Genomic DNA, 212,317 nt, shown 5'->3' with positions numbered 1-212,317 from the left:
CTTCACACACCAAAAAAAAAAAAAAAAAACTGCAATGCACTAATTTCTGTATTATAGTTTCATGGCGGTGGGTTGTTAACATCGAGGAGGCCACGATCCAAAGCATGTACCTGTAATTACAATTTTGTTGTGTTCATGTGAAATAGGGTCCCGCCTTTATGTAAAAGGAGATGTTTAATCTCAGAAATGAATGTCGGGAACGGCCTCCCCACACATGTGGTTCATGTTAAACAGGCCAACACTGTAGAACTCTAAGAGTCGAAGCAGACCTGTTAACACCTGGCCCGTTTCATGTATAATATTGCTCATTATACTGTTGGCCAAAGATAAATACACACAGAGATAATTATGCAAAAATGCTTTCTTTTAAAGCCAAGGTGAGAGAAAGCAGGCATGACGACTGAATTGAAAATGGCCTGAAAACCAGTTGTGCCATTGAAATGTGTTCAAATGTGCTTCATCACATCTTTTTTCTGCATGCCAGAGCGATATGTAATCAAACAATTTCCAAAAGCTTTGTGAGCAAACCCAGTCCCTCTGCTAAGAGCTTTTACAGTAACAGGATGAAGTGAACAATGAGCTAAGTTCTAGTTATTGGGATCTTGTTGATACAGGCCAGTTTGTTTGGCAAATTCTGGCTTTTATAAAACCTTTGTGAACTTCTTTGGAAAAATCCCACCAAAATCAAGAATAAATACAACACATTCACAATCAATAAATAACAAATACCCCATATTCATTTCCATATCTGTTTATGATGAGTCGCATGGTTGAGTGCTAAGAAACCTGAGATCTTCAACAGATTAAATCTCTAAATAAAAGGGATAAAAGTCAAAGAAGATGAGAATACATGCAAAGTAATTGCCAACTTCTGGTGAAGATGAACTCCCCAGAACATGCTCAGAAAAGCAGGCATGCTGATGACTAGACTCACAGCCCGGGCCTGATGTGAGGAAGATAAAGGAGTGTTTGTTGAGTCTACAGAGGGAACGCACTGAGATGATGCGTGAAGGAAGGAAGAAGAATTACTACAGATTCTGTGGCTTGCAAACATCTTTTATCAGCTTCATCGAGGTTCTGAGAACCCTCTCTGGGACAAACGGGTAACTGAAGATTTAACACTGCGAGGAAGAATTGTCGTCTATTTCTTTGGGCCCTGTGATGGTCTGGTATCCGTCCAGGGCATACCCCGCCTCTAACGCGTTACCAGCTGGAAAAGGCTCCACCTCCTATGACCACGATTTCATAGTGTTATTCTATCAAACTTTCAATGTTTCACCTGTTATACAGGATCACTCCACCAAATATACTGAAATAATAGATTCTGTTGGTCACAATTTAAAAGAGTGTTGAACAATGAGGTCAGGATGCAAAACGAAACTGCCTACCAGTCATCCAGGGACAGCTATAGAATAGGCTGCAGGCCCATGACAGCACTAAAAAAGGATGAAATGGATGCAAAAAGTGGATGAATGAATGGAGGCATAATACATCTACATTCTTCTGTCTCTATGACTAATGTCATCCCCAAGTCAGTTTTGTGTTTGAGTGCTGAAGTTTTGATAAGTCTCACCTCTCCTGGTACACCACCGCTATTATTCACAGGATTTTAATGTCAAATGCGCTTTTAATCTCCAACACATATCAAAGTCTGATTGATGTCACACCCTAAATTGGGTTTTAGTAATTAAAACTAAAGAGTTCAATAAAAGTTCCAGCGCTGTTTCATGTTTCCTTCAAATCTTTGGGGCAGTGATTTGAATTTGGTTGTCAATCTGACCTCTTCTTAAATGATTTGTATTTGGATTGCAATTCGATTTGGAGCTAAGAACCACTGCTACGTTGTGAAATCAGCCTCCATTAGGATAATCAAATAAAAAGGAAAAAATATGTTGAATTAAAATAAAATGTGGAAATAAATAGGTTAAGAGAAATAAATAAAGGGAAAAAGCAGGAGTTAAAGAGAAATGGTTGAATAAATAAACTTGAAAATATGGTAAACTGTATAGAGAAGTAACACAAAGTTAAATGAACCACGGTGAAGGTTAAAGCAGAAATGTCCATGTATATTTTATACCTTCATTCTTGTGTTAATATTTTATTTTTGCATTATTTATTACCAAATGTTATTTATGGAGCTATTTATGTATTTGTATATTTATTTTTCTCTCAGACGGCCTCAGTCCTCCGTGCCAGGCCTATATGGAGGACAAAATGTCAGCATGTTGTGACTTAAGAGCATGCAGAGTCTGGCCACTTCTGCGTGACAGTGTCTCTTTAGAGGAGGTAACTGTTACCCAGGCCTGCCTAACACTGTTTATACTCAGTGATCCATTTTGAGACATGCAAGGCTCAGTGTTTGCTCTGTGAGCAAACACTGAGGATTTTATGAAGTTTACTTTGTATATACAGGAGTCAAGTTAAATAAGACTTCCATGAGCGCTGGATCCACAGAAAACCGATGGACTAGATTAGATTCTGGCCCAGTGTAGAAGTCTTGGCTTTTTTTTTTTTTTAGCCATTTTGACCTATGAAAGGTTAATAAAACATAAATATTTACATTATTTTGTGGTTCTTTCCTTCGCTCTAAGGCCAAGCATACAGTCTGGACAGAATATTATGATATAACACAGACCAAAATCCTCTCTGGGAACCAGCCTGGTGAGCGAGTGCTGATGCTGTTACTTCTGCTTCTTCCTGTGCTCCCTGACTGAGCCAGTTTACGACCACTTCACTTTTAAGTGTCAGGCCTCTTTAAAATGTAAATTAAAAACAGAACGATCTGATATAATGAAGGTTTATCTAATATCCGTCTTCGCTGCCGCTCTTCTTGCCTCAGGCGTTCCAGGAGGTCCCAGAATAGCCAGACCACCAACGATAACCTACTATAATTGGAAATGCTCACAATATTCTAAATTAAAATAACATTTAACACGTGTTTCCCATTTGTTTTCTTTCTTTCTTTCTTTCTTTCTTTCTTTCTTTCTTTCTTTCTTTCTTTCTTTCTTTCTTTCTTTCTTTCTTTCTTTCTTTCTTTCTTTCTTTCTTTCTTTCTTTCTTTCTTTTACAACTATTTACAATTTAACATGAGGTGTAAATGATTTGTCAATCATAGCATTCTGTTTTGAGGAAAATGTTAACACAACAACATTACATTTTATTGAATAACTTTTTTTCTTTTATGAAACTTGATGTTTGGGGTTATTGTAATTAATGAATGAGGGACCACTATATGTTCTTCCTAAACTTTATAAGAACATGTAACTTCGGTCTTTGATGCATTTATTGTTACTGAGAAGCAATTTGTTGTGCAGCTAGTAGAAACAAATCCAGGCCACATAAAAGCAACAACAACAAGACGATGCTGAAAACATCACAAAGAATAACTTAAAATGCCATGAAAAGTGACTTTCTGACTCTTATCGTTAAATAATCTTCATAGTTGTTCCCTTGATGAATCTGCACATCTAACATGCTAATTTGTGGATTCTAACCCTTCAAGATCTGTAGAGGGAAGCCAAACAAATTCATCACTTCTACTGAATATTTTGCAACATACAGTCTTTGCTACAATATTAATGCTGTGTATCTTGTGTCTTCAATGATTTATATCAAATTAGGTGCTGATAAAATCCAAACCTACACATTTTCTTACAATATTCATGACTATACACATTTACAAACACAGATAATATGAAATAATACTATTAAATGTTGCTTAGAAGATCATCAATAAGTAGGTTTAGCTAAAGTTTATAATAACGCATAAGATGGCTTCAGATACCAGTCCTGGCAATTTGCAAGTTTGTAACAAATTAGGTGAGAGAAAATTTGACTGCTGAAACAAACCTTTAAAGTCCATTAAAATAATGCCAGCCACCATCCATCCATTCATCCATCCATCCATGCCCACTTCCTCCTGATCAGGGTCACTGGAGCCGATCCCAGCTGTCTTCAGGTGAAAGTGATGCATCCTGGACAGGTTGTCAGTGCATCACAGGGCAGTATTTACACTCATTTGTACTTAATATCTCCAGCATAGGATCCATTAATAATGGTGGGCATGTTCCCTTCGGCTTCTCGAGTAACATGGCCTCACCCTGTATGAAGAAAAACGGGCTTCAAAACGGGCTACTTGCCTTCAGACACCAGTGGCTCAAGTGACCTCATGCTTCGTCCTTTGTTTTATACAGTCTATGAATATGACCCAAAGCATAAACCAGTTTATTATAGCGCCACCTATGGATCATTTCACCTGCACAAATCATTTCAACGAATCAACTAACTTGTCCATTATTCTCATTTATTTCTTTTTTGTTTTAATTTTAAATAATGCTTTTTATTTATGTTTTAATCCCTTTGTAAAGCATTTTAAATCACCTTCTTGTTGAATTGTACTACAGAAATAAACTTGCTTAGCCTTATTGCTTGGACCCCTGATAATAATAATAATAATAATAATAATAATAATAATAATAATAATAATAATAATAATAATAATAATAATAATAATAATAATAATAATAATAATCAATCAATCAATCAATCAATCAATCAATGATGATGATGATAATAATAATAATAATCAAATAATAATAATAATAATAATAATAATAATAATAATAATAATAATAATTAAAGCTGCAAGCAGCGATGAACGGGCCCTCGCACTCACGGCCACCGCCCCCATAATCATATCAGAAATGACACCACCCACGACTTCCTATGTCAAACCATTCAAAAGATATAGCAGAAAAAGGGACAACCAATCAGAAGAAGAGGCGGGGCTAATTCAGGCCAATGAAGGTCAAGGACTCCATACAGAATCTGATGACACCACCCACGACTCTCTATGTCAAAACATTCAAAAGTTATAGCAGAAAATCGGGACGACCAATCAGAAGAAGGGGCGGGGCTAATTTTCACAAATTATGGTCAAGGACTCAATACTGAGTCCCATGACACCACCCACGACTCTTTATGTCAAACCATTCAAAAGTTATGGCAGAGAAAAAGTATTCTAGGGGGCGCCGTTGAGCCGTTAGGCAACGCCCATTAATGCAAACCATGAAATATCAAATTTATCACCAGGCCTGGCTTGCATGCAAAATTTGGTGACTTTTGGAGAACTATCAAATATGGACCAATCAGATGAAGGGGACGAGCGCTTTTTCGCGTCTAGCGTCGCCACGGTAACACTTTTGAAAGAGAAAAGTAATGTGCTTCGTCGCAGGACAGAGACGCACATTTTGATAAAAAAAAAACACAAAAATTGATTACAAAATTTCCGGGATTCAGCCAGGTTCGAACTCCCGACCTCTGGCATCAAAGACCGATATGCTGTGGCTGAGCTACGTCTCAGCCATTCCTTTTGGCTTTGACTTACTGGCTTACGAGAGACCAACATAACAATAAAATGTCTGGAACTTTTTTTCCTAATTTTTTAAATATTTGTAAGCTATAAATATTAGTAAGACACTACTATTTTATTTATTACTCTTTCTGTAACTATTCTACCGAGGTTCTAACCGGGCTGAGCACGGGACTATTTCTGACGTCACCACATTACAACAGCTGATCGGTCAGGGGGCGGGGCCGTCATCACCCTACTCGCCACTGATTGGTCAGGGGCCGGGGCCGTCATCACCCTACTCGCCACTGATTGGTCGGGGGGCGGGGCCGGCAGACGTTTGAATCAGGAAGCGGGAGTCAAACCATTAAAAAGTTATAGCAGAAAAAAGGGACAACCAATCAGAAGAAGGGGCGGGGCTAATTAAGGCCAACGAAGCTTAAGGACTCATTACAGAGTCCCATGACACCACCCACAACTTCCTATGTCAAACCATTCCAAAGTTATAGCAGAAAATCGGGACAACCAATCAGAAGAAGGGGCGGGGCTAATCAAGGCCAACGAAGCTTAAGAACTCATTACAGAGTCCCATGACACCACCCACGACTTCCTATGTCAAACCATTCAAAAGTTATAGCAGAAAAAAGGGACAACCAATCAGAAGAAGGGGCGGGGTTAATTAAGGCCAACGAAGCTTAAGAACTCATTACAGAGTCCCATGACACCACCCACAACTTCCTATGTCAAACCATTCAAAAGTTATGGCAGATAAAAGTATTCTAGGGGGCGCTGTTGAGCCGTTAGGCCACGCCCATTAATGCAAACCATGAAATATCAAATTTATCACCAGGCCTGGCTTGCATGCAAAGTTTGGTGACTTTTGGAGAACTATCAAATATGGACCAATCACATGAAGGGGGGCGCGCCTTTTGGCGTCTAGCGTCGCCACGGTAACACTTTTGAAAGAGAAAAGTAATGCGTGGTGTTGCAGGATGTAGACGCACATTTTGATGTATAACACATCTGGGTGCCCATTACGGTTCGGGCCGTATTAATTCTCAAATGAATGGCATAAATTGCTCCAAAATTACGCGATTAATTCAGAATGTCCAAAATGGCCGACTTCCTGTTCGGTTTCGGCCATGGCGCCAAGAGACTTTTCTTTTAGTTCCGACATGATACAGGAGTGTACCGATTTTCGTTCATGTACGTCAAACCGTATTATGGGGCTTGAGGCGCAAAGTTTTTTCTGTCAGAACCAATCAGATGAAGGGTGGGCGCGCTTTTTGGCGTCTAGCATCGCCACGGTAACGCTTTTGAAAGAGAAAAGTAATGCGTGGTGTCGGAGGATGGAGACGCACATTTTGATGTATAACACACCTGGGTGCACGTTACGGTTCGGGCCGTATTAACTGCCGAAGGAATGGCATAAATTTCGCCAAAATGACACGATTAATTCATAATGGCCGACATCCTGTTCGGTTTCGGGCATGGCACCAAGAGACTTTTCTTTAAGTTGCGCCATGATACAGGTGTGTACCGATTTTCGTGCATGTACGTCAAAACGTATCGTGGGGCTTGAGGCACAAAGTTTTCAAGGGGGCGCTGTTGAGCCATTTTACCACGCCCATTAATGCAAACCATTAAATATAAAATTTTTCGCCAGGCCTGGCTTGCATGCAAAATTTGATGACTTTTTGGGCACGTTTAGGGGGGCAAAAAGGCCCTCCTTTCGTCAGAAAAATAATAATAATAATTAAAGCTGCAAGCAGCGATGAACGGGCCCTCGCACTCACGTCCACCGCCCCCCATAAGCATATCAGAAATGACACCACCCAAGACTCTCTAAGTCAAACCATTCAAAAGTTATGGCAGAAAATCGGGACAACCAATCAGAAGAAGGGGCGGGGCTAATTCAGGCCAATGAAGGTCAAGGACTCAATACCGAGTCCCATGACACCACCCACGACTCTTTATGTCAAACCATTCAAAAGTTATGGCAGAGAAAAGTATTCTAGGGGGCGCTGTTGAGCCGTTAGGCCACGCCCATTAATGCAAACCATGAAATATCAAATGTATCGCCAGGCCTGGCTTGCATGCAAAATTTGGTGACTTTTGGAGAACTATCAAATATGGACCAATCAGATGAATGGGACGAGCGCTTTTTCGTGTCTAGCGTCGCCAAGGTAACACTTTTGAAAGAGAGAAGTAATGTGCATCGTCACAGGACAGAGACGAACATTTTGATGTAAAAAAAACACAAAAATTGCTGACAAAAGTTTCGGGCATATTGCCAGGCTTGAACTCCCAACCTGTGGCACCAAAGACCGCAATAATCTGGCTGAGCTAAGTCTCAGCTCTTCCTTTCATTTGACCTACTGGCTTAGGACAGACCAACATAGCGATAAAATGTCTGGAACTTTTTTTTCCTAATTTTTTTAATATTTGTAAGTTATAAATATTAGTAAAACCCTACTATTTTAATTATTACTTTTTCTGTAACCATTCTGCCAAGGTTGTAACCGGGCTGAGCCGGGAATATTTCTGAGGTCACCACATTACAGGGAACTGATTGGTCGGGGGGCGGGGCCGTCATCACCCTACTCGCCACTGATTGGTCGGGGGGCGGGGCCGTCATCACCATACTCGCCACTGATTGGTCGGGGGGCGGGGCCGTCATCACCCTACTCGCCACTGATTGGTCGGGGGGCGGGGCCGGCAGATGTTTGAATCAGGAAGCGGGACTCTCTATGTCAAACCATTCCAAAGTTATAGCAGAAAATTGGGACAACCAATCAGAAGAAGGGGCGGGGCTAATTAAGGCCAACGAAGCTTAAGAACTCATTACAGAGTCCCATGACACCACCCACGACTCTCTATGTTAAACCATTCAAAAGTTATGGCAGAAAAAAGGGACAACCAATCAGAAGAAGAGGCGGGGCTAATTCTGGCCAATGAAGGTCAAGGACTCCATAAAGAATCTGATGACACCACCCAGGACTCTCTATGTCAAACCATTCAAAAGTTATAGCAGAAAATCGGGACAACCAATCAGAAGAAGGGGCGGGCTAATTCAGGCCAAGGAAGGTCAAGGGCTCCATACAGAATCTGATGATACCACCCACGACTCTCTATGTCAAACCATTCCAAAGTTATAGCAGAAAATCGGGACAACCAATCAGAAGAAGGGGCGGGGCTAATTAAGGCCAACGAAGCTCAAGGACTCCATACAGAGTCCCATGACACCACCCACAACTTCCTATGTCAAACCATTCAAAAGTTATGGCAGAGAAAAGTATTCTAGGGGGCGCTGTTGAGCCGTTAGGCCACGCCCATTAATGCAAACCATGAAATATCTAATTTATCGCCAAGTCTGGCTTGCATGCAAAATTTGGTGACTTTTGGAGAACTATCAAATATGGACCAATCAGATTTCAAAATGGCCGACTTCCTGTTCGGTTTCGGTCATGGCTCCAAGAGACTTTTCTTTAAGTTGTGACATGATACAGGTGTGTAGCGATTTTCGTGCATGTACATCAAACCGTATTGTGGGGCTTGAGGCACAAAGTTTTCCGGGGGGCGCTGTTGAGCCATTTTGCCCCGCCCATTAATGCAAACCATGAAATATTAAATTTATCGCCAGGCCTGGCTTGCGTGCCAAATTTGGTGCCTTTTGGGGAACTATCAAATATGGACCAATCAGATGAAGGGGGGGTGCGCTTGTTGGCGTCTAGCGTCGCCACGGTAACACTTTTGAAATAGAAAAGTAATGCGTGTAGTCGCAGGATGGAGACGCACATTTTGATGTATAACACATCTGGGTTCACGATACGGTTCGGGCCGTATTAATTCTCGAAGGAATGGCATATATTGCTCCAAAATTACGCGATCAATTCAGAATGTTCAAAATGGCCGACTTCCTGTTCGGTTTCGGCCACCGCGCCAAGAGACTTTTCTTTAAGTCGCAACATGATACAGGTGTGTACCGATTTTCGTTCATGTACGTCAAACCGTATTATGGGGCTTGAGGCGCAAAGTTTTTTCTGTCTGAACCAACCAGATGAAGGGTGGGCACGCTTTTTGGCGTCTAGCGTCGCCACGGTAACGCTTTTGAAAGAGAAAAGTAATGCGTGGTGTCGGAGGATGGAGACGCACATTTTGATGTATAACACACCTCGGTGCACGTTACGGTTCGGGCCGTATTAACTGCAGAAGGAAGGCATAAATTTAGCCAAAATGACACGATTAATTCAAAATGGCCGACTTCCTGTTCGGCTTTTCGACATGACACCCAGAGACTTTTCTTTAAGTTGCGCCATGATACAGGTCTGTACCGATTTTCGTGCATGTACGACAAACCGCATGGTGGGGCTTGAGGCACAAAGTTTTCAAGGGGGCGCTGTTGAGCCATTTTGCCACGCCCATTAATGCAAAGCATTAAATATCAAATTTTTCGCCAGGCCTGACTTGCATGCAAAATTTGGTGACTTTTTGGGCACGTTTAGGGGGGCAAAAAGGCCTTCCTTTTGTCAGAAAAATAATAATAATAACGCGAAGAATTCCTACAGATACAATAGGGCCTTCGCACTGAAGGTGCTCGGGCCCTAATAATAACGCGAAGAATTCCTACAGATACAATAGGGCCTTCGCACTGAAGGTGCTCGGGCCCTAATAATAATAATAATAATAATAATAATAATAATAATAATAATAATGGATTACTTTAATTTCACAGATATCTATCAGTCATATGCGTACATTGTATGTGACTATTTTTCTTTTTCAGAGGTTAAAGTTAACACAAATCCCTTATTCATCCAGGTTTCACTCATGTTTTGTTCCACCCTCAATTCCTGCAAATGTTGCTTAAGGATTATTTAATCAAACTTAATTTCAGAAATCATTCTAATCCACCACCAAGCTGCATTCACCAAACACCATCTAAACAGTCAGCCTGCCTGTCATATGGCCCATTCAGCCACCAGCACATGACTTGTTCCCACCTCACAGATCATCAAGCTCCTGGAGGAGCAATCCAGTGAAAAGAAATAGACATGTATACATGTACAGGACTGTCTCAGAAAATTAGAATATTGTGATTTTCTGTAATGCAATTAGAAAAACAAAAATGTCATACATTCTGGATTCATTACAAATCAACTGAAATATTGCAAGCCTTTTATTATTTTAATATTGCTGATCATGGTTTACAGCTTAAGAAAACTCAAATATCCTATCTCAAAAAATTAGAATATGCTGGGAATCTTAATCTTAAACTGTAAACCATAATCAGCAATATTAAAATAATAAAAGGCTTGCAATATTTCAGTTGATTTGTAATGAATCCAGAATGTATGACATTTTTGTTTTTCTAATTGCATTACAGAAAATAAAGAACTTTATCACAATATTCACATTTTCTGACATAGTCCTGTATACATGTTTATAGGCTGATTTATAGTTCCGCGTTAAACCAACGCAGAGCCTGCGGCGTAGGGTACGCCTTACGCTACGCCGTAGGCTCTGCGTCGATTTACCGCAGAACCATAAATCAGCCTTCACGTGGAGGGCGGCTGCTCGAGTCACATGACTCGGAGTTGCGTCACGGCGCAGAGGTGCAGAAGGAAGCCATGAAAACCATGAAAACGTCCACGATCTGCACGAAAAGTTGATCAGGGAACAAGTTTTGGACCCCGAGGCACGTTGGACTGGGATGCGGGGATCATCGTGCGTTGGGAAGTCTGGGAAGTCAACGGGAACTTTAACTGCGCGTCTGCTCATGATTCACTACTGATGACGACCGTCCATATGAATGGAGGAAGTACAAAGTTTGGTGCTCGAGTTTAAAGTTTCAGGTACTTGTTTACTTTTGGTCAAAAGTTTTCAGCTGCTCATCTTTGTCTGAATCAATGAACATTGATCATTCATTCAAAACGATGACTTGCTGCTGCTTGTTTCGTATTAATCTAGAGGTTGTGCAGAAAACCTACACAGATTTCTTTACATAACTTTTTTTTTCTCAATTATTTTATATGAATGTGTTTATGTATACCATAAAATGAACTTTTTGTCATTGAAATGAACAAAACATGCAAAGTAAAGTAATTTTATTTCAAATTAATTTAAATTTTAAGGTCTTGGTGTAATATACATTTAAAAATGGTTTCCTCAGCTGTGTGTAATACCAATGAGGCCAGACATCCATAATATTTGTCTGATTCATTTCTTTCTTTCCTTCTTTCTTTTTTACTCTGTTAATACTTGAACAGCTCTCTTTACCACCCAACCGTTGTGCAGCTCTCGTGGTAAGTAGGACGCGGTGGTAAAGCAGGCCGGATCCCCTCTGTGGTCCAGATGAAGTGCTTGCTGATAGCCAGCCACAGCGCTGAGGTCCTCTTCCACTGGACTGACCAGGAGTTCCAGCACAATGTCCAGGAACAGTATGGAGCATCTCAGGAAGAGGGCGAGAGGGTGAGGGGGAATACAATCATTGGCAACTGTTATATAAGCTTTAGAATAACTTTTGGTTTCCAGTTTATTTATTCTTTCCTGTCTTTCAGCTTCCAGCCTTCGAGGACATCATCAGCACTTTGTTTGCGCCCATCATTATTTCCTGCTCCACCATGGTGTACGGACAAGGGGACGGCTACACCTCCTTCACCACAGAAAACAACCACATCTATGTTTTACACCAGGTAGCGCCCGTCTTTCACAGTAAAAGCTTTCTTTGTACTGAACTCCAGCATGTTTTTCCATGACAGGTCTTCATTACAAAATTAAGATAAAAGAAAAGAAAAAAAAGCAGTGATTGTGAGCTAGTTTTGGAATATTTTGTCTGAACTTTTACTCACAGCACAATGATCTGAATGTTGGCCTTTCTTTCAGTCAGGCAACATGCTCGTCACGTGAGTCTTGTTAAGGAATCAAACCAGGCTTTGTGCTCCCGCAGCACATGACGCAGTTATGCAGTCCAGACACTTTGACATGCTTCCAGTCACTCAGAGTAGAATGGGGTCAACGATGGGGATTTATTTTATTCACGTGCATGGGCTGTAACATGTTGATGGTGTCATTTCATGTCCTCAGTTTGATGAGTGCCTGTACATAGCTGTGAATGGAGATGGGGAGGAGAAGGAGGACGATCTGAGGAGGAAGATCTGCGTGATGAAGAAAATGATTGACGTAATGTTTGGGATGGTCACTCTCAGTGGGGATCTCCTGAGAAAAGAGTAAGACATTTTCCGTGCTCCCTCTTGGCGCGTGATGTTGTCTAACAGGACATTTGGTTTGACACATGAACGGTGTTTGTCTCCAGACTTCGTCCTCAGGACACAAAGCAAAGAGCGGTGCTGTGGAAGCATCTCCAGGGCCTGCTGGAGACTTACAGCCACCTCCGGGAGAATGACCAGAGCTTCTTAGTGGAGGTGCACTGCTTTTGTTTCTTTATACATCTGAGGAGAATTGTGCATTTTCTCTTAAATATCTTCCCAGGTTTCCTCAGCAGCGTATTTATAGACAAATACGGTAAACAGCTTTGCTGAATGCGGGGATGAACTCGGCCTCACCAGAGACTTGGCAGAGCTCTTAATGTTATACCATAGTTCCCATCTCTAATTTCTTCATGAGACCATGACCATCTTGCAATACATACAACTTTTGAAACACACAAGATGATGCTAAAATGTTGTTCATCCTCAATGTTGATATAGGAATGAATTTATAGCTCATAACAAGACTGCAAAGCTTTCTATTTAACTACACACCAAACAGGTTGGAACTTAAATATTTTATTATTATTATTATCATTATTAAAAGGTTTAATCAGTGTTCAACCTTGGCTCTTTAACCTCAGAATAAGAAGTTTGCGTCATGTGCTATTGATCATTATTCTTATCAGTTGTCTGTAAAGGCACTCTATGTAGCAATACCAATATTGGACATAGGGGGACAGCACACCACAAGAAAGTCCATTTGTCTACCCATTGCATAAGATACAACAGTGTATTCCAGTAACATAAAGTGGTATTAAACGATGTGGCGAACCGTCCCTGCACATTCCCTCAGTATTAGCCAAGGCTCTTTTGACAATATAGCAGATTTATGCTCCAATGTGTGGTTAGGAGTGGATATTGACACAGAGAGTGGCTTTAAAGTATTTACATATAAGAGTACCACCTAAAGCATCTTCAAATTTTCATACAATTGAAAAGGAAGTTACTTAGACAGATCAGGAAGGTCAGGACTTTGACTCGGCCAATAGAAACACAGCCTCTATTAGTCTTTGACCACTGTTTGGTGGAAAATCACTGCTCATAGTTATTTCCTCCCAAAGTTCCTCCTTTTGATTATAATTTATTTCATAAACAGAGAGTCCCAACATATGGATTTCACCAGTTTAATTCAAAACCTTTTTTTTTCCGTTATTAATCTCAAACTGCCTTGGTCCGGATGGACCAAAACTGGCCCCAACCATAATACTACCACCAACAGACTTCCTCCATGTCTACAAAATGTGCCCGGCTATAGTCTGGAATAGTTAAAGATGATGGTGTAACATTTTTCTGCCTGTTGGACATCAGAAATGTGCTATGTTGTGTTTTTAGATCCCCAAATGTTTACATGCTGTTCAAAAAGAAATGCCAGATCTGACTTGATTCTTAAATAGATTGTGGATCCTACACGTTCACATACATGTGCAATGTTTTATACCTTTTATCAAGCAAAAAAAAAAAAGATATATATATATATATATATATATTATTATTATTATTATTATTATTATTATTATTATTATTATATTTTTTTTTTTTTTTTTTTTGGGAGACATTATTACAGAATTGATTAAATATGTGAACTTTAGGTTCAAGTGCACTTGAAAGCCTGGAGGTGATGGATTGGGTGTAGAACATGGACTGCTGTATGAACTCTTGTCCAGTAATTTATTTTAAATGGCTAAATGAAAAACTCATGCTCTCCCCCTCTTAGGCAGTGGAGAGGTTAATCCACCCCACTCTGTGTGAGCAGTGCATCGAGTTCTTGGAGCGTCGTTTGGTTCAGCAGCTCAACAGCAGTGTTGACAGAGCAGGAGAGGAGGTGCTGCATGCCTTCATCCTGGTTCACACCAAACTCCTCGCTTTCTACTCCAGGTACACGTTTCCATGAAGCTTGCCACATTTATTTCATAACGCGTGCCCATTCTCACATCTAACTTGCGTGCGACGTCTTTGATCCTCCCCTCACTTTAGCCGCAATGCGAGCACGCTCACCACTTCAGACCTCCTGGCACTCATCATCATGGCCCAGAACATGTATCCAAGTAACGCAGACCTGGATGAGCCGAGTCCCGAGGTACAAAGGGTTGACAGCTTTGCAAACAGAAAAACCACAAAATGTTTGGAACCTTGTTTCTTTTATTCTGCTTTTCTCACCATCTTCTGTGTGTTTGTGAAGGATATCGAGAGCACATCTGGTTCTGGTCCTGAGAGTTTTTACACCCCAGAACCCTCCCCATCTAGCAGAAACTCCAGCGGTTCAGGTGGGTTATCAAGCTACGTCTTAGTATTTGTGTTTTGTTTTGTTTATTCTTTGTGTACATGTTCTTTACATGCTGTGGTGGCAAATAAATATTTTCTTCATATCTGCGAGGTGAAATTTAACAAAGGATCTTCTTCTGGCAGTAAAGTTGTGTATAACAATACAATAAGTTGTGTATATTAACGTTACATTAACGTAAAAATTCCAATCCTGTAACTTTTGCACAGACTCATATCCGGCACTTTACAAACCTCATTGTACATTTCTGTCTATACTTTTTACCTATCCTAAGTTCCTAAGTCACTTTTGTACAGACTCACCCGGCACTTTAAAACCTCACTTTGTACATTTCCGGTCTACATTTTATTTTACTGTTTATACTTTTTATTGTTTATACATTTTATTTAATTTTATCTCGTACATATTGCTTTTATAATTGTATTGTGTTGCACCAATCACCATAACAAATTCCTCGTGTGAAAACTTGGCAATAAACCCTTTTCTGATTCTGATTCTGATATATTGTATACACATATGTATATATTTTTCCTATGCCATGTGTTCCAATAGAGAGGCCAGTCAGAGGAAACACCCCCGTGTTTGAGTTTGTGGATCCAGACATCCAGGTGAGAATTAATTTAGATGTCAAATAAGCACATTGTGTTGTTGGAGTGACAACTGTTTCACGGTGTTAATGGCTTCAGATGGCAGAAGACAGCTTGGACACCCTGGAAATTAGTCCGCCTGACCCGTCAACACCGAGCAGAGTCTTCCTTGAGGTCTCACAGCGGGATGGGCTTTATCCCATGATGCCCCACTCCATGTACTGTCTTCCACTGTGGCCTGGGATCACATTAGTGTTACTAACCAAGGTTTGTATGTTTTGAACGTCTATTCCAATCTTCTGAGTGGACGTCATTTTCTCCTCGCAGCTTTCGTTTGGCAAGCGGGGGGGCATATATGTGACACATTTCCATTTATTTAACCACAATTTCTTACCGCACATTTGTTCAATTATTACTTGTGCCAGGTTCCCACCAGTGCAGTGGCCATGTCGGTCTACAAATTTCTGGAGGCCTTCGCCAAGTTGGAGAAGCGCTTAAGTGAAGGTCAAGCAGGTTCTGCAGCAGCCAGAGGACAGCTGAATATACATGACATCCGAAACAAGCTGGACAAGTTCATTAAAGCCTTGGGACCTAGTGAATTACAGGCAAGTGTTTTAATGTGTGTTTTGTATCAACACAGTAGGTTTTACTCAGAAATTCTGAACATTTTTATTACCACAGTCTAAATTTGAATTTACCAACCATGGTTCCTTCGCATTATGAAGGAACCATCATCATACTGATTACATAAATGTAATTTCCATTTTGCATTGTCTTATTTGAACAAATAAGAATAAATATATTCTTCTCTATCCAGTCTGCACAGCTTCAAAATGTGTGGACAGAGTTCAAGAACAGAGCCTTCGCCAGAGGAGGACCGGGGCTGAGCAACGAGTAAGTCTGCTGCTGCCCTCTAGTGGCCAAATGGCATCACAGCAAAGGATCTCTGAAGCTTCTTTGGAAGCTTTTGCATGTTTCTTTGCTTGTTTTTTTCAGTCTCATCCCAGTGTGTAAGGCTATGAAGACCCAGCTGTGTGGCATTTACCGGCAGTGTTTTCTTACTGATCCTGGACCGTCTGACATTCCTCGACGCCTCTCCCCTGCTCTGCAGGAACGAGCCCAGGCTATGGTGCAGTGAGTATCAGTCCACAGAGATGTTTAGTTTTGTATACATCTATGTTTTTGTGCTTTTAGTGTATGCAGTCCCCCCTCATTACGTATGCCTGAGCTGTCTTTCTGATCTTTCTATTCATATATTTGTATTTTTTCCTCTCTGACTCTCACTCCCAGAGAGAAGCTGGTGGACTGGAAGGACTTTCTGTTGGTGAAAAGCAAGAGAAACATCACCATGGTGTCATATCCTTTCAGGGAAAAAAAAACAACTGATTTCTGAGCACTGCTTTTATGTGTTTTGCATGTTTCCCAGCATACCTTGTGAACTTCTTTGTTGGCACAGTGTTACCCCCAGGGTATTGATCTTGACCTATCTGATCGCACTTACCTGGAGGATTTTCCAGGACTCGTCCATTTCATCTGTGTGGACCGATCGAGCGGCCAGATGATCGCTCCGTCTCTCATCATCACCGAGCGCACCACGTCTGAGCTTGGGAAGGGGCCGGTGGCTCATTATATCAAAAACAAGGTCCGACAAACTCCACTTTTGTTTTTACTTCATCCATGTTGTCCATGAAAAAATATGATAATTAAACTTAAAGGAGCATGAGGCAGGATTGAGGCAGGATTTATGAAAAAAATGCGTATACGTTTTAAGTTTTAATAATGTCAGATGAAGCGTTCCAAACCAAAAAGAATGAGCCCTCTAGTGTATCTCTCCGTTGCCTTGAACAGGCTGTGTGCTGCAAAATGCGCTGCAATTCTAGGCTCGAATTTCCCGCGCTGTCCTGCGAATGTGACGTCAAATGACGCTGCATGCGCGTTCTCCCGTGCCGGCTTCGCTGTTGGCTGCAGTACCCCCGACGGTCGTCGTGGCGCTAATGAGTCTCATTTCTTATTCTTGCCTCATGCTCCTTTTTTAAATGAAAAAAATATATAGGTAATAAGTGTTTTAAAGAGAAAAACTTTCCATGGTTATTAAAGGCTTGGTTATTCAGTATGTTTTGTTTTTTTTTATTAACGAGACGCTCTCATTTTCATGTTAATTTATCTGGGATGAAGGTGTGGGGCCTGGTCAGGACGACACGGCACTATCTCCAGAGGGGTTACTCCACTGTCACACTTCGCGATGGAGATTTCTATTTCTGCTACTTCCTGTGGTTTGAAAACGAAACCGTGAGTTACCATCATCCACTGTTAATGAATAAAAAAGAAATGAATTCACCAGACGAAACAGTAAAAATAAATGTTTGATCAATCAGGGGTATAAACTAGAGGCTGGGGACATACCCATCCTCTCGGATGACTCTGCGCCCATCGGGATGCTCGCGTGGGATTACTACAGGTAAGCAGCTTAATCTGAAAGTGGTTGCGATCAATTCAAATGACCAGCTTCCGTCTTAAGTAAAGCCACGTGTTGTTCAGGAAGCTGCTCCGGTACTACAGTAAGAGCCACCAGGGCGAGGCGGTCAAGTGCTACGAGCTCCTGACGGTGCACCTGGGGGTCATCCCCACTGAGATCATTCTCCAGCACTGCAGACAGCTGGCAAGCAAGCTGTGGGAGCCCTCTCGTAATCCGCTGCTGTAGGCGGCCCAACACACTTTACCTGAAGGGCAAAGGTACTATTTTGTTGCCTTAAGAAGAACATAAAGAGAGAAAAAAAATGATGATCTGACTGTGACTGTGTTCTGCACCTTTTGCTTCATGTTTTCAGTTTGTTCGTTTTTTTTTTTTAAATTGTGTACAAGATGAAGTATCCTTAATTAATTTATTGGAAGCACTTAGATTTAAGATTAGTATGATCATTGTGAATGTAAGCGCCATTTTGTCTCTCCATGAAATGTATATTAATAATATTTGTCCTCACCTTTTGTCAGATTCTTGAACTTATGACCTGGTTTGCAATTTTTAATAATATTTTACTTGTATATAGTTTCTTTACACCATTTAAATTTAGTGACTACTAATCCCTAGAAATGTCAATGCTGTCCATGTTGACGTTTGGTGCTGCCTGCCTGTTACATGAATGAAAGATGCTGAAGAAATGATGCCTCCGCTGTCTCAGTTAAACCAAAACTTTGTAATCTTTGGGGAGATGGTACTTGAAAATGACAACAAAAACAACAAGCCCATTCCTCCCCCTCCCTCTCTGCTGTGCTGCATGGATCACCAGAGCCCCTACCTGCAAAAGAGACTGCCCTCCAAGAGCAGGCTGGTATCCATGGCAACTCTTAAAGTGGCAGCGTTGTTCCGGCACATTGGCAACCAGTGCAACTGTTCAGTTTTACATGGTGACAGTTTGTGATCAAAAGTTTATTCAAGTTACCAAATCCTGATAAGATACATGTTTTTTATGGAAAAAAATATCAGTCCCACATTCACTTGATTCAGTCTTTGTAAATAGAATTATTTGAGGCACTGAATAGTGAATTCATTCAACATCCAGCCGTTCACTATTAGTGATAGCACAGCATTCACCCACAACTATTTTACACATCGTAGTGGGTGATTTATTGTGTTTTTTTGTTTTTTTGTTTATAAAAAAAGGAATACTCAAGATGGTCTTTAGTCATTTGACATTTACAGTCATCAGTTAAGCCTTGAGACGGAGCACTTTAAAGGTCAGGCCAGGCTGTGAAGGGCTCTGGGCCGAGCGTATCGTAGGGGATTCCACAGCCTCACAGCCAGGAGAGAGTGCACCGAGAGTTCAGTGTAACATCAGTGTTCAGCTCACAGAGCTCCAGTGAGGTCAGTCACAGCTCCTGCAGCCACTAGGTCCCTCAAGAAGAGTTTTTCAGCACTGATATCATGCACCACCTGGATGATTTTAATAGGATTTAAAAATCACTTGAGATCAAACATGAGGCTCAGGAACATCCTTAGCACCATCTGGTCGTGAGTCATTAACCTACTTGAGCTTTCATGGCGTCCATCCGTATGCCCTCATAGTAATGAAGCCTGGCCTCGGGGTGCTGCAAGTCATACCCAAACCCGGCCAGGCTCACCTGGTCGCACACCTGCACGGCCATCACCACTGCACTGGCACCTAATGTTGGCACCATCTTTTTGGAGAGAGAAAATCACCCATGATCAGCTTGAGAAATTAAAAATGAAATGGTGATGAAAGCAAAACTTATTCCCAGAGTGGCATATTTAAAATGACAATGAAATAAATACATAAAAAAAAGTAATCTTTTACTTCAAATGTGTAAAAACTCACATTTCCCTGTTTGAGAGCGTATTGCTGCAGGACTCGTCCCGTCTTGTGAATAATCTCTGGATGGAGGATCTTGAAGCTCTCTGGTCTCAGTGGAATATCGTCCACCACCTCCCTCCAGAACCACATTTTGGACCAGAAGCTCTATTTGAAAGGGGACGTATACAGAGGTGTCAAAAGTATTCACATTCATTACTCAGGTAGAAGTATAGATACTAGAGTTTAAAAATACTCCTGTAGAAGTTGAAGTATCAACTCAAGTTTTTTATTCAAGTAAAATTATAAAAGTACTGGTTTTAAAACTAGTTAAAGTATAAAAGTAAAAGTAATGTAAGGGGGAAAAAGCCAGAGCAGGAGATATGATGGATAGTTGACTATAAGTATTGTAATGGTGCAAAAAGTCAAACTTCAGAGGCATGTTATCATTTATCCTAACCTTTATTGGAATGTACATCCAAGTTTAGTTGCAGGAATCTTAGGGCAACGGATGTAAGAACAAAACTGGACAAGAACATCTGTGCCACAACCACAACCAAATTCACTCTATCCGGATGGAGCAATTTAACTGGATAGTTTTTTTTTAAAGGCCGAAATGAAATAGAGTAACAAGGCGGTTTTTAAAATGTAAGCAGTAAAAAGTACAGATAATTGCGTGAAAATGTAAGGAGTAAAAGTAAAAAGTGGTCTGAAAAATAATGACTCCAGTGAAGTATAGATAACCAAAATTTCTACTTAAGTAAGGTAACAAAGTATTTGTACTTTGTTACTTGACACCTCTGGACCTATAGCATGTAAAGCAGTGAGGGTGATGATGTGACGACAGTGTTGTGTAAGTGAACAGTTGTGACTCTCGTGGGTTATGAAACACAACATTTCTGAAGGCGATAGCTCCTGTGATGCAGGCTCACCAACGGCTGTTTGGTGATTACAGAAGTTAGCCAGTCCAAGTCCAGGCTCTTAAAAACCACCAGAGCAACCATGGAGGTCTTTTTGTACTCCTGAGCAGAGTGAGGCGCTCCCTCTGGGTACATGAGACGGATGGTGGTGCGCGACCCAACATCTTTCTCAAATCCAGGCACTGGAGCATTATTCAGCCTGGTGAAAAAAAAAAAAAAAAGTTCATTGATTAACAAGAAAAATGAAGTAATTGAGTTTTATGAGAGTAAAAGAAAGTCTTTGACCTTTAGTGTAGTGTCAACTGATTGTTAATGCCTATTTTCTAACAAGGTCATTTGCAGTAGTTTCAATTGCCCACTTTAGTCCACCTAAAACATCCTTCCACTTCAGTTTGTTTGACTCATGCACGCGTACCTGACGATGATGTCATACTGATCTATATGGGCTCCAAGGTGGCTGCCTTGAAGAACGCCGCCGTTTCCCACCACCACACATCGTCTGCAGCTGCCTTCTTTCCTCAGCGATGCAGGTAGGCCAGGTTGAGGCATGGAGGCAAGAGCCAAGGCCAGATGATCCTCACTGCCCTGGAGCCCCAGAGGAGGAGCCAGATCCCACTCGGGTCTGTCCTGCACAAAAACGGGGATGTCCAGGAGGTTTTCAGAGCAGGACAGGGCTCTGAGGTGGTTCACACACCAGCCAGGATGGCACGGCTGCGACAGGAGGGATGCTGACCGATTCAGTAATGCCTTCAGGGGAAGGGGAAGATTTGGCATGAGTCAAGAAACTGACCAAGATGCTCGCAAAGACGTGTTTAGATGTGTCATTACCAAATATTTGGGATTTTGGGAGTTATCACTGACAACTGCTGCCTTATTCGAGTGGAAGTATGCGGGTATCAGGATGGCCAGGTAGCATCCAATCAACAGGAGCAGGCTGGTGGCGAAATTCACCCTCCTTTGCATGAAAAACACAGATCAAATGTTATTTCAAACAAGCACAACCCCTCCAATACTAGGGCTTAGTCAACGCATTACTTCCTGTTTAATAATGCTAATGGTGCTGGGAATTAAGAAGAGGAACTTCCACTTACTATTCTTTTTAGTAAAATATAAAGAGTATTTGTAATCACATAGTTTATTAAGGGGATGTTTATGTAATAATTGCTCAGGGGTCATGTTCAGGCACTGGAAAGCAACTAGAGACAACTTCTGTTGCAATAGATGCTATATATAAATTAAAACTGAATTGAATAACATTTTAAAGTAAAAATGGGTGTGACCTCAGTGTCTCTCCAAATCTTAATCAGTCCCTGTTAAAAAAAAAACAAAAAAATGAACAAACCCTCAACAAATGACTGGATGGGGAAAAGTCTTAATTGTAAAGGATAAGAAAACTGATCCCCCCCACAGTGGGCTCAAACACGGGTATCCAAAACAACATGTTTGCAACTTCACTTCACAACTGATCAAGTGTGATCAAGAAAACCTAAAGTCCCACTCAGGATCTGTGCACTGTGTGCCTTCCGGTTTTGAAATAAGAAAAGGGAACTCGGATGAAATGTACCTGCTGAGGAACAAGTCCCTGGACTCAGTCCTTGGGTCCACTCGCGTCCTGTGACAGACGGGTGTTGGTGTGGTCGTGTCGGCGGCCACGGGGAGCAGTCGAGAGCCGTGCTCTGAATCCACTACACTCAAGCGATTTAGTGTCACCATGGCACTTGTTCCTCCACCTGACACACACACACACACACACACACACACACACACACACACACACACACACACACACACACACACACACACACACACACACACACACACACACACACACACTTCAGCTACAGAAGAAACCAACTCTCTCAATAAACATCATTAAAAGCATGTATAAAGGGTAGCCAAAGACTTGTTACCTATTTTATAACAAAAGGGGGAAATACTTTCTTTTAATGAAGTTTCTATGCAATAAGGCATCAAGAGAAAGTTTAGTTTGAGGAACACACACACACAAAATAGCTCACAACTAACCTGCGAGTGTTGTAAGCCCACGGTTCACTGCCCCTGTTCGTGGGGGACGGATAGTGTGGTGCAGAATCTGCCCCCGCTAAAATGGCCCCTGCTGCTTCTTACCTGCGTGAACTCTGCGTCTGCCTTCACCAACACTGGTTAACAATTAACATGTCTCTCGGTCACACGCCAGCATGAACATTCGTGTGTGTTTGCATGCGTCCACGACAGAGGAGAAACGGGAAGAGGATGACAATGGACATTTCAGGGCTGGCAGGTTCATGCAACAAACATGCACACGTCAAAGTACACGCATACCTGCTGGTGAGGGGAGGCAACCTCTGCCACATTTCAGCCAGTGACCTGCTGGGACTGTAGCCCCGCACATGTCGGTGTCTTCACTGAAAACACTATGTGTGCAATCCTTGATTTTAATATGAAGATAATATGTAATATGAAGATATGTTACCTGCTCACAATTTGATTTCTTTTCTGACCTATATATGTAACAATTTATCAGTTATGTTACAAAATACTACAGTTTTATAAGCCCTGATTTATGAAATCATGTGAAAAGGGATCTTATTGTTTGTAGCAGTATGGGAGGTGGGAGTATCATGGTTTGGGGCTCTTTTCTTACATGGACTTGGAGATCCAGGATGCCTGCCACTCATTTATAGAATATTGTGAAATCTGCAACAGCGCTACTGCAGTCCACAACCTTCAAAGGAGCTTGAGGCCGGATTGTGGCAGGATTTATGAAAAAAATCCGTATACATTTTAAGTTTTCTAGTAATAATGTCAGATGAAGCGTTCCAAACCCAAAAGAATGATCCCTCTAGTGTATCTCTCCCTTGCCTTGAACAGGCTGTGTGCTGCAAAATGTGCTGCAATTCGGTCCCGAATTTCCCGCGCTGGGCTGCGGATGTGACGTCACATGACGCTGCATGTGCGTTCTCCCCGTTCTCCCGTGCCGGCTTCACTGTTGGCTGCAGTACCCCCAACGGCCGTCGTAGTGAAGGGTGGCGCTAGAGAGTCTCATTTCTTAAAAGGAGCCTCAAGCTCCTTTAAGCTAAACAGAGTTTGGGTGATGCTACCATTAATTTAAAAAAGTCTTCAGTCAGAAGCTTTTTCGTATGAGGTGCCGTGAGGGACATAATTCTGAATTAGTGTTCATAAACACATATGAAATCCAAAACCTTTTATACACACAGGTGAAATGCTCTTACACATACAACTGGAAATGTTCATAAACACATATGAAATCCAAAACCTTTTATACACACACAGATGAAATGCTCTTATACATACAACTGGAAATGTATCCACTCACAACTGAAATGTGCTCACAGATACTACTGAAACGCTTTTACACAAACTAGTGAAATCCTTTCATACAAACTAGTGAAATCCTCTTATTCTCACTAGTGAAATCCTTTCATACAAACTAGTGAAATCCTCTTATTCTCACTTGTGAAATCCTTTCATACAAACTAGTGAAATCCTCTTATTCTCACTAGTGAAATCTTTTCATACAAACTAGTGAAATCCTCTTATTCTCACTAGTGAAATCCTTTCATACAAACTACTGAAAATTTCAGTAGAAACGGAAGTCATTTCAGTAGAAACGGAAGTCATTTCAGTAGAAACGGAAGTCATTTCAGTAGAAACGGACGTCATTTTTTTTTTTTTTTTTCCCGGGAGTTATTTTGATTGCTTGATAGAGCAATCAAAATAACTGCAGCAGCCAAAAACAACTGACTGAAGCAACAACTTTACTCAATAATATATTAGCTTCAGCAGAGACTATAAGGACCGTGTCAGGTGTTCCAACTGCGGGGCTACAGCCCCGCCCCCCCCGGTGACTGCGAGTGCAGATCGGTGCAGGTGTGCTGGATGAGCCTCACGTCACTTTTCCCATCCCGGCAGCTGCGTCAGAGCATCCCGTTAGCAACGGCAACAACTACAGTTTTGAGAGGATACACACCACGTTATCAAACCCAAAAGTGTTTTTGCACATGGATATATACTGGCAGAAAGCTATCACGCGGCTGCCGATGTTCTGTCGATTTCTGCTGCTTCGTCGAAAAATGCTACCACCGCATAAACCGAAAGCGCCCGTCTATCGATTTTTGCTACCCTATCAAAAAAAGCTACCTAATGGTTTTCTACCTTTGTAGAGCTACAATTTTACTGTGTTTTACTCCCTAGCCCACGTCCTTTTCCCCCAAGTGGTCCTTGTCTCTTGCCAGGCCGTCATTGTAAATAAAAATGTGTTCTTAATGACCTGCCTGGTTAAATAAAGGCCAATAACGAAATGGATATCAAATAAAGTGATAACATTGTTTTTTTTTCTCTTTATCATATAATGTTCACAAAGTGTAATGCAATTCATGTCATGGGTAGTGTATTTTGAAGGATCAAATACTCAACATCCCATATCATCCATGTTAAATCTATTTAATGGTAGCATAATTTGATAGTCCAGTAACATCCTATCAAATAATGCTCCCGTCACTTAATGCATTCAGGTAAGATACTAATCACCTCACTGCCACTGCAAGATGAATGTCAGCATACTTACACCCCCCAATTTATCCATTTTGTGATCACTATTTTTGGATTGATAATAAGTATAAAATAATAAGAAATAAAAGTAAAGGCACACAAACAGTCTCAATTTCTCGTTTCAAAAGAAGAGTCTGCTAAGTTCAGAAAATTAGCCTACATTTAATAACATAATAACAATAATAAATAAAAGTTAATGAACACAAACAACAACAAAATGCCAAACAGAGTAGTTCAGCCACATTTCTGGCACTTATAATGTGAGACTCTGTCATAGTGGATACATTCAAAATGTGCCCACCTACTGCAGGACTCGCACTGCACCTACAAAAAAATTAAAGATATACATTCATTTAAATTAATAATACAATACAAAGCACTATGGCTGGACAATTAATATAAAAATAATGGAAACCGACATTTAGGAACTTTATTAGACTTAATCTTGCTCATGTGAATCAATCATGGCGCAGAACCACAAAGTAGCATTTCTCAACGGGTAGCATCAAACATAACACCGTGATGGGAAAAGTGACTTGAGGCTCATCCAGCAGTCACCGGGGGGGGGTTGTAGTCTCTGCTGAAACTAATATATTATTGAGTAAAGTTGTTGCTTCAGTCAGTTGTTTTTGGCTTCTGCAGTTATTTTGATTGCTCTATCAAGCAATCAAAATAACTCCCGGGAAAAAAAAAAAAAAAATGACGTCCGTTTCTACTGAAATGACTTCCGTTTCTACTGAAATGACTTCCGTTTCTACTGAAATGACTTCCGTTTCTACTGAAATTTTCAGTAGTTTGTATGAAAGGATTTCACTAGTGAGAATAAGAGGATTTCACTAGTTTGTATGAAAGGATTTCACTAGTGAGAATAAGAGGATTTCACTAGTTTGTATGAAAGGATTTCACTAGTGAGAATAAGAGAATTTCACTAGTTTGTATGAAAGGATTTCACTAGTGAGAATAAGAGGATTTCACTAGTTTGTATGAAAGGATTTCACTAGTTTGTGTAAGAGCGTTTCAGTAGTATCTGTGAGCACATTTCAGTTGTATATGTGAGTGGATACATTTCCAGTTGTATGTATAAGAGCATTTCACCTGTGTGTATGAGAGATTTCACAAGTGAGTGTGAGAGGTTTTCAGTATAGTGTGTAAAAGGTTTTGGATTTCATATGTGTTTATGAACATTTCCAGTTGTATGTGTAAGAGCATTTCACCTGTGTGTATAAAAGGTTTTGGATTTCATATGTGTTTATGAACACTAATTCAGAATTATGTCCCTCACGGCACCTCATATTTTCGGGCCTGATGCAATACGGACCAGTACAGATAATCACTTCTGTCCAGTACAATAATCTTTGCTTTCTTTTGGATAAAATCTATGATTAACCTGCTTCTGTTTATTTTATTTTAAACAAAACTATTTTGAATTCCATTTTGCATTAACGCAGCATCTTTGAATTAATTTCAGTAAAACAAGGGCCTAAGTTGATAATTAAAGCCTTGATGGTCATTTTTGTGTTCATTCTGGAGCATACAGTATGATGTACATTTCTTATAAATTTACGATGGCTAACTCTTCAGAAAGACAGAGGAAAAAGAGAGACTTTACTGTCCACACACAAGGTTTTTTCATATGAATTGATTTTACAATCACATGGAAAAGAAAGGAACCCTTTTAAATCCAGTGTTATGTACCAGGACATTATAAAAAAAGCCTACAGGCCACATATGTTATTATTATTATTATTATTATTATTATTATTATTATTTCATGCTGGGTACCTTCAAGTTCAGTAATATCAGAGCAGTGCAGAAACCACAGCTCTGACATTATTTGGGTTTATCCAAAACTCTGAAATAATACAAGAAAAAAAAGAATAGAATACATCTCTTGTTTCTTTGTTGTTCTTTGTATGTTCAAGGATTTTTGTGGCACTGCAGGATATTGTGTGATGTGAATGTAAAATGTTATTCTGAAAAAGAGATAATATTTCTGACATTCTGCATGCACTTAAGTGCTCCCTTATGTTATCAAACTAGAGCAGTATTTCCTGTTTCTGGCAGAGATACAACTGTCAGGGATACAAACATAACAAGGCTGCACTTGCCGTGTGAGAGGACGATCGCTCGTTTTTTAGGTAAAGTGGATGCAAATATTGCATGTGTCTCTACTTTGTGTTTGTAGCCTTCATGTCCCTATGAAGTAAGCCGCATGCTGCTGAGCTGGGAGGGGGATGGGGAAACGAGAGGATTCTGTTTTACAAAGGAAGTCACCTATCCATGAAACATTTACATATCTTCCTCCTTTTAACTCACAATTCAGCTGCTACACGAGAATACCAGAGATAATGGCAATATCATCTGCAATGTAACTGTCTTGTCCTTTTTCTATATCCAGATGAATCCGAAATACTGTGATAGAGGAAAAATTCATTTGTTTAAAAAAAATCAATTGTAAAACATATACACATAACAGGACATTAAAATGCACAGGCAAAGACAGACAGAGCATGAAGAAACCCGACATAACATGAGATCCTAGAGTGGCGAACAAATGGCATCCAGTGGCTTGTGGTATGTTTGGAGGGTGGGATGAGGATGTTTGTTCCTACAATGAAACAGATGAGCATATTAGGGGGGGGTCGCAGCCAAGGACAACTCAACACAGGGCAGAGCCAGGGATTGTACCATTAAAAGAAAACTGCCAATGCCAAAAATAACAGCTGCCATACTCAGAAACAGGCCTGACAGTGGTAATAATAGTATAGAGATAGTAACCATGACAATATAACCCATGTGTGTATGTAAACACACACATGCACTCTCACACAAGGACAAACACAACCTTGTACTGCCATAATAATTTCTAATAACATACAAGTCATGGCCATAAATAAAACTAAAATCAAAAACAATTATAATAGCAATAATAATCAAAATGACTAAATGGGCCGGTCATGGAACTGAAGATTCTATGTGATTCTGCGGGTGTCATCACACTAAGCTAAGCTAAGCTACCTCTTATGAACTGCCAATATATAGTATAAATGCAATTATAATTGACTTCAAATTGGATTTTTCTAAACTGGATTCAACAGGCTTGTAATTAGTATTTTTATTTTTTTTAGATTAGTTAGTTAGTTAGTTAGTTAGTGATTTATTCCGAACATGCAAATGATATATAACGTAAATATGAACAAGTAAAACAGAAATAATAATACAAAATGGCCGATCAAGACAATTTTACAAAACAAAACAAAATAAAACAAAAAAACAGCACAGTAATTTCACTTGCATGTCCGAAAAGGGGTGGGAAGAAGTATAATTTATTTAATCCCGCCCCTTCTCCATAAAATATTTACAATATTTATTTATGTCCTTCTTATTTTTACATTACTCTTTTCTTAATTCTAATAAATATATACATACACACACACACACACGCACACAAATACATACTATACGTACATAATATACATATACACACAAACATACAAGTACACATACATACATACACACACATACACTCTTTTTTCGTTATATTTCTTAATTGTGCTGACAACATATAAATAAATAATAATTAACAAAAGAAAAAATATATAAATATACATATATACATACATATATATATATATATATATATATATATATATATATATATATATATATACACATAAACAATGAACACATGGTGACAGTCAATAACCCTCACCCCTGTACCTTGTGAAAAATATTTTTCTATACGTGTTTTTGAAATGATTTATGTTTGAACATTCCTTGTGCTCCTCCCTCAACCTATTCCACAATTTGACACCACACACTGATATACTAAAACATCTTCTAGTGGTGTGCACTCTCTGAGTTTTGAAATTAAAACTACCCCTTAAATTATAACCCCCTTCCCTTACAGTGAATAATTTCAGAATATTTTCTGGTAGTAGCTTGTTTTTAGCTTTGAATAAGATTTTTGTTGTTTGTAGTTCTATGATGTGATGTCTAAAGATTACCTGTTTAATTTCCTTAAAGTACCCTCATATGATTTTATAGTGAATGGGTGCTTTAACCCTTTAGAGAAATACTATATTTGACAACTGCAACAGCCAAACAATATATACAATAAAAAATAAAATAATACATGAATAAAAGGAGAGATCAGTGCTTTGTCATGTCCACTCCAATGCATTTAATTTGATTCTGGCCCTGAGCCAAGCGAATTTGGAGAAATGCTTTGGTCACAGTCCGTGTGGAAGACCCATCCACAGATAGTCTTTCTCCACGATAGTCTATTTGGTAAAGTGCATCAGTCTGCTTTACAGCAAAGCAGCCCCATCATGATACTACCACCCCCGCACCTCATGGTTGGGATGCTGCTCTGACCCCTCCAAGCAGCTGGACCAGCAGATATCTCGTCCTGCTTGGCCTTTCAGATCATCTTGTTACAGAGGGTGTTCACTGTGTATATAATGATACTTTTTGATTTAAAAAAGTATCTTTACAAGGTGTTTTGCTTGAAAGAATTACCTCTCTGAGCAGTATGATGGCTGTGCGGTTGATCCTCCTGTATTTCTTGTTTGAACAGATGAACTGGGACTTTTAGAAATCTGGAAATTGTCCCAAAGAATGACTTAAATTTTTTTTGTTTTCCTGAAGTCTTCGTTGATTTCTTTACATTTTCCCATGATGTCTTGCTCTGAAGCCCTTGTGTTTGAAGGTCTTTTAAATATTCTTCTGACACACTGCAAATGATCAAATATTCTGGAATCCTATCTGACCTGAAGGAAGAGAAGTTGCTATTATATTTTCTGCTGACATGCAGAGAATAAAATAAAGTTTATGAAAAAGCACGGCTAGGCTTTAATGTCATACATTACTTTATTAACAGAGCTCTATGATACATGGTCAGGCCTATTCCAGGAGAAAGAGAGGACACTTTATTATTTTTTTAAGAGCACTCAAACAACACTATTATTCTCAAAAAGGTAACCATGGCAATGATATTTCAGGCAACTGAAAGTCTGGACAGAAACACTTTTAAAGCACCTTTTTTTGGTTTCCAGGTGGAAATGGAGGTATGATATTCATGTATTAATTACAGCCAGGCAGGAGTGTGCAGGCAAAGAAAAGTCACATGATGTAAAATGCAGCATATTACAGTCATTGCACACACAGCAAACATTCAAGTGTGCTTTTACATGGCGATGACGCCTGCACTGCTCTGCTTTTTTGTCTCCAGACTCACTCGTAGCACACAGATGTACAAAAGCACTAGCATGCGCTACTGATGTTGACTGTTCATCTTTTCCCTCATTTCAATATAAGAACACTGAAAATCATTAACTGCAATAATCCTGGTTCGAGACTCAGAGGAACAATTTCAACAGAATATCACATAAATTCCCTGTGTTTAATCTTCTGTTGTGTTTATTTTCACGTGTACTTAAAGCCCCATGGAGTTTTTGTTTTTTTGTAACGGACTTATCTTTGTTGTTAAGGTGTAGGAGGGAATGTTTCTAATCCAGGCTTTTTCAGACCGTTATGTCTTCTGATTGTCTTTGGTTGTAATTTTGTAGGCAACCTTAGTTAAACCACATCTCCTAATGCTTCATAAGTATACTAAATTAATTTATTTATAATGATAAAGTACACATTATAGGACATAATTATAGTTAGTATATCCAAACCATTTAAAAATATTGAACTACACTGTCTTAAAAAACACCTTTACAACATGTTTAACCGACCAATCATTAATTCATATGAAAAGTCAGATTAGTCAGACAGAAAAAAGACCCAAAACATTTGCATTACATACTCTTAAATACATATTTGAGATATAAATTATTTCACTTGGCTCTTTAAATTAAGATTTAAGTCCCTTATTCAATGCATGTAGTTTTTAAGCACTATTGAGCATTATCAGTCACCCAAATCGTTCTACTCGATTGAGAAACTGAATTAAATTTCTACTCCAGTGATTTCCGCTGGAAGAGGGAGGTTTGTTAGAAACAAAGACATCTACTGGGCTTGTGTGGGATGGAAGCGAAACCTGAAGCACCTTGAGCACCAGCTGAGCAACGCGTCTGTGAAAGTGAAGGCCATCTTCAAGCAGACTTCATGAGGGTGCTAGACAGGCATCGTCTGATCTTCCAGTGGACACCCTTCAGCTCTGATGTTGTTAAAAAAGTAATAAATAATGACTTTTTTAAGGCAAACGTGAATACTGATCTTCCAAGAAGAGAAGCACCAGTGACAAAATGGATTCCTCGAAGACTATACAGCAGCACTTTAAACTGAAATGACCCTTTCTGGGTGCCCTGTGGAGCTCCGTAAATGGACAACAGTTATTTTTACAAGATTATTTTTCTTTTATTCACAGGGAACCTTGAAATTTCATGCTATTGCCATTCTCTTGGCAAAAATTCTCTCTTGTGAAATGGGTCTGGCATTCCTCCCATTTACAACCATTTTCACTGGTACAGAATGTACCAAACAAACTGTAACGGTGTGGACATTATGCAATGTCTTGTATAGAAACTTCCAAGAGCCAGTATTCAAACCGATCGAGGTGGCTGTCGTCACATGCTTCATTTCGAGAGGCAGTTTCTTCTGCATCCCTTGGTACTGCCCCCCCGGAAAATCTCAAATCCAGAGGAACCAGACTCATTCTTTGTATTAGAGATGAAAAGAATTAAGATGGCTGGCCAGGCTAAGGATTGCAATATTTTTACAGTAAATGTACCTAATTAGTTTAATGTAGTTATTTAGCGCCTTTACATCTTGTTGTAACTTCTAGAAAACTTTACAAGTCATTCATACACACACCTTTATACAGCTCTTCCTATTCTATACATGCTCTCTATATATTCAGCACTTTTTTCTGTACAATCACACACCGATGAACGTGTCAAGGGCAGTGGAAGTGTTTTTGCCAAGAACACTTAAACGCGAGGAGGAGCTGTGGAACGGGCTATTGATCTTCTGGCTGGAAAATAACCAACGGATCCACAGCTGCGCAACGGTTCAGTTTTGGGCAAAAACTGAATTTACAAACTCTTTCAAGAACAAGATGTGCAGCAGAGTTGTAAGAAGAGGTCTCCGTTGTTGGTGGTGGGTTAAAGTAAGAAGGCTAGCAATTCTGGAGGAAAACACAAAGACACGTGTTCCGAGTACAATCAATAATTGAGAAAAAGCAGCATTCGCTGCTCACATGAACTAGGATGTTAAAAGTGTGCCTAATGCTGTTGTGCATGTCAAGTCAGCCATCCAAAAAGATGTTATTTGGTCAACTTGATTCTGAATGTCAGGTCACAGTGAGTGTGGAGCGAGGAAGATCCAGAAAAGGGAAAAAGATTGAAGATAACGATGATGAAGAGGTAAAGATGCACAGACAGGAGTTGGGGAGGGGCGTACATCCCTGAGGCCCTTCTGTAAGATCCAGAAACGCTGCTTGTCTCCTTCAGTATCCAGAACAGTCAAAATGCCAGGCTGTGAGCAGTGGAGGCTGAGGCCTGGGCCCGCTGCACCACTCCTAGACACTTCTCCCTCTTCTGCAGCTTGTGGTGTTGAAACAAGCCCTCATTTCGTGGAACACCGTGACCTCCATCTGGGAAAGTCAACAGCCCTGGAAGAACCGATAATTCACACGGTAAGGCAATAATGACATCCCAATGGATTTCCGGTTTTTATGGTGTAGCAGACTTACCATATCCCTCAACGCGTCCGTCTTTGAATTCTCCCTCAAACTTCATGCCATCGTATCGACTGAACACTCCCGTGCCTTGAAATTTCCCGTGTGCAAAGTCTCCTTCGTACCTGATGTGGTTTAAAAAAAAAAAGGGCTGTCATTTGTACCTTTTGACCTGAGTTCCATAACCTCTTTCTATCTCCCTCTTGTTTGCTCACCTGGATCCATCTGTAAAAAGCAGCACGCCGGAGCCATGAAAAAGGCCGTTCTCAAACTGGCCACTGTAGCAGGTACCGTCTTGAAACTTGAGCTGGCCAACACCGTGCCTCCGACCTGCAGAGGACCATACAACAGTGAGGAATGGCTGAAACAGAGGATGGAGACAGTATTATAAACACCCCAAGCTTGATTTCACACGTCAAAGCACATTACAAACCCCAAATCAGAAAAAGCTAGGGACAACATGTATGTTTTCAAGCAGTAGTTACGGATTTCATTGTTTATTTTGACTTCTATTTCTCAGCAGACAGTATGAATCCGAGTTATATGTATATCAGTGCAGCTCAGACTTTTAAAACCACTGCATGTGTCAAGAATCAGTTCATACTTTACATAGCCTCCTCCCCCTGTGAGATGAAGGTTTACTATTGAATTACAAGTCCCATCTGCTTCATGCTCAAGTGGGAATTACCTCCGTCTAATCCCTCAGGTTTTTTATCCAGGGATTTCTACTTTAGGAAACACTCAAGAAAAACTTGGGGAGACTGTGTTCCAGCCCTGAAGCTTATAATTGTGTAAGAAATGCATATTGTAGAATTCTTCTTCAATTTCCAGACTATAAAAGAAGATAAAGTAGAATCTGATGGAAAAATGTACAAGATGGTGTTTAAATGAGCTGAAAACCAGAGCCGAAACCCCAATGCACACATGAAATAATAAAAAACTCCCAGGATGCAATTGTTCTCTGTATCTTAAATGACTTCTCTTTAAGGACTCTTGCTGAGCTCCCAAACAGGTCCAAAGTCTAATCAAGAGGATTTGACAAAGGCAGAGCCGTTAAATCTGGTGCTGTTCATGCTGGGTTACCAATGATAGTTAATTCGGATTTATCTAAATAGCCTGAGCTTGCATCCCGCGACTATTACTTGAGCGTGCGCGTGTATGAGTCACCGAGAGCGTTAAAGCAGTTTAAGCTTAGGTATAATCTTTATTCCTAGAGAAGTTTTTTGACAAGGTTTTTTCTGATCAAAGTTAAATGTCAGCAAGGATTTCAGTCATAGCTAATGTCATAAGTTGTGTGGTTTTCTGTTTTGCTAGATATAGTCAGAACTCATTTTTATAAATGCATTAAATAATTTTTAAAATGTAGAGCTATAACGGCCGGCCTGAGTTGAACTTTTGTGCAGGTACAGTATGTGTTAAGAAATACATATGTCTTAAAGGAAATGAAGACACACTTTAGAAAAGCCAAAATAATACTCAGTGGCAATAAATACAACCCAGTTTCTACGTATAATGTAAATATAAAAAGATTGTGATGATTTGCAAATCATTTACTCTATTCCTATTGAAATTGTTTAAAAATTGCATATTACATGCTAAAAATCTGAAATTGTATACTTATTTATGTAGGTTTATAAGGTTTGTTTTTAATTTGATGAATATTCAAAAACATTTAAACAAGCAGAAACAGGGGCAACAGAAGAAAATGAAAAGCTGTAAAATACTAAAAACATCTGGTGGAAAATCAGTATGTAAGTAAGTAAGTAAGTAAGTAAGTAAGTAAGTAAGTAAGTAAGTAAGTAAGTAAGTAAGTAAGTAAGTAAGTAAGTAAGTAAGTAAGTAAGTAAGTAAGTAAGTAAGTAAGTAAGTAAGTAAGTAAGTAAGTAAAGTTTATTTCTATAGCACCTTTGACAGAAAGGGGAATGTCACAAGGTGCTTCACAAAAAAATAAACACAATACAAAAATCAGGTTAGGTTAGCCAATGACGGGTTAGTAACATGACTGTGTACCAGTGTGAAAATGAACCTCCCAGCAAGACTAACTCAGTCAAAAGTCCAGATCCAGCGAGGTTTACATCGAACCCATGTATGGAAGAATGAGGTTTCTAGATGTAAAATAGACAAATTATATGAGTGTTTCGGCATTTTTGTTACATAATGTCAATTAAAAAAAAAAAAAAAAATGAAAATCTGAAGAAATTTCTGTGTGTTGTGTTCATGGCTGGAAAAACCAACAATGAATGACCGTCAAGCACCTCGAGGCAGGATTGTTGGTGTATGCACACATGGAAAACAAATGTTTACCATGCAAAGTAAAAAGACTCCCACCTTCTCCAGTATTCACAAAGTTATTAAATGAAAAAGCAACCGAAAACATTGGTATTAATAACAATCTCCTCCCCCAAGTTTTTTTTTTTTTAACTTGAAGCATATATTAAAATAATGAAACAAAAAAATATTATAGTTTCTTGTTTTAACCTTGTACAGATCATCTTTGTGACATTTTTCGTTACATTCATGATCTAAATGTTTTACAAATTATTGATTGCTTGCAGTTTTACACTTGGGGTTAACGTTCTTACAAATCTGCTCTTTTCACTTGGTTGCCAACATCTTATGTTAAATCCAGACTCATCACAACAAATTCAACACACCCTTCCAGTGTAATAAGATAATGATCCTGTAGACTACTGTAAGAAAGATGTCCGCTTGTGTGATTTCTTTCTAGTTGACATGAATAACATCCTTACATCAATTTAGGGGCCTGCAGATAACACTATTGGGTGAGTATTTATAAATACGGGTTAAATGATTAGTGAATGGGGGTAGGATTAAATAAATTTACACTTATGAGCTTTTTCTTCAGAAACAAGTCCTGCTTTTCAGCTCTTGCTAGGAAACGGCTGGTTACTGCCACCTTCTTGCCTCTTTTGGACTATGGTGATGTCCTCTACATGAATGCATCTGCAAGCTGTCTCCAACTTCTGGATGCTGCGTACCATGGAGCGCTGCGCTTCATAACCGGTTGTAAACCACTTACACACCATTGTGTGCTTTACTGTCTGGTTAACTGGCCATCTCTTTCTATCCGCCGAACCCTCCACTGGTACACTCTCATTTACAAATCCATTCTTGGTCTGCTCCCACCCTACCTCTCTGTCTACTTTTCACGCAAGCAATCCAGATACGCTCTCCGTACGCAGGATATCATTACTTACTACATCCCCTTGGTCCGCACAGAGAAAGGCAAAAGGGCGTTCTCTTTTGCAGCCCCGTCCGCTTGGAACTCCTTGCAACAGAGTCTGAAGTTGACGAACCTGATTCCCATTGCTAGTTTTAAGCTTTTGCTTAGAGACATGGAGAGTGCATCTTTATCTTGTACTTGCACTAGATGACCTCTGCCGCAGCTAAGCATTTAAAGCACATAAGCTAGTCTGTGTTCTACAAGTTTTATTTTTGTCTGGGGCTAGTGTACTAACCTGATATCTCTATTTTCCAGCTATTTAACGGTTATAGTGTATTGTCATTTCCACTCTGCATCAGTTTCAAGTGTTATGTCCTGTCATATCTTGTCATGTCTCATTTTTATGTTTTATGCAACTGTGTGGATGTGAACAGGTCACACTTGAAAATGAGTCTTCGGACTCAAGTGTTTTATCTGTATAAATAAAGGATAAATTAAAAAAAAAAAAAAAAAACTTCTTCCAACCCCTTTTTTGCACATGTAAATTAAGATATCAAGTGTTAAAGGATGAAATTCTTTGTTTTGTTGTTTTGTTTTCTTAACTTCTCTTGAAGTGTTGTTTTTTTACAAGTACAAAAATAAAAATCAAATCAAATCTTTTTTTTCTAAAAGCTTAGAAACAGGTCTGTCTTGCCTTCTTTCCACTCGCCATGGTACTCTTCCCCGCTGGCATAGGTGAAAGATCCTCTGGTCAGGGTCATGATAGCCCTATTTTCAACACACAAACACACTTCACTGGCCAATGATATACATAACATGGTCCATGCAGCTTCCACCATACACTTAAACCACTATACCTTTACCACAAGGATAAAGATCACTTACACCTGATCCTGCAACCGTGAACCCAGTCAGTCTTGAACGCCTTGCTGTGTGTCGGCTGTGGCTCCCAGTTGGAGCGCAATGGGGAGAAATCCCCTCTTTAAACCAGTAAACAGGAGACCTCACTGTAGCGTGACTGCACACACAAACACACTGATCCCAAATGATTGCATGGAGACTTTCTCTTTAAAACAAATGACACCGCCTTAAAGAATGGCAGTCAGGTGTAATTTTACCCATGCGGTCGCCATCAGATAAATAATTCATCACACAGAAACATTCCCTATAATAAGATATTACAAATATCCAGCTAAAGCTGACTGTGGCATAAGCTATATTTCGATCAATACAACCCTCAAATAGGCTACATGTTGCTGAACAGGGTGTCGCGTTTCACTGGAGATGCTATTTAAATGGACTGTCTTTAGGAAAAAAAACACAACACATCTATGAGGGGGAAGCAGGAGCAGCTAAACGACTGTGGTTTACCTGTTTATGGCGCTTGTCGTCCCTGCCGCATGGAAAGCAGCGTACACGAGCGTAGACGCGTAAAAATATGAAAACACCGGCTGACTGATGATTTATGGTTCCGCGTTACACCAACGCAGAGCCTACGGTGTAGGGTATGCGTCGCCGCGTAACCTACGCCGTACCCTACGGCGTAAGCTCTGCGTCGATTTAACGCGGAACCATAATTCAGGCTTGAGAAACGTATGCCGCCTTCAGGAACTGCTTGGAAATGCTAAGGAATTCATTGTGTTACTGAAGTAACATTACAATTAGAAAATGCCTTCTTGCGTGACACAGAGCAAACACATTTTTATTATATATTTTTTTGGTTTAGTTTACGTTTTTTTCCTACTGTGATTTAGAGAACAGCTGCTTGTGTCGCCATAAATTTGCTATAGATGTGTTTAGCCTACACTAGTAGGCTACAATGAAAATAGTCCAAAATAGTCCATGATAAACATGATTTCCTATACCCTTGTGTTGATTAAAGCTTCAACTTACAAAGCAAATGATTTGTAAGCTTTGTGGAACTCAAAGCTCCTTGAGCTGTACAGTAGCATCGTGCATGGTTAAATAAGTATAGTGTCCAACTGTACGGGAAGGCATCATTTAAACACCACTGGCATGGCGTGCCGCAGCTGAGTCATTACATATTTATTATAAAAATATAGGAATTTCTTTTCGAAACCCCTTGTTGTTAGCTATTTTTGTCACCTTCCTCTACAGTCATACATTTTATATGTCATTTAAGCTTGACTTGTGCTTGGCATGATAAATTATTTGACTTATTTAAAATTCTGATACCTAATCTTACCTTGGTTTATTACAGGTCAAGTATCTGTAGAGTCCCTTTTTCGCCATCATCACATCTAAACATGATGAATTATTGCCATGGCGAATGGTAGTAATGCGCCATGTTAATTTAAGCCTAGAAATAAAGCATTACTTTTTACTCATTGCAATGTACTCACACAAAAAAAGGTGGAAGTTATTGAACAAAAAGAAAAAAGATCAATAGGAAACTTTGACCAAAGGAATTTGAAAAATCAATTTGCCAAAAAAATGTTTGTCTCAAACTTAAAATAAACTCATGCAACCCTCTTTTCCTTTTCACGTAACACTGAACACAGGGAAATCCAGCCAACAAACTGAAATAATATTTGTGAACCAGTGTAAATACTCAAATACCACCACACTTGAAAGCAGCTCTCAAAATCACTTCAAAGAAATAAACAAATCCATAAAAAACGAAGAAGGATCAGAGAAGTTGTTATATATGATGAGTCTTCATAAACAAGTTATGTTAATTCAAGTATGAGAGCTGCAAGTACATCGCTGCAGCCATAGGATATTTTAGGTGTCTGATTTAATTGTTATTACATGTTACTTTAATTCAATTTCACCTATTAAAATATAGTGGGGGAAAACAGTGGTAAAGCAGCAACTTCAATTAACTGCACAGATATTAAACAAACATCATATTGTTGTGATATTTAAGCTAGCATTCAACTGTTGTATACAGCACACTGAGATATAATCAGATGATATTTTAACCAAAAATCAGAAAGAAAACACATCTATTCAAAAAACAAAAACAACTTCTATTTTTCACTGCAAGTCATACCTACAATTGCATTTGCATACTAGTTCACAGCTATGAGAAACAGTGTGTGCGTATAAGATTGCATATGGGGGCATTCTTCTTCCCTACTATGATCTGCTACTTTACACTTTTAAAATACCCCCTGGTTGAAGAGAAGCCAGCAACCTAAGCCTGAAATTGTTTTTTTTTTTTATTTAATTTGTGCACTAAAGTTATCTGTGAAAGTTGTAGTCGCATGATCCTCTACAGATTCCACCGACCAGAAGTACTGTTCTCTTACAATATTTATCAGAGATACCATAGCTGCATCCTAAGCTTAATACTCCCCTCCATGATTTTATTGTTTCAAATTTACAATCAAAGAGGTCTCAGAAGTCATTGAGGGAAACACAAATATGCTGGAGGATTACAGCCCAATTTAAAGGGACAAAGGAGCATGCAAGCCATTAAGATTTGCTGTGTGTGTGTGTGTGTGTTTGCCATTACAAACCTTAATTTCCAGAAAGGATGCAAGGTGCTCCAAAATGCAACAAAAAGTCCCACATCATGTACATCCTTATGTAAGTTGAATCTTTAACCAACACTAGGGTATAGCGAATGATTTTTAGTACATTTATGGACTAATTTCAATGTATCTAGTGTAAACACATCGATAATGTATGACAACACACACCCAGAAACATAGGAAAAGAAGCACAACTACTGTGCTACATAACTTTTTCTTTTAATTAAAATATGTCGCTCCTGTGGACGCCCTGTTCTGACAGCTTTACAAGAGGATTCTGTGTTTATTCTCGCAGAATAAAAGGTTTCAGCTGCTCAGCACTCTGTGGTTGCTGATGTTCAATCATCCTCTCAATGATCCATTTTCAGTAGGAAATAGATGTAGACTGGAGGCAGACCAGCTAACACACACACTCTGTGTCCATAAAGCCCCACTTTTGTGGGTCTTGAAGAATGGCAGACATCCTGTCTAACTGATATAACCAACCTTTCAGAAAAGATGTCATTTTGACATTTGCAAATGTCTGTACAAACTTCCAGTATACAATTCTGCATCAAAGGTACCTTCAGCATATATAGGAGTCATCTATCAGGCATGCTGTGCATCACAGACTCTGGCTTTGTCACATTTCATTTATAGTAGTATGGGTAGGTTTTGTCTTATTGAAAATGGCAATGCCTTTTTCCCAAAAGCATGATGAAACATGCTCTCATCTGAACAGAGAACACATGCCCATGATCTCTCTGTCCATCTGAGATTAGTTTGTGCCCAAGGAAATGAACTCAGCTTTATTTATATGCCACTTTTCAAACACATGTTCAATCCAAAGGGCTGTACAGAGCAGATTAGAGCAGAAGCAGTTAGTAAGACATGCAATATCTCAAAACAACTTGGTGGTTTTTCTGTGCAGAGCTTACATAAAGCATCTTATTTGTGATATATATATTTCTGGATGCAGCAGCGGATATTGTTTGAAGACAGCCCCGAGCCCATGGGGCTAAACTAATCATGATTGAATGACATTTTCTCGTACAGTGGTGCCTGAGGGCTTGAGATCTCGCAAATCCAGCATTTGATTCCTACCATGGCTTTTCTGTACAAGATTTTCCCACTCCCTGAGTATTTTCAAGAGTGAGATCAAGATGCCTTTATTTTAATTTTATTCCCGATAAAACTAAATTGTTATTGCGCATTAGTGTTACAGAAGAAATAGACAAAGACTAAATTAATCACAACGCACAGAAGTCAAAATCTACTCATAAAAATAAAAGTGGTGCAAAGTGCCTTCAGTGCACTGTACAAACAACTATGAAATAGGTAAAACAGACAGATACCAGGATGAAGAGTCTTTTAAGATGTTATTTGTTCTAAGGAGGCACCTATGGGCAGCACTGTCTTTCGGCAGTGTCTTCCAGTAAGGAATGAGGGCAGCTGATGTTTTTCTGAGCTGTGATGATAAGTCACAGGTCAGCTTCACTGTAGAGCCTCTGTAGAGCTTTACAGTCAACCATCGAGATGCAATATGTTAAAGGTCTTCATACATCTGGACCCCAAGGAATTTAAAACTCCTATGATGAGGCCAACTGTTGTAGGCACATTTTTATAATGAAGTTTAGGTGTGCAGTCATATGTGTAGAGGTTGGAGTAGTGGGCTTATGCTCTGTGGGAAGCCTGTGCTGAAGGTGAGAGCAGAGGAGAGGTTGTGGTCCACCCCAACAGACTGTATCGGTCACTAAGAACATTTAAAATGCAGGAGCACAGGTATTCAAAATTGTCTAGGGAGGTGCGTGAAAGTGGCCCTATGATGGACGGGGACCAATATAGATAATGGATGGAGCAGAGATAGGGAGGAGACCGAATGGAGAAGTTTACTGGTAGGTATTTTTGGTATATTCTTACTGAAGGCTGAACTGTCATCAGTGACTCAAAGTAGTGAGCCCCAATACATCCTTGCTTGGAAAGACATAGACTTTAGTGGATGCATCTTGCCACCTTCAACTGTCCCAAGTTAATGGGATTAATGTGGAGTATTTACTAAAAGTTGTTCATCGTATATATTTATTTTTGAATCTTTAATTTGTTTTTTTCAAAACAATGGAGTTGGTCAGTGAAGGACGTACGGATAAATTCCCTTGCATTTATGTTTGTTAGTTAATTTGAGGATGGTTGTCCCATATTTCCCATATTGCTGGCTAGCTCGAAAAATCCTAATCTTTGTCTCCACCACAGACACCTTCAGGTTCATGGGATCCACAATCTCCCGGGACCTGAAGTGGACCACCCACATTAACTCTGTTAGAAAGAAACTCAGCAGAGGTTGCACTTCCTGCGTCAGCTCAGGAAGTTTAACCTGCCACAGCAGCTGCTGACCACCTTCTACTCTGCCATCACACAGTCTGTTCTCTGCACTTGCATCACTGTCTGGTTCGGATCGGCCACCAAACTAGACAGGCACAGACTGCAACGGACTATTAGGTCTGCAGAGAGGATAATTGGGACTAACCTCCCATCTATCCAGGACCTGTACCGGTCCAGGACCAGGAAACGGGCAGGTAACATCTCTGCTGTTTGAACTCCTGCACTCTGGACGGCGCTACAGAGCTCTGTACGCTAAAACCTGCAGACTCAGAGACAGTTTCTTTCCCCAAACTGTTTCTCTGATGAACTCTCATCACTCATAGAGTCTCAGAGTAATCAATCACTGTGCAATAAAAATAATAATAAACACAATCATATTCTGTAACAATGCACCTTTCAATAACCATGTCTACCTCATACTGCTGCACCTTTCACTTTTTTTTTTTTAAACTTGTATATATGTTAATAAGAGCTGTCATTGGTCTATTTACTGCACAGTGAGCAAAAAAAATGAGTCAAATTCCCTGTCTTGTTTGACCTGAATTGGCCAAATAAACCTCATTCTGATTCTGATTTCATGGAAATAAATATTTCAGAATAAAGTGGCCCAGAATCACAAACGGTAACACAGTCGGCACTCTTTCACGTTCCCATAACATGATTGTCTCACAATTACTTTTAGTCATTTTAGTTAAGTACTATATTTACTGCATTATCTTTTTCATGCAGGCATTAAAGGGGACATACTATGGCATCTAATACCTATTTTAAACAGGCCTTGAATGTCTTAAAAACAAGCTTTTGATTGTTCTTGCTAAATAAATTAGAAATTCAGCCTCTAAACCATGTCTTTATCATCCCAGTCTCTAACCTCCTTCTCTATGCAGGATTCTGAGTGGGTGGGCAGGGCTATGATAATGAGGCACTGTGCTGATTGGCTGCCTGAATGACGCGATACACCGCTACGGAAAAATGGCGGAAGCTCCGGCCGGTGGTTTTACACCGTGTCCGTGTCCTCACCGTGTCCTAACTGCATGCGATGCGAGTGAGCGTCAGCGACAAAATCAATTCCATTGCTTTATTTTCTATTGGACTGTCCTAACTGGCTGCAGCGACGCAGCGACGCAGCGACGCAGCGACGCAGCAACGCGACGCTTTGAACTGAACATTTGTCGGACGCCCTGCTTCTGTTTTCTTCCTGTCGCTCGTGTTGAAAGCCGGTTGAAAGCGCTGTAGGAAACAGTCATGGATGAGGAACGGCTGATCCAGTTAGTTGAAATGAGAAGTTATCTCTATGATTCCTCCTCATTTCACTACAAAAACCTCAATAAAGTGGCAGCTGGCTGGAGGGAGATGGACAGAGAGTGTCCGATGTCACGCAGTGTGATGCGATAGTCGGACGCTCGCATGAAGTTAGGACACGGTGTTATAGTTGTGGGTGTGGTTTGCATTTTGGTTACGTAACGAAAGTGAGCAGAATCTGAACGGCTCGTAGAAGCCACATCACACTGGATGGCTCTGTACAGCCACCTGGATGAGCCATCCAGTTTATTTGTTTATTTGCTTTTTAATAAACAAATAAACAAATAAACTGGATGGCTCATCCGGGCGGCTGTACAGACACTGCAGAATTTGGTTGCTTTCCTCCTTCTCTGAGTTGGCAGGCTGAGGGGAGACCACTTTATATATGTTAAAGCAAGAAAAAACGTGTTTTTCATAATAGGTCCCCTTTAAAGTAGTGTGAAGCCTTTGGGGGTTTATGGGTCTGGAGTATTCACATTTCCTTGCTCAGTCTATAGTTTTCTAACAAACACTACATGTACTTCAATGTCTAAAGAAGACATGGAAAAACTTATTCATGGATTCATTTTCAGTAGGTTGGATTATTGCAAGGCCTTAACAAGAAAATCTATCAGGCAGCTGCAGCTGATCCAGAACGCTGCCGCCAGAGTCCTTACAAACACCAGGAAACTGGACCACATTACACCGGTCATGAAATCACTACACTGGCTTCCAGTTAGTCAAAGGATAGAGTTTAAAATCTTACTACTGGTCTACAAAGCACTGAATGGTCTTGGACCAAAATACATGGTTGATCTGCTAGTTCCCTTTGAAGCTCCCAGACCCCTGAGGTTCATCTGGATCTGGTTTGTTGTGTGTCCCAAGAACCAAAACCAAGCAAGGTGAGTTCAGTTCAGCAGCGTTCAGTTATTCTGCTCCTCACCGGTGGAACAAACTTCCTGTAGAGCTGAGGTCGATTCAATTCAGTTTATTTGGGAAGGGATAGTGTACATTCATATACATTTAGAATTAAAAATGCAAATGCACCCAATTTTAGCTACAGAGCTAGTTTCCATTGGCAGTCCCCCGGCTAAAAATATAGGTCTGCTCCAACTGTCAGCTCCTTTAAAAACATTACTGTCTACTCAAGCGTACTCCTAAATTAAACCTGCTGTATTCTAATGCCCTTATTTTTAACAGCTTGTGCTTTTTATTATCTTACTTCATTTCTTATCATCTTATTCTTAATTTTTTCAATCTTATTTGTTATTTACTGTTTAATTATGTCTTGCTGCTTTTAATGTCAATGTAAAGCACTCTGAATTACCTTGTGTTGAATTGTGCTATATAAATAAATTTGCCTTGCCTTGCCTTGAATCTAAAAAAAAGTAAAGTCACACAATTAATATGACATAACGTTATCTATCACATGAAATCGAAACCGGAACGTAGTTAAGGCTGATTTATGGTTCCGCGTTACACCAACGCAGAACCTACGCCGTAGGGCCTGCGTCGATTTAACGCGGAAGCATAAATCAGGCTTTAATCAGGTTTTTTTTCACGTGACTTCCATAAAGCGCCTTCAGAAACTCGACACCCCCCTGGCGTGCTGGCGGGGAACTGCCTCGCAGGACTCACAACACACGCGACTCGTCGGACAACTTTAGAAAGGTAGACGACGGCGTCGAGGTTCGCCGTGCGCCGAGTGGACGGAGCAGCATTAAACATGCTTTAATGAGAACCGCGGACTTTCCCCTCCGGAGCCGTTTCCTCGTCCCCGAGGCGTGCGCGCCCCCGCGCCCTCTCCCCGTGCTGGTGCCCGCCACAGACCAACGAGCGATAGAAAATGGCGAGTCTTTGCAAAAAACAGCAATGCACAAGCGGCAGGCGCGGCTTTCAGCAGGAACTCCACTCGTGGCGACACAAACTCCTTCACTGTGTAGGTAAGGATACAGCCCCGTTGCACATGTTTAAATTTTAAAATGATTTCCCCCTCTTTGTGACCTTTATCGGTGTAAATAAGCATCTATTACCGCACTGACTCGGGGCATCTCCCGGACGACTTTTTTTTGTCCTCAACTGTTTCCTCCTCACGGCAGCCAGTTGGGGTTAGTTAGTTAAATGCTACAGTTTGTGACAATATTGCACCCCATACTTGAGGATTTCTGTGCTGTTTTATGCTTTATCCGTCTTGGCTGGAGACTCAAAAGTGTTTAGTGGCGCAACATTATCTTTGTTTAAAGGGCACCGTGCTTGTTGTAAAGGCGGATTTATGGTTCTGCGTTACACCGACGCAGAGCCTACAGCGTAAGGGTGCGCGTCGCCGCGTACTTTACGCCGTCGTTTTAACGCGGAACCATAAATCAGGTTTAACAGGAGCGTCGCTGGGTGTCACCTCGGCCCACAAGCGGCTCGTTTGCGAAACTGCGTCTTCCGTGTGACGGGGATACTGTATTTTAGGGGTGGTGGAGGGCGACATATCCCGTTTATATGATATTATTAGTTAAATATGAGATTACTTGTCTTCTTTCTCAAATGACTACTCGTCCGTGGACGTGCATTGCTCCATTGAGGAAGTGGAAGAGACCCCCCATTGAAGGACCAGTTTCCTGCTCTGACTCTAAACGCCTTTATCCTTATTAGACTCCACAACACAAGTCTACTGGAAGCCTATAAGTCTTGCGTTTAAACTAGAGGTGGGTATTGGGAAGGACCTCACGATACGATACGCATCACGATACTTAAGCCAAGATACGATTGCGATATCCCGATTATTATATTCTACATAGTTCACCGAAAAATTTAAAAATGCATTACACATCTTAAAATTCAAGTTGTGTATATATGTACATCAGATGATAGTGATGGATCTTAAAATCCGAGTTGCACGTTCATCAGATTATAGTGACAATTCATGGGACAAACTGAGTCAAAACAATGTTTTATTATAACTATACAAGCTAAAGTTACAACATATTTGTATATGTTTTTCATATTATTTACATCATATGAAATTAACATTAAATTTAGTATGAGGTTGCTTTAATTATGTGGCAAATGATAATAAACACAAGAAAGATGGGTACTAAAACCAAGGACAGGCACAGTGATCAGTCAGTATAGATATACATCCATAAATAAATAAACCTCTGTCCATTATTTTTCATTTTTTAAGGACATGCAATTGTGTTATATAAAAATAAATTATAAAATGAAATAAAACCTGAGCTCAGTGCAGGGTTGGTAGAGAGTGGCAATGCCCAGGACTGTCACAATTTTTGCCCACCCCTAGTTTAAACGTGGTAAATGTCAGCACAATGATATTGTAATTCAACGCTAATACACCCAATCACACTAACATGTCCAAAGAACCTACATTTATTTTTTTGCACTAAACAACTGTACATAATCACATAAGTACATATAGGCAAGGCAAGTTTATTTGTATAGCCCTATTCAACACAAGGTAATTCAAAGTGCTTTACATCAACATTAAAAGCGGCAAGACACAATTAAACAGTAACTAACAAATAAAATGATAAGAAAAGAGGTAAAATGATATAAAGCACAAGTTGTTAAAAAGTAAGGGCAGTAGAGTACAGCAGGTAAGTGTTTAATTTACGCTTCAGTAAACAGTGACGGCATTTACATGTAGTCAATAACCCTTTTTAAAACCCGAATATTAGCAATAACCCGGTTTTGCACGGCCATGTAAACACCAATAACCCATTTGAATAACCCGAATTTGCTCCCCTCGGTTACTTAAAACCCGAATATTCGGTCATGTAAACACCTACGGGATATCCCGATCAAATGGAACATGAATTTGTTTTCTGTGCATGCTCTTTTTGCAAGGAATCTTGGTCTTTTGAGTCCAGGATGTTCTTCTAAACACGGTGAAACGCAAGACCACGCCACACTTTTGGAGTGAGGAGGAGACTAATCATTTTAGAAATGTAATGAAGGATATGAACATTTTGGCATTTGTAGACGGTAAAAAGTACCGGAATAGCGATATTTACAAGAAGGTGAGCGAATAGTTACGCGAAGCAGCATTTGTTTTGAATTTGGATACACGAAGAAGAAGCGGAAATGACGGGAATTGCGTCATGATGTTCTCCGCGCGTCGCTGTTTTGATTGAGATATCCCAAATGATTAATTACCATGTATACAGGGATAACCCTGTTTGCTCACGCATGTAAACGGAATATTCCGAATGTTTCAGTAACCGGAATATTAGCAATAACTCGAATTTTGACTGCACGTAAATGTAGTCAGTAATGTTTTTAGTCCTGATTTAAAGGATCTGACAGTTGCAGCAGACCTCAGGTCTACAGGAAGTTTGTTCCACCGGTGAGGAGCAGAATAACTGAACGCTGCCTCACCTTGCTTGGTTCTGGTTCTTGGGACAAACAAAAAAACAGATCCAGATGACCTAAGGGTTCTAGGGAACTAACAGATCAAGCATGTATTTTGGTCCAAGACGATTCAGGTCTTTGTATACCAGCAGTAAGATTTTAAACTCTATCCTTTGACTCACTGGAAGCCAGTGTAGCGATATCATGACCGGTGTAATATGGTGCAGTTTCCTGGTGCTTGTAAGGATATAAGGCCTGTGGTTTGGTAAGTGCAACTTATTACCACTATTCTTAAACTAGACTTAAATTTCAGTGCAGGTATTATAGTATAACTCGTCTACGTCTTTTATTTGGTCTATGTGATCTCGTAGTTCTGTTGTAAACCAATTCAAATGAAGGTAAAAGCCACATTCATTCTTAATTTCACATCTAAGGGAGCAACTTTGGACTTGTGGATAGTGCTGTGCAAATACACAAAAAACGACATGTCAATCTAATGCTTTAACTTTATTTAGGAATGGGAAAATAATGATCTGCTTAGTTGTGTATTAGTTGTGTTTACTCTTTATTTACTCCTCCAGTGAATGATGTAAAGGCCCCTATTATAAATGTTATATTTCAGACAGTGTACCTCTCTAAAGATGATAGATGACTGGTTAGTTGAGAAGATTTACTCTGTTTAAGAGTCTTGATAGACAGAGAGGCCATTTTTAAATCAATCGCCTTTCCACTTTGTTTTTTGTTTCGCTCCGTGGAGCTAGGCTGGGCGGAGGCCTAAACATGCTAATTGCCTCTGGCCTCGATTTGCACATAGAAAAATCATTCCTGTCAGACCGATAGCCCCACTTTGCTGATCCGGCCATAATGTTGTCGTGGTAGAAAATGTTACAGTAATCTCTTGGTGAAATATCCATGGTGTGAAATCACTCACTGATATGATTAGTTTGCTTCACAGTTCACCTGAGCTCAGTTGTGAACAAAGCAGTGAGCAGAAACTGCACAAGACTGAGAAACTGTGATTTGTGTCTCTGTAAAAAAACAAATGATGGGTGAATAATTCATGTTTCTTGAGCTAATGGCTAAAGTAGTCAGACGATGCAACTTCACACTAGATGATTGCACTTACAAAGTCACAAACTCACACCTTGTCGTTATAACAGACTCTCCATTAACACAATATTAAATAGTGAGGCTGGTCTGTAAAGCAACAAACACTAAACTGAATGATTTGGAGAACAGATTTTTTTGATCCAGTTTTCTGAGAAAAACGGCTTTGTCTGTCAAGTAAATACTGAATATGTTGCTAAAGGTATCTGGAGTTCATCAGAAACTGAATCTGCCATATCTGTGACAAATGTTAAAGACCATCTTAAGTATATCATAAATATAGTTAATAAGAAGAACCATAAATTGAACTGGAGATATGCTGAATTGTAAAAGCCTCCTTCTCCCTGTACACTGCCTCTAGATCCATTTAGGCTTGCTCGGGCACACAGACAGATTTTGCCAGTATCTTAGGGTCAGGATGTGCCTGGACTGGCTCTGTTTAGTTCTGAGTGACGCAGAGAAAGGAACTGGTATAGTTCGGCCACAATATGCTTGGCTTTGGCTTGATAGTGGGATTACAGCTACAGTGACTCGAATACCAAATTACACACTTTGGACGATCACAGTAGTGGACCCTAATAAATCCACATTTGATTTTACCTGTGTTATAAGCATATATGTGTTTGTTTACAAGAGTAGTTTCTTGTATTGACCCTCAAAAGAATACAGGATGCCTCATAAAAGTTACATTTTTATGTTAGATAAAAACTTCCAGCAAGGTGGGGCTGGTGTGATTAGAGCAATTTATCACAATGTTTTATGACATAGATTGGACAAAGTTATCTCTGTATGGTTGAGTAAGTGTTTTATGCAATTATTTAAAAATATTTTGTTGAGATGCACAATCATTTAAATTTGAACCAAGACCAGTAATAAACTGCCCCTGTGATGTGTAATAATCACCCTTATGAATGTATTACTTTATTATGGCTTTAGCATTTTTACTGTCTCAAGAAAACAGGAATATCAACACTTGATGTTGTTTTTAACACTAGAATTGGCAGATGATATGATGAGCTGTTTAAATTATTTAAACATATCTGCCAGCAAGTAATTTCATTAATTTTCATTAATTTATTGGAGCTATTGGGTTCAATTTACTTAACAGGTTAATTAAAAACGGCATAAGTTTCCTTCCATATCGACTGATAATTTGTCTGTCCAATAGATATCGTGGATCCCTAAAAAAAAAAATATGCTTAGACCATAATATGCTAGATGATAGAAAATATTAAATTGATTTTGAAACTGGGTGCTTTCACACCCCGGTGGCAGCTGCCGAGCGTATTCCAGTTTCAGTTTCCAGCTGAATTGAGGGTTTACATGCAGGAATTAGCCTGACTTGAACCACATTATCTGGCTGTGTTTGTCTTGATTATGAGGAGTTTTGTTAGTTCAGTTTCAGTTTTGACCAAGACGTTTACAAGTATTTTAAAATTGTAATTTCCGTCAGACTAATGTAGTAGTTCTGCTTTTTCTAAAATCATTTAAATGCACTGAGTGTCTTATTAAATTAATTAACTTTTTAGTTGCTGATGTGTTGAGAGAAGATTATGTATGTTGTTAAAATATTGAATCTGTTTTTATTTTTATCTTTTACGTTTTTAAATTAGTCTCATTTGGTCTCATCTGCTTCCATAAAGCTGGATCAGTACTTGTATAAGATAAGACATCCTTTATTTTCTCCCTCAGTGGGGAAACTTATTTTTGTTGTCAGCAGTACACTTAGCACACACATGCAGGGGAGGGGTAAAAAGACTGAAAAGTCAGAAATAAAAAATACAAAAAAATATATATACAAATTATGTATAATCACAGAATATGAACAGTATAGTTGGTTGAAAGAAGAAACGGTGCAGAAAAAGGAGGTGGAGCGTTGTGAGGTAGATTGGCAGATATTGCACATCGTATATATATTCATGACAAAATAGATCATTGTTATAAGGAGTGGCCATAAAGTCTCCCCCCTTTGCATCTAATGAGCGTAATATGGATAATTGTGTACGGTCCCTTTTGTACACTTTTGCTCACATACATAGTTAAAATTACTGTGGTTTGTCGGTAGGGACCCTGTCCACACCGTCACATAAGTGGAAAGACATTTTTGAGGCTTACACTAGCGGTTAGTTTTTATGCCTCGAGTGCTTACATTAATTGCCATTTTGGTGCAAACACACAGAATTGTTAAGACTGAAGTTAGATTAGATTGAAGCTAAGTGGCTACAATGCTAGGTGTGATCTCTGTTAGAGAAAGGAAGGCAGAGACAATAACAGCTTTCTAACTGCTCACTAGCTGTACTTTCAGGACTGTTTAGTCAGTTCTCTCTTTATGATTGACAAATGTTCCCTGTGTTTGGGCTATAATCGTGAAGCTGCAGAGTACATGACAACAGCATCAGCCTGCTGGCTTTAGAATGGCATATTCTGTCCACAACAACAAGGACTTACTTTTGTTTGGCTTTTTGGTGGAGAGGGTTGCACGCCACTGCCACCACCACTCCACTGTCTCTGAAATGGACATTTTGTCCTTGTGTCTAATGTGAGCAGTAAAACCACAGGGCAGAGACAAGCACAATTGTCCCATAGAACAGCAGAAACAATTGTCTGTATGTTTGCCCCATACATGTGTTTATGGACCATCAACCCCCAGATGCAAACTGTGTTGCTGAAAATGTGTGTTCTGTCTGGTTTTGGGGAAATTTGGAATGAAACAGAACCAGCTGATATTCGAAAATGTCTGGAATGTCTGTCACAAATGCTCACATTTAACATGTGGGATAAATTATTTGCTCAAACAAATAACAAGTCGTCATTGGCATAATACACATTGTGTTCTTCATGGTTTGTCTTTGGCATGAGTCATATCCCGCATTCTCCCTGTTGAGCTGTTGGGGTTATATGTTCCTTATTTGCAAAAAGGAGTTGGATGTTTTCTGACATAACCAGAAGATTTAATGACTGGTTGTTTGGTCACATTTGTTACCCACGTGTACTTTCATCATTATTAAACTGTTAGTTTGCATAGTTTAAATCTGCAATATCATTCTGCTGTATGGACTTTTGGATAGTATTTGTTGTAATAAGATTTCAGTCATTTTTTTGGCCACACCCATGTTACATTTAAGATTTTGCTGTGGACCCAAAGTAAAGTGATTCTTTGTGGATGGACATTACGCAACGATTAATGTTTTCTTTTGAGATTGTTGAGCTTCTGTCATAGCATTTATGTGGTAAGCCGACCACGGATTAAATATCTGGAAGTTGCACTACTTTTGTTCATCTGTATGAGTACAATTCTTCACTCATCCAGCACCATCTCACATCTTTTGTAGCATATAGTTCCTCTTCATATAAGTTATGTTTCCATCTGCAACAATGTCTGAGTAATTATATAATTTAAAATTGTAAAAAAAAAAATATATATATATATATAATATACACATTTCTTTTAGTAATTAGCAGTAGTATTCCCAAAAGTGACATCCAAAATGCATGGGAAGGATATTTTGATCTCATGCTAATTTGGAGCTTTGAGAAGCTCCATCTCTACAAGCCTTTGGTCACTCCTGCTGAGATACTAGTGTACAGTAGTTGAGAGGGGGATGGGCTTAGTGGGGTTTGGTGCAGCACTAAAAACTGCCAGCCTCTTGAGCAGCAGAGGGAAGGGTGGGTCATCCACAGGAAAGAACACTTTATCTCATGCCAAGGCTGGAAGTTGGATTTTTAAAAAAGATTTGAAGGGTAACTTTACTGATAAACTGATGTAGTACAAGTCATGTTGGCGTCTTTAATAGTTTTGCAGGAGATTGAATTAATCTTATCTGTAGACAGAGAAAAGGTCAGAAAATTTGTGCCTGGCAACATTACCAACATGTATAGCTGCAGAAAGATGCAGTGTAGATGGTGTAATTATTTATAATTTATTATGTTTAAGTGAACAATAAACATGGGTAAGGGATTGGATCTTAGATCTGGGGGATTTCTCTTTCTAAACGCGAAGGACATGGGTGTCACATAGTCCAAATCTTTCTATCTCTGTTCTGCTTGACATGTAGGTCAGAGGAAGGCTAAGGCTTATTAGGCAGAGTTACTACTTACCGTTAGTGTACATGGCCTTCACAAACAGGCCAGGAGACTTTCATGTTTGAAGATGCATATAATTGTTTACGTAAGACGTGTATTAACAAATGCTAGAAGTAACTACATTTTGAACCAAATACACTCATCAAGTCTGTGTCTTAGAAGTTTCAAAAGTCCATCAGCTTTAACAGTTCAATGGCAAAACTTCTGTGAAATTTTAGTAGCGCCTATAATTTGCTATAAATAGCCTGGATGAAAGCTGAAATGAATATTTGGATGACAGAAATTCAACCAGGGGTGTGAATGTTATCTTAAAGCTTGATTTATACAACTGCATCAAAGCTGCGGCTTAGCTACAGCGTAGGTGTGAACTTGTTGGTGTAGGCTGAGGCACAACCTGACGTGCAATCCTCTCCCAATGTGACTACGTGTAACATCGGTGCAGACTGAAAGAAAGGCCTAAGTGTCATCACATAGGGAATGATTAATAACATGAATAACTTGAAATTCTTGAAGAAAGATATGGACCAATAATTGAGAATGAAAATCTGTTTTAAAAAAAGGTTTAATGTGTCAAAACAGTAATGTGCATAGGTGTTTTCTTTTGCCACAGTTTTGGCAATGGATAAAGATTTTTAAGTCCACTAACTTGATATTTTTTTTTTAGATTATTATGTTTATTTGCTAACATTCTTGACCCTAATGTCCTTTTTGCTATAATCTTGCTACATCTCTTTATCATGTGTTTATAATTGTATGTATATTGACCTTATTCCAACTTCATCATAACTAATTAGTCCTTTTACAATGTAAATTGACTTTGAAAGTACACATGGCAAATACAGCATATATATATATATATATATATATATATATATATATATATATATATATATATATATATATATATATATATATATATATATATATATATATATATATATGTGTGTGTATATGAATAATATGGTCCCAAAGTATACCGTGTTGTAAAATGCCCTAAATTGAATTCCTAAAGAGTAGCGTGACATCATGGTACTGCACTGTCCAACGATAGTGGTTGACCCACTTTCTTACTCGTGCTTCTGAAATATTTCAGAAAAGGGATTGGGTAGCTACAGCTAAAGTCCTGTGCACTAACCCAGAAACAGTCATGCTGCAGCTAGAGGCGAAGCTGTGTGATCACTGCTTCACCCCCACCCCTCTTTATGTTTGACTGCTGAAAAGTGGGTGGGAATTTGTAGGAAGGCAGAGTGGGGCATTTTTACAGTTGACATCTTGTACTGCGTTCACTCTGAGTTTTGGAGGGGAGTGGATGATAAGGACGGTCGCTTTCTTACTGCTTTCTCAGCTGAAGATGTAGAGCAAAAAGGTACTCACTATAATTTGTGGTCAGATTACAAATTCAATATAACCTATACAACCTTTTGATAACTTGAGATATACATTTTAATTGAATTTGAAATCTATTTTTATTTTCAATGCAACTTCTCAGTGTATGATTTAATATAGCTTTTTAACAATCATTTGTCTTGTTTTAAAAGTGTCCAAATTGTTTGAGTCCAATTTACTCATTTGGGATTTTTGAATTTCTGAGCCAGGGGTGGTAAGCTGCTATTGCATAGTTGTATTGTTAATGTCATGTTTAGTCCTTTTATTTATTTGTTAATTGTTGTCTTCATTTGTTTGTTTGTTTTCCCCCAGATGTAAATTGTCAGTTAACTTCTCTTCTCTATTGACTTGACAATTTTAATGACACCACTTACAACACTTTTAACTAGCCATTTTGTACATACATTCACTTTAAACTCTGGGTGCTTTAGTTTCTTGGCAACTGGAGGATGAAGCATGCATTTACTGATGAAGTGACAGCTCATAGTGTTTATTTTAAAAGACACATGTGTTGCTAATAAGAGGTCCTCATATGAAATAACAAGACATTATCATGTAAAATTTCAGTTATCCTGTTGATAAGTTTCAAATATTGTTTTATTTCTTTCTCCAGTACAAATTAAGGTGGGCCCTGAAGCAGAAAAGATTGTTTTAATCATTTTGAGTCTATGTTTTGATTTGGGCACAATATTGTGTCTTAATTCGTTTTTTTAAGCTGTTGTGAGTTCAAAATATGTATGTTCAATTTGCAAATGAAAACTACTTGGTATATATTTAGTGAGTTATATCTCTTTTTTTAGGTTTTGAGAACATTCTTAAAGGTCTCATTGGTCCAACATTGGTGGAAGACCTGAAATTTTTTAAGGGTAAGTATCCCAGACCATTTTCTTTTTCACAATGCTGCTAATGCTGCTAATGCTGCTGCACTGTACCATGTGGTACCCAAGTACATTCATTGCAGACAAGACAGCGCCACTGCTTCCAGAAGAGAAGATTGCTTGTGTCCCTGCAAAAGTGATATTTTGGGTGGTGTGGGATCCTATAGACATTTCTACAATATATAATGTTGCTTAGACAACAGCAGGCATTGTTTGTGTTTTCATTATGTTTGCTGTGAGTCAAAGTACAGTTTCTGCATTAGCATTTGCTGCTGGAGTTTCAGTTGAATTGAATGTATTCCTTATTCAGTGAGTCCTAAAAAAAATCACTTTCCATTACGGCCCACTCTTTTATTTCATTCATACAGTTCCTTCAGCGATTGTATTGTGCTAAGAAGGAGAAATTCCAAATTAATATGATACACTTAAATAATTATGAATAAAAAGAATCCCTTCATTGATTTGCTCCATTTGCTGTATAACAGTATATTCTGTTTTAATGAAACTTTAGTTTAAAAAATATTCTGCTCTTCTCAGCTAAGATAAACTGGAAAACAAAAATGTCTAAACCAACTTTATGTTCATTGCCAGTCCTCTGTTTTTTGTGTCCACAGAGCTTGAGCCTGTTGCAGTATCTGACTGGTCGTTTGATGAAAATTGTCTATTTTGCTGTTTAAAAAGAGACAAAGTGAAAGTAAGATTTCCTTTCTCCTCTTCTCCCAACCCACTGACAGCCATGACATATTTACATAATCATTGTTCCAACTGGATGTGGTATAAACAACACAATGGTTGATATATAGCGCCATGATAAAGTTACTTGGACAAATATTTTGAGCAAATTGTTTATCTAAACTGGAAAAAAGTCTTGTTTTGATGCATCATGTCCAAATTAAAATACCACTAATTTAACGGCTCATCAATTTGACAGGAACGCCTTATTGGCTCAAGCAAGGGAGGTATTGAAGATACACACAGGCGTCTTCTGGTTAAAGATCAGATCACAATCATCAGATTTGAGAAACAAACTGAAGAATTCCTTAGTGCAGTTCTCTGCAGAAAAGGTGAGTCTTGATGTCTTGCTCTGTTTTGCAGTCCTGTGGCAATAATGAGCTTAGAGAAAATTGTGAAAGCCAGCCATCCATTAGGGTTGTAAATGTTGATGGATATGCATTAATCCACATTACTATTATGTCGATACACACTTGTACTATATAGGAAATTACCTGAGCAGTTTGGTTAATTTCTTTTTGATTTGTGGACTCGCTACAAGCAAAATTTTACTTTAAAAATACTATGACAACATACTTTGCATGCTTGGTGGTCAGTTTACTATTCATTCTTGGCTCAGTAACGAAATTTGCTTAGTTTTCACGGTTTTTATCACCATATTTGTTCCTTTTTAGATGTGCCAAGTTTCTCAGACCCACACATTCCAGTAGTGGCTCGAGAGGTTCTTCAGAGAATGATCAGTCAGTTTGCCGTTGAATATACCTCTAAAACCAGCTCCCCTCAGGGAAGTCACTCAGACTACAAGCCTCTCTCTGACCAAAGCCCGTCGGCCCTATCTGTGCTGACGGGGCCTCCCCCTCCAAGCAGCCCTTCTGCCACCGTGGCAGGACCAGCACACAACCAGAACCCCGTCCTCAGCAAGCTCCTTATGGGCGACCAGGATGCTCCTCTTGACCTCACCATGAAGAAGCTCCTAGCGGAGCCAAGTGAACAAGGTAGTGTGAAATAATCTCAAACAGAGGAGTTTATTCATTACTGAGCTGGTGAACTGGCTATGGGCCTGTTTGAGTTTAACATTTGATTCTAAAGATTTTTTTTGTCCTTTTTGATAGATGGAGTTCTTGACTTATCCATGAAAAAGAAACCCATTTCAGCTGTTCGAAGTCCGTGCTTGTCGCCAGCCACACCCACGCTGAAGAGGTAAGGACAGTTTCTTTTTGATGTCCATAGTCTTAAAGTGGTAATGAACAATTGCTTCATGATCATTTAAAGAAAGAAAAAAATGTGTTTTATTATTGGGAAATGAATGCACTGGCATCAGCTGAGTTCTGAACTTTCTGTCCTAAAACGTGGTGAGTTAATGGCTCGACAGAACGGGCCGGCAACATCTATATTACAGCTAACAGAATCTTCTGTTAGAGAACTGAAAAACTGAAACGGAGGAAAATCTCATATGTTCCACTGAAACTGCCCTTTAAATGTCACCCCCACATATTAAAGAGCAGTTTATGTTATGCTTCCCTTCATTTGAAGGTGTTTGCTTATGAGAGAAATCATTGATATGACCGCTAGAAAGAAATTGATTTGTGGGTGTATGGGGCTTGAACATATTATTCCAGCTGTTTTTTAGATTCTTTTTTGTATTTTCTTGGCATAACATTGGCTGGCTTTGTCAATGCTAGAAGAGTTTAAAAAGTACAATTATAAACCAATGCAACTAAAAGCTCTAATATATAAAACTATGAAATTACTTTTTTGAGGATTGAGCCGCTCCTTTACAAGTGCGATGAAAAATGAATTTTACAGCCTTGTGTGTGATCCCATCCGGTTATACAACAGGTTCTTCTTATCAACTTAATATAGCACACATTAGATTTAATTCTTCACCCTTGTATTCTAAGGAATAATTTGAAAATATAACATGGAGTTGTTTTTAAAATCAAATTCTCATTTTGTTGGTTCGCCTGTTTCTTATGCTGGTAACACAAATAGTTTCTATAATGTGAGCATCCTCCGATCTGGTTTTAAGCAGTTTTTTCTTTTTTGGTTTTCTATTTCTTTATGAAGGCATGTTTTGGAAAATAAACATTTCCTTTATCATCTTTAATCCCAATCATAAGGCTTCATTTTAATTTTTCCGTTTAATTTTTGTTTTGTAATTTCTTCTGATTTTATTTAAGTTAAAGAAATCAAACATTTGAGAACTATTTCATGTAAATCAGATTTGTTTTGTAGTTTTGTTTTTGACAGCAAAGCCTCTTTTTATGTTATTAATGAACTAGGCTTGAAAGTAGCTTTAATTAATAATTAAGTGCAATAAATGAAGCGCCAGTTGCTTTTCATTTACATCTTTTGCTGCCTTGAGAGTTGATAGGATCTTTTCAATTTCTGCGCCTCTTGTTTTGATCCAGCTTTGAATCTGATATACAGCGTGCACCCTGTGAACCCTTCTGTTGAACACAAAATTGGTGTCCATGTGAAAACATTTTAAGTATGGTCTAATGGTGGAATAAAAACCCAATTTAATAAGGCACTGGAAAGAACAGTCAATGTTTTTGGGATGTAAATACATAAATAAAGGTATTAACGTAAGGTTCAAACTTGTTTGTAGGGTTTCAGTTTTGTTTGAAATGCTCAACAACCCTTTTCTGGCTTACTCTTTTATTGCTGTGCTTGTTCAGTGGTAACGTCACACACAAAATGCCAACAGCTATATTTGCATTAGTCATTTTGTGTGGCATATTTATTGTGCCCTGCTTAAATTCTACATGCAAAGCTCCCTTACTGCAAGGACAAATAATCCCTCCTCCTGGCTGTGCTTCTTGAGCCACAGAAATATATTCAGCCTTTTTTGAATTTCAAAGAGGTGCCTTTTTCTAAACTTTTATTTTAATTGTTGCGTTTTCCTTTTCTGTTCTGTTCTTGTTTTGTAAACGGTTATCAACTAGAGCAAATACAAAAGAAAAGTCACACCGGAGCCTTTTTCATTCTTAAATCTCACACACTGCTGCCCACTATTACGTAGTGATGTTACCAAAGCAAGGTCATATAATAAAGGAGTGGCCAACATCCTCCCCCACCCCCACCCCAACCCATCCTCCTTTAGAAAACAGAAAAGGGCACTGTGCAAGCTCTGCTTACACCCAATTTCCTTCCATCCAATCAGGGGATCCTTGAGAGCAGATGGACAAGTCGGGTTGTTTATGAAGAGTCTACAGGATGGGAGGAGGAAGAGGGAGGATTTCGGCCACTCTGACTGTTATAAGCCTTCCTCGTCCTTTGCAAACTCGCTGCACATCAAAGCGGAGACCGATCTGGAGAGCAACCCAGAGTCACTTCTCAGCCATAACCACAAGTCCATCTCCACTGACCTTTTCAGAAATGGATCTTCTTCCTGGAATTCCAAATCTCACTTTGGGACCCTAATCAAACATAAAACCAGCAGTGAAGCTAATGATAACCTTAAAGACATCCCCAAGTTGTTAGAAACTGCAGGACTTTGTACTAAGTCACTTTCCACTGAGCAAGGAAGCCTCAAGGAGACCTGGAGGGATCAAGGCCTTTCCCTTTCTCATTCATCTTTTGACCTCAAAATTCCCCAGGTGCGAGTTTTGTCCAAAGCGGCAGACCTGCACTGGAAGTCAGTTTGCACCAAATATTCAGGATCGCTCTGTGAGAATGGTCATGGAAAGAAGCTCTGTTCTATTCTCCCCAGACAGATCCAGAAAAGGAGCAGTGTGGGCTCCAATAGCTCAGGTTCAGAGAGGGAATACTGGACTTTCCCTGCTGAATGTCAGTCCGTGACAGGGAATCATTCTATGGATTCAGAGTCGGACCAAGGCAACAAGCAGCCAAGGAAGAAACGGGGGCGGTATCGGCAATACAACACTGAGCTACTGGAAGAGGCTATTGTGGTGGTGATGGGTGGGAAAATGAGTGTATCTAAAGCCCAGTCAATCTATGGAATTCCACACAGCACCCTGGAGTACAAAGTTAAAGAGCGCCTGGGGACATTGAAGCATCCCCCGAAAAAGAAAATGAAGCTGATAAGCCAGGTGGAGGGACAGGATGTTTCACTGTGTCCTGATGGGAAAGAGTTCCCAAACTCCCTCGTTGTCTCTGTGAAACACGAGAACTCAGTTGAAGATGATGGCAGTGATGCCCATGATGGAAGCCATGTATCCCAACAACTGATGCATCTCTAACATACTAATAATGAGAGGGGCTTTATATATATATTTATATATATTAAAAAACAAACTAACATATCTGATAGACACTGGTAGTAGTTCAATTATTTTACCACAAAACCTCAGTTGTATTTATTGTTACCTCCATTTTTGATCATTAAGTTATTGACAAATCTGTGTGAACTACGTGTTGTCTGGGTTTGACCACTTTAAACACACGCTCTCTGCCCATGATATTAGGTATACCAGGTGACCCTAATAAAGTGGCCAGAGAGTGTACTGAGCATTTGTTAATTAGACTATTTATGTATACTACTACTATAACTTCAAAGATGTTTTATATGCATGGCGCCAACTTTAGCTTCGGATTTATGGCGCCCCTGTGTGTCTTCTTTATGTAGTGGTCTCACAAATATCCTGTTAACTCTGAGTACCACTTAAATAAGTAAAAGTATATTAGGAGGTATTTATTAATGGGAAAATCCCCCACTGTTTTCCAAATGCAATTAGGAATATGTCAAAATATATTATTAAGTTCAAATGGTCTATATAATATATTTATTTATTCTATTCTGGTACTTGTGGCTGAAGCTAATTTCCTAGTTGTAGTTTTAAATTCCAATTAAGATGATAGTCAAGAGAATGGTTGGTTTGTTCCCTTTATTTGTATTTCTTATTGTTAATTTTGAGCCTTTTAGGTAGTGTGTATATAACTGCCTTAGTTGCCATTAGATGAAGTTTCAGATTAAGATGCAGTACTCAAGGAACATATTCTGTCAGATAAGGCAATACTGGAACATAATACCTCAGCTACAGATGTGCTCCCATAAATCATATGGCTTGACATCTCAGATGTCTTCACAATCTACCTTCAGCAGTTACCAGCAGTGCTTCGGTTCTTTTTTTTAAACTTCAGGTGTTTCCTCTGATATGCAAATACAAGAAATGCAGAGTATCTTCTTTTTTTTTTCTTCTTTACTTCAGTCAGACCTCCTTACATGTACCCTACTTCTCAAGTTATCTTAAGTTTCCCTGGAATTATTTGCAGTGACCCAACTTCAGATGTATTACTTATAAGGCCATGGCACATTTAGAAGATGATTTACATTTCTTTAACCATCAAAGGCCCTTATTACTTTATGCAGTTAAGTCCAAACCTTCCTTTTTCTCTGTTTCTTTTCTTTTTCCCTCCTTTGTCTTGTTTAATATTTGCATGGGCCATACTTTTGGATCATAAGTTGACAGCTACATCCAAAACTGGGTTTACATTTTGGGGAAAAACTAGAAGAAAACATTTGCAAATTAAATCAAAGCATTTAAGGCTATGGATGGACACTTTCTGCTTTGAGTAGCTCAACACAGGAAACGTGGAAAGCGTCTCCCAGCAGATCTCAGGTTGATGCTGCTCTCTTAAAATGTAGTCTGACATGAGGTTATTCTGTCACTTTATCTAAACTATTATGAGTGAAAACACTTACAGAAAACCTCCTCACTGTTGCCATTTTTAACTAAAAGTTTTTTGCGAGAGTTTAGCCTTTTCCGACAGGATACCTCATGGTGCATTATCACTTTTACCTCAGGATGTTGGAGAATATGGGGGCTGCATCCTGCAACCTGCAACTCAAAGTTTTGGCAACAGTTGGAGCCTTTCAGAAGAACAGTTCTGTTGAGATTGACCTTTTGGTGTTTTTTAGACAAATACATATTTTTATTCTAAGTTTTTAACACTTGTGTTTTTAGTCTTAGTGTTGCATAAAAAAGGTAAGGAGTAAATTAAAGTACAAGAACTTTAGCACTTGTATATAAATGGCACAGTAACAATATTAAGGTGGTTAACTTGCCATCTAACTTGTTGGACTTATTTTGGCACTTTTTGCTCTAAATGTAGATATTTATTATTTAATGTATAATTTTTTTTTTCGTGTTTTTGTCTTAACTTATTGATGGCTTCATTTCTTATGGCTCAAAGATTTTTATCCTAACAGTTGGTAACTGATTGGTACAGAAATCTTAGTGTTTGTAAAGCGACTGAATAAGTCGCTTTGGTGGCGGTCGTCGGGTTGACTAACTCATGGAACGGACAATCCTCCGGATTTACTCAGAAGTCATTTGCAGTTTCTAATATTTCAATTAATATATCAAAGACAGACATGCTCTTTTTTAATTTATAAGTTAGCAATTTAAGATTTTGTGCTCATCAGTATCGGTTGTTGCTTTATAAGAGGTCTGACCTCGTCTGGGAAACTCTTATCAGATTAAACTTAACCTCTCCTATTTCATATACAAGTTCTTCAATAAAATGCTGAACCCTGAAATTATTTAGAATAGATATTTGCCATAAGGTTTATGATAAGGTGAAAATAGTTGAACAACATGTTTTTGGTAAATAAACAGGGATTTAATGTTTTCTTTTTCTCAGATTAGTATCACTTTGGGGTGCTGACGGAGCTTTTTAGATCCTCATTTTTGTTTTCTACAAATGGTTTTCCCATGGTTTCCAACTTTGTTGGAGATTTTTTTTCTCTTTTAGATACGTTCTCAAACTACTACTTATGTTCTTGCAGTTTACCCTTTTTAAAAGTATTGAAAAAATTGTTTTTTTTTTGTTTTTTTTTCAACGGCTAAGCTAAGCTAAGTAACTATGAATGTAAACAGCTTTAATAAAAGAAAACATTACTACACTGAAGAGTTAGCTGACTCAAGTGTAAAATGTATATAACGTGTATTTAAAGTAATTAAGACTTTCTTTCATTTATCTTGACGCAAGTTGGTTTTCTTATGCTTGACAAATATGAGGACCAACGTCTTAGCAATTGCAGTTAATATGACTATTCAAATGACTAGTGTTTATTTATTTTTTTTTAAACTGCTTCTGTATTTTCGGGGTAACATGTTCACTATATAAAGAAATGGCTGCTGTTTGCATGACTGAGTTAAAATTACGCTTGTCCCAGAGATATTTGTTTTATATGGCAAGTGTTTGCTTGTTCATTGTTTGTCATTAATGTATCAAGAGAAATAACGGTGACACTGAAATACTACTAAAGCAGTGCAAAGTCTGGATAATGTCTAACTGAAAAATTGTGATGCGGTGCCCACATTTATCTGGTAGTCTATACTGTATATTGGTATTTCCTAAAAATCTTTATGATTAGAATATTTATAATGGTACTACAAATATATTTGCATTATACCTACCACACCAGTCAAGTATGGGCACACTTTTCCATGCATTTGAATGAAACAGTGTGTCCAAACTTTTGACTAGTAGTGTACATTCAAGCATTGTTTGCATTTCTTCAACTATCTCTGTTTATGTATACTGAAATTTTAATTCAGCTTATTTTTTTGTTTGTTAGATTGGATATGCCATTTCACTGGAATACAAAGTTGTATATGTACTTTGTTTCAGTTTAGTACAATACTACTTAATGAAATCCTCAGGGAAAAAAACACTTGCTCTTCAGGTGCTACGCTTCATGATTATACCTTGCAAGCAGGGATGTGAAAAAGGGTTTTAGTAGCGGAGAAAGTTTTCATAATATGTTAAAAGCATTTTTGCGGTGGTTAAATCTTGGCTTGTTGTACAAATGCTTTTGTGTTCACAGCCATCTGTTTAACCCTGGTAAGATGCTAACAACAGGGCTTTTTAGGTTGGGTTTTGTTTATGAGTCAGTGCTTCAAAAAGCACACATTTAGGATGGAAAAAGTGCTTAGTGTACCAATGTATAGTTGCATTTCTGTATTTCATTTGAAAATCCTATAATATTTCTCAGATGCAACACCGAGTTCTGTCATGCATTCATCTTCATGGTGTTTTTCAGAGATGGAACTGAAATCCTTACATTTTATTTTTTGGCAGCTTTGTTATTTTGGCCACTAACGCTAAAATGTGCAAGTTTGTTTGAATTAAAGAAAAGATACTAACACTATCAATAAAATTATATAAATCACGAGATCCGCATCAGAGTTGTGGTTGCAACACAAGTGTAACACTGTAGCCTTACAGTTTGTACATATAGTATTGTGTTTTAATAGTAATGGACTTTTAAACAACAATTATACACACAAGCATGATATTTGACTCTCTTTCGCTGAAGAATATTCCAGTTTGTTACACAGTTACTTTACACAGTTTAATGATGCGTGGCCTCGGAGATCCAGTGTTTGAATCTGGCAACAACAAAAGACGAAAGAACAATACTTTTATTTATATGTATAAGTATCTTTTTTGGCCTTATCAAAATACTGTATTTATCCCCAATCGAAGTTCTATTTGTAACAGTGTTCAATTTAACCAACACTTTTTAAGATAAACAAAATAAAATGCAAAACAAACAATCACTAAACTGTAAAATAGGTGGGATTGTATACCCCTTAACATTGAAGTGTGTGTGTGTGTGTGTGTCTCTCTCTCTCTCCTTTTGCTGATCACATGTTGGACAGCACTGTGAATCTACAGATTCTTTTTGATGTAAAATGCAACCTGTTTTGTTCTTTTTGTCTCCATAGAGAGTCTCCAGACATCCGTGTTGGAAAGGCAAACGATCGGGACTCCACCTCGACACTGAAACAGTTCATGGCCAAACTGTGCCCCCACCATCAGAGACAGATAGTGGATGCCATAGGCTTTCTTCAGATGGAAGTCAAAGCACATTCATCGTCCAGTATGCAGGATACCTCTAACTCCGTCTCTGATGTCCAGGGAACTGTTTGTTCCACTCCGAACTCTGGTGCAGTCACCCCAGAGAAATCACACCCTGATCTACGATTTCCCAGTGAATCCACTCCTAAGGCAGAAGTCCAGGATTTGTCCCAGTCTATCCCAAGCAGCTGTGTAATGAAAAAGTCTCCAGAGAATGGTGTGTCCCCAAAAACATCTGTAACTGCTGGCCTTACTTTGGATATTTGCAGCCCTGGGTCAGCAAGTAGTCAACTTCTGGCCTCTCCCACTACTAATCCAGTGGACGGAGAGAATAGTCGTCTCGGTGAACACGCACCTCTTAGGATGAAAATCATGACCAGTCCCGCTGTTGCTGGTAGGAAGTTATGTGTGCTCAATACCACTCTTTCTTCTCCATCGGACACCTCAGAGGACAGAGAGTGCAACTCAAATTCATCCAGCAGAACAGAGACTCACAGTGCCAGACTCAGCTCTTCTGTGAAAAGACACAGTCAGGCACATCAGGCCAAACAGAGAGAGGCTCTCGGGCATGCCAAAGAGACACCGGCAAAATTGTTTCCAGTACACAATACCATTCCTTCAGACCTTACTCGGACTGCCAGAAAAACGGTCAGAACATCCTCTGAACATCGGACCAGGGACTCCGTTTGCAAGGCAGTTGTTGATCCTGACATTGGCCACTGTGACATTGTTTTTATTGACAAGCCAATAACTGAGTGTTTTAAGGAACAGCGATCCAGCGTGCTCCCACGGCGCAATGCCAGGAAAAGCACCAGGGGACACTTGTATTCGAATGAAATTTGGGAGTTAAAGACTGTTCGGACATTGGCAGGGAGGGGCAACTGTCCCCATCAAATGCCAGCGTTAACCACACTGGTCACCCCGAAACAAATACTTTCAAAGCCTGAAGGTTTACCACCTGTGGATATGCCTTTTGTTGGTGCATGCAGAGAGACAATGAATCAACAAATGCCCATAGAAGAGTCGAATGAGAGTGTAATACCAGGGGCAGGAGATGCTGTGGAGGTAGCAGCTAGTAAAGTAGATAATGTTGTTGTCGAACCTAGTCAGACGGATCAGGGTCAGAGTAATCAGCCTGATTCACCATGCCCGTTGAGGTGTCCAATAGAAAACAAAGACACTGTCGCGAACACGGATGTAGAAGGGGACGCAACTGCAGATTCAGAGATGATGGCAGTAAGTGATGAAAGTGTTAATGAGCCAACTTTAGAAGCAGTGAAAGAAAGCGATCCAGAGCCTGGAGAGGTCTCACATGGCAATAGTGAGCAAACTGTAGCAGAATCCGACATAGAGCCGGTAGAGAATATTACTATAGAAGAAGCTGAGCCACAGCTTTCATCTGATAAAATACCTAACAGTGAACCGAGCGACCAGCAGCCGAGCACTCCGTCAACAGTGAGCCAGGTTGAGGAGGATAAAGGAGAGGAGGTGCAAGATGAGCAGCCTCAGGACCTTCAGTCTGAGAGACAGTTGCACCATGACAATAGTGAAATGACAGAAAAGCCGACCACGGCAGGCTCAGCAGAGGAGCAGGTGGTCAAAGAGAGAGACGTTAAAACACCTGAAAATATTGACGCTGTTGTACCCATAGAGACAAAAGACAAAGAAGGTGGCAATGATTTGTCCAAAATGTCATTTGACGCACTCCTGAAGGAGTTGCCACCTTGGCGTAGGAAAAAATGTAACAAAACTTCAAAACTAAACCAGGTTGTGTCAAAAGACACACCGATAGTGGGATATGTTAATGGTAGACCCGTATCGGCCTCTGACAGACATCTGCGCCAAAGACCAGGCAGCAACCCCACATCACCTAGTAAAAGTCCAGTAAAATCTTCTCCTAGCAATAGTTTGGTCAATGCTACTCCTGATTCAGCTGCTGAAAACAAAACGTTGGAACTATCTCCCCCTGAAACACACATGCCTGGAAAATCATTAGAGACTAGTCCTGTAGGTCAACAGGTGGGAGGTTCTTCCTCTGACACGCCTTCAAGCCCAGTATCTAAACTTACCTCAAGGACTAAACAAAACCTTTTACAAAAGAGTTTTTCAAGAGGTAACGTTAGTTCTGATTCAGCCTCTGATCAGGCTGCTGATCAAGTTCAGAATACTGAGTCCAAACGGCAGCTAAGATCAGCCAGCCAGAAGCCAGTTGGACCTCCAGCATCGCCACCCACTTCAAAAATGGTCAATACCAGGGTCTCTCCCAATCTTTCTTCCCTTATTCTTCCACCTCCAGAGCAGCTTTCCCCTCTGCTCCTTCCTTATCCACTTCCTGTTGTTGCATCTCCTCTAGTTGGGCCATCTGAATCTCCAGACTCTGAAAAGCCCCAACAAAACCCTGCCCCAGATACTTTGGTATTAAATGTGGAAGATAAACAGCCAGATGAGGAAATCTCAGAGGATGCACATAAGAACGAACCAGAAAGAGGATCGGACACCAAACCGAAATTAAGATCTGCTAAAATGGTTGCGGACAGCTGTAAGAATGAAAAAGAGCAACACAGCAGTGAAGAATCAAGACTTGTAGGAGACCAAAGTCCTGTAAAGACGGAAGAGCAAACACATTGTATGCCTTTGAGAAGTAAACGGGTTTTTGGAAAGGAGGCAAATGCAAATGATGTTGCTCTGATTCAAAAGAAAAGCCTGCTATCTTCAGAGGGCAGGTCTGCAAGCGGGGATGCTAGCAGTTCTCCAAACAGACCCACGAGAATGCCGTTAAGAAGTGAGACCAGCAAGGCTGAGACGTCTTCCGAGTCTGTTACTCCGTCACCATCGACGGACCGAAGGAAAGTGGCATTAAGATCACAAAGACTGGCTGCACTTGCGACTGGTGCCCCCGCTGAAGCAGCAACACAAAGTAACGTAGCTTCCCCCGTTAAGACGATGCCAGAGAGAATAGCTAAAGCTCAGGTGAGATCCCCATCAGCGTCTGTTACATCTGTATCCAACAGTGCAAACTTAACGCTCATTACCCCTAAACATGAGCCCCCGAAACAAATGCCCAACAAATTCCTTGAGATGCTTACAGGAAATGAGAGCCAACAACTGGTTACAAATCTGAACATCAAGTACGATAAAATGCAGAAGGGTTGGGTCCAAATGGACAAAGAAGGTCAGTCAGGAACAAAATACAGAAACAAGTCAGACAGGCAGGCAGCGATATGGAAAAGTAAACGCAGGACACGAAAGCCAAAATCTTCCGATCAGCAGAAATACTCGCCAGTCCAAATGCTTTTCATGAAAGGTTTTAATCTGGCCAGCATTTGTCGCTGGTTCCTAGAATCAACAGAAACAAAGTCTCTCGTTATCGTCAAGAAGGTCAACACACGTCTTCCATCTGAAACTCAGCTGTGCTTCCACAGCTCATCCAGCGGGTCCGGGACCTCGCAGGGGGTCTTTCCGAGCCTGCAGGCAGAGCGCTTAAAGAAACATTTGAAAAAATTTGCCATTGCTTCTCCTGTAAAGAGCAATCCCAAGAGTCAGAAGTTGATTGCTAAAGCGCTCGAGCAGGAAGTCTGTGCAGTCAAAGGAAAGGAGAGAGCAGAGCCCCCCAGTAATTCTCAGACTAAGTCGTACTCCTCTGCCAAAGCCAGGGTGCAGATAAGCGAATCCCAGAAACCCTCTGGAAAATCTAAAAATCCTGCCAGTGCAAGGATCCTGAGGAAATATTCGAACATTAGAGAAAAAATGCAGGTTCAGCAAACCACCGCCGGACTGAAGGGGGCCTCAAAAATGTTAAAAAGCAAAAAAATGAAAACACTGGCAAATAAAAAGTCTGCTGCTAAGTCAAACTCGAGGCCGTTACTGAAGGGACGGAAATCAGGCGTGCCTGTTGGCAAGCAAATAAAAGTGTCTGCAGCAAAGGTGGAGAGAAGAAAGATATTGGTTGGAAAGCATTCAACAAAGCCTCCTGTTCAGGTTAGAGCGGTCAAGGCCCAGGTTAGGGGCAGAGCTGCAAGAGATCCAAGTAAAAAACAACTGCCAAAGAGATGCTCGCAGCGGCTCGGCTCTCCCAAAACATCTGAGCACATCCCTGCAGACACTTCAAAAAGCAAGGCCGGCAGTAAGAAGCAACCTGAAGCAGACAAGGCAGAGGTAGAAAAATGTACTCCGAACAAAGTGAATCCTGCAAAGATTCAATCAAAGGAAACATCACAAAGCACAGCTGCTGAAGTCCGAAGTAGCGAGAAAGCTACTGAGACGCCAAAACAGAGCACGGATGCAAAGGTTCAAGCCTCACATGACCAGGTACTAACTAGATCCCAGAGGAAGATGGAGGTAGCGGTCCCTCTGAGCGGAAGTCAGAGTAACGCTTCAAAGAAGGCCGCAAAGTCCACAACTTCACAGAATGCATCTCCTAAAGCTGCCAAGAAAGTAGATGAACCTACGATTACAAGAAGTGGGGCTTCAAAGAGACGCAGGGAAACCGTGTTGCCCCGTAGTGCAGCGAAAGTGACCACCAAGAAATCTCAGGAGCTACTCGAGTCGCCTCCAAAGCGCACCAGGACAAAATAAAATTGACCCAGGGACAAAGATGGTCTTTATGTCAAGGTTTTTTTTTTTTTGTTTGTTTTTTAACATTTTATCTGGAATATACTTAAAAGGACCAAACTGTATCTATTTTGTATTCTCTGCAAATTCTTCAGACGAATGCTTTGCTCAGTAGAAAATAGTAAGGACGTTGCTTTTTTTTTTCTTTTTTGAATTCATTTATGCTTTTGTAAAGATTTTGAGTGAGAATGCAGATGTGATGAGATAATTTTTCTTTATGAGTTGAGGGACTCCAGAAAAGTCCTGCATGATGTGCAGCACTCTCCGACATGGCTGGAGATAAAATCAGCCTCTCTTGCATAATTTTAGAAGTTGAGATAACAAACATAAAGCTGGGACGCTGTTATCATGGAGACATGACATTCATTCAAGTTTAAGTTGTTCTTCGTTTCTTTTCTTGGCCCTATTTGTATATAAGCATTATTATAGATTAAAGCACATACTGCTTTGGTGTCTGAAAGCTTGACGGGGTAGAAGTTTGAATAAAAGTAGGTCGGCAGTTTGTATCTCCAGCCTGTCTTCCAATCGCAACATGTATGCAGCTGTTGTGACCAGGTGCCTTATTTATGAACTATAATGTAAATGAATGTGTTGCTAAATGTGAAAACCCCTCTCTCCTGTCCCCGGAGAGGCAGTTGACATTCATGTACTTCATGGAGCGAGTGCAAACTGTTTCCGTTCCCACAGCAGGTGCCTCGCGCCTCACCTGTAAATGTTTCTGTTGACTACAGCATTCAGATTGTCTGACTCACTTGCTCTGACAGGTTCATTTTTATGCCTATTTTCCCAAAGCATTAACATAAAATTGTTCTTAAAGCTGTATTGGGTATTGAAGCCTGGATTTCTTTTTAAAACAGGTTTACTCATTATGTGTCAAAAGCGTGTATTATTTAGCTGTGTGGGATCAGGTGTACCACTTCACCCATCACTGTCTGAGTTCTTCACCTGCTTCTGCATGTGGTAAACCCTTTTCTTTCATGTGGAGTCAGCAACTCTTGTAATGCAACTAAGAAAACCCAGCACTATATTTATTAGCCTGATCGTTGAACACACCAGCCCCAGTAAAGACTGTGTGCACAGGTTGTGGCAGCAATGCTAAGACCTTGTGAAATGACTTTGGGAGATTGGCTTGTGCATCACTTTAAGAACCAATAATTCCTCAGAACAAAGGCTTGATATGAACTTTATAATGTCTTGACTACATATGGTGCATTGAAGAGTGGTGATTCCTCCCTGATAGATAATTCCCAGGCTGGTTATATTGTTTTCTATTGCAGTTTTGTGTTATTATATTGTCACTGACTGTGGGGCAAGTTCTCATAATGTGAAGTCTGTTTACTTTCACAGTAGTAATGTGCATGAGTGTATGATCGGAGTAAAAGAAAACACAATTTTAGGACAGTGTTATTTTAAATATGGTAATTTTCTTTGCGAGGGTAAATCTGTTAATGCAAAACTGATCTGCCATGTTTTTATTGTTATTTAAGAACTCCATGTAGGCTAACTAATTTAGCAAATCTGAAACAGCCCACCAAATATCAGACTTGAACGTGTTTATTCTTTACAGTTGTTATTTAAAGATTTTGATTTTGTATATTAGAAAAGAAAGAAATACATGCTTTATTTGTGGTAATCCCAAGAATGAGGCATCTTTATGTTCAGAAGTTTGTATTTTTGCTGGAGTGAATATAAAGATGTTTGAATTTTATGGTTTCTGGACTCTTTCCCAATGTTTTAATCTTTATTTTTTCTTTAACATGCTAATGAAAATCCAACACCACTTTCTAAATATAAAGGAAGTGAAACCTGCAGGCCACGTTGTACTTGTACCGTTACAAGGAGGATGTAGTACCCAGCCGCATGCATGTATTGGACATCTTTTTTTGTTTATCATCTCAGTCATCACTTGTCAATGTGACATGAAGTTTATAAGTCCTACACTCCCTAGAATCAACAGAGAACATTAAAATCAAGCAAATGTTTTAATGGTTGGTATAGAAGTTAACTATGCCCAAGGGTCTTGAAGAGCCGGTCAAATCAGCCCATCCCTGCAGGGAGTCTCGGGCCGGGCTGAGCAGGACGATGACAGCAGCGATGGGAACAGTGGAAGTGGCTGCTGTTCAGTATTAACAGCTGTTTGAATCAGATTTGGCATCGACGGTTAAAAAATCTAATTTTTTTTCTTTTAAAACTGATGGTTAGACGGCACTCAGAATCATTACTTTGCAGGGTAGATGTAAGTTATTCTTCTACACTCTGACTCGTTTCCATCACTCTGAATACGTTAACTTGTTTGTTGCTGATCCATCACCAACATGCGACGCCTGTCCACTGAATAAGAGTTTTTACTGGACAAGCCAACGGCCCACTGACCTGATATACTTTCTTAAGATTAAGGACATACAGCGCAGACTCCCAGCCTGAGCTTTTTACATACAATAATAATTTAATGAAAAGTGACTAATAAAAATCATATTGGTTTTTAATTGTGGTTGTTTTTTCTGTCCCAAAGGTTTGTCAAAAATGATGGGACCCTCAGTATTTTAAAGCGCAACCTTTTGAGTCAAATCACTGAAGTCAAAAGATTTCTATATAAAATATGTATAAGAATTACTTTCGGAGAAGAGTTTAATGTGATCTGATAAATCCAACCGTATTGTATTCCACACCCAGATCCATCAACGTAGCATCTTGCCACGCGGCCTTTTGAGAAAATCTCTGCAATCAAACAATTTCTGACTTCCACACCTGTAAAGGGTATTTGACCCACTCATGAGCCGACTGCTCCAGCTGTCTCGGGTCCATGTCATGGTCCAGGATTTAGATCAGGTCTCAGAGCGGCACTGCAGAATACACAAGTGTTTCGTTCTTAGTGGTTCTTGCAGGGTTTTAGTTGTACCCTTTAGGTCATTATCCTGCTGGAGGACCCGTGACCTCCAACTGAAACCAAGCTTTCCGACACCGGTCAGCACATTTATCTTGACATTTCCATCCATGCATTGCTGGAAAAGGTAAGGTCAACAAATTAAAACACCTATATTTTACTTCAGAATGCTTTGATAGTCTTGAGATTTCAGTGTATCTGCACAGATTCAGGACACACTGTACCAGATGCAGCAATCAGCCCCAGAACATAACCGAGCCTCTGCCATCTTTAATAGTAGTTTTTTTCCCCCACCTTAGTTTGAACACATCATTTTTGCCTCTGAACATAGAGCTGATGTGATCTGCCAAAAGTGGGTCAGGACACACTTTAGTTCAATATGATTAAATTATTGCCTGTCTGTCCTAGGGGTACAAACTGATTTGTCAAGGCCAGTTTCACTAGTTTGTTTCAAACGATTCTGATGAACCACAATTAAAAAACAAAGTCTGATTTTCATTCTTCAGTTTTCAGTAAATTCTTAGATTAATTCAGAAGAGAATGAATTGTTTGGACCTTGAAGTGAGTCCGTTGTATTTGCTCTTCTTCTCTTGTTCAACTTGGACAATGACAGGTCTACTTCCTGGAGAGTATTTGTCCCTTAGATGCCTAATACTGTAATTCCTAAACTCTTCTTTCATTTTGAATGTGCCTAACCTCAAAACGAAGCTGAAAATGTGCAGTTAAAGCATGTGTTCATCAAATGCGTTTCAGGAAAGGCAATATGCAGCTTGCTCAGTTTTGTACACAGTTTTAAACACTGAAATTTACAGAAACAAAAGGTCAATTACAGGAAGAAGGAACAAAGGAAGAACCATTAAGACAAAGAAAGACAAAAACATTCCTAAAAGCACACACATTTGAAGTTTAATTAATGAAAAGAGTGGAAGTTTGGTAAACATTTTGTCGGTGGCACTACATACATTCAGCATAATTGAGTTTTTCAGTTCAATCCCACCATCAGTCCTGCAACATAAAAGCAAACAGACAGAACCCAACCAGGGATATTTCTTAAGTTTTTGCACCATATTAATACAACAGAGACATTGTGTTGTTCACAATAACATTTACGTATATAGCTCATAGGATGGAAAGATCTGTGTTTCTGGTCATGTGGCCAGATTATGGAGTTACATCTCAATATAGCACAAGCACCACTAAGATGTCTACCAGGAAACTGAACGCTCCGGTCCAGTACAGATCAGTGCAGAGGAAGAAGAGGAGCCATGAAAACGAAAGTCACATTCGATTAAATATGTACCTTTATGAGGCACACTGCCTAAGTATTACAGTGACTGTTTACCAGGTGTTCTTTGAGATCTTTTGTCATTTTGTTATACACCACTGGCATCACATCAACGGCATGTAAAACAAAGTTAACATTGGTAGCAATAAAAACAAGAGCTGCGTGATGTAACATTGTACTGTGCTGACATCTCCCTCTGCAGCTTTTTATACCTTTATAGAGACATTTCGAGACATACAATCCCAGTCTGCAGGCAGAACAGTGCCTGATGGGCTGTCACTCTTTCAACAGGATGTGACTTCTATATCTTACATTGGAAACTAAATAACAGCTAAAAGTTACCACTTCATGAATAAGCATAGCTCATATTTATCTATACACATTTATACATTCAGGTATGACTTTCCACTGTAATTGGCACCTATTTTTCCTTTTTTATGGCGGGGCGGGATTGGATAGCCAGTCAGAACTGACAGACAATGAAAATGTCCGGATATCTGTCAGAAGTTGGCATATAATGCTTCACACAGTTGCCTATTGAAAGAAAGATCCACTTGAACATGATCAGTGTCCATGGAGGCAACTTCATCTGATTTCTTCTGGCTTGACAGCAGCTTATGATCAGTTGAGCTTGACTAAACTTAAAATATTTTTTTTTCTTTTTTTTCTCCCCTCGGCAAACATCTCTGAGATTCAAATGATTACTATGCTACTCATTATTTGAACATAATGAACTTAAACGACCAGGAGCCTTCACCTGCGCTGTTAATTACAAGGGAAACTTGTGGCGGCCCGTCCGCTGAGATGAGCTCAAAACAGATCCTGCAGCGAACAAGGAATGACCAAACGTTTGAGCCACAGAGGAGGAAAACACCGCCATAAAACGCTGATAAGTTATGTTACAAACACCTTGCAGAGATTTTGCTATTTTCATTAAGTAATTTACCTTCTTTCATCTTTAAAACATTTGAATGCTTTTTCACTTTCTACATGAAAATGCCTTGAGATAAAATAAATAAAAACAAGCACAGACTCATGAATTAGATGTAATATTCACATGGAAGACAACATATACAATATTAAACATAACTGGACCAATACTGCCTCCTACACAACGACGCCAACCAGCTGCTGCATTTTTGGCCGATAAACATAATGATTTACCTTGCTGGAGAAGGTAAGATAAACAAATAAAAACACCTAAAGAACCAATTGGATGTCTTTCCACTAGTCCCAACACTTCCAGAAACAGACTTGCTCTTAACATAGAAAAATACTATACCAAAACGAAATACAAATATATATTTATATATATATTTATATATATACTGTATATATATATATTAGAATCTGTTAGGCGTTTCTATATAAAGGGTTGTAAGGGTGGGCTCGGGGAGCGATGGGAGTTAGATTACATCATGAGACAAAATATAACAAACTATAACAAAAATTAAAAAAAAGAGACAGAACAAAATAATAAACAAAACAGAAGATGATTCTAATATCTTTTGTAATAACATTTATAATGACACAAAGAAGCTCTACATATCTGTTAAACTCTTCTTCACACATGCAACAGTCTGCACAAGTTTAATACTGCAGGCATCAATGGGAGCAGGGTTTATCGGCCCTTGCTCAAGGGTAGGGGGGGACTGGGATTCTGCAAAACCTCATAGAACCCGAGGTGATGCATGCTGGGGGTTCAACGACTGCCTGCACCGCGCTGCAGCTGGGCTATGCAAGCCTTCTCAAGCCGTGTTCTGACTGCGTGCACGCCATGCATATGTGATCATCTGCTCCGCAGAGGTGTAAAACTGTCGTTTTCAGTGCTGCTCGTCTGTGCAGTCTCTATTTGCAGGGAGTTTTTATGTTGCGGTTGCGCGCAGCCAACAGCTGCGACGCCAGACCACCTTGCCTTGAATCGACGACATCTGCCCCAGATTATGTGCCGCTCTAGACATACATCCTCTTCCCTTCCACTCACCTTTGCGTGTGCGTGTGTGGATGAATGACCGTATCCTGGCAGAGAACTTTGCTCCACCAAATCGACGACAACTTCGACCTTAACCACATCCGTCACCATCCAGGCTGCATAGCCAAGCTCAACTCAAGATAGCTTTGCCAAGTCAAGCGGTCCAGCGCGCCCCTTATCCCTATGTTTGCTTCCTTGCTGCTCGTCTCTGCCTCCGCTGCCTTCGTTAGCCCCAACGGACCTCATTGCCTCCACAACATACAGATGGAAGATGCTGGCTGAGCTGTCAGAGGCCTCACAGATGGATGGGGAAGTCACACGGGATAATGTGGGTTGGAAGGATGCTTCACACTGGATGCAACACTTATGAAATCTCTGGACCCCTTTGAACAATGTTGCAGATAAATTGGTTTTGCTGCTGTTGTTGTCACTTCTACATCGTTGATTTTCTCGGTTTTACTGTAGGTCACACCCTCAGAGGGGGAATAAATGTCCTATTTTACAAACATTGTTGTCCATAATATATAGATAGAGGTTTTATATATATTCTGTATAATCTCTCTTTTTCTTGCTTTCCCTCCTTCACTTTCCTCCAGTCTTCTCTCTTCCTTCTTTCCTTCCTTGCTTTCTATCTTCTGCTCTGCGGCAGCAGCAGAAAAATGCGTGTGAGTGGGGGCTACATGCAGCTCACGCAGCCGCACTTGATGGTCTTTTCCACTTCTTCACTAAAGGAGGTTCCATCGCTGCACTCAAAGGTGTATTTCCGGCGTTTCATCCTCTGGCTGGCGCAACAGGCTCCTGTGTCGCAGGCTCCACTGCACTCCACCCAGGACACCATGCGCGTGGTCTGGCAGATGGCGTACCCCCGCTGCACCTGGTAGAAATCCCGCACAGGCTCCCCTCGACACTCAGACTCTAAGAAAAAAAGCAAAATGGTCAAATACATTCTCTTTCCATCTTTTTCTTTTAGGTGTACATCCTGGTGGTTTCAGAGCACAGAACCGACCTGCGTCACAGAGTTCACCGGTGTAGCCGCTTTCACAGTGACAGTATGCGTCTCCTGTCTCTGAGATCTGGCAGCGGCCGTGTTTGCAGGACAGCCGGCGGCAGGGGTTGAACAGCTCTCCTTGTTGGTTACACAGGGCGCCACGGTAACCGTCGTCACACTCACAGCGGTACGACTGAGCGTCCAGTGGGATGCACTTCCCATGGACACACCTGGCAGCAGGACATAACTTCCATCAGAGCATGTTCAGTAAATAAATCAGTCGATCAATCTTATCAATGGCTCTAAAGCAGAAGAAAGCCGGTTGCTAGTGGTTACTGGTGGGATATAACTGCACTTGTCTCTGACCATAACTGCATACGGGTCAATGATGAATAAGGATTTTCAGCAGGTCAATTTTAAAATAATAAAAAAAAGAATATCTATTGCAGTAGTTCAAACATTAAGAATATTGTGTACACATACATTCATATAAAAGTTTTTTGTCAAGATGAATTGGCACTAGCCTTAAAAAAAGATCATGTGGTGCAACCATGATTCATATTAAAATAAATTAATTTCCTTAACATTTTGACATCTTTTTTTTTTTTTACAAGTTTTCAGTATTATACAAAAATGGTTGTTTTTTTAATTGTCGCACCACATGATATTTCATAAAATGGACATCATCAGTCAAACTTTGTTAGTATATTATGATGGAAATATGATGGAAATATAAATACAAATGTGTTGCAATCTTACACACTACAAGACATTATGGAAATCATGCCAGATAAGGCAGAAGATTGATTTAAAAACATTTAGAGTGATTTCAAAAAAAGTTTTCAAAACAAGAGTCATGGTCGGACGGTCGCACCACATGACATTTTGACGCTTAAAACAACAACAAAATCCCAACTAACTAGTATTTTTGTAAAATTCAAGTCAGTCCATATGTGGGACAGGTAGTTCATATATTTTATATTTTATATTTGTATATTTTTTGTATTTTTTTATATTTTTTTTATCCATTTAAACCTTTTTTGAATTGAAAAAAAATCAGTTTTTCAGAAAATATAGGCGTCACATTGACCCATACGCAGCTGAAACATACTTGCTGCCTTGGCAGGGGTTGAGGGCTGGCTGGTCACAGTGTGGCCCGCTCCAGCCTGGCTGGCAGTGACACACCGGTCCCTGGGCCCCATCAGGCTGGCAGATGCCATGGACACAGTAGAGCTTTTTGCAGGGCTCGCAGCCCGGTACCACGCCGGGCTTCATCTGGGTCTTGGTGAAGTCTTGGAGCTCGTTATTGATGTACAAGTTCTGAATGCAGCCATGGAAACTGGAGCCGTTCTGGATCTGCCAGAGACGGAAAGTACCCGCCTGGACGTCCACCGGCATGCCTGCAGGAGGAAAAAGAGAGGAGATGTTTGTGTGTGTGCACACGCCGGTCGGCTCACAGACAAACAGCTAACACAGGGCTGGTATGAGTGTAATGAGGAGATGTGTTTTCAAGCATGTGTGTCCCATCGGTAACTTTGCAGGTACTCAGACTAATTCATCCAATTGCACCACAAGACACATCACCCTTGAAAGGGAGGACAGCAAAGAGAATCGGTGATCTCGTATGAATGAAGAACAGAACAACAACACGGCACGTCACAGCAACGAGACTGAGCACAAATCCTGAGCCACTCCTAAACAAACTGAGACCAGCATGTTTGGGATGTTTCAAGTCTTTTTTTACATCTTGAATTCCAGGCCGTGAATGTTAAGAGTGACTAGATTACTATACCACAAACAAATAGTCACATCTCGATGTAAAATCCATGCAAAGACATTACAAAAGGACTGTGTCTGTTAGTTTTTATGCTCAATATGACCACCAGAGGGCGTAGTTCGCCAACTATTTAAAAGTACTGCAGTGATGAAGACTTTAACACAGTTAGGTCGATGTTTTATCTGCTACTCATTCATTACAAATGTGTGCATGTTGAATATCTGGAGGTCATTAAATCTGTTTTGATTTTGTGTGTGGCCACTAGCAAACACAGTCAGACTGACAGGTGGGATGATACGGGTGGAGGACAAGGTCTGGGTCAAGGGTGGGGAGGAAGGACGGGCTGTAGGGTTGCAGGGGTGAGGGTAGGGACTGGTTGCGGTGGTGACAAAGCGAAGGGGAAGGGGGGGTGATAGTAGTGTAGTAGTTAAGAGTGCCTGCAGAGGAGGGAGGTGTGTTCTGGAGAGGGCCCCTACCCCCCACGTATAGCGGAGCTTCCCCGTTGAGGGGCCGCACCGCCCCAAAGCTGTCCATTGTGGTAGGGAGACCCCCGTCAATGGACAGGTTCACCATCTGGTCGTAGGTCACCAGCTCCACTGTGTGGAACTGACCATCATTGATAGTCTCGGTACTGGCGGAGAGAAACACAGACGGGACATATACTTTAATCACTGAGATCAAGATTAAACACACGAGTCGGCCTCCAGCAACAGGGAACTTGAGGTGGCTCCTTACCTGTAGATGGCGTGTCCTGGCTGGCTACCGGGGTCATAGCTAACCTTTACATGGCCTTGGAAGAGCTCCACTGCAATATGGTCATTGTCTCCATTGTACAGCAAGATACCGTTGTCCTCAGCTGTGGACACCTACACAGAGAGCGGCCATGCTTTGGATGAGTCACTGATAGGGCTGTTCGATTTTGCCCAAAAATAAAATCTCGATTTTTTTTCTCTCAAAATCCGATTTTCGATTACGATTACGATTATTTTGTGAATTGACAAAAGGCAAAGAAATGATTTCAAATATGCTGTTTTTTTATTGAACATTTGCCCCATTGGGCTTTAAGTGCAAACTTTGCTCTTATTAAACCAAAAATGAATGAATAAAGTGCAAAACTCTGTAAAATAAGTTGAAAAAAAGTTTTAAAAAATATAATAAAATATAAAGTTTTATCTCTGAAAAAAAAATCAGCAAATCAGCACTTGCAAACATACAGTAAGTTATATTTCCAATTAAATAAAACAAGACATTTTCTAATTAAACTAAACTGGGTCTTTGCATGCTAAATAATAATGCAACCCATGAAGGAGGTAGAGGTGTGTAATGTCAGTCATTTGCTATTCACATTTGCAAGTTTTTTGCAAGGAACACGAGCCGGTCTAGCATCTGGCTTGAGGGATGCCCGGTGGCATGTTACAATGCCCCCTCCTACACTAAAGAGCCTCTCCCATGGGGCACTTGTCGCAGGTATTGAGAGGTATTTCCATCAATCATTCATATGGTATCAATCATTAATATGTGTGCAGACAAGGTTTAAAAAAAAAAAGTGAAAAATCGATTTTACGATTTTCACGTTTTAACATCGTTCTAATTACATAATCGCGATTACGATTTAAAATCGATTAATCGAACAGCCCTAGTCACTGATTGAGGTGTTGGAAAGGCAGCATCAACCCACAGAAATGACTCCACGAGTACCTGCAGCGTGATGTTAGCCTGAGGCCAGTTCTTGAGGTCAGAGAGCAGTAGGTAAGAGTCTCTGTCGATGAAGTTGACGCTGACCAGCTTCTCACAGCGCGGCCCCCCAAACTCTGGAGGACACTGGCAGAGGGCGCGGCCCCCTCGCTCCACACAGGGGGCGCTGTTCTGGCAGTCGGCGAGCTCGCACAGAGACAGAGGAGACGGTGGAACCTCGCACAGCTGCCCGCTACAGAGAGAAATAAGGGATATTTACTTCTGGGGATGATCAATCAATCAATCAAATTTTATTTATATAGCACCTTTAATCCAGGTACATGAAATACAAAGTGCTTTGACATTTTGACTGAAAAATAAGCGTAATAAACAAAAAAAATTAAAACTAGAAGACCAAAAAAAATAAAAACTGGGAGACCAATGCACACTGACATACAATATAGTTAATTAAAATGAAAAAAATTATAAAAGTTAAGGATTAAGGCTAAAAAATAATCAGTCCACAACAATAAAATATAATAATAAAAACATTACAAGAAATAGATAAATAAATAAAACAGATACCTTTAACAAAATGTTAAACAGAATAAAACTATAAAAATTGATGCTACATAAAAGAGATGAGTTTTTAGTCTACGTTTAAAAATCTCCACATTTCCAGCTCCTCTCAGATCCTCCAGCTGTTCCACAGTTTAGGAGCATAGTGGCTAAAAGCAGCATCACCAAATGTTTTAGTTCTACTCTGTGGAACAGCTAAAAAGGAAGAGCCAGAGGATCTGATGATGTCGGTGAAAAGGAGAAGCCAGTAGAATCCAATAAACTCTTCTTACCTGAATCCTTCGGGACAGATGCAGGAATATCCACTCAGCTCATCCACACACTGAGCTCCATTCTGACATCGATGCTCATCGCAGTCATTATAGTCGATGCTGCAGTCGTCACCAACGTAACCAGGAGAACACACACACCTGTAGAGTACAAACACGACTGAAATCAGCCCAAACACACACGCAGACACCTTATAGTCCATAACATGCTGCAGCGGAGGTGTCTCACTTGGGTCCAGAGGAGGTGATGAGGCAGGTAGACTGGTGTTGGCAGGGGCTCCGTCCTGGAGCACACACATCTTCCATTTCTTCACACATCTCCCCTGCACAAACACAGGCACGCTGTTTGATTTACTGCTTTCAATGCCATATTGTTTTTCATTCTAAAGAAAAAAATCCCTTAAAAATGTTTCTTATTAGAAAGAGCTTGTCTAATTATTATTTTTTGCATTAAAAGATTCTAACTCTGCATTGTCTGCACTAACCTGTGTAGTAGGGGGGACAAAAACAGGTGTAGTTGTTGATTCCATCAATGCAGGTTGCTCCGCTTTCACAGTCGTTGTCTTCACAGTCGTCAATGTTGATTTGGCAAGTGGGGCCTTCAAAGCCCAGTGGACACGTGCAACTGTGCAAAAATACACACGGATTATGTCCAGCTTGCAACAAGAGACAGATTTCAAACTGCAGTGATTTCCAAGCCTGCCTTCCTAACCTGTAATCTCCCTCGTCATGCCCGCTCACTCGGCAGGTCCCTCCGTTAGAGCAGGGGTTACTGATGCAGGCATTCAAGGCCGTCTCACAGTTTTTGCCCTGAGAAAAAAGAACAGGGATGAGGTTCTTTGTCTGGCTGAAACAAAGCCTATTTCCCGCAGTATCCAGAATCCAGTATGTTTGGTGTCACCTTGAATCCTGGGGGGCAGCTGCACCTGTAGACCTCCACCAAGTCGTCGTGACAGATGCCGTGGTTCAGACAAGGACCGGACAGACAGGGATTGCACTTGGCCAGCACTGTAGTGTCCACCTCCCCTGTAGAAATACCACAATGACACAAACTCATTTCATAAAGATTCAAGAGCTGTTTGCAACATGCTTCCATGCATGGGTGGACAGTAACGGAGTAAATTTACTTGAGTACTGTACTTAAGTACATATCCAGAGGATTTGTACTTTACTTGGGTATTAGATTTCTTTGGTACTTATTACTCTTACTTGAATACATTTCCAAGACAAATATTTTTACTTTTACTCGAGTAAATTTCTAGGAAGGCTGAAAAGTACTCGTTACTTTCAGGTCTGCTCTTTTTTCTTCTTCCCTAAAATCCTATTGGACACAAGCTGTTTTTGTCAAAGGAGGAGACCTATCACAGTGCACGCTCTCCACTGGGATGTACGTAAAGCGGAAATACGTCAAGCCTCCTCAAAACGATACCGCCAAAGTAGCCTGCGTTTGTCAAGACAGAGCTGCAACAATGGCTACGCCTGCGTCAGGAGAAGAAAGACAATCCGCTGAGTCGTCTGAGTCTGATAATGAGTCGGACTCGGAGCAGGGACTTTCACAAAATCCTTGGCCGTATCTTAACTCAATGTTTGAGTTCGACCGAGTAAAAAACGAGGGCACAGACAAACCACAGACAAAATTAAAGAATTAAATTAAATTAAAATTAAATTAAAATGAAAAAATATAGTAATTTACTGATGTGGAAAATAAGAAATGTACTCTTACTCTTACTCTTACTTTTACTTAAAGTAAATTTAAAAGCATTTACTTTTGGATACTTAAGTACCTTTAAAAGCAAGTACTTTTCTACTCTTACTCGAGTAATATTTTGACTGAGCTACTTTTACTTGTCACGGAGTAAAGTTTGACCAGTAGTATTTGTACTCTTACTCAAGTACTGGGGTCGAGTACTCTGTCCACCTCTGCTTCCATGTCAGAGACAATCACCCACCTGAACATTCAAACTTCTTTGCAGGTGTGGTGAGGAGCAGTTTGCCCCCCATGCCGGGTGGGCCGGCACAGCGGGCGATTCCAGGCTCTTTGTATCCCGTCTTTACCCAGTCAGACAGCCAGCGCAGGTGGCAGTCGCAGTACAGCGGGTTGGCGCCGATGGCCCTGGGATTAGAGAGGGAACCGTGTGTGAGCTCAAGCCTGGACATGCCGCTGCAGTACACTATACCACCAGCAGGTGTCTCCACAGCCCCACAGAAAACCAACCCATGCCAAAGTCAGCCTGGTTAATTATAAAAATAAAATAAAATGAAAATGAACAAAAAACAACCTAATAAATAAAATCTGAGTGACTTCAAGAGACTAAAATCATTAACAGGTTAATGCTCAATGCATTTTCGGGCCATACGTCATTTGGAGGTGGCCAAGCCAATTATAGGCAAAGGTGTGAACAGAGGGCACTCTTAACCACCTCTGTCATGGCGGTCGTGAATCAATGGTGCTCTATTCTCCTGCTGGATGCACAAACAGTCCTGAATCGATGCCGTTCCATTATTGTGGAACACAGGCTCATCTTTCAGGCCGGGCCAATAGCCGTCACCAGACATCTGCTAACATGAAAGCCACTTGACGATGACTGCGGATCAATGGCCGCCCCTCCATCCCTCCCTCCCCTTGTCCTGATTTCATGCAGCCTTGGCTCCTGTACTGCTTTCCACAAAATGTCTTTGTTTAGTCTCCTCCGTCCTCCCTCCTTGCTCTCCAGCGCTGACATTGATTGGTCTATCGATTGCTGACTGTCAAGGGGATGATGATGGCAGGATGACAGAGGGCAGAGACCTTTCTGTGTAAGTTTAAACATGTGCAACCTTAAAACGGCTGCACGCCACACAAAATGAATACATAAACAAACACTGAACTCCGCTGAGCGTGGAAGAGTGTCGGATTGGGAGATGTTGAAGGGAGGTGAGACAGTAGAGGGGTCTGAATGTTGTTTTAAATGCAGGACTCGGTTTCTGTGGGGCCACCCCCGCTCCTCATCTGCAACTAAAGGTTGTGTCTACATTGTTTCTACTTGACAAACTCTAACCCAAGTGCATGTTGCGTCATATGATTGATCAGCCGCAGAGTCAGGAAGATGCAAGTAACTTACAAATGGGAAAGTGAGGCCACATCATTAAAGATGCCATCAGGAAGCTCGGAAATATCGTTCCCATGAAGAGACCTGAAGAGGAGGAGGAGAATGTCAAGGAGTGAGTCAACAAACTATTATGTGCATATAATTGAGTTACAGCTGAAAAAGGCCAAACATTCCAGCTTCACAAGTGAGTATCTACTTCTTTCTGTCTTTCACGATAAAATATATACAAATGATCTCTTAGGAAACTGTATTTCGAAACACAAAAGGGTGTTTAAACTACTGCTGAAACATTTTTCCAAATATTAAATTGAAACTATTGGGACAATTGTTGCGAATATTTCGCTGTAATGTGTTGGCATGATGGCGGTCCATTGTTCTGGTGGGGCGTTGTGCAGCTGGCCAAGATATGAGGCTCCGCGGGTCTGGAGAAGCCTGGTGTCGGGTTTCTACGTGTCTGGCTGGCAGGACCAACAAGGGCACAGAGCACGGAGGTAACAAAGTTACACCACATGTAGCACAACATATGTAGCATTGCATATTTTCGCCCACGCATCTGTAAGAATGCCTTTGTGCACACCGAGTTCTTTTGCATCTGCCGTCATTTTCCTTGTCATTTTGTGAATATCTTCTAAGGTGACGCGCCTTCGTGGGATAACGGCTTGATGATTGATGACTGCCATAATCAACCGGGTCATTCCCACCTCAAATCCCCAGCTGAGTGAAAGCGAGCGTTACAACAGCTCCGTCTACGGTAACAACACATGCCACATCTGCGCTCTACGCTGGGATGAAGCAATCTGATATATGCAGTGATTCTGAATCTCAACTCTGGAAGAGCAATCAGGAAAGGGAGCTGGTCAGTGTGTGTATAGAGAGCACTAGAGTGGAAATGTACAATGCAGTCTGAGTCGATGCGTTAATTAGCCTGTATGCTGGGGAAAATGCTCATTAGTGTAAAGCGAGTGGGTGGTTTGTTGCACTCGGAGGATGCTGAGGTTGTGTAGCCAGCAACAGTGTTGCAGCCGAGCTGAAATCTCACGGGGAAAAAGGAGCCATGGAGTCTCCGGGAAGAAACCTGATCTGCTCCCATGTTGACGTTCTCCTTTTACTTCTCTTTTTCGCAGTTTATATCACCATGCCAGTCCGGACTGTAAAAAAAACACCGTAAACCGGCGTGGCACGCTTCTCAGAACAAACAATGGTCGTTGGCTGCACAGGCTGTCCAACTGAAGTGGTTCACACTTTTCTTACAAACTTGTTCACCTGCTCTGCTGCCACATGTTGTGTTGAATTCATGTGGCTCCCCTGCTTATTAAATGTGCTGAACTTCACTTTCTTTCTGTTCTTTCTTTTCTTTCACATCACAGATTGCCACTCAAACCGCTGCAGGCCACGCCCTGGCGCTGTCTCAGCTCACTCACCTCACACCTAATACCCAGCAGGCCAATTAGCAGCTTATTAATCTGCAACTCAAACCGCAGCCATCATACATGCACACACACACACACACACACACACACACACACACATGCGCGTGTGTGTGTGTGTGTGCACTTACAATCAGACCACATCCCTGCCAGGCTCTGACCACTGGTCTGTTTGAAGAACAGAGCGTTAATGATTCTTCTCCTCTTTACTGCCTGTGTAAAAGCGAAGGTGCAGCTCTATGAAGGCTTTGGCACCTCAGCATGTGTGCGTAGCCGTCGTAGCCGTCTCTGGCATGTCATTGTGGTTTCCATGAAGCTTCCAACTTTAAACTTTGAACTCTTTGTAGAGGTCTTAAAGTCAAAACTATTAAACGGAGCTCTTTTTGGATGTGTAGCACCCCCCACAGGCTTGCTTAGTGCAGAAAAAAACTGCGTGGCACCGAGTGACATTTAATAGGAGGCTTATGATTGATCACTCCAGCAGTAAAGACATCAAAGTTTTCTGCTTCGTTTGGACTCCCGTCCGACGGAGACGAGAAGCTGATCCAGACAGTTTTCTGTGTGCTTCTCCGCGCCTGTACGGTGCATGTGGGGCCGGGTGGCACTTGGAGGGGAGGGCCTCACATGGCGTCTAGCGCGCTCGCACGGGGGAACATTTTAGAGATGAAGGTGGCGTGAGTGAGTAAGAGCAGAAATGACGGACGCAGCTTCATTAGAGATCAAAGCGCCGTGCTCGGGTAGCGAGGCGGCATCAGCTAATGATGGCCGAGCTTCGCTCTCATTCCACGCTAAACTGGCTTTATGTTTTGTGTCTTGTAATGATCAGGGACTTTAGTTGAATCCCACCGTAAAAGCAGGCTTTGTTGAAGCTTTGTTGTCAGTAATAAAAGTGGGCCTGCTATGAGCACACATGGAGGGCTGAGACTCCCACACACATACTCCAAGGCATCAAGTCACTGGATGACAAACATGAGAACTATGCGTACTCTCATAAAGATACACATACAGCTATATATTTTTTATATATGAAATACACACACACTCTCATGAGGAGGGTTGGCTGTGCCTGGTCTTAATTTCTCCTTCGCAGAACTAAACTGCACTTTAGAGTTAAAGTGCCGTTGCTTTGTGCAGCTGCCGTATCCTTGGATGCACTTCCAAAGACTCGGTCCGATGTCGTCATCCTTCTGTCCAACGCATTTACATCCTACATCATAGTTATTCTGCAGTCCATGGTCACTCCGAGTGCACAATCAGAGACTTTGTAACTTCATATGAGTCCTGAGGTAAGAGTTGAAGCCATTACATTTAGCAGGGCAAACGTTCTCTGGTAATCAATGTCAGGGTGATTTTGTACAGTGGGCTACGGTGGCGCGCACTTTTGCCACAGATGGCAGGACAGTGATGAGTTCGGGGCGCGCAGAGGTAAACGAGCAAACCGGGCAGATGCGAGCGGCTCCACTGCTGCTGCTGCTTTTCTGTCCCCGCGGCTGCCGCTTCAGGAGAGAAAATAGGTCGGAGTGTGTGAGTGTCGAGTGTGTGAATTCATAAGCTGTCAGAACTATTTAGACAGCTTTAGTCCTCTGGAGTCAATCAAAGATTCTCGGCATCTGTCTCAGCATCTCTGTAGCCGGCGCATGCTGCAAAAATATCCTCCTTAACGACTCGTTTAGCCTGAAAGTGTGTACTGTCGGGTTTTTAGAACAACTCTTTCAAAAGAACTTCAATTGTTTCCAATGAAGTTGTTGATTTCAGCTTTGTGTTCAAAACTGTGTGACACCAAAGAAACATTTCACATGTTTGATGTGCATGTGAGGAAGAAGAGAAGTGAACCTTACTCCCACCACTGGAGAGACACATTACGAATTAAAAATAGAATTTAAAACTTAAAGCCTCAGACAAACACAATGAAATCAATACACACATATGGTATATACATGCATTCAGAATAAACTCACAGCAGTCGAAGAGAGTGCAGCCCGCTGAAAGCCATTTTGGGGATACAACGCAGGGAGTTGTAGCTCAGGATTCTGTAATGTTGAAATAATTGCATATGTATGAATATAAAACGCAGCTGTTTCCAACCTGCTCTCGGCACCAGATTGAAATAGTGGCTCTTTGCTCTGACAGCTGAGGCCGGTGAGGACTTACAGAGTGGTAAGTTGGCTCATGTTAGCAAAGGATGAGTTGGTCAGAGAGTTGATCTTGTTGTTGCTCAGGTCTCTAAAGTAAAGAAAAAGAAAAAGAAAATTCACCATATTGATCTGTGCTGCATGACAGAGGAGCCAGAAGGATTAACAACTTACACCAGCTGCAGGTATTTGAAGGTAGACAGTTCTTTCGGGACGACGCTGAACTGGTTTCCATCCAGATACCTGAACAAAGAGACGCTAGATATAATATTCACAGTGAAACAATCATCAAATGCAGTGAATAATATCACTTATGTTCGTAGGGGACATGACTCGAGTGCGAAAACCTGTGGACAAAATGTTATGATATGAACGAAGCCTTCAAAACGAAGTTTCTTCTGTCTCGACATTCCTCTCGACTTAGTTTTAATGAGACGCTGTACTTTAGAGTTATTGCTAAACCACTGAATGTTCTTTAGAAAAAAAAATAATAATTGCATTTAGTCTGAAAGCTGGTGTGTGCAAAAAGCTGCACAGTTAAAACACTGCTTAGTGATTTCATAACAAATGAGCTGCAGGAAAAACTGAATTGTTGCCTTAACCATATTTTTGCAGAGCACTTTGACTTTAATGCAGATGAAAAAATAACAACCAAGCATCCAATAAATGTCCAAGCTCTGATCTACAAAACAATTTTAAAGTTTTATGTGGTGCAAATCTTAATTTGGAGATGTTATTCTGGTTTTTGTCTGCAGATCCGTTTTGCAGGATGTTGCTGAAGGACGCCACGCTCTTCAAACACAACTCTTTCCCATGCTCTTGCAGGCATTCCACCTCATGTCCAACAAATAGCCGTGTGTTTTGTCTTTGAATTATTGTTGTATTCATGTTTTGCTTAAATATTGAGGGCACCTGGAAGTGAGGCCTAGCAAGCATCCGATGTGCATCCTGTGAGAGCGTTCCCAGACACCTTGTGGGATACGCTGGGACCCAAGACACTAAGAACCCACGGTGATAATGTTGTGAATGTCCTGCTTCCTGTGGTCCGGCACATTTTGAAGTGACTGAGGCGCAAATAAAACAAATATGTGATAAGATCCCGATTACGCTCAAGCCACCAAGGTTTACATCACGCCTGCAGGAAAGCAATCACCCTACCGACTGTTAACACAAAGTTGTAGCGGTGGTCTGACACTTTGATGAATGGCCGATTTAGGGCCTGCTCTCCCTCAGCAGAGCTGCAGGCTCCCGCTATTGTTGTTGACTGCACACCGGGAGGGAAGGGCAGCAGCTGGGGGTGGGGGGAGGTGGTAAGCTGGGAGGCCTTCGGGTTCAGAGGTAATGATAGGTAATGAAGCTGCAGAGGACACTTGGGATAATGATGGAGTAGCAAACTCTCCAGATGACTAGATGAAAGCCCAGAACAGAGGGGTACACCTGGTCACACCTGCTGGGACAATGACAGGCCTGAAGGCTCGCACAGCGTGTGTGAGCGCTGATGTGTACGTGTGTGTGTACAAGAGTCAGTCACATCCAAATGAGGCAGTATTGGAAAGTTCCAGACCTATTCCATTCCCTCCCCTTTCCATTGAAAACTGCTCATTAAAATGTCCTGTTGCTCCCCTGTGCTCCCGCGGACAGGCTCCTGGCCTTAACACAAATATGTGCGCACACACTCACGTGAATACGCACATTCTGATCCTTGGCTCTGACTGTGAGAGTGACATCAGTGCCCTGAAGGCAGCACGAAACACAGAGGAAGAAGAATGTCTGAGAGAATAACTGCAGGCTTTATTGACTCCTTCTCTCTCCTCCAAATGATGAGAGATTTTCTTCACATCCACTGTCTCTTTCAGCTTGGTAAACTCAGTTTCACACCCAGACATAGGAAGAATAATGGCTGAAAGTCAAACTGAGGAATTAATGACATTAATTTGGAGGAACTCACAGTTCAGTCACATTTCTCGGGATGCCTCTGGGTAGTGAGTGGAGGTGCTTGTTGCTGCAGCGCACCACCGTCTCAAGGCACGTGCACTCACTGGGACACTGGGGTCGGGGCACGCAGGTGGACTCCTCTTGGCCTGGGAAAAAGACAGAGAGAGAGTACAAAGAAAACAGGAAGAAAAATGGTGATTGACCAGGGAGACAATTTGGAAGCAAAAGATATGTTTGTAAAACAGTGGAAAGAGTAGAACGATAAAGCAAACCTAAGGGGCATGTCCAGGTCCGTCAGCATACACATTTCTAATACCGCACATAGCTTGGCTAACTAACAGACAATCTAGTTAACGGTATGAAGTGACGGATGACACATTTACACAATTTAATGTTTCAAAACAAGATACATTTGTTTTTGAGTCAACTTAAAAAAAAGTGGGGGAAAAAGGAGCAGGGTCTAAATCTGAAGTTTCAGATCAATAATTCATAATACTCCTTTGGTAAATTACTTCTTTTTTTTTTTTTTTTTTTTTTTTTTTTTACAAAAATAAGACCTTCAATTCTTATTCTTGTCATTTTTCTTTCTTCTTTACAACATGAGTGTTTGGGTTCCAAGATATTAGTTGATTGATTTGTATGTAATTTTAATTTCTGTTGTATTTATTTACTGTATTTATTTTGCCTTTTAGACCTGAACTTGATATCCTTATTATTATAATGGTGTTTTTTTAATTCTCTGAGGTTTGGACACGTTGGTCATGAGAGGAACATGTTAGGGATGCTCACTCTTTGGAAAGATTCATATCTCTTGCCGACTGCTGATGGTGGACTTCAGATTGTTCAGAAATGGTCTTATAACACGTTCCAGATTAATTGGTGGCAGCGATTGCCTCACAAAGATAGTTGCTGATGTCTTTCCCTTTTGGCATTGAGTTAACACACACCTGAATGCTGAAGATCAACAAAGTACCAACGTATCTCCTATTATAGAGGTGCTCACATCTGCTAATTATCAGTTCACCAAATGCATTTTGAGGTAACATGTAGACTGCACCTTTATTTTAAAAATCTTTCTTATTTTTTGAGGAATGTTTGTTATCCCTACAGAGGCAATTGGTTTTACGGGCAGTCTTTCTCTTACTTTTTGCTTTTATTTTATTAATTTAATAATTCTTTTTGAGGGTAGGCAAATAATAAGCTTTGCTTCAGCCTACCCCTTTTTCGGTCTAGATGTTATTTGTTTATTTGTATACTGGAAACTTTTGTGTTATGTTTTCTTTGAACAATTGAACGTTTTCTTGTTGTCAGTTTTATTCTTGGTTTTTTTTTGTTTTTTTTTTTGTGTCATGACCGAAAATAAACTAAACTAAACTAAACATTTGATTGGCAGCATCTGGCGGTTACGCTGTTAATTACACATCGCTTAGCATCTTCGTTTAGTTTCTCTTAAATAAACAATGATGCAGTGTAATATGACATTATGGGGTTATATTGACTTAATTTTAAGATCATATAAGAACAAGATGCTTTTTTTATGTATATCCTGATATACCTTTATAAAAAAATGATGAAAAACAAATCTTAGAAATAAGAAGTGTACTTTATTTTTCGCTTGCTTGATGCAAGAAAATCCCAACAGATAGCAGTCTTGAAAGCTGGTGGAATATTGGGAGAATGAAGGATGAGGAAGTGAAAAATGCAAGTGAACAGGACTGGTGAAGAAGGTTTTTGCTAATGTAATATCGACCAGCGAAAGCAAAGAATAGAATCTGCCCGAGTCCAAAAGACAAGTTTAACAGTCATTCAGCAGCAAAGAGGCTGACTGGTCAATAAGGCAAACAGCTCAATAGCTGCACTCAGCCCAGCATCGACCGGCAGCTTAGGAACTGCTGAACAGCAATCTATTCAGTAAACAAAAGAGGCTCACAATAGCGGCCATCATTTCAGATGCTCTCAGACAATTTTGGCAGCTCTTGTTCACAATGTATTGTGGAGCAGAGCGAATGCTAAAATCTTTATCAGTCACACCCTGATGCCACACGTAGAAAAAGCTCATCAAGCATATTGACGATGCTTATCTCCATTCAAGGAGAAAAATGACTCAATCTAAAGATGCAACAAAGCTGCACTTATAGTGCACATAAGGACAAACGGCAAAGAGAAGTTAAACCAAAGTATGAGACTCACCCTCCTCGCAGCGGAAGTCCGGCAGAGCCACATCCTGCAGGGGGATCTCCTTCAGGAAGGCTGGACGTTGACAGCGAGGGTTACCCGTCACAATCTTCCTGGTCCTCAACCAGTCCCCGAGCCAGGCCAGCCGGCAGTCGCAGTTGAAGGAGTTGGCCAGGAGGTTACTGTGGAGGAAAGTCAGTGTAAAAAAGGTAGGAAAAACAATAAAAAACAGAAAAAGAAGCTCAAAGATAGAAGCATGCCAAGGTCTTACAGAGTGGAGAGCGTCTGCAGTGTGTCAAAAGCTCCGGGGGTGATTGTGGTCAGCTGGTTGTCATAGAGAGAAAGCAAACGGACGTTGTGGAGACCAGTGAAGCTGTCATTGTGGACACAGCTGATCTTGTTGTTCCTCAACATCCTTAAGCAGAGAAAAACAATATTTCACAATCAAAATGTGACGCAGACATTTTAGAAGCCTGTGATTTTCCATGTTTGTGCGTCACTCACAGCATCCGCAGCCCCTCTAGGCCTCGGAACATCCCGCTTCGAACCGAGTCAATTTGATTGGCCGTGACATGGAGTTCGATGACAGAGGACGCACCTTCAAATGCCCCATCTTCAATATCTGTGATCTTGTTGTTGCTGAGGTTGCTGAGGGTGTAAGCATGCCAGAAACAGGAATTAGTGTACCGTTTAGAGTCAAACTCAAGGCCTGTGGGACGATCCTGCCTTAAGTACTGCCACAACCGGCTCTTTAAGGTCATTCATGATCTTGATGTGGCCCGAAATGAAGCTAAAGCTGAAAAGTTTAGAGTCCTTCTCACATTTTCTTGAGCTGGGAGAGGTTCTTGAAGACTCCAATTGCATCAAGAGTCGTGATCTCATTGTTGTTGAGGCGTCTGGAAAGAGGAATAAAGTAAAAAAGTTTAAGTCCACAAAAAAACAAAAAAAATCAAGCCTGTTCAGTGTGTCTCTTCTGCAGTTTCCTTACAGTTCAGTGGTGGATGCGGGGATGTGCTCTGGGATTTTGGTGAGCTTCAGGTTGGAACAGTCCACTACATTCGATTCACACCGACACTTGGGAGGACACACTGGATCGCTGTTGCAGGCGTTATTCAGACGGGTGTCCTCCGTCCCTGAATGAGAGAAGATGCAAAGACACATTCTCTTAGATCACACCACCAACCCGTGCTGCCGTCTCTTCCTGTGAAACCCTTAGTCACGCATCTGCTGCCACCGCAGCTGTCGTCAGCACTCAGTGTTGGTATGACCTAAGAAAAAGTTTCCCCTACATCATCTTTAACCTTAGAGAACCTGAAAGAGGTGCCGCGGCTCTCCCGCTGCAGGACGAAGACAGAAGGAAGGGCCAATTATTTCAGAGAGGTAAAAGAACAGGAGCAGTGGGGTGAAAAGAAAGTGCATTTGGACAGCCAGCTTCAGCGCGGCAGGGGCACCCGAGAGAGAGGACGGTGGGGAACAGACAGCTGAAATGATGCACAGGAAGCAAGTGTAGATGGTTGGAGACGAAAGGAAGTAGAGGGAGGAAACAAAGGAAGGAGCGCCAATTTATGCAGGAAAGAAGGCAGAGAGAGGAGAGATGAGAGGAATGAAAGGTGGGGAGTGGCAGAGGAAGAGCAAGAATGAGGCAGCATGGGGAGCGTGGGACATTTCCCTGCGCCTCCTCTGTCTATGAATAGACGTTACGTGCCAAAAAGTGTGCTGCCAGTTACATCATGGCTGCTCAATAATGGAAGAGCGCTGGGAGCTACTTAGAACACTGTGTCTGCGTCCAAGCGGCTTTTCATTGCATCTCTGTGTCTGTGCAAGGGTGCGTGCATGCCTTCGTGTAGTGTGCAAATGTTCCATTTAGAAGCAACAACCCGGTGTCTTCTGTTAGGATATCGTTTTGCGTCCCATTATCTTTTACATCAGTTCACTGCTGCGCCGGAGGTTGCAGGATGACATCAGAGGGACATTGTGGGGTCCCAGACCGCAAAAACCAACAGAAAAAACCTCCAACAACCGGAAAACAAATCTTCATAAATGCAGTAGCATGCAAAACCTACACCTAATCGCAACCCCTCATCGCTGAGTGTGCGACAGAAAGCCCCTCCACTTGTTGACTTCTCCTGAAAGCGTGTCACTTCCCTGAGCGACTCGGTGAAGGGCGCAGACAGACGCAGTAATACTGGTCATTAAAGAACTTTCCCTCACTGGGCCAGACAACCGGAAAAGGCATTTCCTGCAGCAGGGAAAGCAATGAATGTATAAGAAAAGTGCTTTGATCTTGAGGATGTAGAGGAGCCCAGGAGATTTCACAAGCCTGAGTCATCATCGTCGTCACAAGTGCGTGGCGGCGACACTTTAACTGTCAGCAGGTTTACACAAAAGTGGAGAAAACGGAGAGCCAAAGGATGAGGTTTTTCCCTCTCCAGGATGCAAAGTGACTCATCGCTGGAGTTGCGAACTTCTCATAATCCTTTGCAGCTTGGTTCCTTGTTGCTGATGTGTTGTGGAGTTCCTGTGCCGTCAGTGACTGTGTGCTTGGTGCAAGAGTGTGTAAATTGTGAAAGCTTTTTGTTGTTATCATTCAAGGGGGGTGAAATTCTTATTAATCGTGTTTGGCTTTGATCTCCCTTCTGCTTACATAGTACTCTCATTTGTTTTCTAAGCCTGCACAGGGCTTTATCTCAGCCTAACACACATAGACACATTAATTTACACCAACACAGTCGTACAGGAATCGACGATGAGTCACACAAGCATGCACGGGGCAATAAACACACTTTGAAACACATCACTGCTCCTCCTAGTTATTTTCTTGGAAGTGTTCCCGTTAAGAAGTCCGGAAATATCCGCCGATAGGAATCTGGGACCTCTGGTGGGCTTTATTTTCTTTAGCTGTACTGATAGAGAGGACATGCTTTCCTTCCCCTCCATTCTTTTTTCTCCCTCCCTCCGTTACTGTCCCTCTTGTTGATTGAGTGTCTGCGCTGATGCCAAAGCAAAGAGACGCTTCCTTTTGACTAAATCTGCTAAGACTGTTATGGCAGGAAAACAACGCTGAAAAGAAACAGATGCTCTAATACGCGTGCATATATATCAGTACAAAAATTCACTCATACGGCCAGTCGAGTCACTCTTGGTCCCACCTGCTTATTCTCATGAACATAAATACAGTACATGCTACTAGCCACCAGCAATGCATCAATTTCAGCTAATGTTACCATTAAATGCCTTGTGTTTATTCTAGTGCAAACCATTTCCTCTAAGTTATTCCCCCAGGATGGAATAAAAGATTATAGCAGTTTATTACAGCTGGGGTATTTCAAAGATCTTGCCAATTATCCGAAGTAATATCAGAAGGAACAAAAACTATGCACAAAAAGGTGAATGGGGAATGTTAGTAAGAATATTTTGCTCCATTGGAAAAAAAAAAAAAGGTTGTAAAATGTGCCTAAATGTTTTTTTCTGGTTTGTTTTCACCTTTTTATAAGTTTGACAAACCTTTGGTTATGATTGAGGTGTAACTTTGTGGTCGGCCACGTAGAAATGACCGGGGCAGTTCACTTGGTAAATAAAATGTTATTGCTCACAAGAATGACAGTGTGATGACAAAAGCTGCAATAAACAAACACTTCTTGACCTGGAGCATAATCACTGGAAAATGAACAGTCAGCTGTGGAAAAATGATGTCACTACATGGCTGCGAGTGGAAAATTAAAGAGTGACAATGATAGGTGTGAACATTTACAAGCCACTCACCTGGGATGACGTACTGCTCTTTGGCTGTGATGGAGGAAAGAAAGAGGGACGGATGTCAGTGAGACCAGTCAGGTGCGCATGGCCGCAGCATCGCTACGCTTCAAAACAGTCATATATAGAGCTTATATATGACGGCACATGATTGTATGATGGTTAAACAGAGAAGTTGTGGACTGTCTATGGGAAAATAAGTGACAAGGTACAAAAGGTGGTAAATATTTGGCTGTTGCTAAGGGAGAGTGACATGAGGAAAAGATGGAGACAGTGAGAAAGAAAGAAGCAATAAAAGAGGGAAAAAGTCAAAAAGGGAAAAAAAGAAAGAGAAAAGCACATGGAATCCCTTCATCACGAGGTCTAGCCAAACAAACGAGGCTATAAAGAAGTGTTAAACCTCAACAGTGCAGGGTGCCAGACAGTACTGCATATTGCATAAACACCATAGTGGGCACAAGTTGGAGGGAAAGTGTGCATGGTGGGGGAGAACGACGGTGCGCAAAGGAAACCTGAGCCTGGTGAGCGGAGAGGAATGAATGGGGAAGGGGAGGCTGAAGCTAGGTGGGATGGGAGCTTGAGATTGGCAGAGAGCCGGGGAATGGTGGGCACATACAGAAACTCTAGCTCTTATACCAGCCTCGAAGGGTGATCTCAGCTCGCTGCGGTTCCACTATGAAACCAGACTCAAACTGTGGTAATTTGGAGGGAGAGAGAGCGAATGACCTCTCTGTTCTCTGCCCAAAGTTAGTGTGGTGTGGGATATTGATTGAAGAGCACCGGCACAGCACACGATAGTCCCAGTAAAAGCATTTATTAGGAAAGATCACTCATGAAACGTGGTAGAGGGAACAATGGGGGTATAAAAAACACCCTCGGAGGAGAGAAAGGGAGAAGGTAAGAGCGGAGAGATGGAAAATATATTAAAAAAACAACAAAAAGAAAGAGTTAAAGAGCCACAGAAAGGCAGACAGGTAGAGAACAGTTGGAAAAACAGAGCCACCAGCCTACCAGAGCAGCGGAACTTCTTGCTCTTGATTTGTCCAATACGTTTGTTTGCGAGACGGCGAGGACTAGCGCAGCGAGCGCCGCTGGTCTCTATGGGGTTGGAGCGCAGGTAGTCCGCCAGCCACTTCAGATTACAGTCACAGATAAACGGGTTCTGGGCCAGGTGGCTAGAGAGCAGAGAGATGGGTGGGAAGAAGTGAGGAAGATGACAAAGGAAGCACTTGAAAAGTGATTAAATCAAAATGAGGTGTTTATATTCTGACATGAGGGCCACAAAGATTGTAAATTAAGAAACACAAACATTCCTTTGAGGACACAGCACTAGTGTTAATATCGCTGGCTTACAGAATGGCTTTACAACATTTACATGTTCAACCATCTGGATCTGGTGCGGTGTGTTGCTCTCTCAGGCGCCCACTGCAGCTGTCTTCAGCTGTTGTTTTTTCATCATTTCTTCCTGATTTTGTTTTGTCTTCATCATGAAAAACTCAGCTCCATCCAGTTGAGATAAAGTGACTCAGTATAGTTCTGTTCTCTGCCCTGATGTGTTTCACAGATGATATAACATCCTTCAGATCAGGAGCTACTCCAAAATGTCTCCACTAAGTTTCAGAGTTGGAATCCTTTTCCAACACTGGTCTGGCTGAGGTTGTCCTTGAGGCTTATAAATGGTTTGCACCTTGCAGTGAACCCTCCGCATTTGCTCTTATGAAGTCATTTTGTTTAAGCACACATGGATAATGTTATGCCTGCTTCCTGGAGAGTGTTCTTCCCTTAGCTGGCTGCTGTGAAGCCGTTTTCTTTGCCAAAGGATCGTGTGATCATCCACCACTGTTGTCTCAAGTGAACATCCAGCCTGTTTTATGTTGTTGAGCTCATCAGTGCGCACATTGTTCATCAGAAAGTATCGAGCTGGTGGTTTAGCCACTCCTCATATTCCTGCCATCTCCTTGGTAGCATTTGTTTTGTTTTTGATATCCTGTTTCACTTCACGTTGAGAGCTCCTTCGTGCATTCACACCTTCATATATAAATGTCTCAGTCTGAGACATTTACTTTCTTTTTGATGGATAAATAATGAAGGGATGCTCTTATAATTAAACTCATGAAAAATAGGTCTTGATGTATTAGGGCAACTACAAACGCATGGAGTGCTGCTGGGTGTAAAAAAAAAGTATACTTCAGGTGCTCTTCGGCATGGGGATCCAAAAGATTCAAAAACAATTTAGAAAAACCGAGGCACTCAAGAAGTTAGAAAAATATAAAAGGCCTTTATTAAATCATGGCTTAGAAAAAGTTAAAATGCCTAGAAAAGGTTAAACCATTTTAACCTTTTCTAGGCATTTTAACTTTTTCTAAGCGATGATTTAATAAAGGCCTTTTATATTTTTCTAACTTCTTGAGTGCCTCGGTTTTTCTAAATTGTTTTTAAGTCTTGATGTATTTCAAGATCTGTAATTCTAATAAGCTTTCCTCTAAATATGTCTTGAAATACAAACAAAACAACAAAAACTGTTTTATTGTCCAAATATATAGCGATAACCAGATTAGTGTAAACAAAACATATCCAAAAATACTATGCAGTGGAGTGGGAAAGACTTGTTGATCCAGGATGTAATTAGCATGCTAGGCTACCATTTCACGGTAGCCTACAGTTTTCCCAAAGCCAAGAGGTGTGACTGGACAGGATAAGTAAGCTGGACCAATCAGACCAAAAAAAGAAGAAATAACTACTGCAAGAGTACAAATATTTTGCAGTTCAATCTGGACAATAGAAGGAAGATTTAATATCTCTTTGTGAATATTTATGGTGAAACAAGCAATAGATTTCAACAAGCGTCTTCCATGACAACGAGGAAAAAAGCTTTTATATGTTGCGTGCTTCAATTACAGTATGGATCTGCATGGATCACAGCATGTGATGTTCTCTTGGTTGGGTAAAAATGTGGCATTTATTTTAGCAGGACTGGTATTGTCTAGGTATCAACAGGTAGAAAGTGTGGGTGTGGTGTGTGCTGATTTTAATCTCCTTGTGACCGCAGAGGCTGTGTGTATCTGTGTGTTGATGGAGATGATAGATATGCTCCCCTTTCAACCTCATGACTCCATTCCTGTGCTATTACACAGACCTGCGAGTAAACAACTCCTGTGTTGGCTCATGTTTTATGGTAGCGGCTCAGCATGTGCCTGAGCGTGTATTGCCCTGTGTGTGTGTGTGTGTGTGTGTGTGTGTGTGTGTGTGTGTGTGTGTGTGTGTGTGTGTGTTTGACTCACAGGGTCTGTATCGCTCGCAGTGAAGTGAAGGTGCCCTTGGCGAGGGTTTGGATCTTGTTGTCGTAGAGCGATAGCAGCGAGAGATTCTGCAGGTCCTGGAAGGTGTTGGCACGAACGCAGTGAATCTTATTGGCATTCAGCAACCTAAGAGATGGGAAAAGAGGAGGGGAATAAAAGGGAGGGAGGAAGAAGCTTGTCAGTGTTTCTTTATGAATTCATTCATTATAGAATGGAAAAGTATGCAGAAAGTTTATTTGAAGGTTATGCCTGGTGTTCTGCGCGCCTTCAGAGAATCAGCAGCGTGTGTGAGTGTACCACTTACAGCAGCTGTAAGGCGTAGAGGCCGTCAAACACCCCCTTGGGCAGGTCAGTGATCTTGTTTCCATACAGCACGCTGGGAAATCACAATACAGACTTAAGACACAGCAGTCTTATAAGCAGTCTATAAGCAAACTCCTTCAAGAATTGTTTCCAAACTGTATAGAGGTTTAATGACGCAACATGGGAGAAATACAATGTATGTAAAGGCAAAATGGGAAAAGGAATTAAACATTGAGTTGTCAGAGGATGATTGTCACTCCATGAATAAGACCCAACACACGTCAACAAGCTCCAAAGGATGGAGGGAATTTGGTTGGAAAAATTTAATTAGATTTTTTATAACTCCAACAATTAAAAATAAACAATTGGGTGAACGACAATATTGTTGGAGACAGTGTGGGCAATTGAGTGCCAACCACTCTCACATTTTCTGGGCATGTATAAAAATGCAAGCATTTTGGGATGGGATCCTAACACCCATGGAGAAAACTTTGGGATATAAGATCCCTAAGGATCCACGAGTTATGTACCTTGGACTGATACCAGGGGATGTAATAAGCAAAGAAGACATATACATCGTTAAGATTCTATCTCCTGCGGCTAAGAAAGCCATTACAAGAAATTGGCTGAAAACGGACCCACCTGACCTGAGACAATGGCGTGATATTGTTGAGGAAATACGATTAATGGAACAGATTACCTACAGTTTACGACTCAAAAAAGACCTATATGTTGTAAGATGGGCAAAATGGTGTCAATATGTAAGACAGTAGTGACACCCCCCCCCCACCCGTTTTTGTTTTTGTTTTTGTAGTTTTTCTTGTATCTGTCTGTTGATTTTGTTACCAATTGAAAAATGGAAAAAAAAAGTAAAAAAAAAAAAAGACACAGCAGTCTACAATGGAGAGAAGCTCTTACGACACAAACACAAACCGGGCCACTTACAGGGAGTTGAGGGAGCGCAGGCCCTGGAAGGCGTCGGGAGCGATCTCCGAGATCTGGTTGTTGCTCAGGTCTCTGCGTTGAATAAGGACACAGCATTAGACGCAGAAATAAGTTTTGGGATTTAAGCCAATTTCCATTTTCTCTGAGGAAGGTTTGCCCCAGCTGTCACCTGTAACCTCAACGTGACCCTCGGTGGAAGGTGGATGCAAGAAACACACGTAGTGGGAGCTGGAGGAGGACAAGTCCCAGCTCTCCTCCATGTTTGATGTTGCGTTTCGTCAAGGGAGCCTTGTGGCCAGTCAAAGCATTTAATTGTATTATTTGAGGCCTATCAAGGAATCCTCCATCCTCGATGTGTCTGTGTGAGTAAGAATGTGACGCTGGGCTGAAATCCAAAGCAAAATACAGTAGACTGCCTCGGAACATAGCTGTTGTTAATAGAATCCACAGGCCTCTCCCCACAGGATAACCACTAAGCCTGTGTGCCTGTGAGTTGATGTGTGCGCGTCTGTGTGAGTAAAAGCAAAAGTAAATGAGGAACAGTGGGAAAGAAAGGGAGAAAGACAGATGGAGAAAAAGACTTAATGGAGTATGCGGACTGAACTCCGGTCGACTGGATACCTTTGAAGGAAAATCATCATGTGGTGAAGAGGAGGGATAGATTCTCATTTGGGGGTAACAGTTAAATAAGTAGCCATTTGTCTTCTTGCAAGGACTGAGGTTTCCTGGAAATCAGAACGAAAAGAGCACTGGTGTGCATCTGTAAACTCAGACAGTGGTGTGTTTGTGCTTGTGTCGGTGTGTGAGGGCTGTTACAGCATCCTTGTCTGCGGGGATGGTTCATTTGCAGGTCATCCAAACTGGGACAAGGTGAAAGAAAATGGTGTGGTTGATATTCAGTGAAGCAACATGACACACAGGGGCAGGCGAGGTAGTCCAGACGTCACAGATAAATACAGAAACATCCACAACAACACAGACTGTACGATGTTATGCAATCATGATACGGCATACAGTTGGGACAGGTGTTACTTGTAGGTTATTCTCATGTCATTTTACAGTAATGGAGGTAAAAAATTAAATGCTGTCACAGGTTGACATTAAACTTCAATCTGTACTTCAACTAGGCCATTCCAGAAATGTGATACCTGGTTCTTTCATTTTTTAGCTTTTCTGATGTGCTCTGGATCATTGTCCTGTTGTGTTACCCAGTTTCAACCGACCTTTAGCTGTTGTACAGTAGGAATGGGCGATATTTTACCAGTCACGATAAACCGTCAAAAAAATTCCCCACGGTAAGAATTTGTCATCTCGCGATAAAAACGATAAATTGAGGAAATGAGCCTGAAAGAAAGAAAGAAAGAAAGAAAGAAATGAGCCTGAAAGAAAGAAAGAAAGAAAGAAAGAAGAAAGAAAGAAATGAGCCTGAAAGAAAGAAAGAAAGAAAGAAAGAAAGAAAGAAAGAAGAAAGAAAGAAAGAAATGAGCATGAAAGAAAGAAAGAAAGAAATGAGCATGAAAGAAAGAAAGAAAGAAATAAATGAGCCTGAAAGAAAGAAAGAAAGAAAGAAAGAAATGAGCATGAAAGAAAGAAAGAAGAAAGAAATGAGTCTGAAAGAAAGAAAGAAAGAAATGAGCCTGAAAGAAATAAATATTCCCGTTGATGACACTTTTTGTATTGGTATTTTTTTTATCGTTATTGGGTTAAATGCCAGAAATTATCGTGATACATTTTTTTGTCCATACCGCCCATCCCTATTATACAGACTCACATTTGTCACTAAAATGCTCCAGGACCATTACTTATGTCTTCTCCTCTTGGCTCCTTGTTAACACATACTTTAATGCTCCAGACCAGCAAACTGCCCAAATGAGTGCTTTCATGGAGATGTGCACACCTGAGGATGAAACCTTTATCAAGGGCTCACGATCACCAGCACCGGGCTGCAGTTTACTCATAGGCTTAGATGAGGGGGTCCTAACGTTTGAACATGACTGTCCTTTACTGTACATATACTTCCAGACAAATAAATAAACAAAATATCCGGTTAAGAAGGGCAGAGGAACTCCTTGACCTTCCATTCCCTGCATATCCCTGGTATGTGAGTCAGGTCTAGTGGTGGAGGTTTGGCCCGACTGATGTGCAGGCAAGGTGACCGGACAGCTGGCTCCACAGACCAAACCCCACTCAGTCTCAACCACCAGCCCGTCGCAGTTTGCTCCCAGGGAAAGAGAAGCCTCAGACCTCATTCCAGCACACTCTCTTACCCCTCATCATCATACCCGCCGGCAACACGCAGACTGGACACAATGCTCGCCAGGGGAATACCAGTGCATAGCAATGAAAAACGAGAGCTATTATTATGCATAAAGGATCTGAGTGCTTGCTTTCCATGCCACCCCATTCCTGAGAACAAGAATATGTTCTTAAGGGACATACAAAATAAATACTGCATGCTCTGTGGAAGTGGAAGGAGAAAACTGCCAATTGCAGCTTGTTTTCCCGGTTTTTCCCGGTTTTCCCCGGTCTTCAAGTTCTTGTTCTCTTCTGTATCATATAGCCCTAAGGTGAGTTGCACTGCTATACTTACATCCTACGCAGCTTCTTGTAGGGAGAGAAGGCTCCGGGAGGAACAGACTTAATCCCGTTCTGCTCCAGACGTCTAGAGAGGAGAAGAAAAGAGATGTTAAACCATTAGTTAACCAAACAATAGGGTTCTCCATGGCAACAGAGCTGAGTAATCACCTCTGACCCCCCAGTGATTGGCCTGATTATATTAACCGAGATCTATTTCACAGTTGTAATAGGTCCAGGCATGTTGGAGTCATAACATCCTCAGAACCAATAAACAGTCTGAATACTAAAGTGCTGTGGAAAAGGGCTGGAGGGGAAAATGCTCTGTTTCGTTTTGTGCGAGAGTGTTAAGGCCTTCAACTAAAACTCATATTTCTTCGTGGTTTAACATTTACAGTCTCCAGCACTTGCGCTCTCACATGAGATCATGAAATCAATAATGATCTCACTTGTTCTTGTGAAAGTTGCCGTTATCCTCTGGGTATCTGCAAAGTGTCCACTAAAGCCTTTGCAGCATGGTAAAATATTACTTCTTACAGTTTACTTTTTCCCTGTGAGCCAGAGAGCTGCTGAAGAAAACGTTGACAAGAAAAGAGTTTGACAAAGTCTCACCATAAAACAACTGTCAGAGCCTGAAATTAATACTCAGACAAACACACACTGGGTTATCTAGAACAGAGCTGCAACAGACTTTAATCAGTCTCAGATGCTCCCGCAGAAACAGACGTCCCTAAACCCCATTAGTGCAGCCATGTATGCGTTTGTGTTTCGGGGCTGCGACTCAGGACGCAGCCCTGTCCCAGAACAAATCCCTGCTGTGGATGGCAGAGGGCTGTTTATCTGCAGGTCAGTTCACAGCTTTTAAAACTGTCCTTACCGAGGCTTAGCAGGGCCCAGAGGAAGCCAGCTGCAGGTCTGTCGGGTTGCTCCACCAGTCTGCCTCCCTGCAGAGTAACAGGCTGCAGACCAGAAGGCATGTGCCTGCACGGGCTGTGGCAAGCCAGTGGACATATAACCATCTAAATATCGTTATCTTGCTATTTGTCACCCGCAGGAAAATGAGAAATATTCTAAAAATCTTTAAAACTGCTTAATGTTGGTAACAGATTTAACCATTACTCTGTGAAGTCTGGGATTCCTTGGCGCAGGAGCATTTCCGCATGATTTAATTAGTCATTTGGAGGCATTTCAGATATGAAAACATGCCTTTCAGGCCTCTCGCATTGCTCTCTTTATGTCCGTTCATGGGGGGTAAATGTTCTGTGAGACCCAGGCCACAGTCATTTAACAGTTGTGAGTTTCCAAATTTTTCAATTAAGAACGGCCCCCTCTTCAAAGTCCTGGTGCGCTCTCGTAGGGCGATATGGGAGTGCTATTGGCATTCTTTGGATAACAGTGATTCCTCACCACGGATTCCTGTGGTGGACTTGCTCCCTCTGTCTGTTTTTATCTGGCTGTCCCAGTGTGTGGTGTGGATTTACAGTGGAGCGACAGCTCTGTGGTTGCTCTGTCCTCACCATGCAGCAGTGTGTGAGGCCAAGCGGCTTTAATGCTTTCTCTCATCAACCAGTCTGCCCAACCGGTCCAAACCAGCCTGGCACTCTACATGCCATTTGAATGTGTTTTGGTGCCAGTGTTGGTGGCGTATACTGTGTAGCCACATCATACTGTCGTACTGCGGGTGTGTTCAAAAAGAGTAGAGAAACATCCTCCAAACCAGACAAGGACACACACAACACTGTCTCACGACCAGTACTTGAGTTGTAAAAAAAAGTCAGGGGTGATGGTGGATTTTACCATATGGGGACAGATAATTTGTGCTGATTACAAATAATATAATATATTACAAATAATAGCACTGACCAAAACACCTGCAGAAATACTGCAGGAATGACATAGCAGCAGTTAAATGCAGCCTTCTGTAAGCTTTAAATATCCACTGGGCTTACATCAAATACATCAAAACACAACAATAAAAAACAGTTTTCTGAACTTATCAATATGATTCTGTCCTTCACAGGATAAGTTGAATTTAGTTTCTAGTTAAAATGTCTCATTTTAGTAAAAAAAAATCTTATTACACTTAAAACAAGACTCATCACTGGAAAAAACTACAATTTTCACCTGTTTCAAGTAGATTTTCACTTGAAATAAGTAGAAAAATCTGCCAGTGGAACAAGATTTTTTTGCTTGTAATGAGAAGATGAATCTTGTCCCACTGGCAGATTTTTCTACTTATTTCAAGTGAAAATTTACTTGAAACAGGTGAAAATGGTCAAATAAGTTATTTTTCTGGTGATGACTCTAAATGTTGAAATAGCAGTAAAATCACATTCATTGATGAAATGACATAAGGGATGGAAAGGGGGGATGGCAGTTTTACTGGGGGGATGATTTTGACCGTTTTTATTTCAGGGGGGATGCCATCCCCCCTCAACTCGAGTACTGCTCACGACACTTGCAGCTTTGCAGCGTTGCTCTTTGCAAATCAATATGCCCAAGCAACTTAATCTCCACAATCAACAAAAGAGCTGTTCCATCCATTTGGTAAAAGAAATTTAAAAAAAAAAGAAAAAAATCTCCCAAAGAAGTCAGTGGACAATGATGGACAATCAATAACTCCTGTCCTGTCCAATTTGTCATCATCAACATTGGTGTGTGTCGGCGAGCTGGCGACTGTGTCAATCCAATCAATGTTCTTCATCCTTTTCATTAGGGTCTGAGCATGGTTTTCATTAAAAGAAAATACATTACGCCTCCGGGTATTCAACCAGTGCATGAAGTAGCCTGAGATGATGGCAGGACCGAAGTGGTGCACATGAAAGACCGGGGGAGAGTTTTATGGCAGTGCTCAGCCAGTGCAGACAGAGACTCGGGTGCATAATAATTTGTTGTGGAAGTGTGTAGGCAAACTGGACCTGGTCACACAAGAGAGGAGTACAAAAACCCAGTCAGTCATTAGGGTAGAGGTAGGGCAGGAGGGCTGCAATTCTCCGATTTGTACCTAATGAGAGCAGCATGAGCGTGCCTGTGTGTATGTGAGTTTCCAAGTGCCTCATTAACGAGGCATTAGGTCGGCCTTGATACACAGCAGTCCGCCGTGCTGCAGTTGAAACTGATTTTATAATGAACTTCAAGTGCAGATCAAACCTGCTCCACCAAGTTCCTGAGCGGACCCCCCACCCCATCACTTTCCTTTATGTTTTTTCACTTAATGCGCCTCCTTGAAATTGCCCATAGGGATTTGGCATAAGAGAAAAGAGGAAAAAAGACAGACACAAATGTTGAGGAGAAAAGGAGAAGGAGATTAAAAGAAAGAGCATCATGGGACATTAACCTAGAAGGTAAAGATTCTGACGGGGAGGACAGGAGGAATGCACATGATATGGGGGCTTCCCTATGGTCTTGTAAAAGAGGAATCAGAACATCGTGGAGTTTATAAGCAGGGCATAGTTAAGCACCAATTAGATATAAAGGGCAGGGGAAGCTTTAAAATGTCTGTGCTCATCTGCTACGAAGACTAAATCCATCGCCTGTACAATGTAACCGCACTTAAGCTATCTTTCAGTCATCTCCTTGTCATCCCTATAGTGCCGTACGCTGAATACTGAGCTCATCTGTCATCCTTCGATGTATATGATATCCCACTTGTAGAAAAGCTGCTCTCTGTTTCTCACATTCTTTGGTTCGCAGACCATCAGCAAGGGTGAAGTCTAAATTATTTACCACTCAGAAGTCAAAATGTATGAATACTTTAACATATTTTAAAACATCCCAGCGTTTCATGTGTGGTCACTCTAACAGACAAGAACACACACAGAGGGGAAGTCTATAAGTCCAAATGATAATATTCAGCCCCCGACTGCAGAAATGGGTCAGGGTTGTTGGGAAACATGGGATCGGTGACTTCCACACTAGCTGGGTATTTATAAACAGACCCCATGGGGAGGAGGAGACCTAGAAACTAGCTGTTTCCTCCTAGCTGCACACATGCTCCTTAGAAGAACATGCAACACAGCAGCTGGCTCATCCATCCATCCCATCTTTATGAAATTAGGCATACATCATTGTGTTGCTGGAAGACTTCAGGCAGGGCTTTGCCAGTGGCAGGAAAGCCTGGGTAAAGACAGGACCACTTTAAAAAGTCCGAGCATGCATTCTTGGGAATTAGAGTATAGTATGTGGGCTGTAAACGGTTAAAACCCAGACAGATGCTGGGCGACTGTTAACTGAGGGCGGGATGTTGGCAAAGCTCTCACATGTGGTTCACAGCCATCTGACCTGATAAGAGCCTGCGATCTCAGTCTAATCTGCTCAAAGTGTCCATGTTTCCTTCCAAGTCTACATTAGATTAATAGATGTCCAGTTATATGTGGTGAAGAAACAGTCAAGAACAGAATAAGCTAATTAAAAAAAAACTTTTTGAAATCTGTTTGACCAAACATACTAAGCAAATGTTGGTGAAAAAATGCACTTAAATCATGCTTTAATCTTGTAGGAGCCACACAGAAGTTTGAAATTGTGATATTAATCAAAGACTTGCTTCATCTTGTTAAGGGTCATGCAGGAGATTAGATTATCTTAGTTGTCATCAGGCTAGAGGGCTGGTACAACATGTACAGATCGCCAGTCCATCACAGAGACAAATAAAACAAATCCCCATGCACACCCAGACTCCGATGGTGAGTTTTAGAATGAACGGCCAGCATTTATCATTTTGGAGTGAGGAAGAAAATTGAGGCATGAAGGGATAATACAACTCCACACAGAAAGATGCCAGATTCAAATCTGAAGGCTTCCAGCAATAACAGCGTAGTGTAAAGCCCCCACATCTCAATACAGCCAATCAGAACTCTCTCAATCTCAAACAAGGATGCAGGCAGAGATGTTAATGTTCAGTGAAATTAAGCGTGCATCCGTGTACCATAGACATCAACTTGACCACTCTGTTGAGCCATGTATTCATTTTTTTCTCTTCATGAGCTTTTCTACAGATAAGACTGTTTCTATTAGACAGAATATTTGTGCAACCCTTTTCATTTCTGCCTTCGAGGTGTCATTGAGTGCAACGGTTTTGGGGTGGGCTGTTGGACCTGATTTATGTGTGAACTGTTTCTGTCCTGTTCTATCCAGGTTGGCAGACACAAAAGCTTAATCTGAAACATCTCTTAGACCTCAGACCAATCTGACTGTTCAAGGACATTTTTCCTTTAATTAATACTTCCGTTATAGATGTAAACAATCTTTGGGTAGCTAAGTGCCTCAGGCTTTTAAGGTCACTGTAAATAAACCTCTACTTTACCAAAGAACCTAGTCTTTACGGAACTGAGACAGTGGATCACTACAGGTGATCACAACATTCATTCAGAGGCTTGAACATGTCATTGGAATTAAAAGAACCACATTAGTTTGGTTTAAATCATATTCATCTGATCGTCTGGTTTGTTCATGCGAAGAGGTGTGTTCTTATGTAACAGAGTTGGTCATGGTGTTCCACAGGTTTATGCACTAGGGCTGTTACTTTTTATTCTATATATGCTTATATAAGGTACTATTATCAGCCAGCATGTGATAACCATTCAATGCTATGCAGATGATACTCAGCTATATCTATCTATGGAGCCAGATGATACCAATAATCTATCTGGATAACAAACATGTCTTAAAGACATTAAGATATAGATGACTGATCATTTCCTGTTAATAAACTCACTGAGGTTGTTTTAGTTGGACCTGAGCACTTCAGATACAGACTGTCTAGTCATTTTGTAACTCTGCAAGGCATTGCTTTATCTTTTACTACAGTGAGGAATGTAAGAGATAATTTGACCAAGATTTGTCATTTTAAAATCACACATAAGACAAGTTAGTAGAAGTATCTTCTTTCACCTCCATTATATAAAAACAAGGAAATTCCTGTCTCAGGGTGATGCCCAAAAAATAGTTCATACATTTGTTCCTTCAAGATTGGACTACTCCAGTTTCTTATCAATAGGACTGTAAGACTTAAGGGTTTTGAGATGATTTGTTGTGAATTTGTGCTATACATGTCATGTGAATTGAGTTGAACTGAATTGAATACAATCTGGCTAAAAAGAACCTTCAAGGTTTTTCTGAAATTGGGTTTGGTAACTTATTGATCCGGTTCTAGTGAGAACAAGAATGGCGCTCACATTTCGGCCATGTTTTCAGGCAGGTTGGCAGGAATGGCGGTCAGGCCCTTCCCTCTACAGTCCACAATGTTGTTACTGCAGGTACACATGGCTGGGCAAGAGCCTCCCCCTGTGCTGCAGGGTTGCATGCTTGAAGACTCCTGGTTTCCTGGAAAACAAAACAAAAAAGATGTGTAAAAAGAAGGTTAAGAGACATTCACCTCAAACCTAGAATACAATAAATGATTAAACATTTCGATCTAAAGTGCCATGGCAATTTTATCTTATCATTTCTTATTTCTTACACCTTCTCCTGATCTTGAAAAAAGAATCAGGGATTTCAATGCTGTTAATTCAAATCGTGGGAACTTTAAAAATTAAGGACAGGTAGGTCTACTATTTAATTTTTTTGAGGAAAACTCAGTCAAGCTAAAAAAAAGTGTCAATAACTATGTTAAACTGAAACCGCTAACAGAAGTGCACGCACTGGTCGATTCTTTGGTTGTAACTGCGACAGCACACATTTTCAACACACTTCTGTACTTTATAAGCTGAGCTCAGAATTAACAAACATTCCTCGGGATGTTTTGACATTGAGGAAAATAGATGAAGCATCCTTTTCTGTCTTGACAGTTAAAGCCATAATATTTTTGAGAATCAGTGTGAAAGAAACTAGGTTATCTATCAAAGGACTGCCACGGTGCTTGGAAAAGAGATGAAAGATTTGAATAATGGAGTTGGAGTGTCAAATGAAGGCCTCCCAATAAGATCCATTGATCTCTCAACAAATCTTTCTCATGAGTCTTTCTCCTCCAGGTGGAATTGAAGCCATTCAGCACATTCAGCTTTCCAACCCCCACCTCTGCACTTCCATTTGTTCTTCAACTTTTTCATTTGCATTCAGAGCACACAACTCATCGTGCTGTCTCCAGATACCTGTTCAAATAGCTATGGCATTGTCAGCAGTGTGGTGAGGAGGGGAGCGAGTGTTTGCACTGCCGGTACAGCGTTTTCTGCCGTCTGTGCACTAGATGTGTGTATGAAAGTCTAACCCAGATAAAATGAATAAAACAGACTTTTAAATGGCCTCATTTACACAGCATTACTAATCCAAGTTTCAAACCATGAATATTTAATTACCTTCCAATCTATCGCTCAGCTCATGTGGAAAATGTTGGCTAGGGTAAAAGAGAGGGGAGTAGAGATTCAGGAAGAGGAAGACAGAGTGAGTGATGGTAAAAGTCAGTGACAGAGAAAGATAAGTGCTCAAAAACTCCTGAAACATCAGGGATTACCGAAATATTTGTGGCTCTTGGACTGTTTAGTTTATACGCAATATTTAAGGTGACACCTCATATATCTGGTAACCCCTAATCAGTTGTATGAATGCTTTTATAGATTTGGGAACCAGTTAGAAAATAGCATCTAAACTGACACAGGCAGAAAGACTGTAGCCACATAATTTGAGGCTGTGTGATCTGGAAAGCAAAGCTTTGACAGATCTAGGATCAGGTTTAGGGCAGAGAAAACTCCCTTCTGATCTAACATGGAATATTTGACAGGCCTGGGATCCGGGAGAGTGCAGAGCTCAGCTGCAGGAGCCCAAACTGACAGCTTCCTGACAGGTACACTTGAGGTGAGGCTGTTTGATGTTTGCTGCTCCTTTGTTTTTCCCGGTTGCTGTTTTCCCCATTATCTCCTTCCCATCAGTTATAGCTGCCACTCCCTTCAGTCCCATTTCCCTGTTTTTATTTGCTTTCACTTTTCTATCAGTTCCCCTTCCTCTGCATGCTTTTTCTCACTCCATTTAGCGTCCTCATTCACTGCAACCCATTACCTTTTGTCCATTTGCTCACAAGTCCATACATTTAACCTCGTCCCACTTCATGTCTCTCATCATTTCGAAATATTATCTCTGGCTTCCTCCCATCTGCCTGAGCCCATCTTTTGTTAGACCTATTTCTTCCCCTATTTCCTCTAAAAAAGCAGTATTTCATTCATCCTCAAAACGATTTATTTCAAACATAACATTTTTACTCCATTTATTAGCCCCTGGAGGAAGTGATTCAGTACATTAGTCACTCATTTTCTGTCATATACCTTGAATTGGCACGAGCATTTTCTAACTTATGCTTACTTTTTGCTGGAGCTAAGAAGCTGTGGTTAATTTCCCCTCAATAAAATAACAGCAGCGCCTTTTAAGACAAACCATAGTAGCTTATCTAAACTAGAGTCAAGGGATTAGGAGTAATTAGAATGAAAATGCTTTGGCAGTGCTATTTGGTGTAAGGCCCACACTTTTTTACACTAATTGCTACTCAAAAAGCAGCTGAGAAAAACAACATTTCACCCAGATTTTAAATCATCAAACAAGATCATTTTGTGATCAGAATAGCCCAGAAACTGCATTTGGTCCCATCAAGTTAATGAGGTGCTGCTCGTGCACCATGCTCGCTCCAAGTAATTAGGAAGTACAATTTCAGTGTTTTCACTCAGAATGTTATTTCTGAAATTAATTTTAACCCAGATTTAAAAGTTAAATCTGTTTTTGCTGTTTTTGAATCATGAATTAAGACAGTGAGTGCATTTATAAAAAAAAGTTTATTTAGGTTTTCAGTGTTTCAATTTAATGTGATCTTTAAAAGAGACTGATGGTTGACAGCTTTTAAATTTAGATATGTCACACTGCTCATTAATAGGAAAAACGCTGGGAAAGATGGTGAGTGAGTCACATTGCTGAGAATGAGACAGGATTTCATCATATTTTGCATCAATGAATAACACAATGCTCCAATTTTCATTCTTCTGCCTCACAAAAAAATAACATGCATTCATTTTTCCTCTTCTGCCTCTCTTCCAACACAACGCCACCCTGCCCCAAATCCCCCACAGGTGGCCTGGCCCCGTCTCACACCGGATACATGAACAACCACATACTCCAGTGCTGAATGTCACACACAAAGTAATTGTGCTATGATTCAATAACGAGTTGTTCACTGGAAGTTCAACTTCTGGTAACTCTCAGGAATAAGCTCTAAGTGTTTGCGTGTGTGTATAACAATTTACTTATAAACAGATTTGAAGAATGAGCAACACCTTTTGTGTTCATAGTTCGTCATGCTCAAAGAAAGAAAATCCCTGTCGAGACTTTCAGAGTTCTCACATGACGTTATCCGCATATATGTGGACTGCAGCTGCCCATCATGCAAAACCTAAACTTTCTGTATCTGTATATCTGTATCCCACCAAAAACGCAAATTTCCCAGTTCCAGCTTTCGTATCTGGAATCGTTAGGCTCCCACGCTTTGAATCTCTTTCCCTGAGCGATGAATAGTTAATGATCTGTGCTGTCACGCCGTATGGCTGCGTAAAAATCACAACCCATGGAGAGTGAGAGACACACAAACACACACAAATGGAGACACAAACACCCCTCGCAGCTGGTGTTGTGAGGGAGATGGCCTTGTGGGGAGTTAAGGCTCTCATGCTGTTTTTCCATTGTCCGGATATGATAAAGCCACCGCACGCCATGACACTCCCATGTGCAAAACTCTCTCCCGGATACAGATATTTCAACAGAGAAACTCTGACTTTTATGCCACAAAAATCCCAATGGTTCTTGCACGAGGACATGCAACGGGCTAGAGAGGGCTGTGAGGTGTCTGTGGGACAGAGGGGCTCCCATGTGGATGCCAGGTGAATACATGCAGACAAAAAAAAGTGGAATGGGCAGATAATGCGTGTTAAATATATAACAGATGATTTCATATGATTGATCTGACTAAAATAGCCATGCAATGTGTGATGTTTGCTCTGCAAAACTACCAAAACAACATCTCTGATTATGAAATTCAACGTCTTACCAAGTGTAGCATGAATCTTCTCACCTGTGCAGCTGAATTCGTGTTTCTGGATCTCTGCCACGTTGAGTCCTCTGAGCTCCGTGGGGGTTGTACACTGAGTGAAGAGACCAATTGTAGGCCTCTGTCTGAGCCACTGGGCCAACCAGGACAGATGACAGTCGCAGTTCAGATTGTTGGAGTGGAGTCGGCTGTTTAGAAAGAAGCAAAAACAACAAATTTTAATACCAAACTGCTGACAGATTTATTTTACAATACCATCAGCAGAAGGTGAAAATAGCATGAAAAGTGTCTGCTCTTTTCTGCAAGCCATCACGTCCGATCCCTGTGGCAAAACACACTAAATGATATGCTACACGGACGAGTGTAACTGGTACAACGTAAAAAAAGATGACATTTCCAAACCAAGGACTCCAAGCACTGCATTCCTGCAGTACTGTCCCTGTCCAGAATAACTCTTGCTGTTGTGTGGTGGACCTCTGGCGCATGTATGCTTACTTGCAAACCCACGAGCACCGACGCATAGTGTATATATGAACAGACGAGCACTGTAATACAACCCCCTGGGAGTGAAAAAGCCCGAGATGTCACCGCAAGAGCCATGCAGTCACGGCTCAGAGTTGCAGCAGGGCTAATTGTTTTAATTCCTGCACCATTTCAGATTTAGAAATCACGATACACAATAGGATTCTGGGGCTATTTGTGGCTATCCAAGCTAGAAGTTGTCTCTACATGGAGGACATAATAGCTCCTGGCATTGCTAAAGACACTTCTGTGCTGTTCGGTGGTTATGGCTGCCACCCAGCACTGCTCCAAATGACAGAACCTGTCAACTCCTGTTGAGATTAGTCTGCCTTTTCCCTGCTACATCTGCGTGAATGCTTGGACTGTCGTTTCATTTTAAAGAATACCTCCACATCGTTTAGAGACCACTGGCGTGGGATATTTGTGACTCACAAAGTTCGGAGTTTGGGCATGTGGTTAAAGCTGGAGACGGGGATGCTGCTGATGTTGTTGTTGTTCAGCGTTCTGCGGGACAAGAAAAGAGAAAAACAGTCACGTTGTCAGCGCAGTTGTTCAGAACATCCTTCTCTACTTCATCTCTTTAAATCTATCCTTTCCCTTTTTGCAGCCCATTGGGAATACACCACATCATTTCACACAGATGGGAAGCCCTTGCGCCTCCCACGCACCCATCCAGTCGTGCATGCAAATATGCACGCACATATGCAATCACACAAGCGCAGCTCCTTGAAATAGGGAGATAATACACACACACACACACACACACCCTGATCGAACCCGGGGCATCAGCTGCAGCAGGAGAACCGGGTCATTTCAATCAGCCTAATAACCCTTCCCCATTTTTCAACCTACTCCCCCTTTCCACACAAGCTGCCTTCCTCCCCCATGAATTGCACACATATCTACCCCATCTAAATAACCCTCACTGCCCTTACATCATTATCACTAGCCCGTTGCTTTGTTACTTTGTGTGTGTGTGTGTGTGTGTGTGTGTGTGTGTGTGTGTGCGTGCGTGCGTGCGTGCGTGTGTGCGGCGTGCATCACCACTGCCTAAATCTTAACAGTCTTCCAACATTCAAGGCTGTCAAAATCCCTCTTCTCCCAGCTTGTGCCGTTACCTCACATTATCTCAGGCTACTTCAACAACATATGATTAACTGGTCAAAAACTGCATGCCATGGGCCCCAGGATGTGATTTTCGAGCAGGATGACAAGAGGAGATCTTGTCAGATAGCACACCAGCGGCTAGCTGTCGAGCCGATGGAAGTGGAGGAGACGTTGGGTGAGGGGTGTTAATATGATGGAGTGGAATGCTGCTGTCAACTGTGACTTAATGGAGCTTGGTCTCCATGATGCAGACCCCCTTCATGAGGCCCACAGGGCGTATTCTGGTACACTATGCAAGGCCTGTGCCCTGCGTATTAGTTACGGTTATTAGCGGGGAAAAACAATGTCTTAATTTAACTCAGTGCTGTAATGGAACAAACAGCATTTGGGTGGATGGATAGCGTTGGTCCAGATACTTACAATACTTCCAGGCCTCTCAGAGCTCGGAAGGCTCCGTCTTCGATGCAGCTGATGTGGTTTTTATCCAGCTGGCTGTGAATCACAAAGACACATAAACAATCTTCCCGTCTCCCTCTGGAGTAGTTGGAATCATTGATACAGTAAGTAATACACTGATGCATTACGGTAAATCAATGCGATCTCAGCTCACGTAAACCCCCCCAGGAGTAGCTGAAGTCAAATTTATTGATTGCTTACTGTACGTGCGTCGATATGCCTCATAATTCTATCTTAGCATGTGTGAAGGTGCACAAACGATGGCGAAAATGTAAATCACAGTCGCTCCAAGCCATCTTTGGGGAGCTGAGCGGGTGTGTGAGGTAGCTGGTTTACTCATCATACTCACACACCAATATGCTCACAATGCTTAACCCTCATCAAAGGCCATTCAGCTGGCCAGATTAAACGTTAACATCCAGAAATCATACTGAGTACCTCGAGGATGGAGAGCACTAGTTTAACATCACTTAGGAATTATTTTAGAGTTAGTAGATCAATTCACCAACCTACAATCAAATTCTTTGATCAGCTTTTTTCAGTAAAGTTATGCAAAGAAAATGTGTCCCCCCCTGCGATAAACAGTGAGGAACTTACAGATTTTTGATGTCCGTGGCTCCTCTGAAGGCCTTTCTGGGGATGGACTGGATGAAGTTCTCGCTCAAATCTCTGTAAAGAGAGCAGGAGGGATAAGTTATGATCAACTCAATGTCGGGGGTTGCTTGACGTGGTTTGTGCAGCTTAGCAGGGTTTCAGTACAGGCCACGTCTTCTCCACAAGCAACACAAACATGTTTCACAAGTTTCCTATGCACACCTTTCACTTGCAATGGTTTGAAACAGCCTTCTTAGAAAGAATTTACTCCCTGTTTGGTGTCACTCCCTCTTTTACCACAAGCATCAGTGCAGAACTGGAAGCTAAGAGCAGTTTTTTATCCCTGCTCAGTGTGTGCCAGCACCCTGAGGTGTGGTCCCCGTATGGAGAATGCCACTCACAATGGAGCCGTTATTTTATGACGGCTGGATTATCCAGTATTCACTCATGCTTTGAGGCTCACACACAGCGAGGTTGAAGCTCATCACCAGCATCTATTAAACCGCACATGACTATTATTATGAGCAAGACTTTGATGACTGTTAATTATTTGCTGCCATGTGCATTACAGCATAGAATATCATGATGCACATAACACCACACGCTAGTGTCCCCAGTGGATCATCTTCAGACAACTCCCTGGCATATTGTGTTTCAGTAGGACACAAAAGAGAGGAAGAAACTTACAGTACCACAGCAGCTTTTTAATGAATGGGTGGTTCTGTATTTATGGTGCAGCAAAAATGAATGAGAACTGCATTATATACAAAACATTTAAAAACTAAATTTGCATGATTTCATGCATGAAATGTTGAGATCAAGTTATGAGCTGAGTGCTGTTGGGTCTTGCCTCATGTTTACAGTCGTACTCCATTAACAGAGGGACATGTATTAGCATGACAATGACCCTATAGCATAATTATGGAGTGATATTTACACGGCTGCTCTTCTAAACCCACAAAAGTGTCTTGTGTTCTCTCCGAACAAAATACTCAGTCGGGTGGCAAATTGAGGTTTTATTTAGTAAAGATTTGAATTACTTTTCCTCGGCAGACGTGAAGTTATGCAATTACACTCATTCATTCTGCCAGTTTGTTATTTGCAGGATCATATCCCGAACATCAAACCGGCTTCTTGATGCTTAACTAGCAGACGCAGGATCAAGAACAGTTATGTTCCCTCCAGCTCATTTGTTGTTCTCTTGGCAAAACAGCCCGAGCGCAGAGTTGAAAGCTGAGTCAGTCTGGCACCCTGGATATACTGGTGCCGCTTATCAAAGCAGCTCTGTTCACTACCTGGCCCTGAACCCTGTCTAATCATAAACACCGACAGCAAACTCACAAACCGAGATGCCAAAGTGCTGCAGCGCAGACTCATTCTTAATGACATCTCCGACTTCACCAGACATCTGAGAGAAAGCCTTTCTCCGTGCACTCCAACATGTGTGTTTGTAGTGGAGGCGCAATACGATGCTTTAACTTTCCTAAACCTGGATAGTTTTTACGCAGGGAAGAAGAGACAGCTGAATGAGAAATAGAAACATGGATGAGAGACTGGAATAAAAGGCAAGACAAAAAGGCTCTGAGCACAATGATATGTGTGTAAGTTGTAAAATGAAAGCTCCAGGGTGAAATCTGCACACTAAAACCCTCATAATCCCGTTAGCACGCTCTAACAGGATTGGCTGGTGTGATCTATACACTCCCATTTATGGAGTTGCTTGATTGAAATAAGAACTGAGGTTGTAGTGGGTAAAAAAATAAAAAAAGTAGGTATATTCTGGGATTGTGTTTGAGGAGAAAAACAAAGAAAGAAAAAAGCCATGAAAGCCCAAAATGATGGCGCGTATTTTGGAGCTCTCATTTATTTTAATGTCTCTCTCCCTCTCGTATCGCTCCTCTTTCACATCTATCAGAATAATTACAGCGGACTTGGTTTGAGGTCTGCAGCCTTTTCTCTGTCCTTCAAAAATTTATCGACCAGTTAACTCCTGTGGCAGCCAGAAAAGAATTAAATTTAGCAGTGCAACATTTCTGCTTCTACACATTCTTAAAATGGCAAACAGGACATTTCTGTGGGAGACCATCATGTTGTATTTTACATACCCTGTGGTTACCCCTCACTGCTATTTTCTAAGCTCAGCCCCAGCTGTGCTGGCTCTGGGATACTTGACATTTCTGATTAGTTAAGATGCTGATTTTCAGTAAAGCGCTTCAAAAAGGGACACAATTATACAAGAAAACTCACCACAAATAGGCACACTGGCCACCGTGGTCTCTAAAACCGAGGCCTGACGATAAATCTAATGTTACAGCCCTTCAGCAAGTATCACAACAGCAAATCAGTTGTGCAGTAACCCAGAACCGAACTACCACGCTTGAGAGCATGATGAGTAACAGCAAACGAAGAGCTTTTTTCCTAAAATCATTCTGTCTGAGTGTCTGTCCAGCGTACAACTCTGAAATTATGAATCAGGTCAAAGTGTTAGACTTGGCTAACCTCAGGGTCATCAGATCGTAAAGTACTGCAGGATCAGGACAAACTTAAACATCGATAGAGGTAATGTCAGAGACGGATCTGCTCAGGGTCAAAGGATTCACAGAAACCACGAGGGTTTTGCAGAAGTCACCGCTGCTCTGACTCTCCCTGTACACTCATTACAATGCTATGAAGAAAATCCTGAGGCCGAACTGTGGCTTTCACTCCCACTGCCGCTCCATGCCTCCAAGCATCTCGCAGAGCACTGTAATGATGTCAGAGCTATAACTCTGTTTCCTTATTTCCTGCACGGGCATGCCGGCCAGTCTTTTTTCATTACAGGTGTGTGAACCCCTGCCTGAGAGAGCGAGAGGGAGTGTGTTCACAAAGCCTAGACCTGGTATGGATTTACCTTAATGCACCACATCCCCTGCAAGTGGCCAGTTAGTTCCTTAATGCAGCCTGGCTTTTTTACCCACAGTTCATTCCAATCGTTGCCCTAACAAGGGGGTTACACACATGTTTCCAGGTGTGCACCCGCTGACGGAGCCGCGGCCCCCGACGAGCTGCGGTCAGGCTTCATTTACACAAGACTTCAAACAATGGTATCATTTAATCAAGGTAAAGTGCCCTGACAATAAACTTAGCTACTGTTAACAAGAATCCCCACACAGAGTATATCTGGAATAATTAGCAATGTTATCAGTCATAGCCCGAGGCGCCTGGTCTGAAGATTAACCACACACTGAAGGTAATGTCTGGTTCCTGTCTGATTCCCATCATTAACCACCGATCTCTATCTCAGTGCATGCACCAATGCTGCACACAAATATCCCACAAAATGCCTACTGTGTATACAAAATAGTGATTGCACCAATCCAAAGGGCACCATAAAGACATTAGTATAGTATTTTGTGTTTTATTGGTATTAGTGTCCATGGACGTTGCAGCGGTTCAGGGTCAGGCAGCGCTTTGTGGTTAAATACTCTCTGGGCTGCAGGCTGCATCAAATCAAAGCCTCAGGATGAGTCATTTAAAAATGTGCTTGCCTCCATTTGAACACCTATAAGTGCCTCTTTGATATCTTACAAGCTCCATAACCTCCCACTTCGTGCCTCCAAAGTTGTCTGACAGCATCGGCTGATATATGTGATCATAAATCAGTGGGAAGGATCTAATCTGGTGTTGTGGCTTTTAAATGTTTCGCTGAGCAGGGGAATAGTAATAAAAAAAAGAAGGTATTCTTCAGAACAATATGTGAATGTAATTCTTCCTGTCAGCGTTGCCTTGCAGCCACTGCTCACCGTCTCTATCATCACTTTTCCGGTTAACTACGCTGTAATATTAAAACAGATTAGGACTTTTTTTTGGCCTTCACAGCTCTAGAGGGAAACTGAAGCTGTTTTTCCATGAGCTCAAGCTCAAGCTCAACAGTTTTGCTTTCAAATGTGAAAAAAACCCACAGAAAAGTGGATAGAAGTATATTAAAAGTCAATGACATCCGATTTAAAAACAGCTTACGCAGCATTTCACCCTTATTTCATCAGTCACACTCCATACGTCCACAAACCTGATTTAAAGATATGAACAATCACACTCAATAAACTAAACTCCAGTGTAGCTGATTAGATTTAACCTGCACTGAAAGAGGTTCTTCTGCAGGACTTGTGCGTAAGTCTCAACCCTAAGTCCATTTATTTTAGTGTGAGTGTATTTGAAATAATATTTGTTTTTTGTGATTTCTTGAGTCAACCGCATGATAAGAAAATGTTTATTCTGTTGAAATGCTCAGACATTCTCTTAATTGTATTCTTCCATTTAAAGAGAGAGAAAAAGAAAGACAGAAGTGGAATGTGTCTGATTACGTACTCATTAAGAGAGTTAATGAGGTGTGTGAGAGCTGTTAAAAGAATGGTAGTGCGCTGCCACTAAATGCTAACTACCTTTTTCCTCCCTGCGCGGTGAAAACACATAAGTAGACAAACACACATAAACAACCACATACACTAATCTGAGGCCTTTCGAAAGAAGTTGCTGGAAAGGATCCAACAAAAGCCTCAAAATACAGCAAAGAATAAAATAGCAAGGAACTCAAGTAAACACATCAAACCAGAACAATTTCAGTTACAACTTTTCAAACTGTGCAGCAATTGAATTTAATCTAATTTAACTGATTACGTTTGGTAGCCTGGGAAATAAAAGACAAAACCTTGAAAATATTCTGAAATGCTATCATACATCCACATCTGTGTCAGAAAACATCTCTGTGCACACGACACCACTATAAATTCATATCACATGGGCATCCACACCCACTGGGTTTGCACATACTAGTGATAAGACGTGGAAAATTCAGCTGAAAATGACATTTGTGGCAGCTTACTCTTACTATTGCTTTCCTCCTGCACGTGTAGGCTGTTGTATTATTAGACTTTGTGCATGTTCAAAGACTTTTGCCTCACTTTCTCACCAAAATGGTAAAATTTCCTCTCATTTGTATCTTCTTTGCCCGTCGCCCCGCCACCCTGAAGATGGGAGTCAGTGCAATCTTGACAAAAGAGCCACCACTGTAACCACTGTGATTACCATCATTATCATCTAGAGGTCAAAAACGTAGTCCTAGAGGTCTCACATTCATCATGCATGTTCATATAAATTACCATGCATGGCTGCACTAGTATATGCAAGCACACAGAGGGTGAAAGGTGCATCTCTAGTCCCTTTGTGGTGGAGATGAGATGAGGGGATGAGAGAGCTGGATGGAGGTCAGTGGGAGGAGAGAGCTAATGCACTGGGAATAAGAAACTGCTACGTTTATAAAGACAGGAACAGACAGTCTGCGTTAGGAACAGACTTGCACACAAAAACCCACTCTCTCTCTTGTCTCTGACTAAATATAGGCTTTGAAAAGAGTCATCATGCAAAACAAACAACCAAAAGAGCCAACGATTAAATAAAACTGCTCTTCACTTCGCTCGATCTGTCCTTTTCAGTGTCACTCTATCTATTTATTTATACAGATCCCAGGAAATAAGCCATCAAGGAGTATTATCTCATCTCCAACAGACCTCAGAAACTGGTGTGGCAGAGAGCTCACCTAGACCAAAGTCTTACACTCCTACGCAAGCTGAAAGAGGAAATAGGAGGCCAGAAGGAAACAAGAAGGTTTGTGATTTATTCTCATGTTAAAAAATATGCCCATCGTAAGACCCTCTGTCTCTCAGTTTTTCTCGTTCCCATAATACGCGCACACACCCGCAAACAGACTCCTTTTGATGAAACCTAAAGGGGATTTCATGGATGGACTCCACTCTAATCATCTGCAGTCTCAAACCAACGAGAAGCACACAGCGCTCCCAGACTGAAACACTCAACGACCACAAAGAGAAAACACAATGTCAGTGGAACTTATCAAGTCCACATGAGGGTTGACAGACACACACATGCAACGACCCCCCAATACACTGACGAATACAGAGAATCAAGACAGAGCTAGTTCAACGGCTGCCCACATCTCCTCTTTCAATGTAAATGATTCATGATATGTGTGTGTCTTGGTGGGTTTTAAAAGTCCCACATGAGGACGCACATTTGGCCGTGTGCTCTGCTGCCACCCGTGAAGCAAATCCATACTCTTTCCAAGCTCCCGATTCGCCCTAATTTCCTCCTACCATTATGTGTACTTGAGTTTCTGAGTGTGTCCAGGCCTTTCACTGGCAGTTGGGCTGAGTGATGGAGCCCGGCTGGGCTGCATCGATCATGACAAACACTTGGAGGCACCATCGCCGACAGGCGGGGTGTATGATAGCCCCGCTTTTCACAGACACACTGCCAAACCCTGTACATCCATCATGCTGTCTACCTGGTGGACAACGGCAGAAAAGTGGGAGAAGAAAAGAGGGAACATACCCTTCAACAGGTCCATTATCTCCCTACATTACCCAGTGGCTGCTCTCCAGACCCAAAACATTATCTCCATCTCCGAGAATAGCCTGGAGATCATTTTGCTAGATTGGACTAATGTTTACGCTTAGTCGGGATAGGAGTAAGAGGGACGGAGGCAGAGCTTTAGAAAGACAACAGTGTAAATGTGGTTGTCCAGTGTCTCTTACAATCACTCTAACAAACACACATGCTGTGTGGTCTCGCTAAAACCGGTTAAAGATGACTCTTTGTGAACGGCTAGCTACCTAGAAAGTGGAAATCTGATCCTGGGGATCAGATGACAGCTTTTCCTGGAAGCACCGCTCTGAGGTCAGTGTTATTGAGCCACAGTGATGACAGATCCACCACACCTAAGCACAGGCGACTGATAGCAGATCACACAAACGCCACAAAAGACACACATTCAGGAGCAATTTCAATCAACAGGGGGAAAAAAAAACAAAACGAGCACTTGAAGACTCTTAATTGACTCCATGCGAAGACGAGATGTGATGAATGCCGACTGGAAAGAACCTCAGCATAGATCATCTTTGGGTTGCCTGTCTCTGTGGAACTCGCATGCTCGCTGCTCTATTCTCCAGAGTGACTGAAAGCGAGAGTGAAGCCAGTCATTGCTTTAAACATTTACAGTCACCACCACACATGGGAAGTATCAGGAGAGGAGAGAAGAAGGGGAAGGAGAGGACGAAGCCAGGGGGAAGGTGAGCAGAACAGCCACCTTCATATCGTGTCTGTTCTCCCTCTGAAAGCTAAACTTAAGAACCGCCCAAAGGGGCGCACCTCGGGAAAGTCAAGGACACGCAGCCGAACGCATTAGAATAAAAATCTCTTTGATTTCTTCTCAACTCATTTCGTTGCTGGATATGCATTTACCTCTTTTAGAGCGTTATCCGGTTTCCTTTTTATTTTCCTTCTATACCATCAAAAATTTACATACTGTGGGAGTGCACTGACTAAAGTATGCAGAGAATATGCATGGTGTGGCTGCAGGAACAACAGCACCGCACTGCCCTGAGTGGGAGAGAGGTGGAATGATGGAACAAGACGGAGACTGTGGACTCTTCCTCTCGTCACCTGGTACTGCCTCCTGCTCGCTGTGATGTATGAGACAAGTGCATTGTGCAGGCTGACGTCAGGTCAACAATCCCCCCCCACCCCACCCCCGAGCATATATCACCTTATGTTCAACAGAACGCACGAGCATGCACACAAACACAGCCTGCGAGGCATGCGTGCACATAGCCTGGAAATACATGTCGCTTCTACTCCTACACGCGCTGAACAGCTTAAGGCAGAGAGATAGCAATGTAATCTGAAGTAAGTCAGGCGTCTTGTCTGCAATACTTCTGCAGTCGGTGATTAATAAAATACACAATAATGGAAGACAAGAACAGCTGGTGCGCATCAGTGTGAAGGTGGAATTAGAGTTGCGCGTTGAGTATTATCATAAGTTCCTTCAGGGTTGGAGTTAATTAATTACCAGACTTTCATCTGCTGATAGCTCCCCTGCAACACTGTGCGAATGTTTCACACGTTATCAGGGGACCTGATGTTGAACTTTAATTATATTTCTCAGAGTAACTTTTCCCTTTCTGTCATTTACTTTGCGGCGTAAGAGAACAACAGGATGTTTGCCTCGGGGATGACGCCTTGCAACGTTCAAAAGTGCAATAATCATGTTTACATTTTTTCTTCTGTGAAAAACTGCCACTGATTAACGGCTCAGACTACAAAGTTTAAACACACGGAAAACAAGTCTTTTACTAAGCTGGCAGAACTTTAGTCTGAGCCACATCCAAAGCTAAAACATTTTCATCTCATGAAAATTGTAGCCGATATATTTTCTTTGTGAAATCGGCTGACAAATTGTTTGAGCTGGGATTTAGTTTGTGACAGTAAATAAGGCAAAGAAGATTGAAAAAAGGGTTTTGCAGGGGATGTTACTAAAGGAGATGTGTGTGCAGGGACTAAAATAAGCGCCTACTGAGGGCCAGCAGCGGCGCAAGTGACACTAATGAGAGCAGCTTCAACTGCAGTCTCAGGCTTGTTGCGACTCACAAACCTCTGTTGTTTCTACAAAGGGAAGAATGCGAGTATGAGCGCTTCAAAATAAAAACCATACAGTCCAGAATAAAATCTGATGTAAACAACTCAAAATGTTCTCTTTGAAGGATGCTGTAGACGGGTTTACATACTATCAACTGGAGGTAATCACATTCAGCCAAGTAACACATGATTTGATCTCGTCTGTAAAAAGACAACAGCTGGAAGATGAGCCAATCCTGTGATGCAGCCGTGTGTGTGTACGGCCCTCATCAAAGTGTTTTATACATGTTTGCAGTGACAGAAAGAGAAAGAGAACACTTTTGAGACCATGTACAGCCTTAGAAACTGAGCGAGAACTACAGACTTTGTCTCAGCGTTGTTATTCACTGTATCCGCTCAAGTGCATCAGAGTTCTGATCTCCATCTGTTCATCGAGACTTGTTCCAGACCGCTTGTTCCAGACAGCCTGTTACATAAGTAATGAGGTAAAGGTTAACCACTGGCCAGCGACGTTGTGCGCTTGTGTGAAAAGATTGAGGGGGAGGAACTTCCTACCTGTGGCAGGTGAGTGTGCGTGTTAAGGAGCAGTAAAGGCACATATGAATGTGATTTAAAAGCTGTCTTTTGAGAATATAGAGATCTTTCATGGGTATTATGAGGCTTTCTGGACGTCAGCAGCGACAAACCAATAATATGCACTCAAGTTCTATGCAACTATGTTTTCATTTCACTTTGGCCTCAGATGAGCCCAGAACTGTGGCTCAGAATCATTATTTCAGTTTGAGCTGGTTTCAGTGATTTTCTATTTAATGACTTTTCCTGAATGGCCGCTGTGGCTTTCAAATATTGATGACACACATTCAAAATGTCCTCAAAGTCCTGCTTTCATTAAATACATTTTGTCTCTAGAATGAACAGTGACATGCAAATGTTTGGGCACCTTCCAAATTTCCATTACTGTGAAAAGTTAAATGAGTGAAAGATGAATCGTCTTTTTTAAACATCTTAGAGTGACAAAAAGAAAGAAAGCTCTCCAAACAATTAGCAGCCATCAATGCCTCTAAGCAGCTGACCAGACACCGAAAATCCAACGATGCTTATAAAACAGTAGAGGAAAATAAGAAGATAGCAAAGTATTTGTCAGCCTTTTATTCAAACTGAGGCTCGGCGATCAGAAAAACAGTTTGTTAGAACGAGAAATACAATTTAAATCCATAATCTGACTGTGAACGACCTGCAGTAAGATTTAGCTGAGTCTGAACTCTACCTGCACAAACATCACCTTCATGGAAGAGTCACGCGCAAAGACACAACAAACACTGATGTCATCAAAGCATTTGAATTCAGAAATTTGAAAAACATGGCCCTCATACTCTGCAGACCAAAATGTCTGTGGACAGTAGCAAGAGGAGATGCACGTGCAGCAAGTTAAAGCCTTTTGATGTGATGTAGATGCAACAACTCCAAAACAAGCACAGATATAGATGTCAGTGCCGGGATTAGACTTGATCGTCACACCCTTTTCCATTGATGTCATTTTGAAACAATAAAAGTGAGATACAACGGCTTCCAATCTTTTGCATTGCATTTAACATGCGTGTATCAATGCTGACATATTTGCAGGTTTGCATGGATCTGGAATCTGGAATCCTTATAAAAAGACAAACTTCCCTTTATAAAGAATGTAATTCTACAAGCACCAACTACCGGATACTTTATCACATCCACAGAGGAGGCAAGTGGAAAACCACTTCCATTAAGTATCTAATCTTGTGTAAGGATGGTTTCTTAGACCAAGCTAAAGGTGGAAGGCCAGGAATTGTAGACATGTTGGTTGCTAGGAGACAAAAAGGTAACTGGAATTGCGACTAATCCTTATTGGTAGTGTGTGTGTGTGTGTGTGTGTGTGTGTGTGTGTGTGTGTGTGTGTGTGTGTGTGTGTGTGTGTGTGTGTGTGTGTGTGTGTGTGTGTGTGTGTGTGTGTGTGTGTGTGTGTGTGTGTGTGTGTGTGTGTGTGGATTTCCATGCGTGTGATCTCTTTGTGAGGATGTGGCTGAGGCTGGCAAAAGAAAGGGGGGACAATGGAGAGGGTCCCAGCTGTGCTGCAGTGGGTGGGAGCCGTGTTGAGAAAAAGCTCTCAACAATGGCCGTCGTGGCAGCCTGGATGTTTACTCTGTCCGCCACGCTGCTCTTCAATACCCTCATCCTCCCACACTGACGGCCCTGATACAGTGGGACTTAGGGAATAAGTGAAGCAAACTTTTCAACCACCACACTCTGACGGACAAAGACAACAATTTTGCTCGTGGATTAAAATGATTTACGATGAGCGACAACATGATGAAAGTTTTTCATCACAGATTTATTGCAGCTCTCAGTGGTTGTTCCAGTAAAAATCCTTCACAGTGCAGATTGTGTTTTATCCAGTTTAACCACATGTGAAATAATGATCTGCAATTACTTTTTTTATTAATATAACATTTTTTTTTCTTTTGCATAAACAAAAATCATGCACCCTTTTGAATTTGGCTGAAAACTAAAAAAGTTAGGAGTAGTCCACGTTCACGATTTGACAGACTTTCCCCATAATACAGAAATTTCAATAATCTAATCGTACCTGCCTGTTTAATTAATTTGATTTAAGATATTACCCTCTGGCTTTCCTTCAAATATTTCTGAAACACCACATGGCCTTGAGTTGTATTCATTAATAAGTGACTCTCCCAAAGCAGCAAATCTGCATTGCTAAAAAGATGAGGCCAGACATGCTTCCAGGTTTAATGAACCCTTGCAGAGGTGCTGCCACTGGCATGTTTCTTTTTTCCTTTATTACACACCCACACACACATATTTCTTTGAATAAATGAAAGAGTTTCTTTCCTTTTTCTGACAGAGTCCAAAACAATGGAGACTGAAGCACATGTGCCATCATCCACAAGCGTTAGACTAATGACTGATTATTCCCCAGGGCTGAGGATCATCTGCTTGAGTAATGAACGCATGCCAGCACAGTTAGCATACTGTCACTGGCCAGATGAGGCCGATACCTTTAGATGAATTACTGACACAAACGTGGCTATGATGAATAGGTGTGAATACAGTACCACTGTGCTCCATTTGTATGAACATGGAGTCAAGCCATTTCCGTTGGTTGAGCTAACATGCCACTGGGTGTTCTTGTGTAATCGCGTCTGACAGCATTTGTCTTCCTGCGTTCTTCCGAGCAACTTCATCGCCTGAAGTTTGGCACACTGTATATGCTGATGCAAGCATACTTGCTGGTGTATGCGTTAGCCCCGAAGAGTCTGTGTGTCACAAAGCTGGTCTGGCACTCACTAAAGGACCAACTGCCAGAGCAGGGGGCATGAAATTAAAACTCACCACCCAGGAAAGAAGTCGGAGTGAGAGGGGTGGAGGGGGGACAAAGGATAATAAAGATGCAGCGCAGGACACAATAGGCAATATAAAGTGAACTGGTTCAAATAGGGAATAAAAGAAATTAGCAACAACAGGAGGGAAATGTGCTCTGCATTAATGATGACTGCTCCGATTCCCCCATACCATATCTGTGGCATGGAAAAACTTCAGTGTTAAAGAAAATCCTGCAACTACAGAAAAACCACAAGAAAGTCCATCAACTGTTTGGAGAAAAATGCTGCTGACCCTCAGAACTTCAAGCCATACATCATCATGTGTGTTGCCTTGTCTTGTTTCCAGACGTACATTTGGTTTCTGTTTCTTGAGATGGCAGTAGATCACCGTGCTGGTATAGAGCTAATCAAAACAGAGGCTGCATGTGCACACATCTGTGACCCCCTTACACACACACGCATATTCACACATGATCTGTGTCTGTGTAGGTGTCTTCTCTACCACTTTCAACTCTGACCTCTGGAAAGAACGGGAGGCCCGAGAGGCCGTGATGGATACGCCAGACACGGGGAGTGTGTGTGTGCATGTGTATAATGTTTGTATGGTTACCTGGCACTGATACATCCTGCTGCTGAACTTCCCCTATTTGCTTTCTTAAGTCTATTTTTTCTTCTCTGTGCTGAAAAAATATACTCAAAGTAAAATATGCTTGTTTTAGTATATTTATGCTCACACGCATAATGTTTTCACCCGAGAAATAATGCGTGTGAGCATAAATGGTGCGTTGCAGACGTGTAAACGGCTGGGAACAGCAAAGCGGACATCGTCACCCTGCAGTTCCTATCTCACTCTAGCCATGACCTTTCACCCCAGCTCTGCGAGTCAGGGTGGGAGGGCCCTGAGCGTGACCGATCCATTAGACTCCTCTGACAAGGATGAGGATGACATCTGAACCCCCAGAGGCAAAAGGGAGGGACAAAGACCCCAAATGGGAGGAGAAATACGAAAAAAGCTGGAAGAGGATGATGCTTCCTAAAATCTGAGCAAATCGGTCAATGAATAAATTTCTGAGCTGCCTTACTTGTTTTAACGTTCAGCTTGAATTATTCATTTACTATTTTTAGACAGCTGGATCAGTGATTTTATTCTGCAGAACAAAGAGTGTTAGAGAGGACACGAGGCAGCATTCGAGTCAAATAAATTAGCAAAACAAAGTGGATGTAGTTTTTTTAAAAAGCTGCAGCTTAGATCATCTGTGTTCAAGGTTATCATTCAAACAAATAAAATGTTGTGGTATTGTCAACTGCGGCTTTACGATAAAAAAACTGATGAAAGTAGGTTTCATTATGCGATTTTATGGCCTAACTGCAAAAGGTGCTGTTAAAATCTAAATGATGGAGCTCATGTAGTATATTTAAACAAGTTAAAACTTCCATGCATATGCTCGCTGCTTCTTCTGCAGCCCTGCTGGTCTCAGGTACGTTATGTGTTGATTTTAACTGCACAAGTTAATTTCTTACTATACTGAGTCATTCATTTCAATGATAATTTGAAGCCTTACACCAATACAAGGATGCATTCTGCCATTACAAGTTGGGTTTAAAAGATGTTGGAAACAGCAGAGATGCATCGCTCTGAGACACAAAGAGAGACCTTGGTAGATAATGAGAGGAGAGGTAGTGTGATCCGAGGAGGTGACAGAGGGGGGAGATGGGACTTTAAATATGAGCGAACGAGATTGAAATTCTCATTTGGAAGGCTTTTGTCTGCAAAGGCTAATATTTGTTCTCGGGTTTTGCCTTTTCTCTCCTTTTACTTGCCGCTGAAAGAAAGAAATGGAAAGGCAGAGAGCCAGCAGGTTACCAAGTAGCAAGACTTTTGTGCTTGTGTGCACGTGCTCGTGTGTACAGCCGGCAGGTCCACAAGCAGCGGGAGGTGAGCAGAGGGAGAGAGAAGCCTGTTTGCTGCTCAACGGTTCATCGGTTTAACCTGTTTGGTTTTCAGAGTCCTCTCCTGCGGAACCAGCTGCCCGTTTGCACGAATTCAAGTTTTCAACTTAGTGATTTTCTTCTGTTGTATTGGCTTTAATGTGTTGACCATTCACACTGTTCTCTACTGCCATCTTCTTTATTTCCTGCTTTACTTTAATATCTGTTATTAAACTTTAAGTCCTTGGTCCTTGAAAGTTTTGTAAAGCAATTTGAGTTGCACTTGTGTTTGAAAAGTGTAAAAGTGAAAATTGAGTTGTTTGGAACCATAAACACAAACCTAAGGTACGCCAAAAAAAATGGTGCTTTTGTGTGGGTGAGAGAGAGGAGAAGGAGAGAGGGATGGAGACGTTCAAACTTTTTGCACATGGTGCCAAGAGCCTGCCCACCTCCATGTCGTCCCCTCATCCCTCTCTCGTCCCGGGGTGTCAGGGGTCGAGACAGCCTTGGTGTCTGCCTGAAGGCCCGTCTCACAGCAGGCCAGCCGTTGCAGCGGCACTTTGATGTCTTTGTGGCGAGCCTCCGCGCCTCATGTCCACGCTCGTTAACTTTGTCAATGACAGATCAATGTGAGGCTGCAGAACGCGGCGCTGGCTCAAAATTACAGCCCATTTACCATTCTGAGTCTGGACGCGCCTTGGCTCACTTTGAATAAACACACAATACAGCGAGAGACGGAGAGAACGTTCGCCCGTGATAGCACCCATTTAACAAGAAAAGCAAGGAGGATATGGCTCCACTTAACTCCCCTTGCATCCCGTCTTCCTGTGGCTTAGTGCTCACAGACAGCAGTCACATCTCTTTACATCCTGCAGGTCCCTGTTAATGATTAGGAGAATTACAGCCCCTGCATGTTTTTGCACCCTAACGTCAGTCAGACAGATGCAGGCGAGCCCGAGTCAAATCCTTGAGAGTAGTTCAGGCTTGTCTATCACAACATGACCCACATTGTCAAGATCTGGCTCTTAGTGCCTCGAAACAACTTCTTGGATATGAGCTCATTCTTCTGAGTCCTGTTTATCTTCCACCACATCACATTCGACTTGCTGGATTGAGTGAAGTCTGTTGCAATCTGTCTGGTAGATAAGGCTGTTAAAATAGTTAAAATAATCAGTTTTGGGTTTCTTTTGTGAAACATTTTCCGCCTAAATAAACATTTTTACTTCCATAGTACATGTTGTGCAGAAAAACATTTAGGGTTTCTTTGTAAGGCCGCTGCTCGTTCTGTAATGCAGATACATAGAATATTAGATAGAAAATAAATACGCTTGAGGAAAGTTATGTTGACCTCAGTGTATAGCTGATGATTTCTAGCAGGTATTTTGACTAAATCTGCATATTTTTCTCTCCTTTCCCCATTGGTCATTACTCAGACTACAAGCACACTGCAAACAGAAACATAAAATTATCCAATTCCTGCCAACACATCTAGCATATTCACATGATATCTGTTATAGATAAAAGAGTAAAACTGACCTGGTATAAGGTGCCAATCTCTGACATTTAGTGTTACACACTTCCTCTTCTCAGCCTTGTTTAGTCAAGGTGATGAAACAGATCCTTGCTTTCACTACGATGATCGCTTTAAAACTTAGAACTAACAAAAAAACATCTGAAAACTATGCTGCCTTTGTTTTTTTTCCACTTTAACACAAATATGGCACTGCATGTAACATGCATGGATGCAGACGTAATCCTCCCACACATCCACGTAAATATGCACATGTATACACACAAACACATGTGCAAACACAAAGCCTCATACACAAAAACATATCCAGCCAGAGAGATCATCTGTACTCTAAATATTTAAAAAGCCTATTCCTGTGCCTGTAATTAAAACCACTGCAGCATTCCGTTGCCGTATCCCCTACCATCAACCCATCTTCCCCCCTCTCTCTCTCCATCTCCCTCAAGTCTGTTGTTCTTCCTTCCTCTGTTTTGACCTTTGCTTCAGTTGCCTAGAAATTAGATGTTTGAAAATCTTCCAAAAACAATAAAACTGTGGGAATCCTCAGTGCGTCTACTGCCCTCTCCTTGACACCCATGAATCGCTCTTTCTCGCCGTTACGAGCAGTCGTTTGCACTCGCAGCCCACTGAGGATGGCACGGCTTCATTTTACCAGTGGGAGAATTTAAAAGGTCAGGTTTTGTCTGGAAAGACGGCAGCCGTCTCTCCAGAGGCCAAGCTTGCCTTTCCTCTGAGCAGTAATGATATGTTAGGACAGCCCGCAGAGCAAACACAGGAACTATGAGTCAGCGCCACACACTGTTTGGTTACAAAACTCGAGACTTCTGTCGTGCCCGGGCCTGCAGGGGGATACCGGGGGTAAAACCTCTCTCTGCCCCACCGCTTCCTCCAGTTCGAATTTGCCCAAATCCTGCCTTTATCACTGTGTTTGCTCTGCTGAGCTCGCTAATGCTCTCCAGCTTCTCTCACAAAGCAGGTGTTTATGTGCATGTGTGAGAGTGTTTGCTTTGGCCCGCACTGTAATGCTTCCCATCCCTTCACCATCAGCATGGAGGGAATTCGGAGTGTAACGCAAATGAAGGCTTGAGAGGGGGAACACACACTTGGACGACAGACGTGTTCCTGGAAAGGAGAGCAACAGTAGATGTCTAAGCTCCAATCACCATAGATGGAGCGCATGTGTGTGTGTTCGTATACAGTTTGTGTCTATGTGGAGTTGTAAACAAGCCCTTCTCATGAAGTGGAGATGGTCTAGAGAGAGCTGCTCTCATTTTAAACATCATTTATTTATTAAACCCCTCAATGCCACACACACACACACACACACACACAGTGACAGAAATTCGGTAGTTTATTCCATCATGCACCAGTGATCAACCTCATTCCCTCTCTGTTGTCTTTCCACCCCCATCTTCCTTCCTTCCTTCCTTCCTTCCTTAAAATCGATGGAGTGTTTTGTCACCCAATGCCGCATTTCGTGCAATATTCATCCGAAGTAAAAAGCTCATCTCACACTCAATGAATTTTCATAAACTCTGTGTGGTGCTGATTGCTAAATGAAGGGCAACAGGCCCGACACACACGGACGTATACGGGTACACGCACACACCAACAACCCCATTATCCCAGCGTCGGGGCGAGAGCTTTGTTTCGTACGACTGGAATCTGACAGTGATTTATGGAGAGAGGGAGTCACACTACACCCCGATACACACAGGAGCACAAAGCAAGGTTACTGGCCCAAACATAGGCACAAAGAAAGGTCACTGCACTACTAACCAAAGCCACACCGACACCAATGCACGCCGCAGTCCAGGGTCAACACCACATCAATGCGGCCCATGGTTGGATTCAGCCAACCTGCTGAAGTTGTTTTGATGAATTCCATGAATATGAATCTCTCTGTTCCCTCACTTAACCATTCCTTAATGACTTTTCTGGAAACTGAGTGTGACTCAAAGAAGAGAAAAAATGCAGCAGAACTGACTTGAATAGTTTTACATTGACTCCCAAGTTCACATGCCAAGTTTTGGAGTCATTCTCTGCAGTGCTACCGCTGCGGTTTTGTCAGAGCAGTGAACCCTGAGAGGTCAGACACTCCCTGCCTTTCAACACGCAGGTATGCCCTCAGAGCCAAGCGCTCTTCTCTCCTTTCTGCACGGACACGTTCAGATCTGACTCATATCTGCTATCGGTTACGCTGCGGGTGAGGACATCACATACCTGCTGACACACTGTGATTGTTGAAAACACCAATTTAGCTCGTAGTTTGTGACAATTTTAGCTCCGTGGTTGTTTTTGGAACGCACGCGTGCGCAGACGCTGCAGGAGAAAACTCCAGAGGGAATACTTTTTCCTCACACAGCATCCACAGACCTTTTGTTCGGCATGCTGCAAAATCAATGTGACATACGAAGGCTTCATGCAAAAGGAACCGATAACGGCAGTGGGATCGACAGGAAGAGGAAAAAAAAGTTTGCCTGTAGCATGTGCTAAAAAGTGAAATAAAACACGTTGATGATTCACAGGAGATAACTGACAGTGAGTCATCCTTAATTAAGCTTAATTTGAGGGCAAAGCACTTGCTGATGGTTTTGCTCTGAGGGCTCAGGGATGCACAGCAACACCGAATGACATTATAAAACAGGAGTTTCAAGCTTATCCTGAAGTTACGTGGACTTTATAGACCATCATGTGGAGAAGGAGGAGGAGGAGGAGGAGGAGGAGGAGGAGGAGGAGGAGGAGGAGGAGGAGGAGGAGGAGGAGGAGGAGGAGGAGGAGAGGCAGAGATTGAACACGAGAGTCAGGAAAAGACATAGGAGCTCATGCACCACTCGCACTCCAGATAGATACTCCAGCTTTGGTAACAATAGTAGTGATGTGGTGTGTGTTTGTTGGAGACTTTTGAAAGCCACTCCAGGGCTCTCCAAGGCCGGGCCGGGCCCGGCTCGCTAGACGATTGAGAATCAGAATTCAGGAGGGCGATTGACAAAGACGCTCTCTTCTGGTGTGTGTTTTACAGAATGAGATCCATACACAGTTAGGAGCGAAAGAAAGACAGAGGGACGATGAAATGGTGAGAAGCGGCAGAGGGAGCAGGTGTGAATGCCTGGAACAGAGGTGACAGTGGTCTATTCAGTGGTGTGTAATTGCAGTTGCAGTGGCCGTTTGTTTCCTAAATATCCTCTTTAGCCCCATACAGAAGCGCTTGTGTTACACATTAATTATGTTTTCTGGGATCCCCTCTGTGCCCCTCCCCCTCCCCGATGACTGACAGCTCCGCGGCCGCCTGGCCCAGCCGAGCTCGGAGCAGAGGAGTTGGTGATTGAATAGGCTAATAAATAGTGAAGGAGGGGCTGGTCACACCCCTTTCCATTGTAGCAGCACTGTCACGCCTGACCCTTAACCAAACACATTCACACACACATACAGGCGCCCACACACACACTTTGATTCCCAACAATGTGCGCACACAACCTTGTGCGTCCTCACATATAAACAAGCGCGCGCACACACCTTCACGTCACCTCTGTCAGCCCTGACCCCGCACCAAATACCCAGGCTCCTCACCAAATGAGGCCCCTGCTATCGCCTAGCAACCAGGGAACAATGAGCTCCAAGGAGACGGAATGGCTCGAGCAAAGAGCAGGCTATTCTCCGGGGATGGAGGGAGCGATGGAGGGATGGGAGCCAAGGTGGGGAGAGGAGGGGACATAGGGTGATGGGAATGGTGTTCGGACACATCTTTAACCATGTCACAAAGAAGGTGCCTGCCTGGGAAACAAGGCAGTCCTTCTCTAACCCTACTGGATGTCTCCGTTCAACTCTGCTCTGTTCTGCACGGCTCACTCTCACAACTTCAGAGAAAAATAAATAAATAAAAATCTGACTTCTACTTTTTTTCTCCCACCCCTGCCCCCTCCCCGTATCAAAACAATGTATGAATGGAGGTTGGGGGGAAAGCCATAAAAGCTAAATGAAGGGGAGAGTAAAATGTGGAAATTATGGAGCTCTTTGACGATCAATTTTTTTTTCTTTTAATTTGAGTGTTGACACGTACCTCCCGAAGCATTGACTTCACTAGTTTTAACAGTTCTGCATGTCACCACCTATTAGGCAGCGAGGGTGTTAACGCAGATGCATCACCACCTATCGGCATGCTATATCCAGAAACACAGGTAGGAAGGTGAATGAGGGTGAGATTGCTGAGGGGCCACACACAGCATAACAACACTCTGCCAATTCAGTCTCCATAGAAACTATTAGCAGCTATACTATAAAAAGAAAATGGAATGAGTGAAATAAAACCCAAGCAGATACTTTTGCTGCCTCAAGCTGAAATGATTTCACTGAGATATTTATCATGCATCAGCGCTTGATTAGACTTCTGTCATCACTTGCAGCTTCAGTTTCAGTTAATAAAACAACTTTTGTTAGACGTCTCTTCCGGTTCACTGCTCCAGAGTAATTTATACGCTTAAATAGAATATGGCCTTTATCATCTAGCAGGAAAAACATTGCGACGGTTTTGAGCAGGAGATAGGAGAGGAATCAAACGGGTAACAAGGGCCTCACAGCTTTGCTAACAAGTCTGTTAAAACTCTTTATTAACCTTGAAAGGCCTCCTTTTGAAAACAGTTTTATGAAGTGAAACTTGGCTACACCCTCTTTTCTTCAAGTGTACACTTCGAGCACAGTAATTTTTACACAAACTAAACAGATTCACGACTTTTTCTCTGTTCAAAGTGATGTCCTTGTGACTGACCCTGACTGTTTTGCTCAAGAGGACACTTTATTGGCCTCCTCTCTGGAAAAATCAAGACCACTTGTTGGCGTTCTCTTTCATCAACATCCGTATTTTTGAAGCTCAGTCTTGCTTATTCCATCTAAGATGAAAAAAAAAATAAAAAATTGTGGCACTCCAGCCACTAGTTTCAGTCAGTCTCCTGGAAACTCTGGTGCATACTTTGAGTTTGCTCTTTTCTAAACTTCTTGTTTACCTGCCTAACCGGCAGTTCATGTTGTCTGCGCCTGCCTGTCTGAGGTATCTGTGGTATAAATGTTGTTATCTGCACAATTCCATGAGGGTCCACCGGGTCCCTCTGTGGCTGACCGCATTTAAATTTTGGAACTGCTCGGGCTGAGTTTGCCAACTGTACGTCTGCTTGGATCGATCTCTTCCTCAGAAACAAAGTACACAAAAAAGGAGCCGAAAAGAAGCAGAGGAACAGTATGGGAACAACTTATTTGGAGGACAGACCGTAGAGGTTAAGATAGGAATAATTATTCTATAGTGTACACTAGTTGATTACCCAGGATGCAACATTTGGGGGCCACTGACCTAAACAATGGCATCTACAGAGCTGTCTTTGTTGGTACTTCACCATTAAAGCAAGAAAACCACCACAATGGTCACTGCTTTTCTGACAATTGACTAATGAAAAGCAGACATTGCTTTTGAATTAGGGGTTAGCAGAATAATAATAATAAAAAACAACTGACTAATGAAACTGGACAAATGACTTGGTAACCCTAGAAGAGATTGAGAATAGTTGGCCACAGTGACATGTTAAACTAAAGCCTTTCCTGTAATCAACATCGCAAGTGTTTTTAATCTTGAAATCAGTCTTGCCTAAGGGGTGAAAAGTATGTGAAAGGTAAAGGCGATAAGACCACCTCCAAGCAGCCTGATGTTTCTCTGACTACACTTGTACATTTCCTTCAGAACTGCAGAACCCGCAGGACTTTAGCTCTGGATGTGGCCACGAGATGACAAATTGAAGAGACGGCTAATATGAATGGTGACCAAAGAGCCCAGAACAACATCCAAAGATTTTCAAGGTGAACCCCAAGGTCAACATACATCATTATCAGACTGCACCATCCATCAATGTTTTAGCCAAAGTGGACGACTGGGGAGGACTTACTGTTAAGCAAGCAAATCATAAAAAAAAAAAGAAAAAGTGAAATTTGTCAAAATGTGTTTTGACAAGCCACAAAGCTTCTGGGAGAATGTATTTTATACAGATGACTGGATCTTTTTAGGAAACCACATCAGCTTTATGTTCACAGATGCCAAAATGAATAATAATGATAAAAAGAGCACAATACCTCATGTTAAATATGGAGGAGTTGACCAAAATATCCATCTACAGGTGCAGAAGTGTCATTGAGTCACAGAAATTGCTTGATTGCAGTGATTAAAAGTGGTTGTGCAACATGATATTAAACTGAGGCTCAGGGTCTGGAGTAGGACCAAGTTGAATTCATCAGATCAAATAAACTCGGCTCCACAATCCGGTTTTAATAAAGTTAAAAATGTTAATAAAACATTGGACAGTTTGAAACACAATCTAAGTCATTTCAGCAATGTACTAAATGTTCTGTTTTCTTAATGCAAACTAATAATTTCACCCATGTGAAACAAAGACACATCTGGATTCTCATTATTAAAGACTTACAACACATTTTTGCCACTAAATTAGTCAAAGATGAAAAGAACCATCACTTAAAACCAGAATACCCAGAAACATCTGTATAAGCAGCATAATTATGATGTTGACAGAAAAGTGGCCTAATTTACAAGACAGAGGTACAGTAATCCCTGTCTGTGAGCACGTTGAAGGTGTCAGACGGGGGGGGGGGGGCAGTAATGATGTGTGGCTTGGCATTACGGATTAATAGGCGCACACATGCATGCATGCATACCCCGGCTTGAGGGATTTAAGGGGCTGGGCAAATAGGATTTAGGGAGTGGTGATGTTGCTTCTGGGTGAAGTCAAATCAAAGAGCATGAAACTTTCTTCAAACACTGCTTTGTTGCACATTCTTTTCCTTGGACTTATTCAGATGGAGGATTTATGACACGTTAACACTCTCTCAGAGCAAGCAGGGAGTAGTGATAGAAAATGTTGAGTCTACCACTGATTTCTGGCCTATACTGTTGTCCCGCGTAAGGTATCTGACCTTCTGTGGTCTGTAAATATCAGGAAAGGTCCCTGGTATAATGTATTGGACAGAAGAAAGCTATAACTTAGATCCTTTGAAAGTTGTGTGTGTCTTTGTGTCTGGATTTAGACCGTCTGGACCTCATGGGAACTGTTTGCATCCCCAGATCTGGTCTGGGCTGGGCTTGACTTCTCTACTCTACAAGCCACAATCCTGAGCTAGGTAATATCCACTTCGCTAATACCAGAACCAACAAGCCTCCTTCCAGCCGTCGGCTTGATCTCCACATGAAAGGGTTTGCAAGCTCATTATCACAGTCTGGGGCTCATCGGGCCCTCCGCTCCCCGGGCCTTCTGTAAGCCAGAGATGATGGAGAAATTCAGTCAGGAGGGAAACGGAGATCTCATATTGGACTTGCCGTCCAAGCAGCCAGGTGTTCGAGATACAGATAAGACACAAAGAGGAAATATGAGACGGGGAAGGAAAGAGGAATGATGGGGAAGGTCGGAGAGGCCAGATAACAGGGAAGTCGTGCGCATTATTTATTTAGTCGTGAAAGAAACTCTTGGGATATAAAATCTCTTTTCTAAGAGTGTCCTAGTCAATATAGGCTCAGGTCAACAGAAAAAATTATAAAAACTCAATACAAACGCACCATAAAAGAAACAAACAAACACTTGTAATATGCGTAAAAATGATGTAAAGGAGATGTAAAAGATCGTAACAACAACACAACTTGAAGAGGCCATACGTTTTTTTCCTGACCTGTCAACAATCAATTTCAATACTATAAAAAAAACAATGAATTATAATTTCAAAAAAAAAAAATCACTGTGTTTGCATGTATATATTTATGTATGTATGTCTATGCGTATGTAGGCGTATATATGTATATATTAAATATAGCAATAATGCACATATATATGCCTTTGGTTTTTACCTGCATGGTATCAATCATTAATATGTGTGCAGACAAGGTAAAAAAACAAAAAAAAAAAAGAATTAGAATTTCAAAAATAAGGTGTTTTAAACTGTGCATGTATTATAGTTGCTTAAACATTAAACATGGACTTGTGTAGTAGTGCAAACATTAAGTTAAGAGAACTTCATTATCTCGGCGGAGAGCGGACTCTCCTCATTAATTCCTGCAAAACACAGGACTTTTTTCTGGAACTAGCAGAAGCCTACAGACGTTTGACCAATCACAAGACTCTTGGCAAATTATATTCTTTTGGTGTTATGCTGTTGCTGTTTATGTAAATTAGGAAAATACGGTCACTATAAAACACCAAAACCTTGTAACTAATTGCCACAGTGCAGTATGTTTGAAGCTTGCTTGAGTTCTGAGTCACAGTAAAAGGGGCAGAGGGGATAGAGGAGGGGAAATGGAGGGAGCTTAAAGAGGGTGGATGCCTTCTACTGTTATCTCTAAGCTCTGCTCCGTTCTCTGCAGGGCCCCGGTTTTGCCCAGGCCTCCTCCAGCAGAGTCCAGCTTTGAAGTGATAATGGGGCTACTGGTTAATGCTCTGCTGCAGGTGCCCCTCCGTCCCTCCACCCCTCAGCCACAGAAATGAGCAGAGATGAGGATCTTTGCAAAAGATGAGCCCAAATCTTCCTTTTCTGTTTTTTTTTTCTTCCTTTAACTATTCCCCCATTTCCAATGGGGTTTCATGGACTTCCAGGTACTTCTTTTACCCTCTGATTCATTTTACCTTCTTTGCACTCCCGTCCTTCCTCATCTGGTTCCGATATTGAACTGCAGTGTGACACCACTGAATAGTCAATAAATGAACGAATAGCCAGGGAAGTGGAAGAAAAGATATCTAATTATACAGAAAAAATTGTATAAATATATATAAGTAATATAATATTATAATTTACAATATAAATAAGATCCTTACAATCCTTTCCTCCCCCACCTTAATTTTTCTTTCACCGCTTGCCTCCTTCATTTTTTCCTGCTTTCCTACTGCGTTTTCTCTCTCCCTCTCTCCGTGCCTCCCTCCTTCTCAGTCAATACTCAGCGTCTCTCTCCTCCTCTTTGCTCCCTTTGAGGTGTCAGATTGGTGTGACTGCACAGCAGGTAAACACACACTTGAGCCTGGCAGCATCTCAGCTGTAACACTCATTTCCCGAAGCGTTCTTTGGGTGGGGCAGGCGTGTGCATGCGTACTCCGAGAAACAGCACGGAGGAGAAATCCATTCCATCCCCCACCGATTCCTTGTTAAACTACACACAGCTAAGAGTGAAAGACACCCCCCGCTAAAAAAGTAAATAAAATAAACATGTACTTTTCACTTTTGAGAAATCTGTAAAACAAGCACTCCTTCTTGAACCAATGAGATCGCCACTGGATGCTGCGCAGCAGGAGAGTATTGTGGGAGGAAGGCAATATTGGGAACAAATTGGCATTTCTACTGGAATTGAGTTTGCCTTTTCGCTCACCTCACTGCCCCCCACAGGGCTCGGTATGTGTTTTTCCCGGAACATGGGCTGTTCACTCACCTAAGCAGACAAGTGTCTTTTGTTTTCAAGAGATAAAAGATGGCTGAGGAAACACCTTTGCTGATCATAACTGAAAAATATGTGAGTTTGTTTTTTTTTTTTAATTATTGTAAGACACCTATTTGTTTGAAAGTTACACAATGTCTACCAGGGCATCTGACTTTTGGATCATTGATTTTGTTTGCTTGAAATGACTGATTAAAAAACACAAAAAACAAACCATGCTGATTTTAAATTTACTTGTGTTTTCTTGAATTATTTACAAAAGCTATGAAAAATAAGGTAGGTGTAAATAAATCACTACCTGTGTTTAATATGGATTATTGTGCAAAAACAAATAGACTGCATAATAAACCCTGTACACAACTGTTCAACGGTTTTAAGTCATTTTCTGATATGAAAGGCATGCAGCATGCAACAGGGGATGGATACTCCGTTCAGGTTGCATAAGATGTGCCCTTGGGATGCAGAAGTCATTATGCAAAAAGTTTACTGAAGTCAGGTGACTTGTTTGTAAATTTGTCTTGAGAAATCTAGCCGTCTCAAGTTACCATCAAAGTTTACCTAAACATTCAAAAACTGGACACTTTTAAGGTTGTGAGTTGTTTAAAATCTTCAGCACTAAATGTCGGCCTTTAAAATTAAATATTTGTTGTGAATTCAACAGCAAAATAATTGTTAATTTGTACTTTTAGCTGTGTTTGGTATATTGAAGAGCGATTGAAGAGCAAAAGTGTGGACATATTCATATCAGACATCTCAGGCCACAGTCATGGACCTTTTTGGTGTCACCAAATGCATTTGTGAATTTACAGAGACATCAGTAAACCCACTGTGATGTCGGCTAGGGACCATTAAATGAGACGCAATAACAGCTGTGGAAACATTTAAAGGAGCCGTCTGTAAGAAATGTCCAAAACTGGTACTGCAGTCACTTTCAAAATATTGTTGAGCGGCGTGTACCCTCCCCCTCCTCCCCCGACCAGAGGTTGCCAGGTAGGCTGCAGAATGCAGCAGGAACGTAGGCTGCCATGGCTGCCATAATTAGAGCCGAGCTTGCAACCCGCATGCCGAAACAATACTGACTTCGTGATTGGAGATAGGTGGAGGGTGGAGCTTCAGACCAAAACAAAAAATGACAACATAAACATCAGTTGAGGGCTGCAACTCCTCTTTTTAAACTGGAATATCCTGGCTTGAGTGCTGTTGTCAGTGACATAAGTATTTGAAATGAACATGATTTTTAAATGTCTGTTGACATATCGGGGTCATTTTATGATTCGTTTTATTATTGCTCTTACATACAGCTCCTTTAACAGTGTTACAAGACAAAAACCAGGACACATGACGATACCAGGTCAAAGCAAACTTGAAAGTTTATGCACGTAGCCTCCACCTAGATGAGAAAAAAGATGCACTGAAACCACTACACTTGCTTCTCTGAGCAATAACCTGCAGTCTGAAACTCATTAACATCAAGTCACACTAAACAACTTTTTTATGCTGTGAAAAAAAAAAAAAAACAGTGCCACCAGGTCTGTAGCCTGAAGAATCTCAAAAACTAAAGGCCTGAAGGTGAGCTGAGTATAAACCCGTAGGAATGGACCTGATCAGCGTAGACACAGTGGAGACACACATATGCACAAACACAGAAATATAGCCACAGGCAAGAGGAAGGAGTTCAACAAAGTTGTTCTCCTTGCAGAAGATAAAGGGATGCATCCAAAGCCTATAATTACACACACACACAACTAAAAATCCAAAAATCTCTTTCCAACCATTACCCCAGCTTTTTCCTGAGCAACTGGATCAGATTTCCTTCAGAAAATACGCAGCGCTTTCTGAACTATTTTACCTCCAAAGTCTCTCTTTCTTTGCACTTCTTCCGCTTGCTAAAAAAAAAGGGTAAACAGCCGGAGTCTGAGCCCCAGTAGAGCATTAAAGATATTAAAGCATCAAATAATCAGGAGGCTGCCACAGTGTGTGTGTAGCGGCATTTCTTAAACTGTGCGTGTGTGTTTGTGTGCCTAGACATAATTTGCCCTGCAGTTTGTTTGTTTGTTTTTTGGTAAATCTTGATCAGCGATAGAGCCGGAGGGCACAGGGTACGGCAGGAACAATCATTTACTGTCGGCGTGTGCAATTGCTGGGGATGTGTCGGTACATTTGTGTGTCTTCCTGTTAGGAAGGGTTTTCCACCGACTCCTCCCTACTTCCCAACTGTACTTTGAAGGCCTGTGTTGGGGCCTGGTTACTGCCAGTGCTGAGGTCCAGACTCTAGAGTCCAGACCCTAACAGCTCATAACTAGAGATTACACACAAATGCCGTATTTGCAAAGTACCTAACACACGACACTTCCAGATGATGCTCCAGAGTTGATCGAGATCCCAGGTTTTGAAATGAACCGTGACGAGATGGACAGATGCGCTGAGGGACGGAAACAGCCATCGCCAGGAGATTACACTCAATTAAAGCAGTGATGAATGAGCTGGGTCCTTCTATGTGATTGCTACATTTATACTCCATACCACTTGACTATAGGGAGCCATTGTGTGCACATATGGCAACCAATCATGTGTTCATGTGCACCCAAGATGGACTGCCCAACAAACACCGCACTGGTTTGTTATTCCTGGACTGGAACGGCAGCATTCCTCAAACCTCTGCTTGGAGATTCCAAGGAGTAAGCATATGTGTGTGCCTGTGTGTGGATGTGGGTAGCCTTTTCTCCTGTTTGCGTCAGTTCCAATCTGAGGGCGGCAGAGGCAGCCTTCACATAGACAAACTGTCGGCATCTGCCCAGAGAGGAGGAAGAGGGAGGAGGACGAGGAGGGGGAAGGCCTCCTTTGCCAGCTCTGCAAGTGAAATCCCTGTGTGTGTATACTCATGACGGATCTAGACCACACTGTGATGTCTTATTTATGCCGTATCAATTCATAATGACCAGCGCAGTCCCCAGTGTGAATCTGCTCCCATGCACGAGCTCACAGGAACGTACATGTTTATGACGGAGACGGTCATCGCGGCAGAAGTCATGAGTGTGTGTGTGTGTGTGTGTGAGTGTGTGTGTGTGTGTGTGTGTGTGTGTGTGTGTGTGTGTGTGTGTGTGTGTGTGTGTGTGTGTGTGTGTGTGTGTGTGTGTGTGTATGTGTATGACTGTGTGCATATTTGCCTCTATGAATATTTAGAGCATCTAGCTCCTGTTTGTATGACTGTTTGTAGAGCACCAGACATCGGACATACACACACAGACCACTGATGTACCGGCTCTTTAGAGTGAATATTTAACAAGCCTCGATCCATCTGTTCAATAATTCATGAGAAAGGACACAGAATCGTTAGGAAATATAAACACTGCCGTTTCCCCCTTGCTTTGTCCCTCTTTCGCACCTTTGACCATCTCCCTCCAACTTTGTTGTCCTTCTGTCTGATCTTTCTTTCTTTCTTTCTTTCTTTCCTTCTCACTCTCATTGTGCTGCGGTTGTGAATATTTCAGATGGCAGAGTGGTTTTTAAATTACCCCCTTTTGGCTTCCGCTCTCCTCACATGGTTTCGTCTGCGTTTCTCGCTCACACACGGTCCGACTCGTAAAGAAAACAGTGACAAGCCATAAAAGCCACTTTTACCAGCTGACAGGGACGAGGACAGGAAGAAGGGGCAGGGGCATGGCATCACCGTGAGGTACTTTTTGGTTGGCAACTGGGTTACATCCCCCCAAAATCTAAACTCAATGCCAGCTTTTCTTTTCTTTTTTTACTCAGAATTTTAAAGATTTTCCAAAGTACAACAAATAGAATTTGCCAAACTTAAGTGGTGCACAGGTAAGCATAAATGAGTAATAATTTTCAATTATTTGACTGCCTGTGTAAAATTTAAGAAGTACAACTTCTATTTTTTAGTTAATTTCAAGGAAATATAGTTAATTTCTTTAATACAGATATATTTCTTCAATGAGGAAAACTTGCTCTTCACTTGCACAAGAAAACAATCACAAAGTTTAGTTGAGCTCTTAACTTAAACAGGATTATGGATGTCTAAAGTGACAACCTCCCACAAAAATCTGGCATAACTCAATGATTGTGTTGCTGCCTACTTCTGAAATTGTGTGATTTTGAAAGATTTGTTGGCTGCCGGGGAATAACCAGAGCACAACAGCCTCTCTGTTTTAAATCTTCTCTCATCATCACATCATGCTGCATTTGTCATATTTTGGAAGCGGGTAGCTCAAAGCTCTAACACTACTTTGAAATGAGGTACACCGCATGGATATAAGCGGTAAGATAGGGCTAAAAACCCGCTGCTAGGAACAGAGCTGAAAAGACATGGTTGAAAAACGAGCTGTTGTAGCATCGCTGAGGTATTTTGACATCACCTGACAGATTGAGAGCATAGGAGGTTTAGTCAACCTGTTATGAAAGGACCTTAATATGCATCTGACAAACCTTTCAACCACACCCAATAGCCTCTGTGTTCCTGAGCTATAAAAAGGACCACAGATATTAAACCTTTTCACATTTCTTCACTGTCTTCTTGCCAGATGGATGACGGGATTAGAGAATGCGTTTGTGAAGTTTAACAGCGTATTGCTACAGGAGCCAAGCACGTCAGCCTCAAGGCAGTCAGCCTTGTGTGACTATATCTCATCAGCTTCAACAAGTTCACAGCCTCGAACTGCAAAACAGATCTGAAATATCAGGAAAGAACAGTGAGCGACTGTCACTTATGATATCTTTTTCTCTTTATATTTATATATTGAAATAGGTGCTCTTTTGATATGAAATTAATATTTAAATTTAAAAAAATGTGGGTTTTTTGGCTCATATGAGAAAGGCCAATTGAAACAAAATGTTAGGGTATAGACACCTCTGATGCAATGTCAAAAATAATAATGACCATTTTGTGTTAATTCAATCTTTAAGAAGCTATTCTCTGTTTTTATTTGTGTCTGCAGTTCGCTGAACTGACGGCGGTCTGAACTGCAGTGTTTACTCAGTGTCAGACAGACCAGAGTCAAGAAATCAGGATGTCTGCCACTGATGGCACAGAAACCTCCTGATGAAGATGGGTTGCCATGGGGACTGCTGCCAAGCAGGGGCCCAAACGGTCCTCTAAGGGAGGGAGAGAGGGAGGGAGGGAGGGAGACAGCCCTAGCACACTGAAGCAGGTCATTCATCAGCAGAGACAAAGAAAGGGAAACGACAAGACCAGCTTGAAGCATTAACAGCCTGCCAGATGCACACATAGCCCAGTGTTATACAAACACTTAAACACAGTCGTGAGGAAAAGAAAAAAAAAACACTTTTGCATCAGTGTTTCATGCAGTCATACACATAAAGTCAGAAGTCAAAAGAGTTAATTTGCTTGCTTTGAGGCACAAAAATTCTTGCAACACCGCAGTCAGTTTACAGGCCAACCAACTTTACGGGGATGGAAATGAGAAAATACACTTTATTGAAGGATAAAGTCAAAATCGAGAGATATGATTTATAGGTTTTAATGATAACGCCCATTATTTATGTGAGACCTCCTTCCCCTCTTCTCACACCGAGCTACTGTTCCCAAAGCATCAAGCGATCAACAAACACAAAACACAGCACCCCTCCAACACAAACAGAGAAGAGGCAGCCCTGCATCACACATAGCTGAAGCGGCTCTTTTATCTCCACTCAAAGCCGTATAAAGAGCGTAATCCCTTGTGCGTGCAAACCATCCACACATTAGCACACAGCGATGTAATTACAGTTATTCTGCGTGTGTTTGTATCTAATTATTGTTATTTACATTTTCACTCTTTTTCTCTTCTGGCTCTCTCTCTCGTGTGTTTGCTTCAGTATTCCAGCGTGTGTTTTGGGTTTGTGTACGTCGTAATACCTGTTGCCAGGCATTAACTAGGAAATGAAAAATTAAAGATCTTGAAAGAAGGATGAGACAACCGCCACCTCCAAAAGCTCCTGCCAGGATTTCCTCGGCTCCCTTGTAGTGCAGGTACTACCACACCCTTTTCACCTCCCTGCTCCTCATTCTTACCTCCCGGGGAGATGCACAAGAGAAATCCTCTCCTAGCCATTCCTTCACCCCAGGTTGGTCATAAACGACAAGAGACGCCCCTTCAAACAAACCTGTGATGTTGCCGGTATTTGTTTGTGGCAGTTAGGAGCAACATGGTAATCAGAAACCGCAAAATACCCCTTTACCTCCTCCTTCCCCGTCCTTCCATCCTGAGCCACAACCAGATGCTATTCCCTGGGGCCAGCTATCAGGCAAACTCCTCTCTCAACCCCTCCAAGTCTGCTCACCTATTCCTCTTTTCCCCTCCGTGCAGCACTTCTTCCTTCCTCCCGCTCTCCCACTGCGAGAAGACACTAATTACAACCATGGACGAGTAGATTACAGATCTGAACCTCAGTGGAAGTGGGATGTGGAGAAGTCAAGGGTGGTAGGATTGGGGCAACAGGTCGTTAACGGTGATGAATGCAACTCTATTTTCACTGTTATTGTTCGCAGCGCCTCTTGCCTTCGCGCCACCTTTCCCGAGCGTTCCTGTTGGTGCCATCCATCACAGGCAGCTTTAACCAACTCTAACTATCTCTAATAATCTCTAATCAATTCCAATTATCTCTCCCTTGCCCCTCATGCATCATTGTCTTTGTGTCTTAGAAGAGGGGGGTGCGCCTTCCCCGCAGAAAGCAGAGCATGTAAGCCTGAAACATCAGTTCTCCGTAATGTGCACGATACAATAGATGCTGCACCTGCGAGGTTTTGAGCTTCACCAGAAATGTGGAGTCTCTTGGTGGGATTTAGTAGAACCCCATTCCAAAGTGAGCACTTGCATTTATTCTCCTTTGTAGGAAAGACTCATTATCCTGTTAGCTTAATGACTCCATGGGAAGTGTTTAGAAACTCCCCACAAAACAACACTCCACCACTTTTATTAACCCAGTAACAGCCTTTTATTAACCCGGTAGCTTTTTCCTCTAAAGTTTAATGAGAGCAACAGTCTCATCCTCTCCTGTCCCTCGCTACTCCGCTGCCTTTGCCCCTTTTTCTGTTTGTCCTCTCAGCGGGATGTCTATGACAAATAGCAACTTTGTTATACAAGCTGTCCCCAAAAGCCTCACTCTTGAATGAGCACAACAAAACCAAAAAGAGAGGGGGTGGGGGTCGAAGAGATGGACAGCAAGAGTGTAAAACTACAGAGAAGAAGGGGAGTAATTAATCCTGCCTCCAAGAGAAGGAAAACCATCTGGGTGACTGCTCCACCTGAGGGTAGTGAGCGTTCACATTAACCTGACTTGTTGGGATCATAAAAGCAGAACCTAATAAGCCCCTGTGAGCTCTCCGAGCTAGTGTAAAGACACAAACACGCTCTGTCCCTCCATGCGCCTCTCTGTCGTACCCAGGCTCACATGCAGAAATGTACACATGATAGAGCGGCAAAACTCTTCCTCCGGGAGAGGAGGACCTTTTATGTCCATTAAAAGCTGCTGGCATGAGCAAGACAAGGCTGTAACCGAGCCGCCTTAGATTTCAACCAGAAGCCGCACCACTCTGGATTTAAGAAACGTTTTCAGCAAAAACCTTCGTCCTCTACTGCTGCCGCTCCTGATCTCACTTTACCAGTATTCATTTTTAACAAGCACCGAAGGCTTTAGGAGAATATCATCTGTCAATCAATCACAGGAGCCATGAAAGACAAATTGTTATCAATTTCATGTAGCTTGATTGAACATTTGTTTTAACTGTTAAACGTAAGCCGCTTCCACACGTGAAAACTTTCAAGGTCCATTACAGATCTCTTTCATCCAGCCAAGGATGAAGAGATGAGTGTAAACACAGACGCATAGCGAACCGATTAGGCAATGTTTAACAATGTCTCTTTCTCCAGGACGTGGCAGAAACGCCAGTTCAGAATAATCAGCATGAAGTTGGACTGGATGAAACAGCAAAACCGCGTTAGCACAACACTCTCCTGGCAGAATCCGCCTCACATGGACTAACCACACTTGTTCAAGGCCGGCCGCTGGTCTGGGAAACCTCGACCTGCTCCGCGTCTAAATTCCAGCTAGGTACGCCAATGGAAACGGCCATCTTTGTCCTAAAGGAAGGGACCGTTTCCCAAAAGCCAGAGAGGCTGTTTTTTTGAATAATAATAGGTTTGGAGGAGATAGTTCCAGGGAAGTGACGGATTGATTCAAGATGTTGTTAAACATCAAACAAAGGATAAACAGATGGAGGTCTGAGGTTGGGGGGTCACTGGTTAGTAGTGGAACTAGGAGGACAGACGGGGGGGGGGGGGAAATGCTTTTTCCAAGTCCGACTGTTTCATTACTCCCAGATGCTCCAGGTACCTGAACTGAAACTGGAGCTGGAATGATCAGCTAGTAACAGGGACACTGATTATCTGGAAGAAAGGGGGAAAAAACCCAGTTGATCCTCGCAGCAGATGGTAATAAAAGTTTAACAGTTCTCTGGGACTGTCTGACTGCAGAATGAATGGGCGGAGTGATGCACGGGGGCATGCCCGCACGGAGCTCGTCTGAAAACAAATCAAAGACTGCAATGACACTTTTCATTGATTTCATGGTAGGAGGGTCCACGGGGACATGATGTAAAACAACACTATCCAGTAACACAGACATCCTTTCACCTGGAAGTTAGCTCACAACCTTTTACAGTGACATGTCCTTAAGCTCAAGGCCCCGGCTTCCCGTCATCAGTCAATTCTCTTGCTGAGAAACCAGAGAAATACTGCAGAGAAGCGGAAAGGAAACCCCAGCCATGTGAAAAGAACGGTTCCCTTTTGTCTTTATAAGAACCGACAGACTAACAACTCTTAGTGAATATTGCTGTCCCTTCCAGCGAGGGCAGTCAATCCTAATCGTTCTTTAATTGTGTTTAAACCAAACTGAACCAAAGCCAACATACATCAAATTGACACCACTGAACCACATTGATAGTTTGCATAATAAAGACAGGACAGAGAGAGATGGCCCGCCTGAGGACAGAGATGTGAGCATAAGTGTGCAACTGGTGTGAAATTTGAACAAGAGGAGAAAAAGTGGATGTACTTACAGTCGCGACAGGGCAGGGTTCTTCTGAAACAGCAACTCAGGAAGCTGCTGCAGTTGATTACGGTTCAGCCGCCTGCGGCAGGGAAGATGCACGATCAACCAGTGAGTTTGCATGCGTGTCCCTGATTTTGTAGGCTGTGAACAATTTCTCCTAGCTGCTGCAGAATCAGCGTAGCCACAGGCTATTGTGTTTCACTGCACGCTGTCACATAAATATCTAACTGAAAGTTCAGGAGAATTACACCCCGACTCGGAGACGGTGTCGTAAATTGTCTCCGTACAGTTGAATTGCAATGCTGTGCCCTGGGGAATTTAGTTTTCTGTTGATACTCCCAGAAACAGCAACATTTCCGTTTAGATAAGTGAATTACATCTGCCACTTATATGGACATAAACACGCTTATTTGGGGCAAACTCTCAAAACATGATGCTACTGAGTAAAATGAAGACAATATAATAGTTCAGGCCCAAGCAAGTGTTGATCGGTTGGCGTTTGGAGGTCCATGTCCAATACACATCCGTGAGGATGAGACTTCTGATGTCTGTTTATGTCTTATTTATGTTCTTACATGTGTAGAGTCTCTAATCCTTACAGCTTACGCTCACAGGACGTTCTGCGCATGTTCGTTCCTAGAGCCAACACTGAATTTGGGAAAAAAGCCTTCAGTTACGCTGCTCCCCGGTCATGAAATGACATACAGAACGATCTGAGATTACCTGAACTGATCACTCTGGGGGAATTTTCGATCAATTTTAAAGGATCGAGAAACTAGTTCTCTCGGGCAATGTGCTTGTTTTTAATTCAAATGGTGCCAAAAAGTTTTCAAATTATATGGACCCGTTTATGTTGTATGTAATTTGTGTTCCTGACTACCAGAGGTGGACAGAGTACTCGACCCCAGTACTTGAGTAAGAGTACAAATACTACTGGTCAAAATTTACTCCGTTACAAGTAAAAGTAGCTCAGTCAAAATATTACTTGAGTAAGAGTAGAAAAGTACTTGCTTTTAAAGGTACTTAAGTATCCAAAAGTAAATGCTTTTAAATGTACTTTAAGTAAAAGTAAGAGTAAGAGTAAGAGTACATTTCTTATTTTCCACATCAGTAAATTACTATATTTTTTCTAAATTAATTGTTGCGGCTATGTCTTGACAAACGCAGGCTACTTTGACGGTATCGTTTTGAGGAGGTTTGACGTATTTCCGCTTTACGTACATCCCAGTGGAGAGCGTGCACTGTGATAGGTCTCCTCCTTTGACAAAAACAGCTTGTGTCCAATAGGATTTTAGGGAAGAAGAAAAAAGAGCAGACCTGAAAGTAACGAGTACTTTTCAGCCTTCCTAGAAATTTACTCGAGTAAAAGTAAAAATATTTGTCTTGGAAATGTATTCAAGTAAGAGTAATAAGTACCAAAGAAATCTAATACTCAAGTAAAGTACAAATCCTCTGGATATGTACTTAAGTACAGTACTCAAGTAAATTTACTCCCTTACTGTCCACCACTGCTGACTACAGTGTGCGATTGCTGTTTGTTGTTTTTTGTTGTGTTTTCTGTTGTAACTTATGCTGCCCTCTTGGCCAGGTCGCTCTTGGAAAAGAGATTTTTAATCTCAATGAGTCTTACCTGGTTAAATAAAGGTTATTATTATTATTATATTGAGGCAAGTCTCCCGTATCAGTGGTGGTGAACACAATGGCACAGCGAGGGTGCAAATGTGAAAGTCTGGCTGCTGCCGTGCCTCCAGAGGCATTCAGACAGATGTTGGGACCAGTGCCCTTCACTTCATACACCCAGTATGTGCTTGGCCGGCTGAGATGGAGATTTAGAGCGTAACAGACATTAACGGTCTGCTGCTGCTGCTGCTGCTGCCGTCACTTTGAACTGTACCTGCTGTTGGGTTTGTGGCTTTTACACATACAAAAAAAACCAGCCACTTTATTTCCACATTGGTCTGGCACATGGAGATGTCTACCCAATGTTTGGGATCGGTTGAATATGGGAGGGGAGAGAAGGAGAGTGCCGCATGGCCTCAACATTTGGAAATGTAGATGTTTAATGTGGGTTTCAGATCAGAGTAAAGTCATTTATACGTTAACCACTACGTCTGCCTAAGAGTGTCGGCCCATAAAGTCATCTGCGGAGCAGGTTTCCATGCGGGCAGCGCAATTGATTTACTAATGAGCTGGTTGAGGTGTGGTTAATTGTGTTTGTCTGTGTGTTTTCCTGACCGCTTTACAAGCTGTCGAGGAGTACTGGTGCTGTCCAGATGAGCCAGGGTCTGTGGTGGGGGAGGCCTTTTAAGCCCACATATCCCACTGAGGGGCATTCCTGTCAGGCAAAGCTAATAAAAAAAATATTCTTAGCCCACACTGGACCCTCTCAGCACCATCTGACCACAATGGATTGACTGGGAAGTGCCTCAATCGTGAAAACTTTGGCTCCCACTGTTAATCTCACTGCTGTGAACTAAAACACATTTTGAAAAACACGTCAGTGAAGGGCGAAATTTTATCTCCGGTTAAAGATTGAAAAAAAAAAAAGGAAAACGAGAAAAAGCCTGTGTACAGTGAAATCTAAGCAGTACTCACAGTCGCTCCAGTTCCTTCATGTCATCGAAAGCCCCACGCTCGATCACCGTAATTTGATTCTCCATCAACTGCCTGCAGAAAAGGACACAGGGGGGAATATGTGACTTTGATGGTCACTTGGAAAGAAAAGTATTGGGGGGGGGGGGGGGGGGGTTCTCGCAGTATGTAATTGAATGCAGTATATTCAACACTTCTTACAGACACACACACACACACACACACACACACACACACACACACACACACACACACACACACACACACACACACACACACACACACACACACACACACACACACACACACACACACACACACACACACACACACACACACACACACACACACACACAGAGGGCAGTGGTAAGGACTGAGGGCACAGTGTGGAATCTTGGCAGAGGCGGCAGGGACAGCAGCCAGGAAAGTTTCCAAGGTGGCTCAGAAAGTGTGAGTCTGGGCTCTAGTGTGGTCCGGAGGGTGTATCAGCTGGGTGGAGATGATACCAAAAGTAGGCAGGGGGTCAGGAACTGGGAGGTGACATCCAAAGTGACGCAAATGGCACAACCGACGGGAGAAGAAGTGTGTGCGCCTGTCGGACACTAATGAACAGTATCAGAGTTTCAGGCACTTTACATCAAGGCTATTAGGCATAACCAAATAAACAGGGATCCACACGGACATGAAATGAACACTCGCAAACAGTAACACATCCTTTCCTGACCTACATTGCCAAAGCTAACACACACACACGCACACGCACATACACACAAAAAAAGGGTTTTGGATGGTTTTGGAAATGTTTCAATAACACAAAGTCAGGAAGGAGAGAAGTGTCCAGCAGCATCAGGCGCAACAAGAGCTTTCCTTCATTACGTATACAACTGTTCTGTGTTGAAAGCAACCTCTCATGTCTCCTGTGAGGCCACGGCACGCTGCAACTCAGCAGTTCGGGCTTCCTCTCCATCGAATATAAATGCTAATCACTGTTCACACTCCATAAACATGGAAAGAAAAGTGCAATTCAACTCAGATTTCTTTCTCATGAATTTAGATGGGAGTGAAAAAAAGAAATTTCGCACACAGTCTGAGGGCATATCGCCTACGACTTCTCAGATCTCTCTCAATCTACTTTTTCCCCTTTGTTGTTCGGCTTTTTCCTCAAACTCACACAAGCATACACACATGGACTCATCTCGACCAGCCCAGCAGCCAGTGTCAGATGAATGGACGTAAATCAGCTGTGTTGATTTTAGGCTGCCAGAATAGCTGGCAGCTGATTGCAAAGATAAAACTCTGTTCCTTTTTTCTCCTGGGGGTCGCCCTGCAGGGGTCAGCAGGACCAGAGGTCAACACGCTGTTAGGCCTAATGTCGTCGGCCCGCAGAAGCAACGCACGCACAGCCACTGACATATTAATCAAGGATTGCATACATGGTTGATATTCAAATTGTAGGCTGTTAGCATGCGAGTGTGTATATGTGTGTAAGGACATTGTGGTCATGTGGGAGAACCCGAGACTTTACTGCAAGAGACGTTTTGTCTTTAGTCCTACGAGGACTTGATTCCTTCTTACTCGCGAGTGACAAGTTGGCAACATGAAGGTGTTGAACCTCCATATGCAGGTGGAAGGTGGTGCAGAAAGCAGGCAGACATCTCAGAGGAGACAGAATACTGGCTAAAGAAGGACAGGGGGGTGGGTGAGTAGCGATGGGGCTTGAAATACTTTGGCTTTGCTGGCGAGTGGGAATTATGCTTGGTTGTGGTACAATTAAAACATTAAAACAAGTGCGGGTCTTTGCAGATTCCCCTTAGGCAGCGTTTCCTTTTTTTTTACCCACTTTGACACCACTCACAAGTATATGCACATGTGTGCACACGTTCAGACACTTTTACAACTATTTTATTACTTGAAGTCACAAGTGCTGTTTAATTTCACCACAGAGAGAGTCAATGACTTCACCTGAATGTGCCAACTGTGCTGAGAGTCTACTTTGGAGCGCTGCCTGTGTGCACCTTAAATGTTGATGTGTGGGAACAGAGGGGGAAAAGTGTGTGGATCTGTGTGTGTGTGTATGTGTGTGTGTGTGTGTGTGTCTAAGGGACAATAAGTGCACCGACAGCAGACATAATACACTGTGAGAGAAGTCCATTACATTGCTAGCTGCGGTCCCTCAGTAGCCTAATGTATTTCTGAGTGGGACTCTTGACGAATGCGTTGCCACTTCACTGGCTTTGTGCTAATTTGAGCAGCAAGTCGACAGAAATGCAAGCGGGAAGGTCACATACAGCACAGGTATGCGTGAAGTCAGACAATGACACGCTGCACCGCGCACACAAACGTCTCATCGTTGGAGACAAGTACTTACAGAACTCGGAGATACTTCAGTCCAGCAAAGTCGCTCTTGGTGATGCGTGTCAGGTTATTTCCATTCAGTTCCCTGCAACGAGAGACATGCAAACATCCATTAATAATTCATCTTTTTCTCTTTTTTCCTCCTCCTGGATCTGTTAGGCCCGGCGACTGGAGGAGCAGACTGTGGCATGGAGGCATCTTCGTCTACTCCCACCATAAGCTCTGCAGCAGATACCACCACACACTTCTGGGACCAGTGATAGACAAACACACAAACATACACACACAGTAACTATTAGGGGTGTAACGATACACTATTCTCACGATACGGTACGATACACGATATTGAGGTCACGATAACGATACGATATTATAGCAGTATTTTTTTAACAACCTTGAATGAGGAACATATGACTGGAAAAAATTGTCTTTTATTTGAAAGACACAAAATACAAAACAATGCTGTGCATTTGCCCTATTGTTACAGTTTGTAATGCTTTATAACTGTTTTAAGTTTTAAAGAGAAAGCCAGGCCAACCATTTTCCACAAACTGAACTAAAAGTAAATGTCAGGTTTGCATTATGCATCTTCAGTAAACATATTTTGCCACAAACTGAATAGTTTCTCTCATGTTTGATTTGACTTTTTTCTTTCTAATTTAACAACTAAAATTAAATAAATAAATAAAAGTAAATAAATACATACAATTTTGCATCATAAAAAAGATTGATTCATGCTCACCTTTTAAGTGTAAGAGGAGATTTATTTTTGTTAAGAAGTTTATTTTGGTAATTCAAGGTTCATTATTTTATAAATATATTCTTTATATTCTGATGTAAATCAGGGACTATAATGACACTAGTCAGTTTATCTGTAGTTGTTAATATGTTTTAGATTGGGCGGAGTGATACAGCACTAGGTGCTGTGTTGATGTTCTAAAATCCTACGCTGTTGGGCGGACATTGAAGTACACTGGAACTCAGCAGAAGTTGTCCCGTGTTTATCCTACTCACCACCCCAAAAAGGTTTAATTTAATAAGGTAAGGCTTAACTCTACACCAGCCTTACATAAGTAAAGGTTCAGAGCTCAAAACGGGACCACAAGACGGGACTAGTTTCTTCTGAGCGGAGTAAGATTTTGGTTCCCGGGTCGAGGTGCGGTCGGGCTGCGGCCGCGGTCGGATGCGCGTTTCTAGTCAACACAATAGATTAATATTAATAACCCAATATCGCGATACACTTTGTCACCTCCACGACACGTATTGTGACGTTTTTGTATCGCGAAATTTCGTGGCACGATATATTGTTACACCCCTAGTAACTATAGCTCCGTGCTCAAGCATACAACTGGTATAATGCACTCACTGGCCACGTTATTAGGCACACCTGGTATGTAGGTATACCAGGTGTACACAAGAAAGTGGATGACGAGTCTATGGGATGTGTTTTTATTATGTACAAATTGCCGTGATGTTAACTCTAACATACTTTGCTGGGTAGAATCAAGTGGTTGTGTTAAAGGGAAGTCCAGGCTCAGTTCTAGGTCCACTGGGAGATATTAAGAAGTCCTATTTAAATGGAAGCCACATTTGAGCTGCGTGTTGGCCTTTCTGTTCCAGCACTCTCCCACCAACACACACACACACACACACACACACACACACACACACACACACACACGCCCTCCACTCAGTCCCCCCGCTCTGTCTACCATGTCCTTCTACAATTGCTTGGGATTAGCAGGAGCCAGCAGAGGGGATTTGGGTAGGGCCGCAAGGCCAGAAAGCTAAGTGCTGTGGATATAATGGGAGCGGGCTCCCTGCTGAGAGCTGACCATCTCTGCAAAAAGGAGGAAGATACGAACTAATGGGAAAAAATAGGCTTTGTTTAAAAAGGTGTGTTTTATACCGACAGATATTAAGTCTTTATGAGAGTACTGCTTATTCAACACTAACTTTTAATGTTGAATGTCTGTGACATGAATATTAGAGGTATGTATTGTCCTCCGTGGCTGCAAAAGCCCCTCAGTAGCAGGTTGTATTCCTGCGGCAGTGGGAAAGCAGAGAAGGCATGCAAACTATAAAAGTTACACCATGACGAGAAATGCAGAAATATGTAGTTTTTCCTCATTTTGCAAGTATGATGTGTCCACCCAACCCCGAACCCCCAAACTCTCCCTCCTGAAGCAAAACCAAAAAACAGGCTCCAAATCTACACTCAAAGCACAGGTCTCTCTCCCTCAGTCACTCTCCGGTCTAATGACCACTCGAGGGACTGTAGTGCTATGCAATACGAAAGAGAGCGGTCATTACAGACAGATGGTTCGTGTGTGTGTGTGTGTGTGTGTGTGTGTGTGTGTGTGTGTGTGTGTGTGTGTGTGTGTGTGTGTGTGTGTGTGTGTGTGTGTGTGTGTGTACACAGGTGCATAGACAGGCTAAGCGATACAGCCACGGGAAAATAAATAATGGACTGGGCTTCATTAGCCTGGACTCCCATACACACACATGTGGTGCTCATTACAGGTGCTTACGCAGCTACACACATGCACACACACGCTATGCTGGATTCCCAATGTCTTATCTTCAGGGTGGCCATTGCTGATGAGTCCCCCAGGACATCTTAAAAAAAGAGAACGCTAGAAATTGCAGAAGAAGAGAGACTGTTAATGAGAGAGGTGCCAGGATTTATGTGTGGAAAACGTAAACAACATGAACGTCTTTGCCTTGCAGCAATGAGATGTGTAGGTTCTCCAAGTACTACTCTACTGTGCAATCACATTTCATGATTATGTGTTGATTGAAATCAGGTGTTTGGACAAAGTGAACCGTTCAAGGAAGGTGTTATCTGTAAGTATGCACCTGTTCAGGAACGCTGCGACTTTTGGACCAAGCTCAGCCACCTCCTGCAGGCTCTGACACTTCATCCAATCATTCATACCTTTTACCAACTGCATTTTTCAGCAGACGCCGTGCAGAGTCTTATCATCATTTCTCAATAATGTTCTGTCATTCTGAACAACAAAACATAGCTGTGGTTTTTATGAAACTGGACTGCAAAGTAACTGTTGCACGTGAACGCTCGTGGGAGGATGCACATGTGCAGAAGTTGGATACAAACACTGAGGACAAATTAGGGACCTACAAAGTCAGGTACGCCTTTTCAATGTAGGACCCTTTAAGACTATATAGTCTAGACACACATATAGTCTAGACTCTGCGGTACTTGTGTCGATTCCACGTCCAAACAGGACAAAGCATTCCAGAGTCACGTACAATTCATCAAAGGAAAAATCTGCTGTTTATTAGCAACTGTATCAGTCGCTGCTGTGTTTTTTTTTTTCTTCCTTCAATCAAAGAGAGCTTAGCAATGACTTTTGGCACAGCAGTGAAAGCATGTTAACTCATTTCATACACAGATGTTTTGTAAGACCGGCTCTTGGCAGGTTTTCACATTAGGATACCACAGTATTACCGTGGAAGCTGAAAATTATTAGGTATCATTTTGAGCTCCTACAGCACACTTTTTTTTAGTCGAATCCATTCTATCCTCTAGAAAGCTCCGAAAGAATTCCCAATGCTGACACACTTCCTGGGGAGAAAAGCGAATTTATGACATCACTGTCACTAATCCCTCTTCATCTCCAGTCCCAAGCTGATTGATGCCTGAGAGTGTTTCCTGGTCCACCTTCCCTCGGGTGGACACACGGCAGCTATGCTCCTCGACTCCACATCTCTATAATTCAAAGGGGCTCGGAGCGCTGCTACGATACTGAAAAACTCATTACGTTTATTTCTGCCAGCTGCTGGGGTCCCCTCTGCAGAGCGCGCTTTGGACCTGTTTCGAATTGAGCAACAGCGACATGAAACGAAAGGCTAGACAAGAGGGCGGATAAGAAAACACAGTGGTTCACTAAGGGCCGAATATGAATACGATCAAGCAGATACAAAAATCCACATGTGCTCCTATACCATGCATACTCTTTGAAGACTGTCTTCATGCACAAACAATGCTTGTGGCAAAGAAATTTACATACCGGCTGGGAAACTGGCCAAACTGGTCAAAAGAGAGACTTCTGCTGGCTGTAAAAAGTCTTAGAGACATTACAATTTATCTAAAAACATGATAAACCTGAACATAAAACCAGCAAAGATGGAAATTAACTTCAATCTTGCCAAAGCCAAACTCTCTTCAGTCAAAACAAACTGAAACAGGAAACATCTTTATTTTACAACTTAATAAACTAAATTCAGATTGAAGAGTAAACAAGTCTAAATGAGGCATCATTTTGTATTTTGCCTCATTTTCCCTTGAATGTGGATCTAAATGAGAAATGCATACATCAAGGTGCTCTATTTTTACAAAGCAGTCATTCTGTTTCGCTGCTGTGAGCACTGCAGGACCATTTGTCCTGAACAGCTTTAGCCTGGCAGGAAAGGCACAAGCCAGCTGATTGAGAACCAGCAGCATCGCAATATCCAAACTCCTCTCTGTGGAAACAACCTGACAACCAGAATCCCGAGGCCTTACGAGCGAAGGCACGGATGCTCCATAACCAAGGTAACAAACCGGAAATGCTCTTTGATGAGACAAGCGAGCACGCTCCCTGATGAACGTACAGGTTGGGAAGCTGTGAACAAGCAAAACATTTCTCCTCCCGCAGATTGGAAAACATATGGAGGTGACAGCCGCGAAATAAGCCGGTGAAGATGTGGGGGGGGGGGGGGGCAGTCACATAGAGGCAGGGGACAGACAGAGCTACCCTGACAGGGTTGTTAGCTGTCTGAAAGTGACGGTGTGAAGCAGCGTGGTAGAGTGTTGCGAGCATCCAGGGAGCTGTGAAGAACTGACAGACTGTCTGGAAAATGTCGTGGAGAGATGAGGCATCATAGAGCTGCTGCTGGTGGGATGAGGAGACGGAGGCCTGAACGGGAGCTGAGCAGAGAGGAGATGAAGCAAGAACCCGGATCCAAATAACCTCATAATCCAGGGAGGATGAAAGGAAGGGAGGAGGCAGCAAAGAAAGATGCTATGAAGGAAGAAATTGATGGTGGGAGAAGGAAGGAAGGAAGGAAGGAAGGAAGGAAGGAAGGAAGGAAGGAAGGAAGGAAGGAAGGAAGGAAGGAAGGAAGGAAGGAAGGAAGGAAGGAAGGAAGGAAGGAAGGAAGGAAGGAAGGAAGGAAGGAAAGAAGGGAGGAAAGAAGGAAAGAAGGAAGGAAGGAAAGAAGGGAGGAAAGAAGGAAGGAAGGGAAGAAGGGAGGAAAGAAGGAAGGAAGGAAGGAAGGAAGGAAGGAAGGAAGGAAAGAAGGGAGGAAAGAAGGAAGGAAGGAAGGGAGAAAAGGAGGAAGGAAGGAAAGAAGGAAGGAAGGAAAGAAGGGAGAAAAGAAGGAAGGAAGGAAGGGAGAAAAGAAGGAAGGAAGGGAGGAAGGAAGGAAGGAAGGAAGGAAGGGAGGAAAGAAGGAAGGAAGGAAGGAAGGAAGGAAGGAAGGAAGGAAGGAAGGAAGGAAGGAAGGAAGGAAGGAAGGAAAGGAGGAAAGAAGGAAGGAAGGAAGGAAGGAAGGAAGGAAGGAAGGAAGGAAGGAAGGAAGGAAGGAAGGAAGGAAGGGAGGAAAGAAGGAAGGAAGGGCGAAAAGGAGGAAGGAAGGAAAGAAGGGAGGAAAGAAGGAAGGAAGGAAAGAAGGAAGGAAGGAAGGAAAGAAAGAAGGGAGGAAAGAAGGAAGGAAGGAAGGAAGGAAGGAAGGAAAGAAGGGATGAAAGAAGGAAAGAAGGAAGGAAGGAAGGAAGGAAGGAAGGAAGGAAGGAAGGAAGGAAGGAAGGAAGGAAGGAAGGAAGGAAGGAAGGAAGGAAGGAAGGAAGGAAGGAAGGAAGGAAGGAAGGAAGGAAGGAAGGAAGGAAGGAGTGATGGGAAGAAGAGCAATGGGAAAGAATGAATAAAAGAACAAAAGAAGAGAGGAATGATAGGAGACGAGAAGGGTGGAAAAGAGAACAAAAATTAATCATGGAATGAAGGGGGGAAGGAAAGATAGGAGAAAGAAAGAAGTAAATGGAAAGAAGGGGGTATAAAAGAGTGAATGTAAGGAAAGAATGGAGGAAGGAGTCAAGGAAAGAAGCATTGATGGAAAGGAGGCAGAAAAGAGGGAAAGATGGAATGAATAGAAAAAAACAATGAGAGGAATGATGGGGGAGAAAATGGCGGAAAAGAGAACAAAAATGCATCATGGAAGGAAGGAAAGAAAGATAGGAGAAAGAAAGAGAGAAGTGATGGAAAGAAGGGGGTATAAAGAAATGAATGGAAGGAAAGAAGGGAGGAAGCAGTCAAGGAAAGAAGCAGTGATGTAAAGGAGGCAGAAAGGAAGGAAAGATGAAATGAATAAAAGAAAAAAGAAGAGAGGAATGATACAGGCAAGAAGAAAGGACAGATGGGTGGAAAAATGAATAAAAACTGAATTACGGAAAGAAGGGAGCAAGGAAAGATAGAAGGAAGAAAGAAGTGATGAAAGGGAGCGAGGAGGAAGGAGGGAATAATGAAAAAGGAAGAAAGGAAGGAAAGTGAGTGATGGAAGGGAAGCAGTAAAGAATGAAAGATGGAATGAATAAAAGAAAAAGCAAGGGACAATGAAGGCAAGTTGAAAAAGATGGAAGGATCAAGATAACACAGAACCAGAAGAAAATAGGAATTATAGGGGAGGAAAAAGGGAAATATGGAAGGATGTGAGGTAGGAAGGGAAGGAAGAATAAACTATGGATGGAAAAAAAGACAGAAAGAAGCCGCCATGACCAAAACAACAGCCCTAAACCCAACTTAAACACTTCTCTGCACACTAAGAGGTCACATTTCCACCCAGCTCTGATAAAAAGGTTCCCTCTGCACTGAATGCGGCTTTCAGACGAACCGTTAAGACCCTCGACTGTACATTTATATTGTGTGTGCGCCAGCAGCGATCATGGACGTGCACTTGTGTGAGCAGGGCGGCAAAGACTGTCTGGGTGTGTTTTCCCAACGCCCGGGCTCCTCCAGGGATATTTACAGTTTTCATTCTGCACAGTCAGGCCTCAGGAGCCAGATTATTGATAGGAAAGTTAAACGTCAAGCAGGTCAAACACAGACTCCACCCAGTGTGGGGTCTCCTGCACCCCGCAGAGTCATCTCTCGTGTAAACACCTACAGTTAAAGGTAAACACGTTTATTAGACGGATGAAACCATGTATATATTTATGTAGCAAATGTGGGAGTAAGCACAAAAAAAGACAGAAAAAGAGGCCACGTAAGACACAAGAGAGACGAATAACACAGACTGATCAAACATGGATGATTTATGACAATCTGGAGGTTAAAGTGAATCAATCAAACATCTGTTTGGATCTGGGACTGGTACAGGAAGAAAAAGAGCACTGTAGAGGTGGTGACTGAGGGGTCTTTCATGGGTTACACTGTATCTGGAGTTTGTTCAGCGGCTGACTGAGGTTCTGTTGTTGCTTTTTGTGTTTCGGCCATATGAATGTGGACTTCAACTGTAACATGCATTATGTGTGTGAAATGTCTGTGCTCTGCCACATCTGTTACGTTTCATTTATTGCAAACACAAGGAGTTGTTCGCCTCACAGATGTCTATTGACACATTGAATTTGTTGATTGTTGCATGTGTGCTTTAATCTGTCTGCTGGTTTCCAATGAATGACGACTTTTACACAAACTAAACGTTCACGGTTAAGTTGCGCTGTGGCTATAAATTGGCTATTACGGAGCTCTATGCCTCAGTGTGTCAGATTCCACCGTATTCGGTAGTTATAGTGCCTGCTTCAGCATTATTCTTGCTCCCTATTCACTCAGCTGTCATTGGCTACCAAAATTAAACCAACAGACCTGTTCCTGCCAATCACGTGCCACAGCGACAATTGGAAGGTGTTTCTTTTTTAACTGAATCACATCTAATGTGGGAAAGGCTGATCTGCAGGAAATGCATGGTTCGGGTTGGTCTGGGTTTGGAGTTTAGACGAGGCACCAACTATCTAACTTCTGCACAGAGTCTCAAGCCGAACCAGTTTTGTTGCAGTTCCTCGACTGACCACTAGAGGCTGGCTGCAAAAGTGACCTCTATGTCCAACTTTAGAGCAGAAATAAACATATTTACAACCTGTTTCAAAAAAACATTCGGCTTCGATTGTTTGATTTCACCCGCATCTTTTTTGTACCATGCCAGGAGAGTTTATGTTAGGCAATACGTTTCTTTCTAATATGATTGATTGGCAGTTGGCTCAGCCAATCGCTAGTCATTATCAATTACCATGTAATAGTTTACTGTATATAGTTTAGTTTTAACATGAAACATGATTAACTTGAAAAATACACTAATGTACTCCAAGTAAGCAGAACAAAATAAATCTCATGTGCAATTGGATTTCTGCCAATGTTGAAAGTTGGCTCGAACAGAAGCGTGAAATATGGATTACGACGGCACATCTAAAATGTCAGCCGAGTGTTCACTTATGTGCATTTTGACACGCATACATGGCCCATCCCCTTTACTCTCCAGCTTCTCGCCGGCGAGCCAGCGGGGTTGAAAGCAAAGCTGGTCTTTTGAGAGATGAAAGGCGATCTAGGCGGATTCCCCAAATTCGATTTTCATAGTCAGCTGAAATGCAGGCCCTCTGATACAGGCGTGAAAAGGAATAATGCATGTGCACTCACATATGCACATCCACTTTTATCACAATGTACTGTATATGTTAGGCACAACAAGTTTGAAGAAAATTTAAAAATAAAATGCTATACACTGGATTTAGGTTATTTTTGCCAACACTCACACATACACTGTTGATAGGATCTTTTTTTTTTCCTCTCATGGGTGCAATTAAACACATCTATAGACAATCTGTACTCATCTGGAGAGCAGGCCAGCGGGTCTGCGGTGTGAATAGACACACAGCAGCTGGCTTTGATGCTTAGCCATAAGCCATCCCTCTGCTTAGACAAGCAACACTCCGACTGTTCGTGTATTTTAAGAGTAAAAGGGTGACTTAAGTGGGAAGGCCAAATGAAGACTGAAAACTTCAGAGAACCGTAGCATGAACTATGACCTGAAAATGCTACCTACGTATTACCCCTTGCATTGATGGAAAAGACAAAGTTCACAAAAAGTAAACTAAACAGACAGCTAGTGTGATGGCGTCCAGCTTGGGATTCAGGAGAGAAGACGGCTGCTGTGCTTCATACGCACTTAACTGCGCTACTGAGGTCCAAGCTTGTTTTTTCACAGTGCTCTACACTGTGCATAAACATACTCGGCATGATCTTCATTCCAGGCATTATTATTACTCCTCACAGGATTATCGGCTGAAGATGGATATATTAGACCATGAAAAGGGCCTGGATGAAATTCACTCGGCCTTGGGGTTAGACCTTAGCTGTTCTCCATAATAAATAAAATGATCCTGTTTATTCATTTATTAGCTCTCTGTGGGTGATTTACAGCTCTCCGCACTTCTAAGTGTACTAATCTGCGATAGCCGCTTTAGTTACTGTGCCAGCTTTGACTTTATGGAGCCCGGCTTCCAACTCCCCGGTCCACCCTTACCTCATTTCTTTGTCTCTTTCTTTCCCCTTCAGCCTGAGCTGGCAGGTAGTGGGCAGGCTGTGTTCAGCCATGTCGGGGCAAATTACGGATCAGGTGGCTGGAGAGCCGTCAGTGTACCAGCTATGCGTTCATGCCAAAAATCCCTGCAGGCATGCCCTGGCACAGGCACACACACCTCCCACCTCCGGCCCTGAAAAACGAGCTCATCAAAGCAACGCAGCCTCTCATCTTCAGCCGCTACCAACCGTCACGTGTGCCCATCTAACATTACTTATGCATGTTCATGATTAGGAACAAACAGAAGTGAATGCACGCATGTGGCGCTCAGCCTCCTCTATCCTACAAAACCCCCAACATGCCCTCGAATCTCAGTGCAAGGTGTTTTCTGGCACACAATAGCACTGGCTTTTTGCAATTACATGAATGTGCACACACTCGCAAAGACACACAGCTCCTCCCCTCTTGCAAATCAGTACATCCACAGATGAGACATGCATTTAATCTAAGCAGAGGGGCTGTTAGGAAGACAAAAAAGGGGAGAGAAGGGTTGTGATTCAGTCTGATATCTGTTAGGTATTAAAAAGTTGATATGAAAAAGTAGTGTAACACGCCCACTTTGGTTGTATGTCAAAACAAACAACAGCATGTTCAATGACCAACACTGATTAGCTTTACAATAGGCCATTAAAACCTATATCTGAACATCATCTGCACTTAATGAGACAAAGGGAAACTTGAACTAGATACAGCAGCCGCAGAGGTCTAACATTTCATGAGGTGTGATGGGACAGTGAATCCCAGGATGCAACATAGACTAAATCTGAAAAATAAAGCAGATTCTGAAAATTTTCCACCACAAAAGTTAGCCACAACTTGGCTTGGTCAAAGGTAATTACAGCATCTATGGTTTAACCCAGTTTACTGCTAGAGATTTACAATTCTGCAGAGGGGTTGAGATTGATAGTTTTGGAGAACGTGATACTCTAAATTAGGTGCGGGGTAAAATAGTTTATCAATAACCAAGGCCGCGTAAATGACTAGTTGTCATTTACAATGCAATAATAATAATAATGTGTGTTAAACCCGTCTTGAAAATTGTATCAGGCCGCTTTAAACTGACTTTAAATTGCTTCAAATTGAACTGCACTGAACGGTTCTGTTGAAAATGCATTGTTTCTGACGTGGATCGTACCCCACAAATCTAGGGGATTATAAGATAAGGGAGTGATATGCACCCCTCGGAGGAGGGAAGAGAGATGCAAGAAATAAGGTAGAGGCACAGGACGGATGTTGCGAGGACGCGGAGGGGGAGGAGGCAGCAGTGGCCTCTACGCGGCAGGGTGTGATTTTAACACATGGAGCTCACAGTCTCATTACAGGCTTCGGTCCGAGGAGCGCAGGGGTCAGACCTGATCCAAACCCACACTGACAAGTGCAAATGGGATTCTGCTGTCTGTATCACCGGCCTCCGTACTCACACCCCCTCCCCAAATACATGCACACACTTTCCCAAAAAACCAGCCCCCCATCTCCTTTTCTCACACACACTAAAGCATCAGCCTGTTTACATAAGCACAAAAACACACAGCTATTCACACACACATCCACGAGCAGAGAGAAAGCCAGCCTAACAAAGTGACGTGCAATCTTCCATATGCTGAGCTGTCTGTCTGCATTTTTCCCAACAAAGAGGACCTACCATTAAATTTGGAAAGTATTTTTAGCAGCAATTGCTGTCATCTAAATGCATCTCTGCACAACAGACACAGAAAAGACAGAAAACGACAAAGAAAAGCTGCGGTCCGCGTTGCACACTCAAGACAAGAGTCACTAACCCCTGGAACAGAAGAGTCATTATTATTATGTTTGGTTTCATAAACTCCCTCACTAATGTAATTTTCAAAGAGACACAAATAAATCTAGTTACGCACGTGGGAGCATCATGTGGGGCAGGCCGGGCAGCGTTGATTTGCACAATCACCTTGATGATTCACCGCATACAACATCTCGCAGAGGAGATCAGTTTCTATTATTGAGCAGAACCTCTTAGAAGAGATTGGCTATCGTTCTCTTTTTTTTTTTTTTTTTTTTTTTTACATAACGTAATACATGCGCGTCCAAAGAAAAGAGGCAATGACCCAGGAATAAATTACACGTGACCTTTACGCACAGCGTGATTAAAATTCAACGTGTTCCATGCATGCTTAAAAAAAAAAAAAGTGGAAGATACAATAGAAAGATAAAAAAAGAAGAATGTTCAGCTGCATGTGCCCAACAAACACATAAACAACTTATGTGCTTGAATGTAGCAGCGAGGGATATTTCCAGTGTGAATGGGCATTCATGTAAGAGGAAACCACAAAATGACCATGTTTCCTCCTGGGCTCACTTTAATACCAGCACGTATGCAGCCTCGAAACATGCATACTGCCGGGCAAAAAGGAAGAAGAAGAAGAAGAAAAAAAAAAGGTGTTCTTAGAAATTAAATATGAAAAGCATAAAATATGCATCCAGCTCCCACTATGCCAACGCTGCCTCTGACACAAGCTTTCTCCGCTGTTCCCACCACATGTTTTATTCACGAGTGATATTCTAAAAGCCGAAATAGAACAATCTATTTCCCCTTGCACTCCTCACTTTTGATTTGCTGATGAATTTTTCAGAGGAATGTCAGAAAAGACGGAGAAACTCCGCTCTGAAAGGCAAGCGCCGGCCTCCCCTCTCCCTCCGTCTCCCGTCCTCCCCCCATAGTTGTACAAGACAGCTATGTGATCTTTGTGCGAGACTCACTTAAGTAGATTTGCTTAATTTTCTACATGATTTAACAATTTATGGAGTAAGCGTTCAAAGGGATGACGAGGGGAGAGAGGGAAGTCAGTGGCCCAGAAGTGGAGAAGAGTGAAAATGGGTGGGGGAGCAGGCGCAAGAGTTGAGATTTAAATTAAAAAAAAAAAAGCAGACAGGTCTTGAGATAAGAGTGGATACGTATCCCTAAATTTCCCAGAATTAAGGATAACCACAAACCAGGTGGCACACCTCGTTCTTCAACTTGGTCAAACTTTACTTTTTAGACATTTAGAAACTGGAGCAGTTCAGTTTATTTCAAAATTGGGAAAACTAAATAAAGAAATAAGCGTAAACAAGCAGGAGACTAAATTATGGACACATGTGAACGGCACACATCTGCTCCTGCTCTTTCCAGTCCCACATGCCTATTTATACCTGACTGGAATGCCGTGAGTGACTGGCTGCCTGACTGACACACACTCACATACTCTCACACACACATGCGGCTTCACAGACGGGGCTATTGTTCTGTTTCAGTCTAAGTAAAGTCATGTGCACTATAACAATACGGCCAGTATACAAAGGGCAGAGAAGACAGAGGCTGGGAGTTTCTCTATTAAAGCACACAGTAAGTAGAGATGGTACTCACAATCGTTCAGTGTTGCGGGGGATATTCCTTGGCATGGTTTTGAGACCCAGTCCGTGGCAGTCTACTGTGACGCCGCTGCAGGTACACAGGGCTGGGCAGGCGCTGGCATTGCCAATGATCAGGGCAGAGAGCATCACCACCCACAGCCACTGTCCGGCCAGACCGCCCATGCTCGCCTCCAAACTGCTACCTCTAATGGGCATGTTCACCACCACGGCAGTCTGCTCTTCTTCCCTTCACCTCTCTCCGTCCACCTTTTCTTTCTCTGCTCTTGATTTGAAAAGAGTGCTGCCACACCTCACAGGTCTGCTGGAATAATTGGATTTTATGTGGATATAAAAAGGGAAAGAAAAAAAAAAGGCAATATTTCTTCCCAGCTGTGATGGCACACAAATCCTTTTTTGTTCCTCTAAAAATTCTACTGATGCAGCCTTGATATCCACCACAGTTTGCTGTTGCAAAAGCAGGGCTGCTTGCTTTCTTTCTCTGATGTTGCAAACTCTGCTCCTCTCTTGTCTTTGTGGAGTTGGTGAGCTCTGGTCCGCACACGTCTGTCCTCCTCTCACTCAGTCCCGCTCTGCTCTGCTCGCCTGAAGTAAGGGAATAAGGAAAGAGCAGAAAGAAAAAAAAGCCAGTCTGTCTCTCTCCCTCTCTTACACACATATGCACTCACACTCACACACACTCACACACACACTAGTCATCCATCACAGGGATCTACAAATAGCAGAGCCCCCGACTCCACCCCTACCCCTCCTGTCCACCCCCACCCACTCCCTCTTCATACAACTACCCCACCACACACACTCAGAACCCTGCCTGAACTCACTCTCATTCCTGAGATCCCTCCATTCATTCCCCAGACTCACTTAACAATACAAATCTACTCCAAATATCTTTTTTCTCCCCCTTTTCTCTCACTTAGCCCACTCGTCCCCTCCTGCCAGGTTTGCCTGCAGGCGAACCCTCAGAGAGACAGTCCTAACCTGCACGACACTACGAAGCCCCAGCCTGGAGGGAGAGGCTGCGGGGAGACCAGGCTGTGTGTGCGCGTCTGCAGGAGGAATCCGCAGGGGAAGGGAAGAATCAACACCTCGATCCGGGGAGGCAAAACGCTCAAATAAATAATCAGCAAGCGAAGGTCCTAATATGTGCATCAAGTGTGGCCTGAGGAACAGAGGCTGCTGCTGCTGCTGCTGCTGCATGAGCGTACTTCAGTTCATTTTATTTCAGAGGGTAGACAGATTGGCAAGCCACCGCCGTAAAAAGTTACACAACTTTATATATTTGAAGCATCACCACAGCCGTGGATATCAAAGCCCGATTGATAAAAATGAAAAGATTATCTCCCTCACTCACTGCTTTAACGCCAGGGACATGCCGTCTCTAAAGTGGACTGGAAGGATAAAGACGAGCAGGACTCTGCTGAGAGGAGAAAACTGAATGATAAGGAGAGTTAAAACAGAAGGTTGTTGTCTTCCCTCTGTTGACAGTGTAAGTGCAACTTTTAGGAATCTTTTCTAAATTCATATTTGCACTTTGTGGAGTTTCACATCCGTGGTCTGAAAGAGGGCATTGAACCGAGCTCTCCTTCTCATGAGTGCAGGCCAGGAGGTGATGTTCATGGTGATCCACGCAACATACATGGTGACACTTTGAAACAAGCTTCACGTCTCCCTGAAGACACATTTGTGGAACAGACATTCCTGGTGAAGCCATGCTCTGGCCACTGCACTTTTATATGCAAATCTCAACTGTTAAACGTTGTAATTTATAATCTGAACATGTCTTTTGAGTTGTAAATCATTTTACACACTAAGTAAAGCATCACCATGGCAACCCTAAACTGCCATGTTGTAAAACTTACTAAGCAATTTCACTAAAAGTATCCAGCGCCGTAGAGAGCACTAAGGTGCAGAGTTGGAGTCGATTGGTTTTTTGGTGTAGTTCTGCTGAGTAGGTGGATTCCCTCCAACATTAATGTCAGCAAAATTAAATAGACCATAGAACCACAGCCATGCTAACTGCTCTATTTAAAAATGAAAGTAAAGAAAAAAAAGAGAAGATGAAAGCAGAGTTATGAGTTTTAGAGATGTTCCTCAAGCAACTCTAACCATGTACATGTACAGGTGTACACGCAACGGCAGAAAAGCTGCATGTATCCCAATAAAAATGTCAGTGCAGCGTAGATCTTCCCTCAATGAACAGCTAATTAAAGAGCAGACAGTGCTGTTTAGCGGTAATAGAGGCTGGTGGCAACATCCCTCCGTTCTCACAAAAAACTGTGATAGGAATGCACACAAATAGACAACAGAAATGATTCTGCAGCTCTCAAAGCCGTGGGAGGACGTGGCAGCAATTACAACTGTCTGGCAGAGGAGAAATTTGCAAAACATGAGACCTCAACAAGAACTGAATCAAATAGGGAGCTATATTTAATGTGGAATGGAATCCAGCTGAAAAACGTTTTATTACAACCGAAGCCAGCAGTTTAATAAGTGTTTTCCTCCAGCTCATATTCTACAAACGAGACAAAGTTCATTAGGATGGAGTTATCTGCTGCTGCTGCTGCTGCTTCATGGCTGAGCTGAGGAAGGAATCTCTTTGTTCCCGGGTGTTTTTTCCCGGGTGTTTTTTGTCTTTCGGAAGCAGGCTTCCAGTTTGAGTTGTGTGTATTTAGGTTCACTGACCTATACTTACAAAGAAGAAAAACTCACATATCTGTGCTTGAAGCATACAAATGATGCTCCAACTTCTGTTCTTTACTCAATTTTTGTTATTAAAAAAGTCACTTAATTAAGACATTTTAGTGTAAATATTTAAAAGAAATTCCATCCAATCATGGCCAACCCACAAACATATGAATGTGAAGTCATTTATATGTGTCTATTACAGTATGCTTCATTTTGTTCACTGAGGTAAAACAGATTATGACTTCCCTGGAATATCAGTTGTGAAACAAAACTCTTCCTATAATGGAAGCTGTCTTCTGTTTATTTAGAGAACATGAGAAAAAGCAGACCCATTCTCACAGAATGCGTACAACATATACTTACAATGCCGAGCATGCATTGACATGGACACCATAATGACACACTGAGACATTCCTGCTGTTTTGGAAAGCAGTCTTCACTCTTACTATCCATCCAAAGACTCACCCCCCGAACTCCATTAAATGTGTACAGCGTGTGCAAATCATTGAAAACGGCATTTTCGTGACAGTACCGTTTCCCTTTAGTGGCTTTCTGGGTTTTTTCTTTTCCCCTTTCTGGTCACAGGTCTAAAACTCATGTACATTTTAATTTCATTTGGCGTCTCGTTCACTACCACAACCTACAAAAGTTTACAAGCAGCTTGTTACCTGCTTTCTGGCTGCAGGACAGCGGGACCTCCAGCTAAACATGGAAAACATTAAAGTGGTGACATTTACTGTTTTCAAGGGAAATGTGACCATGTATTCAGACAGTGTTAGTATAAAACATACATGTTGCACTTTTTTTGTTGACATGTTTAAGTGCTTTAACATTGTTAAATATAAGTTGGACTCTTTTTGATTTTCTATATAAAAATGTGTCACACAGACGAATCAGTTACGCGACATCTTTTTTAACTTCACGGACCCAGAGGTGCCCCGGTCATTAGCAGTTGAACAGCACCACCTTGTGGCCGCAAATAAAATAGCATCATACAGCCAAAAATAATACCACCACTGAAAGAAAAGAAAAAGCACAAGTCTCATATAAATCAAAGAGAATAGAATAAGCATAATGTATTTCATTACAGTGGTTTGCATAGCTTCTCAGTAGCACCAGTATCAGCTGTTTACATAAGTTATGTTGACGATGCAGCAGCTGCATTATTATAGTAAACTTCCAACAGCTTTGTTAAGTATTACTCAGTAAGACAACAAGGTGGTGTTAAAAGTGATAGTAACCAAATCTCCCAAATAAATACCCGGATGAAAAAGAAGCACATGAAAAATGCATGTTCATTTGCACTCAACCAATAAAACTTTGTAAGTAGTAAAAAAGAAAAATACAAAATACCCCCCTTCCCCAACAAAGAAAAAAAAGACATTTTAACATTTCTTAAAGAGTAAAAATCAGATTGTAAAACGCTATAAAACTATATACATTTTTGCAATAATAAAAAACAGACAAAAGTAATAGAAAAAAGACCAGAGTAGAATCAAAGTAACAGTAGTTTAAGGCATCAGTATTCACGCAAGATTTTCAAAAAAATATTATTCACAGAATGCACAAGCTTATTCTTTTCAGTCAGGATTTCCTTTCCAACATTTCTTACTTTTTTAGTGAAAACTTTTTTATTTTATTCCCAAATTAAATGGTTCTTCATAAAAGGAAAAAAAAACACGCAAATCTGTTAAAAAAATGTTAATTCTAATAAAATATTCCTCAATGAAACATCCGAATAGCTTTAGTTTAAGGCACATCTCCGAACTGACTACTTTAACCTGCAGCGTCTGCATCTCAACAACTCTACAAGCAGATCAACGCTGAAACAGGAAACCTGCACTTCACAGTTAGACTACAGCTAACGCACAATATTCAAGAGTCCAAAATATTCAAATAACCAATAAAACTATATATTTTTTTACTTTAAATAAATGAACATATTTCAGTCAATTAAAAAAATTAAATACTCAAATTCACTCTGAACTGAATAAGAAAACCAAACTGGCCTACAATGAAGAAAAGAAACTTAAAAAAATGGCTCCAAATGGCTCATCAAATTGTTTTCATTTGTCTCACAGCCTCAAGATGATCCTTTCATGACCTTTAGAGAATGAAAACAGAAGAGAGGAAGGGATTAGTTACTTTGCAATCATTTCAGCTGAGAACAGCCTTCAGGCCCCATTACTTACTCTGCGTGAGGCAAAGACCCCTCATGACAGCAATTACGATGACCAATTTTTACTTGTCGGAATATAGTATACCATTTATAGGGAATAATATATACTGCTCAGATAAATAAAGGGAACACTTAAACAACACACAATGTGACTCCAAGTCAATCACACTTCCATTTGCACAGGCCTGTGGAGGCCACACACACACACAATTCTGGGGTGTCTTATTTTCTTGGCCCCTTTATTTTTTTGAGCAGTGTAGTAATAATAGAATAGAATAGAATAGAATAGAATAGAATAAAATATAGGAACTTGCACGTGAATATTCCAAACAATTTTTTTAAGAGTTTCCAAGCAGTCGAAGTTTGTTTCCTGTTATTTTATTATTAAATAAAGTGACAGGCAGAATACAGTACACCCATGTCAAATTGTTAAAAACCTTAAATTTCCCTGTGTAATAAAAGTTTGAACTACTTAACAGCTGATCAGTGGGTTAATTGCTTGAGTAACAAAAAAGTAACTGAATAAAAGTACACAGCTACTAAGTGTGATCACTGCAATGAGGTACACTGACGAGTCACCTCAGTTCAGTTCAGATGTTCGGTTTCAGCCCCGCCACCTCATGAGGGCCCTTTACATAAGACACTGGATATTCATCAGTGTGTAATCTCAGAGAAGTGCTGCATGTACAGAGTGTAGACATAATAAAAATATAGATCCCAAAGTGACAACACAGAGGTGTTCAAAGGGTAATTTTGCAATTATGTTTCATAATCAAAGTTCAGATGTGGTCTATTTTATGATCACAAATCCTCACTCTGCAAGTGGTCATGGGTAGCTTCCCTTTCACTGCACTCTATTTTCTCACTTCCTGCTTTGGGGCCCGTGGTACTTGCACCTTCTCTGGAATACTACACATGCTGTAGGATAATAGATTTTAACGGATCTTTTGTTTGCAGAAGCGCAGATCATTTTTGTAACATAAAACACGTTTGTCTTGTTCTGAGACAATGTAATACTCACCTCCCCACAGATGGTGCTTGATCCCCCCAGCTTAAAGGCTCAGGAGCTTGGAAGCAGACTCTGCGTTCTTCCCGTTTTCTTTCTCTGTTAATATTTGGCTTCCTATCAGCTTTCTCTGATATATAAGAGAAAGATCATTATTTCAGAGAGTTGCTGTGTACTGTCACTTGCATGGCTCACTTTCATTGTCGTCGTCATAGTAGTATCAGGGCAAGGTAAACATTAAAAGTATATTTCTAAAGCCACAAAACTGAATACTATTCCTTCACAATAGAGTGCCATCAACAAACCTTGATAACTCCACCCAGTGAGCGTGACCGCCAGTGTCTCCTGATGCACGGTGGCTGTGAATCTGCTGACGGAGTCATCGAGGGCTGCTTTTCAAACTTGGAACAAACAGGCCACATTATGTACTAGTTATGAAAGTAAAATGTAAAGGAATCTTCTTTTTTTGTTGCTGTTGTCAGAATTGTCGTACAACGCTACCTGTCTGATGAGTTTCTTCTTCTTGGCAGACTCTGGCATGTTGCTGACCTGCTGGTACAGCTCCTTGAGGGCACATTCGGTATAGCTCGGAGTCTCCGATGGCTCGTTGCAGCTGCTGCCGCTGATCTCAGCTTTGACCGTTCTCATGGAGGGAGATGGGGAAGTAGTGGTTAGCGCAGCGGTTGCCCCATCTTTATTTCCAGAACTGAGGGTCAAGTCATCCTAGAAAAGTTGAGAAATAACTGGTGAAATGATAATCTACATCTTTGAACCTCACAAAAACAAACACTTTTGAACAGAAGTAGAATATGCTGATTGAAAGCTGGTTTTATTTGGACAACATTTAAAACTGACCAGACACATAGATTTTTAGACTTAAAAGTTAGCTAGACTTAAAAACCTTCATATGAAAAACGGTTAAACCTTTTACTTAAAGGAAATTATTTTGACCATCTTTACAGCATCTTCAGTTCCCAAATAATTTCTTAGGTATGAATGAAAGGAAGGACAATGTAATGCAACAATAAACAGGATAGTCTGCTAACTTTGTACAGTTCCTCTCATCAAATTATAAACTTGCTTGTTATTCTTGAAATACAATAAAGTTGCTCATTACAGACTCTGAAAACCACTTCCTTTGTATTTGTCTATATTGTTAATTTTTTGTTCCATTTTAGGACAATTTCCCAGCATTCTGGAAACAGAGGCATTATTCATGTGTAATAAAGAATTAGCACTCCCATTTAATTAAGAGTATCTAAATAAACATTCAGTGAAAGAGAGAGAAGGAATAAAACAAAAAAAAAAAGAACACTCACATGTGACTGAAGGGTTTTTGATCCTGGGAAGTAAAGCTGAGCATATTCTGTGATATATCCAGGTGCCTTTAATGAAGGTAAACATGAACATCAAATTCTCAGATAATCTTCTCTATAGTTTGGCTTTATTAATAAATGAAATACAGTATTTAACTCTCGACGTAAAGCACAACATACTTCTGCTGCCATCATTCAACCTTTCGGCGTACATTGTGGAGCAGCATAGTAGATACAGATTCAACGTACAAGAATTCATTCATAAATATAGTCAAAACTGTACAACTGGGAAAATTCATTTATTTTCTTTCATGTTTTTGTTTTAGAATCAATCAGGTTTGAAGTACAATACTGCATAACAACTAAAACATGCAATGTTGCCCTCAGTTGGACGATGTAGACTTAAATAAGCAAATCAACTGTATATGAAATACAGTCATGTGGATGACAGAGCGTGGCAGTCAATTATACATTGAAAATAAAAATTTAGATTAATAATATACATCATACAAAGGACGTACTACATGATGGTTTTTTTTTATTATTAACTCAGAGGCAGCAACATATTTAAAGAGCCTTTATCGATTTCTATAATATATTATAATTCTTTTAGTAACTGATATGTATCAATGCTGCCCCTCCCACTCCAGCTTTGACACAGACACTTAAATATAATCACAGGCTTACACGCATCCCAAACACACCAAAATTAAACAATTGTAAAGGGAATGATGGTCCCCTTTTTTCTCCCTCCTCTTGTTTGCAAATACCTGCTTGTCCTACAGTATGTCTCTGTTTACTCCAAAGGAGTTTAATCCGCGTGATGGAGTAAAGGCAGTACTGACAGATCTATTGCTCATTGTTGTGAATGACTGTTTGTACAGTTAACTCGTCAGACAGAAAGCCCCATGCATGGGATCACTTTAAGGGTATGGGATGACCCAGAGAGTGAAATGCAAACTCTATAAGGACTTGATCATTATCTTTAAGCAGTTCTGTGTTTAGATCTATCCAGTGTACTGTGAGGATGAATCAGTGTCAACTCTGCAGGCATCACTGACTCACCAACATTTATAACATGCCCTTAGCTCTCTGAGAATGAGAGATATTATGGACACAATAGCAGATAGTGCATTTAACATGAGACAAATCATCAGCAGAGAAGGTTTTAAAAAGTATGTTGCATTCCCAGAGCCAGGCTACAATCTTCCTCAATGCAATACTGCCATGCACCCAGCAACTCAATACCACCAGACAGACAGTTGGTAAACTTCACAATGGACATTTGGACCTTTCAACTAGATGAATTATGGCATCTATAAATCGATGGAGCTGGAGACCACACAGCAAGTAACATTGCTGAGAAACTGTGATAAGGGATGAAGGAATATGACATTTATACAGAGAACATTTTTATTTTGGCAAAGTGGCAATGCTGCAAATATGGGGCCATGTGCTGAACTGCTATCCAGAAAACCTTGCATAAGAAAGGTCAGCGTTGTTCGTTGCTAAGGAAACACTTTGTAAATATACCTAAGTGCAGCTATTAAACCACATGTGATCTTTTGCTGCCGTCAGACCAACTTTGAAAAGGTAATTAAGGTCACTCGCACCGACAAAGCAACGGGATGTGGCCATACACAAACCCATTCAAGACCTAACAGTACGATGGAAGTGAATAGCTTGAACATCTGTGCTGTGAGACCCAGGAACCACACGGAGGACTGGCAGAGCCAGTGGAGGCTTTTCTCTGTTATAATGACTCGGTCTGATCAAATCCCCATACTGATCACCGACCACTGAGCATGCACACAGACAATATGGAGGAAACAACAACACGTATATATTATGATAATAATTGTAAAAAGGCTTTAAAATAACCTCAATTTTTTTCAAATAAAGTTAAAATTTAAAAGATGCCACACTTCATGCGCAGTTTACATAACATTTATTTTTCGGTGCGTCCGAAATGCCATATTAAAAAGTATATACTAAAAAGTATACTTAAGTTCGGCACACTTTTGAGTAAATATCAGTAGTGTGCATTAATTCGGACGTACTATTAAGAGCGCACATGTCACAGCAGCAGTAGCAGCACTCTGCTCCGCTCTTTCCCGTTTATTCTGGCCGAAACAAGATGACATTATATAATATTATTATATACGAATATCCATCAATCCATTATCTATACCCGCTTTATCCTTTGCAGGGTCACGGGGGTCTGCTGGAGCCTACCCCAGCTATTTTCAGGTGAGAGGCAGGGGGTACACCCTGGACAGGTCACCAGTCCATCACAGGGCCACATAGAGACAAATAACCAGAGACACTCACACTCACACCTACGGGCAATTTAAAATCACCAATTAACCTAGTACGCATGTTTTTGGACTGTGGGAGGAAACCGGAGTACCCAGAGGAAACCCACGCAAGCACAGGGAGAACATGCAAACTCCACACGGAAAAACCCTGCTATATAAAAATATTATAATATTAATATTATATAATAATATTATTATACTTAATATTATACTTATGACACTTAGCAACCAAACGCCACTGCATTGCATTGTGGGAAGTTTCTGCTGAGATAGTGTCCATCAATCCACACTAATAAATTTCTCCGGAATGAGTATGGATAGCGCATACTATTGAGTACGTTCTAATGTTTCAGACGCACTAAAAAATCTCGCATACTCATTTTGCATACTCATTAGGGTGGAAGTATGCAATTTTGGACGCAGCCTTTGTCTTTTTTTGCACTGTAGCCTGTTATTTGATGGTTTGTTTTAGTTATATTATTGTTTGCAGTTTAATTACAGCAATTTTGGAAATGTGTAATTTGACAGTAAAGCTGCTGTTGTTGAAATTCCAAATAAAGCTCAGTGCGCATTTTATTTGTTGTTGCACATAAGTTGAATGATGTTATAGTGTGGTAAAATAAAAAACATAAAAAATAAAATACTAAGACTGATTTTTTTCTAGTCTTTTTTTAACCTTTTAACACTAAATTCATTTTTCATAGTTTTAATTTGTCTGTTGCACAGTAGCAGGCTAGTAATTTATTTTGGTCAATGGATAAATAACATTTCAAGGATTCCAAACCCCTTGATTCTTTAACTTTACTAATGTTAAAAAACTATTGCTTCCAAATCAGCAATCAAATAAATACATCTTTTCTAACTGTGTAACAATTAGTTGATGATTCGCCTTCGATTGCAACTTGTAGTCAACCAGGAAACATTTAAGCTTGAGACACCCCAAGTAATGTCTTGAGCTATTCATGATGTCTCTTGTTATATCTGCACATTAAACTTCAAACCTTACCCCAAAAAAGGTAATCTCACATACCCCATAAGAATATTAATTGGCAGAGTTTATAAATAGGCTGTTAAATTTACAATATGAGAAACGAGACAGCAGAGAAGCAGCTCATAAGCAAGCTTACCTTGAACAGTTTTTGTGAATGCCTGATGAGAAATGCTATACCGTTGTTCAGTTTCTCAATGTTTCCCTGAAGATCACTTGCCATAACCTAAAACATAAGAATACAGCACACAATCACGTCAAGGATATTTAAGAAGGTACTTGCAAAACAGCTGAAAGGAGGTTTAAAAATGATTTAAAGAAATAGAAGATTCCTACATTTTTTGGCCAGATGATGTGTGGAGCAAACATTGTGGCTAAATTAATAGCAGACATCTTGTTGATTTGCTGATTGCGAGCAGTGTTATACAATAAATCCAGCAGCAGCTTCAACAAGCTGCGGTTGGCATGAGGGAGCAGCATGAAAAGCAGCTGAAATGCTTCTATCTGGCGTTCCTTGTCTGGCACATTCATCTTATCGCCCTTATCATCAAAGCGAGTCAACTCTGTGGACAGCAGAGGGAAAACATTTTTAAAAAAGCAAACAAAGTCACCGTTATTTGAGCGTGTGTGTGTTTTATTTTTACTTGATCAAAAATACATTTATCTTGACATATGAAAATAATCTGTGTGTGAATTAACAATCACCTGCAATCTTCAGGTGAGCATGATAGTGACGGTGCGTGAGCAGAGGCTCCGGGAGCTCTCCCAGGAAGACTTTGAGCAACGTGGCTGCGTCATTGGGGTGGAAGTCACCCGTCTCTAGATCTATCTCAGCCCCGGCATTCAACATCTCTTTCAAGGCTGTCTGCCTTAAGCTGTGGCCTGGCACACGGAACAACCCTTCCACATGGAGGTCTGAGGGGAGGGAGAGAAAGATGAAGTGAGACAGCCAAAGGCAGAAGGAGGGAGGAGCTGGTGTTAAGGCACGTAGACAAAGAGTGAGTAAAACATCAGAAGACAAAGACACAGCAGTGAGGAGAGAGAGAGTGGTTGAAGCTGAGGCAGGAAGTCAGCAGGAGCAAAGTGCTTTTGGATGAATTATTGACTCCAGCATTTGCTCCCAGTGTCCACTCTCAGTGAATGACATCATTTCTTCCTCGAAATAAACCATGACCTCATGTAAAATTGCTTTCCAGCAAAGTTAAAGAATGAAGAAGGAAGTAGGTCTTAATACTTAACAAGTCTAATTCTGATAAAAGTCCAGAAGAACCACGATCAGGTTTATTTAAGATGAATGTATCGTCAGATAAAATTATTAAAATGTCAAACAAAATACTGTCATAGGGGTCTGATTACTTTGAGAAATGTATGTAGTTATGTACATGGCTATATTCTTCTTCTTAATAGTGTGTGTTCTAAATTTAAGAGCAAAATTCACTGTTTTTTTATGCTCATATTTCTAAAACCCTTACCTTTAAATTCACACTCAATGCTTGCATGCCAATTTGCTTTTATTTACCTCCTACTGGGTTTCTGCTCTCAGATTCACTGCAGATTGTAAAAATGTCACTCACTAGTTTGAGCTCTTTTCCTTCCCTCAGTAGTGTTCTGCACCCTGAAACCTCTGCTCCAGGATTTTTTTTCTCTGTTTAATCCCAATCTTTGTGTTAAAATTCCCATGGTTGTATCACAAATATATGATACTGCCGCCGCCACTTTATAGCATCCCTTCCAGACAGTGTCATGTTCCCAACTTCCATATACAATTAGTCAATATGGAAAAGCCAAACCAGTAAAGAAAATATGTGAAAGCAGGACAAAGGAACTTGTGCATTTTTTAAAGATGTTCTCCCTGTAGGACAGGTGTTCCTGCAGGGAAAGATTTACTCTTGTTTGTTCTCTTGCTCACTTATTCTCTTTTAAATTGCCTTCGCCATGGTGTCCATTGTTGGTTTTACCCGTTTAGGTTTTCCTTTCCTCAACAAAACAAAAGATGTGCTAAAAACAATGTAATGTGAATGTGGTAACAAGCCTTCATGTGTAACTTAACATGCAACTGAAAAGAAAAACAGTTGGATTTTCCAACATTTTACACAACTGACTTTGGAAAAATAAAACCTTAAAATCAAGTCACAATATTATCAAAAAGCAGACAATTCTGTAAAAGATGAATCCATGTTTCAAATTGTTTCAGTTCCCCATATTTGCGTGCATCTGCTGATAGTTGAGCTGATGTCGAAAAGACAAGATTGATTTCTTTTACAAAGCAAAATTCAAATTTATTTTTTAGATCCTCTTATTAATTTGTGAGTAAAAAAAGTTAAAATGTCTGACTTGTTCTTTGAATATCACCCCCATGAAACTTGGGTGGAGAGCAGAAGCTTTGTAAGTGCAAAAAGAGAAAAAAAGCACATTAAAGGAGAACTGGAGCAAGACATTCATACAAGCAAAGGTGAATGTGAGAGCAGAACCAACTTTAAAGAGAGGTGGAGCAGATCTGAACTAAGCAGAGAATTGAATTGGGAAGGTAGAGTTCTTAAAGAGTAATAAAAAATCTGAAAGTGAAAACAAAACACATGTCTAGCAAATAAAAATAAAGAAAAAGCTCCTTGAGAGAAGTTGTATGTATTATGCTCCCATTGTCATGATATTGTAGCATCTTTTGAGCAACAGTGTAATAACCAATACTTACTTTTGCTCAGGTATTCAATCAGCTGGTAGATCTGTGCTATTCCTTCTTCAGTTAAGGGCGCTCCAAAAATGACTCCTTTTTCTGCAAGGTGTAAAAATTGTGCAGTTAACTTTTGCATGCACATAAAAGTGAAGCAAATTACCCCGAGCAAAAGTAAAGGTAAAAACCTCAGTAACATGGAATGGCCAACACAATATACCAGTACTATATATACAGACCCACTATATCAGTACTATGTATTATACCCAGTATATAAGTACTACGTACTGCATCATAAACATCCTACCTGCTTTTTTTGCACGGTTTTTTGTCTTTTTTCTTTCTTGTACTGCAAAACTTTATTTTCATTCCACTGTATATACTGTATATATTTTGTAATTATATATGTTTTACTTTTTTATCCTTTCTCTGCATGCATGTGTTGTGTGTACTCAGTACTCGAGTTGTAAAAAAAATAAGGGTGGGGATGGTGGATTTTATCATGGGGACAGATAATTTGTGCTGATTACAAATAATATAATATATTACAAATAATAGCACTGACCAAAACACCTGCAGAAATACTGCAGGAATGACATAGCAGCAGTTAAATGCAGCCTTCTGTAAACTTTAAATATCCACTGGGCTTACATCAAATACATCAAAACACAACAATAAAAAACAGTTTTCTGAACTTATCAATATGACTCTGTCCTTCACAGGATAAGTAAAATGGATCACTGCAAAAACTCAAAATCTTAACGAAGAATATTTGTCTTATTTCTAGTTAAAATGTCTCATTTTAGTAAAAAAAAATCTCATTACACTTAAAACAAGACTCATCACTGGGAAAAACAACAATTTTCACCTGTTTCAAGTAGATTTTCACTTAAAATAAGTAGAAAAATATTTGCTTGTAATAAGAAGATCAATCTTGTCCCACTGGCAGATTTTCTACTTATTTCAAGTGAAAATTTACTTGAAACAGGTGAAAATTGTCAAATAAGTTATTTTTCTGGTGTTATTTTTCTGGTGATGACTCTAAATGTTGAAATAGCAGTAAAACCACATTCATTGATGAAATGACATAAGGGATGGAAAGGGGGGATGGCAGTTTTACAGGGGGGATGATTTTGACCGTTTTTATTTCAGGGAGGGATGCCATCCCCCCTCATCCCCTCTCATCTCGAGTACTGTGTGTACTGCTTCTGCACAAAGCAAATTTCTCCACTGAGAGATGAATAAAAGACAATCCAATCCAATCTAATCTAATCTATTTATACACAAGTGGTTGTGTTGTGTAACGCAGAACCATAAATCCGCCTTTAGTTTCACCTTTCCGTTTGAGGAAGTTGAAGGAGCGCAGGAAGCCGCTGGACGGGACCACTCTGGGCTCCGACTCCCCTGTCAGCTGAGCAAACTCGTCCCCGGGCAGATCTATGAGTCGAGTGATGTTGCTAAGCAATAAATCCGTGAAAACCTGTGGAAACTCATGTCTTAACCTTTCCACGAAGAAGTCTGGGTTTAAGATCACGGGCTGGTTTGTGTTTGGCTTTTCATGACTGAGGAACACGCTGCATTTAGCCTCCCTGTGGTAGAAAAACACAGATGAACATGTACAAAACACACAGAAATATAACTGTTAGTTGGTAAAAGTACATGCAGGGTTTAGAAGTAACATAACAACATAATTTACAGTTACTTTTGTTGCGCTAACTGGAGCTAACAAGTATAACGACAAAGATAGTGCATTTAGTTGTAAACCCAGGTACAAACAGATCGTATGATTACGTTTAAATGGATAATAGAACAACTTATATAACGAATAATCGGCACCTTCGATCCAGTTTGTGATTGTTTTGGGGATCATTTGTAGTCGCCATCCTCGTTTTGAATCTTCCGCGACTTCAACTTCCGCTCCACATGCTGTGTTGTGATTGGTCAAAAAATAACCACGTGACCACCGTTCAACCACTCATACTCGTTTAAAATGAGTGTTTAATGTTTGATTTGTTATAAATTAACAATTTAAATGGATAGATTTTTAAAATAAAATAATCTCCAAAATTTGAAACAATACTGTGCAGTTAAAGCAAGCAACTCAACAAAACAATATAAAATAAATCCATTATAATAATTCAATTCAATTCCATTGTAAAATAAGATAAAATAATCCTTTAATACTCCACAGAGGGGAAATTTGCAGTTTACAGCAGCAAAGGGGATAGTGCAAAAACAAGAGACATCAATAGAAATAGTAATAACACAGTAATAATAACACACTATAAACAGTAAACTGGTATATACAATAATAATAATAATAAGAAAAATAAATAATAAGAAATACTAGTATATAAAAAAAAATAACAGACGGATATTTACAGATGGATATTTACATAATTGCACGTTGCAGTGAATGAAAGATATTGCACATTATTTCCCTTATGTACATTTATTGTCAGGTTGTATGTGGTCTACTGCGAGCAGTGCTGGTTGTGTAGTCTCACAGCTGCAGGGAGGAAGGACCTTCTGTAGCTCCTTCACACATTTAGGGTGAAGGAGCCTGTAGCTGAATGAGCTCTCCAGCGCTCTGATGGTGTCCTTCATGGGGTGGGAGTCCTTCTCCATCATCATTTTATTTATATAGCTTCTATTACAATGCAAGTTGACTCTGAAAATGACCCCCGAGCAATTATTGCATAAACAATGGCAGGAAAAAACTCCCCTAGCAGGAGAAAAACCTTAAGCCGAACAAACAAGCAAGGAAAAACTCCCCTTTAAGAGGGAAGTAACCTTGTACAGAAGAGAAAAGAGGGGAGGATTTTTCTGGGGAGCCTATGGAGGGAGGCAAACACAGGAGAGACGTGATCTCAGCTAGAGTCTATTCAGAGAATTACTTGGACATCCGGCTAATAACACATTACAGTTATCTAGTGTAGACTCTAGAGGATATACAAACGTGTGAATTCGTTTTTCCGCATCACTCTGAGAGAGAATATTTGTGTAATTAGTTTAATTATTTTGTGTAATAGTAGATGGTTTCAATGACAAATCCTGATCAAAAATAACACCAAGGTTTCACAGAGCAAATAATAATAATAAAACTTATGAGGAATTCAAAATAAGTTGAACTTTTCTTGCAAAGCAACACTTTAAAGGTATTGTGACATAATTTTTAACATGCTTTTAACACTATTAAAAGTCTTGGCCAATATCCCTCAAATGTGTCTAAAAGGGTGTAACAAGAAAAACTACTCCATGCCTGGCTTTTTATGACAGTGTTTTTTGCGCAGTGAAAAACGCGTCCTTTTCCCCCTTTCCTGTCAATCATTGCCAATCATTCCCAGGAAGCACACAATACACTGAATGTTAAAAGTTCGTTTTTTTTTGGGTGTAATTGATGTCAAGACACCCAACTAAACACAAAAAATCCAGAAAAATGTTTTTTTCATGTCACAATCTCTTTAAGACCCATTTGTGCAGTATAATTTCAGTCAGATAGGAATTAGAAAATTAAAGCGATTATTGTGAAGAAAGTTTGCTAACATTTGTATTTGTATAAAAATATACCAGAATGACAATTTTTCAATTTCATGAAACAAAGATAGATAAGCAAATAAATAAATTAATTTCATGAGGACCTTGACTTTGAATTATCATTCGCTGCCTTTCTTCTTCTATTGATTATTTTCTCAACAGCAAGGTGGCAGGAACAATGTGTCCAAAGACTAAAGAAGTGAGCTCTTCATCCTTGATTATAAGAAAAGTCTTGCAGAAGGAGATATGGAGGGTTACAGAGATGTGAAGAGAAAAACACAAAAGAAAAATCAGTCTCGCACTAGTACTCATGTAATCCTGTGATGGAAGACTTCTTGGGAACTGAAATAATGGTGGAGCATTGAAAGTAGGATGGATGGATGAATGGATGGATGGATGGATGGATGGATGGATGGATGGATGGATGGATGGATGGATGGATGGATGGATGGATGGATGGATGGATGGGTTTCTGTTTCTTTTGGCTGAGCAAAAGTTGACTAGAAATGCTGATGATTGATGGGGAGAAGAGTGAATATTTAAGGGACATTTTGAAATTAAAACTATAGATCTTTTATTAGATTATGAAAAGAGTAAACGTTTGTTAGGGACCAAAATGATGAGAATCGTTAGGGACAAAAATGATGAGAATCGAAAGAGTTTTGAGTTGGAACAGAACGTGTTTGTCAGAATGAGATTTATCTAGTGGTTTAACAACAAACCAACACTCATGTGATAACATCATAAACAGTTTGATAATGTTCAGTAATCTACAAAACTCAATTTTCCACCAGCTAGCAGGTGTTGCTTTAAAAAATCTAGTTACATCTGTAAGGCTCATAAATGCATATCTGTCCATATAAGGAATTATAGAATAAGTAAATGTGTTATAACCATGCTGAAATATTCTTTCTTAAACAGCCCCACAATTTTTCACAATTTGTTACAAGTTTAGAGGTAACTAAGTATCAAGGTAAATAACGCTTGACTCAGAGGAAAATTCAGATGACTCAGCTTTCCACCAGTATTTAAATTCACCATGGACGAATCTGTGAGGGTTCTTGGAGGTGTGAAAAGAGTCTCAAAACCTTTTTTGCGTATCTATAGCTTTGCGTGTGTGTATCAGGCGATTTGTGCATGCGTATTTAATGATTTGCGTGTGTGGGAGGCTTTTTGAATTCGTAATTATCGTTTTGTCCATAATTTCAAGCAAGTTACGCCCCACAAAAATCTAGTAATATGCACAAATCAAGTACTACGCACACATAAATCAAGAAGTAAGCACAAATCAAGATGTACGCACACACAAATGAGTCGATTTTCTCTCCATACTTCCCCAGGTCTGGTGGATGTAAAACGAGCCCAGATTATTACCCCTTTATTTCTGTGCATGGTATGACATATTGTATTTATGTGCTGTGATTGTTTACAAGAAGAACTATTGCAGTATTTTTCTAAATGTGCCAGCATGAACTTCAAAATAAAATGTGCTAACGAGGACCTGTAGAGTCTTGAATGTAGCTCTTGGGGTTTTTACAGTGTTTCTGAGCATTACACTGTTCAGCCTTGGGGGGAACTTCCTGGAGCACCCACACGTGGGAAGATTAGCAACGGTCATGAATGATTTCTGCTCATGAATAAGTGGTAGAATGGTGGAATTGTTGGGACATGGCTTTATAATCCTGTCCAGTATTGATGAGCAACATAAACTATTTCTTCTCTAAGATAATTGAACACGTGCTGATGATCAATTAATCAAGAGTATCTTACTCCTCACTCCTACTGAATCAGTAAAAGTTTCATAGGGTATATTTTTTTCTTTTAATATTAATATTTAATATTGATGGCATGGATATATAATTTTTATGTTATTTAACTGAAGTTGTATTTACCTATTTCTAATCAGTTTATTTCTTTTTTGGTCACATCTTGAAGTGTAAACCCTTAGAATTAAAAGGTGCCCTATTGTCTAATGACTCAAAATTACTTTAAAGATGTCAGCTAGAAGAACGCTGTCAGTAAGTAAAGTATTATGACACTTTTTTATTATATTATATATATTTTTTATAATGACAAATGACCTGCTTATGACAGCTGATGCCGGCTCCCCATTCCTTCTCATTCTCCTGGATCTGTCCGCCGCCTTTGACACCGTTGACCACAACATCCTGCTGCAGTGTCTTCACACCACCATTGACCTCTCCAACTCTGTCTACAACTGGTTCTCCTCCTATCTGACTGGGAGAACCGAGCATGTTGCCCTGGGGAAAGTCACATCAGAAGCCCACACGGTCACCTGGGGGGTTCCCCAGGGCTCAGTATTAGGACCATATCTGTTCACAATATACCTGCTCCTCCTTGATAATGTAATCACCAGGGAAGGACTGTCATTCCACTGCTATGCAGACGACACACAGCTGTATTTAAAAACTGGCTCTAACCACTCCGACCATTCTGAATTCTCCACCTCTTCCACTCTCACCACCTGCCTGGAGGAGATAAAGGCATGGATGAAGCAAAACTTTCTTCAGCTAAACAGCTCCAAGACTGAGGCCGTCCTAGTTGGTTCTCTGCACCAGGTCCGCACTTCCACCATAACAAGTATCACCTTCTCTGATCAAAACATTCCACTACTTCCAGTGATCACCAACCTTGGGGTAAAAATGGACTCCCATCTCACATACGAGGCCCACATACAACAACTCTGCAAACCTTGTACTATCACCTTAAAAGGAACCCTGGCTATTAAGACATGTAGTCCCTAATTAGCCACAATTGTTCTCTTATACTAAAATATTTTGTTAGAAACACATAAAATAATCTAATTGCTTTAAAAATCTACAATGTTTATCACATATTTTGACCTGTGGGAGGCGCCATGTTTTACCTGCGCAATGCATTCTGGGGGCGATGACGTAGAGCGGTGGCTCTGGAAAGATAAGCCGCGTTAGTTTAACTGGGACAGGTATCTAAAACATAGATGAGCAGCACTCTCCCGGCCGTGGAGGCTGACGAGGGAGCCCATAAGAGGTCTCGGTTCAGGCAAACTGGATCAAAGTTCTGTGATGCACGGGAGATCTGCAAAAATGATCAAAGTCGTGCGCATCTTACCAGTGCATTAGGCTCCTGCGTAGACGGCGTAGCCTACGGCGTAGACGGCGAATCCGGGGCTTTAGAGCCCGCAGCGCACCGCCATCCGCTCTCCGCCGCCGGGATGGAGACGCCGGTGGGCAATATATGCACGTTTGGGTGGGCATAGCCCACCCCTCTCCCCCCTAAAACCGGCTTCGGTGCTGGGTGATGACAGACCAGAGGCTGAGGGGACTGGCCCGGGACTTTGACGAAACGGGAGGCGCAGACTTCGCGTCAAATAGGCAAGAACATCTTTATTTAATTTAATGACACCAGATCTGGCTGGGGTTTTTATTGTAGCATCGGCTATCTGCTAGTTGAAACGTGTGGTCTGTTAGTCTATCTGAGTTTTATGGTGTTTTTGTAGTTCATGCTGTATGGTGCGGCACTTTTTTTTTTTTTTTTTTACTTTTTTGTAGGTGCGCCGTCACCTTAATGTTTAGCTGTGTTTTGATCTGTGTTTCTGTTGCGCCGTCACCTGTTTAGCTGTGTTTTCATCTGTTTCTGGGTGTCAAAACAGTGGACGGGGGTTAGCAGGAGCCACCGTCTGACGTCACTACCCAGAATGTAAACAACAATGGCGACCTACTAGTTAAATTATATTTTCAAATTTTATAAAAACGAAGACATCAAAAAGGTTTTTTATATCACATTGTTATAATTGATACCAACATTTATCTTTTAAGACCTACATGTCTTAATAGCCAGGGTTCCTTTTAAGAACATTGCCAAACTCCGTCCTTCACTCACCATGGCAGATGCTGAAAAGTTGGTCCATGCTTTTGTTTCCTCCAGGGTGAACTACTGCAATGCACTCCTCATCGGCAAGAGCAAGACCCCTCAAAAGCTCCAATACGTCCAGAACAGGGCTGTTAGGATCCTGATGAGGGTGTGAAAATACAGTCTTATCACTCCCATTCTCAAAACCTTCCACTGGCTCCCTGTATCACTCCGGATTCAGTACAAGTTCTCTCTCCTCACCCACCGATGTGTTCATGGAACTGCTCCAACTTACCTCATGGATCTCCTCACTCCTCAGACACCCTCACGCTCCCTCCGTTCCTCCTCCACCTACCTCTTAAAAACCCCAAAAACTAAACTCTGCACAATGGGTGATCGAGCCCTCAGTAGCACTTTGAGATTTGTTTTTAATGAAAAGTGCACTAGAAATAAAATGTATTATTATTATTATTATTATTATTATTATTATGACTTGCTATGAAGGTCACGCAGCTAAAACCTAGTGCAAAATCAGATGCAGGAACATATTCATGTTATTTTTTATTTTCTGGTTTGCAAGACTGAATCATATATAGGTATGTAACATTAATATGAGCAATAAACGTAAACAATCCATTAACAAAATGACAGCATCCTAGAAACATTTTGTTCAGTTTGCCCATTGGATGTAGAACTTATATGGTAAAATATTGTTACAATTATATAGTAATAGATAGATGTTTCTTGTGTGGCTTGACAGAATCTTCAGAAAACATAAAACACTTAAAAGTACATTATAGGTAGATTTCACATTTTTAGGCACAGTGAACAGTGAACATAATTTACATGAAAAGTCAAAGTTGAAGACTCCAACGATCATTTTTTTTCTTTTGTACAGCTAAACATTCACGAACAGAACAAATGGAGAAGAAAGTAACCAGAGGGCAATATTTTTTTGTATCCCTGACAACATGAACTGATAAAGAGCATTACTTTGAATGCTCCTCGCGTAGCTCGTCTTGAAAGGGGCTTTCACAGTTTTCCACATTTGCTTGATTTGATTGGTTTGCAGTTGTATTTCTCTTTTTATCCATCTTTTCACCGTAGAAGTTATAGAATTTACCATCGCTCTTCTCCTTGGCTGTGGTGCTAGTGTCCGCACTAGAACTGTGAGTCCTAAGCCAAGACAAGCTACAAAACCTCCAGGAGCAGTGAAGTCTGAGCCTGTGCAGAGTTCTCCAGCACGCCCTGCGAAATGTGTTGGAAGAAATACAGAACAGCAGCGGGTCCAGAGCGCCGTTGATGTACCACAGTGGAAGTGACAAGTAGGATTTCAGAACAGTGTAGACAGAAAGGACCGTGTCGGACCACACGACCACATAGACCTGCATCAGGGAAGATGCAATGTCTGGAAAGTTGAACACGAAGAAAGCCACCACCACCGCACCTGGAGAAAAAAAAGATAAAGAACACATTTAAAGGTTCATTCATCATAGATGTGATGAAGATTCACAGTGAAAAACATTTGCACATACTCACAAATGTAGTTGTCAACATGTTTTTAGCATCTAGATGTGCGGTGAAAAAAAGTACGACTTTTTAAAGTGAAAATGTGTAAACCTGTTCCTAGTCACCAACTGGTGTTAGTAAAGGGTTAAAGTGCAGTAAGATGCACACATTTTGCATTCTTCAGATGATGCACATACAGTATATTTTTTCAGAGCAGTTTTGCGAAACAGAAGTTCAGCATTTCACAGGACAAATTCACAATAATGGTATAGTAGTAACATACTGAATTCGTTTTTTACACTTTGCCTGTATAGAGACGTTTATTTAGCCATGGCGGTAGAAATGTTTCCAAGAGGGATGCTTTAATTAACCGCAGATAAAGCAGTGTTGGTGAGCCATAGGTGGTCTTTATGTATAGTTTGCTGGGCTTTTTGTCCATCTGTTTCTAAAATGCCTGTTCAGTCCAGTCTAGATGTGCTTCAAATTATGTGTTGCAAAAAATTAACTTGAGTGGCCGCATCCATTTATCTCTGAAAACATGAGTGGAGATGTTTATGTACATGCATACATTATCAAGATAATTGAGATTAATAACAGAACTAAACCAACAGCATTGTAATTATGTTCAAAAAAAGGGAAAGCATACACAGCTAAAAGCTGCGTCCCAATCCCCCTCGCCCTCGTTTTCTTCACTAACCCTAACTTTTGCGCGTTCCCGTGAAGGTAGTCATGTCCCAATTCCTCTTTTCACCAAGGGGGAGGGGGCATAACGAGGGCTAGGGGCTGAAAATAGCCCCTTCAAATCGAGGGATTTCAGATGCTGACTTGGCGAGCGAGGGGCTATGAACATTTCCCAGAATGCTTTTGCCGTAGGCTCTGCGTCGATTTGACTCGCCGACCGAAGGCAAACAGGCAGACTCGTCTCAGAGAAATAGAGGGAAATAATCCTGTGACTCGTCAGATTTGTTTTGGATGTTTCTGATGTAATAGTCTTCAGAAACCACAAAGTAATCCAGCTGTTATCTGGGTAATTTACACACTTTCAGATAAAGTTGCGGAAGATCACGCCAGAATAAAGGGATTTATGGTTCCGCGTTACACCAGCGTCGATGTACGCGGCGATGCGAGCCGTACGCCGTACCCTACGCCGTAGGCTCTGCGTCGATTTAACGCGGACCCAAACTCCGGAGCCGGCAGACAGAAATCTCTAAATTTCGGAGCAAATTTCTTAACAGGCGTAGCTACAACTGTTAGATTTCATCTATTAAACCAACATCTTCCTAAATGATTTATTTCAGCCAGCGTAATTCTCAACAGAGCTGCGTCCCGGGAGAGAGTTTCTCTCCCGGGGCGACTGAGCAGCTTGACCAGGCGGACACGTCTGTTTTCGGGCTGTGAGCTGAGGCTGCTCCCCGGGGGCGGCGGCTCTTCTCATCTCCGAAAACATCGGGTCAAATTTCTTAACAGCCGTTATTTGGATAAACTGAGCCCCGGTTGCGGATCTTAAGGTTACCCTTATGCCTGAAAAAATATTAAAACTTAATAAAGTGCCATATTAACAGCGCTACAGCTGAAATTAAAACAGCTTTTGGCTCTCAGCTTCCTGATCAGGTTAGGGATGAAAACGAGGGGGAGTAGGAGAAATGGGACAGGCACCTGGGCCAAGTGCCCTAGATCTCAAGTGCCCTAAAATCTCCCCCTTCTTTTTTAGGGGTTAGGGAAGAAAAGAAGGGCGAGTGAAGAAAAGAAGGGCGAGTGAAGAAAAGTAGGGGGAGTATTGAGATTGGGCTTTAGTCATGATACATTACAACTTTTATTCATCTAGTCTGTTGCATGTTATAAGATCTTTAGTTTCAAAAGGAATTGACAATTTTTCACAACTTACCCATGAGTTTTAGAGCTCTCTTTTCATTTAAAAGTAGCTTTCCATTTCTATGGCACTGGATGTCTCGTCTTCCCTCCACATCTGGTCTCACAAGACCCATGTTCCTCCTTTGACGACTATTCCTCTTGAGGTAAAGTAGGATGAGCATGTAAAGCGTGAAGATGGAGACCAGTGGGACCTATGGTCAAAGTGGAATGTTGAGTGGCCGGAGCTATTGCAGATGAGCAGATGCTATCTGTCAAACGGCACTTATCTCACCAGGAAGAAGAACCCAGCTCTCAGAAGTAAGGCTCCTTTGTAAATGTGAGCAGGATCAGGCTCCGTCATTTCACACATGGTGGAGACCTTGAAAGCGTGTTCTGGTGTAGTCGCCGTGTAGTCCAGGATGCAGACGCTCACCTGGTCATAGACCAGAGCAAAAGGCACCGCTGACACCAGAGACACGAGCCACACAGTGAGCAGGCAGGGAAGCCTGGACTTCTTTAAGAAAGAAAGACAAGAGGCTAGGAAAACGTGGTTGGAAACTGGAGGTGCGATTTTTTTTGTGCAGACCCTTAACCTTGAGACTGGAGACAGACCACATTGTGTGGCAAATCGCTGCATAGCGCTCAGTCGTGAATGTCACGATGACCCAGCTCGTGGTGGCGCAGTACATTTGACGGACCATGAAGTAGACCTTACACACCGTTTGGCCAAGACGCCATGGATAGCTCTCCCAGTAATATCGATACAAAGTAACTGGGATGGTCAACAGCTGCAAGATATCTATGATTGAAAAAAAAAGGATAAATAGAATAAGTTGATAAGCATGATTGCACTGTAAATGTGAAGCTATCAAAGTATACTCTTGATCAAGGTGTTATGCATCAGGACATAATAATAAAAAAGTCTAGTCCTTACCAACTCCTACATACAACTCAGATTTAACGTCATCACAAGAAAAGGACAGCTGTGTGTGAGAATATAATTACTGCTGAGGACTTTTCAGTACAGCTTCAGGAATTAAGAGGGAAAATAGCAGCCAGGTGCTGCCAAACTAAAGATGTTTATCTGTAATGCACAGTGCTATATCTGACAAAAACCACCCACAGCATGTGAGTCCATACAATTAACGATGGAGCACAGTGGCAATGATGAAGACTTGTTTTGCAGCAACGGTACCTGAGCAGCAATCTACCTTGAATTATTCTGTTTGCCAAAGAATTCTTGACAAAGTCCAGGCAAGAGGCCGATTGACATGTTGGAGGAACCTTGAGAAAGCTGTCCAAAAACAGCTGCCTGCAACCCTGAACGAACTGAAGCAGCGGGAGAGAGAGAGCCCCAAGAGCCCTCTGTCATATTCTCATATAGAAAACAAGTACTTCACATCACTGTGACTAAATGTGGTACTTGTCGCTACTGAATCATATCATAAGTCGTGTTTTCATTACCAGTTGCTAAAACACAGAAAATAAAACCTGCAATGGAAATAGAATTTACAAAAAAACTGTCAAATATAGCATGAATCTTTTTTGCACATGTTGTTTTTCAGAAGTGCCGATGGTCCAATTTAGTACAAAATGTAATGGAAATTACATTTAATGGAAAGTATCATGGAAATCCACCGGCAGGGTGCTTTTTACACATTCTGGCTTTGTTTGTAGTTAAATAAACATTGACTCAGTTTAAGACGTTGCATGTTGTTGTCCATTCGGGGTTTTATTCTATTTCACTAAGCCTTTTTCTGACAAGGAACAGATTTTTTCTATAATTTCCTCAAATGTAAGACCTCTTTTTTGACACATACCTTGCAATTTAAAGTGACAACACATTTCAAATGAAGAAAATGCAGTGCTATTCAAAAGTCTAACGCACTCCTAGTTTTATCAAAGTTTAGATGACCATCCATATGTACTTTTTTAGTTTATCTATTATGGTATAAATGTGAGATATAGCAGTAACGTTTGAGGTAGACTTATTAATTGGTCAACCAATTAATCACTTGACCAATTTTCAGCCATTTTTGGGCATGGGCCACAGAATAACCTCAATTCAATGTGTACACGAAATGACTGTACGGACAGAAGTCCACATTAAAGGTGACCTTTCTCAGAACCAAGCACAAATGTAACTCTTTTTAGCTCAGCAACTTCCACAGGGTAAGTGAAGGTTGAGTTTCTTTTAAGACTTTGACATTTATTCTTGTACAGCCTCTTGCTCAGACCCTCTCACCGCTTCCACACAGGTAACCCAGTATAAAGATGAATTGGAGGTCACTTCTTTATTCAAGATGAGGGTCCCTTAAGACTTTTGCAGAAGACTGTATGTTATAAGATGAGCATTTGATGTCATTGTTTTGTAGAGGGATAACATTAGATGAGATCTGCCTTCGACTAAATGATTTTAGTACGATAGTGTTAGCAGTGTGTACCTGATACAACCAGGCTGAGCAGGTAGAAACGAATGGCACTGACTCTCATATGAGCATCCATGAGGAGGGTCAGTATGCTCACACCGTTGAATAAAACCTTAATGAAATTTGGGGAAAATATTAAAATTGGGAAAACACAAACAATATCTGCTTTATGATATGCATAACAGTGCAGTTATGCTGCTTCACCTCTACTTTAATCACATTTAAAATCTGTAAAACAATGATACTCTGCCAAGTGTGCCTTGTAAACCGGATATTCATACTCCGAACAAGAAGACGATGCTGTAGAAGATGGTCATGGGGACGGCGATTGTCAGCGGCTCCCTTTGGGTGACGCTGATGCCGAGCTTTGGTGTCTCACTTGGGCTGACATTACAGCTGAAGAAGAACGAAATCTGCTCTGAGATGTTCATGGTGAGGCAGGCATATAGCTAGAAAGACTGAGCAAAGAAATTACAAATAGATTCTGTTACTGAGTTGAGTTTATGTGAAAGGTATTTTAATTTGAAAATCAACACGCTTTTATATAAAAAAGATGTTTTACTCTAGGATGCTGTGTTCAAATTGAATGTAACTGACTTTAATTGGTGATGTTTAAAATGATTCCCAAAACATACATTATCTTAATTGTATTGCAAGTATTATTAGCCCCGGTACATGAGAAAAAGACAAGAGGAGCGAGGTTTTCTGCATTCTACTTGCACTCTTATAACGCAGAACAGAAAATGTTCATGAACAACTGACTGCTGGACTAAAGTTCTGACGCAGCAAAGGAGGAATACATCTGCAACTCATTATATCTCCAAGTTTATTCTTTAATGAATTCTAGACTGGCATATGTTTGTAGATGCTATTTTCATCACTTAATTTATTGGATGAAAGGTTAGCGTGCTGGATTCTTTATACTGTTATACACATCGAACACTGGTTTTCATGTTTGGCTGTTAAAATGATTTTCACCCACTTTTTAAAAAAAAAACCTAATAAGGTGCATCAACATCCATGATCAGAATTTATATTCTACAGATATCGATATGTGATGATATAAGAAGGGAGATTTGTTTGCGACTGAGGAGATCAATTATAATAAATGACCAAAACACCTACCTTTACTCAGAAACCTGTTGCATTTTCTGAAATATACATATAAAATAAACACATTTGACACATGATTCATTAAAGATAATTGCAAATAAGTATGAAAAATGAAATCTTAGAAATAATGGTTGAATGAAGGTCTTGTCAAGTCCACGGTAAATTATACTAATCTGTCACCCACTATATTAAGATAAAACACATACAAAGGTTTTATAATCTATGATTAAGATATGTGCACCCATGTTGCATTACACTTCAAAATCAGACCATTTCAAAACATGTTATGCTCTTAGTCAGAAATAAGTAGCTTATTTGGAAAGAATTTAGTTAAATAATCAGCACACTCACCTTTTAAGAAAGGAATGCCAGAGAAATGCCGGCAGCTCTCCTCACAGGAAAAATAACAGCCTCATTCCTGTCTTACCTCAGATCAATTGCTCTCATTCTCTCTCTCTGGCTCTGGCTTTCTCCACCGCCCGTCTCCCTGTACACATTCACACATTCACACATTCACACAGACACACAGACACACAGACACACAGACACACAAGATCACAACGATAGTTGGTAACTAAATGCAGCAGCTCAAAAATACCAGGTGTGAAAAATCTGATCTTTTTTTTTTTCTTTAGAGGATGACCCAGATGTATGATGGGAGGCAGATAAATGAGTTCTTTACAATAACCGTTATTTTAGAAAGTAAAATCCAAAAAATGTCCCACCAAGGGAGGAAAATCCAACCCCCCCCCCCCCCCGGAATCGAAGGTGTGATGGTGGATGTGAGTGGTTTCATCTCTTACGTAAGTTGTGAGAAGAAGAGAAAGAGGAATTTCTGTGTTGAGTCAGATGACTTGATTGCAAGTATTCTAAGGTGTGAGAGAGTGATGATTGGAGCAGACTTTAACGGACATGTTGGTGAAGCGAACAAAGGTGAGGAAGAGGTAATTGGCAGGTTTAGTGTGAAGGAGAGAAATCTGAAAGGACACATAGTAGATGATAACATATTTCCAAAAGAAGGAGGGAGTCGGATTGCTTAAGAGGGGAGGTAGAAGCACACAGGTAGACTACATCCCATGTAGATGAAGTCATCTGAAAAGAGGTCAATGAGTGCAAAATGGTAGCAAGAGAGAATGTTGCCAAACAACATCAGATGGTAATGTTTAGGATGACTCTGGTGGTGAATAAGAGGAAAAGGACAAAGATAAAGCAGATGATCAAATGGTGGAGGCTGAAGAAAGGAGATGTGCTGTGAGGAGATTAGGGCAAATTTGACAGGGGTGTGTGTCGGACCCAAGTGCAGCACAACCTGTATAACGCGAAGAACAATCTGGCAATGAATGTCTGGGAGTGGAGTGCTTAAGTAGCAGCCTAGAACTGACTGCAAATGTGGAGCAGGTGTGGAAGGCTGGAGAACCCATAGTGACAGATGAGGAGGCGGAGCTTGCAGGTGAGTGAGGCAGGTATGGAGCTGGAGTGGATGTGACAAAAGTTAAAGGGGACCTATTATGAAAAACCCTTGCTTTAACGTATATAAAGTGGTCTCCCCTCAGCCTGCCAACTCAGAGAAGGAGGAAAGCAACCAAATTCTGCAGTGTCTGTACAGCCGCCCGGATGAGCCATCCAGTGTGATGTGGCTTCTACGAGCCGTTCAGATTCTGCTCCCGTCGTTACGTAACGACAGGAGCGATTTACATAATTTGGCCTCCGTTGTGTGAAACCACGCCCACAACTAACTCTGGCCGGAACAACAACAACAACTCCGCCGGCCGGAGCTTCCGCCATTTTCTACGCGTCATTCAGGCAGCCAATCAGCACAGAGCTTGATTATCATACCCTCCCCGCCCACTCAGAATCCCTCATAGATAATGAGATTATAGAATTGGATGCTGAAGACATGGCTCAGAGGCTGAATTTCTCATTTATTTAGCAAAAAAATCAAAAGCTTGTTTTTAAGACATTCAAGGCCGGTTTAAAATAGTTATTAGATGCCATAATAGGTCCCCTTTAAGTTTGAGATGGTTGTGAAGTGTTGCCAGGGGAGCTGGAGACTGAGAAACTTAGGCAAAAGTAATCAAGGAGACAGGTAGGAAGGTACTTGGTGTAATCTACACAGAGGAAAGAAGATGAGGAAACTTAGTGGTGGTAGGAACTTATTTACAAGCAGAGGAAGTGAAGAAGCCAGATAAGCATACAAGGACCTGCAAGGTAATGTAAAGAAAAGGTAACAAAAGCTGTATTATGATGTGTTTGCAAAGTTGAAAACTAAAGAAAGAGACAAGGACTTTTATAGGCTGGCAAGATAGAGAGATAAGGATGGAAAGGATGTGAAGCAGATGAGGATGGTTAAAGAAAGCAATGGAAATGTATCTTCTAGTGTGTTGAAAACATGGAAGGAATACTGCGAACAATGGATGAATGAAGTAAAAGAGGGAAAGAAGAATGAAAGAGATGAAAACAGGGAAGAAGGCAGAAAGTAGTGCTGAAGGAAAGAACAAGCCACATGGTTTGAAAAAAGTAGCACACAATTGAAAAGCATTCAAAAGATGATTATTTTAATGAAAAACTGCTTCAAAAAGCCACAATCATAATAAAATGTTCAGACCCTTCATTAAACCTGCCTGATCCTTAAATGGATACTTGTCTCCCCATGCATGAAGTTTGATTTGGAGACTATCAATTTTATCTTATAAGTTTAATAATATTCATTCTGTTTTGCATAGTGTGAGCAAATGCCCTTGATGACACTTTACACTATCATTATCTTGATCAAAAGCCTATTGCTGTTGCTTTCAATTTTACACTGTTTTTCTTTTGTCATTTATGTTCTTAAGCCTGATTTATGGTTCTGAGCCTACGCCGTTGCCGTGACGCCGTCGTGAACCCTTTGGACTTCTCCGTCACTCCATTTCGCCGCAGTGCAGTACCCCGCCAGAGCGCTAGGTGGTTGCGTTCTTTCCCTGAATGGTTTATCGTCGTCTCTAGTTGATTCTTTGTGTTTTGAATTGTTTGAATTGAAATGAGTCTAATTACATTATTCATTATCTTGAGAATGTTACTCCTTCACTTTTTAATGTACAGTATATTCTAATAAGCTACTTTTTGCATGCGAAAAAGGTATTTCCCTTTGGCTTGAATCCCCTGAACTCTGGTTAGTAAATGGGGCATACTGAAAGCAACACAATCACATAGGATATTGCATGTAAAACATATTTTTTAAACTGTAAATGGGCATTGGACTGTTAAGATCAATCTATAAAAAACTCCGTACAATCAAGCCTTTTGTGAATTCATTTATTTCATGATGAGATTTAAGTGGCATTTCAATGTGATATACAGTATATGGAACAGAACAGAACCCTTAGATCCCTTAGAGAAAGAATTATCTACCTTGTTAACTTATTTATCAAAATATCATTATTCTGCTGATGAAGAGCCAATATTATCAGTCAGTAACATCAAAGCTTATAAAACTGTCTCCTGCCCTTTCTCTGCTTTTTCAGGTGCATTATGCAGCATATTCTTGGAATATATATGTGTGGGTGGACACAACTGAACTCTGTGGGGAGGAAGTCAACTTAAATCACTTGATTAGGAAACTTGTCACAGATTCCAGTTAACAAATGTCAGCCCATTTCAACTATCAGTTAACACACAATGTCGAGGAGAGAGCAAAGTAATCATGCAAGGTAATTCAGGGCTCGCTACCGGAAGGATCAATTATCATGTTTTTCTTCCGTAATTTACCGTATATAATAACTTATAATAGATCAAAAACGTTTATGCTGAAGTATTTTTTTGTATAAACTGACATTATAGTTTCCATATACTGTAGTGGGACGGTCAGCATCATAAGCTTGACATCAGCTCCATCAGTCTGCTGGTATCTCTTTATCATTACTCCTACAGAATGTTGCTTGTATACAACAAAAACTGTATATTCAGCATCAACCTTAAAACAATATTGCTGCAGTTTAGGATACCTTTAGTATTCTTTCAATTAACCGTCAGGTAATGGTGGAATGAAATGCCTTTTTTCTGTTTTTCTACATTTTCTTTTGTAACTTTCTTAAACTCCTATTGTCCCATTTTAATAAATATATATATCTCTAATAGCCTACAGATAAAAATAATTCACGTCATCCAAATGTTCCTGTTCCTACTTTTGAATACAGGCCAGTTATTATTATGGGTCTGTATTTTTATAACACATATCTAAACTTAGATACATGAGGAGGTCCTCTGTTGCAGTTCTTACCTCTGGTTAATATATTAATTTCCCATCCTAGATAAAAAAAGAGATTTCAACTAATGCAGTAGTACTTACCCACTTAGAAATAAAAGCCATGAGAAATGTTGAGTTTTATGGAAACATGTTGTTCATAGTTTGAATGTGCTCTTTATTGAGATATACAAGCTTGCGCTACATTTGTGGAAAAAAGACAATGTTAATGTACTCCTTCATTTTTCAAAATGTATTTGAAAATGGACAAGTAAAAGGCTCAAGGAGAGTGAATGCAAAATGCCTGAATGGATTCCTATTGACTGATTAAATTACAAGTCTAAAACATACTAAATGGGACCCAGGCGAAACTAAAAACCACTAGAATGAATCAAATTAACATTGCAGGTAAAACTTTGTTTTCACTTTGCACACACACAGTCACACAGTCATACACACCTGCTCACTCACCTACATCACCCCACAGTTTTGGGGGACAGATAATCACAGTAGCCTGTCTGATTCGGTATTAGAGACCTGAAATGATTACTATTTGTCTCTGCCTGTTCCCGTTTCTGTTTGTTTGTTTTCCCTCTTGCAGATTCCAAAGGCCTGTGTGCCCGTTGTGTGTTTTCCTGTGTTTCTCTCATTTCAGACTTGCAGTGGATGCCACCCCTCAACACCCCCTTACATATATGTTTATATATATGTAGACAAGGGGAGAAAAAATCACAATATATATATTTGTGTGTACGGTAGCTTTTATCTACCTGATGTATACTGGGTTTACATTTGTCAGTTTATGTTAGATTACTTAGGTAATCTTAAAGTATAGGTCAAAGAAAGACCAACGTGAAAGGCAGCTCATCCTTATTTCCTTTGGACCATTTGCCATTCAAAAGAAGTTCATGACTTAAATTACGTAAACAAAATTTAAACAAAGCCAGAGCCACTAAAGAAAGTTTGACAGTATCTACCATGCTGTCTTACTAGAGTATTCCTTTAAAGACCCAATCAGCTAAGTTATAAATATGAAACAGAAGTATAAATTGTAAGCAAGGACAAAGAACTGAGAAATCACTAAAAATATGTACATGTCCAGGACAATTTCAATTATACTGTGTCTTATAAATACAACAAATTTAATATATATTTACATTTTTAAATGAAACAACAACGAAAAACAATTTAGGAAATAAAATCCTCTCAAAAGCAGTATAAAGTCAGAAAGCTGAGACTTCATCATGGGGTATCCCAGCATCCTTTACCAGGGCAAAGAAATTGCCTCGTTTTTCAAGTAGGTTGCTTGGAGAATCAGATTCCACAATTTGACCAGCATCAAGCACCATCCCCCTGCAGAGGAAGAAAACAGGTTCATGAGGCAGTGCTCTCCCTGGCTTATATAAACATCCCGCTCAAATGTGACAAAGACAGAGTTGTACACACATGTGCTGTCCACATAAACATACTGTACATCCGAAACAAAAAAGAAAAAAAATGGAACTTGGGCTTCGATAATTCAAGAGTTTTCTTAATTTAGGGTCTGTTAATGCATTATGTTCACATTCATAATGGGCTGCAGTTTAACATTTAAATTAAACAACTTTCAGCAAAATATTTGATATTGTTTAGCTCTGCAGAAGACAGAATACAAAGCCCTGAACATAAGACAGCATGTTGGAAGCAGTTTATTGTGCAAATACATAAATCCATGAATTATGAGTCCCTTTTTTATTTTAACAAAATATATAATTATTACCAAAATATATAATATACAAATAACCCATTTATAATTATTGTTCCACCACCTTCTCCTGGCTCCTATAATGGTGTTGTCATGTCCAAGTCTTGCATCTCTCATGTTAGATTTTTTCTAGAGACACACAGAGGTGGATTTTTGGTGTCACAGCTGCTGGAACTCATTAGTCTGAAAATAGAAACAAGTGGGGGGGTCATGAAGTCCTCTGAAGGGCCTCAGTCGACAATAACCCTCTCGACATGTGCTCACACTGGGGAGAACATATACCAATCAGGCGCAGCATTAGACTTGCTATCACTGCTAATACAACTTTTTGAGGCCTTCACACACCCTCTGTGAAACTCCAAAGACTGTCCAAAAGCCCATGATTAGGAACCCATGGCATTAGGCAGTCTTCCAGTCCCCCAAGACCGAGATCTAATGGGATATCTGTTGGATAGCACCTGACAACCCAATTGGACTGAAAAGATCCATTACTATCAACCCATGGCCACATATTTGCAGAAGTTTCAATACCATGCCTTGATAGGCTAGAAACAGTGTGGCTGACCTGTGTATACAGATCCATGACAATTATGGAAATGCAATAGCTGAAAAGACTGTTTCATCATCAAAAATGAGCAGTCAAGTTCAACTTTCTGGCCCAAAATTGACAATAAAGTAAGGTGAAGGAAGTTATGGTAGTACAATGAAAAAATAAGACAAAGTTCTTGACTAACAACACTAGAAAAAGCAGTTTAGAGACTTTACCTATGTTTTCTAGCAATGCTGCATTAGAAGAAAACAAGTCTGACTTTGTTTGACATGATCAGCTCAATGATTTCCAGGCAACAAACAAAATCCCAGCGTTATCTGTGGTCTGAAGAGTTCTATTTCATCCCTGCTGACCGCCAGAGGCGATGCTTCAAGCACTGAATATTCCCCTTCGCGCATGCGCAGTTGGAGTGTGTATACCAACAACGTCACCTGTGACCCCTGGATGACCCGGAGAAGTCGATATCTTCCGGCGTCGTCAAAGGATCAGTTCCTTTTCATCTTCTCGCGCGCGCAAACCGCGTTCTCAACAAAATCCAACTTGTAGTCGTCGCTGGTAGTTCCGTGACCGTTGTCGGTCGGAGCAGCAAACAATTCGCCCTCCAGGAACTGCGACGGCAAAACTTTCCTCGGAGTTTGTCAGCACGTGGACGCTGCGCGTCCTTGTTCGCTGGTAAGCCGCTGCTGTCACTCACTCTAGCCGGGACGATGTATGTGACTTCTGAGTTCTTTGCATCATTTATTGTTTATTGATATGGCTGCGTTTGCGCAGCCAGTTTCTTTATTTGATTTTTTTTTTCTCTGCTGGAGGGTCGCGTTAGCGCTTCCCCTCTGCCAGCGTGTATATTATTAATGATTAGGACCTCTGCTGGTGTAGACTGCGTCCGCGCTGTCTCTCCCCAGCGTATGGTCTCACACTGATTGGCTGCAGCGTTAGCGCTCTGCTTTTTGTGTAGCGTTTTTTTGTTTTGTCTGTTGACAAATACTTGCGGGAGCGTAAGCGCTCCGTGCTTCCAGAATAAGAGATATATTCTTGCTACTTTTGCGATAACGCCTCTGCTGGTGTAGGCAGCGTCAGCGCTCTCTCCCCCCAGCATTCGCTGTTTCTGCTCCAGCTGACCGCAGCGTTTGCTCCTGGTGCAGTTACTTTCTGCGATGCTTCTCTGGAAGCCTTCGGCCTTCTGTCCAGGGAAGTCGGACGGATGATGTCCATCCTGGTCCAGACTCATCGCCAAGTCTGGATTTCACAATCGACCCTGACAGAGGCGTCTCGGAGTACTCTCCGTGGCCTCCCAGTGGAGCCAGGAGAGATGTTTGGCCCAGCGGCGCAGGAAGCGCTGGAGCAGACCATCAAGGCTGGGCAGACCAGGCATACAGCTTGCAGGCCTTGGGCGTATGCCTCCCCCCTACAGCCCTAGGGGCCCGGTGGCTGTGCCAAGCGGTTGAACCCCAGGCAGTCCCGCTGGGCCCTGTTCTTCACAAGGTTCAACTTCACTCTGTCATACCGGCCTGGATCACGCAACACCAAGCCAGACGCCCTCTCCCGCCAATTCCAGAAAGGTGACACCCCCTCCAGGGATCCGGTGTCAATTCTGCCCAGTCCCTGCGTCGTAGCACCTCTGACCTGGGATGTCGAAGAACAGGTGCTGGAAGCCCTCCGTAACCAGCCAGGTCCCAGCACTTGTCCAGCGGGCCGCCTCTTTGTCCTCGAAAACCTGAGGTCCCAGGTCATTCAGTGGGGACACGACTCCCGCCTAGCTTGTCACCCTGGCTCCACCCGCACTTACAACCTGCTCGTCCAGAGGTTCTGGTGGCCCTCTCTAAGACAGGATGTACGGGAATTCGTCCAAGCCTGTCCCATCTGCAACCAACACAAGTCGTCCTGCCAGCCCCCAGCCGGATTGCTGCAGCCTCTGCCTGTGCCCACACGTCCCTGGTCTCACATCTCCCTTGACTTTGTCACGGGGCTGCCCCCTTCCGGTGGCATGACTGTCATTCTCACCATAGTGGACAGATTCAGCAAGATGGCACACTTCGTTCCCCTCCCCAAGCTCCCGACCGCCAAGGAGACCGCCCAGGTGGTCCTGGAACACGTCTTCCGTATCCACGGACTACCCAAGGATGTAGTTTCTGACCGTGGCCCACAATTCTCCTCTGCTTTTTGGAAGGAGTTCTGCCACCTGCTGGGAGCCACAGTCAGTCTGACCTCCGGCTTCCATCCCCAATCCAATGGGCAGTCAGAGCGGACTAATCAGGAGCTCGAGAAGGCACTGCGATGCATGACATCCCGCAACCCCCATTCCTGGTCGCAACAATTGACATTGGTGGAGTACGCACACAATGCACTGACCTGCTCTGCCATCGGTATGTCCCCCTTCCAATGTGTCTATGGTTACCAGCCTCCTCTATTTGCCAGCCAGGAGGAGGAGGTTACTTGCCCATCTGCTCTTGCTTTTGCATGTCGCTGTCGCCGCACCTGGTCACAAGCCCGGGCCACACTCCTCAAATCCGTTGCCAGCTACACTACCGGGGCCAACCGTCGGAGAACTCCTGCTCCCACCTACCAGGTGGGCCAAAGGGTGTGGTTGTCATCCAAGGACCTGCCACTCAGGGTGGAGTCGCGAAAGCTGCCGCCTCGGTTCATCGGCCCGTTTCCCATCGAAAGGGTGATCAGTCCGACTGCTGTCCGGCTCCGGCTGCCTACTTCCATGAGGGTGCACCCCACTTTCCATGTGTCCAAAATTAAGCCCATTCGTGAGAGTCCACTGGTTCCTGCTGCGCCTCCCCCTCCTCCTCCACGGCTCGTCGATGGTGGCCTGGTATACACCGTCCGCCGCCTGCTTCGGTCCAGACGGAGGGGTAGGGGTCTCCAGTACCTAGTCGACTGGGAGGGCTACGGCCCTGAGGAGAGGATCTGGGTGTCGGCTGGTCGGATTGTGGATCGGACCCTCATCACCGCCTTCCACCAACAGCATCCGGACCAACCTGCAATCCGGAGGGGGCGCCCCAGTGGGGTCCCTAACCATCCTAGCCGCCTGGCTTCCCGTCCTGTGCCTGTGCCTGACCCTGTCCTGCACCCAGTGCTCCGTAGGGGCCGCTCCAGGGGGGTCCCTGGCCGTCCTGCCCCCTGTCCTGTGCCTGACCCTGACCCGGCCTCGGAACCTGTCCCGTCTCCCGACCTCAACCCTCCAGCTCCCTCCGAGGATGAGGACCTTCTCTCGGACCGCTCTGAGGAGTTCTAGCCCTCCGCCGGCTCCCCTCCTCCCGCCCGGTGTGGTGTTGCTCTTGGGACTTCTGGGGCCGTCCCTTGAGGGGGGGGTTGTGTCATGAGCCCTGTCACTCCACCCGTTGACCCTCTATCCAATTAGCTCCACCTGCCCCCACTCTGCTCTGATTTACCTGCACAGCTGTATTGCATTCTCCACTTAACCTCTCCCAGTATTTAAAGCCCTGTCTTTCAGCTCTCCCTTGTCAGATCGTCTGCAAACCTGCACCGAACCCTGCCTGTCTGCTTGTCTCTCTGACTCCCATCTGTGACCCGGACTTGGATTCCACCCCAACTCTGATCTCCTGCCCCGGTAATGTTGACCTGCCTTCTGCCCCCGACTACGATTTCTGCTTTGCCCTCGACTGCACTACTGCTCCGTTTTCACCTGTTCTGTTGTGTGTGTGTTTCCCCCAGGACTGCCCAGATCCTCCAGCTCCCATGATCGCTGCCGGGGGAACACACACACACAGACCCCCTGAACCCCCTGGACCCCCTGAACACCCTGGACCCCCTGAACACCCTGGACCCCCTGAACCCCCGGGACCCCCTGGACCCCCTGAAGCCCTCATTCACTCCCAACTTCCCTTTCCCCTGAAGGATTAATAAACCTTCTTGTGTGACGCAATTGTGGTCCTCTGGTCGTCTGTCTGAATCGTGACAATCTGAAATACACAACACTGTATGAGTTATGATAAATCACAATGTAAAGAGGCTGTAAATATACAGTTTAACTTGAATACTCACATAGAAATGAAGGTTGAATACTAACCTATAAAAACAAACCAGCAATGTCATTTTTCTCAATGTTTAGGGATAAGGAGTTTCTTCAACAGGTCCCTTTTTTCTGCAACTCTGTCATTGTCAAGGGACATGAGGATCTTTCTCTGTAGTCATAAGCATGAATGCTTCCAGGTGTTCTTGTGACTGTGTGCTCCCCCCTCACAAAAGAAAAACAGAGAAACATATTTTCTCATCAACAAAACATGTTATTTAATTGTCTGAAAGATTTTTCAAATGTTATTTCATTGTCTGAAAAATGGTTCAAATGTTATTTTATTGTCCGAAAAATGGTTCAAATATGTTATTTTGTTACTTGGAAAATTCTAAATATGTTTTGTTGATGAGAAAATATGTTTCTCTATTTTTCTTATTTTTGTGAGGGGGGATAGACTATTGTTTTTTTTTCCAGCTCTACCTTGTTCTCTATAGCTGATATTACATGAATTACTCCTATGTGGGATCAATAAAGCTCTTATTTTTGCCATCTGAGAAAATTAAATATATTATATTTGGTGCCTAACTGTTTCCCAAGTATATTAGTGCGTGTGTGAATGAATAAATGAGACGTAAAACTAGGGCTGAACGATTTTTGAAAATAATCTCATTGCGATTTTTTTCCTCAATATTGCGATTGTGATTTAATATGCTATTATTTTTTCAAGGCCCTGTTCTCATGTATTTTTCATCTAAACAAGCCACAAATCAATCTGTTTTATAATAAACAATGTCAGATTTATTTAAAGCACAGATTACAACAATAAAGAAAACAAATCTGTGCCTTTACCTCTTTAACACGTCTACACATGGGTCGTTCTCTCTGAACCCAATCACACGACACCAAACCGGGTTAAACTTTAGATAAAACGAGGCGTAGTTTAATAGAAAAACATAGAACAACTCCCACAGGGAACTCAGAACTTCTTCACAAATAACTTAAAAATCACAGAGAGGAAAAAACACCAGCAAACTAACAAACAAACCAACAAAGCTCACAGAGTTAACAAAAACAGGCAATGAACAACTGGCAGCCCCGTTCGTTAACTTCTCCTCCTGATAAACTGACGGGCTGCAGGTGTGGTTTAAGGCTGATTTATGGTTCCGCGTTAAATCGACGCAGAGCCTACGCCGTAGGGTACGCCGTAAGCGCACCGTACGGCGCGCGTGGCCGCGTAACCTACGCCGTAGTTCTGCGTCGGTCCAACGCGGAACCATAAATCAAGCTTCACAGCGCGACTCACTGCCACCAGCGCGCGCCCGGCTCATGCTCGTCGCCGCGCAGCTCCTCGCCATGCCGACTCCGCGCTCATGTATTTAATACATTTATAAAGCCCATATATTTATAAAGCCCCGCCTGGCCGAGCCCTAACACTGAGGCCATGGTAGATAGGTACACGGCACGCGGACCGTCCTGGACTACCGGCCGTTCTGTGATTCTCCAGATCACACAGATGGCCAGTCCGCCCCTGCCACCGATGCTTGCCCCCCAGGATGGGGTGCTGTGTGGCAGAGCAGGACAGCTCAAGGCCGGTGGTCTGTGGCCGATGGTGCTGAACATATCAATGTGCTCGAGCTGCGTGCGGTGCACCTGGCTCTACAGCACGTCCTGCCATACCTGAAAGGCAGGCACACCTTGACTGTACGTCACATCAACCATGAAGGCGGGACCAAGTCTGCACGGCTGCTGCAGGTGTCGCAGGAGCTCCTGACCTGGCCAGCCTACGGGCAGTATATCTACCGGGAAGGCGAAACCACCTGGCAGACTTCCTTTCCCGCCAAAAGCCTCCATCGGGGGAGTGGCGCCTCCACCCAGAGGTGGACCACCACCTGGAGTCTCTTCGGCAGAGCAGGGGTGGACCTCTTCACCTCGGAGGTGGCCACCAGCTGCCCCCTGTGGTTCTCCTTGGCAGAGACCACCAGCCCTCTAGGCCAGGATGCACTGGCTCATCCATGCCCAGGGGGTCTCCTATATGCCTTCCCTCCACTTCCTCTGATTCATCCAGTAATTCAGAGAGTCCTTCGGGAGGGTCACAGAATTCTGTTGGTGACCCCCCTCTGGCCGGGCAGGACTTGGTTCTCTCTGCTGCGCAGACTCTGCCACGGTGCACCGTGGCGCCTCCCCGGCAGGAGAAATTTCCTATCCCAGCTAAGGGGTCGGATCTGGCATCCCAACCCCCAACGCCTCCAACTGTGTGTGTGGCTGCTGGAGGGCCCGAACCGCTATTGAGCAGTTGCGTGGACCCTGTTAGGCATACCATCTTGAATGCCAGAGCACCATCCACTCGGCTGCAGTACGCCAACAGGTGGAAGTTGTTTTCCGACTGGTGTAGGGGTCGAAGTGAAGACCCGGTACATTGTTCCGTGCCTACTGTCCTTGAGTTCCTGCAGTCCCTCCTGGACAAGGGCAGTTCTCCTTTTACACTGAGGGTGTATATGGCAGCTATATCGTGTCGACATGCAAGGGTCGACAATGGCACGGTAGGGAGCCACAGTCTGGTGTCCCTCTTCCTGAAAGGGGCTTGGAGGTTGCTTCCTCCGAGAGCCCCGAGAACACCAGCATGGGATCTTCCTCTGGTGCTGGATGCCCTGGGCCGGCCTCCATTTGAACACTTCATACAGGCGCAGCTGAAGTGGGTGTCATGCAAGACCGCATTACCCCTGGCCCTTTGCTCTGCAAAGCGTGTCAGTGAGCTGCACGCCTTGTCTGTTAGTGATATGTGTCTGAGGTGGAACTCTGATGGCTCGGGAGTTACTCTGTGGCCGAACCCGGCATCCTCCCTAAGGTTCTGTCACGCTCTCACCTCAACCAGCCGGCTTGCACGGTTTGACCCTCCGCCAGGAGAGAGGAGGGCTGAGCTAGATCTGTTGTGCCCACTATGGTCCCTGAGAGCCTACGTTGCAGCTACCGCATGCATTCGGCGGTCGGAGCAGCTCTTCCTGTGCTATGGGGGCCCTAACAAGGGTTGTGCTCTCTCTGCACAGCGTCTGTCCCACTGGGTTGTTAATGTCATCCGCCATGCGTATGGGGCGAGTAACCGCCCCCTGCCGCCTGGTGTGAAGTGCCACTCCACAAGGAGCGTCTCCACGTCCTGGGTGAGTTTCCCTGGAGGATATTTGTGTTGCTGTCTCATGGGCATCGCCGGATATTTTCTCCAGGTTCTACAGGGTGAACGTTGCCTGTCCCCACCCACTGGGTGTGGTCCTGTTGCCTGCATCGGCTGATTCCACTCACTGAGGTTTGTAATTGGGATTCCTTGTGACTTTGCTGGTATAGGTCATTCGGTGCTTGAAGCACCGCCTCTGGCGGTCAGCAGGGATGAAATAGAACAAAAGTTACGCCAGAGCTCTCTTGTCACTCAGAATCCTCGTGTTTTTCGCAAGAAGATTCTGTAGGAACTGATCCTCTGACGCCGCCGGAAGATATCGACTTCTCCGGGTCATCCAGGGGTCACAGGTGACATTGTTGGTATACATACTCGAACTGCACATGCGCAAAGGGGAATATTCAGTGCTTGAGGCACCGCCTCTGGCGGTCATTCGGGATTCATAGAACTGTAGTTACATTCGTAACTTTCGTTTTAAACTACACCTACATCTTGCTAACAGATCTTTAATTTTTCAGTAACGGACCCTAACTGCCTTACCTGGAGCTGTCCATGATACTTTGCAGGCGGTGGGCGATGGTGAGGACAGTGCAGTGTGAGAACTCTATGCGGATGGTATTCTGAATCAACTCATCTGTCTCTAGGTCAACAGCTACCGTGGCTTCAACCAGGATTATAATGTGTGACTTTTTCAGTAATGCTCGAACCAGACATAGTACCTGCCTTTGCCCGACACTGAGAAGAAAGGGGCATCATCAAGGGGCATATGTCTTCTAGGTCTTCTGGGGCACTGAACAAAAAAACTGGATCCTGCACTCAGAAGGTTGGAGAGTTCTGTATTACATTTAAAAAGAAAAATGGTATCTGTGTTTTTCCTTTTGTATACCTGCGGGATGATTGTGAGCCTTTTCCTCAGGTCATGCAGCCCTATTGTGGATATTTCAACATCATCAATGAGGATCTGTCCTTCAGCTGCTTCAACAATTCGAAATAGGCAGTTTGTCAGACTTGACTTCCCAGCTCCAGTGCCAGTCCCACTATGCCTATCTTCACACAGCGAGAAAAGGCACAAATAGTTTAAGCTCTAATGGCATTAAAAACTCTTCCTAGGCTCTCACTTCATAAACTGTTGCTGGATTTGACTCGGGATATGTTTTACAAAAGGACTTATGAATGCAATGATTTAATGGCTTTATACTTTGAAGCGAACGTTGAGCTTGTAACAGCTTTGAAGCCAATAGTACCTCTGTGAATGGCCTGTTTGACAGCTACGGCATCATTTCTCTGGAGGATAAAGTCTTTCTCTCATAACAACCTGTGCCTTATTGCACCCACTTAGAAAATACATTTGTGTCTCTGGGGCTGTTACATCTTGTGCGGCACAATGCGTGCACAGACAATATGAAGTCCGGAACAAAGTAATCAACAGAAAATCCAGGGAGAATTTAATGAGTGACTCTAGTAAATTACGCTGCAAATAAAACAAATTGAGACAAGACCTGAGGAAACAAGAGATCAAGCTTGCATTCCAAAGATGAAAGGCAAAGAAATGGTCTGGACGCAGAAATAACAATGAATTCTCTTGATGTTTGTTCTCTTTTTGTTGATTGAGTTCTCCATTATGAACAGGCTGCAATATAGATTGTCCTAATTCTTTATAGTTTGACTTCTGGCCTCTTCTTTGGAGGCCAAGAGTCAGTTATCCACTTTGCCTATAGAAATACTGAACAGACAATACAAGTGATATCGTCCTTTATGAATTGACCTATGTCTCCAACCGAAGTGACAAAATGGGCTATTTGAAAAGTCACAATTGACTTATTAAAAAGCCAAGAAAAAAAAAGATTCATCATAAAGAAATTTCAGCTGACCTCATTTTCAATTTCAGAATATTCACTGACTCTTTCTACGGCAACACTGTTTGTTTCAAGATCTGAGTTCATCCTGAAAAGCCATTTGATGGTCTGGGTTACCTGCCATACCCCAAATGGAAATAGGATTTTGTTTGTTCTTGGTTAGTCCTGCCATACCTTTCATCATCAGAGTAACCATTATTACAGAAGATACTTTTGCTGTGGCCATTACAGGCATTATCTGTTGGGAATATGATGTGACAGCAGACTGAGTGATTCAGTACTCAGATTAAGTGCGTATGATATAGACAAGCCAACCATGCCACTGTCTAAAGAATTCCTGGAAACAACAGCTAACAGTGCAGAAAAAAATACCAGAAGAGTGCCAAGAAACTCCAGACGAATGGCCATCCATCTGGAGAGTTTCAAATGAATACTAAGATGAAAACACAAAACACACAAACACATGCACAAATTAGAAGATGTTGTAAACTCTAGAAGATCACTGCATACCATCAACATGGTGGGCCAGCAATAGAATGGTAATAATAATGGTACCGTGTAGCCATATGGCAACTTCCATTTTAACGGTTTTACATTATTAAATGATCAAATACGGTGTAATAAACCACAGAAGAGTGAACGTACCTCACTAATTTTTCCACATCAAAAAATGTAATAAAAATACTTTTTTAAAGTAAAAATGGCGAGGCTCCTCCCTGTAAAGAGGTCTGCAGAAAAGGGTCTTAAAATTCGCTCCAGAAAATCATATGACAAATGTATGTGTGTGTGTGTGTGTGTGTGTGTGTGTGTGTGTGTGTGTGTGTGTGTGTGTGTGTGTGTGTGTGTGTGTGTGTGTGTGTATATGTTAAGTGTACTGCTGCTAACACAGGAGTTTCCCCCATTGAGGGAATAATAAAGGATTATCTTATCTTATCTTATCTTATCTTAAAAATGGACACAGACCACAAGCTGTCAGTAAATCAGTTTATATTTGTGTGTTTATTAGAAATACATTTATTTACATTTGGTAGTAGCTCCGTACCGGTCAGCTGAACTGTTTCCTCCTGAATCAGCAGTCTCACCTCTCCCCGGTGCCGGATCATCAGCGTTCTCACCAGTGATGGCTCGCCAGTAGAGGGCGCTAGGGTGCTGACCCACCACTCCCCACACGAAATAATAAATACATAAAATAAAATACTTTAAGATATATGTATATCATTTTTTTTAAATGAACAAGATAAATAGTATACAGTTAGTGAGTAAAGCTTTTTATGTTCATCTATGTTGTCTAAAGTTACTGATTGGTCACGTGTTTCCTCCCCGAGGCGCCAAAATCTTCACCCAGAGACTCTTGTTCTAGTTGTAAAGGTGCAGTTTCCTCTCTTCAATACAAGAGATAGGAGCTTGTTGCTGCCCTGCTGCACCCAAAGCTACGCTACGTCACCTCCGTCTGTCACAAGCTGCAGCAGAGTGAGTTGGAGACGGACAATGGAGGAAAAAGCAAAATGATGGGTGCTTGATGGGCTGGTGTTTTGTCCCTCCCACCCCCGGTTCAGGCTTTTATTGTGGTTCATGAGAAACTTGTTTTACAGCAGCGGTTGAGGACAACATGAAAAAACACTTCTTCAGGTATCTGTACTTTACTCGAGTATTTGTTTTTCTGGAGACATTTTACTTTTACTCACTACATTGGAACATGAACATCTGTACTTTCTCCTCCTTTCATGATCAAAACAGGCTCATTGCTCTGTCGACCTCCACGGACGAGGACATGATGTGAAAACTAACCAGAGAAGTGAATCGAGCGAGTGAACGGATCATGATGGAGAGAAAACTTGAGGAAGAGGTAGATGCGGGGAGTATTGTCCAGTCTGACCTGGACGTTAAGAGCACATCCTGAACTCTTCCTGTCTGATGATGGAAAACAAGTCAATCCTGGTGATGTGGAGAAGAAGCTTCCAGAAGATCCAGAGAGATTCTCTGACTGGGTTTGTGTTTCAGGAAAACAGAGTTTCTCTAAAGGCAGATTTTACTACAGGTTAAAGACAAGAGCAGATGGATGGAGGAGTGTGAAAATGTCTCTCTTGTTGATTCCTGTTGGTCCTGCTGCATTTTGGACCAACTGGAACCTATTCAGAGAATTACTTTCTGCTAATAATACATTAATCTAGTCTATAAAATACAAATGTTTGAATTAGTTTCTCCACATCACTCTGGGAGAGGATGTTCCTATTCTTTGTGATATTACGGAGATGGAAAAACACTGTTTTACAAACCTGACTGATATGCTGTTTAAACCACAAATCCTGATCAAAATAACTCCAAGGTTTCTCACAGTTGTACTGGAGGCCATTGCAACACCATCTAATCCTTTCCTAAACCAAAAACAATAGCATCGGTTTTATTGGAATTTACAAACAAATAAATTAGTGGACATCCAGTCCATGATGTCCTGTTTTGTTAGTGGTTCTGATTCATCTTCATAGACAAATACAGCTGCATATCATCAGCAAAGC

General features: G+C 41.6%; 7 protein-coding genes and 1 long non-coding RNA gene across 18 annotated transcripts; 3 read left to right on the top strand and 5 right to left on the bottom strand.

The window, feature by feature from the left end:
- Window positions 1-10,968: 10,968 nt before the first annotated feature.
- hps1 (HPS1 biogenesis of lysosomal organelles complex 3 subunit 1) lies at window positions 10,969-19,160 on the top strand. Its single transcript, XM_061745084.1, has 18 exons — window positions 10,969-11,205; window positions 11,620-11,821; window positions 11,911-12,045; window positions 12,437-12,579; window positions 12,666-12,774; window positions 14,336-14,496; window positions 14,596-14,698; window positions 14,801-14,885; window positions 15,455-15,510; window positions 15,589-15,756; window positions 15,915-16,094; window positions 16,307-16,383; window positions 16,486-16,623; window positions 16,780-16,845; window positions 16,987-17,131; window positions 17,665-17,778; window positions 17,865-17,947; window positions 18,028-19,160. Exons 2-18 carry the CDS (start codon window positions 11,705-11,707, stop codon window positions 18,188-18,190), a joined length of 2,043 nt encoding a protein of 680 aa, XP_061601068.1. The 5' UTR covers window positions 10,969-11,205; window positions 11,620-11,704; the 3' UTR covers window positions 18,191-19,160.
- Window positions 18,806-23,016, bottom strand: st3gal7 (ST3 beta-galactoside alpha-2,3-sialyltransferase 7). Its single transcript, XM_061745085.1, has 8 exons — window positions 22,742-23,016; window positions 22,281-22,446; window positions 21,545-21,671; window positions 21,132-21,463; window positions 20,729-20,915; window positions 19,824-19,964; window positions 19,516-19,665; window positions 18,806-19,420 (listed from the first exon to the last, which is right to left on the bottom strand). The coding sequence occupies exons 2-8, from the start codon at window positions 22,427-22,429 to the stop codon at window positions 19,334-19,336; spliced, it is 1,173 nt and encodes a 390-aa protein (XP_061601069.1). The 5' UTR covers window positions 22,430-22,446; window positions 22,742-23,016; the 3' UTR covers window positions 18,806-19,333.
- A 7,125-nt stretch (window positions 23,017-30,141) lies between these two features.
- Window positions 30,142-37,584, bottom strand: morn4 (MORN repeat containing 4). 4 transcript variants are annotated; one of them, XM_061745470.1, is made up of 6 exons: window positions 37,531-37,584; window positions 37,045-37,194; window positions 36,854-36,927; window positions 33,191-33,305; window positions 32,991-33,100; window positions 30,142-32,909 (listed from the first exon to the last, which is right to left on the bottom strand). In XM_061745470.1, the coding sequence occupies exons 3-6, from the start codon at window positions 36,918-36,920 to the stop codon at window positions 32,761-32,763; spliced, it is 441 nt and encodes a 146-aa protein (XP_061601454.1). In that variant the 5' UTR covers window positions 36,921-36,927; window positions 37,045-37,194; window positions 37,531-37,584; the 3' UTR covers window positions 30,142-32,760. The 4 variants fall into 4 exon arrangements, with proteins under 4 accessions (XP_061601454.1, XP_061601455.1, XP_061601456.1 ...); XM_061745471.1 differs by having other exon boundaries at window positions 37,045-37,177; window positions 37,531-37,582; XM_061745472.1 differs by having other exon boundaries at window positions 37,045-37,139; window positions 37,531-37,570.
- A 7,335-nt stretch (window positions 37,585-44,919) lies between these two features.
- Window positions 44,920-71,002, top strand: LOC133463985 (ligand-dependent corepressor-like). 4 transcript variants are annotated; one of them, XM_061745859.1, is made up of 7 exons: window positions 44,920-45,237; window positions 55,034-55,099; window positions 55,726-55,805; window positions 56,043-56,175; window positions 56,518-56,838; window positions 56,956-57,043; window positions 64,546-71,002. In XM_061745859.1, exons 1-7 carry the CDS (start codon window positions 45,033-45,035, stop codon window positions 69,251-69,253), a joined length of 5,601 nt encoding a protein of 1,866 aa, XP_061601843.1. In that variant the 5' UTR covers window positions 44,920-45,032; the 3' UTR covers window positions 69,254-71,002. The 4 variants fall into 4 exon arrangements, with proteins under 4 accessions (XP_061601843.1, XP_061601846.1, XP_061601844.1 ...); XM_061745862.1 differs by lacking the exon at window positions 64,546-71,002 and adding an exon at window positions 59,010-63,978; XM_061745860.1 differs by having other exon boundaries at window positions 45,007-45,241.
- A 1,976-nt stretch (window positions 71,003-72,978) lies between these two features.
- Window positions 72,979-167,444, bottom strand: LOC133464041 (slit homolog 1 protein-like). Of its 5 annotated transcripts, none has more exons than XM_061745981.1 (37): window positions 166,820-167,444; window positions 153,824-153,895; window positions 151,459-151,530; window positions 148,871-148,942; window positions 115,047-115,118; window positions 114,414-114,485; window positions 113,319-113,390; window positions 112,389-112,552; window positions 108,523-108,670; window positions 102,366-102,437; window positions 99,776-99,847; window positions 98,832-98,903; window positions 98,510-98,653; window positions 96,240-96,403; window positions 95,238-95,261; window positions 92,464-92,608; window positions 92,297-92,371; window positions 91,980-92,123; window positions 91,747-91,890; window positions 91,491-91,657; window positions 89,314-89,446; window positions 87,540-87,608; window positions 87,385-87,456; window positions 87,192-87,263; window positions 83,819-83,890; window positions 82,667-82,830; window positions 81,619-81,743; window positions 81,430-81,527; window positions 81,203-81,342; window positions 80,947-81,040; window positions 80,721-80,858; window positions 79,894-80,122; window positions 78,931-79,061; window positions 78,633-78,826; window positions 77,530-77,818; window positions 76,437-76,648; window positions 72,979-76,345 (listed from the first exon to the last, which is right to left on the bottom strand). In XM_061745981.1, exons 1-37 carry the CDS (start codon window positions 167,020-167,022, stop codon window positions 76,107-76,109), a joined length of 4,641 nt encoding a protein of 1,546 aa, XP_061601965.1. In that variant the 5' UTR covers window positions 167,023-167,444; the 3' UTR covers window positions 72,979-76,106. The 5 variants fall into 5 exon arrangements, with proteins under 5 accessions (XP_061601965.1, XP_061601967.1, XP_061601966.1 ...); XM_061745983.1 differs by having other exon boundaries at window positions 78,672-78,826; XM_061745982.1 differs by lacking the exon at window positions 95,238-95,261.
- Window positions 83,850-84,525, top strand: LOC133464042 (uncharacterized). Its single transcript, XR_009784402.1, has 3 exons — window positions 83,850-83,918; window positions 84,202-84,297; window positions 84,440-84,525. It is a non-coding gene; the product is annotated as an uncharacterized LOC133464042 (long non-coding RNA).
- Window positions 167,445-169,550: 2,106 nt separating the features above from the next.
- Window positions 169,551-181,911, bottom strand: LOC133463307 (rho GTPase-activating protein 19-like). The gene is made up of 11 exons (XM_061744783.1): window positions 181,827-181,911; window positions 181,326-181,579; window positions 180,012-180,092; window positions 178,025-178,234; window positions 177,656-177,882; window positions 177,459-177,545; window positions 174,017-174,082; window positions 173,199-173,420; window positions 173,003-173,098; window positions 172,713-172,827; window positions 169,551-171,616 (listed from the first exon to the last, which is right to left on the bottom strand). Exons 1-10 carry the CDS (start codon window positions 181,871-181,873, stop codon window positions 172,744-172,746), a joined length of 1,374 nt encoding a protein of 457 aa, XP_061600767.1. The 5' UTR covers window positions 181,874-181,911; the 3' UTR covers window positions 169,551-171,616; window positions 172,713-172,743.
- A 3,106-nt stretch (window positions 181,912-185,017) lies between these two features.
- On the bottom strand, window positions 185,018-193,605 carry LOC133464118 (pyrokinin-1 receptor-like). Its single transcript, XM_061746105.1, has 8 exons — window positions 193,450-193,605; window positions 193,184-193,280; window positions 191,333-191,538; window positions 191,032-191,253; window positions 190,774-190,951; window positions 188,450-188,826; window positions 185,609-185,788; window positions 185,018-185,107 (listed from the first exon to the last, which is right to left on the bottom strand). The coding sequence occupies exons 1-8, from the start codon at window positions 193,597-193,599 to the stop codon at window positions 185,018-185,020; spliced, it is 1,500 nt and encodes a 499-aa protein (XP_061602089.1). The 5' UTR covers window positions 193,600-193,605.
- Window positions 193,606-212,317: the final 18,712 nt, after the last annotated feature.

Source organism: Cololabis saira, chromosome 17 (genome assembly GCF_033807715.1).
Source record: "Cololabis saira isolate AMF1-May2022 chromosome 17, fColSai1.1, whole genome shotgun sequence".
NCBI classification, from domain to species: domain Eukaryota; kingdom Metazoa; phylum Chordata; class Actinopteri; order Beloniformes; family Belonidae; genus Cololabis; species Cololabis saira.
This window is presented reverse-complemented; position numbering and strand designations above follow the sequence as displayed.

Excerpts from the sequence above, each read along its gene's own strand:
- LOC133464118 (XM_061746105.1), bottom strand. The coding sequence starts at position 193,599 with ATGAACATCTCAGAGCAGATTTCGTTCTTCTTCAGCTGTAATGTCAGC. Across the intron at positions 193,281-193,449 it reads GCATCGTCTTCTTGTTCGGA|GTTTTATTCAACGGTGTGAG; the intron begins GTATGAATATCC and ends AATTTCATTAAG. Across the intron at positions 188,827-190,773 it reads GAGAGCTCTAAAACTCATGG|GTGCGGTGGTGGTGGCTTTC; the intron begins GTAAGTTGTGAA and ends TTTTTTCTCCAG.
- LOC133463985 (XM_061745859.1), top strand. The coding sequence starts at position 45,033 with ATGAGAACCGCGGACTTTCCCCTCCGGAGCCGTTTCCTCGTCCCCGAG. Across the intron at positions 45,238-55,033 it reads GACACAAACTCCTTCACTGT|GTTTTGAGAACATTCTTAAA; the intron begins GTAGGTAAGGAT and ends CTCTTTTTTTAG. Across the intron at positions 55,806-56,042 it reads TAAAAAGAGACAAAGTGAAA|GAACGCCTTATTGGCTCAAG; the intron begins GTAAGATTTCCT and ends TCAATTTGACAG.
- LOC133463307 (XM_061744783.1), bottom strand. The coding sequence starts at position 181,873 with ATGGCGACTACAAATGATCCCCAAAACAATCACAAACTGGATCGAAG. Across the intron at positions 178,235-180,011 it reads GATTGAATACCTGAGCAAAA|ACCTCCATGTGGAAGGGTTG; the intron begins GTAAGTATTGGT and ends CCCTCCCCTCAG. Across the intron at positions 177,546-177,655 it reads ACATCATCTGGCCAAAAAAT|GTTATGGCAAGTGATCTTCA; the intron begins GTAGGAATCTTC and ends CTTATGTTTTAG.
- morn4 (XM_061745470.1), bottom strand. The coding sequence starts at position 36,920 with ATGACCCTGACCAGAGGATCTTTCACCTATGCCAGCGGGGAAGAGTAC. Across the intron at positions 33,306-36,853 it reads CCATGGCGAGTGGAAAGAAG|GTCGGAGGCACGGTGTTGGC; the intron begins GCAAGACAGACC and ends GGTCCTCTGCAG. Across the intron at positions 33,101-33,190 it reads CTTTTTACAGATGGATCCAG|GTACGAAGGAGACTTTGCAC; the intron begins GTGAGCAAACAA and ends AAACCACATCAG.
- st3gal7 (XM_061745085.1), bottom strand. The coding sequence starts at position 22,429 with ATGGTGACACTAAATCGCTTGAGTGTAGTGGATTCAGAGCACGGCTCT. Across the intron at positions 19,666-19,823 it reads ACGCTCTCAAACAGGGAAAT|ATGGTGCCAACATTAGGTGC; the intron begins GTGAGTTTTTAC and ends CTCTCCAAAAAG. Across the intron at positions 19,421-19,515 it reads TGGACGCCATGAAAGCTCAA|GTGGTGCATGATATCAGTGC; the intron begins GTAGGTTAATGA and ends AAAATCATCCAG.
- hps1 (XM_061745084.1), top strand. The coding sequence starts at position 11,705 with ATGAAGTGCTTGCTGATAGCCAGCCACAGCGCTGAGGTCCTCTTCCAC. Across the intron at positions 11,822-11,910 it reads CTCAGGAAGAGGGCGAGAGG|CTTCCAGCCTTCGAGGACAT; the intron begins GTGAGGGGGAAT and ends CCTGTCTTTCAG. Across the intron at positions 12,046-12,436 it reads ACATCTATGTTTTACACCAG|TTTGATGAGTGCCTGTACAT; the intron begins GTAGCGCCCGTC and ends TCATGTCCTCAG.
- LOC133464041 (XM_061745981.1), bottom strand. The coding sequence starts at position 167,022 with ATGCCCATTAGAGGTAGCAGTTTGGAGGCGAGCATGGGCGGTCTGGCC. Across the intron at positions 92,372-92,463 it reads CCCGCATCCACCACTGAACT|ACGCCTCAACAACAATGAGA; the intron begins GTAAGGAAACTG and ends TCCTCTTTCCAG. Across the intron at positions 81,041-81,202 it reads TTGTCCCCCCTACTACACAG|GGGAGATGTGTGAAGAAATG; the intron begins GTTAGTGCAGAC and ends GTGTTTGTGCAG.